Genomic DNA, 275,299 nt, shown 5'->3' with positions numbered 1-275,299 from the left:
GTGGGATAGGAACTATTTCTCCTTCTCATCTGAACACAAGTCTTTACTCACAATGCTCATTTAAACTGATTCAAACAGAGCAGCACTTGCCAGAGTTAATGACAGAAAGACTTAATCAAACGAAATATCCAAATCCGGCGCATATTTCATTTTCCCACCATTACATCATCTTTTAAACTTGAGTTGTACAAATGTTGGTATCTTCTGTCCTTCTCATATAATTGTTTGTTATTTCCATCTTCGTTTTCTTTTATTTTGTTGTTGTTTTCCATCTTCTTCTTTGACTTGAAAGCAACAGCCCAACAGCGAGTGTTGCCACCTAGTGGATCCACAAGCTAGTGCAGTCACTTCCAGGCACATGCTATTTTTTGAAAAACAGAAGCGTATTTTTTTTCTGCTTAACAAACCCAACTATGCAATTTTATAAGCCTAAAAGCAGCTCTGAGTGAATTATTCCTTGAATAAGGTGTTGAAATATTTTTTTAGGCTATCATAAATCAATAATTAAAAATTGCAGAATGTGGAGTAGGCTACTCTAAAGAAACAAATACAACGTATTAAGATATGGAGCTTTGAAAAATAATGGGAACAAATGTGGAAATTTCAAAAGGTAGTTAACAGTATAACAATGGCTACAAATGATTGCATCCAATGAACGGAAGAATATTGCCTTCATTACATTCCATCAGGTGACGTTTAATGCTAAGCAGCTGTGACAGGTTATTGCATTGTTGATGCTACATTGATGCAACACGCTGCAGTTAAAATCACAGGTTTAAATGCTAATTAGGAGGGTTTGGAGGCAGTGCAGCACTTGATTTTAACCCGACAAGATTGCAATCCAGGTTGGCTCGAATCATTATTATTTGCCATTTTGCTTAATGAAGAGGGCCTTCATTGACAGAGGAAACATTCACCCTCGCGCAGCTCTGCATAACAATCGCCACAAATGAAAAAGAATCCAGGCGCCAGGAAAAAAAGTTTCCCCATTGTCTGTATTAATTTAAGTCTCGTTTAACGACTGTCGGAATCACACGTTCCACCGAGGAAGTGGGTGATGAAATGCGCCGCTCCGCCGACAAACAAACAAGGAGAAAGGGGGAGAGAAGAAAGGGATGAAAGCGCAAGGAGGGGAGGAAGAAAGGGAGAAACATGCGGAGGAGACACAAAGACATCAGAATATATATCAGGACAAAAATAGAAAGTCTCTTTGTTTTGCGCGACGGAGAGCAGTGTAGCTAATTAGAGTCGAAATGATAGCTGGTGCGACTGACACAGGTAGGGAGTAGCGGCGTCTCCCGTGTGCCTGACAGTGCATACTGAGAGTGGTGTGTAAGCAGGGGTAATGGCTGTCAGCTCCTGACAGCTGTAAAATGGCCTTTTAGTTTGCCACGCAAAAGCTGTCACGGAGTCTCGCGTTACAAAGGCGGATGTAGTTAGCTGCGCTGGCAAGGCACATCATTATTAACAAACACTGTAGTGTTTGCCTTACTGGCCCCCGCTTGCAAATGGAACATGCTCTCGGTGTAGCGGGCCCCCCAACGAAACACCTGAAACTGAGTTGTCAGAGGTAACGAGCCCTGGAGAGCCAGGGCAATGGATTCGGGGTGCCAATCATTGCGGGGCACGGCGTTCGCCTGGCGGTGTTCGTCTGCTGCTCCCTCACACTGGCCCTGCATTTCTGCTGCTCTTCTTCTGATGTGTAATGTGCTGGTTTTTGTGCTTGTTTTATAGTGGATTGCTTTATGATAGCTGCGGGCAAAAGGGTTCACGCACACCCTACAAGAAGACACACTTAAAGAGATACTGTAGCTTCTAGAAAAATACATTGGATACAGAATATTTCAAACAGCACTTCGTATAGACATTTGGAAAAATCTCACTAAAAGAAGTGCCCTGTTCATATTTCATCTTAAAATCAAAAGAAAAAGAATGAGAAAACAAAAGCTACTCACAATTTTTCACAAGCTGTGTGATTAATTGTCTTTACTTTATTTTTAGCCTTTTTAATTTCACTATGCAAAATCTTACTGTAATGCTAATAAATAAAATCATAGATGTCTAAAGTATACATATAAAAAGTAAATAACTACAAGTATACATAACACTTTGTTTTGCTCATTTAAATTTTAGACGTGATACAATAGACATGATACAATATTTTTATGACTGCATAATTATAATAATAATTATTATTATTATTACAACAACTTAGGAGGAAGCTGAGTTTAAAATGAATTATTAATGGTATTAAAATAAAGTCTCAAAACAAAAAGTCTTAATAATTCATTAAGACAAAGCCTCTTTTTTTCTCTTAAATTATGGGTGATATTTGTGGTTAACCCATCTATTACAAGTGTAGACTGTTTAAATGTAACTGAAATATAATCTGTTCTCTCTTTATTTGTCATTGGGGGAGATGGAAATAAGAAATCCCACAGGTGTGGTGGGTTTGTTTTGTTCTTTATTGTATTATGTAGAGTTGACTCAGAGTGCTTCCCCAGAGGCCAGTGTGGAGAGCTCCATGTGCCTGGTGCAAAGTCAGAATCAGTGATGTTGTGAAGATGTCTCTTATTAGATGATTGTCAATAAGACAAGCCAAATGTCTGGAGCCGAATCTCTATAGCACTGACTAGAGATTTTAGTTTTTGTTTGGTTTCAAATAATTTCGTTTAGAGATGCATCTCAGGATTTAAACTGCATCATCAATGCAAGAACTTCTGAGCATATGCATTAAACATTGGGTCACTGCTTTAACAAATTATTTCCTCTTTAAAAACAGTTTGCTTTCATGTTTTTCTTTTTCTTTTTTTTTCTTTTTTTATCACATCAGTATTTATTAATAAATATTAATATTACTTCCTTTAATTAATAACTTGTAATATGTATATATTAATAAGTAATAACTTGTAATATGTATATATATATATATATATATATACAGTCATGGCCAAAAATATCAGCACCCTTGGTAAATATGATCAAAGAAGGCTGTGAAAATTAATCTGCATTGTTAATCCTTTTGATCTTTTATTTAAAAAATCACAAAAATCTAGCCTTTCACTGGATAATAATAATTTAAAATGGGAGGAAATATCATTATCAAATAAATGTTTTTTTCTCAAATACACGTTGGACACAATTATTGGCACCCCTAGAAATTCTTATGAGTAAAATATCTTAAAATATGAGCACTCCAGGGTGATTATGAACATGAAATTATCCAGCCATGGCTTCCTGTTTCACAGAAATATAAATAGGAGGGAAAACAAAACCCAAATTCCCTTAATCATCCATCGCAATGAGAAAAATCATAGAATATATTTCTGATGTGCAGCAAAAGATAATTGAGCTTCACAAATTAGTGAAGTGGCTTTAAGAAAAGAGCTAGAGCAGTGAAAATTCCCATTTCCACCATCAAGGCAATAATTAAGAATTTCCAATCAACATAAAATGTTACGAAACTGCCTGGAAGAGGACGTGTGTCTATTGGCCATTCCAGTCCTCTGACCTGAACCCTATAGAACATGAGAGGGGTGAACTGAAGAGAAGAAGCACCAACATGGAGCTGGGAATCTGAAGGGTCTGGAGGTGTTGCCAGGTGTTCTCTAACCTCATCAGGCATTATAGGAGAAAATTTAAAGCTGTTAAACTGGCAAAGGTTTCAAAAAGTATTGAATAAAAGGGTGTCGTTAATTGTGGCCAATGTGTATTAGAGAAAAACATTTGTCATAATGATATTTCCCACCATTTTAAATTCTTATTATCCAATGAAAGGTTAGATTTTTGTGATTATTTTAAATAAAAGATCAAAAGGATTAACAATGCAGATTAATTTTCACAGCCTTCTTTGATCATATTTACCAAGGGTGCTGATATTTTTGGTCATGACTATCAGCAATAATGGTACTTTATAGAGCTATTTCTGTCTTATTAAACCCACACAATTTTGTTTTGTTGGTATAAATTAATGTATTTAGGTTGATTCAGCAATATTGAATAATATGTTTGACTTACAATTACCACTTTATCATTTTCTGTGCAGTATTAAAGAGGAAAGTAACAGAATCAATGATGCAAACTTGGTTGGTTAGTTCAATTCACTTAAATAACTGTGTAAAGTTAATTCATAATGAAACAAGTTCAATTCAGCTTTAAGCAGCTATACTGAAGAAAATAGTGTTATTATTCAGCTCAAGTCGGTTGAGTGTTGATTCAATTTCTGTTCAGTAACAGTGTCGATGTTGCAAAATTCATCGGTTATAAACAAATTCAATTCAGGTATAAAGCAGAAGACAATAATGAGCTCAATTCAGTTCAAGTTTTGTTCTAGAGTCAGTGCCAGTGATATTATTGAATATTAAATTAAGTGTTTAATTAAGTGTTTTAGATACCACTTAAGCAAGCCAATGACAGCAGCAGCAAGGAACCCAAACTCAATCAGGTGACAGAAATGCAAAAAAAAAAAAAAAAGAATCCAGGTTCAGTCGGGAGACTAGTTCTCGGACTAGAAGCTGGATTTAATAATCGGATTCATAATATCTATATTATTTCAAATTCAAGCATGCCCTATTTCAAGAAGCTGCTTCAAAGGAAGAAAATAATGTTGTCACTCGAATGATCCACTAAGCACTGGTAACCCTCCATCTACCAGCAACTGTGAACTGGCACCATGGGCCCTGGTCAAGTTCAGGTCAAATCAACTAAGAGATCGTGGCACGGCGGTCCGCTCAGCCATGAAAGCCAATTGCTTGACTCTAATTGTCCCAAGTGCAGGACAATTAGACATACTTGACATTTGCATTACTTCCAAATTACATTGACTCCGATCAGTACCTCTGATCATTTGACTTAATGTTAAACTGGCAACCTTTTGAAACTCTCCAGCTATGGAAACTTGGCATTCCCAGTGGAACGGCACCGTTTAGATGCACAAATACAGACTGGACACCTGTCAACATATCTCTGAGCGCTGATGAGCTTGGCTCTGGGACATTTGAGCAATGATCAGAATTCAGAATGGAAATGATGGGTCTCTGGAACGTTCCACATGGAACTGAACATCTGACAGTGAACAGAACTGGAAGGCAGCAACGCATGGCAATTCCCACAGGTTTTTACAGGATCTGCATTGCAGAAAAAGGCAGTGTTATTGGTACTCAATACGGAACTCGATGAAAATCTGCAAGAATTAAGTAACTTTTGCCACACTTTATGGACATAATCTTACATGTGTAAAGATGCCTGCCGTTTTCTGCTGGTGTTTGCATTTTTATAAATAGCAGTGTTGGCTCATGGGTGATATTTCAGTTATTGAGTTTGATGATAATTAAATTTCACCATAAGATTGCACATTATTTCACTTTAGTTAAATGTCCCATCTGGGTTTGATTTATAAATAAATGACCATTAAAGAAGGCCTTGTTCTATTTACTGATTCTGCTTGGCTGTGTGTGTAGCCTATGTGTGTGTGTAATCATTTATTAAATAAATGGCAGCTGTTTTAAGGTAATTATTTTTAAGTGACTCTTTTGGGGCTTCTATATATTCTGCAGTAGGATTTCACCAACGCTATCTCACGACCAATTCGTACGTATTTTACGAGGTGTCTAATTCATACAAATTCGTACGACTTCACTCGTACGATTTTGCACGATTTGTCTAAACCCCAGTGACGGGTAGGTTTAGGGGCTGTGTTGTAGGTCATTCGTACAAATTCATACGAATTGGCAACTCGTAAAATACGTACGGTTTAGCAAAAATCTTATGAATTTGTACGAGTGAGGTCGTACGAATTAGCCACCTCATAAAATATGTACGAATTGCCGTGAGATCGGGCTGGATTTCACATGCTTATTATTTTTATATACATATCCAACAAGCTGTCATGAATTATTGCTTGTAAGTATCCAACAGAGCAAGCTTCCATCATGTAAAACTACATCTTGTGCATTAAAAGGAAGTCCATCTGAGTGTGTTGGCCTTTAGTCTATGTCATGCATTCAGCTCTATGAACAATCCAGGCGGGTTAATAGTCTTGTCAGTGGTGGTAGGTGTCTGTCAACACTCGCTCAAGTCTTGTCAGTAGCACCAGGGCACATGTGGCACAGATCCTCCCTGTGTCGTTGTGTTTTACTGGGATCTGGAGCTGGAACAGGGCGGGGAGTGTGACAGGTGCTAACAACGGGTGGACGCTGTTAAATACGAGGTTGACAGGTGAGCACAATGCGGCGATGGCGAGAAATTCAGTAAAGCATGGCATCTGCTCCAGCAACTGGGAGGACAGTATGAGGTTTCAATTATCCAGATAGAGTCATTCGTAACTAGCCAAGATTAAACTGCAGCCGACTGGAAGGCTAATTGGAGGACGGTCACTGAAAAATTGCAGCATGAAGTACTCTGCAATTTTTCGGCTCTTTATCAGTGTTGCTAGAAAAACTGAATCATGTAAACTCAGTGGTATGTTGTGTATATGATGTTTACAATGGCTTATCTAATCACAGTTTAGAGTAATGGACAGTTCTTGACAGTGTTTTTGTTTTGTTTTGTTTAACTCAAATGATACACAATATGAAATTGTTTTTGCACTATAATGCAATAACTTGTTATGAATATTCTCAAAAGAAAATAATCAAATGAGATAAATACTAGGGATGTGCCCGAAGCCGAATACCTTATACGGAAAGGCACGGATAATGGCTTCAAAACAAATAACAAATTTATCCAAATAACAGAAAAAATATTCGGCAGACACAATCACATCTTTGCTGGAACAGCACTACATCAGTGAGGTCTGCGGTTGTTAAGATTTGTGCAATAATAATGGCTAGTACTGCTTTGATAGCGTTAGACATAGTTTCGTACAGATAATTTCATGGTGATCATTTGCGTTTGTCTAACGAATGTGGTCTCCTCAGCAATAAACTATTCGCGCTATCCTTTTTTGATTGCTGCCTGTCAGTCCCGGTGAAGCAGTGTTGCCAGATATTGCTACAAAAAAACAAACACAACCAATCCTCTGAAAAATGCCAAAATAAGTTTAAATCTTGTATTTTGCAAATAGGATACATAATCTCTAACCTCAACCTTCATCTTCCCAGTTTATTAATGCCCTAATTACTTTATTAACTCTGTTACATTAAGTATTAAAACAAGTCCATCGATGCTTAAACTACGAATCGAACTGATATGCATTTAAAATGGTATTTTCATGTAATTTGACGAACTTCCGGTTTAAGCTACACCCACTTCCGGATCCATCTGAATACAGATACAGATACAAATAATTTTGAGATTGTCACAGATACAGACACAGATACAAATAATGGCTCCGCTGCACACCCCTAATAAATCCAATAATTAGAAAAGGTTAAAAAGTTAAAAAGGATAGGCATTCAAACATTATTAATATTATTATTATAAATAGAATTTATAATAAAATATAAATAAAAATTTTTCAATGAATTTCCATATATACCATGCTATAAAATTATATTGGCCATACTACATTTATATAGAACAGCACTTCTAAAAGGATTGAAATGTGTTAAATTGTGGCCGGGTTGCTGATTTTTCTTAAAACATATTTAAGAAAAAAAAACATATTACCATTTTCAACATAGGAAAATTAATACCTACTGAATATTAATGTTCAGTCTTGCCTTCCAGATACGACTTCACATAAAACACACATAAAATACAAGAATTTTGTAGATATCAAAAGTGTAAGCACAGCACTGCAGTGTTGCGAAAACCCATGGGCCCAATTTATGCAATTTCACCTGGAAATGAAATGTGTTTTTAACAGCTTTAGAGAAGTGCTTTGTCGTTCCAAGGTGAGGATGGTTTGTTAAGAGGATGTGATGTGTATTTTCACCTTTTTTCACTGCTTGTGTTTGAACGTGTGTGTGTCAAAGTCTTATTAAATGAAAAAGTTTTTAGGTAGGTGGGCTGATCGTAATGCCGAACCTCATTCATTCCATTGTTCTGTTTCATGATTACTCAACGGCTAGTCTTTGTATTTGATTCCCAGGAGACACACAATTATACATACTTTGGTCAGAAACAAAAAGAGAATGTTGTCATGACCCCCCGTGTGTAGAAAATACCAAATTGTCTGCAGTTTAAAGTATTCTGTAGTTGTTTAATGACTAGCGTTTTGGCTCCAATCAGTGGGAACGCTCCTAATAGATGTGATCTTTATCTGGGTTTCCTTGTCAGGTCCTCAGACTTTCACTTCTTATCTTAAGGTCACTTTATTGCTATTATAACGAGGCTTGTAATGAGAGCCCATTTCAATAAGCCCCTTTTCACTCCCCTTCTAAACAACCCAAATTACCCAATTGGAACATGCTGTAGGGTGTAGTGTGCACTATGTCTGCGCTTGTGCCTTTGTGCATGTTTACTTGTTGCTTCGAGGCGGACTTTGTTGAATCATAACCTGTTTTCATCACCCAACCCACCCAGCCCCAAAGCGTGTGTAGTCAGCTTATCTTGGCGAACCATTAAACAATTCCAATCTAAATATCTAATATCGCTGTCACACAGCATTTAGCAAGCACAAGGCATGCTTTGACAGTGTCTGGAGCAACAATATAAAAAAGAGTCTACCGGTACTTAAAGCATTATCAGCTGTCTTGGACCCATAACCGTGACCTTGTTCCTGCATGTCCTTCAGTATGTGCGAACATGTGGCAGTGACCTGCCGGCCAACCGCTGATAATTATTTCCACTGAATGTCTTGCTTTGGGCACAAAGTCTCGCTCTGTGAGCCCAATTGGGAGCAATTTGGTTACCCATACCCCTGAACATTAGTAATGAGAGCTGATCGAGTGGAGACCGGGCCTGCATTAACCTTCGGGACACCCTGGTCATGTTGAGGGGGAAGAGTTGGCTTGCCTCCAGTGCTGATTCCTGGGGGCTGGAAGTAGAGCAGCCCACCCAGGACTGGACTCTTGATTGAAGGGTTACTGAGAGAGAATGGGCGGCAGCTGCACAGGGGGCTATTTTTGAAAAGTGGACATCTTTGTTTCTAGCAAGAACTGTCATGAAACTGTGAATAACGCTGTTCATTTGGGTCATTCAATGAAACGGTTGCCTTTTCCTGTTGAAGTACCTTTTTGTGATTTTTAAACATACTGTCAGGGCTAAAATGTGCTTTAATTGTTAGATTATGCAATAGGCTAAATTAATCTATTGGAGTTGACAGTTACAAATCTTGTGCTCAACTATTATATGCTTCTTATGGTATGTCCACACCAAAAGCGAATTTAATTATTTGCACGAATAGATTATTTACAAAGTCAATGCAAAGACGAGAAAAGAGGCGAATGACGTGAATTGGGCAACGCGATTGCTGCGATCGAACACACGATATACGCCTCAATTGCGTATTTCAACTCGATTGAGCAGAAAATTCGCATGACGAGTTTAGCGAATAAGCAAAGAGCTTATTGACATGTCCAGTTTGACACGTGGTTGTATCAGAAAATGGAGGAGAGCATTATGATTTCATTCGCGCAAGTGACATGAAAAACATCCCGCGAGTAATCTAGATAACGCAATGAGAATATTCACTTTGCATTTGGTAAGCACACACCATTAGAAAGATAATTCAATGTAGACATTGTGGGGATGAAATTGTGCAATTTTAATCATTCTGTCAGGTCTGTTTGTTAAATTGTAAAATCTTTGGCGAGGTTTTAGATAATTTAATAGATAAATTAATCTATTGAGGCAACAGGGTTGACCATTTTAAAGATTACCTTGGCAAGTCTTGTGCTTTAAGTCATGAATTCTCTGAAATGCTTCTTAATATGGACATTTACTCAAAATCATGGTAACTTGGCAACATTTCAAAATGTTCTTCTATAGGGGCAAACATAGCCTTAATATATTAAGAAATGTTCATTTGTCCCTAAAAAAAGTGATGATTTGAAGAACTTTTGTATTAATGAATAGTGAAACTATGATGGTAACAGAGTTGATGCATAACACACAAAAGAGTATTTTCAATAATGCATTATCAACTTAAACGTGAAATCATACATTAACGTTAATTAGTGTGGGTATCATAAACTAACAAAAAACAACAACAATGGTATATATTATTCTTGGTTAAAATTCATTTATAAATATACTATTGTTCTTTATTAATTCATGTAATTTATCCAAATGGAAATGTTAAAAATGTATTAGTATATACAGTAATTATTATTGGTAAACCTTTATTTTAAGGACCAATTCTCACTATTAACTAGCAATGCATATTGGCTGTTTATTATTACTTATAAAGCACATATTAATGCCTTATTCTGCATGACCATATTCAAGATCCTTTAATCCTACCTCATAAACTTAACAACTACCTCATTAACTATTAATAAACTGCAAATTATGAGATTATTGAGGCAAACATTGTAGTTAATTAATAGTGAGAATTGGACCTCAAAATAAAGTGTGACCTAAAAGTATTGTTCATTGTTTTTTCATGATACCTAAGACATTAACTAAAGTTCACAAACTGAACCTCATTGTAAAGTGTTACCAAAAAACTGTAAAATATGCAGTAAAATAAGATTGCCATAGCACTCACTTCTGAATTAGCCAATATAGAGTAAAAGCAAAGCCTAATGATAAAACTTGCACTTCATTACATTGACTTCCAAAGTACTTGAACAGACGTTTTAGCAAGCTTCCACTTACGACAGCTTGCAATTAGTAGTTGCTCCTGATTGCATCAGGTTCTGAACATCTCAAACCTGACACCAGCTAATGATCATCCTAAATAAGGCAGCTATTTAAGAGACAGAATCTCATGAGTTCATCCTGCCGCGCTGTCAGTCAATCATTCAATGTTACATGACACCTCTCACTCTCATTAAGTCTGTGTAGGCCACTTCCACCCAGACTTCAGAGGAAATCAAACAGGAACAGAAAAATGAGGGGATCTGATTTATTTATCGAGCATATACTTGACTAGACGAGGTTGGCCCCAACTAACTAATAAGGTGTTTGTTGACTGCTGTTGTTCTCGCTGTTTAATTGCTTACCTTCATTAAACAACAACAAAGAGTTAGCAGGAGAAACATTCACCCCGGATCTCATTTCACGCATGTAAAGTTGAATATTAGTCACTGCAGTGCCGATTGAATGTCTACATCACGCTTATTACTTACCATTAGTCTATTAAGACAGAGGGGAAAGAAAAGTTTCAGATGCATCTGACAGACATATCAGAAAGATTTACGCACCCCACTGATTGGGTGACAGAATGGCAAACAAAGCAGCTTTTTGTTCCCGTTTGTATCCGCAGTAATTACCACCACGGCAACAACCTCGCCTTTCATCTCTTCAGTCACATCACACAGGGAGCTGCAGTCAGAAGCGGCAGACGCCACTGTGCCACATCTGCCGCGTGCCGAATCAGTGCGCTGTCCCGCTGGCAGCACGGAGTGAGAGTGAGAGCACGCCCAAAACAACAGTACATTGGTCAGACGTCTAGCTGGTAGTGATTCGCTTCCGTCAAAGTCGACTCTGTGTTTATTTGGACTCAAAATATTCAATATGTCGTAGGCCTTTTGTCATGTAGGTCAATGGAAATCTGTAGAAAGACCCATATTTTACGTCAAGTTCAGTTGCACAGGGCCATCGTTAACGTTATTAAAAGTCCAAAAAAGAAGAAATAATATACTAAAAACAGACACAGTTGTTCTCATACCATAAGACTATAGAGCTATAAAAACAGAAATCATTACTCTGGTTATTTTTCTTTTTTAAACCTGCGATATCTAAAGTGTTTTGTTAAATGGAAATCTGTAGAAAGACGCATATTTAATGTCAAGTTCAGTTCTCAATACAGGACCTGTGTTAATGTTATTAAAATTCTTGAAAAAATAATTTTCTAAAAATAGACACAATTGTTCTCATACAGTAAGACTATAGAGCTTTAAAAAGAGAAATCATAACTCTGGAAATGTTTGAGTTTATATTGAGATCTCTGACTTTTCAGACTTTGGTTATAGTTAATAATTATTCGCATCACCCAAATCTGAAACCATATTTAATTGGACGCAAAATGGGCCTGTGAGAGTCTGATCGTAGGCCTACTGTCACGTAGGTCAATAGGTCATGTTTACTTTTTTAAACCTGTGATATCTCAAGTGTTTTGTTCAATAGAAATCTGCAGAAAGAACAAAGAGCTGCATTAAGCTGGTTAAAATTGCTAAAAAGAAGAAATAATATACCAAAAGTACACAAATGAGACAATTGTTATCATACAGTAAGATTTTAGATCTATAAAAAGAGACACCGTTAATTTGTTTTGTATGAGTTTAATGAGAAATTTCAGTCTTTGGCCATATTTAATAGCTTCAAGGTTGGCTCCATATTTAATTTGACACAAAAAAGTCTGTTTAATATGTCATATTCCTGGTGTCGTGCAGATCATATTTTTTGCAACCTGTAATATCCGAAGTGTTTTGTCCAATAGGAATATGTAGAAAGACATACTTAATGTCAATCAGTTAACTAAAAGGAAGAAATAATAGACACAGACACAAATGAGACGATTGTTTGCACACAGTAAGAATTTAGAGCTATGAAAATAGATATCAGCTCTGGGAATTTGATTCTGAATCGATTAAATGATTGAAACGTATTAAGATCTCTAATTCTGATTTTGTATCTTGGCCATTCTAAGCACACTATATGAGACACTTTTGAGAATCTAGAGACATATGAGATTACAATCTTTTTCTCAGGAGAAAAGTCTGAGATGCATTTAATCTCATTGGTGTCAAAGAGAGCCAATTGAATTTTGCGTTTTGTTTTTCCTGGTAGGATACTGAAAGGGTTGTAGTGAACTGTGTGTAATTATAGCTTCTACTCTACCTCTACTGCTGCATAAGTAATGTATCAATAACTTTTTTTAAATGACAAGTTTTAAATATGTGACCCATAAAACCAGTCTTAAGTCGCTGGGGTATATTTGTAGCAATAGCCAAAAATACACTGTATGGGTCAAAATGCCAAAAATTATTAGGACATTAAGTAAAGATCATGTTCCATGAAGATATTTTGTAAATTTCCTACTGTAAATACATCAAAACTTAATTTTTGATTAGTAATATGCATTGACAACTTTAAAGGCGATTTTCTCAATATTTAGATTTTTTTTGCACCCTCAGATTCCAGATTTTCAAATAGTTGTATCTCGGCCAACTATTGTCCGATCCTAACAAACTATACATCAATGGAAAGCTTATTTATTCAGCTTTCAGATGATGCATAAATCTCAAGTTTGAAAAATTGACACTTAAGACTGGTTTTGTGGTCCAGGGTCACATATGACATATTGCACGAGAAATTGCGGGATATAAATCTATAGACCCTTGGTATATAGGCAATTAGGTTTTTAATTAACAGACTAATAAATTACAGTAGTCAGTTCAGCAGACTCACAAATTTAATACTGATGCAACGTGGATCATAAAATACACTTCCAAAGAAATAAAAGACAAACAAAGTAAACAGAATATAAATAGTCATATGATATTTGACTGCCTATTGGTTAATCAAATGTATCTGCAATTTCATAAATTATCAATACAAACTACAGTCGATAACAAGTACTAATTGATATCTACTCTGCAATTTCACAGTTGACAAATACACAACACATTTGAAATTAATAAAAATCTATTGTGGCTATTTTCTATCATCATATTTACAGTTGTCTCAGGAATGTTCCCATAAATGCTGTAAATAAATATATTATTTGATTAGATTAAACATGACTGCAACTATAAACACAAATATATGTTCTTTTGTAATAACATTAGCATCTATCCAGCTCCCATGGGAAAAAACAACAAAATAGACTTTTTAAATAAATAAATAAATAAGATAAGATAAAAGAGTCTGTTATCCATGAAATTCTTTTTAGACATTTTTTCTTGTTTTCCCAGTTTCACTGACTGTAGTGAAATTTATAATGAAATGAAAAACATTTCAGTCATTCTGACATTAATTGAATTTATTTTGTTATTATATTGTTAAATAAAACAAAACAAAAAGTTCTTCTCTTCAAAAATTTTCCAGTGATTGACAAACGGTTTTGGCTGGATCTTCTGAATATTGGTGACCAATCTTCCATTTGTATCAAACAGAACTATGCTGCCCTCTTTTGGTCCTAAAGGATCATACCTCTGGGTCAAAAGTCACTTTACAAGAAAACAAGGTAGTCTGAGCTACTCCAAGCCATTCCAAAAAAAAAAAAGATGCAGCTTAAAAGTGAACCTATTATGTAGTTTAAAAGTAACCGTGAAACGTCACAATACCATCTGCTCTACAAAAAAGCAGAGCGATTCATTCGCGGCATCCAAAGCGTGCGTCCAGACACCCTAATCTGACAGACCATCACCTCCCAATCGCTTTTGTTTGCATGATTTGCATTCACCGCAGACGAAAAGGGCCTCCTGTGTTACTAAACTAATCCTAAATCCTTTGTTGCTAGTGGAGATGATCTTTTGACCTGCGTAATGCAGTGATTCTGGAAGCCATCAGCCCTGCGGTCTGGAGCGAGCATCATCCTCACCTGTGTCCAGATGTCCCTAACAGCTGCTCGGCATTATGGATCTTTCTGATGCCACCAGGAGTGTGCTAGTCACCTAGGAGGATGGACACCGCGGATGCTCGCTAATCCTGCTCTGTACTTGTTTGCTAGTGATAGCGTTTAGTGAAACCCAAGTGTCTATTGATGAAAGAAAACAAAAGGGGTATTAGCTGGCTGTAGATACAAACTGAATTTGTATGCTTCATTGAAATGTTTTGGAGCACAAGAACAGCATTGCTTCATGTGAAGGATGGCAGAATTTATTATACAAACATAAATAAATTCATACAAATATTGACTTGAATACACCCCCTTTATAAAGAACATGCTTTTGATTTTAGTTGCTTTGATGTTTTCTCTTCTGACCATTGTAATCAGTCTCTTGATACCCCCCCCTTTTTTGGAAAGTTGTTCTTTTTTTTCCTTTTTCTTTGCTATGAGCAAATGTATAAAAATATATTTGTTGTTTGTTTCCATTTTCCATTCGCCAAAAAAAGTTTCAATGAAAGGCAGACGCCCGCCCCTCTTAGTAGTTTGGCACAATTTTGTATTATTATTTATTAAAAATGCATGCTTTATTTAGGCCAAATGGAGTGATCCTAAGAAAATGCAGTAGCACTTTATTTTACAGTTAGTATTGTACATACTATGCATTTGTTATAGTTATTACTATAACTGGGTAATAACGAGGCACTAAGCCTGAAACGACTTCTAAACTTAACCCAAAGCCATGTAGTTACCTTATATTATCAGTACAGTGTACAGTACACGGTAATTACAGTAATTATATGTAATTATACAGTAATTACACTGTAATTATGCAATAGAAATTGCTTAATAATAATAGACCCACTACATTAAGTATCTTTAACAACTATTGTGTACTAACATTAAAATTGATCATTTGATACATACTAATGAAAGAAAGAAAGAAAATACCAGTCTGTACATCTTTATTTCTGTTGTTACAGTAATGTAAATGTAAATACCATCAAAACTGTCCCTAACTAACCATACCCATTTATTCGACCACAACAGCAACAGATGCGTTTTGCAATTCAACATGAACACAACAATAACTCAAGTTGCAAAGAAAGTATTCTAGTATTTTTTTACCATTTTGTTTTGTGTTAGAAAATGGTGTGGAGTTTGAACAAAATGAACTCATCCCACTCATTTGTGCTTCTGGAGGAAAATCTCATAGTTCTGCATTGAAGGACCTGAGCCATATCTAGAGACCTGAATATCATAGAGACTGGGATCTTTTGATTTGGGCCAGTAAGCATCAACCTACACTTGCAATCACCTAAAATGCCCTACAAAACCAACTAGCTATTTGCTGGCAACCAGCCATACATCCCGAGGATCTTTTCAACATGGCAACAACTTTTAGTACAAAAAAAAAAAAAAAAAATCTACTTCTACTATTACTACTACTTGAAAGCTATATGAAGGAAGTGTGGCCAGATGGAATAGAGGAAGTGAAACAGGTAAGAAACAGTAAGGGTTATAACTGTGCCCCATCTCACTTTCTTCTACTGCTTATAACCTAATCTTGTGCCAACATCATCCTTTAATAGGCACAGAGGTTTTGGGGCTACATACATTGTTTTAACAAAGTTGCTTAACACCCGTACCATCAAGAGGCCACTTCCTTTAGTCCGAAATGGTCACAGTTCATATGGTTACCATCTGCCTAATTTTAGAGGAATACGTTTTAATGCTGTTGCTAAACAGTAAACCACTTTACAAACCACAATCCAAAACCATTGAAACAGGCGCAACCATGATTTCTACTACTTAAATGCGAGTGTATAGCAAAACATTAATGTCTCATAAGACTACTAAATGGCCTGCTGCTCATCACAGTCATGACTGGTTAGGACAAAAACACATTTACACTGGAAGAAAACTTTTTTCCAATGTATATTTTAGCACTTTCCATCAAAAGCATCATACCATTGCTCAATATAGTTACACATGCTGTATTCCAAGTCTTCTGAAGTAATATTGTATGATTACAGAATTTGCAACTGAATCATTATTGAAGTTATTCATTTATTTATTAACTCCAGGATTATCACTGGAGTTATTGTGTTGAACTGCAGTTTTTATCATGAAGTATAACTAAAACCATAAAACAAACAAACAATTGATCAATAAATAAATGAATAAATAAATAAATGTTAACTGTAATGTATAAAACCCTTATTTCAGCTAGTTGCCAAGGCAGAAATTCTCCTTTTTTATTTTTCTTAACTAAATAAGCACTAAAATAGCTGAATAGACCAAAACAAAATAAACTAATGAATAAATTATTTATATACTAATACAGCAAAATTACTTTAAAGTAAAACTTTAACTAAAATTCAAATGAAAATTCATTTCAAAATATTAATAAAAAACTATAATAGTATATTGGTGCTATACTAAATGTAACACTTTACAACAAGGTGTCATTTGTTAGCATTAATGAATGTATTAACTAACATGAACAAACAATGAACTGCATTTATTACAGTATTTATTCATCTTTGTTAACGTTAAAAATACAATCATTCATTGTTAGTTCATGTTAGTTCACAGTGCATTAACTAATGTTAACAAACACAACTTGTGATTTTAATAATGCATTAGTAAATGCTGAAATTAGCATTACTAAGATGAATAAATGCTGTAGTATAAGTCTTTCTCATTCTTAGTTCATGTTAACTAATGTTAACTTATGAACCTTACTGTAAAGTGTTACCAAAATAACACTGAATTTCAGTCAGTGAAGTTTTGATTGAATAATTTATTTTTTATTAGAGACAAAAGAAAAAAATTTGATTTCTGCCTACATGGTTACATACCTACATGATAGCTCATGCTCCTTATACTAGTACTGAAAGACTCCAAACCTTCCATTGATCTCGGAAAGAAAGAAAAAGAAAAGAAATTAACGAGAAGAGCTTCAGAAAATTCTCATCATTAAAGCTTAATTTTAGTGGTTAGTCATGCAGATATGCCAATCACCTGTTTTTCACATGCTAAGTGTGAATAAACTCCCTAAAGAGGGGCAACTTGATTGAGTTTCTGAAGGTGAGATGACAAAAGCCGGATGGGGGATGAAAACGGGAGGAATGAGGGGAAGGGGGGAGCTATTGCTTGATATGTAGGCCTGTTGAGACAGGATGAGGTGGGTGTAATTGTTGGTGACACCTGGCTCACAAATTATCACCATAGAATGATAATCTCCAAAGACTGCAGCAGATGTCAATGGTAATGCGGCACCACATTACGGAAGCTTTTCTCTTTTCCCCATTGCCTAATGAAACCTTGTTCCGCAGACTAATAAAGTGCTCTGATCGAACAATGACAAAGTATTTACTGCATAAGAATTCAGCGCTGGATTAATTTCACCACTGGAGAATTAGTGCTGATTAATTTCCCTGCTAAACTCATAACCCGGAGGCCCGGGTGTTAGCGGAGGTTCGGGTCCACGTGCATTCGATAGAACGTGTGCCACTTTTGAGCCATTGATATAAGCGTAAAACATGACAGGTCCCAAGGCACTTGCTGTTCAGAGAACGTCCTTCTAAACCCCAGTGGGCATCAACTATGCCAGTCACGAGTGGCACTAAACACAATGGCAGGTTAGGAAGCAAGTGCCCTCAGTGAAGTAAAGAGACGGAGAGGGAGGGAAATGGACCAATTAAGTTTCCAGATCGCCACGTTAAGAGCGATAAATGACTGTTTCCCACAGAGACCTGCCACGGGCCTGTCCTCTTGTTTTACCCATGCTGCATGAGTGTGAAATGCGAGCACTTATCAAAATGTAATTATTGGAACGATCCAGGCTGCTAAATTTTTATGATAATGTATAGCACATACAGTGGATGAAACATTTTAACTCGGGTGTTCTGCTTTTGAGAATCATTTGTTAGAAGATATGAATTTTTATGATAAATCAGTGCACAAAACCCTGAGAGATTAAATGAGGGTCTTGTTCCATATCTAGAGTAGAATATCAAAACTGGGCTCTTTTGACATGAGCCAGAAACCAGTCCCCAACCATCCAAAACATCCTATCAACCATGTATCATCCTATCATTTTTATTCAGAAAATCTCGTTTACACTGGAAAAATAAATAAATAAATAAATATTATTAACAGTATTTGTTCAATATCTAATAATAATAAAAATAAGATAAATTTACTTGGGAAGCAAAACTCCAAAAGATATTACAACCCGATCTCATGAAAGTGCGTATAAATAGTGCACTGTAAAAAAAAAAAAAAAGCTGAGCCAACTTAAAATTTTAAGCTTTAGCAGATTTTTGAGTTTGCTCAACTTATTTTTTGTGGGAGATTCTCAAATTTCTGTTGTATAAACTTAAAATGACAAGTTGAGAAAACAAAAATCTGCTGAAGATGGTTGCCTTAAAATTTTAAGTTGGCTCAATAAAAACAAAAACTTTTTGATGGACTTTGGCGTGTATATGCTACGAGATGGGTAGGATTGAGGTTGTGGGGTAGATGCGTATCATATGTATTTTTTATTTGGCATTTTTATTTGGCGTACTATTTATACGCATTTTCATGAGACCGGGCTTGATATTAGGAGATATTAGGACTTGTTCTCAGAGAAACAAGCAATATCTTTAATGAAATTGCATTTTAGCAGATTTCTTTAGTTTTAAGTATAAACCATTAGACATTAAGACAAAATTTCTTCATCAAAACAGATTTGGAGAAATTTAGCATTACATCACTTGCTCACCAGTGGATCCTCTGCAGTGAATGGGTGCCGTCAGAATGAGAGTCCAAACAGCTGATAAAAACATCACAATAATCCACACCACTCCAGTCCATCACTTAACATCTTGTGACATGAAAAGTTTCAGGTTTGTAAGAAACAGATCCAACATTAAGGCGTTTTAACTTTAAACTGTCTCCTATCCATAATAACACTTGCTCCAGTGACAGAGTCCATCTCCTGTTGTTGTCTCACATCAAAACCCTCCGACATGTTAGTTTGGAACTGTTTAGAACTGTTTTAGACTGTCATTTGTAAACAGTGCTTGATCTGTGCACAATTCAGTCCTGATTCAGACATGACAACTTTTTTTTTCACTGGAGAAAACAATATTATGGATAGAGGACTAACAATGAAGGTTTGAAGTTAAAAGTGCCTGGAGTGCTGGAGTCATGCGGATTACTTGTGGATTACTGTAATGTTTTTATCAGCTCATTCTGACGGCACCCATTCACCGCAGAGGAGGTGAGCAAGTGATGTAATGCTAAATTTCTCCAAATCTGTTCTGATGAAGAAACAAACTCATCTACATCTTGGATAGCCTGAGCTGGTTTTCATTTTTGAACTATTCCTTTAAGGATTTTTAGACATTTTAACAATGTCTAAAAATAGATTTTAATAAGTCATTTTTGCTGTAGTACTTAGTCTGCCAAAGCTTGAATTTAGAGATATTACCCATTGGTTTTCTCTGTTTTTTATGTTTGTTTTTTTTTTTTTATGTGAAGTTTTGCTATCAAAACCAAGGTTTGAAAAACTCACAGAGGCCTTACATCTGTCGTTCAGCTCTGAGTATTTTCAGGTCATTGGTCACAGTTCATCAAGTAGGGTTTGGGCTGATGAAGCTCCAGTGCTTTTACAGGAAAATCCCCTCCCTTCACTTCCCATAAAGCGCAAAGATATTTCACCACAACCAGTGACAATCGAACGTAATCCTAATAGTAATAACCTTTAGTCCACAGCCAGTTTCATTGTTCAAAATACGCGTGGTATGCGCAGACACCCGCTGCTAATGAGGCATTGACCTCGGCCCAGACGCACTACATTGTTTGAGCTGCTTATTTATTTATGACTGTTTGATGTATAGCGTACTACTCATGATTAATTCCTTAACACCGACCTTGATCAATATGCAAGATTAATGGCAGATTTACTTTAATGTTATTTTTATTGGAAACATGGATGCAGTGCATTTTCCCCCTCTCTCCGACACTCGCAACACTTGATTGATGTCTGTGCCGCATCAACTCCAGCTTTCCTTTAATTCCCTGCATAATAATTCTTTTTTCTTCCTTTCGTGGGCTCCGTCAGTTGCCGGGAATCTGCCTTTGTGGCACATTCAAAATGTCTTGTTAAAAATTAAAGTGATTGTATTCTGCTTTCTAATGCAAATGGCGTCCCACATGGCCTGCAAATGCATATGAGGTCCAGAAGACGAAGAGCATGTGACGATAAGAATGCAACTTGCAGCACAGACGCGCACCGAAATGTTGAATAGGAATGAAGGCGGTGGTATCAAAACGTCCCCATGGCCTTTAGTTTACCTGTCTGTCTTCCTGTCAATCAAAAAAAGCAGACAGAGCTTAGTTTCTGGACGACGTGCTTGTGTTTTCTCTGCTGCTTTTCTGAAGTTGGACCACATGCTGTTGTTAATCATAAAACTATATGGGCAAGGAATTCTTTATTCCTTTTTTTTTTTGGAATGAAAAGACGCTGTTTTTATTTGGACCTAAATTTGAAAAATATGTTCAACTGAATGTTAAATCCAATTGTACGTATAAAAGGTTTAATAGGCAAATTAATAATGAGGACAGTGTGAAAAAAATATATAATTTTTCAAAGTTGTAAATATTTCACATTTAATCTAGCATGTAACTAGCCATGAAAATTGTTTCAAAGTAAATACTACACTAATTATTATAATTTTTTTTTATTTGTTTATTTTCACGTGTGTGTGTGTGTGTGTGTGTGTGTGTGTGTGTGTGTTTGTGTGTACATAAGACAGTGTGAGTCTTATGGGTTTCTGAAGGTTTCTGAAGCTGTTCTTGTGCTTGACAATTGAAATCTTCAGAGGTGAAAAGAATCTTCAGAGATTCTCTCAGAGGTGAAGCACAAGCAAAAGCTTCTTCTGCTCTCTCATTGTCATTAAATAGTCCTTCTGGAACTGCCTAAGATTGTCAAGTACCGAGACATCTCAAGAACATATGAGAACCATATCAAGTTAAGAGGCTGGAGGGGACAAGAGCACGAGGTATGTGTTTCATTAAAACCGTTTCATCATGTATTATGTTGACACTTGGGCCATATGCAGGATTAAAGGAATAGTTTACTCAAAAATGAAAAAAAAAAAATTATCTATAATTTTACTCACCCTCAACTTGTTCAAAATTCTTATGACTTTTTTTTTCTTCTGCTAAACAAAAATGATGAATTTCTGAAGATTATCATGGCTGCTCTTTATCATAACATGAAACTAAATGTGACTTCATAATGCAAAAAGCACCATAAAAGCACCAGAAGTAGTCCATGCGACCACCCCAAAGTGAAAATTTTGTCATTAATCACTTACCTCCATGTCGTTCCAAATCGGTAAAAGCTTCGTTTGTCTTCGGAACACAATTGAAGATATTTTGGATGAAAACCAGGAGGTTTGTGACTGTCCCATTGACTGCCAAGTAAATAACGCTGTCAAGGTCCAGAAAAGTATGAAAGACATCGTCAAAATAGTCCATCTGCCATCAGTGGTTCAATCTGAACTTTATGAAGCGACTAGAATACTTTTTGTACGCAAAGAAAATAAAAATAACGACTTTATTCAACAATTTGTCTCATCTATAGTCCATAGTCCATAGTCTATAGTCATCACTGTAGCGCCATTTTTGGAGAATATCCGCTGAACACAAACTGCGTATGCTGTTCTGTGTCAGCGCGACACAAGGATACGTCTTCTACATGTATTTACACTTTGATTTGAATGAAAACAGCATATCCGTGTGGTGCGGCTGACACAGAACAGCATACGCAGTTTGCGTTCAGCAGATATTCTCCAAAATGGAGCTACGGTGACACAGATGAGACAAATTGTTGAATAAAGTCGGGGGGCTTTTTTCTTTGCGTACAAAAAGTATTCTCATCGCTTAATAAAGTTCAGATTGAACCACTGATGGCAGATGGACTATTTTGTCGATGTCTTTTATACTTTTCTGGCCCTCGACAGTATTATATACTTGGCAGTCAATGGGACAGTCACAAACCTCCTGGTTTTCATCCAAAATATCTTAAATTGTGTTCTGAAGACGAACTAAGCTTTTACTGATTTGGAACGACATGGGGGTAAGTGATTAATGAAAATTTCCTTTTTGGGGTGGAGTAACCCTTTCAGTCTTCTGAAGTCACTAGGTAACTAACAGACCAAAATGTGAGTCATCATTTACTCTACAGATTTGTGAAAAAATCGTTTCTATTGAGAATTTTGTGTCACTGATTCAATTGATCCATATTTTTTCCAATCCGATCTTGCAGAGACATATTTTACAAAGTTGCAATTTTGTATGATGTGATTCATAGTACAACATATGATTTGTAATAAGAAAGTAAGCATGAAAGTGCATCTAACCATAGCCCTAATAGTGGATATGAAAGAGATCATACAAAAATTTATGCAAATTGGTCACCAATTTGTCACCAACATACAATAGTTATAAACTGTTGTTTGGTCAAAAATCTGACTGATCGCCTCTTAAATTTGACTCACTGACTCAATTATGGTGAAGGGGAAGATTATCAATGAATAACAGCTTAAATTTCCCAATGGCACCACCTGGAACTTCAAAGGTTCATAACAGTTTGCTTCCTTCAGATATTAGAGACCCCCTCCTGTCAGGCTGGTCAGGATGCTTAAATGGATGGCACACAAAGGGGATTTTAAAAAAAGTTAAATAAGGGTATATTTACATGACAAAGATATACAAAAAATGGAGAAGTTTTTCTTTTGAGTTTGTGAAATGTTTCTTGTAGAGACGAAAACGTTGTCAATACGATCTCCATTCACACAGTTCCGCGAAAACTACCAAAAAAACGGCAATGCTGTATTAAGCATGCCAGGCCAGTAGATGGCGATGTCCTATGTAAAGGAACTTGTGTATGCCTACAAACTGAACATGTAATACCCATGTGCATGATGTTACCATTTTCACAAATTCAATAAAGACAATAAAGGTATTGTTTGCATTTTTTTTTTTTTTTTTAAGTGTAGTTTTATTATTTTACTTTGAAATAAAAATAAATACACTTTCGGAAGCAAACTTTTGGTCAGATTATGATTTTTTTTTTGCTGCCATTATGACATCAATTATATTTATCAATGATATGTAGACTCTGAACACGATAATTGAGTTATCCTGATCTCTTCAAATTAGAACTTAACAGTTTAATGACAAAACAGTTTTCTTTGTCTTAATTATCTTTATTTTCTGTCGGGTGGCTGGAGGAGAATAAGTTGGTCAATCTCACTCTTTGTCTCTCTCTAGGTGGTCTCTGAGTTCACGACTCATGAATTAGTCATCTCTAGAACTTTCCACAGGGGAGATCGACTCGCTTTGTCTTCTCTGGCTTTTGACGAAGCCACAATCTTTCACACATACACACAAGACATACATCACTGCCACATACACACTGCATGGGAAATATATGCAAACCTCCAGAAACACAAAGACAGAAACACGTCCACAATCTCGTTTCAAACCACCCCCCAACCCTCTCTCTCTCTCTCTCTCTCTCTACACACACACACACACACACACACACACTTCACCTGAATTCAGTGGCACTGCCAGGGCTTTTTCATGTTGGATTTGATAATCATATTCTCTTAGAAATGACACCTTTGATGCTCTTGAATTTGATTTGCATCTCCAGGCTTCATTCTCACTTCTCTCTTTTTTTTTAACTATTCCCATAGATGGCTAGAAATATTAGGACGTTTTTTTGCAAATAATTGTTTTGCATTGTAATGTAAAACAATAAGCATGATCATCTAAATGTTTATGTTTGCCACAGAAAATGAATTCAGAAAATGTCTTTATTAGGTTTCTCTGGAATACTGTACTATTTCAGATGACTTAGAATATAACACACAAACAATATGGACAATGTTTCTTTTATTAAAGTTATGAAATGCTTTCTTCTGTTATCTAGTTATATCTAGAGATAAATGAAGTTTTCAAAAGACATGTATGTAATTCAAGTGTAACTTGACTATATTTTGACGAACTGATTGTATTTCCCTTTCATTTATATGTGGCTTATACTACAGATTAGTTTTTAATAATGGAGCAACCCTGTGATTGTTCACTCCATAATATGAAAGTACACTGACATGTGCAGAATTCATGTTTAAATGAATGGAAAGCGTGGCAAGGTGCCAGGGATTTTCTCAAACTCCCAAATGTGCACTGATCACACGTCCACAAAAAGAAGCTCCAAGCCTCGAAATGGAAGAAAAAAAAAACATACTAGTCCCTGAGGACCGAGTCCCATACAGTGTGTGTGTGTGTGTGAAAGCGAGAGAGAGAGAGAGAGAGAAAGAGCTGGGGGTGGAAGAGGTCAAGTAAGTAACCTTACTCCATACTTTTGTTTTTGGTTGAAGAGCGCCATCTAGTCAGTGGCAATATTTTGAATAGGAGTCATACTACTAGGTAAATCATTCAAGCAAAAATAAAATGTTCTTAGAGATAATGGCTTAGAGATGATGGTGGTATTGTACGTGAAAGGGTGATTTTATTCTTTAATCAAAATTAAATGTTGCCATAATTAAAATGCCCATGAAAACAATAAGGCTTTGTATTGTGACTTTACACATTTGAAAATTGAAATCAAATTATCTTATTTTATAAATATTCACACTTTCACACATTCTATCAAATCTCATATAGAACCTTTTGTGGTTGTTTATCTGCTAAAATATATTGTAAAACATTAAATGTATACAAATTAACTTTTTTTTTTTGCCCTTTTTCGAGATGAAAGTATCTAGATAAGTTAATTTACATAAAAAGTTTTAAAATTGTGTTTCCCTGACATTTTATAGATTCTATAGATTCATTTAATACATTATATAAATTATATAAAATGCCAAGGAAACATGATTTTAAAAAACTGACAATTACCAGCAATATAATTTAAGAAACAAAATCTGAAAAAGGAATAAATGTCTAAATATAATTTTTCACATGGGAAAAAAAGCTGAAATATTACTTGGCATAATATTAAATAATATTAAATTAATTTAAAAAAAGAAGCTAAACAATATTGTAAATGACAAAGGTGATATAAATTCATAAAATATAATTGTTTATAAATTGAATTGCCTTTTATTTTGGTAAAATCAGGTAGCTGAAGTTGCAACATATTGTTTCAAAATCATCATTTATTCATCATCTTAAGGTATATATACGCTTATACTATCATAAATAATATGTGTAACATTTATAATAAATTAAAATGGCATTGTGAACAGCAGTCATTTCACCATCAGTATGTGATCGCGTAACACAATTTGTCTACTGTCATCAACTCAACTTCAGTGTTGTATTTCATACGAGTGCAAAGAGAACTCAACACTGCAATAAGCTACAAAGCGCACCCGTTTCCTGTCTGCGCTGGGATACTCTCATAACCATCTACACGCGAAGGCAACATCTGTACAGGCATTTCCTGCCTGACCTTGAGACTGGCTCACACACACACACACACACACACATTCATATGCATACGCACACACACATACAGAATGACTAACTAACACAAGAAAAAAAGATCTTCCATATTCCTGAAACACACTATGGATTTTGGAGTTATTTTAATGAACTCAGTTTTAATGTTAATCGTTAAGTTTTGAATGGGTTGACTTTTGTATAAATGTTTATACATTTATAATAGGCTTGCAATATATGTAACATTCATAGACATTTTAAAAAAAAACTGTTTATTCTTTGACTTACTTTGACTTATATATATATATATATATAATCAACAATTCATATTTCAAAGCGTTATTTGCAAATACTATTACATATCCAAAGTATCTAAAATGGTCATTTAAATAGGATGCAGAGTGATGTGAGTACAAATTGGTAGCATGTCCTGCTAAACATTAGGTGTTCACCTGCCAAAACTTTAGGGAACTATTCCACACACTGATCTCTCCAGCCACACCCGCTCATGAGTGCTGTTATTCCCACAGGCCGCGCTCATGTTTTCCAGCCTGTAAGAGTTGGCGTAATGGCATTATGAGGTCATGGTGCTGGAACAGGAAGTGAAGATCTTTTTCTCTGCGCTCCCATGAGAGAATACAGGGACAGGATGTGTTATGCTAAATGCTGGTGTTGATGATATGTAGAGATTTGTGGGTCTGGTCAATGTTCTCTTAGCCCTGTTGTGGTCACTGGACAAGCAGCGCTGTGATTTATAGTAAATCAAATATTCTGATCAAAACATTCTGATATCCAATAGCATAGCAGCTGTTCAAGGGTTCAGTGTTATAGAATGTAAAAAAAAAGAAGAAGCAGAGAACCCTAAAGTAATATATTTAAAATACATTTATTTCAGTATAGTATAGTATAGTTCAAATATATTAACATATTTACCGACACATCGCTCAAGACATACTGATATCAAAATTATAATTAAACTTTATTTGGAGTTCTACTTCTGCACAATGCACATTTCTTAATAAGGTTCAAATGTGTTTTAATGTCACCATTGATGAGGATTGTTTGATTTTTTGAATAATATCAGTCTTTAAAAGCAAGATATTTAAAGTGCACCTGAAGTATACTTGCAGTAGTTCCATTGTAGCACAATCAAACAATTAAAGTGCATTAAGCATAAAATTAGTTGTTTCAATTTAGCAGACTTTATAGTATAATTGCAATTTTTTTTAATTAAGTGCATATATACTGTATGTTAATGTATTTGTAGTAAATAAATGAAATAAATATATTTCAAAAACATTTTAGTTTCTTTATTTTTCACTTTTTATAAAAATGTTAATATAATTGTAGTTTGCTAGATGATATTAAAAGTCAGTGTTTGAGTTGCCACTAATAGAAATTTGTGCAATGTATATATGTATTAATTATTGTTATAATTATTTAATTATATGTATTATTTATTATTGTTTAATTATATATATACACTGTATATGTTTATATATTAGTGCTGGGCAACGATTAATCGCGATTAATCGCATCCAAAATAAAAGTTTTTGTTTATATAATATATCTGTGTGTACTGTGTATATTTATTATGTGTATATAAAGACACACATATACAGTATATATTTTGAAAAGATTTACATGTATTTACATGTATATATTTATTAATATAATTTATATGATATATAAATATATTTAATATCTAATCATAACACATTTTTCTTAAATATATACATACATGGGTGTGTATTCATATATACATAATAAATACACACAATACACACATATATATTATGTACACAAAAACTTTTATTTTGGATGCGATTAATCGCGATTAATCGTTGCCCAGCACTATTATATATATACATTTTTATTAATCAGTGTGTCCCTTTTAAAGCTTGAAAGCTTTGGTCCCAATTTATTAGAAGAAAGATGACAAATCATGAATTGCTTATACCTGTGGAGTGTGGCCAATTCAAATTCCAACTCATAAATTGAAAAGGAGAGACACATTCTGAATTGCATGTACCACTATAGTCACAAACTCCCATATTCATCCGAACATATGTCCTGCGTCAGTAAACGTGAAGCGGGCTCTTTGAGCTGACAGAAGATCAGACCCTGCATGTGACAGACAGCTCTTACAGTAATGCACAATCGCTGTATAGACAGGTGCACATCTTCACACTGTCCTGGCTCATCTGTCACAGAGCGAAGAAAGAGACCCAGAAAAAAGGCCTGGAGAGAGGGAGGAGGGAACCACTGTTTCAGGGCTCCCTGAGGGTGGCTACTCACTGACAGACCGGATCCAGCAGGCCCTGATGGCCTTGGCGGTGGTCCCCAGGTGCCCCGGAGGGTCCCTCTTGTGCTGAGGGTTGACAGCTGCTCTTTCCCCTGGGGTGAGACAGAGAGAAAGAGAGTCTATAGAAAGAGTGCCGCCTCGATTCATGTCTCAGCTACACACAAGAACTGACAGGGTTCTCACGGGGCCAGACTTTTGAGTGCAGACAAACAAATATATACAGTCACTTGAAAAAGAACATTCAGTTTTATGGTTTTATATATCAGGCCATAAATCACATCACCAGCTTCTAAAATTTGACAATCAATCCTCAGATAACAGACTACACAGATTTTGCTATGCTTTACTATTTATTTAACAAACTGAAAGCAGACATGTAACAGACTGGAAACGTACAAGATAACATATTAAACAATGTTCACTAAAAATACCAACTGTCCAACATGGTCTTTCATAAACAGATTTGTCCAAATGTGAAAATTAGTGTTTTCCCTCATTTGAAAATCTCTGATTTTCATGGATCAGAGGGTCTTACAAGGTTACATTGGCATTTTTTATCATTTTCAAAAATGTTAAGGACCCATATTTTCTCTCCTCACATTTCTATGTTTTGCAAACACTTTTATCCACACTTTCTTTACATTCAACACATACAGTACATTAGATCAGCTAATGCATTCCCTGGGAATCTAGTTGTTTGACCTACAGAAACACCAAGGCAAAAATGATTTGGGTTATAGTCACCATAAATTGTAGGGCATGATCAAGGAAACACATCATCTCGGAATTCAGATTAATATTTTGTAATTGCAAATCTGTACATTTGAAATTGCTGAAGCAGATTTTTAGATTACAGGTAGATTTTATGAGTAGATTTTTAAGATAAAGTTTTCCTTTATTATTCACCTTGTTATCTAATGCATTTTAATTGATATTTATTGTAAATCTAATGCTATATATTGTTTTTTAGCATTAAAGTCAAGGGAATTTTCTTGATCCAGGTAAAATGTCTCCTTGCATAATTTCTCAAAGGAATATCCATAAGCTGTGATGAGTCATTAATTAATTCGTTTTTTTTTTTTTTTTTCACCTTTATTTATATAGCGCTTTTAACAATACGGATTGTGTCAAAGCAGCTTTACAGTATCAAATATGAAAATAGTGTGTCGGTAATGCAAAAGGACAATAGTAAACACTAAATTTTCAGTTAAAGGCAGTTCATCATTGAATTCAGTGATGTCATCATCCAGCTCAGTTCAGTTCTAATAGTATTTGTGCAAGTCGACGATATCGCTGGAAATTGAGTGTCCCCAACTAAGCAAGCCAGAGGCAACAGCGGCAAGGAACCAAAACTCCATCGGTGACAGAATGGAGAAAAACCTTGGGAGAAACCAGGCTCAGTCGGGGGGCCAGTTCTCCTCTGGTCAGAGGAAACCAGCAGTTTGTGCTGAGGACTAATCTGGTTCCTGTGGTCTTGTCCCGATGGTCGTCTAGGAGACAAGGTCTTCACTGGGGATCTGTCTCTGGGGCTCATCTAGATGTCATTGGCTCCTCTGACATTCAGGGCTGTAGAGGTCGTCTCTAGGTGTTGATCCACCATCTGGGCTGGATACGGACTGGATCTGGTGGCTACAGTGACCTCAGAATAAGAAAGAAACAGACTAATATTAGCATAGATGCCATTCTTCTTAAGATGTAACAAGTACATCGGGTGTTATGGGAAGTGTTCCCGGTTCCGGTTGACCTAATTAATGCAGCCTAACAATCCTTTAACAGATTTGAATAATAGAAACGTGTTAGTATGTTATGTGTAAACCAGGTTGAAGAGATGGGATTTTAATCTAGATTTAAACTGACAGAGTGTGTCTGACTCCTGTACAGTGTTAGGTAGATTATTCCAGAGTTTAGGCACTAAATAGGAAAAGGATCTGCCGTCCGCAATTGATTTTGATATTCTAGGTATTATCAAATTGCCAGAGTTTTGAGAACGCAGCAGACGTGGAGGACTATAATGCGATAAGAGCTCCATCACGTACTGAGGAGCTAACCCATTCAGGGCTTTATAAGTAATTAGCAAGATTTTAAAATCTATACGAAGTTTAATAGGGAGCCAGTGCAGTGTTGACAGAACCGGGCTAATATGGTCATACTTCCTGGTTCTAGTAAGGACTCTAGCTGCTGCATTTTGAACCAGCTGTGCAGAAAAACCACCCAATAAAGCATTACAGTAATCTAGCCTTGAGGTCATGAACGCATGAATTAACATTCCTGCATTTGACATTTAAAGCATAGGTTGCAATTTAGATATATTTTTGAGATGGTAAAATGCAGTTTTACAAATGCTAGAAATGTGGCTATCGAAGGAGAGATTGCTATCAAATAGCACACCTAGGTTCCTAACTGATGACGAAGAATTGACAGAGCAGCCATCAAGTTTCAGACAGTGTTCTGGGTTATTACATGCGGAGGTTTTACGTCCGATAATTAACAGCTCTGTTTTTCCAGAATTTAGCAGTAAGAAATTACTCGTCATCCAGTTTTTTATATCGACTATGCACTCCGTTAGTTTTTCAAATTGGTATGTTTCGTCGGGCCACAAAGAAATATAGAGCTGAGTATCATCAGCATAACAGTGAAAGCTAACACTGTGATCCCTGATGATATCTCCCAAGAGTAACATGTATAGCTTTCCTGTAGCTCAAATAGTAGAGCATGGCGCTAGCAACGCCAGGATCATGGGTTCGATTCCCAGGGAAAGCAAGAGCTGATAAAATGTAAAAACTGTAACTTGAATGCAATGTAAGTCGCTTTGGATAAAAGTGTCTGCTAAATGCATAAATGTAAATGTAAAATGTAAATGTAAAGTGTGAAAAGTAACGGCCCTAGTACTGAGCCTTGAGGTACTCCATACTGCACTTGTGATCGATATGATACCTCTTCATTCAGTGCTACGAATTGATGGTGGTCAGATAAGTAAGATTTGAACCATGCTAATGCACTTCCTCTAATGCCAACAAAGTTTTCTAGTCTATTCAAAAGAATGTTGTGGTCGATAGTTTCGAATGCAGCGCTAAGATCCAGTAGCACTAATAGAGAGATACAACCATGATCAGATGATAGAAGCAGGTCATTTGTATCTCTAATGAGAGCAGTTTCAGTACTATGATATGGTCTAAATCCTGGCTGGAAATCCTCACAGACACCTTTTTTTCTCTAAGAATTTGTGTGTTTGGGTGTGAATATAGACAGATGTTTTATCTTCATAGCTATTATTTTCACCACGTCATAAGCTAATTTCAGCATACAGTGCCCCAAAACTATTTGTCACTATTAAAAACCTATTTTTATACAATGCAAATAAATCTCTAATGAAAAATAAATACACTAAAATGTATTTGAAATAAAAAAAAATTTCATGTATACTAAAAATACATTTATATATTTAAGTGCTTAATAAAAAATAATAATAAAAATCCTCATCAATACTTACATTAAACATTTTTATATCAGTAAGGCTTGAGTGATATGTCAGTAAATATGTTATTAGATTTGAACTATACTTAGTATGAAATAAATGTATTTTAAATATATTACTTTTTTCACTAGGGATGTCCATCTGTCACGAATCTGGTCTATGAACTTCCGTTCGTTCACCACAAGAGGTCATTATCCACCACATGGACTCTCACACTATACAGACTGTTACACTTACCCTGGACTTCAATTCCCACAATCCATTTCACTCTGATTACGCACACGGCTGCAGCCAATCACACACCCTGGCCTACATAAGCCATGGACTTCCTCTCTCTCACTGCCGAATATTGCTGAGCATCTATCACTGTATAGTGATACATCCAGTGTCTAATTTAGCCTTGTTCTTAGTCTGTTTACCCGTTTCTTGATCCTTGCCTGTTTTCTCGTATCGTCTGATCTCCACCTGCCCTGAAGTTTATAGCCTGTTTTGGAATTACCCTTTGCCTTGCTGTTTCGGACTCTAGCTCGTCTTGTGGATTCCCCGTATGCCTCTGGATATTGTTTGCCGATCACAGACCCACGCTAGCCTTTGGATTACTCTTCGTCTTGCCTCTTCTATTATTGTTTGCTGTGTGTGGACCCATGCCTGTTTCATGACCACGTCTTGAGATAAAAGCATGCAGATGGATCCGCACGTCTCACGTCTCTGTCGCTCCGTAACACCATCAAATGAAGTGGATTTTTTGTTTTTTTAAATATAACACAAGCACACTTTTCAATCAAAGTTTCACGCAATGAAATTTGTTAGGTTTCTATATTAGTACAATAAATAAGTACAAAAGGTCTTGGACACTTTCTGATTTCAAACTTTGTGGAAAATGTTCCTATGCTATAGATGATGAATATCTTCTAGAACACTTCATGAATTTTTATTTTTGGGGTGAACTACCCATTTAAATATATAGTATTATATAGAACAAGTGTAGTAGTCTATTGTGTATCATTCTGGAGTATATGATATATGACTCCACTGCAAAGCTTAACCAACACCTTGATATATGAGGCCTTCCCATCAGTCCTGAAGGAACAGGGGAGGAGCACAAGCTGTCTTGGTTTGTGGACCGACAGCATTAATCTACTGTAGAAAACTCTCTCAGGATTCATCACAGATAGGTGGAGAGAGCGCAAACACCCATCTGTGCAGATTTCTCAGGTTTCTCTGAGCATTAGTGATAATAGTTTTCCCTCAGCTGATTGCTGACAATTAATGTTGATGGGGCGGGATGCGGTTCCTCCTCCACTCTCCTCACCACCCTGACAGATAATGAAGGAGGCGTCTGATTGTTCAGGACAGCACATATCAAATCAAATATGATGTGAAACATTCATGCTCTGTGGTTTGGACAGTTAAAACTTGCACTGATAGGCCCTAAATTAATATTCACCGTAACCCAGTAGAAATGGTGTAAATATTCCTCACTGTTGTACAATGAAAAAGTGTTTTGTTAATGAAGACCATGTGTTTAAATTGAACTTAAGTCCCGTGTTATACCTTCATGCGGGATGAAACAAACTCACATAAATGCATAAAGCAAATCTGAGATTTCTGTTATGAATGTGCAATTACTGACAAGATTTTGTTCAGCAATTAAGTTAATTTACTGCGTAAGAGGAACTACAAAATATAGACAGATATGGCATCCGGCTCTTAATTAAAGGGTTCAGGCATGGAAACAGCCTGAATTAACTAGGTAAAGAAATAGTTTTGGAAGGAAGGAGTGAGGGGATCATGCAGTCATTTATAGATCCATAATGTGGTTTCTTATTTGAAGCGAAGTTACTAATATGCACCACCCACCCCCATGAGATTTTATGAATTAAAAGAGACTGAGAGTGAACCCAAAATGAACAGACTACATCATATTATGTTACACGGTTAAACAGCTCAAAACACACACATCGCAAGTCAGTCTAGTCACATACATAACCATAATTCAATCCAAAATCTGAAATGAGCTCCACTAATGTAATTTTCACCACCCTGCAGACACAGTATCCCAATGTTTATTCACAACGACAGGTGGACAAGCCAAAAAGGTAGGCCTTGGGGCATTTATCCAACTTCTCACTGTTTCTTATAGCCTTTGACAATCCCTTTACCACATTTCCCAGCTCTACAGCAGTCAGGACCAGTAAGATTGAGTTTGGTCTGCTGACACGGCTCAAGAAAAAGGGTGCGTATGAAGGGGATTTCAGCCAGCAATTATCCTCTCTCCTGGGTTTCTAGTGTTTCATTCTTTTAGGTAGTGGTGCTTTATGATTAAATATGTTGGCTTTTAGGGACAATCTCCATTAAGATGTTTAAGTGAATTAAAATGTGCCTTGTCCAGGTTTTTCTTTTTTTTTTTGCACTACTGTAGCCTACCCATATACTAACCTCAACAGCAGCAAATGTCATCCACATTTAGCAGAAAAACATGTATGTTAATTGTATTATATTTTTAAGTACTTAAAGCACATTATATAAAGTGGCACCATCAATATTATCTGAATAAGCTCAATGAAAATTCTGTCATCATTCCAAATCTACATGATTTTCTTTTGGAGAATTTTTGAAGAATGTTCATGTTGCTCTTTTCCATTTAAAGAAAGTATACTGTGACCAAAAGCTGTCAAGCTCCAAAAAAACCACAAACATAACATAAATGTAGTCAATATCAGCAATTCTAAAACCTTTTTAATACTTTCATTTGGCCACCTAACTGAAAACCACTGTTCTATGACTTGTATATAAGTAATCTTATTCATGCATCCATATATTTTTAACATGTTATGTTAAATTTGATCTGAGTTGACAATTATGTCAAGCACCATTGGCTCTTATTTTTGTGACTTGAAAGTCAGTTTGAAGTTTGAATAAGTTTAAATTAGTTCAAAGTTTGAATAAATTGAATACATTTTTTTCAGATGCTTTTGGCCTCTTAGGCTTTCGTTGTATGGAAAAGAGCAGCTGGACAATCTGCTTAATATCTCTCCTTTTGTGTTCCAGAGAAGAAAGAAAGTCATATGGGTTTGTAACAACACAAGAGCAAATAAATGATGACAGAAGTTTCTTTTTTGGGTGAACTATCCTTTTTAAATTGAATTATTAGTTCTTTGTGCTTTGCTTGACATATTTCAATAAACCTTTTTATCGACTCTCACTCAAACGAATAAAATGAACTGGTTTGTACATTCCTCCTGAAGTGTTCTCTCAGTGCTGATTTTCACACGGTCAATCTATATCTGTTGCTTACATTCCAGACGCACAGCGTACTCAATCTGGGTTGTTTCACCGAGCACATGCTCACCGCAATGTGATGACTTTTAATTGATCTTAACAGCTCTTAAAGATGACAGCCTGAAAACAATTAACACCTTTTCTCAGACGCAGCTGACTCTACCTCCGGCCGGCGAAGGCATAATATTTGTTTATGCCAGCAGTGCTACGGGTCACGTCAGCCCTCTAAGAGTTTACTGTTTTAAAACAAAGATTTCAGCACTCTTTAAGAACAGTGAGAGAGCAGCTTTGACAGTCTAGTGTTGTTTTAAGAACTTAAACTCTCCAACTGCCCGGTTTGGATGAGAGTTTTAGTCCAGTGTCGCCTACATTCTCCGTGCTCTCTGTATGTTTTGATGTTAATCTAGTCGGAGCAAGAAAAAAACCTGCAGACTTTTCGAACTGACTAGCGGATGACATATTTATGACATTGAGGAATACTTTTGCAATGACCTCACCCTCGCAAGTTTCGCAACAAGTTTAATGTTTCCCGTCACTGCCTTTGAATTAGCCTGTGTGAAACAAATGTCAAACTGTCAATATTTATGCAGCAAATGAACCGTTTTACAACTGGATCAGATAGGGATTGGGTTTTTAGGGTTCGCTGTCTGAAGAGCTTATATTGGCACCTCTGAGGTTTCGGATGATGAAATTCAGAGTGCAGGCCACTCTTAGACCGTTATAAACTGTCAGAAGTATTAGCGATGATATCATTATTTTGACTGTTTGATCTCTGGAGGCAACAGTGTAGAAAAATCTGACCAACATCCCTGACTAGAAGCCAAGCACTGATGGTGGGCTGACACCTATCCTATAGTTTTTCTCCATTTTCTTCCTGCACAATGGAAGTTTATGGCAGTTCACAGAACCAAAAGTTGTGAAATTTGGCAACCTGGTTGGGAAAGGTCACAATATTTCTTGTGGCAATTTTGCAGTCAGTTTCTTAAACCATCTGGAACCAATAAAAGTTAAATTTTTCATCTTTAAGCAAATTCCTTGTGAGCCATTTGGTCTAGCATTAAAATGAGACGTTTCCTCTTATTCCTTGGTTTATTGTAAAACTTTCTGTCTTAGAATTTTTGTCATTTCTAACTTGGTTGACAACAGACCTGAAAACTCATCCAACAGCTTTCATCAAATTGTTTCTAAATTTTGATCTTTATAAAAACTTTATAATTCACAATTTTCACCGCAATGTGGCACCATACAGAAAGTGAAGGTATCTTTGCATCCTTCTGGTGTATTTGCAAATCAGTGACACATCCCTTGTAAAAAAAGAAGTGTACTTAATTGTGTTGAATGTGCACTTGTAGAGTCCTTCAAACAAAATCACATATTTAAAAAAGAATATTTCAGTTCTTGCGGATAATATAATATTACTGAATTAAAAGCCCACTTAAGTGTACTTAAGAGAGTGACTATTTTTCTCAACACACTTAAGAGCACTTTTTAATCATGTCAAATTAAAAGTTCTAGTTTAGTTTAAGTACATTTTAAATCATGCTTTAATGAGATGTTGTCATGCTTTAAAGAAGTACTTTCAATTTGACGTAAAGCGCTTGATTATAATTGTAACTGCAATGTACAAATATATTATTTTGGTAATATATTTAAATATATTAAATTCCAACTTCATCATTACAAATAAGTAATTAACTTGTAACTCCTAAATTCAACCTAATCAATTCAGTTAATTCAGTTTAAACCAATAGATTCTTATGGCAACCAGTTTGTATCTTGTGTCTTTAGACAAAAAGGCCAAAAAAGAATAAAAAATACCAGTCCAATAGAGTACAGTGCTTTTTTTTTTTTTTTTTTAATGGAATATTTGAAAGATTTTTCTGCTGTCCGCTGAACAAATCTGTACACATACTTCTAGAGAAATGACAACAAAGGTCCTGATAGTGGAGCGGTTTTGCTAAACAAAAGGCTGAAGTAGGGTGTAAAAACAAAGAGCTAACAAGCTAACTCAAAAGTTGTGTTCTCTCTTAAGATTCCTCTCTATTCACAAACCTCTATGTGCAAAAAAAAGTTTGCACCTCCTTAAAAGACTGATAAAAGGAGCAATAAATTCAAGACTGATAAAAGGAGTTTTCTTGTCCCATAGGTACAGGTCCCAGTACATGCCAGATTAGCAATGTGACTTAAAAAGTGCTAGTTTTTGCATTACTAGCCAGTTTATTTTGGTAACAGCTGTGGAATGCATTCCCTCTTGTTGGTTGTGCCTGAAATAACCCTTTGAATCTAAATGCTGCCACACTTAATAAAGAAGGAGCCTCCCTCTTATGCTTAACTTAAAGGGATAGTTCACCCAAAAATGAAAATTCTGTCATCATTTACTCCACCTCATGTCGACACAAAAGAAGACATTTAAAAAAAAAAAAAATGTCTCAGTGTTTGTATTTTAACACTTTTGGACCCCATTGACGAAAACAGTTGAAACATTCTTGAAAATATCTTCTTTTGTGTTTCATAGAGCCATGAAGGTGATGGAATCATTTGGCTGTACTGTCCCTTTAAGATAAAGTTTGTTTTTAAAGGCAGTGCGGTAAAGTTGATAGTCATCTTTTTATTGTATCTTTGTCTGTTTATCAGTCAAACTTGGAAATGAGTAGCGACACGAGAAACTGAGAAGTCAAAGAGAACACTCCACCCTTAAAACACTGCCAGCTTTTTATGTGGCAGGCTAAACTGCGGGCAGCTGTTCAGACAAAGGATTTTAGTGGGCTGAGGAACATTACAGCAATTGTAATTCAGCGTAAACAGTCCATAACAGTGACAATTGTTTCCAGCTTGGAGGTACTGTAACAAAACGCTGGCATGATGCCACGCAGGGGCCGCTTGAGTGGTCCAGTGGGCAGATCGCCCTAGAGGGCCAAAATATGTACTAACAACCACAACAATGAACTAAAACCGTGTTGATTTCCTGGTGCTGAGTTTTCCAGATGGTTTTAAAGGTGACTGATTTAGAAACTCTACACTTTGCTCAGTTTTTTTTTTTTTCTTGTCATTCTAAGGAAACACCTCAATTTTTGTTCTATGCATGTACTCATGACTTACTGAATTAAAAAGAATATAAAATAACTTTATCAGTGTTTCATTGGTTGTACATGTATATTAAATAAACATATTGCCCTAGTCAAGCTCAATAATTCAAAATCTTAAAATTTCAGGGAATAAATACTGATTGTTGCACAGAGCACAAAAATAATGATTTGGTGTGAAAATGAAAAATATGATTTTGCGCGATTTTTTTAATTTATTTTAAAAATTTGCCATTTTTGCACTGATCTTCAACCCTAAAACATTTTGAATGGAAATGTTTTCCTATATGAAAAAAATGTATGTGTGTGTGTGTCTATATATATATATATATATATATACATATATTAGTGCTGACAAAGGATTAATCACGATTAATCGCATCCAAAATAAAAGTTTTTGTTTACATAATATATGTATGTGTGTGTGTCTATATATATATATATATATATATATACACACACACACAGTATATAGGCTATATATATATATACATAATAAATATACACAAAACTTTTATTTTGTATGCGATTAATCGCGATTAATCGCTTGACAGCACTAATATATATATATATATATATATATATATATATATATATATATATATATACACACACACACAGTATATAGGCTATATATATATATATATATACATAATAAATATACACAAAACTTTTATTTTGTATGCGATTAATCGCGATTAATCGTTTGACAGCACTAATATATATATATATACACACACACACACACACACACACACACAGTATATAGGCTATATATATATATATATATATATATATATATAAAAGAAATTATACACTTTCAAAAGTTATACTTGTAAGCATTGTAAACTTGTATGTCATGTTTTGAAATACAGTTTATATGTATTTTATTTACATACAATAATGCTGAAACTTTTTAGGATCTTTTTTCAGAGTAATTATAATATATAGATACAAAACGGCACTGTTTTCTCTTCTGTAATTGGGCAGGCCCAAGTGAATAGAGCTTACACACTGTAAATTGTGTTGCTATTCATACTAAATGTGCATATCTGTATTTTAAGAAACTGTGCTTGTTTGTTGGAAATGGCTTGGGCTGTGGGTTTTGAAAGGGTTACAGACCTGAAGCTGGGACAAGATTGGCGATCCAGAACTATTTGTCAGGTTTTATGAACGATAATGGACAGAGCTTGTTTACTCAGCTGAGTTTCCCATGGCAAATGCAGTGCAAATCACTGTGCGTGGTCACGGACATGGTGCAGTATTTTCTTTTGCTCTCTACTATAACAAAACAAAGCTGAAAAAAAGTATAAAACAATGCATAATTTCCCATTGTTCTTTGTATGTGTGTGCCATATGGAAACAATTGGTTTAAATATTGTGAACGAGTTTGTGTATGTGTGTCTGTGTTTCTGCTGGTCTGTGTTTATTAAAAATGCAATGCAAATGCAAAAATCTTGTAGAGTTCTAAATGATGCCATGTTTTTCACATGCGCTTTTATTCAAAGACCTTTTTCTTGACATCTTTTCTAACCACAAGTTTTTATGGAAAAATTTGCAGTTTGCACATCCATATGATTTAACCTTGAAATGTTTCATTGCTTGTATTTTTTCTCTCTCTCTGTTAAAGCTAAACAAATGCTGTTTTATTTTTACTTTTTCTATATGTATGAGTCAAATGAATTATCACACATTGTGTGGATTTTCTTTCTTTTTTTTTCTTTGTGTGTGTGTGTGTAAAACTAAGACTATCAAAATGTACCATGGTACCACCATGTTTTTTGACATGTAGAACAGTACATCTTTAAAAACAGGCACTTTGGAGTACAATGTAAATACCATTAAATAAGAATATGTTAATGATTCACAATCATTATCTGCAAGAGTACTTTTTCTTTTTTTTTTTTTTTGCAAGGGGAATAAATATAGATGACAATTAATTGTGTCTTTTTTATTATTATTTTTAATTATTATTATTATATATAACTAGATAACAAGGGTGGGATTCCTAACAGGAATGTGAGGTCTAATACTCAAATATTGTGTATTTGGAGGTGTAATAGTGCCCTCTGTTGGGGAATTTAACCTCTCATTCAGAATACACGTGCTGATAGAATACACATACCAACAATTCCATCTGGGGAAATTAATTAAACAAATAATCAGCCAAAAGCTAAATTTAAAGCTGATTTCAGTCACTCTGCAAGTTAGCATAAGCATTTAAAAAAATTTATTTAGAGTTGAATGAGAGTATGAAGTACCTCTTTATTTGGAAATCATCATTCATACTGTTTCATTCACATGCTGCATCTGATTCACAGTTACCGTGTATTTTTAGATTTAAAAAGTTAAAGTTTAAGACTAAAACCAAGTACCTTCAAATGTGTTAAAACCTTACATTGAAAGAAATGGCAACCTCACAACATTAAAAAATTAATTGGTTTCATTCAACTTGAAAATATTATTTAATTTTGCTGAATCAACCTAAATACATTAATTTATACAATTTTAATGGTTTAAATCAGGTAGAAACAACTGTTTAAGGTGACGACTGGGGGTTAAAACTTATATAATGTAACAATATATCAATCTTGATATTTGTGACTTTTTGCATGAAGGTCAGCTACATGTATAGGGATATTTCACCTAAGACAAAAGTCATTTATTTACTGTATTGTTGTTCAAAACTGTAACGACTTTCTTTCTTCAAACACAGATATTCGGAGCTCTTCAAAATATCTTCTTTTGTTTCCTACAGAAGAAAACCATACCCTATTTTTAAGAATATCCCTTAAAAATAGTGGAATTATTTTTTGTATCTGAAAGCTAGGCCTACATGGGATCTACGCACACAGAAATTTACAGAAAGCTATGTAAATTTCCATGAATCTGATGCCCATCGCACAGTTTAATACATTTCCAAGCTGCCATCTTAAATGTAATAATGTTTTCAGCTAAAACTATAGTAGTCATAGCTCTGTTTAAAGAACTCAAATCAGCACGGTAAATACGCAGTCCAAAGACCTGCTAAGATAGAAATGAACAATGCTGTGCTAGAGTTTAGCAAAGCGACGGTTGAGTAAACTGATAACGGGCCGTCTATCTTGCACCTCATCACGTTTCAACATGCCACAGCACTTTCTCAGTCAGTGGGTCCACGTCTAAGTGCCTCCCGTGGACATTGTTTACCACTTTACCCCCTCCCGATGGCCACACCATACTGAATACTTTATCTGCAGCCACAAAACAGCCTCAGCTGTCAATCTCTGCCACTTCTCTTAGTTAAGCTGATCAAATGATTCCTGAGTGTCCTGACGTCCTCATCTAGACTTCAAATCTGCCTGCCCACAATGGTCTCTCAGCTCCCTCGGGTGCTAGACTTCGAGGACATTAAGTGCCGTCTTGTGTCTGTTGTCACTCTAGACAATCGATGTTTCTTGCTTGTTTGATTGTCATCAGGTTAATGATTTATTTATACCATGTGTTTATGTGAAAGGCTGCCTTTTTTTATCTCCATCTGAGTTCATCCCTAAAATCTCAGCATTTCGCTGGAATTCACACATGGAGGCAATATGACGCAGACTCTTGAGAAATGGACCCTGAATTGGAGATGACATCAGGAAACCGTTGGCCTAACCTCCGCTGATGTCCGCTGTCCATCACAAAGATGAGCGTGATGGAATCAGGATGCCAAAGTGCTGCAGGATTAACAGACTTTCAAGGATGCCTCCTTTCTGCCATTTTGTATTTGGGCTATGAAGGATCACAGTGTTTTCTGAATGCGTTGCTATGTTGTTTTTGACTGCAGTTGTTAGGCTTTGCATCCTCTTGTTGAAGGGTGTACTGGAAATGTCCATTAAGTTTTGACAGAGACATTTGGTGAGCTTTGTCCCAGATTCCAGAGCCAGAAGTTGAAAGACAGAGCGACTTTGTATTATTACTAGCTGCAACTTAAATCCAGTTGTCAGACTCAGTTACTGATTTTTGCTTACAATTCACAAATTCTGTGATAAATATATGAATTTATAAAAGCAATATCACACATGTAAAAGTATGCTATGGACATACATCATTCGGCCGTAGGCATGAGGCTGAAATTTAGTAGTGCAATCCAAGAAGAAGTGTCTAATTCACTAATAAATGTGTTGATGATTTCATACTTGTACGCACAGGAGAACTTTTCACAAAAAGAGTTTAGTCATTTGCATAAAACACACCCAAATCATTTCCATATAAGGGCTTTCTGCACAACCTTTCCTTTACAGCATTTCGTCACTCTCAGAAAACATATGACACTCTCTTTTCATCTGAGAGAACACGCAGCAAGATCCTCGAGCAATTCAAAGTGTAACATCCTCAAAACAAGTCCCCAGTCCTATCCCCAATCACATGTACCGAACTTTTGCACAATGGTAAAAAAAAAAATTAAACGCAGATTTTGCATTATGTTTAAGGTTTTCCACACCAATTCATTTTGTTGACCAATAAATGCTGCTTAGTTGTGACACACGCTGTAAAAAAAAAAAAAGAAAAAAAAGTTGAGCCAACTTAAAATTTTTAAGGCAACCAGCTTCAGCAGATTTTTGAGTTTGCTCAACTTATTTTTGTGGGAGATTCTCAAATTTTTGTTGTATAAACTTGAAAACTCAAAAATCTGCTGGAGCTGGGTGCCTTAAAATTTTAAGTTGGCTCAACTTTTTTTTTTTTTTTTACAGTGCAATTGACAGTGGACAGTGAACAAATTGGTTGAGTGAATGACTCAGTGACTCATTTATAAAAAACAATGGCTGTATTGGTTAAATCAGCTCTTACCTTCATTCACTATTCCCTCATTACTCCACTAATATAGTCCAAAGAATGAGTAAATGGTAACCAGTGATCAAATTTGGACATTTGGAGTGTGCCAAATGCGGCAGACAACATCTTCTGGTGAGACACAGAAGTGAATTCACTGTGAAGCTCACAGTGCACAGTGGGATTTTCAAGAGGTTGCCTGTTTAGAGTACATCAGTTATATATTACTTAATGAGTGCACTCCATGATATCCACTATGGTTTCATCAGACATCGTTACAAATGGCTGTCCCCTCAAATAGTGAACTATGTAAGGGTATTGGGAGCGATTTCAGCACAGCCAATCACTTGTTGTGTTGCTGAATGAATGAGTTATTTTGAACTATAGTTGAATGAATAACTAAATGACTCATTAAGACAGTCGTGTGCTGCCATCTACTAGCGTAACAATGCAACATGCCAAAAAAGACCTCCACTAATACAGATTGAAAGTCTGTTTGGAACATGCAAGACAAGTGGAATGTTTAATAACGTTAATTTAAATACAAAGAATCATGAAATGACAAGGGTTCACAGATTAAGCTAGCCACTAAGCTACGCATTTCACTTCCATGGGTCTACAATGGTGCTTTGAACATGGTAGACCCATGATATTCCTTGAAGTACCAAGACGTACAATGTAAATACCATGAATATTGCAATCCAATTTCAATACCATGGTAGTTTAAATCTCTATAAGGCTGTATCTTACCACATTTGGTCAGCACTATGGTACTGTATAATCAAAGTATAATGGCAAAAGCCTTCTGAGGCAAATCATTTTAAGGTTATGCAATTGTGTGGAATAACAATGATCTTCATATTAATCTTCTTTTCTTTTCTGATGCAACCTTTTCACCGCTTCAGTTTGTCAGCAATATATTGGCAAACTGGGATGATGTAGGGTGAAGTCAGCTAAAATGGGCCACGGTTTGGTAAATTACTTATAATACCATCAAATAAGCTATGCGTGAGTAAATATATTTATATTTTTTAAATGTGAAAAAGTATAAAACTTTTAAAATTATGAGAGTTAGAGTATCAGCAGGTACCTTTTTGAGCCACGACACAACATTCAGGTAAAATGGGCCAGCTGTTCAGTTAAAATGGGCTAATATAAAAAGAGAACAACAAAGGTAATTTCAGCTTAAATCATTTTATTTTTAACAGTAAATTGACACTATGGTCTTTAGTGTGCCATAGCAACACCATAAATGTATTTCATTAAATAGAAAGTTGAATGAATATTTAATTAAACAATGCAATTAAAAATGAACTGGTCATGTTGTATAGGTGTGTGTTTCTGTGCATTGGTGTCTTTTGTGTGCATGTATGTGTGTATGCTTGTTTTTTTTTTTTTTTTTTTGCATGGATCCATATATAGGCCTATAAACCTATTTTCACCCTCAATTTCTGTGTAAATGTGTGTGTGTGTGTGTGTGTGTATGCAGCCCATTTTACTGACATCTTCCTTTCTTTTCTCTCTTCTTTTTTCTCTGTTTCCTTTCTTTGCTTATCCTCCTGCCATACTGTCTGCAATGCAATTTTTTTTTTTTATAAAAGACTGTGATTTTGTATGGATACATACACTATATTGCCAAAAGTATTGGGTCACCCCCTTCTAATGAACAGGTTTGACTACTTTAATAATTTCCATGAGTACAAATCTTAATGTTTAAGCATATAATTATATTCCAGGGAATTGTGTGCTTCTAATTTTAAAGCAACAGTTTGGACAGGACCCTTTTCTATTCTAACATGACAATGCCTCTGTGTATAAGGCAAGGTTCAAAAAGAAATGATTGATTGAGTCAGTGTGGAAGAACTTGACTGGTCTGCAGAAAGCCAAGTCCTAATCCCAGCTGAACACCTCTGGTGTGACTTTAAATGCAGATCTTGAGCCAAAAACTCTTTACCAAACACCAATGACTTGTACATAAGGGTACAGTCATTTTAGACATTTCCAAAACCGTGGCAACAAAGATGGAAGCATAATTCATGTAAGAATTATGTTTCCATCTTTGTTGCCACAGTTTTGGAAGTGCCTTTTTCTGTTCTAAAGAAGGGGGTGTCCCAATACGTTTGTCCATATAGTGTATGTACAAGTCATTGGTGTTTGGTAAAGAGTTTTTGGCTCAAGATCTGCATTTAAAGTCACACCAGAGGTGTTCAGCTTGGATTAGGACTTGGCTTTCTGCAGACCAGTCAAGTTCTTCCACACTGACTAGCTTCTTGTAACGTCTTAAAAAACTCAGACCAATAAAAATTATTGTTACATGTCAACAAGTGTTGAAGCAACAATGCAAGATCGGTTATTGTGATTTTCGGTAAAAATTTAAAGAGATATGATGCTACAACCTTATTTGGCCCATTTTACCTGACTTCACCCTACTATTGACTTAGACAGCTATTTATTCATTTTAATTGAGAGCAATTTATTTGTATTTATTTGACTTATTTGGCATATAGCTTAGTCTAAGGTTTCTAATTCAAAGGCTGATTGATACAAAATTTGACATTCTGTCGTCTAAACTGCTGTAATATATCTCTCCATTTTTTTTTTTTTTTTTTTTAAGGTAGGCTACAAAACTGGATTAGCACTATAAATTGTAGTCACTAATATTGGTTTGAAGAAATAAATAATTCGTCTGTTCCGCTTGAATAATTTTATGAATCGTGCGCATTGGGTTGCACTGGGCTGGTAACGGTTATGGAAAAACTACATTTCCCATGATGCCCGCGCCCGACGTCACCCCCGCGTCGGCTCCCTCTTGACGCACAGTACGCGTCACCGTAGTAACTGGCCGATCCGCTGTGCTGTGTGTCGATTAGCGCTGGAGAGGCGGAAGGGGCTGAGGGATTCTGTTATTATCGGTAACAGATATCCGAGTCCACCTGTGTTTTAGTGCGGACTGGACGATACGATATTGAGGCGGAGAGCCCCTGCTAAAGCGCCGAGATGTTGAATATGTGGAAAGTCAGGGAATTGGTGGATAAAGCGTGAGTATGCCCGGGCTTTTGCATTTCTAAAGAGCTTGTGTGTCGATGCAGAGGCCCGTTACTTATAAAGGTGCGGATCCCGTGACGTCACACACCCTCAGCTGATCACGAGCGCCACACGATTAATATAACATTATGATCTCTTTTATTTCACTATTTTCAACCCCTTCCAGATCATGTGCGTTCTTCTATTAAATTTACATAATTCCACGCTGTTCTGCACGCGTGTTTTTTTATTTTTTTATTTATTAATTAATTTTTTTCTGGGCTGTGTTTCAAAGCCCAGTGAGCTGCCTATCTAGGCAGCATCTTTGGGTAACGTTACGACAGGAGTGTGCAGCAGTTTGGGGCATAATAGGCGCATTTTCCTTGCCTATAATGCTCACAAAATGTTGAATAGGTAGACAGCTCCTTAGGTTACAGATATATTATTTTTACCTGTTCATTCTTGTTGTCAACAGTGTTATCCCGCTAAAACATCTCAGTAGTCAGCAGCACATGAGCTTGAACGGTCTCTGTCAGCATTTATTTTACGTACAGTCACATATGTTTTATTTGTGAGTATAATGTTGAAGAATGTATCGTTTAAAATGGTAAACAGTTAACCGGTTACAGGCCCGTTATACGTGCTAGCTAATTAGCCTATTAGCTTAGCTAAAGTCAGCATTATAGATTCGTATGGGGAATAGATAACGGTATAGCTCAACCTAAACGTCACAACACATACTATGATTATATGACATTTGACGGTATAGCTGTCATCCCTAAAATTACGACGCCCAGATGACCTTAGTAGTACCTGTGGGCCTTGTTTTTCTCCATCATGCTAGGTGCTCTTCACCTGAAAAATGAATGAGTTTCAGTTCAGTCCTTTAACTGATTTATATTGCAAGTGATGGCAGAACTTTGTGATGCAAATTGATGAGAAACATCAATATTAGTCTTGATTTTAAAACTAAGCGTGATCTATTATTATATTGAGAACTGTATTTTACTTATTGGATATCCTAATGAAACATTGCATGTCTTTTCACAGAAAGTTTACAAAATGTTTGTGCATGGCAATGTGCTTTATTCCTGGTCACAAATTTTTTAACAAAAACGAAACAATTTATTTATGTATAACATTTAAGTAGCAGATTATAGTGGGAAGAGGAAAATGGTAAGCAGTGATTCATTGCATTTTTTCATATTTCATTTGCTTTATTTCACAAAGTGTATACTTGAAATCTATGTAATTTAATTATGCAAATCAATCCTTTTTCACAATATTTACACAGAAGTAGTGCATTATCCACCAGCAAGGCTGTTGATTGACTAGCCAGCAAAAGAATGTTTCACTTACTCTGGAAAAAATAGGCACAATTATTGACCAAAGTGATAAGAAAATCAATGAATGAATGATTGTTGACCATTTTGAGATTATTTATTTTACACTGTCTCAAAATTAGTCATATCTGTTGATAGCATTAATATATTATTCAAAAACCAAAAACAGCTTAAAGATTCATTATTTGTCCATTAACATGGCTAATCTGAAAGACTATCTCAAAATTTTTGCTGTGACATTCCCATAAAACAGTGATTTGATTGTGTAAACTTGAATCTAAAGGTAAAAGTGGAGTAGTTGGTGAAAACTAACCACACAAATGAAATTTTCCCTGATCCTTTACCTGGAATGCAGCACTACTGTTTTTTTAATTGTTATTGTCAGTTTGCCATTCAGTGGAGCATTTCCATTTCATATTAACCTTTCACAAATACTGGAGGGATATTAACCTCTGTGGAGAAAGAGCATAAAAGGCCATATGTCTATAAATTTTCAAGACTAGAGTTTTGTGCTATAGGCATATCAATAAAATACAAAAATCGATATATTCAAACAATATATATCTCGACTTTTTTTCAATCAGAGGAACTGTCAACTGGACAGCTGTTTTTGCAGTGTACATTTAAATGGCTTAATGCAAATGCAGTTATTATAATATAAAAAATAATAAATTTTAGTTATGAATAATAATATTTTTGTCAAAACATTTTAAAGCATGTAAAAATACACTTTTGAGTTGGACAGTTTTCAGATAATATAAAATATTATGTGTATATTCATGCTCCCAGTAAGAACTGCTCATAAGTTTCTGACTCATTTTTTTCTGTGTCTGTTGCACAAACAAGTCCTGCAGTCAGGTTACTGTAATAGATGCCACAGCTGAAGGCATCTTTTAAGCATGCATGAATTCAGCTGAAAGGAGGTGGATATTGATATAGTTGGCCTTTTCTTTGGCATTCATTGTGCATTGTTGGGTTAGGCTTCTTCGTTTGTCCTTGCAGTGGTACCCACGATAATAAATAAAAGAATCATCATAAAGTTTTATTACGCTTGTCAGCTTGGTGCAGGCAGTGTTTGTTCTATTCAGTGTGATTGTTTGTGGTCTAACACATATTATAATGTGGTGCAGCATGGTGGTGTTTCTAATTCATTTAGGGCTGGATAAATGGAATGTACTGCTAGCTAATCGACGATTGACTTTTAACTCAAAAAGCTTGTGAATGTACTCCCCCGGTCAGGAAATTCATTGTGTTGTGTTACGAATTACGGATTGACACAGGAATGCACTGAATTTTCAGCATTGCCGCAAGGGGCGCTGATAGTGGCATTTGTGTAAACTGTCTTCTGCAGTCATTTTTCTCTTTTTAGTCATTGCTGTAAATGTTTATGTCACTCATTCTGCACTGCAAAGCCAAAATGCAGTAAGTATTTTCTCCAAATTGTTGATGCATCTCTTAGACTGTAGCTGTGCTAAAGAGGAAAAGGGAGTGTGAAAATTGAATCAATCAAAAGTAACGAAGTTAATGTATTTGATTTTGAATGGCAGGATGCATGCGTGTTAAAATTACTGTAAAAATCAGTTTGCTAATGCTGGCTGTTTATAGACCATTTAAAAAAAAAACAACAATTTTAAAGGGCTACTATTATGTCCTTTTGGAAAGTCTTGATTTGGTTTTTGGGCTGTACTAGAATAGTTTTTGCTTGATTGTTCATATTTTGTTTGTAGCACCTCTCTTTCGAGTCTGTCTTGAACACCCGGTTTAGTTCTTGTTTCGATAAAGCCCCTCCTTCCGAATCATGAAATGTGCTCTGATTGGTTAGCTGGCCCAGTTTGTTGTGATTGGCAAAACGCTTGGAGCATGTTTCAGAAATGACACGACCCTTACCTTAACTGCGAGTTTCATCTGCTCAGCTGTAAATATTAACAATGATGATGTCAATTTTGCCACACTAATTTGAGTCTGATTCAGAATGTTTACGAACAAGAGGACCGTGCAGAACCTTTGCAAGCACACATAAAAGGGTTTTGGAAACAGGGTGGAAAAAACAGTGTCTTTTTGCCGGGATGAAAACACGCAACTAAAGCAGCTCTTCGTCTTCAACATTACTAAAGTTTAAAAAAAAAAGTGAAATAATTTTATATGTTCAAAAATACATGGAAATTAAAGCTAGTTTCAAACAGTGAACTTTACAAGGGCAAGTCAATATCTCCTGAATTTATGACCTCATCTTATGTGTTTCTCTGAAAGAATAAATAAATAAAAAGCATCTACACTGAGCAACAGTTATGATTCGTACTGTGGCTGCTTTTCATGCCTTCAGTCAACAAAGCAAGTGTGAAAAATGAAATTTAGAACATTGTTGCTGTGTCCCAATTCGCCTACTTATACTATGCCCTAAAAATATGTACTCTTTTTGTGAAGAAAAACTACATACTTTTGAGTATGGAGCAGAATAGTACTACTTCGTCATAGCTGCGTCTTTAACGGACGCTCTATTGCTTAGTTACGTGCATCTTGTAACTGTTTAACCTGCCCTGTCAATCATCTTCTCACAGTTAACATCATCCACATTTTGTTTAATTTGAGTCCTTCATGCCGAGAACTCTGCTCATGTGTTTGAATAATGATGCATTTAAAAGTTAATGACCAAACGTTATAACCAAACGACCAATCATTATAAAAGTTCACAGTGTTGCTGCAGATGAAATTAAATGTGGATAACATTAAATTAATATTTTTTAATCAGGTTAGACATTGATTATTTATCACTCAAAACCATTTCTCTACCTGTCTGTTGGTCGCGCATATCCGCCATGTTTGTAGTTTTTTAACACTTTTTATGCGTGTTTGTAGTTATAATCGAATCCCCCGTCCACCGTGCAATGTGTTGTGGGCAATATTAGCCGTTAGAGTGTGCATCGATCTGCACTTCAAATTCTAACCGGAAGTAGTAGACCATCCGGGAATCGTTGGCATACTTTTTTAAACATACTATGATTTGGGACATACTAATTCTATTTTTGAATACTATTTAGGACGCAAATTGGTGTAGTATGCGAATTGGGACGCAGCATGTGTTTTTGTGTGTTAGTTTATGAGATAAAACAGGTTAACATGAGCGGCTGTTTTTTTTTTTTTTTTGCTGCTTGTAAAATAAAATTTTAGATTATTAGAAGATGGTTTAGAAATTAACAGGGGTTTGGCAAAAGTGTCACTAAAATTATAAAAATGGCCACATAATTCAAGATATAACAGTTTTTACAAAACAAGAAGATTAGTATATGATTTTTACGATTAGCCTAGATTTAGTATATAGATTTTCTTAATCTTTTAGATTGTCCCCTGAGATTGTTTTCTTGTATAGGCTGAATATACTACATGATTTCTGCACATGATTTTTTGCCCCAATTAAATCAACGCTAGTTGCCGAAAGTCAGAGCCAGTCTGCAGATTTTGGGCAGTCAGAGTTGACAGGTTGTTGTCTTCAGAACGACTTTAAAGTTTTATATTGTGTGATTATTGGTATATAAGCCATAGTGTATTCCAATTTCCATGACACTAAAATGTTGTTTAGGGAGTCCTCCTGTGCTTTTATGGACCTACAGAGTTTTTTATGGTTTTCGGAAGTGTTATTAATTACGTTGCCAAACCAGAGCCAGTTTTATGCATGTTTGGCAAAACTCAGTTGATCAGCTTTTTGGCTGCTGGGAGATGGTGGGGAGTGATGCGTAATCACAATGACTTATTTTGGTAATGCACCAACAGTTCAACAACCTACAGATGAGAATCATAAATTAGGCTTAAATCCACCCCACACTAAACTGTCCAGCACATTTCCAACAGGAAAAGTGTCATGCTGTGTTGATTTTCCATTTGAATGCCAAGTCATGACGTTACCACACACAGACTTGATTATGATAACTGCACTTTTAGATATTTTAATAGAAAATAGCTGATCATTCCAACTTTGTAATTCCTGTCTTTCCTAATGTTGTGTTCACCTGTGGTGTGTCAGGAAGGTAAGTTATATCCTTAGTACACCCTTAAACTGGCAGTACACTTGTGGTTTGTGCCTGGCACACGCAACAGTGTAAACCATTCTACTCATTGAAAAAGGACTTTGTCCAAACCCTATTTTAAAGTTATTTGCTCTGTTGAATTTCAACAAGATTGGTTACAGAAGTTATCTTACACTTATTTAACGTGTCAGCAACAGTGCTTCCAAGAAAGTTAAAGTTGCTCCTCTGTTTAAGCCAAAAGGTGGGATTTATTTCTTCTTATTTGCAGTTGCCCAATATATTTCATCCTCATGTATGGTTTTGTTTCTTCTTGTAACTTAAAAAAAAAAAGAGGAAAAAAAAGAATGGTCTATTGTACTAAATTTGATGTTGTAATAACTTTATGCGGAAGGTATAGATGTCAGGCCATAAGGCTAAAGCCTTTGATTTATTGCTTGAATTTGGAATCAGAATGCAAATGTCCCAGCTTGTCTGCTTTAAATGTGTTCTGAATACTAAAATACTTTTGTCATTGATGTGACTATCATTGGTGTTTATCACTGTGGATTGAGGAATGCACATAATCAATAGCAGCTGGACAATTCCACTGAATTATAAGTAAGAATAATCAACAAATAGTTTCCAGTACTTTGTTAACCACCATATAATTTAGTAAAATAAATTATTGTAATCATTTTTATCGGAGTTCTAATCACAATGCATCAGCTCAACTTGATGCTGATCTGCATGAGTTGCACACACAGCATTTGGTTAAATAACCAGTTGTGATTTGAGTTGGAATGTCTCAGAGGTCAAAGTCTGCTGGTTTGAAGGCATTTTAGATTGATTCCTATCTTCACGAAAGTGAAATATCACATCTGTATTGGAGAGGTGTCATATCTATCCCTTTAGCCCTGACATATCCAAAAAGAAAAGTAATCCCAACCTCAAACCCTATAAATACAACACAAAAATAATGAAAAATAAATTAAACAAACATATTTGCTAAAAAGGCTTACAAAAAAGCAATACTCAAACCTTTTATGATGCATAATTAAAATAAACTGTCAGTTACGCCTTAGTTCACACTACAGGATTTTAAGCCCGGTTTGCAAGTTAACGAGCTCGCCGACAGGTCGGTCTGTAATCGGGGGGGAAATCAGCGGGTGATCGGCGCTCCGCAATCTTTATGTGTGAACTACACAACGATGCATCAAAGATGCTCGCTGACTCGTCGCCGACACCTCGCCGACGCCAAATAAATATCTAGCATGCCAAATATCTGGACCGGTCGGCCGACTCGAAATCACGTGGTGTCAGGTGTCAGGTGTCGTGACGAGCTACAGCCAATGAAAGAGCAAGGCAGACCGTTCAATCTTACATAAAGATTGCGGAGCGCCGATCACCCGCTGATTTTCCCCCTGTCGACGAGCTCGTTAATTGCAAATCGGGCTTAAAATCCTGTAGTGTGAACTAGCCTACTATATTTATGTAATATTTTTATGACGCTTTGCTTGTATATTATAGCTATGTTTAGTTGTTTTCTACATGCAACTGTTTTCATTTATAATTCGATTATTTTAAGTTATTTTTTATTAATTAAAATTGCTAATTTTATTATTAAATTAAATTTCTTTGTAAATTAAATTTTCTAAGTAATAATAAAAATGTGAGGTTTTTTTTGTATTTGTATTTGTATTCAAACCTGTTGACCTTTGAACTGTAATCAAATTCAATCATAAAGGAAAGGTTGTCAGCAGGTCCTGCCAAAAGTATGCTTTCTTTAAAAATGCCTTTTTTGTCTAAAGTTGAAGGCAGCATCACATGTCAAATGTACATTTCTAGCGATCTCAGAATGCACTGCGTGGAATGAAAAAAAAATGAAAACAAACTTCATTCTGTATTGAATAAACTTCCATTACATCTTTAAAATGAAATATTTCATCCATATATACATTTGTTTGTTGTTGAGCGCAAAACCCAGTGGTAGCCCCAACTCAGAATCACCCATCTCCATAATTCACATCTCTTGGGACTTCTTTCCCTAGCAAACTTTCCCTTGTCCAGGTATCACTTCTTTCATCTCTTAGCTGCTGCTTTCGTTCTCTCTCCATCATACTTATTATAAACCGCCACCATCCTCATCTCCATCGTAAAGCTTTATCCAGACCTTTGCTTCCCTCTGAAGCTCTAGGTAGTCTTTCTAGTCTGAGGTGGCGGAGCAGAAAAGCTGAAACCACTCAGAGCTTTCATGTGAGGCGTCTTGAGTTTGTTGTGGGTTTTTCGCAGGCCATAGCTCCACAGTGAATGTGTAAGTACACCCATTCATTCTAGCGAAGAACAGCGAAGGAGAGAATAAAAGAAGTGGAGAGTAAATCTCGGCAGGCCCATAGAACAAAGAGGCTGCGGATGCAAAGGATGGCAAGACGCCCCTATACGCCTGTCTGTGCCCCCTTCTCTTTGTGCAAAAGAAAGCCTGCCTCTTCTGCTTTTGTCTTTCCTGCATATTGAATATTCCAGTGGAATATGTGCAGCACAGTACACAGCACCGTACTTGTGTCTGGAATGTATTTATTATGTGTGTGTGACTGCTCTACAGGCCGCTTGCTTGCATAAACCGACATCATTCATTATTCAGTTGCCTGAGATTTTCCTTGTAATCTTAGGCCAACTTTGCAGTACTCTTTCTACGTGCTTGAATCACATAGATTGCCAATCCCACTTTCGTGAACTCTTGCTTGTCACTGAGACAGCCAAAACAAAAGACTCCGCTCCGTGATGCTGTGCAAGTTTGTGGTCAAGCCAGTAAATGTACAACTTTTGTGCCTGATTGATGATTTGAATTAAAAGTTTGCCTTTATTAGGTTGTATAAGACTCTTCAATTAAAAATAATATTAGAATTTATTATGAATTTATGATTTCTGAAGGATCATGTGACACCAAAGACTGGAGTAATGGCTATTAAAAAATTCAGCATTGCATTACAGGAATAAATTACATTTTGTCAAGTATTTCACCATCATAGAGAGTATCACGAGGCATGCATGTACGTTACCAAGACTCAGCGAATGCGTGTTCTACATCAGCAGCACCATGCGCATACGCTGCTTACATGCAGAGCTACTCTCGATAATGGCGGAAGACAAGATTTGGAGGAGAAGAATTGTTGAATAAAGTCATTATTTTTGTTTTCTTTGCACACAAAAAAGTATTCTCATAGCTTCATAAAATTACGGTTGAACCACTGATGTCACATGGACTGTTTTACCAATGTCCTTACGTTTCTGGGTCTGGGAACATTTCATTTGCGTTGCTGTCTATGGAGGGCCAGAGAGCTGTCGGATTTCATCAAAAATATCTTAATTTGTGTTTCAAAGATGAACGAAGGTCTTACAGGTTTGGAACGCTATTAGGCTGAGTAATTAATGACTGAAAGTCGTATTTATTTTTTAACGTGCAAAAATTTAGGACGAGAAAGACTTGCAAAGACCTCATGTCTGTAAATTGTGCATAACATTTGTATGTAAATTGTATGATCTGAATGTGACAATTTACATGCTAATGGATTTATGATCAGTTTACACATTGATTCTGCTTGAGTTTTGTGAATAAGGCCCAAAGGTTGTATCTGTCCAGCCCTGCTCAACATACAGATGCATGATGTAATGAAGCTGTTAGATGAATGTCAGTGTGGCTTTTTATGGAATAGTGCTGGTTAAGCAACTTAACATCCTTCCTTGCCAGCTGCCACACAATTAGTTCCATCTTTCAGTCATCGAGACCATATGTGCAGCATTGGCCTCCATCTGAATTGCCTGAATTACTTGAGGAATTTTGAGGTTTTGTTTTTGAAAGTGTTTACAGATTGAATTTGCTCTGCCATTAAGTAAAACTGATCCATTGGAAAGACCACGCCACCCCCCCGAAGCCTGAAAGTGACGCAGATGAGCGGGATCAATGTCTTTATTGCCAGTTTTTGCTGAAGTCATTGATTTGGCTCAATGTGATTTTGGCTCTCTGACTCTTCAAATGATTGCATATCAGCTGCGTTGTCTTTCCAGACCACCTGCTTCCACGTTCCAGCGAGATGCATGTTGTCCACCTGCCAGCATTCCTGTTTTTACGGCACATCATCCAGCACCACTAGACTCTCTGTAATAACTTCCAGAAGTTCACTTTCACCCTCCCACCCTCTTTGCCCTTTGGGATTGTGAGAGTGAGGCGGAAAAAGCCACATTTTCACATTAGTAATGATTATGGAAAGTGTTTGCAGCTGTTTTGAGAGTTAGCATGATAAACATCCACCGAGCGCCACCTCTGCAGTGTTGTTGTGCATGTGGTTCTGGTCATTTTCAGATGATGTGGCATCGATCTATGATTTACAGGCTTTGCCCGTGTTGATTGTCTATTAGTAGGATGCACTGTTTAGTCTGCTCTAAAGGCCATGCCACAATAAGCCATTGTCAGGCCATCGTTGAGCATCTGTTAGCCTGGTTTTTGCATTGTGTTCCACTCCGTTGGCATTAGTCGGACCCTCATGTGCAGCTTTTTGACCAGTTGAGCTTGTTGAATGGGTGGCAGAGATCAATCTGATTGGCTGTTCAGCTTGAAAGTGACAAAAGCGAGCAAACAAATGGCAATGCTTTTGCCATTTGCAATTTTTTTTTGTATTATGAATCTGTCTGTGGTGAGCGAAATTGGTACGAAAATGGTAAGCAAGCACTACTTTGGTTATGTTTTGTACATCCGCAATCCTAGCTCTGCCGGTTTCCCTTTTTAAATGGTGAAGGCTACTTCCACCTGCTGGTATGGAGAGTTATTTCCTCTCATGCAGAGGCTAGAATGCTAGTTAGCTGATGACTGATGGTCTTTGCGTTGTGTCCAAATGCAACTTTTTGGCTCAGATGTAGGTAACATGGTAGTTCTTTGATATTGCTTTGGTGTGTCTGGGCCTTAGTAGTGGAGCTAATACTCGTATAGTGCTGACTATAGGCTGTACATTTATTATTAGGTTTGTCTAAAGATGCTCTGAAAACTGTTTTGATCTATGTCACCCAAAAAAGCCCTCATGAGAACCCCAACTCGTGGTTTCTTTTAATTGTGGAGCACAGAAGCAGATATTTAGACAGAATGTCTACACTGCTGTCAAACTCCAAGATGGACAAAACAAAAGATGTGTGTGCGACTGCATTCTTCTAAAGCCATTTTGTGAGTCATCATTCGAATGCAAGATTGACATTTGAGATCTATGGTGAAGAGAAGGATTTTTTTGCTTCAGAAGATTTGGAATATAGCATATTAGTTGCATGGACCACTTTTATGTCTTTTTGTTTTTTTGAGCTGTCGGGCTGGGCGATAAACAAGATTGCGATTTTTAAAATATGTTGTTAACGTTGATAAGCGCTGGACATATTTACTCGATATGGATTAATCTAACAGCAGAAATAAACGTGACAATAGGCAGTCTGTGCATGTTGCTAGTAAGTCTACATGTTATGCGTGTCTCTGAGTGAAAAGACCTTACTCCAGTTTGCGCAATATTTAATTTTTGAAGAAAAAAACAAAAACAAACCTTATATGTTCTCATTCCCATCAAACATGTAACATGTTTAATAACATTAATACACAAATATTGCTTAGCTGATGAAACGTCTTTCTGACAAAATCTGTCAGTAGACAAAAACTCCATAAAACAGTTTTGAAAGTTGTGAGTGGGGAAAATTACGTGATCTTGGATCTTTAAACAATGCGTGCCATTGTAAAGACGGTAACACCGTGTCATAACTACACGACAAGATTGCAGTGACGAACAATTTGGCTGTCCACATCAGACGCAACATGACAATGCAAATCAAATCAACGTGACAGAATCAATCAAATACCACAGCCAAACATAAGTGTGTGTGGGCAGGCTCTTTCTGGAAGCACACTGCACTCGCAATAAAATAGATGTTTAAAATTAATTCACAAATATTAAACCTTTTAACATTATTAAATGTACATGCTGAGTGACTGATACCATCTTTATGGAATACACTTGTTGGTTCGCACTGAGTTTGCCGTTTTAACGTACATGTTTGCTTTAATTAATTTTCAAGATCTGAGGTAAACTATCTGTTGTTGCTTTCAGTACAGCTGTAAATGTCATGCAGTATGATATTCAAACTCACATTAGTGAGTCACACTTAACATTGAATAAAGCACATAAGCAGTACCTGAGATTATCACTGTTATAGTTTGTATGTTATTGCTCTAGCCGTGCCGTAGCAGAAATAGAAACCGTTTAAAAAAAACGAAAACAAAAGGAAATATTGCGTGTCGCCGTTGTGGCTGGTTAGGACAAAAACTCCAATTAACATGGAAAAGATACCTTTTATCATGTGTCGCGGCGTCGTAGGACAGTGTTATCCCTCACAACCTTGTTTTCATAAGAATTAAATTCAATATGGCATCAAACCTGATTAAGGTCTATGAGTGGCGCAGTTTTGTCTACTACACAAAATGAAGCACACGTGCCGTCTCAAAGATATGAAGACAGTCCATATTTCCAGAGCTGTTCTGAGACTCACTTCGCAAGCTTTTCACAAAGCTACCATCAAATATACACCCAAACTCAGAGATCTTCGACAAACCGTCAAAATAAAAGCGTGGTTTAACCTAAAGAAATTGTGGTAGAAATGTTTTTATTTTTTATTTTTTACTAACTTGTACTTCTCAAAGCTACTCTGTAGAATTTAATTGTGATCAAACTAGTTGTTTACATTCATTAAAAGTTTAACAAACATGTGGAAAGCATTTCCTTTCCCATTAATGTTAAATGAATATTGTGATAAATATTGATATTGTATGATTTGGGGGAAATATATATTGTGATGATATTTTTGGCCAAACTGGACAGGCCTTTTGTTGAATGGAAATAGCAGCGAGGCCATTCTGTTAAATATCTCCATAGTTATGAAATGTTTTTGCATTAACCCTCTTCCAACCCTGTTAAACAGTAAGCATGTTTTTGTTATACTGACCTATAACTTATGCTCTGAAGTGAATTGTCAGTTCGGCCTTTGACCCATGGTTGACTTGAGTTAAAACTAGCTATACATGTGTGTGTTTCTTTTTTAATTACTTACTTTCTCCATTTGACTTAGACTATTAATTAAAATTTATGAGCACCAGGACTTATTTTCATTCCCAAATGAAGGCACATCATTTCGTTGTCGTGTCCTCCTACGCTTCCTGGCTTCTGTAGTTTTGTGGGAAACAATCAAGTTTGACATGAGCATTAACTCTTAATGATGTGGCCCACTCCCAATTTCCTCCTGTTATTTCTGTCATCTACCTTTCTTGTAGCAAGTTAAAAACTGTAAAGATTTGTCTACAAGTTGAATTGCATCTCTTGAATCTTTAGGGCTGAGAACAAAATTATTAACGGGACCCTCTCTATTGGGTCACACAAGCGTTGGCTAGCTTAGTATCTGTTGTTAAGACTCTGCCAGGCAGATTTGATAAAATAATATTTTATATAATATGTGAATCATACATTTCATTTGTTGAGAATATATTTTGGCTTCATAATTCCACCATTCAGAATTGTAATCCTACACATTTTGTTCCATAGAATGACAGGCTAAACTATGACAATCTCAACAAATTGGATTAGTCACATGAGAATGCCCGGTGGATTTAACACTAAACAGAGCTGTCTGTACAGTTTTTCATCTTCTCAACACATTTAAACCTTTGGCAGCATGTTTTCTTCTATCAGTCCAAAATACACACCAGTCGACCAAAGCTGACCGGCTCGAGAGTGTTTTTTTTATTTTAACACCTCCACGTGTAACAATAAACAGACTTGTGTGTCTTTGTGTGGTTGCCTGGTGTTTATTTGTGGTTCTTTGTTTTTTACTGTTTCCCAGCACCAATGTTGTGATGAACTACTCAGAGATAGAGTCCAAGGTTCGAGAAGCCACCAATGATGACCCCTGGGGCCCATCGGGTCAGCTCATGGGTGAGATTGCCAAGTAAGTGCTCAGCCTGCTGGGTGGTAAGAGGACTACGTGTTCCCTTTCAGTCTTCAGGCATTCACTGACTCTACTCTCAACTACCGCAGAACATTTGTGTAGGGCAATTACTGCAGAATTATCTCATCATTGATAGCTGATGATTTCAGTTGCTTTGCATCATGCCTTAGACTTGAGATCATCTGAAAGTTTAGTCATTACATTCTCATGTCATTTACTTGTTTTTTGTTTTTGTTTTTTTGACACATAATATCATAAGAAAATATACAAATATCTTTAAAGCTGTTTAGTTTGTCAGTGGTATTGGTTCCTGTTTTTGACAGGTTGAAAAATATGACATATTATACAACTTAAAAAAAAAAGCAATTGCATATCAACTGGGCCATTTCAGAATCACTGCATTTTATCCATTGGAAGAGAGATTTATTTATTTATTTATTTTTATTTGAATGAGAGGACTGTCCATATCAGATATTTGTGGCCTCATTTAACCCCTGGTTACAAAACCTTATATTCCTATTGGAAGCAGTTTATGTGTTCTGATTGTTAATACATTCCTAAAGCATTATACCTTATAAATTAACATAATACAAGGTTTAAAAGCTCTATCCATTTAGTATAAAGTCATTGTACATAATGTGACTAATCTGCCTTACTGCAGATCCACATTTATGTACGAGCAGTTCCCTGAAGTTATGAACATGCTTTGGACTAGAATGCTGAAAGACAACAAGAAGAATTGGAGAAGAGTTTACAAGGTACAGTGCACTGCTCATCTTGCATCATATTTTCACCTTTGAAATTGAGACCCAATTGCTGAAATGAAGTGTACGCTTCATTCACAATGTTTAGTCAAAGTCATTGGCCATGCCTATATATCAGTCTGTTGCTAATTTTCATTCATCTCTAATGTGTGGTTCGAAATGTGCTTCAAAATTTTAAATAGTCCAGTCTACTCTTGTAGCTGTGTTTGTTTTGGAAATATCCCTAATAATGCCGTCTTCCATGTGTGCAGGCCTTATTACTATTAGCGTACCTCATCAGAAACGGGTCAGAGCGGGTGGTCACCAGCGCCAGAGAACATATCTACGACCTGCGCTCGTTGGAAAATTATCATTTTGTAGGTAAGTTTACATAGATGAAAAGGTTAAAAAGAAATTACTTTAAAAAATCTTTGTTCAAGCAGTGTGCAAAAGGGCAAATATAAGCTAACAAGTATTTTGATACTGTTGCGGAGTGATGTGAAGAAATTAAATTTGAGCTTTTTGGCCTAAAAACATTGATTTGTTTATCAAAACTCAAATATACCCAAGTAAGACTTTCCCAGATATCAAGCGTACTGGACATAGCCTCATGCTCTTGGGTTACTCTCTGACAGTAAGACCTGGAAAGTTTATTTGTACAAAAGAATGTTAATATTTCATTATTTGAAGAAATTTTGTTTGTTAAAATTTGGAGATGTTTCAAAAAGTGTTTAAAATAAGTGGTAAAATCTTTCTGAAGGCACTATATCTTTAAGCTACTTTTGTGTGATAAGTGAAGGATAGAGCAGAAAAAAAATGACAGAACTTCATAGTCAATGCTAGAAGTGTTGCCTTTTTGTAGTTATTTAAAGCTCTGTGCCTTGTTCTAAATATGTTTCAAAGATTCTGTGGGGTTTCAAAAGCGATTCTGTTGAATTTTTCATCATTTTACACACATTTTCAGTCATCTACTGAGACAATTCATGAACATTAGCTGTAGCACAATAGTAGCTTTGGTTTCATTTCGGTATTCAACCCAAAAGATTTGCCTTCACACACCAGTGTGTTTCTGAATTTGTGTTCAATAAATATTTAATTAGGAAAAAATCATTTTGCAGCCTACCAAGGCTTTTGTAGGACATCCATGCAGTAAATCTCAATAGCAAAGTTCTGGCATTACTAACAGACAAAAGTTGACTACGGCACCATCTTATCTGATAAAATTTTAAGTACTGAACTTCTTGTGTGGGGTCACATTCCAACATTTGATGTTTTTTTTTTTTTTTGTTGTTTTTTCTGTATCCAATGGAGGTTCATGTAAACCAGATTAAATGGGCCAAACAGTTCCTTATGACTTGACCTGCTCTTTTCTATTTTGCTAGATGAAAATGGGAAGGACCAGGGCATTAACGTACGGCAGAAGGTGAAAGAAATGGTAGAGTTTGTTCAGGATGACGACCGGTTACGTGACGAGAGGAAGAAAGCCAAGAAGAATAAAGACAAGTACATTGGAGTATCTTCTGACAGCATGGGAGGCTTCAAACAAAGTAACTGTAAGTGATCAGATGTAGCAAATTTGAGTGTTTCTAAATTTGAAAGTGGATGATTTCTACAACCACTAGTGCCGCTAAATGGAACTGCGACTGTTTGTCAGACATTTTCCAAATAGGTTTCATAGACATTTTGCTGTCTGCTGTTGGACAAAGGCACATGGACAAACAGATTGTTGTGCCCCAAACTCGTGCAAACCTAAAAAAAAAAAAAAAAAACGTGAGAAATGCTATTTGCAGCATTCCTGGAATGTGGGCAAAAAGATATGTCTGATATGACTTAACAGTCTGACAACTTCTAACACCAGTATACACACTATACAAAGTAATCTGCTCTAAATTAATATCAGTATACTAATATTTCACAAGCAAACAATTCTGAGACAGTGAAGCATATTATACAGGTGCTGGTCATGTAATTAGAATATCATCAAAAAGTTGATTTATTTCACTAATTCCATTCAAAAAGTGAAACTTGTATATTATATTCATTCATTACACACAGACTGATATATTTTAAATGTTTATTTCTTTTAATTTTGATGATTAGAGCTTACAGCTCATCAAAGTCAAAAATCAGTATCTCAAAATATTAGAATATTACTTAAGACCAATACAAAGAAAGGATTTTTAGAAATCTTGGCCAACTGAAAAGTATGAAAATGAAAAGTATGAGCATGTACAGCACTCAATACTTAGTTGGGGCTCCTTTTGCCTGAATTACTGCAGCAATGCGGCGTGGCATGGAGTCGATCAGTCTATGGCACTGCTCAGGTGTTATGAGAGCCCAGGTTGCTCTGATAGTGGCCTTCAGCTCTTCTGCATTGTTGGGTCTGGTGTCTCTCATCTTCCTCTTGACAATACCCCACAGATTCTCTATGGGGTTCAGGTCAGGCGAGTTTGCTGGCCAATCAAACACATTAACACTATGGTCATTGAACCAGCTTTTGGTACCTTTGGCAGTGTGGGCAGGTGCCAAGTCCTGCTGGAAAATGAAATCAGCATCTCCATAAAGCTTGTCAACCGAAGGAAGCATGAAGTGCTCTAAAATTTCCTGGTAGATGGCTGCGTTGACTGTGGACATCAGAAAACACAGTGGACCAACACCAGCAGATGACATGGCAGCCCAAATCATCACTGACTGTGGAAACTTCACACTGGACTTCAAGCAACATGGATTCTGTGCCTCTCACTCTTCCTTCAGACTCTGGGACCTTGATTTCCAAATGAAATGTAAAATTTACTTTCATCTGAAAAGAGGACTTTGGACCACTGAGCAACAGTCCAGTTCTTTTCTCCACAGCCCAGGTAAGATGCTTCTGGCGTTGTCTCTGGTTCAGAAGTGGCTTGGTAGCCCTTTTCCTGAAGGCGTCTGAGCGTGGTGACTCTTGATGCACTGACTCCAGCTTCAGTTCTCTCCTTGTGAAGCTCTCCCAAGTGTTTGAATCGGCTTTGCTTGACTGTATTCTCAAGCTTGCGGTCATCCCTGTTGCTTGTGCACCTTTTCCTACCCAAATTCTTCCTTCCAGTCAACTTTGCATTTAATATGCTTTGATACAGCACTCTGTAAACAGCCACACCTTTCAGTAATGACCTTCTGTGACTTACCCTCTTTGTGGAGGGTGTCAATGTTCGTCTTCTGGATCATTGCCAAGTCAGCAGTCTTCCCCATTATTGTGGTTTCAAAGAACAAGAGATACCCAGAATTTATACTGTAGGGATGGTCATTTATTCAAACTCAAATGTAAATATTCTAATATTTTGAGATACTGATTTTTGACTTTCATGAGCTGTAAGCTCTAATCATCAAAATTAAAAGAAATAAACATTTGAAATATATCAGTCTGTGTGTAATGAATGAATATAATAAACAAGTTTCACTTTTTGAATGGAATTAGTGAAATAAATCAACTTTTTGATGATATTCTAATTATATGACCAGCACCTGTATATACATGTCGCCTCTGGCTTGCTCAGTTGGGGACAATAAATTTCTAGCGATTATTGTCGATTTGATTGCACAGATACTATTTAAACTAAACTGAGTTAGACAATGACATCTCTAATTTCAATAATGAAATGCCTTTAACTGAAAATTGAGTGTTTAATCTTGTAAATTACTGACACTCTATCCTCCAATTTGATACTGTTAAGTGCTTTGACACAATCTGTATTGTTAAAAGCGCTATATAAATAAAGGTGACTTGACTTGATATAGAAATTGGATCTTAACCAATAAAGAGAGAGAGAGAGATTGCTGATGCTCTCAAGAAGAGTTCATATAATAGTTCTTTCTGTCAGGTGCTTTTTTATTATTATTTCCTAATTGCATTGTGATGTTGTGGTGATTGTTCCAGTGTGTTAATTGGTAAATCAAATAAACCAAGAAATTCCCTGTGGTCACAGGTCATTTTGAGGCATTATTTTAATCTCTTGAAACTGTGATTGACCCCAAAAGTGAGCTGCTTTGTCTGTATACTGTAGACATCCCACAGGGATTTGTTTCAGGCCCTCTGAAGTTTTTTCGCGTAGTGAGGAAAATTCCCCCTGGATTCCCTTCTTCCCACGACTGATCTTTTGATTAGAGCTGTTTTGATTTCAGGGCTATCACTTTTTCAACTTTGCTCACTGCATCATTTGGTGATGTTTATGATCAGGTTAGAAGAAATAATCAGATCTCTGCTTTTTGTATTACATGTTTTCTCTTAGAGCTGTCTAATCAAGTCAAGATGCCACGTCCCTTGTCATGTCATTAGGGATGTTACTTGTGTGCAAAGTCAAAAGATTGTGCTTGGTTTCTGCTTTGATTTGCTGCTCAGATTTCTCTCTTTATTAGCTGTACTACACTTTCAAATTGCCAATTTATGATGGCATGCCATTGATGGATTTGTTTTGATGGAGAAAGATAAAAATACTGCAGGGTCAGAGGGGGTAGACGGCATGATTTTAAATTATACTTTAAGTTTGTTAAGTTATACTTTAAGTTAAGATTTTTTAGTCAGGTGTATTTTCCATGCTTTTCAAAGTTTGAAGTGCATTTGTGTGCAAGTTCATCAAGTGGGCAAAAAAATGTCTTAAATTCAGTTTTATCACATTTGAGGTAATTAAAAAAAAAATCTAAATATCTTCATGTGCTGCAGTTAATGCTTTATTAATGTCTTTAAGCAATGTCTTTAACAATAATGTCTTTAGGCAACTTACAACATTCGTCTAACTTACAATGACCCATTCACACCAAGAACGATAACTATAAAGATAACTACATAGCTCCCACACAATAACTGTATTATAAGCATGCTGCAGTTATGTCGTCTACTGCTTTAAATGCTCAAGCTTTTTGAAGCAGAATGGATTTTAATTGACTGTCAATATATTATAGTTGGACCTTGCTATTCTCATAGAATTAGAACAATTAATACAACTTTATAGTTATCGTTATAGTTATCTTCCCCGGTGTAAACAGGCCTTTTGTGAATTTCAGTCTGATGCTTTAAATATCTGAAACAAATTCAGCTCCTAACTAGTTCTGTATCCATATTCTCAGCGGGAGAAAGGTTTGACCCTGAATCTAAAAGCAAATGGGACGAGGACTGGGACAAAAACAAGAGCAGCTTCCCATTCAGTGAAAAACTCGGGGAGATAGGTGACAAAATTGGAAGCACCATTGATGACACCATCAATAAATTCCGCAAGAAGGAGAGGGATGACTCGCCGGATCGTATCAGGTACATGACTGAGTTTTCAGTTGCCATAGAATGAAAAGCTAGCGGCAGATCTTTTCTTCCGTACATCTGAGTGAAAAGGTTTATCGAAAAGGAAAAAATGTAGAACGCAGGCTTGGTTCAGTCCATTTGATTGATTGAATGGAGATAGATCAGCTAAATCTGAGCCAATTGTAAGAAAGAGGTGGAGTTTAAGCAAACGAAATGATAAGGAAAGTCTAGCATACGTCACCAGAAAGAAGTTTTTTGTTTTTCACCAGAAATCAAGTTATGACATTTTGATTCAGAATGACAAGGTGGACAATTAGATCAAAAAACATACATTTAAAAAAAATAGATAGGGTGAATTTTAATTTCATGCTGACTTTAGTGCTTTGAAATTTACTTTAATAAATTAAACGACCTGTAGGTATATGAACTAGCACAGTTCTACACTGTAGTGTTTTTTTAGCTATTATGCCGCCCTGCAGTTGGAACCAGCTTCCAGATGAGATCAGATGTGCTAAAACATTAGCCACATTTAAATCCAGACTCAAAATTCATCTGTTTAGCTGTGCATTTGTTGAATGAGCACTGTGCTACGTCCCAACCAACTGCACTATGTATAAACATTTTCTATTAACTGTTTTACATTTTTTTAAATCAATTTTCATATCTTGTTTTTATTATTATTTTTTAATTTCTTGTTTTTATTGTTGACTCTTTTTTTCTTTTTCACTTCCTTTTATGTAAAGCACTTTGAATTACCACTGTGTATGAAATGTGCTGTATAAATAAACTTGCCTTGCCTAGCTAGCTAGTAGCTACTATAATATTTGTTGACTTTTGTCACCTCTTCCCGCAGTGACAATGAGGAGGACAGAGTTTCACAGAACGGTCGTCCTGCAAAGTCGGAGTTTAAGGATGACGAGGAGACTGTAACAACCAAGAGCGTCCAGATCACACAGACCACAGATGCAATCACCTCCACCACCACTACCACCACCTCTACACGCAAACGCGGCGGAGTCCCGTCCAAAACAGTCGACCTGGGCGCAGCCGCTCATTACACTGGCAGCAAAAGCAGTCCAGATGCTGACAACAAGGTAAAATACTGCCTTCATCCAAATTCATCCTGCTGAAGTGCATTATCAAATGGATGGCTGTGGTGCTAAAATAACCGGGTTAATATTTGCCCATTTGGAGATTGTAATTGACCAATAACAGCAGTAATGTTAATTCCACTATCTAATTGTAGCTTCAACATATTTAACATAAATAAAATGTTTAAATATTGTGAAATAGGAATTAATTTAATTTTAATCATTTTAAGCATGTATCATTGGCCATCATTTTAATAATTTCATACGTTGTGTAACAAATAACAATAACGGTGATAATGATGATAGAAAAAGAAGAAGAAAAATTATTTTAAATATTGTGAAAAAGCATTCATTTAATTTCAGTAATTTTAAGCATGAATCATTTCCCATCATTCAAATCATTTATAATATATTGGTGTTGTATTTTAGTTATATACTTTATAAATATTCATTTGCATTCATCATTATAATAATAATAGTAATAGTAATAATAATAATACAAATCTATAAATCAAGCAATTTAAATCTATTTTTACATAGAAAGAAATGACGACATGTTTACATTAGAATTATATCTCATTATAGCTTCAACATTTGTCAAAAACAATAAGAACAACAACAATAATAATAATAATAACAAACAATAAACAACAACAACAATAATAATTGTTTAAATATTGTGAAATGTGACCCTGGACCACAAAAACAGTCATAAGTGGCACAGGTATGTTTGTAGCAATAGCCAAAAATACATTGTATGGGTCAAAATCATCAATTTTTTTTCTTTTATGCCAAAAGGATATACCGTTAGGATATTAAGTAAAGATCATGGTCCATGAAGCTATTTTGTAAATTTCCTACTGTAAATATATGAAAACTTTTTGATTAGTAATATGCTTTGCTAAGGACTTCATTTGGAAAACTTTAAAGGTGGTTTTCTCAATATTTAGATTTTTTTTTTTTTTTTTTTTCAGATTTCAGATATTCAGATAGTTTTATCTCGGCCAAATATTGTTCTATCATAACAAACCATACTTCAATGGAAAGCTTATTTATTCAACTTTCAGGTGATGTATAAATCTCAATTTTGAAAAATTGACCTTTATGACTGGTTTTGTGGTCCAGGGTCACAATTAAGAATTAATTGTAATTTTTTAAAGTCCTTTCTCATCATTTTAAATTAATTTATTGTATAATAATAATAAATAAGATATAAATGAAGCAATTCACATTCATTTTTTACATAGAACCTGCAAAATGTGTTAAGGCAAAGTCTGAGACCGCGGCAATTAAAAATAGAGCCTGCAAATTCTAAACAAAAACACCCGAGTGCACCTCTACAGTCCTCTCTATGAAGTGATTAGGGTTGCAAAAGGAAGCCTGTGCTGCCTTCATGTGGTAAAAGTGAAATGTGACATTCTTCATTCTCTTTTCAGACATCAGTGAGTCAGTCATCCAGCACAGGGCTTGCAGATCTGTTGATGGTGGACTCTGGCTCTGGTCAACCAGTGTCTTCAGGTAAGACCCAATCAGCTGCATTTTCCACATTTTAACGAGTTCTTTTTTGCTAAGCACCACTGTTACTATTGCTTATACTTAGGGTTAGGGTTTGAACACCACTCACAAACCAGTTCGAACCCCCACACCTCCTGTATGGACACCACAGCTCAATGTGGTTGGAGCGTATAACGTTTGCTGCTTGGTTATTGTTCATTTTTGAGCCCAATTTCCTCCTTGCAGGGACTCGGACAGAAACTTTTTCCTGGAAGTTGATGTAACTTTTAAAGCCATACTCATGGAAGTTCTTTAGAGACATCTAAGTGCCCCAGATGAGTGTTAGTTGTGTGAGAGAGAGAAAGAACGAATAGGAGATGGGTGCACAGATGCTGCTGTCCCTCCGTATTCTGTCAGCAGCCCAACAGCTGTGCTGTGTCTGCTAGCATCAGTCAGGAGGTCAAGAGCTGTTGCTGCCAGGTTCTGACAACCTAATTGTGTGTATGTGGATGGACACGTGCGTTTGTCTGTGCATCTGAATTTTAGTCACACATCCAGATCAGTTTGTCCTATGCTGTTGTCGTCACAGTAGAAAAACAGCGATTATAATTTTGGATATAAAACAGATTTTTGTTTTTCTGTTGTGAATTTTCTTTTCAGCAAGAAAAAAAATTACAAATTATATATATATTATGTATATATGTGTGTGTGTGTACGTACTACATACATACAGTCATGGCCAAAAATATCGGCACCCTTGGTAAATATGATCAAAGAAGGCTGTGAAAATTAATCTGCATTGTTAATCCTTTTGATATTTTATTTGAAAAATTCATAAAAATCTAACCTTTCATTGGCGAATAAGAATTTAAAATGGGGGGGGAATATCATTATGAAATAAATGTTTATCTCTAATACACATTGGCCACAATTAACGCCACCCTTTTATTCAATACTTTTTGAAACCATTTCCCAGTTTAACAGCTCTAAATATTCTCCTATAATGCCTGATGAGGTTAGAGAACACCTGACAAGAGATCAGAGACCATTCCTTCATCCAGAATCACTCCAGACCCTTTAGACTCACAGCTCCATGTTGGTGCTTCTTCTCTTCAGTTCACCACTCATTTAATACAGGGTTCAGGTCTGAGGACTGGAATGGCCAGCAGAAGCTTGGTTTTGTGCTCAGTGACCCATTTTTGTGTTGTTTTTGAGGTTTGTGTTTGCATTATTGTACGGTTGGAAGATCCAAACATGGCCCATTATAAGATTTCTAACAGAGTCAGTCACTTATTGATTTTTTTATCTGTTGGTATTTGATAGAATCCATGATGCCATGTGTCTAAACAAGATGTCCAGGACCTCCAGCAGAAATACAGGCCCACAACATCAAAAATACAGCAGTATATTTCATTGTACACATGGGGTACTTTTTATCCCTGTGTTCACCAAACCCATCTTGAGTGTCTGCTGCTAAAAAGCTCTTTTTTTAGTTACATCTGACCATAGAAGCCAGTCCCATTTGAAGTTCCAGTCATGTCTGATAACTGAATATGCTGGAGTTTGTTTTTGGATGAGTGAGGAGAATTTTTCTTGAAACCCTCCCAAACAACCTTTTTTTTTTTTTTTTTTTTTTTTTTTGAAGGTTTTCTGACCCCGAGACTCAACTATTTTCTGCAATTCTCCAGCTGTGGTCCTTGGAGAGTCTTTAGCCACTCAAACTCTCCTTCTCACCGTGCATTAGGACGATATAGACACACGTCCTCTTCCAGGCAGTTTTGTAACATTTTATGTTGATTGGAAATTCTTAATTATTGCCCTGATGGTGGAAATGGGAATTTTCACTGCTCTAGCTGTTTTCTTAAAGCCACTTCACTAATTTGTGAAGCTCAATTAACTTTTGTTGCACATCAGAAATATATTCTTTGGTTTTTCTCATTGCGATGGATGATTAAGGGAATTTGGGTTTTGTTTTCCCTCCTATTTATATTTCTGTGAAACAGAAAGCCATGGCTGGATAATTTCATGTTCATAATCACCCTGGAGTGCTCAGAATTGTGAATATGAATGGGAATATACTTCAGAGATATTTTACTCATAAGAATTTCTAGGGGTGCCAATAATTGTGTCCAACGTGTATTTGAGAAAAACATTTATTTCATAATGATATTTCCCCCCATTTTAAATTCTTATTATCCAATGAAAGGTTAGATTTTTGTGATTTTTTTTTTTTTTGATTTTTTTTAATTTTTTATTTGATTGGCTGACGAACGTTCTAAGGTGTGCAATTATTTTCAGGGAAACGCACAGCGAACGTAGTTCCAGGCATCTCTTGACCGCATTACATGACCATATCACTTCGCCAAATGATTTCTGTTATTTCAAAGGTCTTACAACAGCAAAATAACCAAAACCCACAACGACACTGGCCAAACAAATAAATATAGTAAACAAATGGATAAAAACGACAGATCATGTCCATGTTTTTGCCACAAAATTATGCTTTATTATGTACAGAAAGCACATACTCTATCTCTCCCGCTCTCTCTCCCTCACAGACCGCACATACATAACAGTTACAGTTTGCACACACACTAACATACATCGCGCTAATGTTGTTAACGCTACTCTGACGATTTTATCAGTAAACAACTTAAATACTACATGACTTCTCACAAGCGCTGTTCCTGAACAAAAGGAACTAAGTTTCACTATAACTAGAGACATTGCTGCCGAACACTATTGAGAGATGCACAGAGGTAATCTCTCTCTCTCTCATAACTTAGTTATTAACTGTATTAACTGCATTATTAGTCTGCTATCAACGGCTCAAGCCTCAGTTACTAGGTTTAAAATGACGTTTTGGAATTAGCAACAGAGGCATTGGATGAGATGCGGAAGAAATAATCCTACTCACAATAGCGAATCGAAGTAGAAATACCGGACGAATGCCATGAAATATATCATCTGATCGATGTCTTGAGGGTGTGGCAACCATAGTATAAGCGGAATAATTGACTTCGGTCCATTGAATTATTCTTTTGAACTTTATATTCCTCAAAGAATCCTGAAAAAGTAATTTCCACAAAAATATTTGGCAGCACAACTGTTTTCAACATTGCTAATGAGAACAATGTTGAGCGGGAAATCAGCATATTTGAACGATTTCTGAAGGATCATGTGACACTGAAGTATTGATGCTGAAAATTCAGCTTTGCATCACTGGAATAAATTACATTTTAAATATACTGAAATCAGAATCTTTTAGATTGTAATATTTCACAATATTGCTTTTAACTGGAAAACTTTTCAAAATAAATGTAGTTTTAGTGAGCATAAGATAATTCTTTGAGAAACATTAAAAACCTTACCTACCCCAGATTTTTGAACTTGTTTTGTAAGCTATGTATAGTTGCGTTCTAAAGTCTATACATGTCTCATCTTAATGTTTTGCAGGTGGAAACTCAGATCTGATTGGTGACTTTGCCGACTTCTCCTCACCTGCTGCCTCTGTCAGTCTCCCGCCAGCTGCTGGTATGTGTTACCCAACTGCACAGTACACACCTGCACAAGAGCCAAATCTATCTTTTTAGCTCATCAGACAATATCTTACAAACTGTAAATGTCTCACTGTGCCTTTTATTTTATGGTAAAGCATTACCATAAGTACTATTTCATCAGTGAAATCACCTGTCAGTGAAGCATTGGGCTAATTCATGGGTTTTAAACTTACGGGTGGCATATCTTCAGTTTTGTTGATATCAGGGAAAAAAATGTTTTGGAGAAACAAAGCTCTAGAGTAATAATAATAAAAACTTTTTATTTTTCATTTCAAGCAAAAGTTGTATTCATATTTAAATATAAAGTCTGCATGTTCTGTGTGTCTGTGTGAATTAATGGTGCAGTTTTGTCTACTACTCAAGCACATGTGACGCTCATGGTTTAGTGTCTACCTTCTCACTATATGAGGACAAACTTCATCTCCAGAGCTGCTCTGAGAGTCACCTCATGAGCTTATCACCATTTGATTTGATACAGCTATCATCAGAAACGAAAAAAAAAGTTTGGTTTAACTTGAAATTTTGACACAGGTACTTTATATTACTATAGTACAGTAGAATGTATTTCTCAAAGTAGTAGTAGTAGTAATAATAATAATAATAATAGTAATAATTAACTTTTTAATTTTGAACTTTTTTAAGAAATAAAAAATATTTTCTTCCGTGTTTTCATTTTAACAAGAAACCATAGTTTTGAATCACTTTGTTTGCCATAAAAACAAGAGTAACTGTTTAATTGTAATTGTCACCATTTTTGATTAATACATTTGTGTTCAATTCTAAATCCAGAAAAATTCAAACAGACAACAGATTTAAAAAAAAAAAAGTTTTATATAAAGATGAAACATTTAAGTCTATTATTGTTTTTTAAAAAATCATTGAATTGTTAAAGATGTATTAATTCAGTTGATTAGACTTGCTTAGATTTATTTAAGTTTATTAAAACAAGTAAAACAGAATCCAAAAATATTAAAATATCAAAAACTGAATTTGGGGAAATAAAATGAAATTTTGGAAAAATTAAAATAGATTTAATTAGGCTCTAAAAATGTTAACCGTGTAATAAATTGGTGTTAAATTGTACAAGTTAAATTTTTTGCAGTTGGTTAGACATGATTTTTGAATACTAAAATGTAATTTAACTAAAAATAAAACAAAATTTGGGGAATACAAAATAAATGAATAAAACTGATTTCATAGGGCCCTACAGAAGTGCTGCAGTTATTAAGATTTCTTTAGTTGATGTTTGTGTCCCATTGATATGATTATTTATTCGCCATTTTTTTCTCATTTTGTGGTGTGGAGAATAATTTTAGACGTAGCATCTGCAGAGTTTATCCTAACTGAACATTTAGAAAATTATTACAGCTATTCGACACGTATTCCACTTTACAGAGAGAAATTGGCGCGCTTGTGTTGACTTTTCCCATCATCCTCTTCCCTCCCTGGGCCTTGGTTCAATGTAGAGCGAGTTGCACTTTGCTGGTGGGCAGGAGGATGACAATTCTGTTGGCTTGTCTGAAATATGATTGGAGTAGCAACACACGACACAGTGAAATATTGATGAGTGACTGAGGGGTCCAGATGGAGCTGCTACCTGCTGAGTGTTATGAGCACAGACACACGTCAGCTCCCATCATCCATGCCCCATCTCCCCTGACAGAGACTCACTCCTTAAGAGCAGTGTGTGTACGTCTGAGGATCCAGTTAGAAGACCTCAAGAACAGCCACACAACAGTCAACCAATAACCTTGTCAGTAGGAGAATTAACACAAATCAATAATAAACGTCTATGTAAGCATAAATACAGAGTTCAAATAGGACTTCTAATGACGGGAACAGTCGGAAAAGATGATTCAGCTTAAGGTTTTCCCCAGTCAAACCTTGGGAATATATAAATGTCATGTGGTGCAACCAATATGCATAAACATATAAGAGACAATAAGAAAAAGAAAATGAATGTTTGCAGGAATCCTCACTACCTAACATTTTGTTAGTTCAGGTTGTAAAATGGTCATTTGTATGCTCAGCAAGGCTGTGTTTATTTGATCAAACATTCAGTAAAAAATATTGTAAAAATATTACAAATTAAAATAACTGTTTTCTGTATTAATGTACATTATTGTTACATTTTTCCTGTAATGGCAAATCTGAATTTTCAGAATCATTACTCCAGTCTTCAGTGTCACATGATCCTTCAGAAATAATTCTAATATGCTGATTTGCTGCTCAACAAACATTTTTATCATCAACACAGTTGAAAATTGCTGTGGTGCTTAATTACCGAGTTTTTTGTGTCTTCATAAATCAAAGAATTAAATTAAATTATTGAGACTTTGCATCTCGCAGTTCTTGACTTTTTTTCTCATAATTGTGTGATAAAATCGCAATTTTGAGAAATGTTAGATATAAACTCACAATTCTGAATTTTTTTTCTCGTAATTGTGAGTTTATATCTTGCAATTGACCATTTTAATCACAATTCTGATGATTTTTTTTAAATTGTGAGATATAAACTCAATTGCGAGTTAAAAAATTATTATTAAATTACTATTTTCTTAAAATTGCGAGTTTATATCGTACAATTTTCGCTTTATAACATGCAATTGCAACTTTATATCATGCAATTCTGAGAAAAGAAAGTTAGAATTGCAAAATACAAACTCTCAATTGCAAGAAAAATGTCAAAATTGTTAGATAAAAATTCGCAGTGATCTTTTTATATTTTTTTTTATTCAGTGGCACAACCGGGCTTCCATAGAGAACAGCATTCATTTGAAAAATTTTTTTTTTTTTTTTGGTAACAATGTTAAAGTCTTGTCACTTTTGATCAATTTAATGCATCCTTAATGAATAAAAGTATTAATTCCCTTGGGAAAAAATCTCACTGACCCAAATGTTTGAACGGTGGTACGTATATGTGTCTTTTTTCTTGTTTTATTTAATGGTTCTAATTGATTTAATCTCCTCAGGTTCGCTGTCTACTGGTAACGGTGAGTTTGGTGACTGGAACGCCTTCTCCTCCACCAGTCCTCCTGCTGTCACTGCTCCGTCTGCCATCCCAGATCTGTTCAGTGACGTGCCCACTCCAGCCGCCCCCGTGCCCACATCCACCCAACCGGCTTCCGCTGACCTCTTTGACCTGATGACCACCAACAACAGCAGCCTCAGCGCATCCCAAAGCATGACCTTCAACATGTGCCCGCAGAACGCAACCACTCCTCTGTCCAGATCACAGGTAAACGCTGGTTCGGTTTGTCAGAAAGGTTTCCCAGAACAGCAGATTCACCAACCTGTATGCATTTTGCACAGCAGGTATACATTTTGACCTCAAAGTAGGTGTGATTTGTGCATGTGCACCTGCACTTTTATTTGGGACCATGAAAAGTTCAATCATAATGATGTAGCTGGACCTTCCTGAGAAACAGCAGACTTCTGGCTGATGACGTATGCAGGACTCCAAGCATTTAGGTGACACACACACCTTAAAGTTTCAGGAGTGACATCTGCATTTAAATTTAGATCATGTTTTGAACGGCTGCTTCAAAGAGCGTGTTCATGAAGTGTTGCCATGCTCACTTATTTTAAGTGATGCTTTTAAAGCATCTTTGGACTTGGCTTATAAAACAATACACAGTTAATAAAATAGGCAGGTTGTGCTATTTTTGATTTTTTCCAAGACATAGCTTTTGAATTTAAGTTTATTATGGTCTTGTTCTTATTTGCTTTTTTCTAGCAAGATCTGGCAACACTACTAAGAGTCATAACGTACACCACTCATAAAAGAGGAGACAATTCTGAATTGTATTTATTTTTATTTTTTTGCAAATGCGGTTGTCACTACCTGAATTTTTCAGGTAATTCAGAGTTAATTTGGTTATAGAATGTGGTTGTTACTCCTGTAAACTATTGAACTGTGTGAGTACAGAACATGATTAAAGCATTAAAGGTGAATTTTGCTGCATTGTATATGTGGCCTTAGTCTACTTAAACCCGCCCCTCAATTCAAGTTTGTCTGCCTCCACTTTTGACTGCAGCATCCACATCTCAAACTTTTTCTACACTTAATATAATTATCCGTTACACTCCAAAGATCTGAAGATACAGAATTTTGTTCTGTAGATAAAATAATAATTATTGTTGTTATATAATCATATTGAATGGGTTTCATGAATGTGGCTTGAGACAAGTGAAATATTTTTTAAATGATTAAACAAAAAGGGAGGTTTTTCCCCCCATATCCTCATGCTAAAATATATTGTAAATCCACATTTTAAAGCTGACATTTCAGCATTTTTCTCTAAGGAGAAGAATGCTCCCGTGCACCCCTAGAGATCAACTTTGAGACCTTTTTCACCCCCGATGACTTTGCATCCCTGCCTCAAGAATATATGAATGCATTTTGTCCTCATAGCCGATGCATATGTTGAATAACTTGGTATGGTGATAAGTGGGAAAATGACTGAAGTAGTGCACTCAAAATATATTCCCATGGTTGGCAGGTCAGGAACAGAATATAACACGGTGAATCAGTTTGGAGTTCATATATGGGTTGAATTAAGTGGATACATGTTGTTAATCCAGCTTTGTCCTATTGTGAGTGCTATTACAAGTCAACCAACTTTGTTTTATGAAAAGTATGAGTCGCCTAAAATATTAAAATTAAAAAGTGCTGCAGTACAGTCAATGTATTGTTTAGTATTCCATTATTGCAAATCATCATATTAAATTATCATTTGAAAAATTGTGCTGTAATTTGAAATGATCATTAGTTTAATAGGGTATATTCTGTTGTAATTATAAGATATAATTTACCGTAATTTCCTCTTCCTTGTCAGACAATAGGCGGGCCGTTATTGCCTCAGCAGATGGGACTACAGAAGTCAGGCGGGAAGGTATCAATGCCTGCCACCTGGTCAGACCCAAGCGTGAACATCAGCCTGGATTTCCTGTCTGCAGGCCTGAACCCTCCCAAACCCACACAGCCCACACTCAACACCATGATGCAGCAAGGTTAGAAATCCCAAACAATCTATCACCATCCTATTTTTTTTTTCTACTCTGACGATTATTTTCATGATTCAGATCAGATCGTCTTTCCTTGAGTTGAAAAAAGTTTGTTCTTTGAGGTAATCAACAGTCACAAGCAATTGCATGTATTATCTATTCATAGTTTATTTATAATATATTTCTCATTTAGGTGTCCAGCCACCATTGAACATGGTCACCCAGAATTTCACCGGAATGACACTGAATGCCCAGCCCTCGGCGGCTGCTCCCAGACCAGGAGTGAACCCCATGATGGCCGGGGGGACCATGGGCATGGGAATGCCTCCTACTATGGCGACGGGCACCGTGGGAATGGGCTCTGTGGGTATCGGAGGAATGCCTGTCAATCAAGGACTCGTGGGCATGAATATGATGCCTGCTGGAATAGGCCTGCAAGGATCCCTGGGCATGCCCAGCATGGGGATTGGCCAGGGCATGAACCCTGCCATGGTGCAACCTAAACAAGATGCCTTTGCAAACTTTGGCAACTTTGGGAAATGAAGGATGAATCACTCCAAGAGGGTTTACGGTCCAAATACACCTTCTCAATAGAAGGAGCTGCATCCAGTAAAATGGACAAAACTGACAAAACTAGTCCGTGTCACGACTCTTCAATCATTTGTCCTCATTCGTTAAGAGATACAGAGAAGAAAAGAAAAAAACACACACACACAAGAATCTGCTTTTCTTTCATGTGGGGTTGATAATCGAAGGGTGGATTTTTTTGTATATGGTGCAAAGCATATTATATACTTTTAAAGGAAAAAAGATGACTGTGTGCAGTTTGGTACATTTTTCCACTGTCCGTTTCACAACAGAAACATCATAGACTCTTTTTTTTTTTTTTTTTCTTCTTCTTTTTTCCCCCCCCCATCACGGCCCTGTTCACTTTTCAAATACGACTGATTTCAGAAATTACCTCATAATTTGCATTATTCATGCTGTGATTTAAAGGCCGCAAAGGGTTGATTTGTAAATATATTGGTGTGCAAAAAATAAATTATTTTACTCACTTCTCAGATGGTATAAGATGGAACAGCTTACCACAGGTCCTTAATATTTACTCATGTTTTTGTTTTCGGTTTGAATTGTTACAGTTTGTCAGATATACAGTCACTCCTTACATTCCGTTATCACTCCAGCACCTGTTATTTAGATAAATATGGTCAAATTTTTTTTTTTTTTTTTTTTTAAACCGACTATATCTGTAGATATAGTTTGAGTGCTTTTGTGTAGCAAGCTGCCTGAAGTGTGTAATTTGAAGTGTGCCTGCCTGTGAAATGGCCACAAATGTGTGTGAAGGTTATTAACCGTACTTGATGAATCCAAAACTGTCTTAGAGAGAGGATGTGTTACGTGAAAAGCGAAAGCCATTACATTCTTAAATGATATGGATTGGGGATAGTGCTACACATGTTCATCTAATGTGAAGATTTCTGGGGGTCTCATCCCCTGAATTTGTCATCTGAAGCCGCACAAATAAGTGCTTTGGCGGTAGCAGGAGTAGTGTTACACATTTCTAGTTACTACTTGAATTGGTATTTATAATGCCTCATAATAACAGTCATATCCGTTATATCCTTTTCTTGCATGTGTGTCGATTTTAGTTTCAAGCATTGTTGCGGGTCAGTGTTAAAGTTATGAAATGTCTGTCACAGGATTATATGATGGCTATGGAATCGATGAAGGCATGGTGAACCCCAAATGAAGTTTACTTGTCACTTTTTCTTTTTTTTTCTTTCTTGATATTTGGTTTTGTCCATTTTCTCATATGCTGCTTTACAAGGGGCCCTCCATCAGGCACCGAGGCATTATGTTCAAAATGACCAAATCTTTATTTTATTACTATTTAGATTTATTCCATAGTGGTTTAGTTTCTTATTTTAATACTTAACATTATACAGAGAGATCCTGTGCATATATACATTCTTCTAGACATGAGTGAATCGAGTAAACACTTCTTAGTTTATGCAAATGTAAAGAGAAACATGAAATCGAGCGCCTCTTTCATTAGTTTCTTTTCAGATTTCAGTTTTTGATTTTATTGTACTGAGAAACTTTGTTTAACATTAAACGATTTCATCAAAAGCTGGCTTTGTGACTTTAATGGTGTCTAGACTTTCAGCATTCTCATTAGTGAATAGCTGATATTGTATCTAAAAGTATATCTTGAAACTTAAAATTAAGATGGATAGTACCTTTCAATTTCTTTTTTTTTTTCTTTTTTTTTTTTACAATTAAAAGAGATGATTCATCAAAATCTAATAAAAAATAGTGCTGTCAAACTATTAATCGTGATTAATCGCATCCAAAATAAGTTTTTGTTTACATAATGTATGTATATGTACTGTGTATATTTATCATGTATATATAAATACACATGCATGTATATATTTCAGAAAAATGTTTAAATATTTATAATGTGAAAGTGAAGTGACATACGGCCAAGTATGGTGACCCTTACTTGGAATTTGTGCTCTGCCTTTAACCCATCCATCGTGCACACACACAGCAGTGAACACACACACACTGTGAACACACACCCGGAGCAGTGGGCAGCCATTTATGCAAAAACTTTTATTTTGGATGCGATTAATCGTTTGACAGCACTAATAAAAATATAATGTAGATGATGATGAGCTTTGAATTGACAGTACAGAATCTGGTATTATGACAATTTATCTGAAATATCTTGGCATCTCAATAATCTACTTGATCCACTTTTGAGGATAAGTTGTGCTTTAATAGAAATGGGCTGCATTCAACAATGTCCTGTCCTGTGGCTCCCTCCAGTGTCCACACCAGGGACAGTCACTTAAGCCTATAAAGTCTATTGTATCATGTTTTATATGATTTCTAAATGATCAACATGTACAAAAATGGAAGAAAAAACTGTTTTATACAGTCATTACATACCTTCTGTCCTTTGGTTGATAATTCATACTTTTTAGTAGTTAAAGGCCTTTTAGTATACACATGTCAGACACACATGTCTTTGTGCTGTAAAATCTTTACAGATTTTTATAAAGTAAATTTATTTATTTAATGAAGCAACTTAATTTACTTTATCCATTTTTCTGAATAACCATGTTAAAATGTATCAAACATGATAAATATGATCAGGCTTTTGAGGAACATTTATTTGCACATCTGTCATCACTATTTTATTGCATTATATGTTTTGCCTCCCACAATTAAATTTCATCTTATTACAGTTAATGGGAGATAGAGTGACAACTGATATGTATATGCATTTGATGTATTAAAATCTAACTAATTTACAGTAATACAGATTTCTCAGATTAGTTTCTGATTATTATTTAAAATGTCAGGCTTTAGAAAGCCTGACTTGACCCTAAATGTAAAGCTGCTAAAATGTTATATTTAGATTTTTATTGATATTGTTTATTACTATAAATATTTTATTTCGATTTTTTCAAATTTTAAGGGCTTTGGTAACATATCTGTGAAAACTAATTTTGAAGCTATTTAAATTGTTGAAGTGAAGCTGTGTTTCAGACTGTTTACCAGTTAGAGCCAGAAAACTCAACAAAACTTTTTATTTTTTTAATTAAATACAAAATCTACACCTTGACAATAGCTAGTAGTTGATCGTCTAAATATATCCAAATACAAAACCTAATAAAAGGATGTAATTATGCCTGACAACTCTTTTCTTAGTCTTTTTGTATGTGAATAGGACTAAACAGGCATCTACTGGTGAAATCGTTGTATTACATTTGATTTGATTTATTCACATAGCACTAATCTGCCTCCATTCTTTCGATTTGAAATGCCTTTGCTGAGTTTGATCGTTTTTAAATTTATGCACTTTTTAACGTATATGCATTAATTTAAAAATATAACATTCTTAATATTTATTATTATTATTATTATTAAACAGAAATATTCGGGTTTATTAGGATATTTCAATGGCAAATAGTGTATAATTTGTACCCTATAATTTAGAGGTGAATATTTACAAAGAGTTACGAAAATGAACTGAAAATATATGCACTAGCTATTTAATTGCTATCAAAACTTTCGAATTATATATCAAGTGAAATAGGCAGCGCTTTAAAATAAATATGTAGGTTTTTTTTATGAATGTACGTTTTAATGAAAGTATTCTAGGGTCGTGTGTTCTGTATTTGCGCGGTCACGTGCTTTTTGTTAGCTGTTGTTTGTTTTTGTTTTCTTAAAGGACGCTGGAGCTTGCAGTGTAATTTTTTAACATTCCACAGCCATAACTGTTGATTAACGACATACTGACTAGCAGATGGATAAACACCCCAAAATGAGAGCTAAGATGAGGTTCAGAAACGATGAAAAAGGCATAACAACTGATGAACCGGTACCAAAATGTGCCAACACAGAAGAAAATTGTATTTTGAAGAAACCAACCGAAGTTAACAGCTTCACCACTCACAGACAAGATGAAGACTTTAACTCGATCAACAGGTCATTAACAGGAGATTTTGGGATTAAACAGGACAACGCAGACTGGATCACATATCCCTCAGGTCAAACTTCAATGGTGCTAACCACTGATAACGCGCTTTCCTCTTTTAACGCAATTTCTCAGGTTTTCTCAGTTGAAGACACGCCGCACACATTTAACTGGAATTTATCCAGTGAGGCGCCTTTCCCCAAAATAAACCATCAACCAATCAGCGAGGCTTATTTTCCGAACGTAACCCATCAGCCAATCAGCGCGGCGTCTGTAATAAACCGTGAGCCAATCAGCGAGGTTTCTGTGCAGATCAATACCCGAGGTCTGAACTTCACTCAGACGCCTTCTGGAGCAGGTATGTTGAAGGCTTTATGTTCTGGAGTAGAACTGTAAAAAAAAAAAAAAAAACACTTCTACTTTACATGTCAAAATATTAATTTTAAAATATAACTATTAAGATAAATGGTATATTTGCATATTATTAAAAAGTTCAAGGTTCATTAGACCAAAATAGTGAAGATAGCTTTAGAGCAAAAGCAAAATGATGGATTCAGTGACATAATTCCATTCCTTCCTAAAAACTTTTTTTTTTTTTTTTTAACTATATAAATATTTATATACATGAAGACATTTCCTTGTTTCCTGTTAGCAGAAAGTGAGATGGCAAGATCTCCGAACAAAAAAGTTTCTATCAAAAGGCCCATGAATGCCTTCTTCTTATGGTCAAAGATCCACCGAGCCGCCTTGTCTAAGGCCAACCCTAATGCTAGCAACTGTGACATCAGTGTGCAGCTGGGGTTAGAATGGCACAAACTGTCTGAAGAGCAGAAGAAGCCATACTACGAAGAAGCCCGCAGGATCATGGCACAACACATGGAGAAGTACCCAGGTAAGCTATGGAGAAAGATTCAAAGACATTAAAGAGCATATGCAGAATCTCAAAGTTGAAAGGTAGGCTTTTTATTACATGTCTTATTCTCATCAACACAGATTGGGTCTATCAGCCAAGCAGAGCGAAAAAGAAGCTTTCCGCATCCAGAAGGCCGTCGGTCGTCCCTGCGACCCAAATCTCCTCACCCTTCATTCTGACATGGGCACAGAGACCTAGCCCTTATCCAGAGCACCTAACATCAGCGAGAGGGCAGAACAGTCTAAATTCTCCAGGTTCTGCTACTTATTTATATAACTTATGCCTTGAAATTTCAAGTTCATTACCAATTAATCTCAGTCGAACCACAAACCACAAATTCGACTCATCCTGCATTTTCTTTAAAGAAAGCAAAGTATGAGGTTAGTTAGGCGAGACACTGAAGCCCTAAGTATGCTTTGGTTTTTATGTGTACAGTAGAGTACAGTAAATGTCATCATCAGCAGTGTATACGCATTGTAAAAGGTATTCTTTTTGTTTTGCAAGATTAAATTTGAGACTTTTTTCCACTGCATTTTGACATCACAAGTAATGACGTAATTCCTTTCACGGTAGAGCATTTTTATTATGATAAAAAAGTAATTTAGCAAGCTCACAGGTATACTACTGATCTTTAAAACCCTCCAAGAGTTGAATTCACTGGTTAATGTCAGTTAATATTAAACATGATACGAAGCCAAATTACTTCTCACGCTAAAAACATCACAATGCTTTTGTCAGCCAACATTGCCCTGGCCATGGAGATGCAACAAGGTTTTATCAACACAGATCCATGTCCTCGCTCTGCTCCTCACTGTATCTTCTCTGCAGACCTCCACAAGACTGGACAGCAGTTCTACCCAGCAGAGTAAGCTCTGAAAACCTGTTCCTAGTATTGCATTGGGTTTGCAATGTGAATACAAATACACAAATGAACAGTTTATTGTAGAAACGATTTGTAATTTCATAGGCTGAAAACAAAATTCTCTTTTTCTCCCACAGATCCATTCCATGTTCAAGCTCTTCTAGCCATCTCATTGACTTCATGAGCCACTATGAAGATCTGAGGCATGAGGCGCCTGTCCTGAATTGTGAATATTGCCTCCATGGTGACAGTTAGGCGGACGGTCTTTAGTTCTGGACTTCTGGCTTCCTGTTTGTTCCTTTGACAGGACTGTACTAGAGTGTGCTACCATTGTGATTTAACTTACTAATCGATTTTTCAGTTCTTATAACAACCACAATAGTTTTTGAGGTTGTATTACAAAATAAAATGTTTCAAATTTCTTGCCTTAAAGAGTGTCTGCATGTTCATAAACAATGGAAATTACTTGAAACAAATCAGGCTGAATTCCGATTGGAGGCATGTTGGCAGCCAGGGTTCCCAATTATTTTTTATCATCATGTCATTACTGAATAAGATTAAAAAAATTAAAATAATAAAAAGAACGGCCATAGCCAGTTATTTCAGGAGAAAAAAAAAGCATAAAAATTCATATTGATTTTGGAAATGGCTGTGATTTTTAGGGCTGTATTAATCCTTCATCACATTGTGACTTTTAATCTTATAATATTAAAACGTACATTATACAAATATGTATTGCTACCTGTGGAGAACTATTATGATAATCCAAAAAAAAAAGAAAAAAAAAAAGCCATTTTTACATTTATTGTGTACAAATGATTTAAAATGTTAAAAATGCCACCAGTTGTTGCATTATTTCCTCCATGGCCAACAATTTTAGACCTAATGAGGTTTAATATGAAGTTCACTTATTTATTTACCAAGGAGACAGTGGTGTCAGTGAGTGAACAGTGCTTGAGACGAAATGAAATGAAATGTGCGGAAAAAACAAGTTAAAAAAGCATGTTAGTACTACTTTTGAACAATATTTGTGTGTTATTTCCAGTCAAACGGAAATATTTAATTGTGTGCATTTATGATAGCCTACATAAAATCCCTCAGAGGACATACAAGTTGGCCATCTTATCAAAACTTTACATTACAGAATGTTATCATGTTATCTGTGATCACTGTTGGACATTGTTTAGCAGAAAAATAAACTAGTGATAGTGTAAAAAAAAAAAATTGCTCAAACCCTCAATTGCCAAAGTACAATATGTCACACGATAAATTGAGTGATTATTAATGATTATAATATATAATGATTTAAATAGCATGACTTTTTGATTAAAGATTTCAATGAGCAGTAAATCCATTCAATGACGTAGAAGGAAAGTGAGGAAGTGCTTCACCAACAGGAAGTTCATCTGTAGTGTGTTTAGTTTCTGGAGCGATGGCGGAGAACATAGAAGGAGAGAGTGCTGGTCTCGGGGAGAACAGGTCAGATAACGCTAAAAGGACTCAGTATAACAGCGCTGGTCTGCGCTTGTCTTTATCTGAGCTCTATAGCGAGCCTGTGTTATGGTGTGAGTGATGGAAAAGTCCGCTGGCGCAGTTTAGCGCAGTTAGCATGTTTGCTAGCTTCGTAAACGTTCACTCTCTGTTTATTTATCTGCTTCAATAGTTGACGCGTGACCAGAAACGCATGGGAAGCAAAGATATGTTACGCTTAACAATAGCATACTAATAAATACAATTTTAATATTTCCCCTTAGCAACTAATGGCTTGTTAGCTGACGGGTAAGCTGTGCTTGGGTTTGCTTGCTATCTTAAGCCCACCGGCTTGTTTACGACATTTAATATTTTTTATGGACAAGGGAAGTTTTTACATGCCATGTTTATTGTGTCTTTTTGTTTAGCTTGCGTTTAAAACAGTTTAAATAAGCACTGACAAAAACTGGGATACTGGGATGTCTAATGTAGGTTAAAAGTTAAGCAATTATTGAATACAAGTGTGAACTAAGCATGCATTTGATTTTTTTAATTTTTTTTTAATTTTTTTTAATTATTATTAAATCTACGAGAATTGTTTAGTCAAGCGCAGAAATTGAATTCAGTTCACTTAGGACACAACACACTGGTTGCGAGAGAACTCTGCAAGAGCTGTATTTTGACAGCTTATGTATTTTGACATAAACTGTTCAGGCACAGTAATTACGCCGCGAAAAGGAAATAAATTCTGTACTCCTGCAATTTGAAATCTATAATCTAAAAATTATTTCCCATTCAGCCTACAACCCTGCTGATGATGGACAAAAATCCACCCCAAAACCTAAACACGGTGCAAAAAAAGCCATAGAAAATATTTTCACAATAGTTTGAGCAGCTCAGAAGATTGGTTTGGAGAAAAGTAGGCCTAGTAGTCGGCGCCAACCCATACAAACTATGGGGGCATTTGCATTTTTAGAGTGGGTCTCGGTTGCGGTAGGAATTGCATTCCAGGGAGGAGGGTGGTGGTAGGGACGTCCCTCTCAGTAAAAATTGTTAAAGTGGTGGGCAGGGGGTACAGGGACTGAAGTGGCCGGACCAGAGTGCACGGAAAGAACCGCTTCAGCTTGGATGATGCCAAGGAGAGCAGCTCTCATGCACCGAGGTCATTGCTTGCAAGTAATTTACTGACACATGTGAGCGAACGAGTTGGAAAAAGTTTTCTTCTCATTCGGCCCCATCTCCACTGTCCATGTGTGCAGAGATAAATCAACAAGGTCTCCCACGGATTTGGTTTGATGGCAGCAGATGAACAAAAATCTATCCCAAACCTAAACACGGTGCAAAAAAATGGCAAGAAGATATTTTCTAAAAATAGTTTTGAGCAGCTCAGAAGATTGGTTTGGAGAAAAGTAGGCCTAATAGTCAAAAGTGGCCTGGCCTGACCCCTTCGGGCCCACCTGCTCATGGCGCCGACACTGTATTAATGATATAACCATAAACAAAAGAAATAGATCAAATATCAAATTGTGCTGCTAACACTGCATTCTAAAGATGGTCATACAGCAGAGAAAAGACCCCTTAACCCAAAGATATCAAGAAAAGAAAAATTACAAAAACGAACCCACCCACGATGCAAACAAAGGCCTAGAAAACAATCAGTATTGACGGCAACTAGCCTATACAGTCCTGTGCCACCTTGATATCCAAAAGATTAATTTAAAAAAGTAATGTAATACTGCAAAATCTCCTTTTGTGTGCAACTATTCATTCTGTGCATTAATTTGAATGTAGCCTAGATCTGAATTTGTCTACGACGTCATTATGAAAAGTAATAATGCTGAGAAAAACAAAAATCAATCACTGCGCTTGATATTATTGCTTGTAATGCGTTTCTTTCACAACATCCTTAAAGTGGTTTAAATGGTTCAAGGTCTGGAATAACTGAGAAGTTCTTAAAAGTGCTTATCTTGAAGGTGTGTGTGTGTGTGTGTGGTTTGCACACACAAGAAACAAATATGTGATTTGGAAAAGGTATTACAAATATGTAACGATTATTTACACAATCTATAGTGTCACATGTAATGCAACCAGTGTCTAAAATACAAAAAAACGGGGGAAAAAAAGGAAATCTAAAGGAACCATCTCAATATTCACTATATTTTTTAAAAAGTAGATGATACTGAATTGTTATCAGTAGAATGTTGTCAGTAGCTATCATTTCAAGAGCTCAGGGTTTAGTGTAGGTTTTATCTCTTAATTTTACGTTGTTCTATTTACAGTCTGTAAAGATGAAGATGTGGGATGAATGAGGAAATAAAGAATGTGGCAAATAAAAAGTAATTCAAGAAAATATGTTTAGTAATGAGCCTGTGGAAGAAAAAAAAAAACAGAAAAAAGGGCTTTAGTCCTGGATTTTCAAGAATTGGTTGCAGTATTAAGTGTATGGTGGCTTTTTATTTATTTTTTTTATAAATATTAATGACATATATTTGCTGGTATGTTTTGAATCTGTATTTAGTTATTGACTTCATGCAATTGATTTCATTTATTAATAGCTTATATGTTTATCATTTTAAAAAGTACTTTTAAAAAATAGTAACATTTTCTGGAAAATAAGTTGCATCTAGGGGTGTGCGATATATATCGTCTGCGATTAATATCGTAATTGTTGTTTTAACGATGTGCAATTTGACATTATCGAGTATTTTGCAAAAACCAAACAAAGCACCCCTACAGAGCACGCATTCATCACGTGAAGTCTAGACTAGAGTGCGTGCACATTGTTTTTTCACTGCATGATTCAGTCTTATTAAAATGCATTAAGAATGATCACAAAATTCAAGATATGTGGGCAGAAAATGTGTATATATCATTTCATATAGTTACAATCAAACGAAGAGTGCCGTTTTTTTTGTTCAAAAATAAGCATGATTGTGACATTGATTTTATACAACAGTTCAATAAACAATAAGTTAATATTAAGAGACTTACGTTTTAGACACCATATTGCCTGTTTTTGCTCCATTTCGCCAACAAAAAATAATTCCAAACAGCTACAGCACTGTTTTTTTGCGTCTCTGAGCAACATGAAGATGTTTAGTTTCTGAATGAATCAACCGTTTAAATGATTCGGTTCAGTCGCAATGATTCACTTGTTAACAGTGACTTGCTGCCACCTACTGGCAATTTTAATTTCACATTCAAAGTATCTGTTCATTTTAAAATAATTTCAAATATCAGTATTTAATGTTTTATGTTTAAAATATCAAAACATTATGCATTTGTAACTGCAGGTTAAAGCACCCCATGTCCTGAACAGTGTGTAAATACATCTAAATGCTACTTCAGATGCAACTTCTGCAAAGATTAATTTTGTTGATACTGGTTTCATTTGTTTGGTAACAGCCTAAATGTCTTATTCTAACTGACTGATTAAATGTAACAATTTGACTCAAAAGATGCATACTTTTAGAAAAAAAAAAGGCTTTGTTAAAGGTAAAATTGCCCATAAAAGGTAAAAATCAATTTAAACTTAAATATTTTTAATATTTACATTTACATTACATTTACATTTAGTCATTTATCAGACGCTTTTATCCAAAGCGACTTACAATTGGGGAATACATAGAGCGATTAATCTTGAAGAGGCAATCAGACATACGAAGTGCTTGCAACACCAAGTCTCAGGCATTGTTCAAATAAATACAAACTACCAAAGGAAGGAATAAGTAAAGATAATTATTATTTTATTTTTTTTTTTAATTTTTATTTTTTTATAAGTTTAGGATGAAGTCAAGTGCTGTCGAAAGAGATGAGTTTTCAGTTGTTGCTTGAAGATTGACAGGGATCCAGCATTCCGGATAGAGGTGGGAAGATCGTTCCACCAGCCAGGAATGGTGAATGAGAATGATCTAGAGAGTGATTTTGCGCCTCTGTGATGGTATCACGAGGCGTCGCTCACTAGCAGATCTCAGATTTCTGGAGGGATGTAGTTTGTTAATAGAGAGTGCAAGTAAACGGGTGCTGAGCCAGTGGTTGTTCTATATGCAAGCATCAGTGTCTTGAACTTGATGCGAGCCGTGATTGGTAGCCAGTGCAGGGAGATAAAGAGAGGTGTAACATGGGCTCTTTTGGGCTCGTTGAAGACCAGTTGTGCCGCTGCATTCTGAATCATTTGTAGAGGTTTGACTGTATTAGACGGAAGTCCAGCCAGAAGAGCATTGCAATAGTCCAGCCTAGAAATGACAAGGGCCTGGACAAGAAGTTGTGCAGCATGCTCTGTCAGAAAGGGCCTGATCTTTCTGATGTTATATAGTGCAAACCTGCAAGATCGAGCGTTTTTTGTAATGTGGTCTTTGAAGGTCAGCTGATCATCAAAGATTACACCAAGATTTCTGACCGAAGTTGATGGGGTTATTGTTGATGAACCTAACTGGATCGTGAAGTCATGCTGTAGAGTCGGAGTGGCAGGGAGGACAAGAAGCTCAGTCTTTGCCAGGTTGAGCTGCAGGTGATGTTCTTTCATCCATGCCGAGATGTCCGCCAGGCAACCTGAGATCCTTGCAGCTACCGTTGGATCATCTGGTTGAAAAGAGAGGTAGAGCTGTGTGTCATCAGCGTAGCAATGGTATGAGAATCCATGTGCCTGTATGATGGGACCCAGTGATGTAGTGTATGTGGAGAAGAGGAGGGTTCAAGAACTGATCCCTGAGGAACCCCAGTGACCAGTGTATGTGCTTTGGATACCTCACCTCCCAGGCCACCCTGAAAGACCTACCAGTGAGATAGGATTCAAACCAGCGAAGTGGAATGCCAGAGATGCCCAGTGATGAGAGGGTGGACAGGAGTATCTGATGATTGACAGTGTCAAAAGCGGCAGATAGGTCCAGCAGAATGAGGACTGATGATTTGGAATGGGCTTTTGCAATTCGCAGGGCTTCAGTGACCGAGAGAAGCGCAGTCTCAGTTGAATGGCCCCTCCTGAAACCTGACTGTTTAGCATCCAGTTTGTCGTTCTGTGAAAGAAACAGTGAGACTTGGTTGAAGACAACTCGTTCAAGTGTTTTCGCTATGAACGGAAGGAGAGAGACAGGTCTGTAGTTTTCTATAAGAGAAGTGTTTAATGTAGGTTTTTTGAGCAGTGGGGTTACCCGAGCCTGCTTGAAATTAATATTTAAATATTAATTTCTATCACTGATGTGAACTGACCACACATCAAAAACTGCAGCTGTCCACGGTAGTCAGATATCACACAATAACACACTCAGCAAAATATCGTCTAATTATCGTTATCGAAAAAATAAAAAAAAATATCAAGATATTATTTTTTTTCAATATCGCACACCCCTAGTTGCCTCTGAGTTAGAGCTGCACGATTAATCATTAAAAGATTGCAATCTCAATTCAAACACCCACATGCGATCCCATTTTTAAATGACAACGATTCGCCATGTCTATTAAATCTTTGAAAAAAATCATACCAGAACATTCAAACCTGACACAGAGAGCCGACATTTACCATGTTTGGGTAAGAAACAGCTTCACAAACAGTCTTTTCAACTACACAGTATTATTTCTGTCTTACAGTCGTTTATATTATCTTAGAAATACTGGGATGAAAGTTTATAGGCTAGTTCAGATATAAACATTGATGTCCATAGCAATAATAAGCAATATCCCCTTTTGAAAGTAATTGGCTCTTCAAATAATGTTGTCGATTGCACTGTCAAGTGACTGTTAAAAAAATTTGTCGTCATTGAAACATTCAAGAGATTTGTTTAAAAATGCTGATTCATCCAATAATGAAACAAGTGAAGTATTTGAGCGAGTCATTGAATAATTCATTCAAAATCTTTTTCATAATTTGTATATTAAAAATTGGCGTATTAAGGCCCCAATATACTTCAAACAAATGTCGTTTTCGTTCTTCGTTTGGGGGCAAAAAGAAGTTAGAAAAGACTGAGTGACGGTATACTGTTTTTGAACATTCCAACACCCCCGCGCTGCTGGAGGCGGGGTGTAGATTAATGTAAACGTGTCGCGACGCTTGCGCAAATGCCTAAACACAACAACAATGCAATGAAGGTGTATCTATAGGTCTTTTATTAAACAGGATAAATTATTACACGTTTTTATATTCATGATTTGATAAAAACAGGTTTATTATTGTATGTTCTTTTGGCATTTTATTTATTGTATACCTTTTAAATTCGCTTATTGAAAGAACAACAACAGCAGCAGCAGTATGGTGTAACATTTATTTGAAACACATGTATTTGATACTTCTACCTTACATCTTTACTCTTTCGTTTCATTCTTTTCATGGCTTTGGAATACTTGCATCTGATGTTTCTCTACGTCGCTTTTTGCATTACTCTGGGTCATCGACACCAAGCTTCATTGCAATTTCTTTCTAGGAATTAAATGCTTTCTCTGAATCTTTAAAGTCTCTCCACGAGCGATCGTACAGGTGCGGAGATATCTGTGGCAGCTCAGCTATTCGACACAGTGTATTTATGTTGCTAGTGACTTGGAGATGTTGTTCTCCTGCCTGACCTTTGTTGAATGAGAAAGAACCAGGGGAAAAAAATCGCACGTCAAAGGCGGTGGAGTTCCAGAGCACACCCACCGATTGCGTAATCGCCACGGACCAATGGTAGCTCAAAGGTGTTTTGAAAAATGAACTCCCCAGAAAGTTCACTTTGGTGAGCTGTTTCGAACTGCCGAAACAAACTCAAAACGAACTTCGTTTCGGCCTAATTTTGTTCGAAATAACATGTCAATTCGTTCTTCGATTTCGTTTGAGGTGTATTGGGGCCTTTAAATATATTTAAAATACATACAGTGGCATGCGAAAGTTTGGGAACCCCTTGCAGAATCTGTGAAAATGTGAATAATTTTAACAAAATAAGAGAGATCATACAAAATGCATATTATTTTTTTAGTTGTTTAGTTAGTTTTTTTTGTTTTGTGATGGTTGTTCACGAGTCCCTTGTTTGTTCTGAACAGTTAAACTGACTGTATGATTTTGAGATCCATCTTTTCACACTGAGGACAATTGAGGGACTCAAACACAACTATTAAAAAAGTTAATAGTTCTTTCAAGAGATTTATTCAAAAACACCGACTAGTCCAGTAATGAAGCAAGTGAAGTCTTTATGAGGGAGTCATTGAATCATTCATTCAAACTGATTTTAAAAAGTTAAGTTTTGTTTAGTTGTCTATTCAGAATAGTTATTTATTTATTTTTAAAGCAAGCACATCCCATTCTATATTTTACATGAGAAAATCATTAAAGGTCCCATATTGTCAAAACTGAAATTACCTGGCTTTTTTCATGGTAACAGAGGTCTAGGGGATATGTAACTACCATATAAGTTTCAAAACAGTCAATCCACAGTAAAGTGCGCACAGTCTGCATAAAGTAGCTGTACCTTTTCACGAGCCCTTGTGATTTCCGTAAAAATGTGACGTCCGAACTACTGTAGCCATCCCGAGCACCGCCCACCGGCCTTTTGCCAAACCCCCAGACAACATCGTGTCCATGCCATTGCTGAGCGTCCACAACACTGAAACATGCCGAAAAGGTTGACTTTAACGGGCGTAACCAGATCGGCCGACCGACCTGTAACGTTACACTCTCACTCAAAGGATGGACGATCTGACAGGACTGTTACTATGAGGTGGATCACGTCTAACATGTATAGTAAAGACAAACTCACCGTGTCTATCTAGTCATGATGAAGATGTAAATGCATTTCAATTTCAGCAGGCAATTATTTTTACAGCTACATTATTATTCCAGCCACAATTAATCACAACAATGTGTATATACAATTACAAATGATTATATATAAATCGTCAGTTTGTTGTTTTACACACACGCACAGACATTGTTTCATGCAAGACATAGTCGTGAGATGCAAGAAATCTTCAGACACGCCCATAACAACAAAAGACAATACTTTATTGAACCTTTTCTGATAAGCAAGCATTTTTGAAGATCGTTTCTGTCCAGTCCGCTCGTTTTATCGTGTTTAACCACAGCTGTCGTCGGCTTTTTGTCTGACAGTGGCAGCAGGTATGCGATCAAATTTCTAATTTGAGGCTGTATTACGACGATTCTGGCACCCAACATCACAACAAGATGATATTTTAAGCTCCTTATGTAGCCGAATCTGCGCTGGTTTGAATGGGCCGCCTCCTGTTTTCTCTTTGTTTTGCTTCCAGCTAGCACTGTGATGTAATTGTGACGTCAGCCCTACGTGACCCTAGTTACCTGTAGTTAGCCTGGCCCTGCGTCACTCAGAAAACAACAGGCCAATCAGAAGAGATACTCATGAATATTAATTAGACAGGCCAAAATCGACCTGTTCTTAGCAGAGCTTCAGAGAAAAATAAAACTCCAGAAAGGTGTACAATATGGGACCTTATACATAATAAATTACCATGCCAGGCCCATTAGCATCTGACACTTTTTCTGACTGGCTGTGCAAACACCGGTGTTTCTTCTGTGTTATCACATAAACCAAATCGTTTGCAGGTCTTGACCAGTTTTATCATTTTGTCATTTAGCTTTTAGTGTACAGTGAAACCCAAGTTGAGGTTTTGCATATCAAGAATATTGGTAGTTGCTGATTTTTATTTATTTTTTCCTGCAGGATGGTGTTACAGCAGGCTTTACGTTTTCGTAGCCCTGCTCCTCCACCTACCACAGTGTTACGAGGACCTCCTCCATTACTACGACCCCCACCTCCGCCCTTTAACATGATGAGAGGACCTCCACCACCCCCTAGACCCCCTTTTGGTAGACCACCGTTTGACACCAATATGCCCCCACCTGGAGCTTTGCCCCCACCTATTGGACCCCCACACCTGCAGGTAGGTGCTGTTACAAAAATATACGCAAGTAGGTGCATATGTGCACCAAAACTATAAGAGACTGTTCAACTGTTTAAATATGTGACCCTGGACCACAAAACCAGTCTATTTGTATAACCAGTCTATACAGGTATATTTGTAGCGATAGCTAAAAATACATTGTATGGGTCAAAATTATCTATTTTTTTTTTACGCCAAAAATCATTAGGATATTACGTAAAGATCATGTTCCATGAAGATATTTTGTACATTTCTTATAGCAGCTCAGAAACATTGCTAAGGGCTTCATTTGGACAACTTTAAAGGCGATTTTCTCAATATTTAGATTTTTTTTGCTTCCTCAGATTCCAGATTTTCAAATAGTTGTATCTCAGCCAAATATTGTCCGATCCTAACAAACCATACATCGATGGAAAGCTGTTTAAATCTCAATTTCGAAAAAATTTACACTTAAGACTGGTTTTGTCGTCCAGGGTGACATATCAAAAATCCTGTTGTGTTTTTCACAGAGGCCACCGTTCATGCCTCCACCAATGGGTAACATGCCTCCTCCTCCTGGTATGATCTTTCCACCTGGAATGCCTCCATCGCCAGGAATTGGAGCGGTTTCGGGCTTGACTAGTGATGAAATCTGGGTAGAGAACACCACACCAGAAGGAAAGGTAGCAAACTGTCTTTTAAAGTAAAATAAATATAACTGAATAATAGAGTTGTACAATTAATAGTTAAAACATTGCAATTTTATTCCTAAATGACAACAATCACTTAAACTTTTGTCAAGTATTTGCATTTGTGCTGTCGCTGACTCAGAGAGAGCCGTTGTCATGAATGGATATGAACAGCTTCACAAACTGTCTCGTTACAGTATTGTTATTTCTGCATTAAAACAAAAACAAAACATTGATGATCACAGATGTACTGGTATAAAAGTTTATACTTTAGATATTGATAGTGAATCACCTTTTAAAAGTAACTCCAGCTTCAGATAAAGATTGCTTCGTAATTATTGTTGTGCCAGTAGGTGGCGACAAGTACTTTTAATAATTCTATTTGTCATTCAATAATTCTTTAAAGAGATTTGTTTAAAAACACTGATTAATCTCATAACGAAACAAGTGAAGTCCTCATGATGTAGTCATTGAATCATTCAATCAAATGTTTTTTTTTAAATTAATTAACTTAAAATTAATTAGTTACTTTTTTAAAAGAAATCTACTGTAGCAGTTAACATTTTGTCAGAACCTCTATTCAATTTTGTTTAGTTGTCTGTTCAGAATTGTAGGAAAATTGTGATCTCTATTTTAAACAAAACAAAAAAAAAAATTGTGATTCTCAGTTTCTCTAAAATTGTGCCACTAAATAACCATTTGAATTACAATAAGTATTAAATTGTAAAATGATCACAGATGTACACATAGTAACATTACTCCACAAATCTAAAATCCTTAATTTCGATTCAGTTACTACCAGTGTGAGAGAAATGTGCTATACGAATAAACTTGGGGTCACCTACCTCTCTTCAGCATGAATCCAAATGTGTGTGCTTTATGTATGTTTTGCATGCTTGATTTTCATGACGTTTAAGCCACAGCATGGTTCAGATGACAAAACACAAGACGTATATTCTTCATGGTATTTTTACCACTTTTTATAGCTCTTCCTAGTTGAAATGTATAGTAGTTGATCAACCTTGTCAACCGTCCTGACCCAATCCTAGCATTAACATACTTGGACTTTTAAAACCTTCCCACCACATTCTTCCAGGTATATTACTACAGCGCCCGGACACGTGAGTCGGCCTGGACCAAACCAGAGGGAGTAAAGATCATCCAGCAGTCAGAGCTCAATCCTCTAATGGTAGCTCAGTCCGGTGGAGCTGCAGCGGCTCCTAACAGCGCTGCCTCCAATGCAGCTAGCAGCGCTACCACGGTTGTACCCGAGCCAGTCTCCACTCAGAGCCTGTCCCCCACCCACACCCTCAGCACCAGTCCTGACCCCAGCACCAGTCCAGCCCCCGTTGCCTCCCAACCCTCCACCAGTGAGTATTACATACACAGAAGGAATTATGGGGTCATGTAGTGGCCTATAAAATACAAACTGCCCTTTTAAAATTGAGTACTCATGGCCAATATGAAAAGTATACAGTGTTTTGTCTTGATATTATCTTTAATCACACTCTCATTCTTCCCTGTGCTATATTCTTCCTGTAGCTTCTGTTGTTTCTGAGATGCCTCCAGTGGCTTCTACACCTCCTGCTAGTGTAGGTGTGACCCCTGTTGCTGTGGTCAGTGTTCCTACAGTAACCGCTACAGTCACTGCAGTGCAGACAATGCCACTGTTGCCTCAAAGTCTCCCTCCGGGCCTGCCCGTGGCCCAGCCGGCCGCTGCAATCCCAGCATTCCCCCCGGTCATGGTACCTCCATTCAGAGTGCCCCTACCTGGCATGCACATCCCACTGCCTGGTACGTAGAAAAAAAATTTAATTCTAAAAGTAAGTTGAGTTGCCTAGTTAGTTTAGCTAAACAGACCAGCATGGTCCAGTATGTCCTCCATTGAATGTATACTTGAATAACTGTCAGTAGATGGCGCCCTCTTCTTACAAAGTGACGTGAACAAGGTGCATAGACTTACACTTAGGATTGCATGCTAAAAATATCAGGACATTTTAAAATTTTGATTTCTAAGCACGGAAATGTCATCAAGATTAATAATCTTAAGTCATAAACATTTTATAGTTTCTACAGCTTTAAAATAAGTAGTCTATATAGAATAGACTATAAGTAGGATATATATAATTTATGTGTGTTTTGTTTGCGTGTGTATATATGTATATGTGTAACAATTTATAATTATTTAACTTTATTTGTTGCTGAATGCAATTTATTTTTAAAGGTGTGCTGCCAGGGATGGCCCCTCCTCTTGTTCCCATGATGCATCACCAGCTAGCTATCACTGCAGCTCCTGCATCTCTTACGGGGGCTCTTCCACTTCCAGAATGGTCTGAGTACAAGACAGCTGATGGGAAGATGTATTATTATAACAATCGCACTCTGGAGTCCACCTGGGCAAAACCTGCTGAGCTAAAAGAGCGAGGTAAACGAGGCGTGAAGCCTCAGGTCTGTTGTTGTTGTTAACTGCACTGACCATTAACATTGACTCGCTGTGCTAAACCCGAAATGTTGAACTGCCTATGTTATATTCAGAAACTTATTTTATTTTTCTGAGCAGATAAGGACAGTGACAAGGTTAAAGATGGCCATAACAATGATGGTTCAGTTTTAAAGGATATAGACATGGACGTCAAAGCTGACAGCTTTGGTGGGTCTAAAGAGGTAAGTCTAAAGTTTGCAGGCCATTTAGGTTTGTTTAAAGCAAACTTTGAGAATTAAAAAAAAAAAAAAATATTGATAATGTTTTGATGTTGTAGTTGCCCAGGGAAGAAGAGATGACAGAGGAGGAAAAAGCAGCTCAGAAGGCAAAACCTGTGGCCACAAACCCAATTCCTGGTACTCCTTGGTGAGCCTTTCTCTTTCTCTGTTGCTTCAGTGATTAAAGTCTGCAAGTTTGTTCAAAAGGTTTCATAAAAAAAATTGTACATATTCACATTTTTAGGTGTGTAGTCTGGACTGGAGATGACCGTGTGTTTTACTACAACCCCACCACACGACTGTCCATGTGGGACCGACCTGAGGAGCTGGTGGGACGGGCTGATGTGGACAAATATATTCAAGAACCTCCCCACAAAAGGGTGCTAGATGACAACAAGAAAATAGGTGAAACCCTCTGTGACAGTTTTAGATTGCTTGTGAACTAAGATTCTTTGTTGAGAGTAACATAGCAAAACCAACACACCTTTATTGCTCTTTGCAGCTTTCAACAAAGAGGAGATTGACACAACCATAGAGGACACACTGGACGATGAGCCTTCTAAGGCTAAGAAGAGGAAGTAAGTACCAACAGCCTTCAGCAGGAACGAGAAGGGGCCGAACACTCACCCCTGCAGAACACCTAGCTTTTGTACTATAACAAAAGAAAATAGAAGCGACATGAAAATTGTATTTCTTGTCATATGAAGAGAAAAGGAAATGGGGCTGTTTCCGTTCAAGCCCTGAGCTAAGACATGTTGATTGGACCATTTTATGTCACAATTAAAGAAGTCTTCGGCGGCATTTTCTTTTCCTTTTTTTTTGTGCAACCAATGCTGACTTGTCTTAGCTGTGGTAATCTTTAGTTTGGGTCTGTGAAAAGTGGTGACTCCATAACGTTTACCAAATCAAATCAGTCACTGTTTCCCATCAGTGCCCTTCACGCCTGCCTCCCCCTGACCCCAAACAGTGGTCCTGTTGCACTGGGGACTATTTTTCAGGGAATGCTTCTAAGCTCTGGCGATGCCAACGTGGGCCTCCAAGGTAACCCACCTTGTTTGACCTCTCTTTAGCCTCCATTAGGCAAACCCCAGTGAACCAATCAAAACTTCAGCCCTTCAGTGATGTGTATTTGTTTTCAAAAAAACTGAAAGCAAAATTACAAACATATTTTTTACTTGAAATCTTTTCTAACTTGCAAATTTCAGAATAACCCGTTGATGCGCAGATTTCAAGGATAATGCAGTGCTTAGACACACTTTCTAAAATTCAAATAAATTTGTGTCAGAAATAAAATGTTGACACATTCTATAAATTAAATATGATTTAATTACTATATGCCGTTAGTTATTCAATTTGAAAACAACCACATTTTTTTTGTTTTCAGCAGTTTCTAGAAATAGGCCTATATTTTCTTAATGCGTTTGTTAACTACACAATATTATATGAAATTTAAATATCTCAATCATTTGATAGTTCTAGTAAATAGATTTCTGTTCGATAGAGACATCAATTCTCTCAACAAAATAAGGGGGAAATCTTCCATTTTCAGAGATCCTCTCCAAATTTGTATTTTTGTATTTTTTTTAACAAGCGTAGAAGCCAAAAAAAAGAGTGTTATAAAATTAAGTTCTTCCTTACACTCGTCCTCTTCTCCCTGACAGGAAGGACGATATGAAGGAGGCTGACGCAGAGAAAGAAGCGGCCGTGGAGGCCGAGCTGAAGGCCGCTCGCGATCGGGCCCTGGTGCCCCTGGAGGCCCGCATGAACCAGTTCAGGGACATGCTGCTGGAGAGAGGGGTAAAACACTTCAATCCAACGCAATACTCTAACCAGCTCTGTAATATTAGACTCATAAATCTGAATGGAAGCCCACCAAGGTACAATCTTTAGTTCATTCTTGTTATTATCATTCTTTAATATTATGTAATATAGAGTCTTAAATTTCTCTTTGCTCTTTCTGTCACTCCGTTTATTTACCTGTCCTTTCTGAATTGCTCTGAGTGAGGTCGTGTTAGATGATTTGTGCTTGACTATAGGGATGGGCGGTATGATCAAAATCTTATATCACAGTGTTTATATCGTGATAATTGTGTACATCACTATAATTACCGGTAGTTATCACTATCTCACAGATCATTTATGCTGGAAATTAATTGAGAAAAAAAGTTTGCATATTTAACAACCATTGGTCTGTCTGAAATATGGGCAATTTACACATTGGGTGTGCCAGAAAGGCTGCCGCTTTAGGAGAGGCTTCAGTATGTTTAATAAAGTGCTTTTGTGAGGAAATCACTTAACCAGCAGCCTGTGGGATCATTTTCAACAAGTTAGCAATTAAATATTCTTTTTGGATTCTTTTTTTTTTTTTTTTTTACTGGGAAAAATGCAGTTTTATGAGAGAAGTCACAAATCAATTTTACAACAGTTAGAATTCAGTGTATCAATCTTATTCATTTCTGTGGTATCCGCAAACAATTCAGTGACATAAAGGCTATGATGTATGATGCACTCATATACAAGATGAGTTATTTTACACATTTTTGAGCTATGCTACTGGCTAAAAAAAAAACATTTTGTAATCAAAACAAAATATGAAAAGCATGGTGCATCTAAAAAGATGATTATTCATAATGAAAAGTCTGGAATCGATGCATAACGTTGCATAATTTAAAAACGGATTCAGAACAACGCATTCTAAATATTATTGACTGAGGCATAATAGAAGCTGTGAAATAGATCATATAAATGACATCTGTGAGCGAATGTCAGATGAATATTATATTAATTTGGTAAACCGCTTGCGTCCTAAACGACCAACAGTTACAGTGTTAAAACTAACGTAGGTGTTTGTTATAGCAAAATTTCTGCTTGCACAGATACTTGCCTAATAGGTAAATAATTGGACATATAAAATGTTGTTTTGAGTTATGGAGGAATGTTTTATTAATTTATAATAAACCTTTATTAAACTCTAATCTTCCACAAAGAAAATAAGGTGAATATTTAAGTGATTAATGTAGAGTCATACCACTTACTATACAATAACTGTTGGCATGACATATTGATATGAATTGAAACTTTTTTTAAATCATATCTGTTTGTCCTGGCAACAAGATGAGCACCTCAGCAGTATTATATATACTGAAGTCCTCCTATTTCTTTTTCAGTACAGTCTATAATGGAGACAAAAGAATGCACCAGTTGAATAAATGAGAGAGAGCGAGTCCATAATGTGATATCAGAATATATGAAAGAAGCACAGAATTGCCCTTAAGAGAATAACAATTGTAAATAATGTGCAACAAGTAGTCATACCGCCCAGTCCTACTTGACAGTAGTGTTGGTTCCCTCTCTTGTTACTGTTCATACTAGATTATCTATCTGTCATACTAGAATGTCTATCTGGTCCTAAATTGTTGCATGAAATGACAAATAATTACTATTATTTACCACAGAAGAATGTACTATTGCATTGTATAATGGACAAGTATTTTGTATTGCTTGATTTTATTTAATCACATAAAAATATAATTGTAGGGGTTGACTGGTAAAGATTTCAGTTGTGTGTCATTGTAATTTATATGGTTTTAAAGGAATATTGTGGGTTAAGCTTTTTAAGTCACCCCCATATGATGTTTGTTAATTAATTCACTTGAAGTGTTGTTTTACCGTTTTTCTGGTATATTGGTAAGCCATCTTTTTGTCCACTTCATACCTGCAGGTTTCTGCTTTTTCCACTTGGGATAAAGAGCTGCACAAGATTGTGTTTGACCCTCGATATTTGCTGCTCAACCCTAAAGAGAGGAAACAGGTAAGAGGAGCGCTTGGCGTTGAGTGGTTTGCTGAATGAGCAGAAGTAGGCAGCTTTGTGATTTTAATCTCCTTTCACTGTGTAGGTGTTCGATCAGTACGTGAAGACTCGTGCTGAAGAGGAGAGGAAGGAGAAGAAGAACAAACTCATGCAGGCTAAAGATGACTTCAGGAAGATGATGGAAGATGCCAAACTTCACAATAGGTGTGGTGTTTGTTTCAGTGAGGCCTTCTCTGTTACATACAGGTATTGTGTGACCTCCTGAAATCTTGCCGCTTATGCCAATTTTCCTTTCACGTATTAGAACCACGTTCAGTGAGTTTGCAGCAAAACACTCTAAAGATCCTCGCTTCAAGGCCATTGAGAAGATGAAGGACAGAGAAGCCATGTTCACCGAGTTCATGACAGCCTTGAGAAAGAAGGACAAGGAAGACTCCAAAAACAAAGTAGAAAAGGTCTGTCACCGGCTTCCAACAACCATCCCGAAATGTCCACTTGAATCGACAGGATGTTGATAGAATTAAGGTTGAAGTTGAATTTGACTATGTTCTGGCAAGCCCTGACACATTAAGTCAAGTTGTGTTTCTGGCTGCAGGTAAAGCAGGACTTCTTCGATTTACTGTCGGACCACCATGTGGACGTCACTCAGCGCTGGAGCAAAGTGAAGGACAAGGTGGAGACGGACCAGCGCTACAAAGCCGTGGAGAGCTCCGCTGCTAGAGAAGAACTGTACAAACAGTATGTGGAGAAGCAGGCGAAGGTTAGAACAGTGTCCCTGGCCTTATTGATTCATCAGGACGAAACACCAAGACAACTTGGACTGAGACTAGAAAAGCGTATTGAGTATAAGTGTCTTTGTGTTGTGTAGAATGTGGACGCAGAGAAGGAGAAAGAGCTGGAACGGCAGGCTCGTATCGAGGCCAGTCTGAGGGAGAGAGAGCGGGAGGTGCAGAGAGCTCGATCTGAACAAACCAAAGAGATTGACAGAGAGAGAGAGCAGCACAAACGAGAAGAAGCTGTCCAGCACTTTAAAGCACTCATGTCAGATATGGTCAGTGACCATTGCTGTATTTGGCGTTGTATTTGATTTCGTATTTTCCTATTTCTTATCATATTATTTAATTTTTTACATATAGGTAAGGTCAACGGATGCTTCCTGGTCAGAAACGAGGCGCAATCTGCGCAAAGATCACCGGTGGGAGTCTTCTGCTCTGCTGGAGCGACATGAGAAGGAGAAGTTGTTTGAAGAACATGTAGAGGCTCTTACCAAGAGGAAGAAGGAACATTTCAGGCAGCTGTTGGATGAGACCTCCATGGTGAGACAGAGGTTCAAGATCACACAACAACAACAGCAACAACAATATATAATAATCATGATTTCTGTTGTTAAATTATTTGATAAAGACTTGATTTCTATATAAAGATATAATAAGAAGAATAGTAATTACTACTATTATTATATAATCATTATTTCTAATAACTATTTTTATTTTATATTTAATAGTAACGACTATTCTTATTATATTTAATAGAAATTAAGTTACTATAGTATATTAAGTGATAATTTTTTTTTTTTTATTGTTGCTTATATATATTATTGACAAGAATATTAGTATTAATTTGGTGAAAGCGTCTGTTAAATTACTTTGTGAGGTACATTAATTTACATTATGTTCTGAAAACTTTCCAGTGAGACAGATGTTCAGATCTTTTCTTTAATAGATGGCTATCTGTACATAGAAAGAAAAACAGGGATGAACAGTTATTTTTATATGGAGTTACTGGACTTTTGAGCTTGTATAAAGTACCAGTCGTAAAAAAAATTCATTGTCAAATTTAAGTTATTAAATATCAAATCTGAACATTATTTTTTGATTATTCATTATTTGAACCTTAGGATATGTATCTTTGGGTTGTCGATGCGTTCACGCTGCTTGTAACTGTTTAATCATAGATCACCCTAACCACAACATGGAAGGAAGTGAAGAAGATCATCAAAGATGACCCACGCTGCATCAAGTTCTCCAGCAGCGATAGAGTGAGTTGAATTGTTTAGACACATTGCCTCTTTTGCCTTGGCATCAACATCAATGACTTCTTTCCCTTATCCCTTCTAGAAGAAACAACGTGAATTTGAGGATTACATAAAGGACAAATATATCACAGCCAAAGCTGACTTCAGAACTCTCCTGAAAGAAACCAAATTCATCACGTATAGGTACGCACATTTCTTTCATTTTCAAAAATTCTCATGTCTTGGAGAGCAAATGATGACTCGTATACAGTGTGTATGTGTATATATATATATAATATGATTATCATATAGGTTTTCACTTCTATTTGTTAAAGCTGATGAAACCCTATCTCATATTTTCTGTAGATCACGGAAGTTGATCCAGGAGTCAGACCAGAACCTAAATGATATTGAGAAAATTCTTCAAAATGATAAACGTTACCTGGTCCTAGACTGTGTCCCAGAAGAACGCCGCAAACTAATCATGTTCTACATTGAGGACCTGGACCGCCGGGGACCCCCACCTCCCCCAACCGCCTCAGAACCCAGCCGCCGCTCCACCAAGTGAAGCCCTAGTGGACCTTAGAGGACTGAGCATGAGCCAGCCCTGCACTCATCATAGCACAGTGTTACAGACATGTATTTTTGAAACGTCAATGTTATCTACTCAAACTGTGCAAGATGGTGCCCACTAGTTGTAGGCTAGCACAAGGCAAATTGTTAATGGCAATCTATGAACTTCATTCGTCAGGCAGGGAATGCATTTGTACTTGGTACTGCAGCCTCTTGTGAGAGTCTTGTGGATTATCAATTGTAGCAGGCTGTTAATACAACAGGCCAATGCAGACAGTGTGTGAAATGAGTTGTGTACCTTGCAGAATGGGTCTTAAAGTGGTTTGATTTGGACTTGTTGCTATATTTCTGTATGTGTTGACTGGAAATAAATGCAACCTTTTTGTTTTGTTTTTTTAGCAATTGTATTGTAATCTTGTCATTTTCACTGGCCATGAAATCAAAGAATACAAAATGCGTTCCTCTTGATTTTTATTAGTTTTTTCCCCTTTTCTTTATAAAATTACAACAAAAAAGCAGAACATTAGTACATTTGCTACATTGTTTACTTCAATTTTACACCATTCCTGTTTGTTGCATCAATCAACCCATAAGTTGGGTTTTGAAATGATGCATGCACCTTCATAAAGTAAAACGGGAACTGAAAATTCAGAAGCTGAAAAGTTGGATACCTCACGGCCACAGCAACCACAACAACATATGCAGTTATCAAAGCCATCTGCGTCCTCTGTCCTGCCAAGAAGCAAGAATCGGATATAGGCTGAATACTGACTCAGTTGAAACATTTCCTCTCGTTATCTTAAGGCCCTTTCACGTGACTCTTCAATGCATTATAGCAAATATTGTAGCATTCAATGTCAAATTTGACTTGGCTTTTCGTTGAGCTTTCAAAACACATCCAATGATTACCAGGTTTGTATGACGTTACGTGAGAGACACCAGCACAAAAATCAAAGCAAGATGGAAGAGGCTGTGCCTCTGCTCAACTTCAGAGGCATATCATGACATTCAGAGAAACACATTCTATTTTTTTCTCTCTCCAAGCAATCAGCAGGACTCTTTTTCTGCTCTAAGCTCAAATACATTTTTCTTTGCTTTATTTTCACTAAGTACATTTCCCATTTTCTTCCAACCTAGCAACATCTTTCCATGACGCTGCTTCTCATGGAGGTCAAATGGTGCTGGAGAGTTGTGCTAAAGCCCTGATGTGAGTCGTGTGAAAGGGCCTTTAATGACATTAAAGGTCAAAGGATTCTCTTTGTATTGCTGTGCATTACCAATAAACCTATAGCGAGGGAGATTTGAAGTAATTAAAAACAAAAGCAGTCCAACAGCCAGTGTCATTGTCCGTGGTTGCAGTGCAAGTTTTGTTTTGTTAGATCCAGTGCAGTATCAAATCTGCTGTAGAAGGCAAAGCTGTTCCTCACAAGTTCACTGCTAGTGAGTCCAACCTTTCCACCCCCAGTTCATCTAGAGAAATAATGCCTCTTGTTGCTGTGACAACTGGAGACATCAGAGCTACATGCTAGTTGACCTTGTCCTGAAATATATAGAGGTTGTTGGTGGCGGCCACAGCGATGATGTTCTCATTGGGGTGCCATGCAGTGTGTAGGATCTTCTTACTGAAGTCCAGACTGTCCACACTGATTTCATCTTTACGACGCTTGCCACCAACACAAACTTTGCGTGGCTTGAGGATGGCTCTGGGTTTGCTGTTTTCCCGCGAGGCCTCCAGAGTCACGTCGCGCTTAGTGTTTCGATCGAACATACGGAAGAAATTGTTGTAGGAGCCAGTCATTAGGACACTAATGGGAAAGGAATAAGACAATTAGTTCTTATTACTTGATATCAGCACCATACAGTCCAAGATCAATTTGTAAACATGGTGTGAATGATTGCTTTTGACCAGGGGAGTCCGATTCTTATGCTTGAGGTCCATCTTCCTATAGTGCAGGAATAAACAACTTAGGTCCTGGAGGGCCACTGTCCTGCAGAGGTTAGCTTCAGCCCAAATTAAACATACCTTGCCTTTTTGTTAAGCAATTTTCAAGCAATCCCGAAGACTTAGGTTAGATCTTTCGGGTGTGTTTGATTAGAGAAGGAGCTCAACTCTGCAGGACAGTGGCTCTCCAGGACCAGAGTTGCCCAACCTTTATGTAAAATTTGGCTCCAAGCTAGTCAAGGGTTTCTGGATTACTCAAAGGTTCCAGAATAGAGCTAAACGCTGGAAGGTGGACATCCAGGAGTAGGACCAGACACCCCTGTTTAAGACAGACCTGTCAGTTCCATTCCAGACACATTCAAACTTGTCGAAAATGCAGTCATTCTCGTACAGTGAGCACAGCTTACTCCTAAGGTAGTCATGGACCTGTCAAAGGTAGAACCGAAAGCACAGATGATCAATACCTAGTATTTGACCAATAATGATGATAAAAAAATTTTTTGATGTCATTATAACCCAATGATGACTACTTATGGATCACTGTCCAATCTGCATTGCCAATACCTGGTACGTTTCCAAAGGCTTGCTCTCCATGTTGATGTCCCACACCTTCACTGTGAGGTAGTCACGGGTCATCAAATAGCGTCCACTGTGGCTGAATTTCACATCTGAGATGGAGGAGATGATCTCTGAGAAGAAGGAGCGATTACTGGGGTCTTCTGGTTCCTCAAATACTGATGAAGAGAAACAAGAAGACATTAATATATATAAGTAGTATTTCAGGAGCAGAGTTAGGGCTTGATCTTAAAACCTCTCATGGACTTTGTCCGGATCTCATTACTTGGTGTCTTGGTCTGGATCTTGGTGTCAGTTTAAGGTCTCAGATAAGACTGCAGTCATTTCCAGCATCTTAAGGGTGATAATTACCTCAACCACAGACGCCAAAGCAATTTCACATTTTTTTCAGATAATTTGCATGGAACCCATGGCTCCAAACAGCCATTGTATAAAGTGCTTCAGTGTTTGAACTTAATTCTGTTGCAGCAGAGGTGTCCAGTGTCTTTCGGGAGTTTGATCTCAACACAAACTCCAAAAGTTCCGGAGGACTACTTTCAATTTCAAAACCAGTTTAGTTTCAAGTATAAACTCATTGTTCATTAAAATTCACCCACTGGTTCTTGGACCAACAGGTCTTGGAGTAACTGTGTTTTGGAACTGGTTTTGGGCCTTGAGGGGTCTAGTCTTGGACTGATTCTCATATTGGTTCTAGAAGATCTGGTCGTGAACCCAGCTGAAATTTCAAAATGGCTTGTAATGTAACTTTTTTGGTTTGAACCAAGATCTTGAGAAAAAATATCTAATGGCTACAATGAGTTGGCTGGCGAAATGAATAGCATATCTCAATCAAAGTTCCAACAAAAGAAACAAAGACTAAAGTGAACTCACATTTAGAGTGGTTGTCACAAAGTGCGGAGGTTCTCATGTCGCACAATCTTATGGAGCCCTTGCTGCTACTGTAGACAAACGTGTTGCACTGGTTAGGGTGAAACTCGGCCGCTGTGATCACCTCTGTCAATTCTTCCATGTTGGCTGGCTTTATGTCCACAATATCTGAGAAGGCAGAGTGAAGGATCCACAATCTTACATTTCATACACTCGAAGCACATGAAATTCCCCATGAATCATTAAATCAATAAATGTCCTGCTTGATTAATGTGTCTGGCCCTACAGTATATATATATATATATATATATATAGTGGATTATGTCAGATCTTCATTTCCCAAATGATTGGATGAAACCCGCTTACAAAGAGGTAAATCTGCAACTGAGAAAATCTCTCATGCTAAATATCTCCCAGGAGAATATGATATCTACGCTTTCAGAACTGGTGTATATCCAAAATGTCAGATAAAAAAAGCTCTAGGAGCCATAAATATAGCATCACATCCATCTGTTGTTGTTGGGTTGTGACAGGTTATCCATCATGACATGTTGCGAGGATCATGCATTTACAGTGTGACCTTTGGGTAATAACAGGCTTTCTCGTCTCCCTGACTCCCTTGAGCAACTCCACAGAACTCGTAACCACCCATACAGACTGTCCACAGACTCTCCATCTCAGTCCTGCAGGGTCCTTGAGAACAGTAATCAATAGTGATCAATGGGGATGCGTGCCCGAGTAAGCTGGACACTATTTACCTTTGGGACAGCGAAGCAGGGGTCAGGATTAGTGGCGGACACTTGATAAAGGGTAATGGGCGTAATGTACATCACAGAGGTGTTATCTGTCAGAATTAAGTGACAGCAGAGACAGTCTGCAGGTGGTTTATTGGGTTTGTTTGATTGCTGGTTTAGCTGAATCCTTTTGTCCTTAGTTTAGTAACAAAAGCCTGTCAGTATCTGTGGTGTCTGGGTACAAAGCGACTACTGGGAAAATAAAGCAATAAGCCACAGAAGGTAGGGCATAACTGCAATTTTACAATAGTTAAAGGATGCTGTGACATATGATGCAAAAAGGTTTACAAAAAACACTTTTCCATCAAGTAACATGAATATAGTCAAATGGTAGGAGATATCAGATATGTATTTCTTTTTTACAATCTGACTCTTATAATAGGTCCTGTGATGGGCTGGTTATACGCATGTATGAACCCAGTTCTTTTTGTACATTAACAAAAAACAGAGACCCAATATTCTTCAGACATGCAACTATCTCAGATTGTCATCAATCATCTGACTGTAAAAGGATACTAAAGCTTCGGTTTGTGATCTCCAGGTTCCATAGGTTGATCCTCAGATCATCCGTGGATATGTACGTCTCATAGTCGCTGTTGACCGAGATGGAGTTAATGTGATAGGTGTGAGCATTAGAGAAAATGCGACGTGGTGTTGCCTCCACCATCAAGTCCATGGGCCTCAACACAGGCACCTGAGAGGAGAAGGAAGACATGGTTAGAAAAAAAAAAAAAAAAAGAGACAACAAAGGGAACGATATTTGCAGTAGGTACTGAGATATGGGATTCCTAAAAATGAAAATATTAGCTTAAAAATTTCACCTGTACCACAGTGGCTCAGTGTGCATCACTGTTGTCTCACAAACAGGAAGCTCCCAGGTTCAAGTCCTAACTGAACTCTGGTTTGTCCCACAACCCAAAGACATACAGGACAGGTGAATTAATGATTCAATTGTGTGAGAGTTAATGTGTGCTAGACCTGTATGCAAGATGCGAGAGGCCTTGCTATATGGTAATATACATTTATAAAACTGTCAAGGGTATTAGTCGGTATTTATGGCTTCTCCAGGTTCAGCAGAAACTGGTTTATGTCAGATCTGTTACTATATTTTGTATTCTAAGGGGCCGTTCACACAGAACACCTAAAAAGCACAGTGCAGAATGCTTCCTTCAGCATGTTGCCATCAAATAATATAAAGCAAAAGCTCACAATGCTTGCCCTGCCTCTGTGGTCTTGTGATTGGTCCATTGATTTGGAACTAGCATTGATGAGCAGCACCGCATGTAAAAGTTTAAATTCTTTTAACTTTACACAGCATCCCAAAAACATGGTCCAAGTGTGCAAGACGCTGCAAAAGACGCAACAGTCATACACATCCATCTAGCACATTTACATAGAAAAACAATGAAAAAGTAGTGCATTGGAATGGAAAAACGCACTCTGTGTAAACGACCCCTAACTCTGCTGGAACACACTGATTATCAGCATCCAAGACCAAAATTGGAATTATATGGATCTTTACTGGAATTGTTTGGATTATCACAAATTATCACGGTCTTCCAAATATCAGCATCAGAAAAAACATTATTTTTTTATTTCCTATGAAAACAAATACAATTCCTGGAGCCAAAATAAATGAGGTGGTCTTTGGTTCTCAAATTATTTGCCCACACCTAGACCCAACTCCTAAGCTTCACTGTCAAGATCTGAAGGCGTGTGGAGTCTAGCTCCCACAATGCAGCATGGTAATAGTGAGCACAGGACAACCATCTCTTTAATGATGACTAATCTAAAGGCCAACGTTCTTACATGTTCTTCACAGGAGGGGTATTGCGTCGCAGTCAGTGTCAGACTCCCCATGAGTTTTTTATGGGCGCTGCCCTCTACTAATGACAGAAGTGGCACGGCAGACATGTTCTACTCACTACAGAGATGAGGAACGCTCATCACAGAGCAGTGGGAGGTGGAGGAGGGGCACACGCTGCCAAGACAGGTCATTATCACCTAACACATGGGAACTCCATCTCCATCTTTTTATTTCGTTAGAAGATGGGGGTGGGGTGAGGGATGCCCTATTGTTGATGTATGTGTTTGAAGTACATTTTCTACTGCCTTCACCTCTCTAATAATTTATTTGACAAACATATGCAATAGCAGGTCTCAATTATTTCACAAAAACCTAACAAAGAAAAGCATTCTGCTCAAAAATATAGGTGTTCTGGTGAGGCTAATCTCACACATTTAATGTTCGGGTCATATTTCACTCTTTAACAGAAAAAAAAAAAATTACAGCTTTCATTAAGAAAATACAGGTGCTGGTCATATAATTAGAATATCATCAAAAAGTTGATTTATTTCACTAATTCCATTCAAAAAGTGAAACTTGTATATTATATTCATTCATTACACACAGACTGATATATTTCAAATGTTTATTTCTTTTAATTTTGATGATTAGAGCTTACAGCTCATGAAAGTAAAAAATCAGTATCTCAAAATATTAGAATATTACTTAAGACCAATACAAAGAAAGGATTTTTAGAAATCTTGGCCAACTGAAAAGTATGAAAATGAAAAGTATGAGCATGTACAGCACTCAATATTTAGTTGGGGCTCCTTTTGCCTGAATTACTGCAGCAATGCGGCGTGGCATGGAGTCGATCAGTCTGTGGCACTGCTCAGGTGTTATGAGAGCCCAGGTTGCTCTGATAGTGGCCTTCAGCTCTTCTGCATTGTTGGGTCTGGTGTCTCTCATCTTCCTCTTGACAATACCCCATAGATATGGCAGCCCAAATCATCACAGACTGTGGAAACTTCACACTGGACTTCAAGCAACATGGATTCTGTGCCTCTCCACTCTTCCTCCAGACTCTGGGACCTGATTTCCAAATGAAATGTAAAATTTACTTTCATCTGAAAAGAGGACTTTGGATCACTGAGCAACAGTCCAGTTCTTTTTCTCCACAGCCCAGTTAAGATGCTTCTGACGTTGTCTCTGGTTCAGAAGTGGCTTGGTAGCCCTTTTCCTGAAGACGTCTGAGCGTGGTGACTCTTGATGCACTGACTCCAGCTTCAGTTCTCTCCTTGTGAAGCTCTCCCAAGTGTTTGAATCAGCTTTGCTTGACTGTATTCTCAAGCTTGCGGTCATCCCTGTTGCCTGTGCACCTTTTCCTACCCAAATTCTTCCTTCCAGTCAACTTTGCATTTAATATGCTTTGATACAGCACTCTGTAAACAGCCACACCTTTCAGTAATGACCTTCTGTGACTTACCCTCTTTGTGGAGGGTGTCAATGTTCGTCTTCTGGATCATTGCCAAGTCAGCAGTCTTCCCCATTATTGTGGTTTCAAAGAACAAGAGATACCCAGAATTTATACTGTAGGGATGGGTCATTTATTCAAACTCAAATATAAATATTCTAATATTTTGAGATACTGATTTTTGACTTTCATGAGCTGTAAGCTCTAATCATCAAAATTAAAAGAAATAAACATTTGAAATATCAGTCTGTGTGTAATGAATGAATATAATATACAAGTTTCACTTTTTGAATGGAATTAGTGAAATAAATCAACTTTTTGATGATATTCTAATTATATGACCAGCACCTGTATAGCATATTTTAGGAGAATTCAGATTTGCTGCATTGTGACAGAAATTAAGACTCTAATTTGGTCTTTCAGATTGCTGGTCTGTTCTCTACTACCCTACATGTGCTTTCAATAATAAAATTAGCTCATGGAGCATAGCGTCATGAAATCAGTTGACAGGAGCAATCGAGACTGATTGAAGCTATTATCTCTCAATCAAGCGTTAATTAAGTTTGACTGCTGGAATATTCAGTCATTAATGATAAGAGGGGGTTTGTATATGTGGGTACACTTTATTAAAATATTATACATAATTCATATCTTTAGCATTGCAGATTTTATGTTTGTATGGAAATCATAAATCAGCATGGATTCTGAGGAGGCGTTCACACAAGACGCGATTTACATGTTAAGTCAATGCAAAGACGCGATAGACATCCTGCGGCGCAATTCACGCGAATGAGGCGGTGCGGATGACGGGGCGCGAATTGAGTATGTGGAGGATTTATTCATATTTTAGACATATAATCAAAGTCTCAGCAGGTAGTGAAAACTGAAGAGTGAATTTGTGTAAAAGAAAGAGAGTGTGCCTGTATATTCAAATGCTAATGACAAACAGGGCGGTGCATCACCAACAAAGTATTTTATAAAGGAAATGTGTAAATCTTATCGTTTTCTTCAAGTTGTAGCCTATCCTTCAAATAAAGCGATACTTTTCATAATGTTGTAGAGATGCCTGGACATATTCAATCCGGACAATGGACCGTTCAACCACCGAATCTTCCATAATATCAAAGTGCGCATCATTGATAACTGTTCTCACTAAAAAATATTTTCTCATAACATGAGATCTGCAGTTTAGTTTAAAGATGAATTATTGTGCACCTATAGCACTCCTTGCTGTAATTAAAAGAGGAAAAGTGATCAAGCGCATCCACTACAAATATGTCTAAATTCATATAATTTTGGTTTAACTTCTGCATTAAGGACTTTATGTAATTTCAGCCCTTATCTCCATTAATGAGAGTGGAATATTTAATGTAAATGTGTATATCGACATGAAAACAGAGCTTGAAATCGTTGTTTTTACTTCATTAATTTTCTCACTCCAGGAAAAAAAAAGTTTGTACGAATGGGTCAGAGTTTGCATGCATGTGCGCAAATTTTCCAATCAAGTTTGTTTTTATAAATCCCAACTTTTACGTAGGAAGTGGTGTACGCCTCTTTCAGGGCTGGTTTTGTGCGTACACAACGGTTATAAATGAGGCCTTTGTTTTATTCCTGAATAAAGCAGATTCTTTGAACAAATCAGTTGAGTTAATGATTAAAAGACCCACTTATAAAGCCAGTCACATGTCGCCATCTACTGGTGTAACAATGTAACCTGCAGAAAGAGTCACTGAAAATCCCCACCTGACCATCTGAAATGAGAAAATGGAAATAAGTGCAGCGATACAAAAAGGTTGAGGACTAGAATTAACTGTATGGTGTTCAATATGATAATAAATATCCAAATGTTTTTGTTTTACGAAGCGTAAAAACATATGTATGAGATTCCCATGAAACCCTCTCGCACTGGCAGTGGGCCATTGCGCCATCCTGTTGGTCCCTGGAAATTATCTTTTTTCCACAAGACTGCTTTTCATAGCCTAACAAAAACAAAACCAAACATCTTAGCTGACATGTTCTTTTGTCTTTGAGTCAAACACAAAGTATACATGCTTTCCTAAAGATATCTCAAATTCAGCGTTTTATTGACAGCGACAACCCCCTCCCCCCGGCAGAAACAATTTTGCAGGGTGAATCCCCTCGTGTTTGGAGTGCAGACGCAGATGAAGGCAGTAAACACTCGGTAGCCCCTCGTTGCGCTGGATAACACTCTGGCAGTAGGGGCAGATGTACCCTGTGGACTCCCTGCAAGGGATCCACCCTTACCTCCCCCTTTATCTCATTCTCCTCTCTGCTCAGTCTGTGCAAAGTGATAAATGCCCTGCTTTTGTGCATGCACGCACACATTCACACACATTTGGGAGAGGATTTCATCTCTTCCAGCTCTAGTCTCCAGTGGGCTGCAGTGTTAGTTAAGAAGGAGGTGATGGAACTGCTGCCCTGAACACATTACAGTCGCCTCAAGAACAATCTCCTAAATATATCCCCTATCCAGAGCCACCAGTCTACTGTATTCTCAATAGCAAGAGAGACATAAATCGAGGCTAAATTAATAGGATGCAGATCAAGACACCTGAATCTGTTCCAGATTCCGTAACCCATAATATTTACATGTACATTTCCACTTAAAGTCAACATGAAATCAGATTTGACCCTATTTACATTTACAGTAAATACATGTCTTTGCACCCAAAAAATTAAATGGATAAAAAAATGAAATATGTTTGAGTCTGTGATGATTGATTCAGAAGTGTATGTCATTCCAATGAAAGAAATTTATTTTTTCGTAATCTTTCATCAAAATGTATTAACCAAGACCTCTTATTTTTCCTTTGGTTTGGTCAAAATCAAATCTATGCTAAAAGATATAAAATACAGGTAGTCTTGCCCTGAAACTCATGCTATTGGTTAAACCAGCTGACCAATTGGTCCAATTGTCAGTGTTTACACTGTTTGTGAAACAAACTTACAAACAGCTTTGAATTCACATTGCTTCAAGTGTCTTATCCTCCAGCTTTCAATCTTCATTCCTAACATCTGTTCTTTTGGCAATAATGGGACCCACAGGGCATTAACAGTTTCTATACGCTTTGGGTAGTTTATTATGTTTCAGTGAAATCTAAGAATTGCGTCTCCTGCTCCCATAATGCGATTTTACATCGACCTCCCAAGTCACTATGTGAGGGTCATTATGTGAGGGTCAATCCAAGCCCAGTGAAGAAAATAAGTCATCATTCTGCGATGACTGGATTAGAGTACAACTGGGGTTGAATATTGACATCTTTCTGAGTGGATGACTGCTGGATAAATCAATATCATAATTACTGAATTCTCGAACAGGAAAAATCCTTTAGTGCAGGTATTTGGATAAAAGTAAAACTATATGGGTCTTTTGATCTGCAGTTAATAAATTGCAATTGTAATTCATGAATAATGACTCAAATGATTCAGACTTGCATTATTTAATTGAGAGTCACAGATCATTATTAAGGAGCACATGTGCTAAACGCCAGGTCATGGATCCGACAAGTCAAGGCAATGTGTAATTTACAGAGATCAATTACACTTTTCCTCAAATGCCCCACTACAGGGATAAACTTATTGGCATTTCCAACCATACTTTCCAATATTTTCTTAAAAGCTACTGTACGGGGGAGGTCTTGCAATTTGTGATCTTCTCCAAAAATATTTTAAAAAATCATAGAAAATGGAGAGAGATGATTAAATCAATTACTCAATGTCTCTTGGGCAGCTGCCAAAAATTGCTCTGTGTACTTTAAAAGAAGAAGAAATGACAAAAAAGATCCCGACTGGCATCAATCTAATGATTCCCAGGAGAGAAGACCACAGTATTAACACAACATTAACATTTGACATTTATCAGCTGCCCCCAGCTGTAGCAGCAGGTCACCTCTGGACATGTTCCACTTCCACAGTGTGAATTTATGTGTGTAGGAGGGTATATTCCTGTGGGTCCATACTGACAGATGCACAGGCTTCCTCCACTCTCACACCTTCAACAACAGCTATCAAACATTTGATGAGATCAAGCCTCCAAAGCACTACCCAAAGCCCCTACCTTGTCAACTGTATTTGGCGAGATATGAAACTCCATCTTCCAACACATAATCCTCCTCTGTTGCACCAGGAGTGCCCACTTCCAGTGGGGAAGCTATAGCTGCCAAATTACAACAGTGCTTGACCTTATTTATTTTTTTCCTTCACATACTAGAGCCAACAGATTAAGACTCCCTTTTCCTTATGTTTGGGGAGACAGCATGGGGAGAATGGGAGGAACCACATCACTCAATACCTTTTGGAGATTTTGGGCATTCTTCATTTAAGAAAATAGGTCAGGGGTTTCCATACCTTCCAGCAGAGTTTAGCTCCAACCTTAATTAAGCACACCTGAACCAGTTAATCAAGGTCTTGAGGATCACTAGCTGCATCCAAAATTGCATACTGTCTAATACAGGGGTGTCCAATTCTGCACCTGGAGGGCCACTGTCCTGCAGAGTTTAGCTCCAAGTCTAATTAATTACACACCTGAACCAGCTAATCAAGGTCTTCAGGACCTCTCCCGCAAACCTTCAGGCAGGTCTGAGCTAAACTCTGCAGGACGTTGGCCCTCCAGGAGCAGGATTAGACACCTCTGGTCTAGTACAAACTACATTTGATTTAAAACTTACTTTGTGACTGTTCAAAAAGCATGTTCTACATAGTACAAATATGGGTAGAATACATCCACCATGCTGTCCCGTGACCTACCAGCATCATTTGCTTCACTGCCATTCACAACTCCTCTCCTGTGGCTTCATGGGATAGTAAAATGTTCACCAGATGCACACTTCCGAATCTTTGCGGAAGTAGTAGGTCATCAGGGTAATCTTTTAGCATATTATATAATATGGAAGTAGGCATATTTGGATGCAAAACCTCTAAGCAGATGTGTTAGAGCTTAACTCTGCAGGAAATTGGCTTTCCACGAAAAGGGTTGGACAAAGGTGTCCAAGCTGAACAAGGGGCATCGCAAAAAGGTCTTTCTTTAAACAGACTCTGCTTACCCTCAGAGATGTGATGGTGGTTGGGTCCCTTATCCTGCCTTCTTCATCCTTCAGATTGTAGCCCTCTGGTCGTTTGTCTCGCTCGCTGATTTTCCATAGCTTCACAGTTTTATCTGGTAAAAGAGATATGCGAGACAATGTGTAACGTGGAAGCAGTGTTTGTGATGTTAGGAGCAGATCCACCGGAAAGGGGCCAGTAAAGAGAGTGAACATAGATGGCACAACAACATAGATGGCACAGACAGGAGTTAAATCAAATAAGATCAATATCTCCCAATTAACCTGATTGGACTGTGCTGTTGCCTGTATGCTGAACCACTCTGAAGTGTCCTAAAACAGGACTATAGCTTCATGAGAGCCATCTATCTCTGCAAAACTGATGAATGCGAGTTTGGGTCTGAAGAACTTGCTACTTTTAATTGGCTGCAGTTACTCTGACGAAAAACACATCAGAAATCTCTAGCAGCCTAACTGCTCAAGTAGGCACTGTAAACAACATAAATGTAAAATGCATCATTTTAGTTCTCAGATTTCTGCCAACTACTAATAAATAAATATTAAAAATAAATAAATGGACACTCACTACTTGAGAAATATTAAAAACTTGCTGGATGTATATTGCCCTTTAAATTATGAAGTAAGCCAAGCTGGTTTATGCTTATTATTGCTGGTTTACCAGCAATGCCATGCTATTAAGCAGAAAAACATAGCTTTCTTAGCTTAGAATAATGACTGTTCACTGTCTTCTCAGCAGAACTGAATTCTGTATGCATGGCAGAATCACTATTTTATTGTTTCTCACTGTGAAGCTGCTTGGAAACAATCAGTTTTGTATCAAGCACTATATAAATAAAGGTAACTTGACTTGGCTGTGTTTTTGTTTATGGTGAAACTGGTTGACCACACCAGTCAAAAGTTTATGCTTATGCTCAAGCAAGGCTGCATTTATTTGAGCAAAATACATTAAAAACAGTAATAGTAATTATATAATTATAATAATTATATAAAACAATAATATTGTGAATTATTATTTAAATAAAAAAAAAAAACTATTTTCTATTTTAATATATTTTCGCATGTAATTTATTCCTATGATGCAAATCTGAATTTTTTTTAGCAGCCATTCACTCTTTACATGATCTTTCAGAAATCATTCCAACATGCTGATTTGCTGCTCAAGAAACATTTTTTATTATGAATGTACAAAACTGCATATATATCTTAGCATATTATCGGTCTCTTTAAAGAATGGCCCTGACAATATGTATAATTTTTTTTTTCTGAATAGTGGGGAAGTTTACATTTATTCATTTGTCAGGAATTTTGCAGGCAACACCACAGATGATAAACATATTTTTCAAAGTGAGAAGCATTAGATCAGATGTGACGAGAACACATTGGGTTCGCTCACCATTGGTGGACAGGAGGAAATAAGCGGCATTCTGTTGCGGCAGCCAGCGGATTTTGTTGATCTTCTCCTCAATCTCCAGGCTTTTCAAGTAGTCAAACTCGGGCTCGTGGCTCTGAAAGGTGCTGTAAACATTGTACTCCCCCCGACGGTGAGGCTGGTTCTTACTCTGCAATGATGTAAGTGTTTATGGGTTAAACCGAGATGAAAAAAAATGAAAATTAGACCTTAATATATATTTGGTGCATTGCTTTGTTTCACTGCCTATTTTTATAGTTTATTTCACTGCCTATTTCATGTGTATCATGCATGACAAATGCATCCCACAATAGCAGAGGATCGCATTTACAATTCATTCAGTGCTCTACATTAAAATTCTTGAACCTAATTATACATATAGCACATATTTAGAGGCAGCAAACAAATGATAATTGGAAATTTCAGCATAAACATTGGCTTATATTTAATCCCTCTGTGTTACAATCACATATGGAATGTGTGTTGATTTTTTCTTTGTTGCTGAAAGCCGTGAAATATAAGTGAGGCAGGTCAGGATCTCAATGCACAAAGGTGGTCCGGGTTAGAGGAATATCTCAATACCGATCAGAGCGTGGAAACCTTCAGGGTCACTTCTCACCTTGGGAAGCGTCTAAATCAATAAGCAGGACTCAGACAGACCGGGAGAAGACGAGGGTATTAATGGAAACAGATTTCCCCTCGGCGGGAGGGAGGGGGTTAAAGGGGGTCTGAAACAGAGTGGGGCATGAATCATGGCGCGAGGATTAACAGACACCATGAAATCTCTTTAAAGATGATGCGAGCGTAGACAAGGAGGGGCGGACGGCGGGGTTTTCACACTTTTGTGCTGCTAGACAAAACATTGAGGGGTTATTAGATCTGAAACAGTTCATGCCCAACTCACAAAAACACAAATTTAGTCAATAGAGGATAAACTGTCAATTTAGGATGAGTATATGTACTGACATATTTACAACTGTATTCAAGTCCTGCTATGGCGATGATATACTGGGTGTGAATTTACCCTAAATGCCATTTTACAGTATTTTTAAAGTAAAATTTTAAATCATTTGATGTTTCCTGAGGTGCAATTATAATCTTAGTATTCATAATTTAGATATAAATGGCCATTTTCTACCCTGAATCTGATTTGAACGCTCCATTGAAAGGGGCGTGTCTGCTGTGACCTCAATGTAAACGCCCACTGCTATGATTGGTTAACATCTTTGCATATGAAATGAGTATTACATGTGAACTCTCTTGAAAACGTTTACTGTGTTTTTACTATAACAGCCACCAAGGATAACTAATAAATGGAAAAAAGTTGTAGCATTATATTTAGATCTAGCAGCGATGCACTGCCGAACAGTCACGTCTGCTGAGCACACATTGCAATGAAATAATTTTCATCATAACAAACACACTGAAAATATGATGTAAATAACAGACTCATTGAGCAGCGTAAACTGTTATTGATTATAATGGGAGTTTTGATGAAAATGCAGAAATCGAATCACTGACAGACTTGCACTGATCTTGAATTGATCCAGCGATTATAAAGAGAATGACCTTTGCTTTCTGTATATAAATAAATCACAATATAGTCAGATATGGGTGTTTCAGAATAAATCATATTTTAAACTTAGGAGTTCGTTTTTGAGTTTTGAAACATACATGTACAGTACGTTTAGTTGTAACAGTAACCTCTTATGTGTAAATATCAAGAAAATTTAGATTCTCCACTTCACGACCTCTTAAACATCCATATTTTAATCTGCATTATCAGGGGAAGCCTCATAGTAGTAATAGTCTTTAAATTATGGAGAATACAATTTCTATTCCAAATTACCTCCTGTTCCCTCTGGAAGACCACCACTCGTCCACCTTTGTCCCCAGTGGCCAGGAGTTCTCCCGTCGAGTTGAACTCAACTGTGGATATGATGTCAGCTGAAAGAGAGGCATAGGAGATGAAATATTAGAGCTTCAGGAATTTCCATTTAATAATCCACATTGAGACAATGAGATATATATATATATATATATATATATATATATATATATATATACACACACACATACACCCCTTTTAAGTATTACAATTAAACCACTCAATAGAATCCATCAAAATTTAAACAAAAAACGAAAAAATTGGGAAAAAATAAAACAGATTTCAACTGGACAGTTTACAGCTGTTCTGAGACCAGCCCAACCAGCTCATGTCAAATGCACTCTTGAAAGGTTCTCCCTGTCTGTCTATCACCATTCCATTGATATGTAAATGTCACCAGATATCACCCACTACCATTATCTCGCCAAATATCATCTTCAAAAGCCAGAACGATCTGGAGACCTTTGAAAGGACATGTGAAGCAAACACTGAGAAATTCTAGGTTGACAAAGAGATCATACTGGACAAGCAGCTGATATCACAGCCAAATGCAACGCTCTCCCTGCACTGAATGCATGACATCAGATACCAGGAGAGATTTCAGGCCATGACCATCAACATCAAATCAACTTGCATGAAAAAAATCCCCTGTGTATGTTTATGAAGGACATCATCAAAGATTAAGCACACAAAGGCATAAACTCTCAATCTGGCCTGCATACAAAAAAATAGATAAGATGACATGTAGTGGGCTGACCACTTTAACACAGACTATATTACATTTGGATCTGAATGCATAAGCACCACCCAACACAGTAAAGACACATAAATATGCTTTTAGACTGTTATTATACTAAAGACAATCATTACACCTGTCTCTCTATAGACTGTCAATACAATAAAATAGCCATGATGAATGCCATTATATTTGAAAGCAGAATGAAGCTATAATAACATAAACCTGGGTAAATGTGCTAATAAAACAACTGGGTAAAACATGTTTTTTATTAATATATCAACACATTAAAGGGATAGTTCACCCAAAAATGAAAATCCTAGAGTTTACTTGCCCTCAAGTCAAGTTGTTCTAAACCTGTATGAGATTCTTTGTTAAACACAAAAGAAGAATATGGACCAATCAGTTGATGGTAGCCATTGACTATCACAGTATGGAAAAAATACTTTGGAAGTCAATGGCTACCGTGAACTGTTTGTAATCTTCATTTTTGGGTAAAATATCCCTTTAACTTTGACGATTCAAAAAAAAAAAAAAATGTTTTTAATAATTTTAATACATTGATTGCTATGTGGTTTCTAGGGTGCCCTGGGTTGCTAGGACTTTATTCAACAATTCGTCTCCTCCACGTCTCAGAGGAGTCACTGTAGCGCCATTTTGGAGAGTATCCACTGAATGCAAACTGAGTATGCTGTTCTGTGTCAGCTGCGCCACACGGATACGTCTTCTACGTTTATTTACGCTTTGATTTGAATGAAAACAGCATATCCATGTGGTGTGGCTGACACAGAACAGCATACGCAGTTTGAGTCCAGCGGATATTCTCCAAAATGGCGCTACGATGACACAGATGAGACAAATTGTTGAATAAAGTCGTTATTTATATTTTCTTTGCATACAAAAAGTATTCTCAATGCTTCATAAAGCTCAGATTGAACCACTAATGGCAGATGGACTATTTTGTCGATGTCTTTCATACTTTTCTGGCCCTCGACAGTATTATTTACTTGGCAGTCAATGGGACAGTCACAAACCTCCCGGTTTTCATCAAAAAATATCTTAAATTGTGTTCTGAAGACGAACAAAGCTTTTACAGGTTTGGAACGACATGGGGGTAAGTGATTAATGGCAAAATTTTCATTTTGGGGTGGAGTAACCCTTTAAAGAACGCAACACACGTCTTCCAAAAATCTTGTATAATTCAACCAATCCGATGACGACTTCGAAACTCCTGAAGTGTTTCCAATTTTGTGTGCCGTATGCATCAGACATTCAGCCACCGGTCCATGGGCGTGACGTCTGAAGCTGAGACTAGGTTTAGGGTAGAGTGTAGTGAAGGTGGTACGTTATTTTCAGACGGGATAGAGCATTAACTTTTAGCGACACATACAACAACCAACGTAATAAAATGTAATAGGTTTTGGATAAAACTGAGTATACTTGACATTTCACTTTCAAAGTGTCACAAAACATGCAAGAAGCAATGTAATTTTTACAATGAGCCTTGGATGGTAATAGTACACTTCTCCCAAGTGTATTAGCACAAGTTCTGCAGGATGAGTTGACCGCCACTGTTTCTAATTAGGGGTTTGTCTGTAGCAAGCATCAATAGCACATTTAACGAGCATTTATCAAATGAAATCATCTACTAAATGATCTGAACCTAGATTTTTAAAGCAGCCCATAGCAGCCTTACTGGTGAGCATCTCTTTCTCAATACCCAACATGTTCTGAACTATAAGTGACCCAGATCCAAACCTACAAAGATTCTTGTCACTTCAAAGAGCTGCATCGCTGGATGGCTCCCATTGTGGGATGACACTGTGTCTAATCGCCAGCCCACCGCCAAAAGAAAGTGGGCCAGGGTGGGACACTTAATTAAGGCAGTGCTACTAATGACAGACAAGCCAAAGTAGCAGCAAATCCGCTTCCTTTCAGATCGTCTGCTTTATCTCAAACATAATTTGACATGTCTGTGCTGTCTTAAGAATGTTTTTCAGTGCTAGCAGAAGACTTCTATGTTAAACGTTACATTATTCAATTCAAAGCTTCAAAGCTAACAAAAGCTGTCTGGCATCGTGTACATGCTGTTCTTGTAGGAGTCGGGTGTTTACCTCCAGCTATCTAGGTTTTCTGGATATTTCTAGGTACTCTCATCTTACCCAGAGCCAAGATCCCAAAATAACCTGTACATTCGAGCTCTTTCTGACCTAGCTAGTGCACAACAACAGTTTTAAGACCGTAAGCACACTACATTGCTGCAACGCAATTGTAGCCTAGACATTCTTGAATGGTAAAAGACGTTACAGTTCAAAGTTCATTAGCAAACGCTGCTCTGACTCCCTCTGCTGTGCGCGTTCCGATCGATTCCTACCTTTGACACATCTTCCTTGGTCTTCCTCAAGGAGATGCATCTGTTTCTCTGTCTGTGAGATGTACTGTTGCTATGCAATCCTTACTGCGAAAAGAAAGGGTTGTTTCTGCTGCGATAACTGCAGTTTTCCTTCTCTCTTGCTCTCTGTCTCTCTTTATCACGCAGGTAACTCTATTTCATTGTGTGTATCATCTCACAATTCGCCAGCTCTCCCCACACAATCTCAAAATGAGTCCAGCACTCCCGAAATAGTCTGCTTGGATTCATTTGCATAAATCCCAAACAAATACAGAAGAAATGACTTCTAAATATTTGCTTTTATCCATTTCAAGGAGTAAACGACAGAGAGAAGCTCGACACGGAGAGGTGGAGAAAGAGAGAGAGAGACTAAGAAAAGAAACAGGGACTGAAAAGGCTTGTTGTTTTTTCACCCCGATACACCTCTCTGGGCTTTTATATTGTCTGCATGGTGAATTTAAGTGCAGCGTTTCCATGACAACCGTTCTTTGGACTAAAACAAGCGCTGTGTGCGATTCTTGCAAAGACTTTGTTCATGTGGTGTGAACTGCCATCACACTGACAGAATTTAGAGCAGTCAGGGAAATCTTACGGAGCGCATAGGTCATATTTCATCTCAAATTCAAATCAGAGAAATTCAAAATGAGATTTTTCTTAAAGAAAACAAAGTCTTTTAAGGATCGGTTAGATTTTTTGCATCATGGCATTATTTGGACGACAATGCATCCACACCCAATTTTCATTACTAGAATTTGAATGAAATAATATGAACGCATTGTTTACACTGTTTAATTTATGCCTGATGTAATAGAAATATGTATTATAGCCATATTTACTGTAATATAGTAAAATACTGAAATACACTAATAAGAATCTAATGAGATGAAACAATAAAAAGTAAACAAAAAAAGCATTAAAAATTGAATATAAATAAAATATAACTAAAGAAGCGGTGGACAGTGTTTTTGCTTTGTTACTAAAGAACATTTCTCCATAACCTTTTATTTTAGTAAACTTTCACTTTTCTTCACTCCATTCCAAAACATATCGTTCTTTGTTTTTTCAAAATGTTATTTCAAAATTTGCCACTCCTGAGAAATAAGAACAATGTCCAATTTCTGAATGAGCCGTTTCTTTTCAATGAACCTGTTGAATCTGTTTGCAAATCGCACTGAACGACTAATTTGCGAATCGAACTAATCTGATCGCAGCTTTTCTTTAGTCAGGAAAGATCCAGTCAGAGTGAATAATGAGTGGAAATTATGTCGTTGGTAAAAATTTACTAAGAAGTTACTAATATCAGCGCTGATAGCCTCGTGGGCCTAACAGTTACTAATGGCAAATTTTAGTATTGATTATTGTAAATAAAAATAACATATAGATAATGACTGTCAGTTACTGGTGAACTCAATCTGCTGTAAAAGGCCAAGCTGTTGAAGTCCACTCAATGAAATGCTTGAATGTGGATGTCAATACGGGGTAGGCTCTTTTAGGAAAAATAACACAAATTAATGTCTATTCATCTTCCTTCCTGCCATAGCAGTTTCAAAGAAATAAAACTATTATGTTTGCATAGTGTTTCTCTTAAAATGTTAGCACATTTTAATTTAATTTGAAACATGAAGCCTGTACATTATATTTCTATACTATTTGAGGGCACGTATTTACACAAATTTGATTTCCCCCTCTTTAAAAATAATATACAGTATATATTTTTTCAGTTACTGTGTTAATGTTTAATGATGTTGTGATAGTGTATAAAATGTGGTTAAACGTAAAAATAAATAAATGTTTTGCTTATTTGTAGAACAATACATATTAAATGTCTGAACAAATCTTCCTTTTTGACTAGCGCTGGCTAGAATAAATAATAAACATGCTTTTTCTATTAGTACCTTTGAAAATTGAAAATGAGTACTTTTACTGGAGTAATATTTTATTAGGGTATCTGTACTTTTACTTAAGTACAGATTTGTGTACTTCATTCACCATTGTTGAAAATATGAATTATCCTTTTCTACCTTGATGTGACAACTCGTGCATTTCCACCAATCAAAAGAACGATACAGCTGCTGGATAAAGATGTCTGGCAGTACTGTCAAACTCAAATGTTGTTCTATCGTGAATATGGCGCAATGAAGTAAGCCAATCACAGCAGTGGAAGTTTACTTCCAGTTCTGCAAGAGGTATCACCCTTTGAAATTGAGTGGTTTCGACAGAAAGTGATAAAGAGAATGGAAAATGATCATTTTCACAAATATTCATTCTTTTTTGGTTGCAAACTTTATAAACTAATCTTGCATTTAACTGCATTTAATGAGCAATTTCAAAATCGTATGCCTTTTGAATCTGAATTCAATTGGATTATTTAGACAAAAAGGAAAGGCCTGTTCTGGCCTTTCAAGTCAGCAACATCTGTATCTAAAGAGCACTCACTCTTTTAGGAGTTGTATTTAAAACATCACAAATTGCATAAAAAAGGATAGTTTATGCTGCTGCACTAACAGTGGTAAAGCTTGGCAAACACTGGTGTTCTGTGACAAAAGCGGAGCCATTGTGCTGTGAGTTAATGGGTGTTCTTTCAGACTGTCAGCGGACATTTATGCCAGCTCTCTTGAGTCTTGGCTGATCACAGTCTAGGCCTTATGGACAATACATTTTTGGAAGGCACATCTAAAGAAAGTGCAGCACAACAGTTTTTCTGTAGAAGCACACCAAACAATACATGATTAGTGACCCACTTGGACAGATGTGTCACAGAGCTCTCATTAGAACACTTCATATCACACACACACACACACTTACTTAGAGGACAAACACACTCACCCACACTGGTAAAACAACAGTCTATTTGAAACATATCAGAGCACAAAAAGCATCATGGGGTAAAACGCTAAGGGGGTGGTGGGGTTGGGGGATAGAATAATTACATCGAAATCATATGCCGATTCCTTGCGGAAGCAGAATTCTAAATGAGTTCTCGAAGATGCAAAACATGCTGACCTAATTAGGCCCCTGGAGTACCCAATTTTTTGACTACTTATCTCTGCATTCTTTTCGCTTATTATCAGCAGGGAATGTGGTATGGATGCAGAACACAACTGAACATTTAGGGTAAAATGAAGATGCTTGGAAGATGAATAAGAGACCATCTTGCTATCATATTTGTAAAACTTTAAGAATCTGTTCATTTAAGAATCTCAATATAAGACTACAGAGGTTTAATGTAACTATGCGCCAAAACGATTCAGCCATGCAATATTGTTCTAGTATCAACATGGCAACCATTGCACCATTTGTATCACTCTTCTTGCAGCATTTTTTCTCAGATATTGACATTGCTCATTTAAATGGTGGCTGTCATAAAAGCTTGTTCTCATGACAAATTTATTCAAACATACATTACGTAACATTAAATAATGAACACATCATTAACAGGTAAGTAAAAAATATAATGAATATGTAATATAGCACAGATGTATTTAGCAAAATGCACCTCTCTACAGTTATTTTCTAGCTGACTAACAAGTTTATGAACGCTAAATGGCTTTTATGAGTTAAATCTGACATTGTTTACAAGCTGTTATACTGTCTGTTAATAATTTCAACATTTCAATACGTTGTACTTTTTCTTTCAACACCTTCTGATGTTCATTCATGTTTATTTCTTACTACAACTAGCAAAGACAAAGCCACAATAAAAGCAACAAAACTACATTTATTGTTTGAATTTCATGATAAAATTTGAAAGCTGAGCACAAAGCTTATTGGGATTATTGGATGGTAGATGCGCTACAAATCATGTTTAGTGAAGTTCTGTTCGAGCAATCAACTGAAAACAACATAGACTAAAAGATCATTATGAGGATTTAAAAATCAATATCATATCATCAAAATGAAGAATGAAAATTGAAAAATCAATATTGCCAACCCAGCCCTTGCTTCCACATTCATGTTCACCTGTAGTAGCTTCTTCACATTATGTGCACAATATAGATACGAGTCATTAGCGCTAATGTGACACCACTGTTTCGGTCAATGTTTTTTGGGGTCAATAACTTCATGGAATCTTTAAATGTATGATATTGAAGGAATGATGTGAGAAAGACAGTAATGGTTAGTGTGTGTAATAATAGTGGAGGAGGTTTGGGAAGGGCTGAGCAGACACAATCACAGAGCACTGGTGCGTATTTGCTGGTAGCGGCTTGGCAGCCAAAGTGTTATTGGAAGCTGGATCCAACCATTATTAACACATTAGGAATGTGAGGAACTGAATAGGAAAGCTAATTAATGGAGCAACTCGGATGAGTGCATGAGCTGAAGGCTTTGTGCATGTGATTGTGCCTGTGTACTGTCAATGAGAGCTGTGAATTCATCAGGAAAGAATAAGTACAGTAAGGAATTCTGATGATTTAAGTAAATAAAACTGGAGGCTTACTTCTGGATTATAAATACATTTCCCATGTTTGAAGGGATAGTTCACCCAAAAATGCAAATTCTGTCATCAATTACTCACCCTCATGCCATTCTAAACCCATAAAACTTAAGTTTATATTTGAAACCTGAAATATTACAGAGTTTCTTCTAATGGAAGTGATACAAATCGGTCACTTTTCTTAAAGGGGTCATCGGATGCCCATTTTACACAAGTTGATATGATTCTTTTGGGTCTTAAATGAAAAGTCTATAACATACTTTGGTTAAAATTTCTCAATGGTAGTGTAAAAAACACCTTTTTTACCCTGTCGAAATCACCTCTGTTTTCAGCGATATGTTTTTTAGTCCATGTTGCTTTAAATACTAATGAGCTCTGCTGACTCTCTTACGTGGAGTGACGGGAAGACTGTAAACTTCAGCCGCGAAACTGGCTAACTAGCACATTATTAGGAAAGGCGATTTGCAAAGATTCATAAAAACCCTTATACTCCTTCTGTAGATTAAGCTGAATCACGAATGATTCGCACAAACATAGGCGCATTTATGTAGATCGGGATTGGCACATTACCTTCCAAACGAAAGTAACATTAATCCTCTGAGTCTTCAGCGGCTCAGATGTCGGGAGTAAATGACGACTGCAACATCCAACAACAAAACACCTCAAATCTCTTAATCAGAGACATTCTTGTCTTCCCCTGCACCGGAGTCGACACAAAGGCGGACAGCTCTTAGCTCACTCAGGGCGGGTCTAAGTTAAGACGGCCTTGACAATCAACTATCGTGGGAGTGGCCTGTACAGAACTACATCATTCTGACAGGGTTCTCAGAACAGCCTGATTTGAGAAAGGGGATTTTAAAACAGGGATTAAAAAAAAAAAAAAAACACTGGGTGGATTTTTATCATTATAGGATGGATGTGTACACAAACTTCCAACACACATTTATGTTCAAACAACTTGTAAAGTGAATTTTGCATCCAATGACCCCTTTAAGATGAAGTCTTAGAAGGAAACTTCGAAGGCTGCAGATAGCAAAGCAGTTGACTACGTTTTGGAACAGAGCCTCTGTATATCACCATTCTCTCAAGGCTTGGTATTATTTGAGATCGGTTTACAAGCACCCTACCTATATTCTTATGCCACATGTTGCTTCGAAATTTCATTTTGGTTTTGATATTGAAGTATGTATCTATCAATTTCACACCAACTCCATCTTGCCTGGTGGATCAGAGTGCGAAAATAAATCAAAAAGACAGAGAAGGCTGCAAATGCAGCTGGGTCAAAGGTCACCGTGATGTACAGAAGGAGACCGTCCTCAAATGAAACCCTTTTTTCTAATAACACACAGACGACTCCAGGGCTGCAATAAAACAAGCAAACCCATATAGCAGACACTGTCATCTCTCATATGATTAAACATGAACGCAGGAGATTGGCTATCTGGCCATCTTTGACTCCCTGATTGTGGCGAGATTGGATCCCTTGATGTGTACTATGCTCAGAAGATGAAAGGCTAAAATTAGCATAGAGAGGATGCAGACCATGATGCTAAAAATCAAATACAGAGGGTGACCAGAAAGGGACGTTTCATTATGAAAAAGGGGGTGAAGTGAATACCTTTCAACCTGCTTCAAAGTGTCAGAAAATCATTTTCAAAAAAAGACACATGGGTTCAGCTTGCATGCCCCCAATTCTCAAGCCTAAATTTGTCAGCAAGCATATAGTTTGTGGGGATATTTAAGAGAAAATGCTGAAGTAAAGAACAAACATTAACGGACATGCCTCAGATTTGATCATGTTTGTTAGTAATGAATGCACTGTGAATTAAATGTACTATTTGCTTATCAGATAAGAGCTAAAACATAAGAAATTAGGGCTGTACAATATGACTACAGTTACCATGTTGATTACAGCATTTTATTATTATCTAATCCAATTGGTTTCTGCTTACAAAATTAGTTTTTGGAGTGGTTGAACATTGTAACCAATCATCCATTGAGCATATGAATACAGTGGCCAATCAGACAAAACTGCCATTAGAACCAACAAAGCACAGATGAAATGAAAAATTATTCTTAAATAAAAATAAAATTTTTACAGTTAGACAATTTCATTGATTATTACAAATGTGTTTGTGAGAGACCATAACTTTAACTTAACAACAGGACTTCAACAGATCAAACTTACAAACATACTGTTACTGATTGAAATAAAAATAAATAATCAAAAGTGATGTTTATCACAATCATGCAGCCCTACAAAAAAAAAAAAGATTGTACACTTGTTGATGAAAATAAAACTCCCCCTGCATCTGAAAACGCCTACTTCCCTACTATATAGTAGTATGTAGGACACTTTTCTATGCCGTGAAGTCAAGAGAGAGGATATATGAATAGCAAGGAAGCAACATAATTGATACATAATTGATAACGGATACAGTACTGTACGTTTGAATTTCCTTCATAGTACCCATATTCATACTAAATCGAACAAACATTTTTAACAGTCATGAAGTAGGTTTCAAACCAAATGGTGTACTTAATGAAAGTAAATCATTTCGGATGCAGCTCATATTTTTTTTTCTGAAGAAAACAAAGAAAATTCACCAACAAAATGCTAGAGTATTACTTGGTAGGTTGGTGGTGTTTAGTGGTTACTAGGGCGTTGCTATATAATGTTGCTAGGGTGTGTCTGGGATTGTTTTCCTCTAGTTATATTGTGTACCAGGTGATCAATAAGAAAAATAACAGCACATACAATTTGAGTGTCCAGCAGCGCAGTACAAACGAGGACAAACCAATACATAATACATACTGCCTTTGCAAATGCCATATAATATCATATGTGAATGGATTTTTGCAAGTGCTGCATCATACCATAAATGAACGGCAACTTAGTAACATGAACCTACCCAAAGAACATGATATAATTCAGATACCAGCTTCCTGTAGCTCAACAGCTCAAACACCGTTGCATTAGCAGGTCGTTCAATTCCCAGGGAAAGCAACAACTGATTTAAAAAAAAAAAAAAGTGGTAACGCTTTAGTATAGGGGCCAATTCTCACTATTAACTAGTTGCTAAGTTGCTTTGGATAAAAGCATCTGCCAAATGCATACATATTTACATACTATAAGTTGATTTCTAGGTACAAGAGTAAAGCAGAGCGAGACATAGGGAACACAGCTTGTAGAATTTAATGCAGTCCTAAACAACTGCACAGGAAAGAGATTAGCGCTGTGAGGTATCTGAATTACGTGCGTCAGAGGGATTGACTCTGGGATAATCGTACCGGTGCGTCCTGACCCTGTTTCAAAGACAACAGTGGAATGCTATGAACTCTACCTAATACAAAACCTCTGCTAGTATGTGCTAATAGACTAATTAACTCATTTAAACCCACCAACTTCACAGACAGTTGATATTCTGGATGAATCACAACAAGGCCATCGCAGAAATTACCCTTGTTTCCTGTTGTGTTGATCTGCTGCACTAAGTGGCTTAAACAGAAGTTTCTAATCTTGCGTTCAGTGAGCAACAAACAGCCATCCATTCTCTCTGAAGTTATAAATAACTGACCCGCACTAGCCTGCGGCCATATCACAGATCACCGTAGGCACGTATCCATCTGGACAAGAGGATCGCAAGAGCAAGGATAGATCTCCCAGCTCCTGGGGCAGATCCGTCTCACTAGTCCACTTCGCACAACACAGAGACAGGTAACGTCTGGCCTCCAGGCCATATTTAAAAAGGGAGAATGCAAAACTTTAAGTAAAAGCAATTTAAAATAAAAAAATAATAAAAGGAATTACACATTTAATTAAATTATACATTGAATTATTTTAAAACTATATCAGTGCAGTATTAACTGGAAGTCTCTTTTTTGTGCCAGCTGTAATGAATATGGCCAATCTAGTGTGTCATCAAGGAAACATGGAAAGTTAAATGAATACATTGACAAATGCACTCGAACAAAAATCAGCGCCGTTCGATTAACTTTGAGTGCAAGATATTTAACATTTCTTTTGTTGTATTACTATAGAGATGGACACAATAGAAGAGTGTTGGTCGTTGGAAGCTGTGCATTGTACTAGCAGGGGTCAGGATGTGTTTGAGAAACTCATTTCAGCCATGAAAAAACCAGAGCTGCCATGAGATAAGTTAAATACTGCATGAAACGGAAATTGCAATCGACTTTTCGTTCCTATTGTGGCTTTCACAAGAGGAATGTAAGGGAAAATAAAATACTTCATGACATTGCTAAACCAAATTATTTCATGAATCAGAGATCTGGTGACATTAAGTAGCTTTCAAAGCTTCTGGGTCCCAATCAGCTTCTCAATTTGCTGGTTATCAAGCGTTAAATCATTCAAGGCCAAATTGAAATTGCAACTGTAACTTCCTCTGGCCGTTAACAGAAAAAGGTTCCCTGTGCTGCAAGTTTAATACTTAATATGGCGAAATGGTAAGAGTGCCTTAGGTGGCACAAATAATTATTATACTTAATGTAAGTGTCACAGAGTATTATATCTGCCATTGTGGTTGGGATCTGGTTTTGGCTCTGTCGCTTTTGGCCATCTGCAATTCGAGGCTTTTTAAAAGGTTGCTTTTAAAAGGTGATTCACCAAGAGGTCAACGAAGGCTACCATCCATGTTAAACGCTAGCTAGCAGACTAGTTTAAACAACACTATTTATTGTAGCCACATGCTGCACCCGCACAGTGATATGCTGTAGTAGCCAAACCTTCTTCTGTGTTTACAGATATGACATAATAGAAACTGAATAACGCAGGTATATGGAATGTTCTGCAAAATCTAATCCGATACCTCAAAATTTAACTTAATACTGCAGGCTTATTTTAGTGAAATGGAATAAAGGACACAAATTGGAACACTGCATATTCATGTTCTTCCATAATAATGGAAATTTGTCCATTTTTAACCCCAAAATCTTCTGCGGTGCATTCTAATGGTGACACTTTATTTTAAGGACCAATTCTCGCAATTAACTAGTTGCTTATTAACATGCATATTAGTACTTAAAACACATATTAATGCCTTATTCTGCATGACCATATTCTGTATCCTTTAATCTACCCCATACCTAAACTTAACAACAACCTTACTATTAATAAGCAACAAATTAGGAGTTTATTGAAGCAAAAGCCGTAATTAATAGTAGTGAGAATTGGTCCCTAAACTAAACATTTTAATTAAAATAAAACCTCACACTCCAAAAATAGGAATAGGGGATGTATTAACTACAGTATGCCTTAATACGTTGAAATTTTCAAAACCTTAAACACTTTTTGCTATTAATAATAGAGTAAAATGCTAAAACGGGGAATAAAAAGTAAATATCAAAATCAACCGAACTGCCTCCTGTCTCCCTACAATCTACCTCCTGCCTTTCCACTCTCTTTCTCATACTGTACTGTGAGCAGATTTACTTTGGGAATAATGAATATGCCTCCAGGGGCTGAAGCTAAAATATTTCGTTTCATGAATAAATTGAATGGAGTAGCCAGGGGGTGTTTGGCTTGGCAGCAACGCTTACCGGGAACCAGTCAATAACAAACGGGATCCGCTCTGCATCTAATGATCCAGAGAGATTACATGAGAACTGTGAACAGCAGCAGACTGCTGGAGTTTGCTTTCTCTTTACCCACAATGCACCTCTCTGCTAGAGAGTTCAAAGAGCTAAGAGAACAATCATTTAGCAATCAGGTCAAAGAAATAGAGATGCTAAATGTAGAAATTTAAGATCTGGGGTGTGGCTTTCAAGGGAGGAATACTAGAGAATTTTTTTTTTTTTTTTACGTTGCTTTGTCACATTGTTGCATTTCTCACATCATCAGTAAAAATAATTCTAGCTTTATGATGGCAATGCAACAATATGGAAGCTCATTTCCGCCATATAAGAAAAAAAGCATGCTTTGGTAAATTATGAGATACTAAATGCCAGTTTTACTAACAATTTGCACCAGCGCAAACCGTCTTTTGGCGTTAAAATAGTACTGTCAGGTTTTACCAAAGATGCGCAGTGAAGAGTTAGCGCTGAAAAGGTGTGGACAGTTATTTTTGCATCTGACCTTATTGAATATGCATTTGTAGGAGTTTCCCTTTCAGATGCAAAAGTTATGGGAGGAGAGTATTCAAATCAAGAATCACGCAACGCGTTTACTAACGTTTGCGCTCGTCAAATTACTGGTATTTGCGCCATTCTTTAACGCCCAAAAAAAGCATGTCTTAAACTATTTTGCGCTTGAAATGGCTGCAATTATTGTTGTTGGAGGAGGCACCACAGAGAACCGAGAGCACGTGGTAGAAGGACGAGGATTTTTTCCACACGTATTATTTTGAATGTCAGAAGAACACATTATCTGAACATATTGTTTGCCAAGCCACGTTATTTTTAATTTGCTTCAGAAAATGAAAGACAACTTGGAACCCTCAACTAGGAGTCACGCAATACCAGCTCTATCAAAACTTCTAGCAAACCTTCATTTTTTGGCCTCCGGTTCTTTTTAACATACTGTGGCTTCTTTATTTATTTTTTCTTTATTTGCAACAACACTAATTTGCGCTGTGCTTGGTATATTGAGTTGATCGATATGCAAATGAGATGTTGCGTGTGTGTTGTTTAATTTGCACATTGTTAGTAAATTACCAGCAGAAATGTCTGTTTTGGAATTGTGCTCTCGTGCTAATTTGCCCTGTTTAGTAAAACTGGCCCTTTGTCTTAATTAAGAGATAAAAGTCAAAAATATAATTAAGTCATAATTATGAGATTTAAAAAAATCAAAATTATGACATACAAATGCAAAAGTATGAGATAAATCACATTTATGATAGAATTATAATTATTTTAGTCATAATTATGACTTTGGTAACACTTTATTTTAAGGTCCAATTCTCTCTATTAACTAGCATGCATATTACTAGCATATTGGCTGTTTATGTTTAACTACTTACTAACATTAATAAGCAGCAAATTAGTAGTTAATTGAGGCAAAAGTTGTAGTTAATATTTAGTTAATTAGCTGATAGTGAGAATTGGACCTTAAAATAAAGTGTGACCATGACTTTTTATTTCATAATGTCAACTTTCTGTCATAATTTTGATTTTCTGTGCCATAACTACGACCTTTTGTCATAATTTTGAGTTATGTTCAAAAATTATTTTTGTTTCCTTTTATTTTTTTCATAATTTTACATTTTATATCGTAATTATGATCATTTCAATCATATAATTTTGACTTTTATCTCATAATTTCCACTTAGTATGACATAATTTCAACATTTCATAATTAAACTGATCTCTAAATTGTATTGTAAATATTTGCTTTTATAACAGGTGTCATCAAACCACTAACTGGATTTGTTGCTAATTTTAAAAAGAATGAATGATTTGGGGTATGCACTTATTTTACACCCTACCTGAAAATATTTGTGCGTGTGTGTGTGTCAGAGTTTTCCTCAGAAAACAGAGAATGACTGACATTTTGGCTGAACTATTACTCTGAAGACATACACAGATAAACTGCATCCCTACAACTCAATACAGGCTATTACCCATGGACTGTAATTCCCTGCAGTGTTGGCCCTCCATTGTTAGCTGTTAGGGGCCAAAAGTCTTTTGTCTGGCGGGTATTGGGTGGCTCGATGCTGACTGGGGGGGATTGCAGAACATATAAAGAGGCGTTTTGCTGAGTTCAGGTACTGAAGCAGCACTACTCTTCCACTGCAGTGGCGGAGAAAGGCCTATTCCATATGGATACATAAATTACCACACAGGAATCAACGGGCTGGGAGAAAATAAATCAGTCTTGATTTATGGCCATGCAGCAGCAGTAAACAAAGACACAAACGCAAAGAGCCAAGCACAGGACCTTATAGGTTAAAGGCAGTGTTGAGGAACAGCTAATCGAAAGAAGCGGTCCTACTAACTTCACTACATTTTTCAGTAGTGCGACAGTTCATGTCTAGTTCAAAATAGTTCTTCACTAACAAGCAACTTTTTACATTTACAGAAGGTAATGTCTGTGTTGACAGCTGATTGTGAAGAACAAGCTACAAGAAGACACCGTTGTTTTAATAACTGCATCTGTATAATGTCATTTCGAACTTTCAAGTCCCTAGCATGGGACAGTATTGTTTAAATTAATTTAGTACACAGCTCCCTGGAATACTTAATCCTGATTAGTCACTCATGACATTTCAAAGTATGTTACTCCCCGATAACAACGGTCATCACTAGCAATGCAGAATAACATGGGTATTTGAGGCCGGCGCTTTTTTTGCATCTCCCATATCATACTTTATTGTTCATAGTAGGCTTGCGTAGTATCATTACAAGTGTTTGTCTTGTTGCTAAAAGTGTTGCTAATTGTCAAAAAGTGTTGTTGCTAGAACAATCGTTTTGTACACTGTAATTAATTTAAGATAATAAACAGATACAAATTTAAAACGCTTCCTTGTCAAATAACATTGCATGTCTTTGTCTTTATTTATGTGGTAAAAAGTTGTGTAATTACTGATACATTATGCCATAAATGTCTGTCTTGTCTGAACTTCAACTAAGCTCATAGCCGTTTGTCAGGAAATTTTGAGTTATGCATTGCCTTTAAATACTCAAATCACTATTTTGTGTTAATTATTTACTTATGTGGCAAGTAGCCATGTAGTAAGCGAACAATGTACATCTAGATAATGTACATGTGAGATTTTATTGATTTGAAAACCATAGAATAATTCAATTTTAAATAATCAGATTGTTAAATATTTAAAAACATATTGCCCTCTGAAGAGGATTCAGTGTAGTAACTACTTCTTCTGGTGTAACAAACTGCTTAACCCCCAAAAAGCAGCTTGACTGTAGTATAACACTTGAATTTTTAAGTAGATTGCAAGCTACAGGTTCAAAGCAGCTTCCCCGACACTGCATTGTTCCGGACTGGGGCTCAGATTTACAATGACTGATCCACGTCAATTGTAAATATCTGCGGTTCTCAGTGTGACTAAGCAGCTGCGAGGGAGAGAGAAAGTGTGTCTGTGAATGTGACATCTGGTCCACATTAATGGCTCTGGTTGTTATCGCTCCTGCAGTAGCTTATGAACGTGTCAACATCAGCATTCAGTGGCACCCTGCAAACTGGCACTATTTGTTTCTATTACTGGCAACATCTGCGACCATCTGCATCTCTAATACAGGTTTATAGTGCCCATACGCTGTAAACGGAGGCAAAATGGACCGTTTTTGTATTGGGAGTACCACATGTGTCTCACATACATCAGTGTGACATATTTTCCTATTTACATTGCCAAATTTGTCTCAGAATGTGCAAGTTACTCTTTTTTTTTTTATACAACCAAAGATGATCACAAACTATGGTTGTCACAATATCACATTTTACATAATAATCATGGCCAAAACTTTAATTTTATTTAGTGTATTTCCCAGATTATTTACAATATTTTCAATCACAAATTTTATCCCTTAAAACTCATTTTGATCATCAAAATTACATATTTAAAAAATATTTTCCCATGAAAATAATTTCCGTTAAAATGACTTGAATATAACTATACCTAATAATCCCTTGCCTCATTTAGTATACACAGAGCCAAGACTCTGCAAATTAGTCCCTGCCTCCACTCAATCACACTTACTCCACTTTGACTCGGTTAACTGAAGTAAAATAATACGCCAAATGAAAACGAAAACTCGTGGTATTGATACGCAAAAATGTGTTTGGCGTGCATATAATACGCAGTTTTCGCGTGCATAAGATACGCATCTACCCCACAACCCTAATCCTACCCATCGCGTAGAATACACACGCCAAAGTCCATTTTTGCATATCAATACCACAAGCTTTCATTTTTATTTGGCGTACTACTTATACGCACTTTCATGAGATCGGGTTGATTCTACACAATAGCAAGTGGCAATACTGGATTCATTCTGCCATATATGTTTGAACCAGAAACTGATTTCAAAGAAGAAGAGTAAATTATACAAGGTCATCTGTAAGTCGATGTATCAGAACGGTAATGCAGTTTATGTATTATTTTCTATAATGTTGAACATGTAATGGTAATTGATAACATTAGCCTTTGGCTTTACCATGTTATCAAACACCTAATATGTGTTGCTGATGTTACACAACCCCCATTTGCCATCTCAGACAGCTGTCTTCTAAAGATCTTATGTAAAAACTCTATACTAATGATATAAAAAGCTCCCCCCTGCAAGTTGAGGGGATTGGTTACATGTTTGGGTGACTGTTTCAAACCGTCTTTGGTACACTGCAGTTTTAAGGGAAAAAAATGCTTAGCAATGGTGATGAGTGATGATTTTTCACATGGTTTGCATTCAAATAAATAAATAAAATAAACACCAGACAGAAATGTAAACACGATTAAAAACAGGGGGTCTTTAAAGGGATACTCCACCCCAAAATGAAAATTGTGTCATTGATCACTTACATCCATGTTGTTCCAAACCAGTAAAAGCTTCGTTCATCTTCGGAACACAAATTAAAACCTGGAGGTTTGTGACTGTCCCATTGACTGCCAAGTAATTAACACTGCCAAGGTGCAGAAAAATATAAAAAACATCGTCAAAATAGTCCATCTGCCATCAGTGGTTCAATCTGAACTTTATGAAGCGACGAGAATACTTTTTGTATGTAAAGGAAATAAAAATAACGACATTTATTCAACAATTCGTCTCCTCTCTGTCTCTCTGTGTCAGCGTAGCACCATTTCGGAAAGCATACGATGGACACAAAGTGCGTACGCTATTCTCTGTCATCATCCAAAATATCTCAAATTGTGTTCCGAGGACGAATGAAGCTTTTACTGATTTGGAACGACATGGGGGTAAGTGATTAATGACAAAACTTTCATCATGGGGTGGAGTATCCCTTTAACATGAGGGTGTGTAAATGATAGAATTTTCATTTTCGGGTGAAACAGGAAACTGATGTTTTGCTTTGTGAATTTCATGTGAAATTTACATGAAGTATATTCTGTTCAGGGTTCTCTCGGTTTTCGTTTAATGGTCTCTAGAGTCTGAACACACATGCTAATGCGCTATCCTTGACTGGGAACATTAGCATGTGAAACTGAATAATCAACCCTCCAGGTTGAGTAGATGATGGCTTTACTCCACTGACAGAGCAGAAGAGCTGAATCATCATGGAATTAAAAAGACTTCGTCACATTTATGATGTTTTTTAAATTACAGAAGTTGCCACATTAGCCACAGTTTAAACAGGCTTCTGAATAGCAAATTACTCTTATTATTTCTGCAGTATATAATACTACAATTGCTAAAATGCACAATACACAACACAGAACATTCAGAGGTCACATACAGCCATTATTTTTACCTTATCTTTCTTGGCCTATTATTTTATTGGACTGATGAAAATAAAGATATTTCCACATGGTCCACACTGAATCTGTTTGGTCTCTCAAAAAGGTTTGAGAGTATCTAGAATGTTTTTTTTTTAATCACCATAAAACTTCAGAATGAAATGCAAATGCAAACTTAAAATATAAAGACAACTGCATGTGCATGTTCTATAAAGACAACCCTTTGACAACCCATGGGTATTTTCACTTTCCATCTTCTCTGGCTCAAACAACTGTAAATTGAATCCAGAGAGGGCAAAATTCAATCTTATCAACCTCTAATAGCCATTACCATCACATCACCTCTCTAGAAAAGATGGCTGTGGACATTACATGAAGAAGCATCGGTAGTAATTTGACATGTTTTCATACAGGTTTCCAAGCTATTTTCTTTGAGAACGCTGTGGTCGGTAATAGGGTGGCTGTTCCACACAGATGACTACCAATCTACTTCAGCTCTGGAAAAATCGTTTATCTGACTGCTTCTGTTAAATGGTTGTCAATATGCACTGGGGCACCTCCATTTGTCCGTCACCCAGCATGAAAGGCGAGAACCATGATGCTGACGGTGCAGTAATGAGGAGAAGAAAAGGAGGTACAGGTTTTTGTGGTACAAATTGGGTAAACATAATGAGAAGACGCAGGAGGTGACACAGAGAGGCAACTGAGGTGCAAACAACGTCAAAAAATTTGGTAGCTTGTGCTACAATGCCGCAGGGCATTTTATAAAGAGCGAGAGAGAGAGGCGCCAAAACGGGAAGCATCAGCAATCTGATTTTAATGAGCCAACACAAGAGGGTCACAATGGAGCCAAAAGGATCCCTGGCTAGACCCCATCCCCCTTCCCGCACTCGCTGGCAGAGAGACACCGCCGTTACACTAACACAGGGTCAGGAGGTCTGAAGGGCACGTCGCTACCCTGTGCCTGTAAAGTAATGAACACTCTGTGTCCAGAGAAACTACCCCCAACAAACTGTTAATGTGTTCCTGGTCCACTCCATCAAACAACGGTGTAATATCAAGAGGGACTGCTGGGAGCAGAACAGGGACTTGGTTACAACTACCATTTAATGGACTACTGTATCATTCCTGTTTGAACAAATGACTATGCAAGCAACATACAAAACAATGTCTTAAGGTCTCAAATGGCGACCATGATTTTGGTTCTTATCATTAGTAATATATTCTTATACAGAACACAATATATCAGCCAATCAGATTTCAGGCTCGAACAACAAACTTATTAACTTTAAAGCTATTACCATTTATTAAAATGCATTTCTAAAGGTTTGAGAGTCTTCAGAAGACATTTTCAGCAAGTGTATGCTACCCTTCAAAAGTTTGGTAAGGTTGGTAAGATTTGTTTTAGCATTTTTTAAATAAGTATTTTATTGTTTAAACAAAAATGCAGTAAAAACAGTAATATTTAAAATATTATTACAATTGAAAATAACTGTTTCATATTTCATTTTAAAATGTAATGTATTCCTGTGATGCAAAGCTGAATTTTCAGCATCATTAAGCCAGTCTTCAGTTTCACATGATCCTTCAGAAATTCTAATATGCTGATTTGCTGTTCAAGAAACATTTATTATAAGTGTTTTTTCCCCCCCAGGGTTCTTAGATGAACAAAAATTTCAAAAGAACAGTATTTATTTTTATATTAAAATAGAAATCTTTTGTAACAATCTTTTGTTTTTATTGTCAGTTTTGATCAATTTAATGTGTCCTTGCTAAATAAAAAGTATTTATTGATAGAAAAGAAAAAAAAATCTTACTGACCCCACATTTTTGAATGGTTAGGGTAGTGTATACATTGGGCAGTTTTTTGTTAAGATGCATCCTGGGAATTAGTTTAAATGATTCCAAGTGAAATTAGCAGCGGGAACAGATGTGCGTCTTTATATAAAGAATATGAAGTAATATTTTAATACATCAAAGAATTGAAATGTCAACAGCTGCATTTGAGCCTGACTGAAGCTTCGCCTGAGGAATTAAGTGATTTCCTGGGGTGTGTAATGCCCTCAGACTAATTGCAAGAACCTTACCAAGATGCCAGAATGAACAGATGTACGAGCCAATGGGATTATGGGATGAAATCAGCTGAAAAGTAAATCTAAAGTCAGTGGTACCACTTGATAAACAGAAGGAACTTGCAAATCAACTGTTACTTGAATGATGATGGTGTCTTGTGAGATGAGTACACACACCTTGATACACACAATCACAATAGTGCCACTCATATGTACATACATGCCTATGGCTTCTTGTAAACAATGACCACTAAGACTGAGTAAATACACAAGAGAGAGAGAAAATCTGCCTGCTGGACAATATAAAGGTGTAAAACCGGAGACATACCTAGAGGCCAGAATATCACAGAGCACTTACCAACTACCCAGAACACCCTAGCAGCCACACAGCAACATCAGCAACCACATATGCAACATTCTGGCAACCATGTTGGTAACTTTCCAGAATTGCTCTAGTTTACAGTTATTCCTTCATGAGACAGGTTAGTGCAAAGCATGGTTTCTAGGCCAGCCATGTGTTAATAACACATCTCAGTCTACTTTATTTATCCTCTGTAGGAAACACCCCCTCTGTTTTTCAGTATCTCTCTTTTCCCTTTGAACTCACAAGCTATCCCAAAGGAAGCAGTCTTATTTTAGGCCTCTGCTAAAGCAGGAGAGGGGGCATGCTGGAGTCTTTATTTAATGTTTGATTGTCTGTTTCAGACTCTACAGCTGCATACAAGTAGTGTGCCCTGCAATGTCTTTAAGTTAAAAGAAAAATAATTATATACAGGTGATTATAGACAATTATAGACAGGTGGTGCTGGGGAGGAAGGGGGCTTAAAGAAAATTATCTGACTGCGCTTAGAAGAACCAAACAGCTGTCAGCAAAGTCAGGGAATTTTCTTTATCCCTCCTCATCAGCACTGGCTCAAACACGTAGACGCATAATTATATCTAAATTATATATAATAAATTATATCTAAAATAAAAAATGAACTGACCAAAAACAAAGAAAAAAGCACATTTAAACTTTAGAATAACTGTATGATTGTTTTATAAGACACACACCATGATTTTCTCAGTCTTCCTACTGCCCTAGACAAAACATTCCCTGCTTTCCAGAAAATTCACAGGAAGCATCTGGAGGGAAAGAGATGAGCCAGATAAGACTCTGAGATCAGATTAGAGAAGGATCGCTCAGCAAGTGACCCTGCCTTCCCAGTCAACCCCTGAGTGTAACAGACCAGGCCTAAATCTGCAGATCGCTGATCTTCCTGGAGTTTTACTTCACTGCTGATCACCTCATGGTACTATAGTATATTCTTTAATCTTTAGTCAACTTCTTTAACAAAATGTCTGACCTAAGGGAATGTCTTTGATTGGTGCTGGGGTATTTTACTGGTTGTTTTGTCTGCACAGCTATGATTTAGATAGCATTACCTTTGATCTCTCTATGCAACTGAGGTCAAAAGGTCTTGAATGGCACATGTTTGTCAACCTTTCAGCCCATGTATAAGTTTCACCTTTGCTTTTATTGTAAAGGCTTTCATTCTGTGGTGTGTATTTGCTCTGTTGTTGTCTACCCTGCACAAAGATGCTGACAGAACCTTGTGGACCAGAGCGTAGCAGGGATAAACACGGGTGCATTAAAGCTGCTTTAAAAATGCATAGGTCATCATTTATTTATTTGATTGTCAAAACCACAGAGGCATCAGTATGATGGTGGTTAACTGCTCAAGCTCTAAGCACAGCTGTGTCTGGTAACGACTGCTTGTCAGTTTTCTGCAGAAGATGTTGCTCTATACTCAAAAGAGGAAACATTCAGAGGCTTCTGAAAGTATTCCATAACATCCCATGTCAGGTTTAAATGATATTATACTTCTAGGTAAGAGTGCTTCAAAATCTCAGCTTGCTGAAGCTCTAACATTGCTCAAGATTTTTACATAACCTCAAGAAAACATGAGTGGTGCTTGCCTTTGATGTTGTTATACAGTTTGCTAAATTTATAGGGTGTTTATATGTACAATAGAAGCAAGGTTTTACGTTGTGAGCCATGTCAAAAGCCAACCATAAGTGTCTATGATTACTGTATTGACTTTCGATAAAGGTAAGAGCACACCTCTACAACAACCACATCATTCATGTCCATAGCACAGTAACAGAGTGGGACAAAAATTATGTAATCATTTAATCGTAATAACATCATGTAATTTAATTTTTTCTTCTTTGCATAAAAACAAAAGGAGAAATTTTTAAATACTTAATTGGATGCCTTTTTAATGCAATAAGTGTAGACTGCAGCATTTAAGCTTCAGAAATTGTGTAAAAATACCATCAAGGTATCAAAAAGTACATATTCTAGTCTTCTGAATCCATAACTTTGTGTGAAGATCAAAACAAAACTTCAGTTAATATAGTCCTGCATTACTTCAATCATAGTCATAATTGTTGATTATTCCACTCATGATAATTGATTTTGCATTAAAATATCAGTTTTTTGTAGATCATTTGCATGCTACATTCTTTGATATAACAGGATTAGATATAAATGGAATGCTGAAATCGACACCTTTCGCTAGTTAATCATGGTAGTTATGATCATCATCTATATTTTTGGATTAATTGCGCAGCCCTAATTGTTTACATCCATACTAGCTTTCCTTGATGCATTCACAAGAGTTTAGGATCAAAGTAGAAATGTCTAATTTGCAAATGAATCACATCTCTCCAATGAATCGGTTGATCGGATTCGAATTCACCAAAAAAGTCTGAATGATTGGTTCACAAATTGAACTCAATTCACTTCACTCCATGTCTTTTACAGTGGATAACAGGGAAAGGTCATCAGAGGCAGGGCCGTCCCTGACTGATGCGGGGCCCGGTGCGAGGTAAGGAGCGGGGCCCCCCTCGGTCCGTTCATGATCGCATTTTGGTCTGTTCATGATTGCATTTTTCAAGTTAAAAATTTATAGAATGGAAAATGAATGGAGAAGAGCAACCAGCAAAGTCATATGGGTTTGGAATAACAAATCCAGAATTTTCATCTCTGGAATCTACTACTGTATTTGTAGTACACTGTAGTGCTGAAGTTTTACACATAGGGTTCCAGGTTCTGAATGCTTTTAGAAGTTTGTATTGATGATAATATCTTTATTTGTGGACATGATGCTATAAATAGTCAATGATTTAACAATTTCTCTCTCTTTTAATGTTAGGGTAAGTTTGGCCATCAGACACACTGACAGCATATTCTGCAGGGGCCGTAAGTGATGGATGAGAGGGGAGCGCTTGCATAATTCACAGAGAATTAACAAGGGAAGAAGAGAAGTGGCATGTAGTAGATTCTATTCTCCAGACGACAGGAGCTCATCTCAGGTCAGTGGGTGAAGTACACAGATGCAATTAATGCTTTCAATGCAACAAAACCCGAAGAAAATAGCCAAACCATGTAGCTCTGATGACGTCAACACATGTAGCGCAATACCCCAAAAGTTTATGCACAAAAAATGGCTAGTATTTACCAATTCTGTGACAGCAGTCGGGATATTAAATAAGAGTCTTAAAACAAGCTTGCGCAAGTATTACTCATTTTGTTCCAAAACTCAAAATTGATCTCTCTTAAACTCCCACAACATGCCGGTCTCAGCTATAAACTAAACAAAAAGCCTAGTGAATTACACACAGTGAGATCAGGAATGTAAATCAAGACAGCAAATAGGGTCCATTTTGATTCCATGTTGGCTTTAAAGAATAAATACTCTTAAAGACTGGATTTGAGCATATAGGTTGGAGACTGGAAAAGGCCTGAAATGTGGATTTTCGCAGCTGGAATGACATCACATCTGTCTATGTGTTCTCTGGCTTTAATCTCTGATTTATTCCCTTCTCTCGCGATCCCTCCCTCCCTTTCTCTCTCCGTCTCTGCCTCCAACCAACCCCCCATTGCATCGCACCAGTCCTGTTGAAGGCTTCTTGTCTGTGCATGAGAGGAGGGTCTGGCTCAGTGAAACTCCTCAGCTGTCTATTGTCAGAGAAGAAGAATGCCTTTATACTGTCAATATAATCTAGAGTTTGCACTGGCTGCATTGCCTTGGAAGACAAGTGAAAGAACTGTAACAGTTCACAATGGAAAACGTTTATAACTGTGCAAAGCCTAGTTTAGACAGTAGGTTTCCACTGTACGCATTTCAGTCATGATGATTCTAGAGAAACAACTCATTATTTGTTAATGTAATGTATAGTTCTCCAAAAGAAATGTGTACAGGATCCTTTAGGATTCGAAGTGATCCTAAAGGGATACTGTATGAACTCACGAAGTATGCATTGTAAAAGATTTAGGTTTTTCTAAAATATCATAACATTAAAATAAAGTTCTAATTAAGATTGGTTCCAAGTTATGATTGAAGTTGGTTGATTTTCACCTTGTTTTGTTAGAAATACATCTTAATGTATCCTACTACATTATATTCAGACCAAATATTCAAATATTTCACAAATGTAAACTGTCAGCTCTTATACTGATGGAGCTTGGCGGACTAAACCACCAGCAGAAAATCTTCTTAAAGTGTTAATCTGACTGCTCATCTATTTTTAGCTCAAATAAAACACTACAATCAGTTTTTTGCATGACTATATTTGTGTTACACATGGAAGATGCCAGCATGACTGACACACTTATGAGAAATAAGCATCTGCACTTGCACAGGTTGCTAAAGGGATTTCCATCATAATTTGGCACCGATCCTAATGGGATCAAATAAAATCCTACTTCATAAACTAAAGGATTGTATAATGTATTTTTGATCCTTAGAGCCCAAATGTGTTCTAGAAGATTTAGTATATATTGGAATTAGAAAAAAAAGAGAGAGAAAAAAAACCTAATTCCCATTAGAATTGGTTCCACATTATAATAAAAATTCTGATAGAACTTCTGTACCCATTTTTTTTTTTAATCAATCCTAAAGGAAGAATACAGGATTGCTCATTTGGAAAGGATCTAAAACAAGCATCTGCTGGATAAACTGTAATTCCTACTTATTCAGTTTATCCAGGCTGACTTGCTAAAGCCAAACCAGGAACCTTTAGGACTGTTTCCAAATAATTCCTTTAGGATGTCTGACTCTATGTGCACCTGAGAGAATGCGATCATGTGATGAGATATACCTTCAGTTGCATAGTTGTGGTCTCGAAGGAAGCTGTTTTTGATCTTGCGGGTGTCTATTTCCTCATCCATTGAGAAAGGCGCTGATTACACTGAGAAACGCAGAGAGAGAAACGCGCTATCTATCCATGTTCCGCGCTCATGCATGCGTTCAACCCAGAGCCCGGCGCGCAAGACGCGGACGCACCATCATATTACACAGCAGTCGCCCTGAAATCCGTCAATAAATGAACACCAGTGCGATGAGCGAGAAAGCCGGTGTCGGTTCGCAAGGTGTCACAAGGCGGGGCTGTCTGCAGCAAACCGTGATTTAATGTAAAGTTGCACAAGCGTCATCCAAAATGACAACAATCCGCGTCCAAATCCATGCTTTGAAATCGGCTGTCATGCAAAGTCTGACAAGTTTGAGATGTGACCGGCGGTGCTGCCTCGCTTTCCTCTCTGTCGCTGAAGTGCTGACGCGAGGCTGCCGTGGACGCGGCGCATCGGTTGAAGTGTGAGACTGGCGCTGCAACAGAGACTCCTCCCCCTCTGTCCACCTGCGTCAGCATCACTCCAGCCTGTGCGCAGACGATGATGTTATGTGTGATGGTGTTCCAGCACTTGTTGAATTATGCCCATCTGCATCACTTGTATAATAATTATTATGATGATAATGAAGCTCCTGCTTATAAAAAAGCAGTGTGGCGGTACAGCGATTAGATAAAAATGGTACTCAAACTCCTTTTTGTCTTTTTTTTTTTTTTTTAACTACACATTCAGACATTTTGAACTGGGATTATAGTACATAGCTTCTTGGAATTTTAAAGGGATAGTTCACCCAAAACTGAAAATTCTGTCATTAATTATTCACCCTTATGTCGTTTCAAACCTGTAAGACCGTCTTTCATCTTCGGAACACAAATTATGATATTTTTGATGAATTCTGAGAGTTCTCTGACCCTCCCATAAACAGCAAGGATCCTTACACGATCAAGGTCCAGAAACGCAGCAAGGACATCGGTAAAAGAATCCATGTGACAGTGACATCAGTGGTTCAACCGTAATTTTTAGATGCTTCAAGAATACTTTTTGTGCGCAAAGAAAACAAAAATACGACTAATTTTTTCTTTGACGAATTGTTGAATAAAGTCACTATTTTTTATTTTTGTTCATTATTTTTGTTTTCACAAAAAGTATTCTCGTAGATTCGAAAAATTACGGTTGAACCACTGATTTCACATGGATTTTTTTACCGATGTCCTTGCTTCGTTTCTGGACCTTGATCATGGTAGGATCCTTGCTGTCTATGGGAGGGTCAGAGAGCTCTCAGAATTCATCAAAAATATCTTAATTTTTAATTTTTAATCTTAAAGTCTTACGGGTTTGGAACGACACGAGGGTGAGTAATTAATGACAGAATTTTCATTTTTGGGTGAACTATCCCTTTAAATGTGAAGTCAGAACTAGTAGTCAGGATTTGTATAGCACTTTTCACAATACTCAAAGCAGGTACTTACATATCCTTATATACTGTGTTATGTATTAATTTATTTGACATTTTTACATTTATTTTACATTTTGCGATGATATAAATGATCACACAGGCGAGATTTGCTATATAGTAGCTTGCACTGTATTTTGAATGTAATGTAAGTAAAGTTGGATGGATGTTAAAAAAAAAGGTATTTTATGGTTGTAACTGGTATTATGAGTTTGTGTTCTGTTTGGGTGACGTTTTGTATTATGGTTCGGATCTGTGTCTCAGTTTTCAAACAGTTTCTTGTGTCTTCACGTTACTCCTTTTTTTTCTTAATCTGTTGCTATGTTATTTCATTGTTTGATTAGTGTCTGCACCTGTAATTCATTTCATTGACTGGTTTGGTCTGTGTATTTAAGTTCTGTGTTTTCCTCAATCCATTGTCTGTCTTTGTTAGATATTGTTGGGTTGTTCTGTTTTGTGTTCTATCAGATCTAGTCACCGGAGTATCTTGTTATTTTTTTATTAAAAGCTTTGCTGCACTTGAATCCTGATTTTTATCACTTTGCATGCAACCAATGCTGACAATAGTAATTTTTGAAAAAAATTATTATTGTTGAATCCTTCAAAGCAAGCGAATAGCATTCATATGTCCATTTTCATGTGTATGCAATTTTCCTTCCAATGCACCTCTAAAAACAGCCCGTGATTTCTTTCTATTGCATTTGCCTCATTTTTGTCAGTGCTAAAACATTTACAGCCTGCACAGGTTATTTGACACATCACTGCCCTTGAACTGCACACAAAATGAGTCAAAAGCATTATCTCTATTCCTCCATAATACAGAGCAGTGGAGCATGCACCTCAGATCTTCTCTTACCGGTGACCACTTCAAAATCCTCATATCCCAATCCTATTGTGTGTCACTATGTGGCAAATGAAATCCTCTCTTCCTCAAATCCCTTTAATTAGAAGATAACGGGGCACGCCAACCCCTGGAGTAATCTTGATACTAGTTCTGGTGGAATTACAGAAGATTATTTCTGCTCAGTCAATAGACGTTTAAACTCAGTCACTGTCATATTCTTAGCATAGAAAGCTGACGATAAGAATTGTACTCCAAGACTCTAATTACGACTTATGTTGTTGATTACAACAATTCTGAAACTGTATCCAAAGTAATTTTTTTTCTTGCATTTAGAGAGTGTTCATTTAGAATTTTTTTATATTTCAAAGTGCGTCAATATTTTACCTGAAAATACTGTGCTAATGCTTACAGAAATATATTTTATAATGACTATTTTTGAGGAAAAAGAGATTCATAGTAAGTCTGCGAGAACAAAAATTCAAACTCAAAATGAGCAAAATCCAATGCAGAAACGTTGAAAAGTGTGTAATATGGTAATATATAATCATTTTGAATAAATACCAACTAACAGCATGTTCATTGTTCATCGTTGGGCATGTAGGGCGGGCAGGGATTGCTTCTACCCATCTGTTGTTGATTGAAAGGTGGAAGATCTGAATGTGAGATTGATGTTTATTGCAAGAAAAGAGCAGGGTTTAAACAGACTAAAAATTGGATTATGATATCAGTCTTTCAGGGGTAACAACAGGTTATTTTATCAACATGCATTATGCAATCCCTAAATCCCTATGCAATGCACCTGGGTATATTCTGGTAAAACTGAATGAATATTGTTTTTGTGAGTTTGAGCACCTGCTGGGTTTTAAGGCATGAACTGCAGTGACATCCGAGCTCAATCTCAGCGGATACCACTGATGTTCTGGTAATGGGTGCTATAGAGGTCAGCTCAATAGTGTCAGCAGCAGCCCTCCTTAGAGCATATGGTGAGATAGAAGTGGCAGACAGACACATACACCAGTGCACGGACACACACATATACACACACACACACACACACACACACACACACACACACACTGGTCTATATGGTCTAGATGTGATTGTTATCATGCTCTTTCATGTTAATGATAGCGAGTGCTTTATAGTAAAGAAAATTCAGAAATACTATAATTTATCCGTCCTTATGTTGTTCCAAACCCATGTTTTTGTTTTTCTCTGTGAAACATAAAAGAACATGAATGAGAGGGTAGGGTTGGGCGATTTGGTCAAAACTATTATCACAGTATTTTTTTTTGTACCATAAAATCTGGTATCAATATTTATAATGTTCACTTCATACCATTAACGGGGAAGGAAATGTATTCCATATGTTTGTTAGAAGTAAACTCTACAGTAAGCTACCTTTTAATTTAGAGCTCTATGAAATCTGTCTTATTTTTTCCCAAATTCTGTTTTATTTTTTCGAGATTCTGTTTTATTATTTAAATTTATCATCAAAAATGGTAAAGAAATGAATTCGTAAAACTTTAACAATTTAAGGCATGAAAATAAAAGTGAAAATGGTATTTTTAATGAATAGATATCATCATACATTCCCCTGTTAATTAATCACAGTACATTAAGACAATTGTTTTATATTATAACTTTTCTAAAATGCTATGGTGATATGCAAATAAGGCATTATCTAATTAAATAAATTTGCATATAGGCCTACCTTTCCGAAACAGAAATCTGAAAACTGGATATGCAAGTTCAAAATTCTTGTTTTATTTTGTTTACATATTAGAGTTTAAGGTTTTTGCAGAGGGAATTTTGGATATCTGTTTTTATCACCCTATAAATCAGGGGGGGGGGGAAACAGGAAATTAATATTAAGGAAATAATAAATCAGGCTAATAATACAAGCTCTGTAAAAACCTATAGAATATAAATAGGAATAAAGCTGTTTTTATGTCATTTTTATGTAATTTGAAAGATTTCTCAGTACTCAGTGCAAAACAATATATATTTTGAGAAAATGGCCTATAAAAATATGCATTTATTTATAATATGTATTCCTCATTTGAAGTGTCTGCTAAATGACTAAATTTAAATGTATTTGAAATTAAACCTACAGATAATAAAGCATAATATATTTAATATATACTGTAAGTAACATATAATTAAGTGTAAAATAAACACTTAAATGTGTATTGTAGGTGTTTTCTTTCCACTAGTAGAAAGAACACATTATGAAAGCAAATAAATTAAAAATATATCAATTAAATAAAAAATAATAACTATAATAACAATTGACTAATGCATCAAAAAGCAATTGTTTTGCTTGTATCTTTGCCATTTTTATGTTTTTCATGAAGACCTTTCGGTGTGTATCTGACAATAGCTTTTCTCAAATGAAACAGTGAAATGATCATGAAAGTGAACTCTCATAGAGGAGCAGCTACTCATACAGTGAGCTTTTTTTTTTTTGATAAATAAAAACTTTTTTTTTTTTTTAAATGGGAAAAGTATGAGAGAATGTACATTTTTGGGTGAACAATATCCCTTTAAATGTGAAATAGTTTCACTATTTATGCAATTATGAAGAAGAAAGATTAACCAGACAGGCACACACTCACATTTTATGAACTGATAAGTGCGGTACTGATGCCAGACATCCTCCCCCACCACATGCAGACACAGATTCATGATAGAGCTGGCAGACTGCTGCTGGTTTAGTGTGTGTCCTGAATGGAGGAGTGTTAATTAAAGCAGGAACACTATTGATCTGACCCTCCTCCAACCTCCCCCCACCCGCTTCCTGCACCCTCATAATGTGTGTGCGTGTGTAAGATGGAAAATGAGAAATGACTGGCAAACTAAATTTGACAGTGTTAAGTAGGGGTGGAAATCGGCTGGGACCCCGTGATACAATATTATCTCAATATCTGGGTCACTATATGATAATGATATGATGTTTTATGCAGTGCACAGTAATAAATACTCATAGCTTGTTTTTTTTTTTTGTTCTGTTAGACAATGGATAGTGTGGAAGCACACTGATAAATACAATTTTTTAGTAAACTGGATTGTGTCAGAAGATCTTCAGAAAGTCACAGCTGTAAAAATACAAGACACCTTGGATGCATAGACAGGACATGGGATAATGAATACTGCTAAAGCAATATGGGAGACTAAAATAGAGACTTGTGAAGATGAGAAAAGCAGCAAGAACCGAGGGCGAGAACTTTGAAGCAAGAGATTAGAAATGGATGTACACATGATTGGATGTATATGGTACATAAAGGTACGCAGAGCATAAATACAACTAAAAAGGATGAGCATGTTTTTAAAGATCACTCTTTTTATGCCAATTAAACAAAGTTATACTCAAATAAATATTCTTAAAATGATCACTCAAATGAAGTCTTGCAGAAAAAGATGTGTTAAAAGCTGTGCTGCCATGTTGAGATTTCATGACCAATCATGTAATGCAATCCACTTTGTTACTACCTATACTAACAATAATTTTTGTTTTTTTGGTCCATACATTGGAAGTCAATGAGGTCATACATACTACATCCACACCACTAGGTGTCAGTGAAAGTCCAATATAATCCATGCTATATATATATATATATATATATATATATATACAGGTGCTGGTCATATAATTAGAATATCATCAAAAAGTTGATTTATTTCACTAATTCCATTCAAAAAGTGAACCTTGTATATTATATTCATTCATTACACACAGACTGATATATTTCAAATGTTTATTTCTTTTAATTTTGATGATTAGAGCTTACAGCTCATGAAAGTCAAAAATCAGTATCTCAAAATATTAGAATATTACTTAAGACCAATACAAAGAAAGGATTTTTAGAAATCTTGGCCAACTGAAAAGTATGAAAATGAAAAGTATGAGCATGTACAGCACTCAATACTTAGTTGGGGCTCCTTTTGCCTGAATTACTGCAGCAATGCGGCGTGGCATGGAGTCGATCAGTCTGTGGCACTGCTCAGGTGTTATGAGAGCCCAGGTTGCTCTGATAGTGGCCTTCAGCTCTTCTGCATTGTTGGGTCTGGTGTCTCTCATCTTCCTCTTGACAATACCCCATAGATTCTCTATGGGGTTCAGTTCAGGCGAGTTTGCTGGCCAGTCAAGCACAGTAACACTATGGTCATTGAACCAGCTTTTGGTACCTTTGGCAGTGTGGGCAGGTGCCAAGTCCTGCTGGAAAATGAAATCAGCATCTCCATAAAGCTTGTCAACAGAAGAAAGCATGAAGTGCTCTAAATTTTCCTGGTAGATGGCTGCGTTGACTGTGGACATCAGAAAACACAGTGGACCAACACCAGCAGATGACATGGCAGCCCAAATCATCACTGACTGTGGAAACTTCACACTGGACTTCAAGCAACATGGATTCTGTGCCTCTCCACTCTTCCTTCAGACTCTGGGACCTTGATTTCCAAATGAAATGTAAAATTTACTTTCATCTGAAAAGAGGACTTTGGACCACTGAGCAACAGTCCAGTTCTTTTTCTCCACAGCCCAGGTAAGATGCTTCTGACGTTGTCTCTGGTTCAGAAGTGGCTTGGTAGCCCTTTTCCTGAAGACGTCTGAGCGTGGTGACTCTTGATGCACTGACTCCAGCTTCAGTTCTCTCCTTGTGAAGCTCTCCCAAGTGTTTGAATCGGCTTTGCTTGACTTTATTCTCAAGCTTGCGGTCATCCCTGTTGCTTGTGCACCTTTTCCTACCCAAATTCTTCCTTCCAGTCAACTTTGCATTTAATATGCTTTGATACAGCACTCTGTAAACAGCCACACCTTTCAGTAATGACCTTCTGTGACTTACCCTCTTTGTGGAGGGAGTCAATGTTCGTCTTCTGGATCAAGGCCAAGTCAGCAGTCTTCCCCATTATTGTGGTTTCAAAGAACAAGAGATACCCAGAATTTATACTGTAGGGATGGTCATTTATTCAAACTCAAATGTAAATATTCTAATATTTTGAGATACTGATTTTTGACTTTCATGAGCTGTAAGCTCTAATCATCAAAATTAAAAGAAATAAACATTTGAAATATATCAGTCTGTGTGTAATGAATGAATATAATATACAAGTTTCACTTTTTGAATGGAATTAGTGAAATAAATCAACTTTTTGATGATATTCTAATTATATGACCAGCACCTGTATATATATATATATATATATATATATATATATAACAGATATAAAATACTATGGAAGTCAATAACTACCGTAAACTGTTTTTCTTTTGTGTTCAGCAGAAGAAAGAGAATCATACAAGTTTGGAACAACTTGAGGTTGAGTAAAGTATGACAGGATTTTCATTTTTGGGTGAACTATCCCTTCAAGATTGTCACTGCTCTGAATTTGATATTCCTTTTACAACTGCGATGCCCGCAACAAATTTCTTTCTCGTGGCAAACTAATCAATGCAAATAGTAAGCATCGAAAATGTACAGTAAGCATTGCAACTGTGATTGTGCACAGCAAAAGTCAACTGCAGTTGAGTCAGCAGCATCAGAAAAAAAGTTTCATTAAGGTCACATTTGTACATATGGGGACTGACAATTTTGAGAATGAAGGAAAAACACAAAGGATGACCTGCCCCTATCCAACCTACATAGATAACCCCTCAACCATATGTCCCAGATATAACCGCTGTCAATATGTTCTGTTCCACCACAGACGTCACTGACACACAAATTGATTGGGCAGATTTTTAGTTATTCAGACTCATGTAGACAGTGAAAAATCAATAGTCACACTTGCTGACTTTGCAAGCAACTGTACGTCAATAGCACTAGCCTGATTCTTACACTTAAAACAACTAAAAACAGCATGAATAAGACAGAATTCTTATTTATTGGCAGACATGTTTCCCAGTTGTACACAAAGAACAGATAACATGTTCTGGTTTGCCAGAAGGTTGCTAATTCAGAACCATGGACAGCGCAATGTGGGGTCACAACCCTGTTCACACCAACACAAATGTTCGGAACGAAAATTTATGTATGTGATTTGTCTGTTCAAACCAACGGGAATGCTTTTTTGCGCACAAGGAAATTATTTCTTCTCTTGTTTGTTCGACACATGCATGTGGTGCTGCTAATGCAGGAGTCATTATTTTTGTTTTCTTTGCGCACAAAAAGCATTTTTGTAGCTTCATAAAATTACAGTTGAACCACTGATGTCATATCATGCACCTATTTTATTGATGTCCTTACCACCTTTCTGGGCCTTGAACATGTCAGTTGCATTGCTGTCTATGCGGGGTCAGAAAGCTCTCTTAATTTGTGTTCTGAAGATGAATGAAGGTCTTATGGTTTAGGAACAACATGACGGTGGGTAATTAATGACAGAATTTTCATTTTAGGGTGAACTATCCCTTTAAAGAGTTTTAACATTTAAATCAGCAGATGTTTAATGTTGTTCCCAACCTGTAAGAGTTTCTTTCTTATGTTGAACATAAAAGAATATATTTTGAATAATGCTGGAAATCAAACAGTTGGTGGTCCCCACTGACTTCCATATATCATAAGTCAATGGGGAGCAACAACTGTTTGGTTCTTCAAAATATCTTCTTTTGTGTTCAACAGAAGAAAAAGCTCATAGAGATTTAGTCAATTATGTAAATGATGACAATTTTCATTTTTAGGCGAACCTCTGCTACACCTGCTTCATCAGGTTAGGGGTAAATGCCTGGTCTAAAATTTCCATTCATTAATCACTTTTATCCAAAGCGGCTCACAGTGCATTCAAGGTATCAATCCCTGGGAACTGAACCTACACTGTAAATAAAATTCCATAAAATTTACAGTAAAAAAACCGGTGGCTGTGGTTGCCGGAATTCCACTGTAAAAAATACGGTGGCAACATTTTAGGTTTTACGGTTTTAACCTAAATTTACAGTTAAATACCGTAATTTCATTAACGATATAATGTTAATATACCAACCTACAGAAGTACTGAAATCTGTTTTGTACCTTTGAAATACACTGATAGCCACCAAATGTAGGTGATGATGAGAAAGTCATATGATGAACCAAAGCCCATCACAAGCAGCTTTTAAATAATAACACTTATATAGAAGGTGCACAGTGTCATTCACACAAACACTAAACACCATCATGGTGATACTCATTAAACTGAAATATGCAATAAACATTAATTTAACAACATTAGATGTAACATACAACCCTAATAAACATAACTAATAAGAAACTTAGTTATTTCAAAAAAAAAAAATCCAATTTGAAATGCAACGCAGGGAATTCTGAGAACATCAATTTACAGGTTTTCCCTGTAAATTTGACATTCTTTTTAACTTCCAAGAATGGTATTTCACCGTAAAATTGTCTGAAATGTCTATTAGTTTTTCACCATATATATTAGGGGAACTTACCGTAAACCATTTAACAGGTTTTTACTGTAGCATTTTCTCAGTTTTTTACCGTTAAAATAACAGTCATTTTTTTTACAGTGTACAGTATGACCCATGGCTAGTGCCGTGCTCTACCAGTTGAGCAACAGGAACAGGTCTTTTGAGTGAAATTGAATCAGACTGTCTTTCTGCCAACCAGAAATGCCATATGGCCTCCTCTCCGCTGAGCCATTGCTCCTAAATGCTGACCTGTTGTCCATAACATCAGTCACGCTTTACATAGGGAGGGCTTTTCTGTGAATCAGGCAGACGGCTCGTAGCGGGAAACTCCGCACCCCTGCCGGTTCCACTGTGTCTGTGCCAGTGTAACCATGACAATGAGGACAGACGTCTCTCCATCATTAAGCATTCATAGCAGTGTACAAAATCTTCTATATTCATTAGTTTGGTCAGAGTCCTTAACCCTGTAAAGCCTGACAAATTAAATAATAGGCAGAAACTAATCCAAACTGTATACTAAATAAATGCTATATACAATAAATGCATTTATACATCAGCCTTTTATGGTAACTTACAGTAACTTAATATTAATATAATATTAATACTTTTATTCAGCAATGATGCCAAAAGTGACAGCAAAGACATTTACAGCTACATTGTTAGAAAAATTCAAATTCTAAATGCTGTTCTTTTAAATCAAATAAACAGCAAAACAGTATTTGTGAGCATGAGACATATAGGAATATTATTTATGACGCATAAATAATATATATTATTTTCTTAAAATTAATTTAATTATATATATATTTTTTTTTAAATGAATTTAGTTTCATGATTTGATGTTGATCTGTAGGGTTTACAAGGTTAAGACAATTATTAATAATAATAATAATAGTAATCTCACTGGTATGACATTTGTTAACATTGCATACAGAAATGCAAAATTATATATAGGTATATGACAAGAGTCATCATAATGTATAGAAAGCATAGTACAAGCATCATAATGCACTAATGGAGCTCAAAAAGACCGTTTGCACACACACATACACACAAAGAATTGTCATCATTTACTCACCCTCATGTTGTTCCAAATCCATATGACTTTATTTCTTGATTGGAGAACATAAAATCCCATTCAACCCGTTCACAGCCACTTTTATTATGTGGGAAAGAGTCATTTAGACATTTCCCTAAACATCTTCCTTTCTATTCCACAAATAAAGAAAGAAAATGTTTCAAGTGAATTATTCCTTTAAAAAGAAAAAGTGACCTTTACAATCTTTAGGTCTGGATGTTTGAGGGAAATCCTCTCATGGGTCATGACCATACACCATGAACGTGTCAATGGTTGACTGGGAATAGTTCAGCTGATTGCTGCATTTTGGGCTGAGCTGATAGCATTGCTTCAGCGGGCTCTGTTCGGGTTTTGTCATTTAGTAGGAATAACAATGACCATATGTGCTGTGAGATACAGAGGAAAGGATGCCACATACACAATGAACATGAGCACACACACACACACACACATACGCACACCGTCTCATTCACATCTTCTGGAGTGGCAGTTCAAATGTTTATTCAGGCCTAAAATGACAGGAGTACAGGACAGAGGAAGTGATGCGGAAACAAGACCACCTGGCTTCACACACTGCTGTCCATCACGCTGGCAGCCTGCTCAACAATTACAACACTTTTCAGCCAGCGCCCCCCTCTGGTCAACTTTAAACATTACAGTTGTTTACTGATATGATGTACAGGCTGATTATATTATGGGCAAACTAATGCTTGTGATATTTACTGATTTCCATCTATCTAGCAAAGTCGTTTTAATGTGTTGCCATAAATGGCTCACTTCCAGACAATGTTTTAATGGCAGAGCTGAGCAGGAAATGAGCATCTGAAATGAGCCAGTGAGGCGGCCTACTGCTGTGAGGTTCAGTTACTGATGGACCTCGCCTGATCTCAGAATACAATAACAGACAAGTTAGAACCACAAAAAAAGCTGTATCTTTAGCATCAGATTCAAGATATATTCTGGTGTTCAGAGATACAAACATGGATGATGTTTGTAAGAAGTCGGAGTTAGTAAGTTTAAATTCCATGAATCAGTTCAGTCAGTGAATTGATTCAAAGTGTTATTTTTAATAAAAATGTAAATGTATTGTTATACTGATGCATATACTTGAGAATCATTAAATGTTGTTCTCACATGGTACGGTACCATTCAAAAGAAAAAATATATTTCCAATAAATGCTATTCTTTTAAACTTTCTAATCATCAAAGAATTATTGAAAACAACTAGAAATGTTTCTTGAGCACCGATGATTATTGATATATTGGTATATATAAATGAACATGGCAAAATATGATTAAAGGTAAATATGATTACATTCAAAAACAAAAACAATTAAAACAGCATGAAAAACATGATTTGATTATGATTAACTATAGGTTTTTAGCATGAAACCATATAAAGAAAATATAGCTTGCAATAAATAAATGCATTAGTTATGCTGTCAGCTGCATAAAAAAAATCCCAGGGAATGCGTGAACTGATAAAATGTAATCTAAGGTCCTTTGGATAAAAGCATAAATATGTAAAACGTAAATGTGAAAGATACGATTCCACAATCCACAGATCTGAAGTATTTACATAAGACAGAGACTGGGATCAATCACAAGAAATTTCATGAAGGCAACTTGTATGCCACATTTATACTTAGACACACTAAATGCCACCTCCCTACAGGAGAGACAATTATGCTCACAGCAAGAAACAATGACAGACTGAAGGAGCCCATATACAACGATTATGTGCATACTTATGTTCAGATGTGAGACAGAAGCCAAGTGCTGCCTTCTTTATGGAGTTTAGCAAATGCATTGCCAGTAACAATGTTCTGTACATTGCTCTTACATTCACTGAAGCACTTGGCATTGTGGCATAAAACAGCACTATATTGTAGTCCTATGAGGGAACACAAGAGCAGCCTTTAAGTGTCTACAGCTCAAGAAACTTTTGTAATGCTGTCTTCAAGTGCTGTATTTACAAGAAGAACACAACCATGCTGTCCTAACTGAATCTTAACAAACATTCTGTGTTGATGATTTTAAATGATTTTTCATATGACTAAGGTTTAAAGGGGTCATATGATGTGATTTCTAGTTTTCCTTGTCTTTAGTGTGTTATGTAGCTGTTTGTGCATGTATACGATCTGCAGAGTTACAAAGCTCAAAGTCTCCCACAAAAGGATTCATTCTGTCTATAAGAGAAGGCTGATCCAGACCGGGATAAAACGCCTCATTCAAACACACCCCCACATGTCTACATCACGATGTGGAAATATTTGCATAATGCTGGCCAAATGTGCACGCAAAGAAAGAAGGTGTGGTTTCAGTAACCGCAGTAGTGATGATGCAGCCATGTCAGGGAGATGCTGTGTGTTTCTGTGCGAAAGCAAAAGCACTTTATTTGGCCGTCCGAAAGTAGATGTAATTAGGAATCATTAAGATTACTTACAACAGAACAGCACAACCCAAATGTTCGAATTTGTGCAACGCATTTTATGGACGACAGTTTTGTGAACCTAGGAGAGTACAAGGCTGGCTGTGCAGAAAGGCTATTTCTAAAAGAAAGAAAAAAAAAGGGTCAATTCTGACTTTGCTATGACAATCTGGTGCTTCTGAATCAGCGACTGTAAGTATGTTTTGTTATTAGTTGAAGTATTTGCTATTGACTGTTCAAATGCGGAGTTATGCGCAGTGTAGAGTAACGCGTGTGTGTGTGTGTGTGTGTGTGTGTGTGAGAGAGAGAGAGAGAGAGAGACAGGGTCACATGACAGTGGAATCAACTGTCTTAACCGCGGCTTGTGTACTGCAAATACATACGAGCATCATCACTGTGTCCGTCACATGACTCTGTTCCCCTCGGGCTTGAACTGATGGTAAAACTAAGGACATTATTAACTATCTTTATATTTACTTTGAAAGCTGAAGCTCGCGATTATGGTAAGGGGCGTTACATTTCCGACGTGTGCTTGTGGTATTCAGCCAATCACAATGCACTGTGTCAGCTGGCCAATCAGAGCAGACTGCGCTTGTAGGAAGGAGGGGCTTTGTAGAAAACTATGTGTTTGAGAGAGGAAATACAATAATGTATAGTATTTGAAAAATAATGTGTTTTTTGAACATTAAAGCATGTCAACATATTCTGTTATACAAAAACACAAAATAATGATATTTTAAAAAGCTTCATATGACCCCTTTAATTGTGAATGTGTATGATTAGTTTGAATGAATTTTGTCAAAAGACTGTCACAGTTCTGGTTTAGTTTTCATGAACCATTAGTTTGCCCTTTTCTTCCTGTGTTTTCGTTCCTCTTTCCTTTGTTTTTGACACCAGTTTGTTTCCTTAGTTACCAATAAGTTAACTGATTATTCCCCACCTGTGCCTTGTTTTAGTCCCTCATTATAATTTTTATTTAATGCTCCCAGTTTCTTTTGTTCATTGTCCAGTTTCCAGTTGCATGTTTGATGTAAAGCTCCTTAACAAACTTTTCACACTCTCGAGAGTTTATATAATTTGTCGAGCAACATTGTTCAGCAGTGAGAAACATACATGCATTATAGGACCAACCTGTCATTTTTAATATTTCCTGAATTTCCACCACTGTGCAATTTCCACCACATCTCAAACTGTGAAATGACATTTTAAGCTTTATTGGAATAAAATGATACCATAGTATGTTATGTATCCTAAACAAAAAAAAAATACATATATTTTGTATACTTCTGTATAATTTGATTAAAAAAAAAAAAAAAAAAAAATCTGCATGTTTGGGAATATTCTGTTAACAAGTAATGCTTTTTCTTTGTTTTCTACACATATCACATTTCTCAAATTTCATCTCAGGCTCTTTACTGATACACCTGTCTCCTTGGTTTGCATTATTTTGTTTGTTTGTTTAACTTACCATAGTTTTAAAAGTAATATTTCTTATCATGATGGAGTTCGATAGAGAACAAAGGTAACACATTGAATTAAACACAAAATTCTGAAGTAGAGATACGAAATAGTATTTTCTTGTAGAATATACTCCATTGATCCAACTTAAAAACATTTTACAGTCTATATAATAATAATAATAATAATAATAATAATAATTTGGACTAAAACAGCATAACTAAAAATTCATCAAAATTATTCTAGACCTTCAAAAAATGTAAACATTCTCTATTGGCATATTTGGTTCCATAAAGAACCTTTAACATGGAATCTTTCCATTCCATTCTTTATAGTGGAAAAAGGTTCTTTAGACTTAAAAAAAAAAAGTTTTTCACACTAAGAAAAAAATGTTTCTTTTAAGAACTGTTCACAGAAAAGGTTCTTTGGGGAATCAAAAATGTTTCTTCTTTTTGAACTTTCATTTTTAAGAGTGTTGTTGTAACGTAATACAAACATTTGCTTGATGAACTATACAATCATTGGTCGCCACTTCCTCATGCATACATAACGCCACCCAGATGTACATCTACTTGCAGGCCAAATCTCTTGATTTACTCCTACCGATTTAACTTGACCCACATTTACACCACTGTCTCAGCTGCTTTCTCAACGGTGTCGTTTTTACATAAATCCTTTATATTAGGATGCACAAATACTGAGTGGAACTGTTGGAATGGCACAATGGTGTCAGACTACACAGCTGTGCAAGTAGCGTGCATTGTGTGACAGGTGCATTCCATAACTTCACAGCAAGCTTGCTCAATCAAAATGAGACTGTAGGTCTCTGTTTATATGATACCCCCTTGAAAAGTCTGCCTCAATAGCATCAATAGCATCCTTTGGGGACCAAAACAAGACTAGCACTGCTGACTGTCTTCTACCATCATTGATGACGGCAGTCAAACCTCTCAGAGCATGCAGAAACATTAGAGCCAATGGGACTGTCTAGACTGTTCTGCTTTTCACTGTGCCACTGAAAGTCCCATGAGGCCAAGATGGCTTTGCTAACAGATACTGATAACTTCACAAAAGCACCTTGACTGGTGGAATCAAGGCACTGGAGTAGGGGTCGACCGATTATCGGCCTAGCTGATTACTGGTGCCAATATTAAGCATTTTTATGGTTATTGGTATCGCTCATTTTCAAAACCGATTTGCAGATAAAATCATTTAAAAGCATTTAAAGAAAGCTTTTGTCAGAGCCCTTGTAATTCTTAATTTTGTCATTAATTTTGATTTTTACACCAGACATACATATCGGTTCAAAATAGCGCTGTCAAACGATTAATCGCATCCAAAATAAAAGTTTTTGTTTACATAATATATGTATGTGTACTGTGTATATGTATTATGTATATATATAAATACACACACATAGAGTATATATTTTTTTATATTTACATGTTACATACTATATATTATATATATATATATATATATATTATTTACATATTATATATTATACATAAATATATTTAATATATATACATTAACATATTTTTCTTAAATATATACATGCATGGGTTTATATATAGGGTAAACGTACCGATTAAGCTCACCAAAATCTACATCGAGACATTTTTAGTGCACAAGATATTGGTTTCAGTTCAAAAAGTTATGTTAAAAAAATATTAATCTCTCACACAAAAATATTTAATTTTATTTTAAATGACAAAAACATTTCAATTAAGATACATCATTAAATTCAAAAAGTCTGGCTGTGCTTAATGTGTACATTTTTGTACCCTTTAAGCACACCCCTGTTCCCATTAAGCCCACATCATGTTTTATTAAATATTCTTGTTAATTTTAAGCAAAATATTTAAAGAATAATTGTAAAAATATATATTTTTGAAGGTAAAAAGTCAATCGCAAAACAATAGAACACTAAAATCAAGCAACAAGGTAGATCAGTTATATATTCATAATGAAGTGTCATCTAAGCACATTGCAACATCTATACTAGTCCACGTTCAGCTAAGTAACACATTCAAAAATCAAATAAAACAAACCAATAAAACATTTAATTCATGGGGATGAACACAGAAACTAGCCTCGTTATGAAACCTCTTTTTAAATGGATGTCAACTTATCTATAGCCTCTTAAGGCTGGAATACACTACATGATTTTTCCCCCAATTTTCCACCGATTCACAGTCTGGAGAGTCTGCAGATTTGAGTTGACAGAATTCATAGAAAATGTATTAACTTAACAAAGTGACAACCATCAGTTAATATTTAAAGTCTGTTTATGAAGTATTTACACAGACGTTCAATGTGGAAGAGCTTAAAGAGAGCACACTGAGTTTAATTGGAGCAGCAAATTTTTTAAAATAAATTTCATGTAATATTTATTAAAATGACAGAATTTTGCTAAATAAATAGTATAGGTCATGTTATTAAGTTCATACATATTTTAATATGAACAACTATTATTAACATCATCTATGAAATTATACTTTTCTTATTGATGTTACACTGAAGCTGTGTGATTTTCATAGTAGTGCACCCTTTGAGCTCACCTTAAAATAATATGAAATCTTTAAAAATTACAGCACTGTAAAACAACAGACCAGCAATAAACTGTAAATTTATAATATTATGGATGTAAAAGTACAAGCCAGTAATGCCTGTGAAGTATTATATTAGTGTAGCACATAATCTTATACAGCTAGTCAGCTAACTGTGTTCTAGCATCTGCGCTGTGTTGCTAAAACTATCTTTTGGATTTAATGTAATTATTTCCCACATCCAAGTTCCAGGTTATAATATGCAAAAGTCTGAACATTAATCTCATAATTTTACAAAAAGTAGTGAAACTTACCCAAAATAAAGGCTTAAACATCTAAAAAAAAAACCTGCACATTTAAGGGGCTTCTCTTTTGGTGAAAGTTTTTAGACAACTTTCAAAATGGCCGCCAGACAGTGTGAACACATGGAGACTCATATCTCAGTGTGCAATGGTCTGATTGACTTGAAATTATAGGAGGTATATAGTAACAAATATATCAATTGGTTAAGACATCAAGTAGGATAATAAATATTTTTTTCTTTTTATAATCTGATCTCAAAAATGGAAGTGTGCTTAATGGGTACATGAGCTTAATAGGTACGTTTACCCAACATAATAAATATACACAGCATACACACATATTATATAAACAAAAACTTTTATTTTGGATTAATCGTTTGACAGCACTAGTTCAAAATAATAATCGTGTCAGCATTGGCCCTGAAAAACACATATCAGTCGACCCCTACACTGGAGCTCCAGAATCCTGTTCTGAAGCTTCAGACAGCGTGCCACATTCTTGAATGCATCTAATGTGTTATTTTAAAATAAAACTGCTATTGATCTCCAATTGGCTTGAAATGAGGCAAATAGCAGGAAACCAGATTCCTGGCCACAAGTCAGTGTGGTTCTTTGGTAAGTTGCAAAGATCACTGTCGAGTCCAGCTGCTTTTAATTTACGCAGATAATCATTTGGTTTACTCCCGTTTTTGCACTTTCCCCTACTAAAATCAGTCATGTTGCAGGTAGGGCTGGGCGATATATCGAACACGATATTCATGCGCATCTCATCAGTAAAGCCGGTTCCGTGATTAGAGCTAAATCTCCATCACATGTTTTCAAATAGAGCGCCATTTAATACACAGAGCCGTAGTTCACTGACAAGCTACGCAATATCGCGTTCATTATTGAAGGCGATAATCATTTTTAGACACCATATTGCCTGTTTTTGCTCCATTTCGCCAACAAAAAATAATTCTAAACAGCTACAGCACTGTTTTGCGTCTCTGAGTAACAGGATGATGTTGTTTAGTTTCTGAATGAATCAACCGTTTAAATGATTCGGTTCAGTCGCAATGACTCACTTGTTAACAGTGACTTGCTGCCACCTACTGGCGAGTTTAATTTCACATTCAAAGTATCTGTTCATTTTAAAATAATTTCAAATATCAGTGTTCAATGCTTTATGTTTAAAATATCAAAACATTATGCATTTGTAACTGCAGGTTAAAGCACCCCATGTCCTGAACAGTGTGTAAATACATCTAAATGCCACTTCAGATGCAACTTCTGCAAAGATTAATTTAGTTGATACTGGTTTCATTTGTTTGGTAACAGCCTAAATGTCTTATTATTCTAATTGACTGATTAAATGTAACAATTTGATTAAAAAGAAAAAATTGCTTTATGAAAAGATTAATTTCTATCACTGATGTGAACTGACCACACAGAATATGAAGAATATCAAAAACTGCAGCTGTCCATGGTAGTCAAATATCAGCACAATAACACACTCTGCAAAATATCGTCTAATTATCGTTATCGTTAGCCCATTCCAGCCTTGTGTAGGTCTACAATCTTGTCCCTGACATCCTTGGACAGCTCTTGGAATCTGATTGATTGATTGCTTCTGTGGACAGGTTGTCTTTTATACAGGTAACAAACTGAGATTGCTCCTAATCTCAGCTCCTTACCTGTATAAAAAACACCTGGGAGCCAGAAATCTTGCTGACTGATAGGGGATCAAATACTTATTTCACTCATTAAAATGCAAATCAATTTATAACTTTTTTAAACTTTTTTTCTGGATTTTTTGTTGTTGTTGTTCTGTCTCACTGTTCAAATAAACTTACCATTAAAATTATAGACTGATCATTTCTTTGTCAGTGGGAAAACGTACAAAATCAGCAGGGAATCAAATAATTTTTTTCCTCACTGTAGTTCATAACTAAGAATATGGTCCACTATTCTATTAAATGTTTTGCCTGAAAAGTGTGCTTGGTTTGATTTACTGGCACACTAAAGCTAAAGATATAAATCATGTTTTTGAAAAGCATGTACTGTATTTGATGATTTATTGACTGTGCACTAAAAACAAGTATGTTTGGAATAACATGCTTCTTGAATTTATCGTAATTGCATGGCATCAACTGTGGAACTAGCGAAACAATCATAAATAAAATGATATATAAAACCATTTTCAGTAATAGTTAAATTCACATTGTGTTATGAAATATGAATTATTTAATGATATTCTTTTCTTTTTACTTTTGTCTCATCTCGGCCTCTTTCCTGTCAAAGCCAGCATTGACACAAAGGGCTTATAAAGTAATAAAGGATCTACTTGTGAAAAGTTCAATGTTCCTCATACACCACCTGAGGGAAATGTGTTTCTGTATTAAATAACCCATCTGTTCTATTACAGCTCAGCTGAATCAAGAGTTCACATAATGACAGACGTTTTGCTAACCTGGTTACCGTGACATGTATTGCACATTGGGTCAAATTATTGAGTACCATTGTATATGGTCAAAACTAGTATTTAAACCACCCAGGATACCTTTTGTAACCCAGTAGCAATGAGATAAAAACTTTTCAGAACAGTAGCAGCCACACAACAGTTACTTACAAAACTGGCATGGGTCAAGCACCAATTTTCTTCATAATGATGTTTTAAAAAATCCTGTGCTATCTTACCATATTTCACAACCCCAAAAAACTTTAATACCTTTTCTGTGAGAAGAGCAAAAATAAAACTCTCTTGTGCTCATCGTAAAAGCTCCATGACATGATCAACATTGCATGTGTCTCAGAAATATGTTTCTGTTCCTGTACTGTAAACTTCCAAAATCAAGACTTGCACAGCATGGTCTCAGCCATTCAGCAGCTCAAACAGTAGCTGTCAAAGATGTCCCTTAATGAACACATACACACACACACACGCACACAATTGGCCCCAGATTTCTCTGACAGATCCAAGGAAGACAGCATCTGCATGTGATTGATTCTAATACTCCAGAATAGAAGGTGGGATGAGGCAGGAATTAAACGAGATGTCAAGATTTATAAAAGGAAAAAGAGCAGCTGAATTTGATAAAAGGCACTGAAAACAACATCAAGATGTAAACAAGTCTGATATGTACCATGAATCATTTGTGATTCAGGTTGTACCCACATAATGTTACTCCTGCTTTCGAAGTCAATGCCAGTTACCAGCTTCCAAGTACTATCAGATCACTTAATCTCGTTCCTTTGTTCTGACTGATGCTTTTCAGCCCCTATACTTCACTCTGTCACTATCTCACATACCGCCTAAAAACTTACACACTACTTCTGCTGGTTGTCCCCTTTGTTCATACTCTATGCAATTATGTTAACACAAGCTCAATTTCACACATTTTTGGGCTACAAAATGTCATAATGCAATTCATAAACACTAAAAACTTCAAACTATTTCATCATGCTGTCATAACAGCCCTTGCAATCTCAGAATGGTTTTTATTATTTGAGAATTACTGGAAATCGACTAGGCTATTATTGATGAAAAAAAAAACATGACTAGAACTCGGTGTTAACGACATAGTAGAGATCATGAACAATCACAACAAGAGCAAAACATCAGTAAAGGCAGCAAAAAATAAATAGAAATTTGCATAATTTATTGATGCCATGGTGTGTGCTGAACAGCATATATCAAAATTAAAATTTAGAGTGGGATAGTTCACCCAAAAATGAAAATGCTGTCATCATTTATTCATTCTCAAGCTTTTCTAAACCTGTATGAACATTTTATGAAGAATGTTGGTAACCAAACCAAACCAATGGCTTTAGCTTCACATTTAAGTTGTACCTGACCCTTTTAGGTATACCAATGGCTAAGTATGTGCATTTTTGACAAAAAAAATGATATCTCTATATTTTGAGGGATTTTTTTCAATAACAATAATTAAACAATATTTTGCTGAGTGTGTTTTTGTGCTGGGATCTTGGCTGACTTGCCTGTCATATATAAATAAATATGACACTAAAACTAACAGTAGGTGGCAGCAACTGTCTGTCTTGATGAGTGATTCATTGAATCATTCATTCAAAAAATTATTTCAAAACAGCTGATTCATTTAGATACCAAAGCAAGCAACTGTCTTTATGGCCCTGCCCCAAATAGCACACAATCTGCCCTAGATGCACACTTCTGCCGAGCCCACACTGAGATGAGCAAAGCAGCATTACATCACAAAAGTGTGGCCTCAGAGGAAGACCGCAAGGGTTAAGGGTGCGATTTGTGACAGGGCCAAAGAATGAATCTTTGGATCATTGACTTCAGGAATGAAACATTGCAGTCTCACTCCAAGACACACAAATGTTCTGCTCCAGGTTTAATTAGAACCATTTGTGTTGGCGATATTGATATTATTGATATTGATATTATCATAGACAATAAATATCACTCACACATACCATTGGCTTCCACTGACCACATTATAAGAGATTTCGTTTCAAAATATTTTCATACAAGTTTGGATCTACATGAGTGTCAGTACATTACAACAGAATTTTCATATTTGGGTGAACTATCCCTGTAAGTGCTGAGGTTTGTTAATTCCAAAGTAGCGAAGAACACATGTTGGGTATGTAAAATATGACTGCATACTTGCAATGCTTTCGCAAAGCATTCAAAACTGGCCTATCGTGCATGCTGCTCTCTTTCCTCATTTCTTTCCTGTGCTTTGGTTCAGTTTGTCCTATCTGATTTCTTTAACCCATTCTCACTTGCATCCCTGCACTCCAGTTACATTCACTCTTTAACACTTTTAAGGCCAAACAGGAAAGTGTTAAGATGCTCCAATTGAACAGCAAGTCCGTGATATGCTCAGTAAACACAAATATTATTCCAGACATCTGTGATCAGCAATTGCAGGTAAAATGTGTAAACTACACATTTACCCTAGGCTGAATCAATGCAATAATATCTCCTTTGCTTCTACACATGAAATGTAGGATGCTTTGTGACCACTGTGTGACGGTATCTTTTAAGCAGTAAGTGGCCATTTAGCAGATGCTTTCATACAAAGCAACTGACAGTGCACTTACTAAACACTTTCCCAAACCCTAACCATTAACTACCCCTGAAATCAGATGGAAATAATAAGCTGATAACGGTGTTCGAGCCTCAACACCATATCTACCATCTGATTGATAAGAATATTGTTTCAGGACCAAAGAGATCCAGGAACAAATCCTACTTGACTCACTCTCTTGCATTATTCTACAAACAAATCAGCTGAACCAGCAAGAAACAGCAGTGAAGAAGTGGTCGATCAACCTTTACATTTACATAAGCAGTTGTTTATTAGTCTCGCGTAGCCAGACCTTCAGACTGACGGCTGAAGGTCTGGAATCCATGGCAGCATTCATTGGCCAAGGCCCGCCCATGAGGCCGTTTGACCGACATGTCAAACAACCAATCACAGTTCGTTTCGTTCATCGTCACGTTTCGGGCCGTGGAAATGTCGCCACAATAACAGAACTCTCAGACGTATTTTAAAGATTTTATGCCGCTAACTTTACATATTTCACATACTTTTGAAAATCCAGCTTTTATTTGATCCTGATAAGTGTTTGTCGTCACAGTTGTAAACACGACGGCTTTCTTCTTTCGTGAGGGGGTTTGGCGACACGGTATCTTTGTTTCCAGGCGGAACGTTAAAGAACGCGACACACACACGTCTCCCGGAAATCCTGTATAATTCAACCAATCCGACGACGACTTTCGAAACTCCTGAAGTGTTTCCACTTTTGTGTGCCATATGCATCAGACGTTTAGCCAACAATAACAATAACATATTTTACTTAACTATATACTTGCATGTGTGTGTATTTATATATACATAATAAATATACACAGTACACACACATATATTATGTAAACAAAAACTTTTATTTCGGATGAGATTAATCTTGATTGATCATTTGACAGCACTACTCGATACTTAGAGCGAAACTAAAGACCGAACTGGTACGTACGACATCATATCAGCAAAATTAGGCCAATACGAAGTTCATTTGGAGTTTTTTCAGCCTGCCAAAGTCCGAAACAAAGCTTGGCATTTGAAACAGCTTGCAAATTTAACGAAAAGTTGCGGAGCTCATACAAACACCGTTGCTATGATCACACTGCTGTTTTCACACCACTATCATTTTTGTTGTGAGAATAGCGCACAGCATCTTCGTACACACAGGTCGCACATGTCATGCACACTGAATTTGTTTTGCACAAATCAGTTATTCCACAAAACTAAAGATGGAACAACACCCAAAAAACGGAGACTGCAACAACAAGTGCCTGCATTGAAAAGTAAAAATTCCACCTATTTCAACTTAAAGACTTAAGTTCAGTTGCTCAATTTTATCAAGTATAAACAACTTGGTTGATTTCAACTTCAATTATATTAAACCAACTTAAAAAATTATGCTGAATTTTATACATCTTATTTTTAAAAAGTTGAAATTGCTTAACTTATTTTGATGAGCTAAAGTAATGACTTACTGATCATATAATTGTTTAGCGTTTTCTCTAGTCATGTAGCACTGATTTCAGAAATTGTTTTGTCTTTGTACTGCACAGTGGTGTTGTCAAAAATACATATTTGAAATGGTTTCAGTATTCGGTTTCCATTGTATTGATATACTGATACCACCAGCTGTGCTTTCATGTTCCAGCTTCTTTCTGACAGAGAGCTGAGACACACCACAGTGTGTGTATTTTAATTTAGTAATTTAATCTGCTGTGCTGCATGTTTCAGAACAAAGAGCAGGACTGTGTTCTTACACACAAACAGCTCCCAGAGTTTTTACTGTCAGAGTGTTTCCGGTCCCCGAGAATGCAGAAAACTCCATGGGCAAATACGAATTGGAAGCGAGCATCCTATGCCCTACTCACTCAGAACGGCAGAGCCCTTGAAGTGGGGACTTTGGAGGAGAGAAGGGCACTTGTGTGTCATAATGAAGCCGTTTTGGTGAAGGGAGCAATGAAAGGCAACTTAATTTCCTCATTATCTTCACCTGGAATGTTACCATGACAACTCTACGCAGTGACAACAGGAATATCTTATTATTGCTGTTAATGTGTTGTAAATGAATATACATTTTATAATGAAGTTTTTAAAATATGATTTGTCTGTGTGTGCGCACCCTCTCTGCTCATAACTTTATAAAATTTGCCTTTAGTCTCTTTGAACCCTGCAGGTATATTCACATTTACTTCATGTATATACTATTAAATACATTTCTTCACTGTATTGTAATTAATGTATTTATTTATTTTCACGTATCTTCACAGCACACACACAAACTACCTTTACTCATAGTATTGTAAGTCAAGCATGTGATCAGCAAAAGCAAAAGTATTTTAATTCTGACATTTACATGGATTTATTTATTTCTAATTAAGCAAAGTACAATGTAGCCTTACTGTAAAAATTCCCAATGGAGCTCACAAGCTTGTCTCATAAAAGGAAACTCCCTGGCACCAGAATGGACTTCAAAACATAAACATAAACTGGTAATAGGACTGCATAATACAGTATTGTAATACATCATTGCCAGCAAGGGGCCTGTAACCTTTTAAGGTCCAATCGATCTGGCTTGAGCAGCAGACACAGATGGAGTCAGCAAGAGACGAGAGCACAGAATCATGCATGAAGACAGACAGTCAACGGAAATCTTTCAGAAGGCTCTGAGAACCACATGATAACCCAGTATTCGCATCCTCCGGATAAAAGAGGAATCAAAGGAAAATGAAAGACAGCGAGTGGATAGATGAGTATGGGAGAAGAAGATGTGTAGCTGCAGGTGTTGTATGGTATTACATGTCCAATATGATGGCTACAGGAGGAGGGTATTGGAGATGGGTTTGTAATGAAATATCTCTTTCCTGGCAGAAACTCGAGACTTACTGTTACAGGGCCCTATAGAGATATCTTTATCTATTAGTAGCTCCAGTGCTGCACCAGCAAGGTATTTCCCCCTTAGGTTCATTCAGTCCTATATATAGCTAAGACAAGAGGTATGAAGGTAATATGAGCCAAACTGCATTTTTGCAAATGCAAGTGTGTGCTTCTAAGGGAAAATGTTAGGTTACTGTTTAAACAGTTGGCTGAATTCAAATTGAAATTAATCTAATCATGCATTAGATAATGTTGGATTATAAATAAGTAGATTAAATGTAATTCGATGAAATTAAATATTTAATATTTAACAGGTTTTAAAAAATACACATATTATAATAAATATCATAATAAAATAAATGTAAAGTAAAATATAAAATTTATGTATAAAATACAAAAATACCTGTTTTACAGGTAATAATATCCCTCTGGATAAAAGTGTCTGTTAAATGATTTAAATGTAAATGTAATTAAGAACAAGATCTAGTTTAAAGCTGCTTTGGATGCCAACAAAAAAGGTATGTTTCAATTGGGTTCTCATAACGTCTGTACATAACTTTGTACCTCATATTTCTATTTATGAGTTCACTGACATAACTGAACGCAGGAGACTGGAAGAGCAAGCTCATGCAAGAAAGACATTCTGCTGCTTATAAAAGTTCACGTTTAGTGAATTCAGACGTGCAATGTGTTAATATATGTTATCTGCTGTATTTATTAAAAACAAAAGCCCTAGAGTGTGATTTCATATTGTGATGACTGTAAATCTCTGGAGTAAATGTGAAATGTCAAACTGCTAAATTTCTAGACTGATTCACCATATTAAATATAGTTCTGAAACCTATTCGGTTTAGATGTTAACCCTATTTATCATATTTGTCACATGAATTTCTTATGTAAGTTATGAACATGATCAAAACTTTGCTTTGCTGGTACACAATCTCCTACACACCTTCTGTCATCTGATTGATAGTTCATACTTTTAAAAGGCCTTTAAAGTCTAAAAATGTACATCTTCAGGTTGTGGTATGGCTTTTTTGCTGTGATTTTATTTTATAGATGTTTTATAAAGTAAAGGTAAGAATAAGTGTTATACTGTTAGTTATGTTCAAGATGAACATTTATTTGACTGAATAAACTTCCTTCATTACACATCATACAGTATATCAAAAGTGATAGGCTATAACAGACTTTTTAGGAAAGTGTTTTTTTTTTCTCAAACATCATTGAATGGCATTGTGTTATAGCCTGTTGTTATACAACTGATATTTATATATACATTTTATGTAAGTAGTCTGAAACATAATAAAATCAGTTTATTTGTTACCACAAATTTAGTATTTGCAGCATGTTTCAAAATCTGCACTAGACAACGCTATCAAACATTTTTAGACGCGAACGCTATGATGCCCCACAATGTTGTCTAGGTAGATGAAATGTCGAAATGTTGTCTAGGTAGACGACTGTTTTCACAGCCCGCGTTTCTAACGCAATACGATCCAACAACACCAACAAACATCTGGTTTGCACTTTAAGCAGTGTAGCATCATCTCCACTCACTCGCTTACCCTCAGTGTGACAGCTGGACGAGAGGAGGCTACTCGGCGGTCTGAAGATGTAAGGCAGGTACCGGGAGAAGCATTTCATCTTTTGACTGGATTTAGTATGCGCATTACTTTATACTGTGCTCGTGCAGCTCACGGACACATGAAGGAGGGGAAAATGCGATGGCACAATCCCACGGTCATTTTTTTCGGTTGTACGTCTCTGTCGGATAGGAGACATCTGTGTTGTTCCCGCTGACCATGCTTCTTGCTCCCGTCGCTTCTCGCTTGCTGGAGGATGGCTTGTTTTGCCCCAGTCTGGTGGGTGGGAGGGGTGTTTGTTGAAAGAAGCTCCTGCGTCTGTCCGCCTACTGGCCGACTTCGAATTTACCGCGTCATCCTGGAGAAAAGCTCCGAAGACCCGAGGTAGTTGGACTATTGAGGTCAATCCTACTGCTGCTGTGTGTTGTAGGCTATATTTTCATGTTTTTATGTCCTTATATTGGAAACCGACGTTAAATCCGTAAATTGTGAATTTTAAATAATTAATTTATTATTTATAAGAGCGAATTGTCATGTTCTTATTTAGCCTAGGAGTTGGAATTATATTGATTGATTGATTGACTGTAGGGAGAGCAGGGCACAACCTAACACTGTTTAACTTTCTCAGTTTGTGTAAATCCACATGGGGTTCAGAGTATTTTTTATTTTTATTTTTTTAACCACAGTAATTTCACACTTGTCTAGTACAAATTAGTGCTGTCAAACGATTAATCGCGATTAATCGCATCCAAAATGAAAGTTTTTGTTTACATAGTTTACATATGTGTGTGTACTGTGTATATTTATTATGTATATATAAATACACACACATGTATGTATATATTTTAGAAAAATATGTTATGTTTATATATTAAATATATTTATATATAACATAAATTATATGAATATAAATATATATGTGTAAATACTTGTAAATATTTTCAAAATATATACTGTATGTCTGTGTGTTTATATATATATATATATATATATATATATATATATATATACAGTCATGGCCAAAAACATCGGCACCCTTGGTAAATATGATCAAAGAAGGCTGTGAAAATTAATCTGCATTGTTAATTCTTTTGATCTTTTATTAAAAAAATTCACAAAAATATAACCTTTCATTGGATAATAAGAATTTAAAATGGGGGGAAATATCATTATGAAGTAAATGTTTTTCTCAAATACACGTTGGACACAATTATTGGCACCCCTAGAAATTCTTATGAGTAAAATATCTCTGAAGTATATTCCCATTCATATTCACAATTTTGAGCACTCCAGGGTGATTATGAACATAAAATTATCCAGCCATGGCTTCCTGTTTCACAGAAATATAAATAGGAGGGAAAACAAAGCCCAAATTCCCTTAATCATCCATCGCAACGAGAAAAACCAAAGAATATATTTCTGATGTGCAACAAAAGATAATTGAGATAAGTGATAGATAAGTGGCTTTAAGAAAAGAGCTAGAGCAGTGAAAATTCCCATTTCCACCATCAGGGCAATAATTAAGAATTTCCTATCAACATAAAATGTTACGAAACTGCCTGGAAGAGGACGTGTGTCTATATCGTCCTAATGCACGGTGAGAAGGAGAGTTTGAGTGGCTAAAGACTCTCCAAGGACCACAGCTGGAGAATTGCAGAAAATAGTTGAGTCTCGGGGTCAGAAAACCTTTTAAAAAAAATTGTCAAACAGCACCTACATCACCACATGTTGTTTGGGAGGGTTTCAAGAAAAATTCTCCTTATTCATCCAAAAACAAACTCCAGCATATTCAGTTGACAGACACGACTGGAACTTCAAATGGGACTGGCTTCTACGGATGAAACTAAAAAAAAAAAAGAGCTTTTTAGCAGCAAACACTCAAGATGGGTTTGGTGAACACAGGGATAAAAAGTACCCCATGTGTACAATGAAATATATTGCTGTATTTTTGATGTTGTGGGCCTATATTTCTGCTGGAGGTCCTGGACATCTTGTTTAGACACACGGCATCATGGATTCTATCAGATACCAACAGATAAAAAATCAATAAGTGACTGACTCTGTTATAAATCTTATAATGGGCCATGTTTGGATCTTACAACCGTACAATAATCCAAACACAAACCTCAAAAACAACACAAAAATGGGTCACTGAGCAAGCTTCTGCTATGGCCATTCCAGTCCTCTGACCTGAACCCTGTAGAAAATGAGTGAGGTGAACTGAAGAGAAGAAGCACCAACATGGAGCTGGGAATCTGAAGGGTCTGGAGTGATTCTGGATGAAGGAATGGTCTCTGATCTCTTGTCAGGTGTTCTCTAACCTCATCAGGCATTATAGGAGAAAATTTAGAGCTGTTAAACTGGGAAATGAAGGTTTTAAAAAGTATTGAATGAAAGGGTGCTGTTAATTGTGGCCAATGTGTATTAGAGAAAAACATTTATTTCATAATGATGTTTCTCCCCATTTTAAATTTCTTATTCTCCAATGAAAGGTTAGATTTTAGTGAATTTTTTAAATAAAAGATCAAAAGATCAATTAACAATGCAGATTAATTTTCACAGTCTTCTTTGATCATATTTACCAAGGGTGCAGATATTTTTGGCCATGACTGTAGTGTACATAATAAATATATACACAGTACACACACATACAGTATATTATGTAAACAATTTTTTTTTATTTTGGATGCGATTAATCGCAATTAATCATTTGACAGCACTAGTGCAAATATGTCGCTTTGTTTCATAATTACAGTGTAGGCCTATATGTTTTTCTTTATTTACCCTCAAAAAATTGAAGTGAAATGTGACAACATGCCCCATAGGTGGGGTACATTGTAACATCTGGGGGGCACGTTATAACATGACAGTTTCAAATGTCTGATCTAATGAAAAAAAATATACAAGACAAACTAAAATATTTTGTCAATAAAATAAAATTATTGACTTTTTAAAATAAAATAATGGCGGATTTTTAAGGATTAAAAACAATCTGATTTTGGAGTTTGACAACATTGCAACCATGCTTGGGACAACCAACATAAACGAGCCAAAATGCTTTACAATTCTTGAAATAATAATTTCTGAACATTAAACATTGACTGTCAGGGTCGACTCTCGAGGATCCTTATTTGAATTTCTAAAATTCAGTAAAGTAAATAGTGTAAATTACATCGCTAATGTCATACAACCCGAATTCCGGAAATGTTGGGACGTTTTTTAAATTTGAATAAAATGAAAACTAAAAGACTTTCAAGTCACATGAGCCAATATTTTATTCACAATAGAACATAGATAACATAACATAGATGTTTAAACTGAGAAATCTTACACTTTTATCCACTAAATGAGCTCATTTCAAATTTGATGCCTGCTACAGGTCTCAAAAAAGTTGGCACGGGGGCAACAAAGGGCTGAAAAAGCAAGAAATTTTGAAAAGATTCAGCTGGGAGAACATCTAGCAACTAATTAAGTTAATTGACATCAGGTCTGTAACATAAAAGGGATATCTGAGGCAGAGTCTCTCAGAAGTAAAGATGGGCAGAGGCTCTCCAATCTGTGAAAGAGTGCGTAAAAAGCTTGTGGAATACTTTAAAAACAAAGTTCCTCAACGTCAAATTGCAAATGCTTTGCAAATCTCATCATCTACAGTGCATAACATCATCAAAAGTTTCAGAGAAACTGGAGAAATCTCTGTGCGTAAGGGACAAGGCCGAAGACCTTTTTTGGATGCCTGTGGTCTTCGGGCCCTCAGATGACACTGCATCACTCATCGGCATGATTCTGTCATTAACATTACTAAATGGGCTCAGGAATACTTCCAGAAACCATTGTCGTAAACACAATCCACCATGCCATCTGCAGATGCAAACTAAAGCTCTATCATGCAAAAAGGAAGCCATATGTGAACGTGGTCCAGAAGCGCCATCGTGTCCTTTGGGCCAAGGCTCTTTTAAAATGGACTGTTTCAAAGTGGAAAAGTGTTCTATTGTCAGACGAGTCCAAATTTGACATTCTTGTTGGAAATCACGGACGCCATGTCCTCCAGGCTAAAGAGGAGGGAGACCTTCCAGCATGTCATCAGCGTTCAGTTCAAAAGCCAGCGTCTCTGATGGTATGGGGGTGCATAAGTGCATACGGTATGGGCAGCTTGCATGTTTTGGAAGGCACTATGAATGCTCAAAGGTATATAAAGGTTTTAGAGCAACATATGCTCCCCTCCAAACGACGTGTATTTCAGCAGGACAATGCAAAATCACATACTGCAGCTATTACAATAGCATGGCTTCATAGTAGAAGAGTTCGGGTGCTGAATTGGCCTGCCTGCAGTCCAGATCTTTCACCTATAGAGAACATTTGGTGCATCATTAAATGAAAAATACATCAAAGATGACAATGAACTCTTCAGCAGCTGGAAACCTATATCAGGCAAGAATGGGACCAAATCCCAACACCAAAACTCCAGAAACTCATAACATCGATGCCCAGACGTCTTCAAACTGTTTTGAAAAGAAGAGGAGATGCTACACCATGGTAAACATGCCCCCGTCCCAACTATTTTGAGACCTGTAGCAGGCATGAAATTTGAAATGAGCTCATTTTGTACATTAAAATTGTAAAATTTCTCAGTTTAAACATTTGTTATGTTATCTATGTTCTATTGTGAATAAAATATTGGCTCATGTGATTTGAAAGTCCTTTAGGTTTCATTCTATTCAAATTTAAAAAACATCCGAACATTTCCGGAATTCGGGTTGTAGAATAGCATAGATATTGTAATGCTAGAAATATTTAAACCATGTGTGTTACAACTAACCCTACATTAGTTTGTTCCCTGTGCTCCCCTAGTTGCCAAAAAAAAGAAGTTTAGAATGAAGTCAGGATTGTTAACTATTGTGCATCTTTGAGCAATAAAGTGTAGGTGTAGTTTACTTCCTGAATAAATCAGTTAGTGCACTTCAAATACCCAGATGATGCACTTAGCCCTTGTACCAAATGGTAGGCCTACGTCTCTGTCCCAAATGCCACCCTAAACCCTTGCAGTCTTCCTCTGAGTCCGCATTTTCGTGACATAATGCTGCTTTGACTGCCGGATAGAAGTCAGCTGCGTAGCTCGCAGGCTTGGGGGCTCAGCAGAAGTGTGCATCGAGGGCGCATAGCAGCTGCAAAGGGGCATTTGTGGGCACCCTTCTGAAAGCTAAAATGACGAATGGGACACCCTACGGTCTCGTGGACTTACCGGACACATACACAGTGGCCATTGTAAGTCCTCAAGACCAAAAGTGCACATGAAGTGTGCCATTTGGGACAGGGCCTACAATTCATGTGCACTTGTGGTCTTGTGGACTTACAATGGCTGTCGCGTATGTGTGTCCATTAAGTCTACGAGACAGTAGGGTATCAAAAGTACCCCCTTAGCGGTCAATATGCATCCTTGTTAGCGAGCAGACTTACTGTATACCTGACTTCCCTGACTTCTACCTGAGTCAAAGCATCAAAGTGTGGCCTCGGAGGAAGGCCGCAAATGTGCCATTTGGGACAGAGCCTTAAATATAGTGATGGGCGCTTTCAAAACTCTGCTTCATGAAGCTTTTGTGAATCTTTTGTTTTGAATCAGTCTTTCAGAGCTTGTGTCAAACTTGAGTTCAGAAAATGAGGCTTTGATACTGCTTACTTAGACCATGTTTTTTTTGATACTGCTTACTTAGACCATGTTCATTCATTCATAATGTTTTTTTTAAGGGGTCATGAATTGAGAAACCAAAATTCCTTAGATCTTTTGACAAACAAGAGGTAATTGTACTATAAAAACATCCTTTAAGTTTCAGAACTCAAAACTCAAAACGGGGGGTTAATAAAGGCCTTATGAAGCAAAGTGACCATATTTAAAACTTTATAAAATGTAATTTCTAGCATCCGGTAACTTTTGTACATGCGGTAACTGTGTTTTGAGCGTGAAAAAGTTATTTCATTATTTCTTGAAGCAAGCGGTTCAGTTGATTCAAAGTTTCGAAAAGCAGTGTTTCACACGGCTCCGGGGGATGAATAAAGGCCTCCTGTGGCGAATGCATGCATTTTTCTAAGAAAAATATCCATATTTCAAACGTAATAAACACATCTCTCTCTCACTTCATTTAACTGTCGTACGCGGAAGCCGTTCTGGCAGATGATGTAGGATGTCGGCATTGCGTGATTAGTGAGAGAGAACAAAACAAAAAGCCAGTCGTGAATTAGAAGTACAAACCGAGGATTTGTAAAGAAAAATGTCAGAGGATTTTGATATAAGCCAAGAGAAGACTGGTTTTCCTTTGCTCCTGTAAACAAACTCGCAAGACTACCATATCTCAGAGGCGCACGCGACGCATACGTCCCACGTCATCTGTCGGAATGACAGATACCAGAAGTGAGAGAAAAGTGTTTATTACGTTTGAAATATGAATATTTTTCTTAGAACAACACATGGATTCGCTACAGGAGGCCTTTATTCATGCCCCGGAGCCGTGTGAGGCACATTTTATTATGGATGCGGGCACTTTATTTGACGTCTTTTGGACTGTTGAACAGAAACACCCGCCCACTGCAATGATAACATTTGGAATAGCCAGGATTTAACCACAATTTTTAATATAACTCCAATATGATTCGTCTGAAAGGAGAAAGTCATATAGGATGCCCTTTAGGGTGAGTAAATCACAGGCTAATTTTCATTTTTGGGTGAACTAACCCTTTAAGTGAACACTTACTTTTTAAGTTGAAACAACTATTTATTTATTTATTTATTTAAACATTGTTGGAATTGGACATCAAAAGTAAAGGGCACAATCTGTTCTAAGTTCAAGCCTTGTGGGATTTAAACCTACAACCTTTCAGTTTTCCACCCACACCCGTACATACAGCACAGTGGACCCAAAATATGCAATATAAGTCCATTTATTCACATTAAAAAGACAGCAAGCCTTTAAGGTAAACATTTACCAAATAACAACAAATAACACATTTTAAATTATAGAACAATATAGATAAATAAATGTGAAAATGTATGTGTCAGTTTGTGGTCATTAAATGTTTTATAATTAATAAACATGGAAAAACAGAAATATACTGTAAGTTACTCATCTGAGACATCTGTGTGAACCTGAGGAGTAAAAAAGGCTTTAAGCTTAAACTAAAAAAATCACCTGAACACAAATTGTTTGTCATAGGTAAGCAGCACAAAGTACTTCTCTATTGTGTACGTGTTGTTCATTATTAGTAATACTCATTACTGTACACTGTAGAACACTGTAACATAGTGTGACCCAAATTAAAGTACCGTAATATATCATATGTAGGTTACCAGTACCATAAATTTTTAACTGCCCAAAATCTCTAAATAATTTAGATATTTATACAGTGGCATACTCAAAAGCCCAGTCTAACTGGAGCACAAAATTGCACTTACTGTAATAATGTTCTTGTTGATTATTATATAAAAAAAAAAGAGTTCACATTAAGTTCACATTAAGTTGAAGCTGGTTCACAGCATTCTCTTGGGTTAAAGGAAGCAAAAAGTGCTGTTTATCAGTATGTATTCTGAAAAAACCTCCCTGTCTGTGTATCTCACAATTGTTCTGTTGCACAAAAGAAATGTAAACATGACCTTTGATGAGGTCATTGCCAGGAAGTATTGATTCACGCTTGTCTTATTTCCTCTTTGTGACAGAATGTAATGTGTGTGCCTTATAAGCTTAGAAATGCAAGCCACAAATTCACATCTCAGCTGATTGATAGAGTCATTTACAGGATAGCATATAGCTGAGCCTCCGTGTCTGGTTTCCTTCAGCGTCTCATATGTAATTATGTCTTTTTTATAGCAGAAGCTTAATCAATAGCGGGTCCCTGGGTATGTAGAAAAGGGGCCATCTGTGCCTCTCATGGATAAGCATATGAAAAGGCTAACACTCACAGCGCCAGTTTCTCCCCTCTGCGCTGCCACAACATAATGAGCTGAACACACACATTGATTTTGCCAATGGACAGCCACAATGCATTTGTGTGTGTGTGTGTGTGTGTGTGTGTGTGTGAGAGAGAGAGAGAGAGAGAAAGAGGAAGAACATTTCTGAAAATCAGGCAATTTAACATAGCATCATATCATTGATTTGTTACTTTGTAAATACACTTGATACTTTGTAAATACACAAAGCATTCATTCATGGCACATGTGTGTTATTTTAGTTGAGATATTGAGAATTTTTTACTAATATGTTGAATTAGTTCTTAACTTTAATTAAGTTTAATTTTGTCATTTTTAATCTTTTTAATATGCCTTTTTATAATATATATATATATATATATATATATATATATAGTATATTTTGTCTTATAGAACAACTGAAATAGTCCCCCTGTAATACGTACTCGAATAATATTGGTTTTATTTTCAATTTAAAAAAAAAAAAAATGTAAGTTATAAATAAAATAAAGATTTTTGGAGGGTGTATTAAGAAAATACTATTTCAGACTTTCTACTTAAAAAAAATTCCTGTTTGATTAAATGTGTTTCTTGCCGTTTCTTTGTAATTATTTGTGAAAATTACTAGCAATTTCTGAGTTTCACTTCCATTTTTTATTTATTTATTTCAGTTTAGCTGAAGATTTTATTCAGTTAGCGTTTATCTTATTTCAAGTAATATCATGTTTTATGGTTTTAGTTTTAGTTAACTAGCCCTGGTATGAGACTGTACGAAGGCGATCTGTTTCAGGCAATTATTGATTCAAATTAAAACATAAGCTAGATTTCTTGAGGATGTTTAGAACTCGCTACCACAATGCTAATGTGTTTTGGGTGGCTGCCAGTACATTTCTAAGCTCTTTCTATTTGTAGCACGTTGCTATGTGGTTGCTAAAGTGTCCTGGGTGTTTTTATCATGTTGCTCTGCAGTTGCTAGAGTGTTCTGGCCAATTTTAATGTGCTGTTATGTGGTTGCTAAAGTGTTCTGTTTTATTCGTGTTGTGTTCTGAGTGGATGAATAAAGGCCCAAATCAAAAGAGCCTAATCACTTACTATACAAAAACAAGTAGTAGAACAAACTACATGAGTTTAAAGTCGTGATGTAACAGAAATACCGACAGACCTTTTTTTTTCTGTATTGTGATGTATCTGAGTTACATGGATTATTGAAAAAGAAAAAAAAAAGAAATAAAAGTAGGGCGGTGACTTTGTTCTATCCTGTTGTTTAGTTGACCCAAAATTCAAAAAAAAAAATTCTGTCATCATGTACTCAAATTGTTCCAAAGAGAAGAAGATAATCTGAAGAATGCTATGGAATGCCATTGGCTTCCATAGTATGGTAAAAAAAAAAAAAAAAAAAATCTATCCAACATTCTTCAAAATATCTTTTAAAAAAAAATTTCAATAGCAGAAAGAAACTCTATAGGTTTGGATCAACTTGAGTGAGTAAATGATGAAAAAATATATATTTTGGGGGGAACTATCCCTTTAACTTGATGGAGGCAGATTTATTTAACTTGAAGTGCCAGCTTGTAGTTGATTATAAGAACGGGGCAGATTAAAGCAGAGAAATCCAGTATGTCAGCAGAGAGATATCTATGATTTTGATTAAAAGTTACAAGGTCAAAAAAAAAAAAAAGAAAAAAGAAAAAAACTTGAATGAATCATTCACAACATGCATTTACAATAGAAAAGGGCTTACTACGAATATTGACATCATATACAAGAACGCTGTAAACAACAAGAGACACTGAAAGTTTTTTTTAGTAGTTTATTCATTTTTAAATTTACTATTTTGATGAAATATCTCTTTTTAAAAATTTTACTTTTTTTTTTTTTTTTTTTTACTATTTAATCATAAATACATTATTTTTAGTTCTGCCATGCAGGCCATCCTTGAAGATATAGGACATTTGGAGATTTTATTTTAAGGATGCCAAGAACTGAGTGTGATTTAGCAACTGGCCATCAGATAAGAGTTATTTTGGTTATCTTGGTTATCAGCTCTTAAATCAACTTGGTAATAAAATGTAGAAAAATGTGATGTAAATCTCAACTTTGCCGCTGACTGCAAAAAAATTCAACTCCAAAGTATTTTAGTGAACCAGTTTTAATAAGGCACTGAAAGTTAATAACGCTGTTTGAAAGAACAATGACCTTACTGAAATTTTCACTTATGCCGAATAACATAAACACAATAAATAGTTTTGTAAAATTACAATAATAATGCATTTCATATATCATACTGATATACTTTTTTTTATTATTTCCACAACATTTCACAACAAAAGTTAAAAGATGAAACAGTTCTATTGTATTGACATCATATTGATACTCATCGTATTGATATTGCATCATGTCAAAATGTATAGTAAAGGATATATATATATATATATATATATGAAATTATTTAGATTTTTATCACAAGAAAAACACAATTAATACTATTGTTCTGACTTGACATCAAAATATACAATGGTGTATTTTCACCAAACAAGTTTGGCAACTGAACACTATAGCAACAGTTTTCTATCAAATTCTATGCAACAGAGACATGATAATCCACAACCTGGTAGAATCCACTTAAGCAACATTTATACATGCTTAATACAAAGGTAGTTGATTAATAATTCAGACTATGTAACTACATTATGACTAAAACGCAGCATTCATCTCTAATCTGAAAGAAGAGGACTGGGTTAAGAAAGAAATATGCATAATAAACTGCATCAGTACCTTCCAGTCCAGTAGCAGGCGTTTTGCTTCAGGTCGTAGGTCAGAGCAGATGCCGTGAGCATCCAAACTTAAGAACTGAACTCCGTGGGCTGAATATACAACAGACACCCTTGGAATTCAGTTCTCAAAGCCAAGAGCTCCATTCAAGTACTGTGAATCCATCAAGCATTTGACCTAAGCAAAAAACTAAATGTAACTTAATGGTACAATGCCAATAAAAATCACCTAACAAAAGCAGATCATTTCTCATATGTGATAAGATTAGTGTTATTTAGATAATAAACTGTGTAGCAGGATTTTTGTCTAGGGTTTCCTCGATCCTCATCACGATTCCAGCAATTCTGTGTTTGTTCAAGAACATTTCCTTCAAAGTACTGCACGCTCAGATGCATCCTACTAATATTTGTCAAGTTCGGTTCAACTTCCTTGCAAGAATCAAATAAAAGGAAACAAAACTAAGATAAAGTATTGTTTAAATAATGAATTATGTTTGTTTCTAGATAATTGATGCTGACTTTTATTACTCGTGTGCGAATGTTATCATTACAGTTTCTCAAAATAAGTTCTACTACAAACAAATACTGTAATATGATTTACATTATCGTTGCTGACTGGTATTATTGTCTTTTCTTAAAGTGGCACACAATAATTCTCTGTTTAAAAGCTGTTAAATCCCCTGTTTAACAATGTAAAAAGTTTTGAATGGCTGTTTTGAATGTTTCTGAGGATAAAGAACAGCTTTTTAATAATCTTTAACTTTTCTGATTAATGAATGCATCCTTGCAAAATAACATCAGTATTATACACACTTCTTTCAAAGTTTTGAATGGTAGTATATATTAAACTATCCAAATTTTTAGGCACTATTGAAAAAACAGCTCACAAATTGCTTCCCGTATGCTACATGTTTTACTTGGACATAAAAGAACTGGCATCATAAATTATACATTTGTCAAATTCCTCCAAAACATTTCTACTTTTTTTTTTATCTTAAGTGCATGAAATGCAACGTTAATACCTTTGCCATGAAATTACTCGTGACACTTTTTTTTTTAATGTCTTCAACCCACATGCGCATCTGTCATTTATCTGCTTTTTATCTGCACTCACCTCTTTTAACCAACCTTCAGTTTTCCCCTCTTTTCTCGCCAGGTCCACATCAGCTGTTGTTGGTGAGTCATTTCGGTACCAGTACCAGATTGAGGATGCTGAATCATGTCTCTCATGCACCTGCAGTGAATGATAAGACACATGCAGAAAGCTCTTCTGCCGCCTACTCGCTCAGCGCATCCCTATATAAACCGATCGATTAGCGCTCTCATTTGCATGGGCGTTTGTTCCACACTACACACATAGTCATGGGAAAGTCCCACTGCTATCCATTTTGCTCAAAGTGCAAAGATAGCCATAATTGCACAACACGCAGCCCATGATAATAGACCCACGTCACACCACCGACAGGACATGGTGTTGCAATCAAGTTTAATGGATAGAGGTTGATCGAATAACATTGTTTTTCCATCAGTAGCCTGTTATTGCAGACTAGGCTACGTGTAAGCGACGTTGGTGTTGAGAAAACCCCAACCGCCAGAGCAGGAGGAAATGTTGGTTAAGTATTTAATGCACCATTTCCGCTCTGTAAAGTCCGTGGGTTGAGACGGGGAAATCCTAACCCTGTTCGGTTTGCCAATCAAGAGTGCGAGATCTCGTCTTTGCTAACCGTCACATGGCTGTTATTAGGCTTTTTTCACTTTCCTTACACATACGAGAGCCTTTTTCGGCCCAGTTTCCAAGGGGACCAAAACAATGCCGAATATCAGAACTCCTGCTTTGGAGATCATTCTGTTTTTTTTGTGCTTTAACGCATTTCCTTGCCTGTATACGAGAGTGTGCTGTGCATTGTGTTTTCTTCAGTTTATTTTTCAACAATAACCAATGAATTCTCCATTGAAAGTAGGCCGACCATTTAATGTGTTTCTTTACAGTTACAACAGCACAACATGACTGTAAACGTCAGAAATAATTTTGCACATCTTGGAATGTCCTGTAATGACTTTTCTTTAGTTGTTTTTATAGTACGTTATGACATCAGCCATCATGATTTTTCGGTGTGCTTGCAGATCATGTCAGTGGCCCCATCTTGCGCCACATATTTTTTTCTCTCCTCACATGACAGAGGAAGTGAGTCAGATTATCACAGGCTCCAGATGACCTGAAGTCACAGGCCACTCATGATGAGAAAACGCCATATAAATAAACAATGCCCTTTAAAAGTGCAAACATGTCAGATCCAACATAAACACTAATGAGGATTAATAGCACAGTTTAGGATGTACAAACTGCCTTGATAGTGTTCACAATACTCCTGAACAAAGGATATATATATATATGTGTGACACTGGACCACAAAACCAGTCTTAAGTCGCTGGGGTATATTTGTAGCAATAGCCAAAAATACATTGTATGGGTCAAAATTATAAATTTTTCTTTTATGCCAAAAATCATTAGGATATTAAGTAAAGATCATGTTCCATGAAGATATTTTGTAAATTTCTTACCATAAATATATCAAAACTTCATTTTTTATTAGTAATATGTATTGCTAAGAACTTCATTTGGACAACTTTAAATGCGATTTTCTCAATATTTAGATTTTTTTGCACCCTCAGATTCCAGATTTTCAAATAGTTGTATCTCGTCCAAATATTGTCCGATCCTAACAAACCATACATCAATGGAAAGCTTAAATGTATAAATCTCAATTTCGAAAAACTTAAGACTGGTTTTGTGGTCCAGGGTCACATATATATATATATATATATATATATATATATATATATAAATACACACACACACACACACACACACACACAAACACAATATTCGTGAATATATATATATATATATATATATATATATATTATATACAATATTCCTGAACAAAGGAGAAATAAAAAAACAGTAGGCCTTATGGCTTCATAGTTCATGCTTTTTTTTTCTCCTTTGTTCAGGAATATTGTACATACATATCTACATATATGAATTGATGAATTGTGGTTTGTTCCCTATACATGATACATAAAATTTAAGAAAAAATCTTTAATGGCTGGAATGTGTAGATTTAAAAAAACAAAAAAAAAACAAAAAAAAAACTTTAATTATTGTATAATTTTAAGGCAATCTTTGAAATGCTGCAAGTAAACATATATTTGTTTAAACTGTACCCACAGTTCCGTCATTTTTTTAAAACTGTTTTCTTTCTGCACTAAAAAAAATCTAACACAAAAATTTTGTAATCTATTCTTACTCTACAGGGTATGGCCCTGTCAATATTTCCTGGACATGTATCGAGTCTGTTCCAGGCACCGGTCATTGTGATTTTCTATGAAAATCCCTTTTAATCTCGAGCATAATCTTTGTTTGGGAAATCAGCAGGAAAAAAACATAACCTCTAAGAAACCAGGTGGCTAAAAGGGAATTTCTGTTTGACCCAGAATTAACAAACAACTAATACTACCATTTATGGCCATCTGACTGGAACACTTTCTTTAACCTTTTTAAAAAAAAAATGTCAAACAAATAAAAAAAATTCATGTAATAATTTATTTCAATAATACATTTCTTTGTTCATTTATTTAATTTCATTATTTGACATTTTTATATTTTTTAATGTGTCATTTTATTTATATTAATTGAACCCAATAAAACCTAACCTAATTTAATTGTTTTCATTTTCTGTTTAGTTCTCATTTTAAGACATTTTACATACAAGTTGCCGGTAATTTATTTATTGGTGACTATGCTCATTTTTAAAAAGCATAATTTAAATTAGATCAATTTTTTTATTTCACACACAAATGTCCTATCTGCAAACACAGAGTCAGGGGAGCGGCCAGCCCCATTTAGCCATACGGAAACGCTCTCTATCTGTCAGTCATACTGCTTATTTAAAATGTCTTGTGTTTTAAATATAGGTCGTGTGATTGAACGGATGGCAAATCGCCGAAATCGCTTTTAACTTACGCAATAAAAATTACACCTGACCAGTCGTTTTAAAGAAACCCGTTCTATCATCAGGCTTCAACGCATCCCGGAAGAAAGAAGGTTTCCCCTACTCCGATTGGTCGAGCATAAGATTCTACCGCTCTGATTGGTCAGAAGAGAGTCTCTTTTGCTCTGATTGGTGAAAAGCGTGCGCATGCAAGATCATGCGCTCTTGTCGTACTGTAGCCGAATAGCAAGCAAATATGAATGCAACTAGCTTTTACTCTTCTGTCGTAGCGAACTTGATCTAAATCATCAGATATTTTGCGTTTTGATTTGTTTTTATTTTCAGTATCACAATCGCCAAGAGTTGAGGAGAACTGCACAAAGGCTCCTGCATCCATTTAGCCTGAATGCACGGGTATCCTCTGTTCATTGAAGCAGTTTCGTTTCTTATAAACAAACATGAACCAGTATCTGTTTGTGCTTCTTTCTTTTGTGCATGTATTGGCGGATCCGGATTTTGCTAAACTTGATGGTGCCCCGCCTTCTAAAATAGGTAGGCCAAATGTACATAATATGAATTATTCTGCAAAGAAAAGATCCTATAATACAGTCTGATACTGTGTTTGCAGCTGTTGTTGGAGCTGGAATCGGAGGAACCGCTACAGCTCACTTCCTTAGGCAACATTTCGGACCGGAAGTGAGAATTGATGTATTTGAGAAAGGGTCAGTCGGGGGTCGTCTGGCCACTGTCACTGTGAACCACCAAGACTACGAGTCCGGTGGATCCATCATTCATTCCCTCAACCTGCACATGCAAGACTTTGTCCAGCAACTGGGTTAGCTGTATTCATTCATATTGCTAAAATGTATAATTTAGTAATTACTGGCTGAATTAATGCTAGGTATGAGCAATAGTCTTGGCAGAGACTTCTTCTATTGCTCATGTTTAGAGTAAGGGGGTTTGTTTTAAAGTCTTTCTGTTGTCTCTCATGTTACCCGTCCACAGGGCTGAAGTACCGAAAGAGTGTGGCTGGGAAAACGGCAGTGTTCAATGGAGAGGAGTTTATTTTGGAGGAGACGGATTGGTACCTGCTGGATTTGTTTCGCTTGTGGTGGCGCTATGGGATCAGCTTCATCCGCCTGCAGATGTGGGTGGAGGAGATCATGGAGAAGTTTATGAGGTGAGGGAAAGGCTGTGGAACCTCTTCATGCGTCCTCTTTTCTGACACTGTGGAACGAAGGCTTGTGCAAAACCTGATGGTCTGTGTTATCCAGCATGTTTTGAGAATGTTCCAAATGTTATGCATCAGGGAAAGCAAGAAAATCTCTGACCTTTTCTACAATGGAGTTGTGCGTGATCAATAGCTACGTTAGATGCTCCCAAATAATCCTTTTATAATCTGATCAACGTGAAAAAATTGTATGTAGATGCTTGAATTCAACTACTCCCAGTTGGAATATATATATATATATATATATATATTTTTTTAACGTAAATCTTTACATATAAGTTAAAATGATTGCATAGCATTAAGAACACAGTAGTTTCATAGTCTGAAATTCATTCATCATTAAAGCATGCCAATTAGTTTATTTGATTAGTGACAATGCTAAATATTTTTATTGATAATTTTGTAGATATAGATAGATAGATATCCCTATATGCTATGCATTATGTTCTAACCATGAAATAATTTTTCAAATATGAATATGGAAAGATTCGATATTACATTCAAATTTAAAATGTAATCATAAAAAAAACAAAACAAAAAAAACAGTGTCCCATAAAATCAACTGGTTTTGTGGCTTTTAATGCATTCAAAATAATTGACAAAATGAGCATAAAGTTTATAGTTGGATAGAACTTTCCTGTAGTTCAGACAGTACAGTACGGCACTAGCAACAGGTTTGATTCCCAGGGAACGGACAAACTGATAAAATGTAAATGTGTACAGTACCTTGAATGCAATATAAGTTGTTTTGGATGAAAGTATCTGGCAGTTGCATAAATCTAGTAAAACACATTCTCGAATGGGAATATCCCCTCCCCCTGTATTATAAATAACACCTGCCACTGACTAGCAATAGCAAGTGGTTTTGGTGGACTGCAATGTAAAACTGTTGATATGGTTTATGTCCTGCTGCAGCATCTAGTTTCAAAACATTTCTTAGGAAAATAACTAGTTTGTGCATTCTCTGTTATTTTACAAACATAAAGACATGAGATGATTTATTTTATCATTGGGGAACCTGGACGTGTCTCACCATCATCCTTTCTTCCTCTCTTTTGCTCGTTTGCTTTAACACATTTTGCTGTCTTTTTTTTCTGCCAGAATCTATAAATACCAGGCCCATGGCTATGCCTTCAGTTCAGTAGAAGAGCTGCTGCACTCTCTTGGGGGTTCAGGATTTATCAACATGACCCGCCGCTCGCTTTCCGAGTCTCTCTTAGAGTTAGGCGTCTCCCAGCGCTTCATTGATGAAGTCATAGCCCCGATCATGAGGGTCAACTACGGCCAGAACATCAGCATCCCTGCATTTGTTGGTATGCACAGATATTGGAATGATACGCTAAGCTTTGCACTATTATGCACTTTTAAATTCTAAAAATAAACCTTAATTCCTTTCATTTTAGTTTTCTTTTTCTCATTGATGAATTATTGGTGAAATTATTCACTGATGAATAATCACTTAAATGACATATATTTGAACCATGAAGTTATATATAGCGTGTATAGTAATCCTCAAACATAAAATGGCTACAAGAATTTCTCATAAAAAATATGTGAATGTTGTTTTGTATTTTGTATTTTTTTTATATGGTAATAATAGGTTTTTGCACCAGAAACATAAGCATCAATCAAAAATCTAACTAAGTTTGGGGTCAGTGAGATTTTTGTTGTAGAATAATTAATACTTTTTTACTTATTATTATTATTATTTATTCAGCATGAATGCGTTAAATTTATTAAATGTGACAGTAAAGATATAATGTTAAAAAAGATTTCAAATTAAATCTGTTCTTTTGAACTTTCTATTCATCAAAGAATCTTAAAGTATATAAATATATATACACCATAGTTTCCACAAAAATATTAAGCAGCACAACCATGTTTAACATTGATAATAAGAAATGTGCCTTGAGTACCAAATCAGCATATTAGAATCATTTAAAATATATTCAGATAGAGAAGGCAATGCAATTTTAATTTAAATTGTACTAAGATGTATGTTATTTTTAACAACAACTAAAACAAAAGTAGCCTAAATGAGCATAAAAGGCTTCTTTAAAAAAAAAAAATCTTTCTGACCCCAAACATTTGAATATTAGTGTATATTTTTACATAAGTTTAATTTAATGTATAATAGTTTAATGAATAATTTTGTTGATTGGTTTCAATTAATGTGTTTTGGACACTTTTAAAAAGAACATTTAAAAAGAAAACAGACATTTAAAGAAAAAGAAAAAGAATCAAGTTTTCATGATTTGACACCTTTATTTATCTTATGAGGCTAAAAAGAGAGGAGAAGGTTCCAAATTATCCTGAAACCAAGTACATAGGATATAATTATCCATGCATAGTACAACCAATTATCTATACATAGTACAACCATCTTAGTTGTCTTCTCACCACCCGGTTTCATGTCTGTTCTGAGTCGTCTGCTTCTCTTTGACAGGTGCTGTGTCTCTAGCTGGGGCGCAGGCCAATCTCTGGGCTGTGGAAGGAGGAAACAAGCTGGTTTGCTCGGGACTGCTTAAACTAGCAAAAGCTAATCTCATCCAAAGTCCAGTTACAACCATTACCTTCCGATCAACAGGTATTCCATCAGTTAAAAAAACCTAAAACTTAAAATGAAAAAAAAGTTAAACTGTGATCATCTGGACCTAAATGGCTGTACTTTTTGTGGCTAATAGGCTTTCCTGGTTTACTGCAGTATCTCTAACAAATCTTCTCTTCTTCCCCAGCGATAGTAGCCACAGAATGTCACTTTGTCCCAATGGTCTCTGTCTCTTATGGCCGGGTCAATGACAAATAAGAGTGTCCAGCAGTAAAGAAAAGGAACAATCTTTTAAAGCATCCGTTCACCCAGAAATCAAAGTTTTCTGAAAAGGCCATCCTAGATGTACATTAGTTTGTTTCTTCTTCAGAACAGATTTTGGAATTTAGCATCACATCACTTGTTTGCCAATGGATGCTCTGCAGTGAATGGGTGCCGTCAGAATGAGAGTCCAAACAGCTGATAAAACATCACAATAATCCACACTACTCCAGTCCACCAGTTAACATCTTGTGAAGAGAAAAGCTGCATGTTTGTAAGAAACAAATCCATCATTAAGATGCTTTTAACTTCAATCCGTTGCTTCCAGCTAAAATATGAGTCTTCTGTCCGTAATATTGCTTTCTCCGGTGAAAAAGACAACTTGTTTGAATCAGGAGAGAAATATGCACTGTTTACAAGTGAAAACAGTCTAAAACTGCTCTAAACAAATATGTTCGGGTAGATTTTGATGTGAGAAGACAGGGGATGGACTTTTTCACTGGAGGAAGCTTTATTATGGATTTGAGCCAGAAGTTAAAAGTTCAAATGATGGATTTGTTTCTTACAATCACAGTCACACAGATTGATTGGAGTGGTGTGGATTATTGTGATGTTTTTATCAGCTGTTTGGACTCTCATTCTGACGGCACCCATTCACTGCAGAGGATCCACTGGTGAGCAAGTGATGGAATACTAAAATTCTTTAAACCTGTTCCGATGAAGAAACAAACTCATCTACATCTCGGATGGCCTTTTTTGAGTGAACTATTCCTTTAAGAATCTAGTTCAAAATCCATATGCTAAATTCTCAGAAATGTACTCTTTGTATTCATGTTGGTTTCACATGGTTTTGAAAATCTTTTATGACATTTTAATGAAAACTGAATAACCACCAAGAAGAAACTGATATGTTATTTTCTTTAGACCTGGAATACATGTGAATGTAAACATATTTTCTAATATAATTATATAAATTATGAATTCATAAATATCATGAAGTTTGACATTTTACAACTGTATATTATTTTCTTTTTTGTAGTTGTATCACTCTGAAATTTTGACAATGTTACACAACACCAAATGACCCCAAAATTAAACTTAATTTAGAAAATAAACCATTTTTATCATAATGGGGATAGCATCATATCATTTTAATGTATTTTTGAATAGTTAAAATCACCAAATCTTATTGGCTGTTAATGACTTTGAGTTGCTTTGCTGCCAACAATGCTGCGAGCATGAACACACCTTAAAACGATTGATATAGTAGTACACTTCACATTTATGTTATAAAAAAAACTATTTATGTTAATTATTTTTCCCTCAGGAGATTACCACCAATATGAGCTCACCTACGACTCTCAAAATGAAAAGTCATCAGAGCTCTATGACATTGTGGTAGTAGCGACGCCTCTCCAGCAAAACATCAACTCTGGCATCTCATTCCACGGCTTTGAGCCGCAACTTCCAGAAATAGTGGGCTCCTATCATCAAACTGTGGCCTCCATCATCCACGGCTACCTAAACTGCTCTTTCTTCGGCTTCCCCGACCCAAAGCTCTTCCCATTTTCCAGCATTCTGACCACAGACACTCCTGGACTTTTCTTCAACAGCGCCGCCAGCGTCTGTCCGGTCAACATATCCTCCGGCTTCCGCCGAAAGCAGCCTCAAGAGGCCGGCGTCTACAAGGTCTTTTCCCCGCAGCCCCTGGAGAAGAGCGAACTGAAGACACTTTTTAAGTCCTACTACTCAGTGCAGGTCACAGATTGGTTGGCGTACCCTCACTACGGAAGCACCCAGGGCTTGCCACCGGTGGTGCTGCACGAAAACATGTACTTCCTGAATGGAATCGAATGGGCTGGGAGTGCGATGGAGATGAGCTCGGTGGCAGCTAAGAATATAGCACTGCTGGCCTACCACCGCTGGAACAGACAACTGGAAATGATTGACCAGAAGGACCTCATGCACAAAGTGAAGACAGAATTGTGATTGTGACGCACCCCGGCCTGTAAAGACACTGTGAAATGTGATAAGAGGGATTATACTTGTCAAACCTGTTAGAGACTAAGTAAGCAACCGCATGTTTTCGATTCTGCACAATGCTTTAGTTTTCCTTTTTTGACGCAAGATGCAAAAAAGGTTGCATGTCTGCCAGATGTTTGGGGAAGGCGAACAGCAGTGTGGTCTCAGGCTAAACGCGCGATCTGTATCAGGCGGCGGTAATGCGTGGGACATTTTCTCCATTACTGACCAGCTTGATGATTCTGTGAGCTCACTTGTCATGATGAAGTGAAAACGTTATGTGGAAAGACATGAGAGGAATTTTCCATTTGTTTTGGATTTTCTTTAATGTTTGCTGAAGAGGTCTTATAGTTTCACGATTCCAATTGATCTTGTGTTTTACATGCTATGTATGTGTAATGTCACTGGGCAAGGAAAAGTATTAGCAGGATTTTTAGCTTTGAAAACTAATTATTTATTATGATGTCTTGACTTTCACATTTCAATAAATAATGGCTTATGGTCATCTCAAAATAAGAATTCTGCATTCTGAATTCTGCCTCAAATCTGGTATTTGTACCCAATTTTAATTGAGTGGTCCTGAAAATTTTTAGACTTCTTTTTATATATATATATATATATATATATATATATACTTTATATATATTTCATTTTTTTTTTAAAGTTGTATGATTTTTTGTTTTTCAAAGAAGACTCACCAAGGCTACATTTATATAAAATATTAAAAAAGTTATATTTTGAAATATTATTATTCTATTTTCTAGATCATCTCACACACACTTGTTTTCTGTCATTTAAAATATGTGACCCTGGAACACAAAACCAGTCATAAGGGTCAATACAAAGAAATTTGTACATCATTTGTTAGGATCAGACAATATTTGGCCGAGATACAACTATTTGAAAATCTGGAATCGGTGCAAAAAAAAAAAAATCAAAATATTGGGAAAATCGCCTTTGAAGTTGTCCAGATGAAGTTCTTAGCAATGCATATTACTAATCAAAAATGTAAATTTACAAAATATCTTCATGGAACATGATCTTTACTTAATATCCTAATGATTTTTGGCACGAAAGAAAAATCAATCATTTTGACTAGTGGAGGGCCGTTATCGGCGTTAACGTGCTGCGTTAACGTGAGACTCTTATCGGGCGATAAAAAAAATATCGCCGTTAATCTATTCTCAAAGTTGGGTTGGGAGCTGGGTCTATACTACGCAAGCTATGACTTTCACCTCGATATTTTAGCGCGGATGTATACCTAGCCGAATTGCACTGTAGGGGGCGAGAACGAGTCTTCGAACCTGTGTGTATGCATGCTAACATGGATGCAGCTATGAAGCCGCCGGGTTTGCTTCAGGGAAAATTTATTTTTAAGAAGCTTCCCAATGGAAATCGGCAAGTCATTTCTATCTCTACATGGTCAAGCTCTCTGTATCGCGCGCACAGCGGAGTTCCGCCCCGGTGCGCACGCACACACACACACACACACACACACACAAACGTAAGCGCACACACAAGTGAGCACACTCCCACTCCTATTTGTAAATATTAAGCCGCAAAACGTCTATTTAAATATGACTTCTGCGTGTCTCTGTGTTAATGTATGGCGCAGACGCGCGGGTTTGTTCACTCATACAGAAGACCGCGTGACGCTTGCGGTGATATTAACGTCTGTCGTTTCACTGAATGAGGACATAAATACATGAACAACATCTCCAGAACTGCTCTGAGAGTCACTTCATGAGCATTCGAGCGTTTCATTCGAGAAAAACTATCCTCACGGCAACCCGTCAAAATAAAAGTTCGGTTTCACTTGAAGACATTGGGCAGAACGTAATAGGCTACTACTACTAAAACTATTAAAACCTTATCTTTAAGGAATAATCATACAATGTCTTCAATGTTATTATCAATATTAAATTCTTGATGACTGCTAGTTGTTTACTACTAGTAGTGAACTTATTCTGATCTACTTGGCAGAATTCAAATGAGCCATTTTAATCTAGATTAATTCCAAGATTACAGTGAGATTAATCTAGATTAAAAAAATTAATCTATGCCCACCACTAATTTTGACCCATACAATGTATTTTTGGCTATTGCTACAAATATACCCCAGCGACATAAGACTGGATTTGTGGTCCAGGGTCACATATCATTTATTCCTGTAATGGCAAAGCTGAGTTTTCAGCATCATCACTCCAGTCTTCAGTGTCACATGATCCTTCAGAAATATTTCTAATATGCTGATTTGCTGCTCAAGAAACATTTTTAATTATTACCAGTGTTGAAAACAGTTGTGCTGCTCAATATTCTTGTTGAAACAGTGATATAGTTTTTTCCAGATTCTTTGATGATAGAAAGTTCAGAGGCACAACATTAAAAAATAAATAAAAAAGGAAATGTGTAACAATGTAAAAAATTTTACTGTCACTTTTTTTTTGATAAATTTAATGCATCATTGCTGAATAAAAGCACTAATTTTCTTTAAAGCAAGCAAGCAAAGAAACAAAAACAAACTGTATAACCTTTTAAATGTTAGTTATTATATATTTTTTTAACTAAAGTGTATATTCTTTTCTGTGAGAATGGACCAGAAATACTGTTGATACATCTAAATGTTTGTTCATAACATATTTCATACTGTATTTATCTGGTACAGACCAGTAGTAATTCTAAAGAAAAAACTAATGGAAAAAAAACAAAACATGAGATGTACTGCTAATGTCATAAATAACAGAAGAGGGCGCTGTTACAAGAAGTGAAGAAATGAAGACCTCTTTCTGCTCTCTTTGCTTTCAGCTTGTGGAAAACAAAGGCCTTGTGTGTTAAAACACTGTGAGAAACTACAGTGATTCTCTGGAACATTAACAATTTAAGTGTTGTCTGCAGATACAGGACTTTTTGAGCAATGCTTCACTGAATTCGGATGCCACAGTGCTCCTCTTATTTAATCTAAAAGTTGGAGCTCACAAATGTTGCTAGATTAAGAAGAAGAAATGGGTTTATGGTGTTAATAACCTAAATTTGTGCTGCAAAATGCATGTAAATTGTGCCTGAATGAGTTTTAATATACATAACGTCACATACCAACCACCCACAGCACACGATGTCAGTTTTCTGTCTTTAAAACTAATCTTAAATACTCTTAATATTCTATTCACTGTTCTGTTGTGTTCAGTACTGGACCGCTCTGATATTCACTGAGAGCCATGCATCAAACTTGTAGTGCAAGCAGAAATCTTGCCAGCTCTGACAGCTGAACTGATTAGAGAACAGTCCATTAGCACACGCGGATCCAGGAAACAGCATAGACAAACAGAAAGTCCTTTTTTCCTCCTCAATTGTTTGCTGAATCTATTTACATAGTAACCCGCTCATAAATATTGAGCCCATTTCAGAAGCATATCTGCTTGTGACTGTGCTATTGTTTCCACAGGGCACTTGAGAAAGGCTGTAACCACAGGTCTTTGGTAAACTGAGGCCATGAAAAACTTATGGTTATGCTTGCAGGAGTAAGTCTGGAAAATCCATCCCTCCATCCATCTATCTATCTATCTATCTATCTATCTATCTATCTATCTATCTATCTATCTATCTATCTATCTATCCATCTATCCATCTATCCATCTATCCATCTATCTATCTATCTATCTATCCATCCATCTATCTATCTCCAAACCACGGATCCTCTTTAGGCTCGCAGGAGTTTGGAAAATGTATTCTATAAATAGACACGGTTTAAAAGTGCTCTCCAAATGATACACCACACTTGATATTTGACCAGTGTCACGAATCTCACAATTTTGAAAAAAATGTAAGCAGTTATATTTTGCAATGAAGCCTTTTTTTCCCTTTTGTTGTTGTACTTTTTTCGCAAGTTAACTAATTTCCCTCCCAAACTGTCATTACCGTAATACATTTGGATTTTTTCCCACTATTAATTAATTCAAAATTTTGATGACGATACTCATGAATACAGTACTATACTACAGTACATATAAAAGCTAATTTACTTGTAAAATAAAGTATGTATAATTATATATATATATATACACACACACACACACACACACACATATATTAGTGCTGTCAAACGATTAATCGCATCCAAAATAAAAGTTTTTGTTTACATAATATATGTGTGTGTACTGTGTATATTTATGTATATATAAATACACACACATGCACGTATATATTTCCGAAAAATATGTAATTTTTATATATTAAATATATTTATTTATAATATAAATAAATATATATATATATATATATATATATATATATATATGTAAATACATGTAAATATTTTCAAAATATATACTGTATGTGTGTGTATTTATATATACATAATATACACAGAACACATATTATGCAAACAAAAACGTTTATTTTATACAGGTGCATCTCAGTAAATTAGAATGTCATGGAAAAGTTCATTTATTTCAGTAATTCAACTTATATTCAACTTAAATAAATTCAATGCACACAGACTCAAGTAGTTTAAGTCTTTGGTTCTTTTAATTGTGATGATTTTGGCTCACATTTAACAAAAATCTCAGCAAATTACAATACTTCATAAGACCAATAAAAAAACATGTTTTGTGAATTGTTGGCCTTCTAGAAAGTATGTTCATTTACTGTATATGTACTCAATACTTGGTAGGGGCTCCTTTTGCTTTAATTACGGCCTCAATTCGGCGTGGCATGGAGTCGATCAGTTTGTGGCACTGCTGAGGTGGTATGGAAGCCCAGGTTTCTTTGATAGTGGCCTTCAGCTCATCTGCATTGTTGGGTCTGGTGTCTCTCATCTTCCTCTTGACAATACTCCATAGATTCTCTATGGGGTTCAGGTCAGGCGAGTTTGCTGGCCAGTCAAGCACACCAACACCATGGTCATTGAACCAGCTTTTGGTACCTTTGGCAGTGTGGGCAGGTGCCAAGTCCTGCTGGAAAATGAAATCAGCATCTCCATAAAGCTTGTCAGCAGAAGGAAGCATGAAGTGCTCTAAAATCTCCTGGTAGATGGCTGCGTTGACTGTGGACTTCAGAAAACACAGTGGACCAACACCAGCAGATGACATGGCAGCCCAAATCATCACAGACTGTGGAAACTTCACACTGGACTTCAAGCAACATGGATTCTGTGCCTCTCCACTCTTCCTCCAGACTCTGGGACCTTGATTTCCAAATGAAATGCAAAATTTACTTTTATCTGAAAAGAGGACTTTGGACCACTGAGCAACAGTCCAGTTCTTTTCTCCACAGCCCAGGTAAGATGCTTCTGATGTTGTCTCTGGTTCAGAAGTGGCTTGGTAGCCCTTTTCCTGAAGACGTCTGAGCGTGGTGACTCTTGATGCACTGACTCCAGCTTCAGTTCACTCCTTGTGAAGCTCTCCCAAGTGTTTGAATCAGCTTTGCTTGACTGTATTCTCAAGCTTGCGGTCATCCCTGTTGCTTGTGCACCTTTTCCTACCCAAATTCTTCCTTCCAGTCAACTTTGCATTTAATATGCTTTGATACAGCACTCTGTAAACAGCCACACCTTTCAGTAATGACCCTCTGTGACTTACCCTCTTTGTGGAGGGCGTCAATGTTCGTCTTCTGGATCATTGCCAAGTCAGCAGTCTTCCATTATTGTGGTTTCAAAGAACAAGAGATACCCGGAATTTATACTGTAGGGATGGTCAGTAATTGAAACTCAAATGTAAATATTCTAATATTTTGAGATACTGATTTTTGACTTTCATGAGCTGTAAGCTCTAATCCTCAAAATTAAAACCAAAAAACTTTTGAAATGTTTTACTTTACATGCAATGAATCTAAAATATATGAAAGTTTCACTTTTTGAAATAACTTGCAAGAAAAAATGAACTTTTTCACAACATTCTAATTTATTGAGATGCACCTGTATATACACATATATGCTGATTATGCAGTTTTTAAATATAGTATTTATTTATTTATGTATTCATTCATTCATTCATTTTGGACTTTAGGGTGAAATATGAATTGGATGTTTTTGCAAGATTCACCATAGAATATTTATCTTTCTTATTAAAAATGCTGAATTATCAAATATGCTGATTTGGTGCTCAGCTATTACCAATTAGTAATAAATTGTATTTTCAATGTTGGAAACAGTTTTTGCTGCTTAATAATTTAGTGGAAACTGTGAAACAGTACTGTGAGTGGGATAAGACATGGAACTTTCCGTATCATGTAAAGTCATTTCCGTTTGTTCGTAGTCTACACCTGCATGTTGATTGATTTATCATTTGGAAATATGTGTGAACGACTAAAATACCCTGAAGGATAGTTTTTTGTTTATGCACTGAAACTCAATACTAATCACAGTGTACATCTTGTCCTTTCATTTTTGTTTGTGTACAATGTGTTACCATGACGAAGTAGGCCATTCATTCTCTCAGAATCCCAAAGAATGCAGAGTTTGGCCCAAAAAAAAAGTCTGAGAGCGCATTTGGATTTATTCTGACATCACTGTTCCTGTTCTTTCACAGCTGGCCCAGTTGATCCCCTTATTTGGACCGGCACTAAGCAACAGCACCATTTCATACCTGCAGATCATTACACTACAAGTACAAAGCCACCTTGCAGAGACGTGGAATACTATCAGTATGCAGCAACAGCTTGCTTCGCTTAACAACAGTGACTTGTGCTTTTCACAACATTTAAAGGATACGTGACATTAAATTCATCTTGTAAGTATTATGTAACATGTAGTTTAAACTAGCAGCAAGCACTCAAACAACACAAAACCTCTTTCATCTTCTTGTAAGTTTAAGTCTTGTTTCCTTCTTAGGAGTAATAGATGCTATTATTTGGTAAAAGGCTTGGCGCGCAGCCCGGGGCCTTGGGAAGATTCCTGCTGACGGACCCAAGGCCATGCACACGGCCCTTCACAAGCAAACACAGGCCCTTCCCTCTGATGGAATCTTGTACTCATTCCACTTGGAATCACTGGGACATCTCAAACACATTATGTACTAAAGCTACTGAAATTTCGTCTGAATTTTAACTTGCCTTTAAATTAACATGTTATGGATTATGGAATGTACTGTATATGGATATGTAATGCGAGTAGTGAATATGAACAAATACGTTTCATTATTATTAATTCATTAAACCTGATACAATAATTTCTATTTAAGACATAAAATGAATCATCAGCCTAATTTTGTTTATGTTGCAACAACACATACTGTATACTACCAATCAAAAGTCTGGAATTATTAGGATTTTTTTAATGTTTTTGAAAGAAGTCTGTTATGCTCACTACGGCTGCATTTATTTGATCAAAAATATGGTAAAAACTCATATTGTGAAATATTATTATTATTATTATTATTTTAAATAATTTGTTTCTGTAATGCTGATTTGGTGCTCGGTTATTGTCAATTAATGATAATGGTTCTTATTTTTATGGTGAAAATGTTTATGCTGCTTAATCATTTTGTGGAAACTGTCATATATTTTTTTCTCAAAATTCTTTGATGAATAGAAAGTTAAAAAGAGGATTTATTTGAAATATAATCTTTTGTTGCATTCTAAATGTCTTCACTGTCAATTTAACGCATTCTTAACTTAATTAACCCAAACTTTTGAATAAACTATGACATGTGACCCTGGACCACAAAACCAGTCTTAAGTCGCTGGGGTATATTTGTAGAAATAGCCAAAAATACATTGTATGGGTCAAAATCATAAATTTTTCTTTTATGCCAAAAATCATTAGTATATTAAGTAAAGATCATGTTCCAAGAAGATATTTTGTAAATGTATTACCGTAAATGTATCAAAACTTCATTTTTGATTAGTAATATGCATTGCTAAAGGCTTCATTTAGACAACTTTAAAGGCGATTTTCTCAATATTTAGATTTTTTTGCACCCTCAGATTCCAGATTTTCAAATAGTTGTACCTCAGCCAAATATTGTCCGATCCTAACAAACCATAAATCAATGGAAAGCTTATTTATTCCGCTTTCAGATGATGTATAAATCTCAATTTTGAAAAATTGACACTTAAGACTGGTTTTGTCGTCCAGGGTCACATATCATAGTTTCCACAAAAATATTAGGCAGCACAACTGTTTTCTACATTAATTATATTAATTATTAATAATAAAAAGAAATATTTGTTGAGCAGCAAATCAGCATATCTGAATGATTTCTGAAGGATTATGTGACACTGAAGTCTGGAGTATTGATGCTGAAAAATCAGCTTGCTTTAGAAATATTACATTTAAAATATATTCAAATGGAAAACTCTTTTAAATTCTTTTAAATGATAATACTATATTTTACAATATTACTGTATCAAATAAATGCAGCCTCTTTGAGCATATAAATATATTAAAATATTAATTATTACAAACTTGGGATCAGTAGTGTGAACAAAAGGCTAAATTATCAGAACATTTATTTGTGAAATATGAGATTACTTATTTGTATTGTGCCATACCATGTAAAACCAATGGAGGTTGCTGTAACTATTTGTTTTGCATTTGAACTTTAAAATACAGTATATAACTTGAATTAAAGTCATTCAATCAGCTTATTTATTATATTTGTTGGATCTGCATTTCTAAGAGAAAAATGGATGGATATTCAGCTTTATTTATTCAAATTAATTAGTGCTGTCAAGCGATTAATCGCATACAAAATAAAAGTTTGTATGTGTGCTGTGTATATTTATTATGTATACATAAATACACACACATACAGTATATATTTTGAAAATATTTACATGTTTATATTTATATTAATATAATTTATATTATGAATAAATATATTTAATATATAAACATTAAACACCAACCTATTTTTTCTGAAATATATACATGCATGTGTGTGTATTTATATATGCATAATAAATATACACAGCACACATACATACATTATGTAAACAAAAACTTTTATTTTGGATGCGATTAAACAGCACTAAAATTAATGCATGCATGGGAAAATAATATTAAACAAAATCAAAATGATGTTTGAGCTTTAAAATAGTCACTCTTCATCTTAAACTTTCATCAATAAAAGAGGGGTTTACCACAGAGGCTTGGGATAAAGCTTGGTGCACTTTTGAAACCATCCATTTTTTCCCCCATTAATTTAGCAATCGCCTAGCACGTGATTTTTTTTTTTTTTTTTTTTGAATATTGTTAGTTTTTTGGTTGTTATTGAGAGAGATCAATAAATCAGACAATAACTCAGCATGTTTCGGCATGCTGACAGATATCAAGGTCAGAAAAAAGTATTTTTACTCTCCGAATCAGTCACAGAATGCAATTATGTATGCTTGCACCAAAATAAATAACAATATTAATTGAAAATAATAAAATAAAAAATATTGAGAAAAAGAGACGATATTTGCACATGCAAACACTACAAACTGGCAGGAAAGAAAAATAAATCAGGGGTGAGGGAAGTGCAAATACCAAATGCTAAAAAATGGTTATAGAAGATATTTACATTATTATTTATATTTTATTTATTTCATTTCATTTGTTCTCTAAGGACTATGCATGCATATTACATGCATATTACTGTTACATATGTTGCATAAAAAATTCACTCCGGGCATTCAATCAAACTACTTGAGCTACACCCTGGATGCTTCTCCAACATTCCTGAAGAGAATAATTGTTGGCTGCTTTTCCATCATAACCAGGTCAAAAAGGTCAGTTTTGTAACATTCATACAGTAGCACAACAAAGCTACCACTAATTTATTAAAAAGCCTTTAAGATCACGAGAAAGGCATTATATTAATTACAACATGTTATAACATAATATCAATACATTTATAATATAATTAAATATCGTTGTATATTGCAGGAAAATATTTACACACAGGTCAGCTCAAGGTATTTAAATAGCTTGTTTTGGGTGAAGAACGAACGCTCGTCTTGATTGGCCAAAGGGAAAGCACGTGACAAGGCAGTCACGCGCTTTCCAGGAACCCGTCAGGAAGAAGATAAACAAAACAAACCAGAGAGGAAGACGGCGTGGATTGAGAAGAAATGACATTAAGTTTTCCTAAAGACGGATAAAATTGGAATTGCAACCTTTTTTGTACTAGCATATGGGTAGCTTAAAGGTGAGTCATCTTTCTGACTAAGCCAACACTGTGAAGTGTGTGAGGATAGTTGTTTAAGGATGATAAAAACATTGTCTCTTGGAGTTAGCTCTCTGGCTAAGTTTCGCTAGCAGAGGGGAGGGACACGGAGGCCATAGTGTGAAAGCAGCGCTCTAGTTCCTCTTTAAAGCCTAACCTGTTCTCGGCTGTTCCCCTCGCTGATACAGCGATATGCTGTGTGTTTTTGCAGCTTGAGCTGTCCGTTTGTCCTTTCAGATCAATATTTTAGTTTTTCCCGTGGTTGCTTAGCTGGCCAGTCATTGGTGCTGAGTAAGGGCAGGAGATGTTGCTTGTTAGCTTTCAATTACTCGAGAACTTCTAGAACATTGCACCTTTTGGAGATCTCCTCTAATTGACACACCCATGTCCTTTATTAATAAGCTGATGATATAAATCAAGTGTATTAAGTATAGGTTGTCACTACTGTTCTAAGAGAAACTCTCCTTTATTTGCTGAACATAAATTATTAGGCTGGTTTTATGAAATCCTTGGATGAACTTGGAAAGCCTAGTCATGAATTTACAGCATTCAGCGACATTTCAGACCATTGATTGAAAGTTGCGCATACCTGTTTATCAAAAATATGTTACGCTAAGGTGATCTGATACATATATGAGGTGATCGGTGGTTTGTAAACTTTTTTTTCTTTGTATTCACAGATGATTTTACGATGTCTTACTAGAATTAACCCCACTAAGTCTGTAAGGGTACACGCCCCCATCAGCACGATGCAAAGTAAAATGGAAACACGATAGTCTCTGCGGTATCTAGACTGCCTTTGGCACATAGATAACTATCCGAAATGATTTTAAACTGTTTTGATTGTGCATCAAAAGAAACTCGAAAGCTTTAAAACGCAATTTGTTTTCCGTTTGAACGAGTCGTTTTATCGCAAAATGATTTTCATTTGCCAGGTGCGTTGTGAAAACTTCAAAAATGAGTGTTTGTGTGTAAACTAAAAGTTTATGAGGGGATAATGTTTTGCATTCCATCTGTTTACGTAACATGAGGGAGGCCTGCAATATTGTTTGTTGCTCGTCGACTCAACCAAGCGCTATGAGGCGGGTCGTTTATGCGTAATTGTGCTTGATTGACATCGAGTAGGTGCAATCCTTTGGTTGCGGAGGCGGGCTATGACTTTGCATGCAGCCAATCAGAAAACGCCATTACGTGGGCGTTGGCGCAGAATCGCGACGGGTTAGGTTGACGCTATTTGTTTTCGAAGGGGGCCATGTTGAGTTCAGGGTGTTGTGAAGTGTTAGTAGGTCAGAATATAATATGATCTTGGCCATAATGTGCAAATTACGCCAAGCGTTTAAGTGCCATTCATATGATTTGTTTCATGCAGATGTGTCTAATCTGCGAGGTCTAAGAAGTGTAGAAATGTGAGCAGACAAGTGCTGTTTATTAGTAGGTCATTCTGTTTTCATGTAAACATTGCAGGGGTGGTCTTCTATAGGACAGATGGCATTACATCTGAAAGGTTATATTTGCAGTTTATTATTAAAAACGTATCTGAAGCCTGATGAATAGACAAAAAAGTGAGCAATTTTGATTGGGACTTCATTCAGAGGCCTGTGCTGATAGTAGATGCACATGTGTTATGGCTGGAATTTACTTTCCTTGTCATGAAATATTAAAGTGCTAAAAGTCGAACAGTCAACTCTGAACTAGAGCTTGCATTTTATTTCTTTTGTAAAGGTTCATCCTAATTTGAATAAGTGAGCAATTAGTGTTTTACCCAGCCTTGAACTTCTCAGATGCCTTTTGTGAAATTAGTTTCACGTAAAATGTACTTTTATTTATTCTAAATTATCACCCATATATATATATATATATATATATATATATATATATATATATATATATATATATTTTTTTAAACCCGTATGCTGTTTTTGCATTGGAAAATAAAATAAGAAATTTCTAAAAATCTTTCCATACAACAAGAGTTTATTATGTCTGTATTAGTGATAAGGCAGTAGTGTATATTGCTGATACCAATTACACAGATTTTTTAAAATCAATAATAAGAATAAAAAAATTGATGAAACGTTTTCAGTTGATGAAAATAGTTCTGAATTTTATTAGAAAATTAGTAAAATATAGTAATTACACGTTAATGTTTTGTAATTATTACAATAATTAAAATAAATGAAAATAGTTAAGCTTCATTACTACTGACTGCTTTAATATTTTGAAATATATAAATAATGTAGGAGTGAGGGGAAAAGGATCGAAATAAAATCAACTTAGTTTCTCAATTTTTAAATGGCACTGTGTACGTTACATATCCATATCCCCCACATGTTTAAAATGTATATATTTTACTTTACTCTCACGTTTTTTTTTTTTTTTTGCTCACAGCTATTTCATCAAATTTATTTTGTAAGAACAGAGAAATGTTTGGGAAAATATCAAACCAAAAACGGGCTATTCCTTCACATTCTTTGCAATTTTTATGCAGTATTTGCACAGTGTGTTTTCTGAAACAAGTGCTCAGATGATCAAAAGCAATTTCAGCATTTTTCACATTAACGTGGGTGATATTAACATGATAATAACGTGTTGCAATAAACTCTATGTTGAGTCTGTTACCTGTTAAATTTACTTTGAGGAAGCCATTCAATGCACAAATCTTGTTCATTAGTCAACCAGAAAATAATAATGCTAGAAAGGAGCATTTTGCTTAATATATGCACCATTTCAGTTGTTTTTCAAAGTGCTTCAGTTGTCCTTGAGGGCAAGACTGAGAGTCAGGCGTTTGCTTCTGTGTAAGGAGTGCTGTTGCCTTCTCAGCAAGCAGAGACCTCTGACATTTCCAGAGTAAAAGTCTGTGCATTTGAAGGCTGGACTGCAAAATGTAAGCTTGTTTGTAATTAACTCAGACTGTCCTTTTAAGGTGCAGACAGACCTTGGTGCTAATAAGACATGTCTAAACTTTAGTCAAAGTTAAATATGAATTGTAATAAGCTCTAGACTGTCTCTTGTCATACTTCCTGTGTGTTAGGCGAAGTGTTTCTGTAGCTTTAGCGCAAAGGCCACCAATTTGATCACAGCACGCCTACGCTTAAGATTCTTTAGCTTGTGCATAACAAAGCGGCGGCCTGTAAGTGCTCACTGCAAAAAACTAGTATGGCAAAGTTGAGTTTTAGTTTTATGACCATGCAAAACTTTTATACGGACAAAATCTGAATATTGCAGATAGTTGTCATGATAAAATATACTTTATTTTTAATATTGATTACTTTCATTTAAAACCTCTTTGGTAGTTTCAAACATTACGGTTTAGTACAACTAAACCATTTGCATAGTGCATTTCTGGTAAAAGCATTCAGTGCACCTTACATATGAAGAGTTTATTTGCAAAGACAGGTAACTCCGTTTTTTACACTTTTCAAAATGTTTTTATATGTTATCATGTTTTTATTGTGTTAGCTGTTATTTTTTAATCTAGTCAAAAAAACAAAACAAAAAAACAACTGCAGTTTGATTGAGATTAGTTGGAATGCACACTGAAAAAACATGATTTTTGAGAATTGTTCAAAATGAAGTTGCAAACGAACTCTTCATATATTATTTAACTTTTTATGATTTTCAGTTAATGTTGTCAAAAATTGCTTTAGCTGAATTTTGCCTAATAATGAAAGTAAATAAATAATAAATAATTTATTATTTATTATCAAATGTGTGTGCATGACGCAGAAGTTCTGTTTGATGTGCTTTATGCGCATTTATCAAAGTTTATATGAGAAGAAAAGAAATGAGACCCGTTCGTCATGTAAAGCGATCATGGATTAAATTAAACGGCTCGATAAATTGCTTTCAATGTATGAAAGATTTGTGTTCCAAAGATGAAAAAGGTCTTATGGCTACATTTTTGGATAAAAATGTAAAGGTGATTTTGTTAATATTTTATTCAATGTGTTAGATCAGTGGTTCCCAGCTGGTTAGAAAAGCAAAATACATTAACTTTAAACAGGAGGAGAAAGTGTTGCCTGTGTCTTTCAATAAAAGTCAGTCAAATTATTCATCTCTTGCATGGTAGAAACCAGACAAATTAGGCAAATACAGGTTGCGTGACGTGCCCTTGTCTTCCTAAAAGATGGGAACATGGCAAATGAAAGAACAAACTGGACTACATTAAATACAGGTTCGCTTGCAGTGAGGGAAAAATTGTTTTTTGAATTTTTTTTTTTATAATAAATGAACAATTAAACAGAATTTTATTGTAAAGATATTGTTTTGTTTATAAACAATGATTTAGTGGGTCAGGTTGCCACTTGATGTCCAGACTATGGAGCGTTGCTGTATTTGAAGTGTAGTTGTTTCACTCAAAGAGCACTGGTAATAAACTCTTTACTAGTCTCCTTTGACCCGCAGTGATGTGTCCTATGCTTTGTTTGAACTGTATGTTTACAAGCCACTGTGTTTGGCTTTTCAGCAACTAGGCGACTACAGTAGATTGTAAACATACTTGGCCGGAAACAAGTGACCCATATTATTTTAAATTGGAAGTATGTCACGACACAATGTGAGTGCAATTAGTCCCTCAAAAGGGTTGATTTTGAAACAAGAGACACTACAAGTACATGGACAGGCTCATATGTCATCCATTACGTATTATGTGATCCAGTATGGTTTACTCTACAGGTGTGTTTTATAATATCTGAGGTCAATGTTGCTTTGAGTTATGTCATACAGATTAAAGTGCATAATAGTTAGTGCTAACGAGTAGCCATCAGTGAATGTGGTCTGAATACGTGTAAGGAGTTTTAATAAAAGTAACTTCCTTTTCACCTTGTCAGCCAAATCTTTGCTTGGATAAGTTGTTAGTTCTTGGCTAACAAGCTAAGTTCCTGAGAGATGGTCAGTGAGCCCTTAACCTGGGTCCTTACCTGTTGGACGTGTTCGTATTCAGTCCGATTCACGAACGAATCATTCAGACCAGTTTTATGAAGCTGTTCAACTGATTTGTTCATGAATCTAACATTGCTAATTCTACATACACTACCAGTCAAAAAAATTAGGCAGCACAACTGTTTTCAGCATTGATGATAATAAAAATGGTTCTTGTTCAGCAAATCAGCATATTACAATGATTTCTTAATGATCGTGTGACACTGACGATTGGCATGATGGCTGCTGAAAATGTGGCTTTGCCATTACAAGGATATATTAGATTTTAAAATATATTAAAATAGAAAACAGTCATTGTAAATTGTAATAATATTTCACAACAGTAAATAAATGCTGCCTTGTAAGAGACTTCTTAAAAAAAAAAAAAAAAAAACATTCAAAAAAGTTAAACGAATACTAGTTGACCCAAAAATGACATGATTTACTCACCCTCAAGCCATCCTAGGTGTATATGACTTTGTTGGTGCTGATAGCCGACATCAAGCCCAACTGTGTCTCCGGTGACCCGAGTTTGATTCCCAACTCATGGTCCTTTGCCGATCCTGCTCCCTGCTCTCTCTGCCCTATGCTTTCCTGTCGTATCTCCACTGTCCTATCAACAATAAAGGCATAAAAGCCCCAAAAATAGTTAAATAATTTTTAAAACATTTTTTTAACTGAGGGTGAGTAAGTCGTGAGGTAATCTTTATTTTTGGGTGAACTATCCCAAAACTAAGGAACGATAGTGTGCATTATATAATTAACGAAAGTGAAAGTGAAAGTGAAGTGTGGCCAAGGATGGTGACCCATACTCAGAATTTGTGCTCTACATTTAACCCATCCAAAGTGCACACACACAGCAGTGAACACACACCCAGAGCAGTGGGCAGCCATATTGCTGTGGCACCTGGGGGTTCGGTGCCTTGCTCAAGAGTCTCACCTCAATCATGGTATTGAAGGTGGAGAGAGCGCTGGTATTCACTCCCTCCACCGACAATTCCTGCCGGACCTGAGACTCGAACCCTCTGAGGTGAAACTTTGCAAAACCAAACTGGGATTCGATTGGCTAACCTCATACTCCATCAAGTGCCATTTTGAAATGACGTTTTCCAGCAAGGGTATTCAGTGCAAAACCATCATTTCAAAAGCACCGGTATCATGTTTCCTCTGATCTATAGTCTGTTACTCCCAGATCCTATTGAGAGACCTTTCATTTCAGCCGCTCAGGGACTTGTATTCATGAGAACAATGCTTGTTTACTACACAAGATAATCAGTATCAGCTGCTCTGTTTCTCTTTCTCTCGGATCCATCTGTCCTTCTGTATTTTCACATCATCAAACGTGTTGCTATTTGTCCTTTGTAGGCTAGCATATCAAAATTAATATTGGTAAGTAACATGTCAATCCTAATCTCTTCAGTGAGACTGTGAATGTAGGTCTGCTGGGTAGACGTTCCTCCACATTGCCCTCCTTATAGCGATCGTGCTGAGATGAGTTCTCACAACAGGTGGATATATATTTTGGCAGGATTGCTCATACAGGGAGCCTGTGCCTCTTCCTCATTTCGGTTTCCAAATGCAGATGTCTGATCACTCTTCCAGACAGAATTGCCCCATAATGTCCATTAAAACCCCAGCCCCAGTTTTGTCCGAAGTAGCCTACATGTTGGAGTGCTTGATGCAAATCAGTAGTATTATTGCTCATACTTATGTCCTGTTCACACTGACCGCAGGTTTGTCGCTGGAACCTGTCAGTTCACTGTACCTTTCACTGCGTTTATGTTCCTACATTCCTATTCCTGGAATACACCAATCCAAAGATTCTATTCCCCCACAGAATTCTATTCTTCTTCCATCCCAAAGCTATGAGGAGCTGCTGGTATGATGTATTTTTGTTGGCCAAAACCCAGAAACAAGTTAGAAATTTGGCAGCTGTGGTTGTATTGTCCTAAACTGAATGAATTTTTAAAATTGGTTTTGGGGTAAATGCCTGAAATAAGGTCTCTGGTTAACACAAACTCAAGATATTTTGGTTTTATTCTGCAGCATAAACCAAACAGTGTTTTAAAAAGTTTAAGCTTTTTTCAATTGTCTTGAAAACAGAGACTAAAAATTAAGTTTTGATGTATTTACGGTAATAAATTTGCAAAATATCTTCTTGGAACATGATCTTTACTTAATATCCTAATGATTTTTGGCATAACAGAAAAACGGATAATTTTGACCCATACAATGTATTTTTGGCTATTGCTACAAATATACCCCAGCGACTTAAAGTCGGCATGAAATCAAAATTGACTATTCTTATTTTTTGATGCAATACTGTAGTGTTTATTATAAAGAATTTATCCGTGCACTTCATTATTTTTTTAAAATTCATGTGCACTCGTAATCTTTAATTAAAAATGTTAACCTCCCCTCCCCCTCAAAATGACTCATCTACTCTTCTGGTCACGAGTGATGGCGCAAGGGCGGAGCTAGTGATGTGAGGGAGGGGTAAACGCTGGGATAAACGACAGGGGAAAAGCTAAGCTGATGCTTCACTTTATAGCACTGACACCAGTCATGAGGGAGTACGTTACCCTTAAACACTCAAAGGGTATTAGGATATTATGACAACATTACTCTTAGGACATTGCAAACTAATTTGTTTCATGAATATGACTTAACCTGATGGTGGACGCGCTCATATTCAGGCAGTCTCTCTCTCTCTCGTTTAGGCATGTTTTGTGCTGTTGATCGTGGTCGTCATCCCTAATAAATAAAACATTTATTCATGCTTGGGTGTCGGCGGTGAATCCAGTGGCGAAAAATCCCCCACCACTATCTGCAAACTGGCATTTCAGATCTGCCTCCATTTTGTTAGTAACGCCCCAACTTCCATCGATCCAATCAATTTCCGAAGGACGAAATCAAGTCCCGCCCTCTCATTTCAGATGCCGTTTCACTCGGATATACGTCACAGTAGAGAAGAAAAGACAGTCGCAACTTCCGTTTCATGCCGACTTTAAGACTGGTTTTGTGGTCTGTTGTTTGTGCTTTCTGTTTGCCTACTAGCTTAGCATAAAACAAGGTATCTTATGGCGACAAACTCCATATCCATTAAAAAAAGTAGCCTATGTTCTTAATAGTATGAATGTGAAAATACAAGTTTCCTACTTGGAATTATGACATTGTGATGGCATTTATATGCGTTTAGCTCATAAATGCAATCCTTTTTACATGACTTGAACTCTGGGTGTACTAATTAATTCACATGCTGTTTATATTTGGAAAGTACGTATTTTCAGATGCAAGGACTGTTTTCTTTTTGCTCAAAATTTGCATTATGCAGAGAAAGCTTTTGTGTTTAAATGACAGCGGTGTGTAATCTCATATGAATGCTTGAATCAAACTCTCGGTATCTCGCAGGAGATGTCAGCCCGTGAGCTCTACTGACTTTACTCCTTTTGGTACTATTTGTTCCAAAGAGTCGGTGTTCATTTGCATGAAGTTAAATTTAAAAGTTAAACTCCCACATCCTGTTGTCAGTGGTTAATGTCGCTCATGTTGTCGGAAACTGGGAGCTCTCATTGAAAATGAATGACTACAGGCCACTTTGTCGCTGTACATTGCTTTAATTGTGAACTCTTCTTTTGGGTTAGCGAAAATAATAAGACTTCAAATTGTGTGGCTTGTTGAAGAGGCTTGGCCAGTAAGCAACTACCCTAGCAACTCCTTAGAAACCACCCAGAACATCCTAGAAACCTCTTAGCAATGTGCTGAAACCCAAGCAGAACGCCCTAACAACCAGTCAAAGTTTTACACCATTCACATTTTCTTTGCAGAGTTAAAAAATCGAGATCTTTTTTGTAGGCTGAGTAAGCAGTAGAATAGTGCAGCGCTGAAGGGAAATGTTTTTTCTTTTCTTTTCTCACTCTAGTTCTGTGGGCTGTATGCAAACCCTGCCGTGCACAAAGCCAAAGGGTGATAAGACGCTTATTTGACTCGCTCGGTGCACCAGGAGGAAATGATGTCATCAAGCACAAGAGAGACAGGATTGTTTTGCTCAGCGCTGAAGCTGGCCAGCACAAGCCTCACATGCTCCGACGTATTTCTGTTGATTTGTTATGCAAAGAGTGTCCAGCGTTTCAGGTCTCGCCGCCTATGGCTGTCTGTCTGTCGAGGGGAAGGGGTTCCGCCGATGTTGTTTTAAAAATAGCCCTAGTGTTCGATGCTCTTGCACTATTGCCTCCCAACAATCTGACACGATTTAGGGCTCCCTTCGGTTCCTCCATGGATCTCAGGCAACCTCCCTAACTTTTTCGACCATAGCTGGACCTTTTTAGGAAAACCCCAGTCTTTCTGCGGATGTTTGCAGATGCAAAAAAGCATTGATTTCTATGAGACGAACCTGTGTGTGGCTGTTCTAATGTCAGCACACAGTTGTTTTTGACAGCTGTTTCCTCTCAGTGTTTCATAGTCTGTGCCAGTTCACAGCTTGTAAGTGACATTTTGTTTATAGACTTGCTTTACCGGACTGCGCAGGTCGAGTGTCCTGTTTTGTGCACCGATGTTTGTGCAGATAGTGTGTGTTACTGTAACGTTTGTGCTAGCTAACTGCTCTCCTGCTCTGTTTTCTTTCCACAGACAACAGTCAAGTGAGGAGGACAACTCAGCCACACTTAAATGTGCTGCTAAAGCCTCCATATTGAAAACAAAAACTCTTTTTTTCCTTTTTTTTTTTTATGTTTAAAATCAAATTTCCTCCAGAGATTGACGAAAAGATAGGGCGACTGAGACAGGGGAGGTGGCAGAAAAGTTTCCGTCAAGGAACTGAAGATCTGTGCTCTGCAATGCCTCAGGTATGGGCCCGGTCATTCAAATTTGGGTGCTCGTTGAGGTATTTTGAAATAGGTGTCATGGGATGCTTCTCTTGCTTACAGCCCTGCATTAGCGGAATGGACCCTCCCTTTGGGGATGCCTTTCAAAACTGCTCTTTTACTGACCAGGCACTGACCAGCACAGACCTTTTGGCTAACAGTTCTGACCCAGATTTCATGTATGAACTGGTGAGTTCATACACACAGTATTACTCTTTCAGGTTTTATTCATACCTAGAGACTTTTCACACTACAGATCCTATGCACATAGAACAACAAGATCTGTTCAACTAATTTGTTCCTTTTTGGCCATGAATCAATCATGTAAATTTTACACAATTTCTGCCTGATAACATATTTTAGAGCTGATCATAACTAGAAAAATGTATATTCTTTGTGAAAGTGCCCATGGTGTTTTAAATTGTTATTAATTTGCATGACTTTTCCAGGTCTAGAAATCACACAAGTCCTCTTGGGGACGTTTGCCCACTTGGACGTTTGCTGAGGCCCCCTATAGTGGGCCCCAAACTCTGAGCATTTTATTACATTTAATTCAATGATTACATGTTGTGTCATGTATAAACTGACAAACTGACAGTATTATTTTTGCATAGTGTTTCAGAAGGTAGACGGAAGTGGTTGTGGCAACATTTCCACAAATGGACAAGCAGTCATTAAAGGGATAGTTCACCCAAAAATGAAAATTAGCCAAAGATTTACTCGCCCTAGGCATGTCTGACATTCCTCTTTCAGACGAACACATCCGGAGTTATATTCGGCATTGTCCTGTCTGTTCCAATCTGTATAATTGCAGTGAATGGTGCCCCTGTTTCTGAATCCGAAAAAAAAGTATCCAACCATCACAAAACTACTCCACACGGCCCCGGGGTGTTAATAAAGGACTTCTGAAGCGAAACGATGCGTTAGTTTAAGAAAAATGCAGATTCTTAAAACTTTGTAAACTGAAATGTGCAGCGTCCTGTCTTTCAAGCAGGCGTGTTCACGACAAGGTGGTCGAGTGTATGGTGTAGGTGTAACAAAAGGCGTAACGCAAGATCCGGGGAGAGAGTGCATGACGAACGCGGATGCACAGAGGAGAAAGCAAAACAAAACACCTGTCACAAACTTATTTTAACCTCCTGGGTCTCGACACGAACGCACCATTTTAATCTAAACAGATACAATTTACTTGTTCTCATGGTTTTCCTGTGCTGTATACAAACCTTGGTTCTCGCGAGATTACACGCTTCTCCCCGGAGCTTACTCTCGCGAGACTACAGTCTTCTTTCCGGATCTTACGTTACGCCTACGCCATACGTTCGACTGCCTTGTCGTGAACGCACCTGCTTTAGAGACAGGAAGCTGCACATTTCAGTTTATAAAGTTTTAAGAATTGACATTTTCTTAAACTAACGCATTGTTTCACTTCAGAATTCCTTGATTAATACCCCGGAGCCGTGTGGAGTAGTTTTGTGATGTTTGGATACTTTTTTTTCAGATTCAGAAACAGGGGCACCATTCACTGCAATTATACAGATTGGAACAGACAGAGCAATGTTGAATATAACTCCGGATGTGTTCGTCTGAAAGAGGAATGTCAGATACGCTTAGGGTGAGTAAATCTTTGGCTAATTTTCATTTTTGGGTGAACTATCCCTTTAAACCAGGCTGCATGCTGTACTTGTCCAATAAAAGTTACTAACCTCGTAAATATGCAAATAAGAATGTTAACACAGGCCTTACAAATGGGCAATGTGAAATCTTGAAACCTGACAACCCAGAATTAATTACAAACTCAAGGTAAAAGCTAGACAGTGTAAAAGATGGAACAGGAATACGCAGGGTTATGTTAATGACAATGGGTACAAAGTTGAGTTACATTTTTGAATGTTTGCAGGATCGGGACATGACTTGTCGCCAGAGCCCTAGAGGAGATATTTTCACAGTCGGAGACGGCAAAGACTTGGACAGCATGGATCATCTGCCTGAGCTGGCAGACAATGACCCTGCTTACAGCTCAAACTTTGAGCAGTGGGACACATACTGGGAGGACTTGACTAAATACACTCGCCTCACCAGTTGTGATATCTGGGGCACCAAGGAAGTTGATTTCTTGGGCCTTGATGACTTTTCCAGCCCTTACCAGGATGAGGAGGTGATAGGTCGTACACCTACCCTGGCCCAGCTCAACAGTGAGGACTCACAGCCAGTTTGTGACACTCTTTACCATCCGGACTTGCTGGTGGGTCAAAAGCAGCTTTTGTTTCCACCTCCCACCATGGCCAAGAAGACCAACAAACTCAGCAGCTCTGCAACCAGCGCCTCGAGTCGCAACCCTCTGCCGGACTTCGCCGAGGGATCCCAGAAAGCTACCTGGCCTGTTGCCTCCAGCACTGACACAATGGCCAAGGCCCAGCTTCAGGGCCCTAGCAAACCCTCGCCCGCATTTCTGGACAACAAGGATTACGTTCGCAAAGCCAAGGTGCGCATTAGCGTACCACGCAAGCCTATAGTAGAGAGCTCCACCCAGATTAGCGTTTCTGCCTCTCCTGTTATCCAGGAGCACGAGTCGTCAGCTTCGCAGGTCAGCGAGGACCCAGTCATCGTCGCTGCTCACATGGCATCCTCCATTAGCTGCGAAAAGAGACTGGAGACTCCTAAACGAGAGGTACCGACTTGTCCTGGTCCAGAAATAGGGACCCTGAGGACGGTGCCACACAAACTCAACTTCCCTGCAGCTGCTGGCAGTGAAACCTTGCTCACCGTGAGTGCCCTTGGATCCGACGCGTCTGCCGCTGACAAAAAGAAGGAGGAAGAGCACAACTACTCTTTATTCTTAACCAGGGCCAGGCTGGCAGGGAAGGCGACTGCTGACATGGAGGAAGAGGAAGAAGAGGAGGAAGAAGGTGAAGAAGAGGAAGAAGAGGAAGAGGCAGAAGGATTGGATCTAGATGATGAAGACCATGATGAAGGGTTTGGCAGTGAACATGAGATCTCGGAGAATGAGGAGGAGGAAGAGGAGGAAGAGGAGGAGGAGGAAGAGGAGGAGGAGGATGAGGACTATGAGGGAGACAAAGACGACTACGTTAGTGATGCATTCTCAGAGCCAGGTGCGAAATTACATGTTTTTGTTGATGCTGTTCATCATGAAAAACTAGGGATGCATTGATAATGATACTTATAGAGCACAGCATGTATTGATATATTCAGACTTTCGGAGGTACAAAATTCAATGCCACCAAGCGAGTGAACAGTAGCACAAGTAGGCCTACAACTGAGTGAGCAGGAAGAGAGAATATATAGCGTTAATTCTCCTAGAATGTCATTGCTCTCGAGTAGCATTGGGAAATCCAGTTCATTTTAGGACTTAGCTACTTGGAAAGTGCATTGTAAGGTTGTGTGCAGATAACCAAGGGGAAGTGAAAGTAACATATGATCTTTTCCAATACTTTGTTGTACATAAAAATGACAAATTACTATCAGTTATTTTGATGCCACCCAAAAGCAAATGCATGTATAGGTTCTTAAGGTGATTGAATTTATTTTTGGAGCATTATGGAGCTAATAATTTTAGACATTTTAGATAATGGAGGCCAGGAAGTGTTTGGTTACCTGCATTCTTCCCCTTTTCAAGGGTTAGTTCATCCAGAAATTAAAATTCATGTTGTTCCAAAACCTTAAGTCTTTAATTCATGTGTTTCATTAAGATGTTTTTAAGATGTTTGGTTTCAGATCTTTTGAAGAGACTGGATTGCTTTATAAGATGAACAGATTTAGTTTAACCATACTTGCGTGATGTTCAAGAGAAAAGTCTCATTGGTTCTCGTGCATCATACAAGCATGTTTGAGTTTCCGTTTACAATATTTAATGTCTGTGGAATGCCCCCATTTAGATAGCTAAGTAAACGTGCAATTTTTTAGTTTATTTTAAATTGCAATGTGCATATTTTACTTTTGTAAAACACTTTTGTCCAGTGCATATGATTATTAGGTTTGGATTTGTCAAATAGTATAGACCTAGTGACTCCAGCTAAGATGACAGAAAACATTTAGATAGGGATCTTTGAAGTATGATGATTTGTGTCAAACTCTAAGTGTGTCTTCCTCCACCCATCCTGTTGGAAACTGAAGAGACCCAAATTTCCACCTGTCAAAAACAAGAATTGGAAATGCCACTCACTGGACATTTTCTTTTTTTTTGTTGTCTTGCAGTGTTTTGTTAGCTAGTCAGCTTAAGTGAAGCCTTTTGTCAGGTTGGTCTAAAGGACAAGGAAGTGTTGCAAAAGTTTGGTTTGTGAACATTGTAATTTGATCTATTACGCTATGCTTCTTTAGTGTCCAATTAAGTTAATATTTGATGAAAATAGTCATCGGTCTCACTGGACTTAAATTATAGCATTACTGAAATACTGGTATACATAACAGAAGTATCAGTGCTCGTATTTAGTATTGTGTGAAAACACCTAGTGAAAACTGCCCTAATTTGAAACGATGACTGTGTTGAACTAGCCCTTGTGACTTGTTATGGCTGAATTGAGAATTCTGATTGTGCATTTTTGAGTTTATAAAGGTTTAGCGATTCTGTAAATGCAAGATAGGGAAAGATCATTGCTCATTTCTTTCTTCGCCTCATTACCATCCTATCTTTTAAACAGGATGTGACACTGATATGGTTGATGATGTCAAAGGCCTGTCAGCTGGAATTTCCAGGAAGAGGGGTAAGCGTCGATACTTTTGGGAGTACAGCGAGCAGCTCATCCCATCCAAACAGGAGCGCATGCTGAAACCCTCCGAATGGGACAGAGACACACTTCCCAGCAACATGTACCAAAAGAATGGCCTGCACCATGGTGAGACATTCACTGTCCATTATATATAAAATTATGCACAAAGAAGGGACTGTCCAGCTTATGTTAAAGTTTATAATTACAGCAGATCACAACATTTAACGTTTTTATGAAATTTAGAAAATTCATATGGACAGAAGTTGCTTTTACTAACTAAAGATCTTTTAAAATCTTCCTTTAAGCCTGAAACATTTAACGTTAATGCTTGTCTGACTTGTTTAGGAAAATACACACTGAAGAAGTCACGGCGGACTGATGTGGAAGATCTTACTCCAAACCCTCGAAAGCTACTTCAGATTGGTAATGAACTCCGGAAACTCAATAAAGTCATTAGTGACCTGACGCCGGTTAGTGAGTTACCTTTAACCGCTCGGCCTCGGTCTCGAAAGGAGAAGAACAAGCTTGCATCCAGGTAAAGCCATATTGCTTATTACTTGAACTACTACTGCTTTAATTCCTTAAAGCTCACATCCCAACATTTTCCCTTAAACTTAAAATCCTATAAAGTAGTACCTTTATGGATAGACTAGTTAAACTACATTGTGTGCTGTCAGTGATTTAAAATGCTGAAGTACAGTGCACCAAAATGACTTTTTTAGCAAAATACTCTTCTTGATTCTTCTTTGTGTGTTTTTTCTTCCTTAGGGCCTGCAGGCTGAAAAAGAAAGCTCAGTACGAAGCCAACAAAGTCAAGTTATGGGGCCTTGGAACTGAATATGGTACATTGTTTAGACATGGAAATTAATTTTTGAATGAAGTGCTTGAGATTGTGTATTGTAGAATGTCTCTGTCTTGACCAGACTGAGTGTAACCACTTTTCTTATCTTTGAAAGACTAGTTTTTAGATCAGTTAAGTTTTTGTGCATACTCATAACCGAGCAAATTTGCCAAATATGCCAAGAATGAGACCAAGATATGAATATCTTCTTTTTCAGATCGTTTGCTGTTTGTGATCAATGCAATCAAAGAAGAGATAGTCAGCAGAGTACAGGATATCTCACATGACAAAGGAACAAGTATGACAGAGAAGCTGGATAAACTCATTGAGGATACCTTAGGTAAGAAAATGTTCTACATTGCATTATTATTAACACTTGTAAAAGTGCTTTTAGAGTTAACATTGCAAATGCAAATTATGTGTGATCTTGTAAAAGCAAGTTTCTCCTCAAACACACTATTAACAACAAGCTGAGTTGCAAGAAATTGACTTGCTTTACAAGCATGATCAAGCTGCATCTTCTCCAGCAGCTGCTATCCTTGTGTCTTCGAGAATTTTAAGAGCCTTTGCATTGTTTCGCTCCGTGCTGTGACCTCTGTTGTATTGAAACTGTTTTCTGAAGAAATTTTTGTTAGCACATCACCACATGACATGACCTCATCCTACTGTTATATAAGCTATGAAAACAACTTTAAAAGAACATAAGATGAATATTTTTGACATGTTGGAAGCTCATGATAGCAGCAAGGTTTTCCCACAAGACTGGAAAGTAAACAGCCCAGTAATCTTGCCTCTCCTATTACTTGATTTTTTTTTTTGTATAGACAATTTAATTCAGTAACCCTCAAATGAGTTCAAAGTCATTTAAAGGGCTAGTTCACCCCAAAATGAAAATTCTGTCATTTACCCACATTTTTCTTTCTTTTTTTGAAACCCACAACACTTTTTCATAGAACACATGTGATTTTTAAAGTAATTTCCCGTCAGCCATTCTTCTAATAAATGACAAAAAGAACCTTTTGAAAGTTTTTCATACGACTTGTGGCATTTTAGAACAGCCTTTGGAGTAAGATGTTGCTTTAATGGTGCTTTTTTTGTCATTTTGGATCATGACAGCCTAGATGTCCAATCACATTCACTATATTGAAAAGAGTGGCCAGTACATTCTTCAGCATTTCTCCATTCTTCAATAGAATAAAGTCATGCAGGTTTGCCACGGTATTTATGAAGGAATTTTCATTTTTTGGATGAACTATTCCTTTAAGATCAAGGCAGGCTACTTTCTTACTCTATTTTGTGTTCGTTCCTGATCTGAAAACGGACATGACCAATGTGGCAACATTTTGTCTTGTGTTTCCCACCCTCACGTGCCCCTATTTGGTTATGTTCCCGTTCCTGATCCTGTCTTTATTGGTTCATTAGTTAATTCAGTCCCACCTGTGTTTGGTTTAATACCCTCGTTTAGTTCAGTATTTATAGTGTGTTCTGCCCCTTGTTTCCTGTCCGGTATTAACCTTGATGTCCTGTTTCTTGTGCGTCTGCCTGCCTTGCGTTCCCTGCCGTGTGTTACCCTTTTTGGATTTGATTAAAGACTAGTATTTTGAGTTACTCCTCGTCTCCTCGCTTCCTTTGTGTGTGACAGAATACCGGACCTAAACAGAAAGTGAGCAGCGCCTTTTTTCCCTGTTTTGTTTTCCGTTTTTTGGAAGGTTTTTTTAGTTTGTTCCTGTTTGTTTTTCCCGCGGCATGGAAGTCACTGCTCGTCATCCCTCTTTCCAGCCCGCCGGCCACGGCTCACTCAAGCCCACCGGCCGATCTGAAGTCAAGCCCGTCGGCCACTCCGACATCAAGCTCGCCGGCTGCGGCTCACTTCACCTCCAAAGTTCGCTACAGTGTCCTGACCAAGAGTCCAGTGCAGGCTCCAGCCCCTGACCAGAGTCAAGTCATGTCCCCTGAAGTGTTATCCACAGGAACAATTTTAATCAGTCTTGTCGGTCTTGTCTTGTCCATGGAGGCTCGTCTGGGGCAGGCGGCTTCTCTAGTCATGGCCACGGAGGCCATTCCCAAGCCTCTCCTATTGCTTCTATGAAGCGGTTCCTGAGTTAACCCTGAGAGGGCCCCTGTCGCCACGTTCAGCCCAAGGAGGGCTGTGGATCTCATGTCATGCCCAGAGAGGGCCTCAGCTTCCGAGCCTAGCCCGCGGAGGGCTCCTGTTCCTGTGGATAACCCCGAGAGGGCTCCTGTTCCTGAGTTTAGCCCGCGGAGGGCTCCTGTTCCTGCTTTTAGCCCACAGAGGGTCTCCTGTTCCTGAGTCTAGCTTACGGAGGGCCCCGGAGCCCGTAAGTTCCCCCAAGGAATTTTTTTAGGGGGGGTTATAGGGCTCCGGTCGTAGAGGCCGGGGTGAGGACCGAGGCCACGAAGACCGCTCCGCCGTGGCCTCTTGAGCTCCCTGCTCCACCATGGCGCCCTGTACTGTCTGTACTGTACTGTACTGTCTCCCCGTTGGAGGTTAGGAGGCGCGTGGACGTGCCTTCCGGGAGGGGGGAGTAAAGTCAGTCCTGTGTCTTGTGTTTCCCGCCCTCATGTGCCCATATTTGATTTTGTTCCTGTTCCTGTCATTATTGGTTCATTATTAGTTAATTCAGTCCCACCTGTGTTTGGTTTAATACCATCATTTAGTTCAGTATTTATAGTGTGTTCTGCCCCTTGTTTCCTGTCCGGTATTAACGTCGATGTCCTGTTTCTTGTGCATTTACATAAATATACACAGTACACAAACATATATTACGTAAGCAAAAACTTTTACTTTGGATGCGATTAATCACGATTGATTGTTTGACAGCACTAATTACTCGTATGGTTTTCTTAATTACGTTCTCTTTTGTTTATACAGTGCAGCCACCAGTGGCCGGCCAGACTTCAGACTTTGTGAATCAGATCCTGGAGAACACTGGGAAAGGAGATCCCACCGGAGGGCTGGTGGGGTTGCGTGTGCCCACGTCGAAGGTGTAGAGTCACGCCGACCAGAACCTCGGAGCATACGCGAAGCCATCCGCGCCATTCTTGTCCCACACTGTAAAGGCCCGACACTCTGCATGCCCATTTCACTTGGAGACGCATCCTCACATTTAAAGTGAATACATGCATACGATACCCGCTTGTCCGTGCATACGTATGTGTATATTCACCTCGTGTGCACCAATGGAAATGAAACTAGTAGTTAACCTTTGCACTCAGTAGTCTGTTTCCTACCTTGTGTGCATGTGGCTGGTATCGATCAACAGGCCGCCATGTTGCAAATATTAAAAGCCAATATACGAGATACCTCCAACAAATGAGAAAAAGAGAGAGAAAAAAGCTAAACAATGAGAACCAGTTCTTGCTGTAGCCATTTTCCTCTTGCGTCCAGCTAAATCTGTCAAATGCCCACTGAGAGTTTTGAGAAGCAGAGGCGCACTCTGCAGATAAACTACGAAGGCATTAGATCCGTTGATTTAGCGGTCAAAAAGGTGTAAATGCAGACTTTCCGAGTTTTTGAACACGGCGTGTACGATTTCACCCTCGTTAGGCCTACTTTATACACTTATTAATCTCTCAACTGAGGGCATAAGTGTCCGGGGAAATTCCCGTTCGAAGCAATTGTTCGACGATCAATTGAGATGCACCAACTATAACAAGGCAAACGCGAAGGAACCCAAATTCTGATGTTTAACGCAAAGTTACTGATGTTCGGTGTATATATGTAGAACAGGGATGTTTCAAGAGAGTAGCATGTGAGGAAGCAGGCCTCAAATACCCTTTCCCACAGATTTGCGATCGTCTCAGGTTGGAAAGAGAGCGAGTGTGTGAGGGTTTTATTTTCTTCTTCTTTCTTTGAATTGAGAAGATGGTCAGTTAAGTCCCTTTTTGTAAATAGGCAGATTGATTATTATCCACTGGTGAAATCTTTTCCTTTCTACACTTTGGTTGAAGTGCCCTCGTGTCAAATCACCTTTGATGTTGTTTTGCAAATTCTCAGCGAAAGAGGCTTAAAAAGCTGAATCCCAGACTGGGTTTTGTTTATATTTGTACTTTATACAAGTAAGATTCATTGTGCCTTGTAATCGTGGAGTTGAGGAAAAATAAAACTCAATAGAGAGCGCAAATGGACCATTTTGCAGAAAGCAAGAAGTCGAAGGGGGGTCGGGGGGTGGGGGGTTGTAATGTATTTCAGCTCTTTAAAGATACTCTGAATGTACATAGGAACATGGAAAATATAGATATATGCCACAGAGTCTGTGCTTTGTATCATAAGATGGCTCTGGCAAATGTACTTTTTTCGGTACTTCGTTTAAGAGGGGGTGGGCGGTGTCGTAATAAGAAATATTCACATATAAAAAAAACAAAAAATGATATTTGCACACTATATTTTGATTGTTTTGTTTTTTGTACCAAAGACACATGCAACTTAAAATGGCAACTAGCCAGTCTAAGTAAGGTTTTGCACAGCTTACCTGACACCGTATTGAATGTAGGAAAAATGGTGGGGTCAGGGATTTCTAATGAACTGTGAAATTTGCTTGGGTCCAATTCTCTGCAGAAAGAAGCGTTCATTTGCATCCTCGTCGAATTTTGTACTGTTCCTTTTGTTCTCATATGTATTTGTACCGCCATTCGGTTTCCCTCCTCCGAAGTTTTGTTGCGTATTTAAAAGACGAGCTATAAAGTTAATGGAGATGCTTCTATTTTGCCCATAGAAGATATTATCACAAAACCAAAAGGTTTACTATTCTTCCTATAGTTGTAGAGGAGAGTGCATTTACAAAAATGATACATGTCATTGTCTTGTTTAGAGTTTGAATACGCATTAATCCGTGCACACATTAAGATGCCACCTTCTGAAATGCTATGTTACTCGGCATGAAACATTTCTATGCTTTGTTGAAAGAAAAATTGAATTGCATATATTTTTGTAGAGATTGCCTTTATATTTCCTTTCTGTGCTACCCACAGATCTCTCTCGGAAAAGTGTTTTCAAAAGCACTCATCTTGCTAAGGGAAATCAGATGATCCTTTGCAAATTGTTTAACGATAGATTGTCAGTTAAAATCCTCATTTAAAATTGTATTTAACACAATCTTATGTATGACTTATATATATACTTCATCGGCTGTAACAATCTCACAATAAAAAGTCCAGGTTATTTTTACAAATGCACTTTACACTCAAATTCTCAATACCGTAGTTCAAACAATTCAAAACCGCATAAAAATAGAACGCATTACAGTGATGTATACTTCCAATTGTACTTTATGATTACGTAAAGTGAATGAGAATTACTTCAATGAGAATTGAAGAGGAAATGTGCTTAACTGTGATGGAAAATAATGTCGTCATAACTTAAATAGTCCTAAAATTAGGCTTCATTTTCATTATGGAAAATAAAAGTTCTTATTTGAGTTGTGACCTAGACCCTTTTTGTGAGATTTCCCTGCCACCACAATCTCAAGCTGCTGCGAATTTGTTCATTCTGAAAAATCTCTTCCAGGTGGAATTGTTAATAGTTTGCTAATGGCCTTTTAAAAGTAACTTTATTCTTGATGCTGCAGCTTGTGGAGAAGGTTGCTTTTCAAATATCATTTTGATCAAAGAAGGGAGAATATTTTTTCCTTTAAAATCTAAACTAAGAGTTTTGTAAAGCTATTTTTCTTTGCTTTTAGTAGCATAGTAAAGATTCTATATACCGTCCATTATGTGTTGTAACTTTTTTTTTTTTTTTTTTTCCTTTTTTTGTACATAGACATGAATTTAAATGTGGAAAATATATACAGTATATTATATATCTATAAATGTATAGTAAGTTCTATATTACATGTAAGGAAGCAAAAGCACTTTGTCTAGACAAAAAGAAAAAAACAAAACAAAAAAAATAAGCTTTCCCCCTCCCATTTGCTGCTAAACCGACCTCGTTTGAATGCTGCGGTGTGTACTTGACTTTTGCCATCTTGACCAGGGCAGTGTGACAGAGAGGTCTTGAGCGGAGACAGACGTTCGTATGTGTCTCATTGAGTAGTGAGGACTCTGACGTCACAATCTTCATTTGCCTTCAGTAGACATTTCCTATGGAAAAATACAAATTCTGCTTTGGATTTTTCTTCAGGTCGATGTACAGTGTTGACACATTCTCTCTGGCCAGAGATAGGTATTGTTGTCGTGGATTTTTTAAAGTAATGTTTTTTACTTACTGGGGGAAATCCGAGTTATTTGAAAAAGTAGCTCTGAAAAAAATAAAAATAAATAATATATAAATATCGCTGTACTGTAAGGCAGTTCCATTTGCCATGGGGAATCAATTGGACTATGTTTTTATTTTAAGTTTTTTTTCGTCTTTAAGAACCCATCCATTCTTAAAAGACAGCAAAGCCATTTGTTATGGCGACAAAGACCGGCCTTTCTTGTGCCATCTACAGCTCAAAGCTTCTCAGAGTGGCATTAGCTCAAAATGATCATGATTGTCCTGTAAAATAAGCTTGATGGCAAGTGACAATGAGCATACGGAGATGGAAATACATGTTGTCCTTCTGTCGACGGCCTGCTGTTTTGAGAGCGTAACTTGGTAGTTATCGTAGCGTGCTGTCGCAAGCTCTCGCATTCAACATGATGTGAGCTGTGCAGTTTAGTGTTTTAACCAGGGGACTCTGTGGCATTCAAACAGTTAAGGAAAAGAAAAAGCCAGTATTTTATCTTTCTTTTTTTCTTTCTTTCTTTTTTTTTTTTTTTTTGCTGATCATGTTTTTATATAAAGAAAGATATTTAAAGAACACGTACACATGTATACACACACACACACACACACACACACACACACACACATGTATATGTGTATTTGTTTTGCTTCATAGTGTGATTCGATATTAACATTCATATTGGGCTGTCACGTAAGAATTAATTATGATTATTTTATAATCTTAGGGAAATGATTTCTGCCTTCAAAAACACAGATATATGCATCGAAAACACAAAAAATACCAGTTCACAAAAAAGTAAATATAATTCATTATTTATACCGCATTTAATATATTTTGCAGTTATTTAGCATCGTATTACTTTTTCAAAGGGAAATAATGTAGCTTTCTGTTTCCGAACAATTTGCGTGGTCTTTTAGTTTGCTTGTTTTTGTTTTTGTTTTTGAAATCACCCATACCGTGAGATACTAAAATGTATCCTGAAAAAAAAGAGTAAGCTATTACATCCATTCTTTGATTGATTGATTGATTGATTGATTGATTGTTTTTATTGTCTGCATATTGTTGATGATTCAATAATTTTGGACGCAAAGCTGCTAAATCATGTTGTAAAATTGTATAGAGAATCAAAGATCATTCCCTGTTACATTCAAGCTACGAGCAATGACTTTTATATTGTAAACAATTATTTATCGAGAGATGGATCTTATGCCACTATCTTTATACCGCGGATTCATCAAACACAGTTCGATCTCAATGGATAACTCACTTTGAATCCTTCTAAAATGGCTACAGTATATACTCAAGAGCACTCAAACAAGCATTTACACCTTTCCTTTTCAGTGGTTTGTGTAGATATGTGTTTGCTATATACAAGAAAGATTACTCTTATTGGTGCACTATGCAGGTTTCACTCTGTAGAAAGACAGGATGTTGCTTTAGTTTACAGCACTTGTATTTTTTTTTAACAATTGTATCTGGTATTGTAAAAGTGGTTATCGATGGTAAACAACATGGTGACTAAGCTGAGAAATCTTTTGATAAGCATTTCACGGAAGGCGGCCTGTCTTATTGTTGCTAAATAAACATGCTCTTTCCAATGTATTTAACCTATTGAATGTTGTAGTTTTGTTTTTGGTTGTTTTTTTGTTTGTTTGTTTGCTTTCCTTTTATGCTGTTGTTTAATGGACCTTGATGATGAATCATTTTACCATTCTGTGCATTTTGTTACTCTGTATCTTGTGTAATTGTTTCAACTTGAGTGTTCTTCAAAAGTAGAAAAGACCTTCGAGCTTTTTAGATGATAGCGCTTCAAGGTTTAGCAGCAGAACATGCATTCCTACATATCATGACTCCAGCTGCTTGTAAATGTTCCATTAACAAACCTGTATGCTACACTTGATCCCTTTAGATATGATATTTGAAACCATGGATATGTTTGCATATACACGGCATGACTATCGTGCATGCTAACCTTGCTAAATTGATATTCATGGAGCTTCTGCAACAGACATCGGGGCAGAAGAATGCTCTTGCCGTCTTTATTCGAACCAATGAGCACAAGTGGGGAAAAGAAACTTTGATACTTTGGTGTAAATCATCTCCATCGCACTCCAGCTTTCAGCTGAAAAGACCCACATTGCACTTGGTTTTACAGAATTTGCGATGTTATTTTTGAAATGATGCCTGCAAAATCAGGTGCCTTATTCAGACATGAAAACCCAAACTTGATCTATTGACATTTTCTACAGAAATGAGATTTTGCCCATTATGCCAAGAATTAAATCATAAGTTTCCTATGAAATTCTCTCTAATTCTTTTTTTTTTTTTTTTTGGTTGGTTGGTTTAGTTTTGTTTGTTTTTCTGCTGTGTCGAGCAGTAAGCTTGCTTCAGATGAGAACTGTTGCTGCTTTGCCCTCATACAGTTTTCATTGAAAGATGAATGTAGTCTTCCTTCAGTGGAGTTCAATATGATTAAACATAAAGACTGTGTCCCATACGTTTTGGTTGAGAGACTATCCAAAGAGTGCTGCAATCATAGACTAATTTTTTTTTTAATGTTTATATCATATATATATATATATATATATATATATGATATAAACATGTATGTATGTATAAACCATGTGAGATTTCTTCTGTTTAGGTTCTTGGTTGGAATTGTCTCTGCCTTTGTTTTGACCTTGGTAGAAGCAGGTAAATCCATTCGTACATGATACATTGTAACTTATATATATATATACGTTGGACGTACGCAGTGGTGGATTCCTCCGAAGCCCTCCGAGTGGAAGAAGCTTTGCAAAGACAATGTCAAACCTTGTCAACATTGTGTCCCCTCACCAACGCTCAAGATTATTGTGCCTCCCGATTCTTCTGGTTCTACTGTTCCTCAGATCGCCGGCTATGACCTGGAGCAGAGTCACTCACCAATGAACAGAAATGGCCTTCAGCAGTTGTTCTCCAACGAACAGAATCAAGGTTTTCCACGTACACAAAAATGACACAAATTGAGGTGCGCATTGCTCGGCCTAGATCGTCCTGTGATGGAATTCGGTCGGGAAGTCTCGGTGGACCGGCGAACCGCTGACGGACGTCCCCGTTCGCCCGGTCGGGACACTTTCCTTGCACTCAGTCACTCCCTCAGAGAAAAGTTGAGTCTTCTTTTGGTGGTTTCCGCTGCATGGCTCCCTTCACGGCGATGTGGGGGGGGAAAGAAGCTCTTCGTTTTATTGGGTTCAAAAAAACTTGGACATTGGGTAGGAGTCCTGTCTCACCACCCATGGTGCTGAATTTCAAAATACGTACTTGAACACCCTCAGAGCTGTGACTTGGCACGCGCTGTCAGGTCCGTGAACGATCTTACGCTAGAAACCGTTCCGAAATAAAGTTGCTCTTACGACATCTGCTCAAGCCACTGCAACACCTGTGCCAAGACCTGACCCCACACCGGGCGCACATGTTGGACTTGGACCGAACCAGTGGTCGGGCGGGAAAAGGGCCGTGCTAATGTAGCGGTGATAGCTTACTTTGATTGTCTGTTTGCTTGTTTGTTTATTTCTTTTTCTGTTGAGGAAGACATGGAGAGCTAGTAGGGTCACTTGGACTGTTGGGCCCAGATCTCTTGCAGTGAAGTGCACCGGACTCACTCAAATCACTACTCTGAAACCAACGTTACCAAAAAGGTCATCGAGGAACGCTCGCACCTGTCCAATCGCATACTTTTCTACACTGCAGTGATTTACATTCCCTTCCGACCTTTTGCCAAATTTGCATCGAGCGACTAAATTGACCTTCAACATTGGAAGCAGGTTTGCGAAAACGTAACCAGGGCCACCAAAACCTTTTCGTTTTCGATTCCTCTTGTTTCTTTAGTTTCGAAAATCCATACAACATTCAATTTACAACAATTGACGTTAAGTGTCAATTATTTGAAAAAAAGAACAAAAAAAAAAAAAGAAAAAAATACACACTATGTGAACTTGTGCTTCTAATGTTGTATGGTATTCTACTTGATAATTTAGCATGGGATCCTTAAGTAGCTAGTACTGTGTGTGTACTCCCCAAGTGTAAAATCTTTCTCGTTTTTTTTTTTTTTTTTTTTTTTGTATTTTTATTTTGTTGGTTCTAGTCACAGTAGGAAGGCTGTATTTCATTGCTAAGTGCTCTGTCATAGATCTCTTGGTGATATTCTTAAGCAAAACTCTGCAGAAGTGTATCCTACTGAAACTAACAGTTACTTGATCCTATTAGCAATGTCTATATTTGTAGTTCACATATATGCCTGTTCAAATACAATATCTTGACAGTTGTTCTATTTATGTTTCAGTGTTGTGCTGGGTTTTGACATACATTGGACATTTTCTTTCACTTTTATTTCTTTCTGTTTTTTTTTTGGTTTTTTTTCTTTCGGCACAACTAGTTGGAGAACAGCTTGGTTTATCGAGCCTTGTTAGTGTACAGATGTGATGTAGGCTTAAAAGCAGTTGTGATTGATCTTCAAAATGTGTCTGTTTGTGTTATTGTGCCTCTTCTTATTTGATTTCAGTTTTTTGTATTATCCTTAATTATGTCACTGCATTGTATCAGCCCGGAGTTGGTACCACAATTCTGCTTGTAACCATGATAGTCTAATTCTATTATTGATTTTACTATCAAAATAAACATTAGAAACTGCAGCACTTCATCTGTTGTGCATTTTTATTAGATTACCTTAATAACTGGAAGAAACATTTTTACTAGACTATTGAACCCCAATATACTTCTCAACTCAGTCACATACATTTAAATTGTGCAGGCAGTAAATTTGCTCACATGCTTCACAAATGACATGATTGGCTCAGTGACCCAGCTACCTCATTCTGTTCTTCCTTTCTTCTCTTCCTCCAATTCTTTCTCTCTTCCTCACTCAGTTCTTGGATGCCTAGCATTTCTGGCAACAGTCATGCATTTCTAAGTCAAAACGAAACCACAAACTTCACACTATTATTCTGTCAACAGTTGTGAGGTTATGTTCTCCTTCACAGTACTGTTAAAATGTTGAGAAGTTATTTGACTTACTTTTCAATAGTGCAAATCCATCCAATATATACATACACACATATATATATATATATATATACAGTGCCCTCCAAAAGTATTGGAACAGTGAAGACAAAATTGTTCTGTTGGCTGTGGAGTCAAGACATTTGCAAATATGATGAAACGATGAATATGAGACAAAACTACAGAATGTCACATTTTATTATTAGCCGTTTCAACACATGTTTTACCAAATAAAAGAACAGCACTTTTAGAGTTCATCCCACTCATTGATGTGAGCATAAGGCAGATATAAAAGATTAAAAGCTATTATTTAGTTGCAGATCCCTTGTGCGCAGTCACAGCATTGAGTCTGTGACCCATAGACATCACCAGACTCTTGCTCTCATCCTTTGAAATACTTTTCCCAGCTTTTAATGCAGCCAATTCCAATTGTTGCTTGTTTTGGGGAGTTTCTGCCTTTACTCTCCTCTTCTTCTGGTGAAATTCATGTTCAGTCGGATTTAAATCTGGAGATTGACTTGGGCAATCTAAGACTTTCCATTTCTTTGCCCTGATAAACTCCTTGACTGAACTGGCAGGTGTTTTGGGTCATTGTCCTGATGCAATATGAAGCACTTCCCAATGAATCTGGTGGCATTTTCTTGAATATCGGTAGGCAAGATGGTTTTGTACCCTTCCAAATTCATTCTGCTACTGTCATCATACATTAAGTCATCAGTAAAGTTGAGAGGGTCTGTTCCAGAGACAGCCATGCATGCCCATGCCATGACACCACCTCCACCATGCTTTACAGATGAGGCTGTATGCTTGGGATCATTGCAGTTCCCTTTTTTCTCCACATTTTTGCTTTCCCATCACTTCGATAAAGGTTCATCTTTGTCTCATCGGTCCAAAAACACAGTTCCAAAACTCTTCTGGCTCACCTTTGTGCTTTTTTGCAAACTCTAATCTTGCCTTTCTATTTTTGGAGCTGGTCAGAGGTTTGTATCTTGCTGTGTAGCATCTGTAATTCTGTGTCAAAGTCTCCTGAGGACAGTAGATTGTCAGAGCATCACCCCAGCTTTCTGGAAGTTGTTGGTGATTTTACAGACACGTCTTTTAGGGTTCATTTTCACAGCTTTTATGATTTGTCTGTCATCAACTACTGTTGTTTTCTCAGCCGATCAGGTAGTTGTTGGTTTCTGGTGTCGCTGGTGGTTTCCAAACTCTTGATTTCTTCATGCCCTTTGTTTTTGCTAGAGCTCTAACTGACTTCCTCTTTTCTTTTGGCATCCAAATTACTTGTTTTTCTCTCAAAGTCAGCTCCCTCGTCTTCATCCTGGTTTGTGTGTATCATCATCGAATGCAAGATTCAGAATGCAGAAGTAATGGATATAACTGATACGACACATTCCCTGCTTTTAATATCTGAAGAATTAATGCAACAGGACACAGCTGATCACTTAGAAAGACCTGTGAGGCAACTGTTCCAATACTTATGCTCACATCAGATAGAGGGATGAAACTCTAAAAGTGCTGAACTTCTTAGCTGGTAAAACATCTATGTGTTGAATCACCCAATAATAAAATGTGACATTCTGTAGTTTTGTCTCATATTCATCTTTTAATCATATTTGTAAATGTCTTGACTCCACAGCCAACAGAACAATTTTGTCTTTACTGTTCCAATACTTTAGGAGGGCACTGTGTATATGTGTGTGTGTGTGTGTGTGTGTGTGTGTGTGTATATATATATATATATATAACTGAAATACTATAAATAATCCATTTTTATCTATCTATCTATCTATCTATCTATCTACCAGTAGAGAGGTGTAAAAATCTCATTCATGGTTACAGGAAGCAATTGATTTCGGTTATTTTTTCCAAAGGGGGTGCTACCAAATATTAAGTTAAGGGTGCCAATAATTTTGTCCAGTGCATTTTTTGGGTTCTATGTGGAATTGTATCAAATTTGACTTTTCTTCTCTGTTTTTTTTGTGTTGTTCCAATGCAAAACAAATAAATAAAAATAAATGTGAGTACCAAAACATTTGCAACTGCAACAATTTTCTGAGAGAATTGCAAGGGTGCCGATATTTTTGGCCATGACTCTATCTATCTATCTATCTATCTATCTATCTATCTATCTATCTATCTATCTATCTATCTATCTATCTATCTATAATCTGACTCTGTCTGTCTGTCTCTATCTATCTATCTATCCCTCCCTCCCTCCCTCTGTCCCTCCCCCAGGATAACGTTTATTTAGGCCATTTTAATTTTAATTTTAATTTGGATAATATCCATCAAAATAACGGTATAATGATAACTGGATTATTGACATTTTGGGGGTATTTATTTGTAAATCTAGCCTATAGGCCTAATATTTAACGATTTTTAAAATGTAAGAATTACTTTTATGTTGTTATCAATATTTCATTTACATTTACTGGACTGAAGCGACTTGTTTTGTGGAAACTATGACACATTTTGTTTAGGATTTATTTGATAAGTTAAAAAGAACAGTATGGGAGGTTTTGAAGAATTAAAAATGTCTTTTCTGTCACTTTTGAATAATTTAATCAATCATCTATGTATTCTTAGGAAAAGTTGTAAAGCAGTAGGCTATTATGCGCTGTTTTGCTCTCGGAACGCTTCTGCAGGGCGCGTCGAAAAGGCGTTCTGAAAATGCGATGAAGTTTGGACGTTCTTACGCATCGTATAACAACAAACATGGCGTTCTCCTCTGATGTACATGTACGAATTTGTGGCCAAGAGATTATCAAATATGATCTGGAAATCAAAGCTCTTATTCAGGTAGACTTCATTCTTTATATTAATGTATCTGCTATGGTCTTACTATCAGGTTTGTCCGACAAGCTAACTATAGTAATACAAAGATGTGGCCGTAATTGTCGTGTCTGTGTCAGTTAGCATGAAGTGGAAACAATAAATTATTGTTTAATAAGTCTTTTCTTTTGTGTCAGGACATAAGAGAGTGCTGCGGGCCACAGGCAGTGCTTTTGGATCTGAACTCTACAGTGAAGGAAAAGTTCAATCAGTTAAGACAGAGGATTCAGGTACATTCGTCTTTTCATATGACCATATAAAACAAAACAAAAAAATGTAAATGTTTCAATCAAACAACAGCCACTGGTGTAAAAATATAATAATAATAATAATATGGGATCAAATTCAACATCTAAGAAGCTTCCAGAATGCATGTCATTTTGCTTTTAACTGCATTTTATTTTGTTAGTTTTCTTATGTGATGAAAGTAGTTAATTCAAAGTTACTATTATGGCTAAAGCTAATCTATGTTAAAGTTTTGTGATGGACAGTTGGATAATATCCATCATATCGCTATGAATTTATAATATCATTATTGACGTTTTGTAGGTATTTATCGAAATTTAACAATTTTTATAATGTAGAAATAACTTTTATGTTGTTATCAATATTTCATGGGGAATATTTACTGGACTGAAGCAGCTTAGGTTTACTTATTATCCATACATAACTTACCATACAAATAATGTATCAGATATGATAATAATAATAATAAAAAATGTATCAGATATGATACAAAAGGCTTCTAAGGAATATTTATTTGTACATTAGTCACAATTGCATTTCATTGCGTTATATGTTTACCCTACAATTAAAACTACAGAGCTTTGATCATAAAGCTAATAAAACCTTATTCTGAGATATAGAGTGACAACTGATATTTATATGCATTTTATGTAAGTAGTCTGATTTACTGTTATAAAAATCTAATTGATTTACATTACAAGCTGTCAGAATTTCTTCTTACTCTTTGGCCATATAAATAATAACAAACTGATTTTGATCAATAAAAATTGAGGTGTTTTTTCCTCCTCAGGTGTGAGTTTCATATTCTCTTATATCACACTTTACGAACCATAAAAAAAAACTGATGTATCAATTGAGATATAAACACATACGGTATTTTTTATCTTTCATTTTCCCTTATATTTTGTTTCAAGGCTCAATAAATCATTCCATTAAAAAGGAACAGTTACAGTGTTAACATTGCAGATAATAGCGAAACCAAACTTTTTGATAGGACATGGAACAGATGGCAAAAGAACAAGACCGAGAGACTGATAAACAAGCTATCTTGAGTGAAACAGAAGGCCATCGGAAGCAGATGTTAAGGTTAGAAAAACATTTTTATTGTCTAATCTTCTTTCTGATTATGTGTTGAATTACAATATTATCACTACTCCTGTGTTTCAGTAACCAGATGGCGTGGAGGAAGGCAAATCTGGCCTGCAAGCTGGCCATTGACAACCTGGAGAAGGACGAACTGCTTCAAGGTGGTGATTCAGTTAGACAAAGGTAAAACATGCTGCTTTACGGCTGATGTCAAGGCTGCTATTTCCAGCCAGCCACAATCAAATACATGTCAGCGTTTCTATGATTTTTGAAAACAAAAAAGGCCCCACTTTATATTAAGTGGCCTTAAAATTAAACATTTGGTACAATGCACTTATTGTGTACATGTTTTTAAATCGTACTTGTATATTTAAAAATCTGGATGTAATTACATCTGTAATTAATTTCTTTAATTACATTTATAATTACACTGTTGACCCATCTCTTACACCTTAACCCACCCTTAAACCTACCCATACCACCAAACCTGTCCCTAACCTTACCCGTATCCCACCTCAAAGCAGCAAAAGTGTTTTGCAATACAATATGACCACAATAAGTACATTGATGTAAGTACATAGTAGTTAAGGCCACCTAATATAAAGTGGGATCACAAAGAAAGCAAAATAATTGCACATTTATGTGGTATTTAAATGGATAGTGGTTACTTCCTAACACTGTCCTAAGCCATATTTACTAAACTCATCTTGTTGTTGTGGTTTTAGGAAGGCCACTAAAGAGGGTTTGGTGCAGACATCCAGTGACATCACAGAGAGTCTGATGAGCATCAGCCGGATGATGTCGCAGCAGGTGCATCAGAGCGAGGAGACCATCGGAACTCTGGGTAAAAAAGCCTAGGCGCTCTGGGTCATTGGGCCTGAGGTCATAACCTTCATGATATAAGAACATAAATCTATTAAAGGCATAGTTAGCTGACATATAAGTAGAAATTCAACAGAATTGTCATATGTAGGTGATAACAAGGTTTTACACCTGAAGAAATCTCATTAGTAAGAAAAAGGTTGGTTTATTCAGCATGTTGACATCTTATGCACCGAGTTACTAATAGCAAATAAAAATAAACAGTAATTAGAACTAAAATAATTAAAACTAACAATAATTAGTGCTCAAAATGGTTCGAAAGCATAAATAAATCTAAAAAAAGCAAGCAAACTAAACACCTGAACAAGCTAATCATTATCTTCAGAATTTCTAGGGCTACAGACAGGTGAGGGTTTTTTCAGGGTTGGAGCTAAACTCTGCAGGACATTGCTACCCCTGCATTATACCATAACATTTATGAGTATATGTGACCCTGGACCACAAAACCAGTCATAAGGGTCAATTTTTTGAAGCTGAGATTTATTATTTATTTAAGCTTTCCATTGATGCATGGTTTGTTAGGATCGGACAATATTTGGCCGAGATACAACTATTTGAAAATCTGGAATCTGAGGGTGCAAAAAAATCTAAATATTGAGAAAATTGCATTTAAAGTTGTCCAAATGAAATCCTTAGCAATGCATATTACTAATCAAAAATTAAGTTTTGATATATTTACGGTAGGAAATTTACCAAATATCTTCATGGAACATGATCTTTATTTAAAGCTGCAGTCCTTAACTTTTTTTGGTTAAAAATGATCCGAAATCAATATTTGAGCAAGTACATAACCAGCCAGTGTTCAAAACTATCACCTCACTTTAGCCCGATTCACAACGGTTAGCTTATAATAATGTTTTGTAATTTGAGTGGTACGGGTAGGTTTTCGCGGTAAATTCGAGCACGGCACTGCGTCATTACGTCACGTCTGTAAACATAAAGAAGTTGTCCCGGCTGCTAGACTAATGGCACGTGCGGATGCTGTAGGTGTCGGATCGTTTATAGCCTTTTCTCACAGCAGCTAATTAATTATTATTTTGATGGCGGATTGTAATCCAGAAAGTATTATGTATTTATGAAACACATGTGAATGAAATTAAATGATATTCCAGTTTTAAATATGCTTCTGATTACAGATAGCCTGGGATTACACAAGATTTGCATTTTAAAGAAAACCAGTTCGAAGGGAGCATAGTTTGCTTTTTGGGTTAAAAAAAATTTCTTAATATGAAATTCGAATGGTATGACAATTAGATATTAGACTGTATAGAAATTGAAATCTACACGCTAAAACACACTATACTCATAGTCACGTAATGCTGATGTTGTTAACATTAATAATTTGATAATAAAGTATAACAATAATAATAATTTGCATGGTTTGATGTGATATGAGCTAACCGATCATTAGATTAAATCACCATTGGTAGCTGATTTATGGTCAGTGTTGGGCATGTTACTTTAAAAATAATTAGTTATAGTTACTAGTTACTTCTCACAAATAGTAACTGAGTTAGTAATTGAGTTACATCATTATAAAAGTAACTAATTACCAGGGAAAGTAACTATTGCGTTACTTTTTAAAAAATGTTCAAATGTCAAATAACTTTGGATGCCCCCAATATTAAATATGTTAAAAAGAATAAATTATTATTATAAAACATTGTACACTAATCTACACTATTTATCTACTGACACTTAGTATCAGCCAGTCAAGCATTATAATATAATATTATGATAATTTTATATTATATGATGATAGAACTTTAGTGATTAGAATAACCAAGTATGAATGCATATTTGTCATCAATATAAAACGCACTAAGGATTAATGAGCTGCTGGGTTCATGAATATTAATCACGTCGTCTGCGTTCGCTCGAATTGATTTGCTGAAATCAAAACAGGGACGATAATAGGTGAGCGCCGGCCAATGAGATTGTCGTTTGCGCATTAGTTCCGCCCACTACCAGAGAAACCGGCAGTTCTTAAAAGCTGAAGAATTCCAAAGGAACTCCGTTATTTTGACAGGAAAATACAACAAAGAATATCGTTTACATGTAGCGCGTCAATTCTTCATGTTATGAAAGACTCTCTCGCTCTGTATCTTTCTTTGCGTGCGTGTATGTGAGAGAAAGCGACGGCGAGTCGTGCGCTTCACACCAGAGTTTATGATACGTCAAATACAGCTACACTGCGCATCCATTCAGATGAACTGAAAAATTAAATTCTAATATAATATAGTAACGCCACATTTTATTGTCAGTAACGGTAACGGCGTTGTAACGGGGGAAACAGTCATTCGTTTGATTACTCGTTACTGAAAAAATAACGCCGTTAGTAACGCCGTTTATTTATAACGCCGTTATTCCCATCACTGCTTATGGTAATGCTTTTTTTCTCAGTTGGTCAGAACAAACGTGACTGACTTGTAACTTACTTGTTCAAATAGCAATATACGGTGAAAATTCTTATTTGGGTCATATATTCCAAGACGTAGACTAATCTGTGATTACGAAGTACAGTAAACATCCACACATTCACCTCAAACCTTTAGATTCATCCGCGCTGGACCAGAGCGGGAGCACAGCCCACGCAAGGAAGATAATTCCAGGTTTTCAAACATAGATGGCGACAAAGAGGCAAAATTTACGGACTGCAGTTTTAATATACTAATGATTTTTGGCATAAGAGAAAAATTTATAATTTTGACCCGTACAATGTATTGTTGGCTATTGCTACAAATATACCCGTGCTACTTAAGACTGCTTTTGTGCTTCAGGGTCACACATCATTTTTTTCATGAACTAATTTGGGGGAAAATTGCTTGTGAAAAACAGCTTGTGAAAGTATTTAAATGTTTGTTTAAAACCTGCAGATTAAGGTAAAATAATCTGTGATGTTTTGAGATGCAAATCTGGTCTATATATATATATATTAATTTTATATATTCAGGTTGAAGATTATTACATTTGATTATAAAAAAACAACCTTGTAAACATGAACATGGAACACGGCTTCTGATCAACCATCTAACCCAGGGGTGTCAAACTCAATTCCTGGAGGCCCGGAGCCCTGCAGAGTTTATATTCAACCCTAATTAAACACACACCTGATCCAACTAATCAAGTCCTTGAGGCTTATTTGAAAACTACATGGTATGTGTGTTGGAGCAGGGTTGGAACTAAACTCTGCAGAGCTCCGGCCCTCCAGGAATTGAGTTTGACACCCCTGATCTAACCTCATGGCTATGAAATTTCTACTATCTCGTTATGAATATTGCAAGTTTTCTCTATTTTCTCCACTTACTCTGTTTCCAGCTGCATCTTCAAGGACTGTGCAAGAGACGAATGAAGAGTTTAAGGCCATGACGGGAACCATTCACTTGGGGCGAAAACTTATCCTGAAATATAATCGGCGTGAACTGACCGACAAACTGCTGATCTTTTTAGCTCTTGCTCTGTTTCTGGCTACGGTGCTCTACATCCTGAAAAAGAGACTCTTCCCCTTCATTTAGTGGAAAAGGGAACTGTGTCAACTTAACACTGCTTTCCATAAATCATTCTGTGAATGTTACAACCCAAATGAGACCCACAGTTCTTTCAAAACAAGGGGTTTGTCATCATTTAACCACCATAAAGATGATGACAAGCTTCAGAATTCTCTGGGGACACAATAAGGGAGGATATTGAAGTGCTATTATAAAATCTCAATTATCAGGATCACTAAACAGAAATTCTGGAAGGAATAAATGCACTTTTTACTACATTAGTCTTAACGATTTCATTTGCATATTCAGTAGTATGTAGTTGTTTGTACAATAATAAAATGTTTCGATCTCAGGTTAGTTCTGTAATATTCCAATAACCTGATGGACAATGTCTGCATAAAGTCAAAACAAACTTAAAGATGTTTGTGCCTTATGAACTACTGTAATGATTAATAGCATTTCTGCATATAACTGAAGGTTATGCTTCATTGACACTATTATGATTTGGCTTTTTTTTAAATAAAGAAGTCTCTTATGCTCGCCAAGGCTGCATTTATTTGCTCAAAAATACAGTAAAACAGTAATATTGTGGAATATCATTACAATTTGAAAGGACCACTATGATTATAAACGTTTTTGTTTTTTTGTGGAAACCATTATACACTCCTATTCAGAAGTTAGATATATATATATATATATATATATATATATATATTTTTTTTAACAGCAATACTTTTATTCAGCAAAGATGCAGCATTAAATTAATCAAAAGTGACAATAGGTTATATACATCCTTTCTGAATTACAATAAATAAACAAATAAATACTGAATGGTAGAGTATCACAGAGTATCAAAAATATTAAGCAGCAAAAACGGTTTTCAACATTCATAATAATCAGAAATGTTTCTTGAGCAGCAAATCATCATATTAGATGTGATCCTTCAGAAATCAGTGACACTGAAGAATGATGCTGAAAATTCAGCTTTGCATCACAGGAATAAATTACATTTTAAAATGTATTATAATAAAACTGTTTTAAATTATAATGACTTGTCACATATTACAGTTTACTGTATTTGTGATCAAATAAGTTCAACCTTAATTGGTGAGCATAAGAGGTGGAGGGCTGGTGTCCTGCAGAGTTTAGCTCCAACTTGCCTCAACAACCTGCCTTGAAGTTTCAAGTATACCAAGCAAGACCTTGATTAGCTGGCTCTGGTGTGTTTGATTAGGGTTGGAGCTAAACTCTGCAGGACACCGGCCCTCCAGGACCGAGTATGGTGACCCCTGGTTTACAGCATCGGCAGTCTCTCTAATTGATTGCTATTCTAGTCATTCCAGTGAAGCCGGGATTTCCTGAGTTGAAAACACTTGATTTAACTTGACTACATGAATTGTTTTTCTATATAAAAAAATATGAGCATGATTTTAATCTCTTCACAACATGGAAGACGTTTGGAGCTGTTATGGTCTCGCATGTTCTTCGGTGGAATGAACCACTAGGGGGTGTAGTATCTCTGTTTTACTGTAGTATGTGTCTGGTTGTGTCTTAAAATGTAGGTGACTTTATGAAGAACTGGTCAGTTTTGTCCTTTATTCATATACAATACCGTTTAAAAGTTTAGAATTATTATTATTATTATTTTTAATGTTTTTGAAAGAAGTCTCACCAAGGCTGCATTTATTTGATCAAAAATACATAGTAGAATGATTTTTGAAGGATTACGTGACACTGGAGACTGAAATGATGCTGAAAATTCAGCTTTGCATCACAGGAATAAATTACATTTTAAAATATATTAAAATAGAAAACAATAATTTTAAATTGCAATAATTATTATTTTTTTTAACATAAGCAGCCATTGTGAGCATAAGAGACTTGTTTAAGAAACATTAAAACATTTTATTTGTACAGTTCTAGTTCAAAAAATGATGTAAATGCAAATTGGATTTAGAAATGCAGTCACATGTATCTGTTTAGGCCTTGTATCTTGTGGTATATTAATTACACCAAGCTTTTCTTCTGTTGCAGTAGAGCTCTTTGCTCTTAAGTTTTGCTATGATACAGCAGTATGTGAATTGATCCTGTGTGTGTGTGTGTTTGTGTTGCATAAAACAAACATTGTGGTCTTGCCGCACTTGGTTTCTGAGGGTAAAAAGTTACCCAAGTGCCAGGTGTGCCATTTTGTTTTATTGCATTATAGTTTCTTTATAACCTTTCAGAAGCTGTGATGATTTGTGCATATTTTGAATCCACAAAAGGCCAAAAATTGGATACAAGGTTAATTTATTGTGGAAAAAACTTTTTTTTTTTTTCTCGATGAATACATTTGATAACTTTGATACAGATCCAAAATAAAAAATGTAAATGGTTGATAAAATAACTAAAATAAAAAAATAAAATAAATAGTACAAACATGTATATAAAATGACTTACCAGCACTCTATAGTGGCTGAAATGAACCTGACCTGAAAAGCCACAAGATACACTTCATGCATAAATTTGAAGAAATTAATTTAAATAAAAAAAAAAGTAATAAAGTAAAATATCTACAAGAAACACACTGAAACAGAGGGGAGTGAGTCTAGGCATTGACCAGTTTGCCTTGTGAAAATATGGGACACATTTTAACATGTTTTATGCAATATATTATACAGTATTTCAGTACAGGTGTGTGTTACAGAGATGAGGTAGGTCCAAAATCAATGATCTGCATATTCTGTCCTATTTTAAAATGTTTGTGTATGTAACTGCAATCTATCAAGGAAGGCATAGGTTTTTATCACGTATGAAAATGTCTATTCTAAATTCTAAGCAAGAAAAATATGAAATCTGATATTACATATTAGATATGTCACATTGCAACACTGCAGTGGACACACCTGAGTGTACTGCATGAAGCACGTGACATATAAGAGCTTATATCTGCTGCTGAGGCTTTACCTGTGCTCAAAAACAGTCCAAAGAGGTGGATCTCACCAAACCTGGCAGTAACACGTTCAGATCCATATTTCACCCCAAATCAAAACAAACAGATTAAAGCATGGTATTTGATGTACTGACTTAATGTTAAAGGTGAATTCAGTATGTATTTACTGAAATGCAGCAAACAGATTTACCATTAAAAATCATTTTTAAAAAGTCAAGTACATTAAGGCTAAATTCACTTGAAATAATGCCACAATTCAAAACATTTAAAGGTCCTGAATATTCAAAAATAGAGTAAAAATAATAATAATATGGTGAAATATTATTCCAATTTAAATGAGTTATTTACCATTTTAATATATTTTAGAATATATTTTATTTCTGTGATGGCAAAGCTGAATTACTCAAGTCTTCAGTGTCACAAGATCCTTCAGAAATGTTCTAATATGCTGATTTGCTGCTCAAGAAATATTTCTTCTTATCAATGCTGACACACTACCATTCAAATGTTTACAATTCAAAAGAAATCAATCCATGCACTCAGCAAGAACAAACTAAAGAGATCAACAGTGACAGTAAATACATTTAAAATGTTGCAAAAATTCTAATTCTATTTCAACTAAATGCTGTTATTTTGAACTTTCTATTCATCAAAGAGTCCTGGAAAATTAAATATTAAGCAGTGCACTGTTTTCAACACTGACAATGATGATAATCATTCTTATTGTGCTTTGTTGTTGTTGTTGTTGTGGAAACCATGATACATTTTTTAGTATTCTTTGATTATTAGAAAGTTCAAAAGAGCAGCATTCATTTGAAATAATAGACTTTTTGTAACAAAATTTTTTTTTTTTTTTTTTTTTTTTACTATCAGTACCTGACAGAATAAAAATATTAATTTCTTAAAAAAAAAAAAAAAAAAAAGACTGACCTCATACTTTTGAACAGTAGTGTAATCCAATGTTTAAATATTTTTTTGTTGTTTTATTTTAATTTTTTTATTAATATACATTTCCTTTCTTTTTTGGGGGGTGAAATGTGACCCGGACATGTTGCCGTGATGTTCACCCAAATGGCCTTGCTTCAAAGCAGACGAATACTGAGCAGATGGAATGAATGTCATCACAAAACACAAGGCCCAGTTTTTGTAGTAATGCTATTCAGAATTGCAGCCTGACAGACTCCTTCTAAGCATTCTGAAGAGTCTGCAGTCTGAGGAATGCACTTAGTCCACAATCTACAAATACATCTACAAAGGGTGAAACGCCACTGAAATATTGTGAAACTGTTGAGACTCCTATCAAATATTGTACCAGTCCGTGTTCTCACAGAATGACCTACAAAACAAACACAATGACCGATGGCAGCTCTAAATGTAACGTCACATTGAAATACCCTGTCATCACTGGTGCTCTTATAGAAGCTCTGGAGACTGCAGCTTATTTGTTCTTGAGCGAGGCAGGGAAGGAGAGCAGTGAACATGCCTTTTTGGACGTGTGGGCTAAAGGCACTGAGAACCCACTTCCCTTCACCTCCTTTTGGTGGCATTCAGAGACCTCTTTAGCTCTTTTTCGGCATCAGAGGTGTTGTCTTGAGGACCTGAGGACTGATTTTCATCTTCTGTGAGTGTCCAGACCGTTTCACCTTCAGCCTCTGGGAGACGCAGGCTCGCGGGAGGGAGGGAGTTGCCGCTGGCTCCCGGTGGGGTGGTGATGTCTGGGACAGGGGCGAGGGTGGAACTGGCCTGGTTCTCCACCTTTCCGAGGGCACAGAGACTCAGACTCCTGCACAGAGCTCCCCAGTTCTGCTCGCACTGAGTTCGTATTCGGCGGGCGATGGCGACACGCACCTCCTCGCCGCATCCCAGCAGGATGTTTACTAACTCCACATGTGGCCTTTCAGTGAAGGAGAGGAGACAGTTAGAAAACTAAAACCACAGTTAAGGCCCATTCACATCAAGAACAATACACGATACTACTATACTCATAATGGCCCAGAGGACCGAAATCATTGGAATTCCTTTTAAAATTATAAGTAACTATAAACTCTGACATCCAATTAGAATCCATCCTGTTTTAAAGGGTTAATTCACCCAAAACTGAAAATTAGCCCTTGATTTACTCACCCTCAAGGCATCCTAGGTGTACAGGCGGGTGTTTTTTTTTTTTTCTTCAATAGTCAGGGCTCCAGACTAGCTATTTTTACTTGGAGCACAAGCAGAAAATTTAGGGACACACCTTATATCAGCCTGCAACGCAATCGATCACAAATTTTCCACATTTTAACTGTATTACTGACAAATGCTTTGATAATAAATAGACTTAACTCTAAATAGAAATTACAATGTGCAGTATTCTTTTAATTTCAGAAGGATATATGACAAATATATACAACCCGAATTCCAGAAATGTTGGGACGTTTTTCAAATTGGAATAAAATGAAAACTAAAAGACTTTCATATCACATGAGCCAATATTTTATTCAAAATAGAACATAGATAACATAACAAATGTTTAAACTGAGAAATTGTACAATTTTATGCACAAAATAAGCTCATTTCAAATTTGATGCCTGCTACAGGTCTCAAAATAGTTGGGACGGCGGCATGTTTACCATGATGTAGCATCTCCTCTTCTTTTCAAAACAGTTTGGAGATGTCTGGGCATCGAGGTTATGAGTTTCTGGAGTTTTCGTGTTGGAATTTGGTCCCATTCTTGCCTGATATAGGTTTCCAGCTGCTGAAGAGTTCGTGGTCGTCTTTGACGTATTTTTTATTTAATGATGCGCCAAATGTTCTCTATAGGTGAAAGATCTGGACTGCAGGCAGGCCAATTCAGCACCCGAACTCTTCTACTACGAAGCCATGCTGTTGTAATAGCTGCAGTATGTGGTTTTGCATTGTCCTGCTGAAATACATGTCATCTGGAGGGAAGCATATGTTGCTCTAAAACCTTTATACACTGTTCAGCATTCATGGTGCCTTCCAAAACATGCAAGCTGCCCATACCGTATGCACTTGTGCACCCCCATACCATCAGAGATGCTGGCTTTTGAGCTGAACGCTGGAAGGTCTCCATCCTCTTTATCCCGGAGGACGCGGTGTCCGTGATTTCCAACAAGAATGTCAAATTTGGACTTGTCTGACCATAGAACACTTTTCCACTTTGAAACAGTCCATTTTAAATGAGCCTTGGCCCACAGGACATGACAACGCTTCTGGACCATGTTCACAAATGGCTTCCGTTTTACATGATAGAGCTTTAGTTGGCATCTGCAGATGGCACGGCGGATTGTGTTTACTGACAGTGGTTTCTGGAAGTATTCCTGAGCCCATTTAATAATGTCAATGACAGAATCATGCCGATGAGTGATGCAGAGGGCCCGAAGACCACGGGCATCCAACAAAGGTCTGCGGCCATGTCCCTTACGCACAGAGATTTCTCCAGTTTCTCTGAATCTTTTGATGATGTTATGCACTGTAGATGATGAGATTTGCAAAGCCTTTGCAATTTGACGTTGAGGAAGGTTGTTTCCACAATCTTTTTACTCACTCTTTCACAGATTGGAGAGCCTCTGCCCATCTTTACTTCTGAGAGACTCTGCCTCTCTAAGACATCCCTTTTATAGCTAATCATGTTACAGACCTGATGTTAATTAACTTAATTAGTTGCTAGATGTTCTCCCAGCTGAATCTTTTCAAAATTTCTTGCTTTTTCAGCCCTTTGTTGCCCCCGTGCCAACTTTTTTTGAGACCTGTAGCAGACATCAAATTTGAAATGAGCTCATTTAGTGGATGAAAGTGTAAATTTTTTCCGTTTAAACATTTGTTATGTTCTCTATGTTCTATTGTGAATACAATATTGGCTCATGTGATTTGAAAGTCGTTTAGTTTTCATTTTATTCAAATTTAAAAAACGTCCCAACATTTCCGGAATTCAGGTTGTACACGATATGATAAAATTACTATGGTTTTGCATTAATAAGTGCAGTTATTAATAATATTACAGGTTCATTTCTTGATTATTTCATGTTTATACACATTTGACAGTAAAGCACTAAGCTTGAGTTGGGAAGCTTACAAATTTTATTTTATTAACAAGAGTAACATGTACAATAATCTATTTTTTTTTATAGAAAAGGTATATATTGTACTCTTATTAAATGTACCATTATGCTTTTATAGTATTATGTGGAACTGACCAACAACTTCAGTTATTATGAGTGATTTAGTTGCAAATTTAAGAAAAGTTTGTTTTTCAAGGCACTTTGTGACTTTTCTTACTTCATACACAGAAAAGTGTAAAACTCTCACAAAATCTGATTTCTTGATGATTTGATATTTTATAATAGTTTATAATTGTGATTTTATCATTTCAAAATATAAATGAATGACTAAGAAAATAAGTGCTCATCTGCTGCCATCTACAGATTATAATGGTGATTTGATGTATTTTTAAATTTTACACAAGTGTTTGTTCACCACAGTATATTTTGGTCATCCCATTAAAAATAACATTCAAATCGGAATCATTTTGGAGCTATAAAGTGCTGGAAACAGTTGTATGAAATGCTGGAAAGTCATTGAAAATTGCTTGAATTTCTCTCTCAAAAGGTTGTACAAACCCTGAAATGAATAATGTAATAACATTTGACTATTTCTGCCACAACACCATGGTTACAATTAGCATTACTGCTTCTGCTTTTCTATGTCACTGCTGTTTGATCTGTTTATAACAGAGATTTCTGTGCAGAATTTGAATTTATCTCACTAGATCTTGCAGCAATCGTTATTCATTCTGCGGTGAATTCAAACGCTTCTCACTGGATCTCGCGGCGCTGTGCTGTAACAGTGTCGCGAAATCAACTTTGGTTTCAAGGTAAAGCTGTTTTGAGCTCGGACAGCTTTGTTTGTGTCGCGGTCCGAGCTGATAAACGGTCCGCGCTGAGCAGCTCAAACGAGTAGCAGGATTTTGTTACACTTATGTTTCGTTTGCCGTTTGATGTTTCTCATATGCAACAGAAATGGCAGCGCACACGGTGGTCGTGCCAGTGTGACAGCTCACAAAAAATTTGTTTATTTGCACCGGCAAAATAAATGGTCGCAAAATGCGAGTATTTGGTCACAGTCAGAAGCCCTGATAGTCCAAAAAAGTCAAATAAAGCGCATCCATCCATAATAAAACATGCCTCACACGGGGAGTGAATAAAGGCCTCCTGTAGCGAATCGATGCATTTTTGTAAGAAAAATATCCATATTTAATACGTTATAAACACTTCTCTCACTTCTGCTAAAAGCTTATAACGTTTTAAATATGGATATTTTTCTTACAAAAATGCATCGATTCGCTACAGGAGGCCTTTATTCACCCCCAACCCCTCCCGGAGCCATGTGAGGAACACTTTATTATGGATGGATGGATGTGCTTTATTTGGCTTCTTTTGGACTGTTGAAAAAAGAAAACACACCCGCCCACTACCATTATAAAGCTTGGAAGAGCAAGGACAATTTTTAATATAACTCTGATTGGATTCGTCTGAAAGAATAAAGTCATATACATCTAGGATGCCTTGAGGGTGAGTAAATCACGGGCAAATTTTTATTTTTTTGTGAACTAACCCTTTAAAGAGCTTGAACGTTTAAAGGTGCAGTATGTGATATTGAAATGGGTAGTGCAGTCCAAATGCAAAATATTAGCATAGTTTCTCCCACCCTCTCCTCCTCAGACTCGATGCTCACATAGGTTGCCAGATTGCAACAGTAAGCATAGCAATTGACAATGGAAGGCTGCAAGCCTTACACTGTAAGTTGATGAGATGATTTATCCATGTTTTAATATTCCTCTGGTCATACATGGATGCCGAGGCTTTGGGTAGAATTTGCGATCTCTGTCCCAGTTCATTTGCTGGCTTACATGGCTGCAAGACGCTGTGTTTTCCACCAGCTGGCAACCCGGTGTGTCGAAATACTATTGGGTAAATTGGGCAGTGGGAGGAGTCACACAGGCCAAAACAAAAACAGACATTCCAACACGGAACACACATTTCAAAGCAGAATAACTGGCCGTAGCTTTGATTTTCAGAGAAACAATTATGTAAACTTAGCATGTTTCCTAAATATCTAAAAAACATATTATGGTATTTTTAAGCTTTAGTAAAGTCAGAAAATTACATACAACACCTTGTTGATGAAATCTGAGAGCTTTCTGACCCTGCATAGACTGAAATGTTCCCAGACCCAAAAACGTAGTAATGACATTTAAAATTGTCCATGTGACATCAGTGGTTCAACCGTAATTTTACAAAGCAGCGATAATACTTTTTGTGCGCAAAGAAAACAAAAATGATGACTTTATTTAACAATTCTTCACCTCCAAAACACATCTTCCGCCATTATCGAGAGTATCTCTGCACGTAAACAACGCATTCGCGCGATGCTGGTGACGTAGAATACTTCGTGATACTCTCAATAATGGCGGAATACATGATTTGGAGGAAAAGAATTGTTGAATAAAGTCGTTATTTTTGTTTTCTTTGTGCACAAAAAGTATTCTCGTAGCTTTGTAAAATTACGGTTGAACCACTGATGTCACATAGACTATTTTATCGATGTCCTTATTACGTTTCTGGGCCTGGGAACATTTCAGTTGCATTGCTGTCTATGCAGGGTCAGAGAGCTCTCAGATTTCACTAAAAATATCTTAATTTGTGTTCCGAAGATGAAGGTCTTACGGGTTTGGAACGACATGAGGGTGAGTAATTAATAACAGTATTAAAATTTTTGGGTGAACTATCCCTTTAAACCAGTCAAGGTGCCAGCACAAAAAGACACTCGGCAAAATCTAATTATCGCAATCTTTTTTTTTTGGTCAATATCACACACCCCTATTCTGAAGCACTCACCCTTTAGGAAACAGGTCCTTGAAGTGGATCATCTCCACCATGACATTGACGTTCTCCCTCACGGCAGAGCAGAGGTTATGTTTGACATAGCACTCACGCTGCAGCTGGAACACCATCTCTTTCACGGCCAGACACTTGCGGCTGACGCAGCTGAACTTGTGACGAAGTCCATGGGCCATGCATTTCAGCGCATCTTTGATGAACGATTTTCCCTGGGGTGATGCATAAGTCGTTCATCAAGCCAGAGTCGTTAGCACATGCAGTTAATGACAAAATGCCGTCTAAGCTAATTTCAGCTCAAGTATGTCTAATGATAAGGACATAGCGAGCAAACTGCCAGGTCTCAATGATGAGGTGCTGTAGATCTCAGTGGAAATGCAAGATGCCAATCCAATTTAAGTACATAAGTGAAGCGGGCAGGATCATACCTGGGAGTCAAATTTGCCAGCATTGTGGAGGAACGTCATGCAGATGTCGTGTAGTCCACGGATTTCGCAGGAGTTGTTGTTGAAGCACTCGAACATCCCACAGCCCACATCACCTGCGTTCACCAGACATTGCTGAATCTCCGCTGGAGAATGATCAAGGGAGAGAGAACTTTGAGTCATCAAATTACAGCTTTTACAGTAAATACACATTGCTCTTGATATATTAACACTGTTAAATATATCCTGTTAAATTTGCATTAAAAAAACTAGTGGGCTTTAGAGATGCCTGTATATTTTACAACTTAAAATGTCAATATACATAATTTAACTATCAAAATCTGCTTTTTTTACCTTACCAATAAACACTATAATAATATAGGTGGCACAATAGAAAGCCATGATGAGTAAATTGTAAGTGGCCTGTCCATAAAACATGGCTAATATTCAGGGTCATTCACACAAAGACAAAACACCATCAGGGTAACACACACAACACTAAAATAATGCCATAAACAATCCTTTAGTAACAGAAAATGTAACATAAAACACCCTAATGTACATTACTGATTACAAAAATAAAAATAAACAAAATTATTTATACAAACCATATGTGATGTTTCAGAAAATGTATAGTTTTTACTTGCAAAAACATTTGACAGTATTTTACAGTAAAATTACATGTGATGTTTACCCATTAACAGTTTTTAATTGAGTTTTTTACTGTATAATTTTTTACAGTATTTTTCTGTAATCAATTTTAAGTAATTTGTATAAATATGGTTTAAAATTCAAATTTTTATTTAAATTCTAAAAAACTTAAAATGTAAACATTTTTTAATACAGTGATTATAAAATAATTCAACAACTAAGTCACAGTGGGTAATATGGATATTGTTTGAAAGATTGCGAGAACTTTCAAAATAATCTAAATGTTCCATGTCTGTCATGTTTGACATATAGCTTTGTTTGTGACACTGCATCTCTTTGTGGACTTTGGTAAGTTTTGAAATGCAGTGTTCTAAATTTATATTCACTATGTGTAATTTGCAGCTTTATGACAGTAAATATTCTTTTGACAGTTGCAGTTAGATCACTTTGCAGAACATTCAAAAAATTGGTAGGCCACATTAAAACATTTGGAACGTTATTTGTCTACTTTTTAAACTAAAAAAACATACCTCAGTGGTAATGATGGAGGCTACATGAAAGTTTTAAAAGTTGACAAATAACGTTCCAAATGTATTATTTCAACTTTGCCAACAGAACAGACAGTTTGAATGAGCTCACTTGACAAAATTTGTGGCGCGAAAAGCCTTAACTTACAGAGCAGCTCGCCCACGTGGATTCTGATAGGAGGACATTTTCTGAGGTAGGTAGCTACATTTACAAAAAACAAAACAAAAAACAAAGCCATTATAACATTTATGTGTTAACTGCAGTTAAGGGAAGAATTAATAAAAATAGGAGTACAGCGATAGTAATATGACGGTTATTCAGAGTACGCATCCTTTAAGGCAGAACAGCTAATATTATTATTTAAAAAAAAATGTATTTAAAGTCAACACTAAAGTCTCACCATTTACTATGTCTACGTTTATTTATTGCTTTAAAGATATTCGTGGCAAAAATATTTTAATGACGTACATGTACCAATTTGGACGTGGTAATGTGGTTCCCAAAACGTCGGGACGTGACAACGCCATAATAACGTTTTTGCAACGGTGTGAAAATGCATTTATTATATTTATCGCAACGAAACCCCCCTGACATTTGATGTATTAAGTAGGTTACGTAGAATAGAAACAAACGTATTTTAATGTTGCGCTAACCGGGATGACACAATAATCTGGAGATAAGTTGTTTGTTTGAACACATAAATTAAAAGTTTGATGCAGCTTTAATACAAACAGTTTAATCAGCTCCACGCATTTACGGTCTGTCGTTGATTTTCTTTGCATGCACTGCGCAAAAACCCTATTACTACCTACCTGTGTTCTGCAGAGAGAGTCTTCTCTTCTGGATGTTCAGTGATTTCTCTTGTGATGTGTCATGAGCGCTGCTGGAATCAGTCGCGTGTGTTTGCCGCACCGTCAAAAACAATATAAACACTCCTATAGTCAGTTGCACACGCATGTCTCGCGACGATGATGATAACGCTGTCTAAAACTGCGAATATTTTCGGATCACTGGAGCGTTACCATAGAGAATGAAGCACACGCGGCGGGGAGAGTAGCGCAGACGCGTAGTGAGGATCGGGGGGATGGATGCTGCCTATATTTCCTCCAACTCATGTCAGTTCGGATGAAGGAGGTGAGCAGGTGCTGACCAATCACAGTCACCGGCGAGACGACAGCTCCGTGCGTCCATTCGAAGTTCACACAGCACGTTTAGCGCAGACCGGGGCAAGTTGTCACAAGGGTTGTGGTTGTATCTCACTAACTATGAGGTTTGAGTCAAAAGTCCCAAATGCATTTTTTGGTTTTTAATGATTGCAACCTCCAAAAAACTCCAAATATTGAAACATTTCATTTTTGATACAGTTTTTCATACATTTCATGTCGGGGCAACTTGTCACATGATATATAGGCTGCATTTTGTATTTTTATAGGCTACAATTCATTCATTTAAATTTCTGTTTTGTACGCATCCTGTTTTGATTATTTTTGCTGCTGTAATTGTTTTGTGTTTGCTTTTTAAATATTCAATTTTTTTATGCATGGGATAAAAAGTGAGACAACTAGCCCTGATCTCCGCTATTGTTGCAGTTATAGCTTTAGACATGAAATTATAAAAATAATAGTTTCTGTCTTGGCTTCTGATTCTCAAAAACAATGTTCCAGCCGTGCTAAAAATCCATGATATAGTAACAGCTATGACATGAAACACCTGTTCATCTTACTGCCAAGCTCGTCTTCTCGTAAACTAATGTGAGATTTAACGACATGCAAAGTAGACTTCATTCAGCTTATATTACATTTAGTTATGAGAATGTTTTAAAAAGTTTTTTTTTTTTTTTATGCACACATTTTATTCTGTGTTGTGTGTTATGTCCATGCACCTTATAAATGAATGCACTTAGTTTGGCACATTCAGGCAATATGACCCATTTTTAATGATGCATGAAATTATATATTACTGATATGTTTCATTCAGACAGAGCTGTGGAAATGTTTATGTACTCCCAGCCCCAACCTTTTGTCTTAACTTACTCTGGAGGGGGTCATAACCCCCCCCCCCCCATCCTGTAATTCGCACCATAGTCATATGATCATACAGTAATGCAGCCTCCAGCTATCAGGTGGCGAGTACACATGTTAAGTCTATTAGATGGACCTAATGGGATTTTCACGTTCAGCCTCAATTAGTCGGATATATAACCCAACAGTGCTCCAAGATAACCTCCTGAGACCCAACACAAGGAATCACCATTTAATTTTCTAGTTATTTTTTATTTATTTTAAGGTTTAAAAGAAACCCATTACTAATAGTTTTAAAATGTTTACGTGTATGTGACACTATAACTTAATAATATATTTATATGTAGCATTATCTTATCACATTAAATCAAATAGGCATTCTTAATATTATTACAGACTACACAATCAGTCATTTGGCAAGTTTTTAGACCAGCAGACCAGAGGTATAATATATATAAATATAAATAATTATATATATATATATATATATATATATATATATATATATATATATGAACATGGACAAAACAAAAACCCCATGCCTTTCAGTCGGGAAGGATGTTGTTATAGGTCAGAGATGTGTACATCAAAGTAATATGGATATAATATACAGCTTTAAGCTAATATAAGTTATGTGGTTAGTATACATGCAGTTAAGTAGGCACAATTAACATGTTAGGCCATGATTATAGCTTGATCGTAATTATTACAATATAAGTATAACATGTGACCGTTTTGTATGTCAATCCACATTTGCCGTCAAACGTATTTAATTGTCATTTCTCTCTGGAATTAATGCTCATTGCAACAACCCATAACTTACAAATTTACCCAAATATAGTCTCTCTGAAATACTTTGACAATTAAAATAGTCATGGGGTCCAAGAAAACTTGCTACAGTGAATCAAAGTTATTTACCCCATCAAAGGCAACGCAAAGGGAGTCACCGCACTGTTTTGCTTGAGGTGTATAACGGATGATCTGTTTACCATGATCTATTTATTCATTCTGCTGGAGCAGTGGAGGAACACGAGGTGAGAGGCAGTTGAATGCTTTCGCTGGGGCCTCTTGCCAAACCAAACATATCCCCTTGGCATCCTTACATTAGTGTCAATGGCCTACATCCATAATATGTTAGTGCAGCAGCTTTGGAAATGAGACCCCAGCTGAGGAGGAATAGCAAGCTTATTATGGGCTAAATTTGGCATAGAAATGCACTCCTTGCAGGCTGAAATTATTCTAATTGTAACCACATATGATTTACTGAATGTCAGTTATTTTAGAGACATTATTTAGCACTGTGGTTGAATATTGCATCATTGCTGGAGGTCATGAACACAATGAATAGCCTATAATTATAAGATAATAAATATAAATTTACAAGAACTGTAAAACAAGATTGCATGTTTCCAGAAAAATGACACAGGAGTGGCATAGGAAAAATACTGTTGTAATTGTGCATGAGGATATTAGAAAAATAACGGAGGACTCCATTGGGAATTGATTGGATTGTGAAAAATGGGCATTCAATACTATAAGGCAGACAGGTGGTTGAAAAATAATAGTGATTTGTGACATCAGTCGATAAGAAACATGATGCCAGATGCGGAACAAGTTATTACCTTTTGATGATAGACTGATGAAATATGCACAGTAACACCTGTTGACCTAAAGGTGATAACCTTGCTTGACAAATGGTGATGAACATTGTCTTGGCAAACAGTATGTTGCATCTGTTTAATAGACTTGTATAACCCATATCATGTCCCTTCATGACCACATCTATGACAACAGTTTTGCAACATGCATTGTAAAATTTACGTACAGTTGAGGCTAAAGTTCTATGAAACGTTGCATCACATTGTTGATTCCATGCTTTAAAATTCAGCTCTTCTTTGTTCTCGACAGGTGTAGTGACTTTAAGGTGTTTTAATTGTGGCGATTTCAGTACAGGAGTATAACAGAGGACCCAGGTTCGAACTGAAATATTGGCTTTTTGTTTACCCAGTTACTTTTTTGTGATGCATAGTCATTATTTCACCTATATTGTAGAATAAGAGTTAGTTATAATACTTCAATTTTTTACACTGAGGTGGAAATGGAATCCACAAAAGGGATGCATTAGCATAAATCTGTATTCTTTTTACCCAAATGTGTAGTGGTATGCAACTATGCTTTCTTCCTTTTAAAACCAGTATAAAACATCAGTCATTTATTACAGTCCATACAAGTGGCTGGGCAATGAAAAACAGCTTTTGCCAATAGCAAAGAGGCTCTGCTCAGTCCCTGTGTGTTTAGTTAAGATAATATTACTGCGTTTACAAATTTCCCTTAATATGTGACAGGTTAGTTATTGCAGAGGGTCATGGAAAACATCTTTGAAGTTGTTCCTTCAATCAATTTGTGTGACGGACTTTCTCTCTATTTTGTAAAAACAAAAACAAAGCACACTTCATTGGTTGCACCATTATCGTAACATAAGGTGATGGGTCAGTTCTACATTTTACGAGGTAATTTAGCACAGATGATGAATACAGTGTTTTTCACAGTCCGATCCTTCCTTTGAGCTCGCTGACACATGTTTAAGTTATTAGAAATATGTAAATGTTTACTATATTCGCTATGGGATGTTCTCTTGTGTTTATCATTTGGGTACATGCTATCCTTCTGACACAGAGAAAGCATTGTGTGTCTCAACAAGTACACAATCAGGACAAGGATCCTTGTGTTCCGAACACTCAATGACAGCTTAAAAGAGCAGCAATTCTTTAAATGGAGAGGTTTCTTTGGATTCTTATCCTCTTGATAAACGTATAAATTTGCACTTGCAGACACGCATTAGTTACATTCATGCATTGTTTACATGCATTATTGGGTCCCTAATACAACATTTTCTCAGAGGTAGAGTACCTGAGAAATATCCTTGAGTAAAAACACGATTAACAGTACTTAAGTATTTTACTTGTGCTGAATGTAGGCTCATAGATCCACTAGTCCTCAACACCTCAACATAAGAGACATGCCATTGAAAAACAAGAAACTGGTGATTTGTGAAGAGAACAATCACGTTACTAAAATCAAAATAAAACGGAACACCGCAAAACTGCAATAAATCAAGGCTGACACAGCAACCTCTTAAACATCAACAAACAATGAAGTCTCAGTTCAGCTCAAGTACTCAAAAAGGGCATAAGTAAACCAATAGCTTTCAGAAAGGTCATAGCCATGTCCTCATCTCATATGAGTCAAAATCTGCTAAGGGGAACAACATTTTCTGTTATATTTCTGTTATATTTTCACAAATGGCAAATACAGACTCTGGATGGAAACTTCTTAAACTGTCAGGAGACAGAATATGTGACCTCATGGTGATTACCACAAAATCATTTTAAATTGTTCCTCCTTTTCTTTGCAAATGCAAAAAAAAAAAAAAAAGCATTATGGTGAATGGTGAATGCTATGGTAAAAAGCGAATGGGGTCCTCCGTTCACTTCCATTGAACTTCCAGTCCATAAGCTTTACGATGCTCACTGTTTCAATAGTACAGTCACAAAATGTAAATGTGTGTATTAACATGATTTAACATGATTTTAGCATGAAAAAAACAAAAACAGAACACCACATATCCCGAAACTAAAACATCTCTAAAAATGATTAAAATAGCTTCACAGCTCAATTAATACAAGTTTTAACAGACGATTTAATGTATAGAATAGTATTATATTGCACAGTAAGTGTACTGTAGTTATGAACAGACACTCTGGGACTCGTTGAATCCTGTGCCAATCAGACACCTCTGTAATTGGATCTCGAGTTATTTTAGTGGAACCCAGGAAATAATCGTTAAGTCTGATTGCTTTGACTATTCAGCACAACTTTCCTCAACAAGCACATGTGTATTAACAAGCATATTAAGCATATGTTGTATACAATCATGTATTAATGAATTAATGAATAATTCTGCAAGTTGTCAAGCAATGCCATAGATGGACACTTTCTGTAGATGTTTTGTTCCTTGATGAATAGTTGACTATTGAAGACATTTATTCAAAGACTTATTGTGGTCTAATAATCCAGTATATTCACAAGTTAAAACTGGGAAGTAAATACAAAATGAATTTACAGGACATATTAAAACAAACATGCATATGCTGGATCCAGAGGTTTAGACATGAAGTTTAAGTAGACATTTCATAAATAGGACTTTCTTTATAGTAATTGTTACATCAGGTCAAAGGAGCAGTCTGTATGATAACAGATGATAACTGGCGTAGGAAATATTTCAAAGACTTCAAAGAATTTACGGTTATTTCTCAACGCGCTTCCGCTCATAAATCAGAATGAGGGAAATGAATGCTGACTTATTTCCAGCATCACAGATATTGTACGTCATTCTATTACAGCCATTCGACACAAGTGCTTGTTCCCACACTTTACAGTACTGTCGTCACAACAGAACTTACCTTTCAAGGATAATGACCATGATGTGTGTGAAGAGTGTTTTTGTTAAAGAGATTCTTCACCTAAAAGTCATCATTTACGCACCCTCATGTTGTTCCTAAGCCATATGACTTTCTTTTTTCTCTGGAACACCTGCTAGTTACCTGCTGCAACTAGATCACTGAATCAGAATTGAAATTTGTGAATGAAATATTCAGATTAGTTTTACATACCGGATTAAATGATTCATTGAAAAGATCAGACTCAAAAGAATGCTTCTTTCATGAATTGTACATTGTAATATTCCTCATGAACATGCCAAGGAGAGCTAGGCTTGGATGTCAAGATTTAAGGATGATGATAACTATAACAATAACATATCCTTTAAAGTTTTAATAATCAATCTAATACTATGAGAATAGTGACTTTTAAAATATAAACTTTTATGTTTCTTTTATTTTCCAGTTGTCCTGTTGTTGGGAGTAGCTAAAGTGTGTGGAGTACCTCCAGAATTTAAAGGGATAGTTCACCTAAAAATCGAAATTCTGTCATCATCACTTCTGCTGAAAACAGAAGATAGTTTAAAGAATGTGGGTAATCAAATAGTTGCTGTCCCCAATCAGTGGCTACTAGCAGCTGTTGGTTAACGACATTCTTCAAAACATCTTCTTTTGTGTTCAACAGAAGAAAGAAACTCAGATTTGGAACAACTTAAGGGTGAGTAAATGATGACAGAATTTTCATTTTTGGGTGAACTACCCATTTAAACTTGCCGGATCCAGTCTCATCCATTGCAATTGCATGGAAAAGAGTTTATGTTGATTCAGTAAAACGTTTTCATGTTCCATGGAGAAAAAAGTCATATGTGACCCTGGACAACAAAACCAGTCTTAAGTCGCTGGGGTATATTTGTAGCAATAGCCAAAAATACATTGTATGGGTCAAAATTTTCGATTTTTCCTTTATGCCAAAAATCATTAGGATATTAAGTAAAGATATTTTGTGAATTTCTTCCATAAATATATCAAAACTTCATTTTTGATTAGTAATATGCATTCTAAGAACTTCATTTGGACAACTTTAAAGGCGATTTTCTCAATATTTAGATTTTATGCACCCTCAGATTCCAGATTTTCAAATAGTTGTATCTCGGCCAAATTTTGTCCGATCCTAACAAACATACATCAATGGAAAGCTTATTTATTCAGCTTTGAGATGATGTATAGATCTCAGTTTTTAAAAATTGACACTTAAGACTGGTTTTGTGGTCCAGGATCACATATGGGTTTGGAATGACATGAGGGTCAATAAATAATGATAAAACTTGCATTTTTGGGGCATTCTAGGCTCATTACCGAAACATAGAGCACGGTCAGCAGCAATAGTGCACCACGGGACTGAGTACACCACATCAGCATCCGGCCAAATGTAGAAGTTATACATCTCCATCTATGCCAGGGGTGGCCACTGTCCTGCAGAGTTTAGCCCCAACCCTAATTAAACACACCTCAATCCAAGTAATCAGGGTCAAGGCAAGTGTGTTGGAGCTGGCTATAGCTAAACTCTGCAGGATATTGACCCTCCAGGAGCAGGACTGTACGTTCCTGGCCTATGCTCCCCTGCCAGGTGACATTTTTGGGGGAAATCATGTTTATGCTCTTTGTTTGTGCTTCTGAGTGTCTGATCTCTTGCCTACACACCGTTTTGAGAAGATTTACACAACTTGTTGGCGTTAACCTCGGTTAACCCCACTGTTGATCACAAGATGACCCCTGTCCCACAAACACATTCTTACAAATACATGTACCCATGAACTCTTGTACTCTACTATGTTATGACCAGAGCAGCTGTGGCAAACATGCAGCACGTAGATCATGTACAGGGGGCTTGAAGACCATTGCGCACAAGTAAACTACTGTATTTCAGCATGAATATGTTGAAAGGGAGGAATTTTGGTTTGATAAGACCTTTAAGGGTTTTTGCTGATTGAGATATGGTTCGGCTGGATATAATTATTACCATTTTTTAAAATTCTTCTGTATGGAAAAGCCTTTCTTAATTCCAGGTGTTAGGTAGGAATGCACAAAATACCATGTGTATGTACACTTAGGGATGACACTAAGTATTCTGTTGGTCACGCTATTCAAATGTCACTTCGTTGCCATGGCTACAGCTTGTATATTGTACAAACATTACGGTAAGGTACGATGATTGTTATGATCAAGAACATAAACATAATGGAGTATGTTCCAGGAAGGAGAGGGTCAAGGCTGTGAGTGGGCATTTGTGTATTTAGCATATGTTGTTTTTTTACAGCGTACATACCGTACACACATATTTGGGTTTGTACAGAATGTCCATTAGCATAAGACTTTCTCAACTTTTCTTGTTTCACACATTAAAGAGGTCTAAAAATAAAAAAATAATTGGGTTAAACATGAATTATTACTGTTGTAGTGTATTTGGGCTGTAATGGTTTTAACAGTGTAGCAGATAAAACGATCTGGGTGAAGTAAAGCATTGGAACTGAGTATGCCATTTTTTTCGATTTTATTTCTAATAAAAAATAATTAGATATTGTATATTTATTATAAAATAAAAAATAATAAAAAGCTATGATTGACAATGGGTGCCTGGGAAAAGACTGTTATGTCTGGATAGCCATGGTTAATAACAAGAATTTTGGCCAGGATCTGGCATACATGGGGTTTTATAAATGTGAAAAAGTTTGTTGTGTTTCATGCATGAGGCTCTTGAGCTTGTAAACCAAAGGTTAAAACCCTAAAAGAGGTCGATACTCAACTGCATAATGTGTCAACCATGTGTTCACATCTGTATAACCAAATCAGTCATTGAAGTAGTTCATCTGACTTACTGTTTGTATCAATCTGCTTGTCTGTATTTAAATGTTTTTTTCAGTGTGTGTATGAGTTTTCAGAGTCTTATTCTGTAGGCTACATTGTTGCGTGACAGCTGAGAAAGTGAGTCATTTGAATCATTCACTCAACTGTTTTGTTCAAAAACAAATTAATCCAGTCAAGTCACCTTTATTTTTATAGTGCTTTATACAATAGAACAATTCAGGAACAAAACAAACAACTATCTTTATGAGTGAGTCACTGAATCATTCACTCAACCAATTTGTTCATAACACTGATTCATTTGGGAATGAAGTGTTGCCTCTGTGTGTTGCTAGGAGACTCAATGATTTATTGCGCTTTTGACTCTTTAGAACTACAGTGGAGGGGGGGGGGATTATTTGATCCCCTGCTGATTTTGTATGTTTGCCCTCTGACAAAGAAATGATCAGTCTATAATTTTAATGGTAGGTTTATTTGAACAGTGAGAGAAGGAATAACCACAAAAAAAATCCAGAAAAATGCATTTCAAAAAAGTTATAAATTGATTTGCATTTTAATGAGTGAAATAATTATTTGACCCCTTCGCAAAACATAACTTAGTATTTGGTGGCAAAACCCTTGTTGGCACTCACAGAGGTCAGACGTTTCTTGTAGTTGGCCACCAGGTTTGCACACATCTCAGGAGGGATTTTGTCCCACTCCTCTTTGCAGATCCTCTCCAAGTCATTAAGGTTTCGAGGCTGACGTTTGGCAACTCAAACCTTCAGCTCCCTCCACAGATTTTCTATGGGATTAAGGTCTGGAGACTGGCTCGGCCACTCCAGGACCTTAATGTGCTTCTTCTTGAGCCACTCTTTTGTTGTCTTGGCTGTGTGTTTTGGGTCATTGTCATGCTGGAATACCCATCCACGACCCATTTTCAATGCCCTGGCCCTGACGGTACATTACATTGCATTCTACTTATCAGTTCATGCATTCTGTGGGAATCAAACCCATGACCTTGGCATTGCTAGTGTCATGCTACAATTTCGAGCTTCAGAAATGCGCACATCCACAGTCACGTAGTTGGTCTGAATATCGAAACAGCGTTCTTGATCGTGTTTTGTGGTTGACCCGTCAGAATCGGGATTTCCAGAGAGCTGTGTAATAAGAGTACAGTAACACTAACATGTTACACAATGAAGCATCCTGGGAAACTATTTAGGCCACGGTGACAACCTTCAGCAATGTTTGACTCCTGTGCTGCTCTGTTCCTACAAATAGCTGCATTGAAAATTACCTTTCCTGTTCAGTGGGACAATTCACTTGGGCTTCCTCAACATCTGGGCAGAAAAAGTTAGAACTAGTTTGGCCGATCTAGTTTGCCACTGTAATGAATCTCCTCCACCATGGGGTGAGAAAATTTGAAGTGCAATTAAACTCAACAGATGCAGCAGGACTTTTTGAGGAATGGGGATTTCATTGTTGTGGCTTGAGCTTTGGATGGCCAACTCGAGAGCGACCAGCAGCTGTGTTTCGGGAGAGGCTGGGGGTGGATGGGCGGTTGGATTTGCTCCCTCCCGTCCCCACTCGGTAATTACTCTGGTGATTTATAATGTCCAGAAGACAAATGCAATGTCAGCTGAGACGTCCCCCCAACCGATGCCCTAAACATACAATTTCACACTACATTACCGACCCTCTCCAAGGGCAGCGGGATTTAATTGCCGCATATCCGAGGCCAAAAGTGCTGTGTCACTTGTTTCCTCACACAGTGCAAGTTTTCAACATTGGACAACTTCTTTCGACACTTTAAGAGCTGATGGGGGATGAAATCGGAGACTGTAATTCATCTGCACAGTAATCTACACATAATTCTTGGAATAACACAAGAGCTGCTAACATAGCTGGATCTTCAAAATTCGTCCTTATGACCCCTTGTACAATTGGGTGTACAATAGGAAGGGTCAAATGATAAACCAATACAACAATTATACATTTTCAGGTGGGTTATATTAATCAAATAATATCTGATGTCACTTTAAAACCAGTTTAGTCTTAGAAAAAAAAAAAAAAAAATCAAAGAAATACTTAACAAAAAAGAGAGTTTTGTCCTCATTTACCCTCATGTTGTTTCAGACCCATCTGACTTTCTTTCTTATAGGTGCAATTTTTGATTAATTATCTGGACACTCTTTCTATACAATGAACATGAAAGGGAAATGGGTTTGTAAAGCTCCAAAATGACCAAAACAGCACCATTAAAGTATATACCATATGATTTGTGTGCTATACGATAGCTTTTTGAGACTATCAAATTTAGGTAGCCTATGCCACAGCTCACAAACCAAATACGACAATGAAGCAAGCAAGAACAAATGGTGTTTTTCATCCGAGATGTTTAGATGGGATGATTTTCATAAAGTAAATTTTATTTTGTTTATCACATAAAACTGTGACTTTATAATGCATGAAATGAAGTACATGGGCCACCTTTATGGTGCTTTCTTTTATTTTGGAACTTGACAGCCCCAGACTCCATTCACTTTCAGTGGACAGAATATGCTTCAAAAATTCACCTTTCATTTTATACAGAAACATGAAGGTGAATAAATAATGATTTTTATTTGTCATTTTTCAATAAAATATCTGCTTAATGAACATCACCAAACACAGTAAAACCACACCCCCTACTGGCCTTAATCCTATGCTTCTCAAAGTTGTAAAGGTGAACACATGGGTTTGGATGTTTGGCAGGCTCCGCTAGGAGCTTGCTGACAGCTCGGCACAGTCTCTCAATTCCCATTGTGGCTTTCAAATGAGAGCAGGATCAGGTTTCATCAGATGGGGAGGAACTACAGCAAAGCATCTTAATAGGCATGAGTGGACGCTGGGTTCAGGACAGAGTCGGCAGTAACACTGCCAAGACCGGCGCTGGAAATATGAGCTTGCACCTGGGCTATTACGGAGAACATTTTGCTATCAAGCACAGCAAATGAGAATCTAGAGTCTGTGAATGGGACATTACCAATAACGTTTTGTGCATCCCATTACCGACCATATTTACAACAGAATCATAACTTGATTTGAATATCTGCAGCTGCACAATTGTAAAACAGTGCCTGAAGAATTTGGATCCAGCGCCTACTGCAAAGAGCTTTACTGCAACAAGCAGCGAATGTCAAAAGACACGTGACCAAAGCTCTTTAGCAATCCGACCGAGCGTCTGACTGTACAGCACATTCTCAAAGCAGAGGTGCTGAAAGACAGAAACAAGCTGGAGCAGTCGACCTTTGTCCCAAGCCGGGACATGACACCTCTCCAGAGGCTCTTCCATTACCAAAAAGCTCTTCTCTGGAAGTTCATGCCACGAGGACGCTGGAGATTTTAAATGCGGCCTCGGGGTCGACAAGCTTTTAGCCCCAAATGGTTTCAATCATGTAACACTGTGTCTGCATGGTACTGAACATGGTGAACTCGAGGGTACTCGCTCTAGTTAATGTCCAGATGGAATCATAAAAATGCTGGTGAAGACCTCCTGTAAAAAAATGCCATTGCTAAAAGGAGACCAGGAGTATGTCGTTATGTAGCATGTTTCCCACAACAAACCGTAACCTCTTGCAGTAATTCAGAGGTTTTACAATACCAGAAATGACGCAACACACTTGGCTTTCTTAAAAAGTTACATTTATTGTAGAAACGCTGCTATAAGTCCCATTAGAATATTGCAAGAAATAAATGAGAAGCATTTCACAAATCCAGCTGTATAAAAAGGATCATTTCAGTCCAAATAAAACATTTTCAATGTTATTTCGAGATGGATTTATTTTAATTTGGACAAATCAGCTTCAGCTTTTCTTTAGTTCTGAAAGAACTAAACCAGACTTCAAAAGCATGGGCTAGACAACCTGCTTTCACGTAACATGCTAAACACACACATACTGTGTTAAACAAAAAAACAAAAAATCCAACCACCTTAGATTAGTGCAAACTTCCAATATTCCAGTGCTCAGCAACTGTTCATCCACTGTAGCCAGGCACAGAAGGACAACTTTTGGTGATCTTCATGTGACAGCAAAAAGTGTATCCTTGTACCTGGAAAATGAAGTAGTATTACATGCTGGAAAACACATTGATTGTGTCATGTTTTTACATGTTGACCTCAACCACAACAATTCCAATATTAGGGGTGCACCTAGTTTTATTTTTTGTTTGATTCCAGTACTATATGAGATGATATAAGCATCTTATTTCAACATTTCTTAGCATGAATTTATTGTACCTCATTGCGTTTTGGCTGCAGTGTTGCTAGTTGTTTCCTGTTGTTCAGCATCAGGGGCTGAATTTGATGCACACTCTTCTTTCTTCTCTGCGGCTAGGAAATCATGAATGGCGTCCTCGATGTGTGGCCTGAAGATATGGTTTAATTTAGGGTCCACCACCTGAGTAATAATACGGTCCACCCCTGATTCCAACATCCCTGACCTGAGAGAATAAGCAAATATTTTCAATAAAAATGGAAACTAAACCAAAATTTTATTAATTACACTAGTTACCTTTCCTTTAACACAAGCTCTCTAAAACATCACAAATTTCACACTGTGCCAAAAAGGCCAAGTGTATATAATTCAAAACAGTTAAAACAAAGCTTACAGTTCAGACTTACAGTAAAGTACTGCACAACACAATCAAGTATAGAAAAATGTGTCCACTGAGATGATACATACTGAACTACGCTTTGTCTCAAGCCATTCCTCACTTGGTTCTTGTTGATGGACGGACTCCATTCTTGAGTACTGAGATGATTGGACACAAAGTTGTCCACCTTCTGTCGCAGATTTTGAAATGCAGGCTAGAGAGAGAGATGAATTCGTGTCAGTTTAAACATAGACAGACAGACAGACAGACAGACAGACAAAAGAACAGATAAATGACAAAAATGACAGACACAGATAGATAGATAGATAGATAGATAGATGATAGATAGATAGATAGATAGATAGATAGATAGACAAACGAACAGATAAATGACAAAAATAACGGGCGGACGGATGGACAGATTGATAGACAGACAGACGAACGACAGACAGACAAACAAACAAACAGAAATGACAAATGATAGACAGACAGACACGTATAGATAGATAGATGATAGATAAACGACAGACAAGATAGACAGACAGACAGATAGATAGATGATAGATAGATAGATAAACGACAGACAGACAAACGGACAGATAAATGATGGGCAGACGGATGGACAGATCGATAGACAGATAGATAAACGACAGACAGACAAACAAACAGATAAATGACCAAAATGATAGACAGACAAACATATAGATAGATAGATAGATAGATAGATAGACAGATAAATGACAGACAGACAAACAAACAAACAAACAAACAAACAAACAGATAAATGACAAAAATGACAGACAGACAGACAGACAGACAGACAGATAGATAGATAGATAGATAGATAGATAGATAGATAGATAGATAGATAGATAGATAGATAGATAGATAGATAGATAGATAGATAGATAGATAGATAGATAGATAAACAGATAGATAAACGACAGAGACAAAAGAACAGATAAATGACAAAAATAACAGACACAGACAGATAGATAGATAGATAGATAGACAGATAAACAGATAGATAAACGACAGAGACAAACGAACAGATAAATGACAAAAATGACAGACAGATAGATAGACAGATAGATAGATCGTAGGGCTGTGCAATTAATCAAATTCGATCATCATGTGCATCTCGTCAGTAAAGCCGGTTTCGTGATTAGCAGTAAATATCCATCACCTGCTTTCAGATGGAGCGGCAGTTAATACACAGACCCGCAGTTCACTGACAAGCTACACAATATCACGCTTATGAACGCGCATGATAATCGAATTCGATTAATTGCACAGCCCTAATAGATAAACGACAGACAGGCAGATAGATAAATAGACAGATAGATGAGTCAAAAACGAAAAGAGTGTTTCGTCAAAAAAATCTGCAGCACGTGCTTAGAATGAACAGTGCTATTGTTCATCGATCTGGAGGCTAACATAGTTACTGTTATTGTTCTTGGTGTGAACAGGCTTTAAGAGTGCCACCCAAGCTACTGGGTCCAAACTTAGTTTATTAGCTTTTTGGCTTTCTACAGTGCCTAGTGACTCCCTCTGTTCACGGGTGTCTATAATTAATCAATAATCAAATTAAACAATAACAAAATGCATTTAAATATTAATATTTATTAAGTTTAACACATATTTGTCAATGCTAAAATTCCTCATTAATCTGTAATATAAATAAGATGCTAAAATTGTTATTTATACAGTGATACTGTCATTCAGAGTAATGGATGACACTGTGGTGTAACAGAGAATGTGCATTACCCTGAATGACGAAACTTCTACATCAGCTAATATTTCAGGCAATCAAATGACCACCTGTTTCAAACAGTGAACTTGACCAGTAAAGTTAAATCAAAATTATTCACAACATCTACTTGTTTTTCAAAAAATATAACATTAAATGTGTGTTTTTTTTTTGGTATTTCACTGAATGACGTGTGTTTTTGTAACCTATGTTACCACATCATGAAAAGGTGAAATTATCAACTATTTAAGAGCAATAAACTGACTGTTACACTGAATGATCTCAGATAAACTGCATTGTCAGGACAAAAGTCCCCTGTCCATTTAAATACTTAAAAAAAAATAAATACCCAATAAGACATAGTCCTTTTAATATAAGACAGCTGATACTTCCTTGAAAATGCAGAGACAACAAATATATTTTTTAACTTGGTATTTTATGTTTATTTAAAGATGTATTGGTAAAATCAAAGTCCGGACCATTACGCTGAATGACAATTTTACACTTTGGAACATTATTTCCCCCATATTTTGACATTTTATTGTCACAAAAGTTATTTGAAATATGAAAGTAGATAATTGACTTGCATTTAAGATGTTTTTTATGCATTTAAAATGACTTTTGTAAATGTAATTTAATGTGGACACCAAAATGGTGACGTCTCATCTTTGACCCAGATACAGACAGACAGACAGATAGATAGATAGATAGATAGATAAACGACAGACAGACAAACAGACAGACATATAGATAGATAGATAGATAGACAGACAGACAGACAGATAAACGACAGACAGACAAAAGAACAGATAAATGACAACAATGACAGACAGACAGACATATAGATAGATAGATAGACAGATAAGCGACAGACAAACAGACAGACATATAGATAGATAGATAGATAGATAGATAGATAGAAAGACAGACAGACAGATAAACGACAGACAGACAAAAGAACAGATAAATGACAACAATGACAGACAGACAGACAGACATATAGATAGATAAACGACAGACAGACAAAAGAACAGATAAATGACAAAAATGACAGACAGACATATAGATACATAGATAAACGACAGACAGACAGACAGACAGACAGACAGACAGATAGACAGATAGATAGATAGATAGATAAATGACAGACAGACAAAAGAACAGATGACAACAATGACAGACAGACAAACAGACAGACATATAGATAGATAGATAAACGACAGACAGACAAACAGACAGACATATAGATAGATAGACAGACAGACAAACGACAGACAGACAAAAGAACAGATAAATGACAACAATGACAGACAGACAGACAGACAGACAGACATATAGATAGATAGATAGATGACAGACAGACATATAGACATATAGACAGATAAGCGGCAGACAGACAGACAGACATATAGATAGATAGATGACAGACAGACAGACAGACAGACATATAGATAGATAACGACAGAGACAAAAGAACAGATAAATGACAAAATAACAGACACAGACAGATAGATAGATAGATAGACAGATAAACAGATAGATAAGCGACAGAGACAAACGAACAGATAAATGACAAAAATGACAGACAGATAGATAGACAGATAGATAGATCGTGGGGCTGTGCAATTAATCAAATTCGATCATCATGTGCATCTCGTCAGTAAAGCGGTTTCGTGATTAGCAGTAAATATCCATCACCTGCTTTCAGATGGAGCGGCAGTTAATACACAGACCCGCAGTTCACTGACAAGCTACACAATATCACGCTTATGAACGCGCATGATAATCGAATTCGATTAATTGCACAGCCCTAATAGATAAACGACAGACAGGCAGATAGATAAATAGACAGATAGATGAGTCAAAAACGAAAAGAGTGTTTCGTCAAAAAAATCTGCAGCACGTGCTTAGAATGAACAGTGCTATTGTTCATCGATCTGGAGGCTAACATAGTTACTGTTATTGTTCTTGGTGTGAACAGGCTTTAAGAGTGCCACCCAAGCTACTGGGTCCAAACTTAGTTTATTAGCTTTTTGGCTTTCTACAGTGCCTAGTGACTCCCTCTGTTCACGGGTGTCTATAATTAATCAATAATCAAATTAAACAATAACAAAATGCATTTAAATATTAATATTTATTAAGTTTAACACATATTTGTCAATGCTAAAAATTCCTCATTAATCTGTAATATAAATAAGATGCTAAAATTGTTATTTATACAGTGATACTGTCATTCAGAGTAATGGATGACACTGTGGTGTAACAGAGAATGTGCATTACCCTGAATGACGAAACTTCTACATCAGCTAATATTTCAGGCAATCAAATGACCACCTGTTTCAAACAGTGAACTTGACCAGTAAAGTTAAATCAAAATTATTCACAACATCTACTTGTTTTTCAAAAAAATATAACATTAAATGTGTGTTTTTTTTTTTTTGGTATTTCACTGAATGACGTGTGTTTTTGTAACCTATGTTACCACATCATGAAAAGGTGAAATTATCAACTATTTAAGAGCAATAAACTGACTGTTACACTGAATGATCTCAGATAAACTGCATTGTCGGGACAAAAGTCCCCTGTCCATTTAAATACTTAAAAAAAAAAAATAAATACCCAATAAGACATAGTCCTTGTAATATAAGACAGCTGATACTTCCTTGAAAATGCAGAGACAACAAATATATTTTTTAACTTGGTATTTTATGTTTATTTAAAGATGTATTGGTAAAATCAAAGTCCGGACCATTACGCTGAATGACAATTTTACACTTTGGAACATTATTTCCCCCATATTTTGACATTTTATTGTCACAAAAGTTATTTGAAATATGAAAGTAGATAATTGACTTGCATTTAAGATGTTTTTTATGCATTTAAAATGACTTTTGTAAATGTAATTTAATGTGGACACCAAAATGGTGACGTCTCATCTTTGACCCAGATACAGACAGACAGACAGATAGATAGATAGATAGATAGATAGATAGATAGATAGATAGATAGATAGATAGATAGATAGATAGATAAACGACAGACAGACAAACAGACAGACATATAGATAGATAGATAGATAGATAGACAGACAGACAGACAGATAAACGACAGACAGACAAAAGAACAGATAAATGACAACAATGACAGACAGACAGACATATAGATAGATAGATAGACAGATAAACGACAGACAAACAGACAGACATATAGATAGATAGATAGATAGATAGATAGAAAGACAGACAGACAGATAAACGACAGACAGACAAAAGAACAGATAAATGACAACAATGACAGACAGACAGACAGACATATAGATAGATAAACGACAGACAGACAAAAGAACAGATAAATGACAAAAATGACAGACAGACATATAGATACATAGATAAACGACAGACAGACAAACAGACAGACAGACAGACAGACAGACAGACAGACAGACAGACAGATAGATAAACGACAGACAGACAAAAGAACAGATGACAACAATGACAGACAGACAAACAGACAGACATATAGATAGATAGATAAACGACAGACAGACAAACAGACAGACATATAGATAGATAGACAGACAGACAAACGACAGACAGACAAAAACAGATAAATGACAACAATGACAGACAGACAGACAGACAGACAGACAGACATATAGATAGATAGATAGATGACAGACAGACATATAGACATATAGACAGATAAACGGCAGACAGACAGACAGACATATAGATAGATAGATGACAGACAGACAGACAGACATATAGATAGATAAACGACAGACAGACAAAAGAACAGATAAATTACAAAAATGACAGACAGTGTTTTAAAACCGAGAGAGTTGCCAAAATAGTCATACTAGACCCTTTTTTGGGCGCCTAAGATGCCCAGAAGTGCTGTGGGCAGCTCACCAGGTTTTGAGACGCAGGCTCGGTTGTTTATATGCACCACTAGATCTCACCTTCGTGTCCACGTCTGCCAGACAGTCTCGCCTGAACTCATCAAACAGGCCTCTATTCTTCAGATGCTGCACTATGAGCGCGATGAGCTGCGGGTCTCCTGGAGGAGCACTGCTCAGATTGCTGCTGCCCTCTGCCATGAATTATGATCCGCTATCCACTGCCCTCGGTAACGGAGGAACACAAACCTCTCGCTCAGCCTTACAACAGATTCTGTCGCGATTGAAGTCTAATATTTAATTCTTGAGATAAAATAAACCCCCGAAGTTCTTACATGACAACAGAAGTAAATAAAAGCGCTTCCTCGTCTTCTTCTGTGTTGCTGTATGATGATGCGTTCCAGCAGACACACCGCCACCTACCGGACACAGCATTTCTTCTTCGTCTTGTTCCATGGCGAATAACTCCTTAGGAGAATTATCGCCACCTACTGTACTGGGTGTCAAATTAAATTTACACTGGTGATGAGCCTGAAATTAAAAAAAGAAAAGAAAAAAAAAGATCTTCATGCTCCACATTAGAGTTTTCCCATCCACACATGTTATAATCTAGACCCTAAACCTGACATGTATTAATTTAATTAGTTCTCTTTCCATTCAATCTTTTTCTAAAATATCTCCACGCTTCATTCTCCTCTCCCCATACTTAAAGTGACTGAATAATACATCACAAAAAGCACATAACATACATTTTCAGATACACCACACACATCGCATAACCCATTTCATGCAAACCCATCAGTGCCAGTGTTGATTTCAACCCTGTGTGTCCCAGTCTTAATCCAGACAGCCTTCTTCTTTCCTATTGCTTCCTTGATAATTAATCTTGCATGTATTATACTTCAGTATAACGATCACCATAATATAAATAAATCAATAATATAACATTTTTTATAAACTAGTGCTGTCAAACGATTAATTGTGATTAATCGCATCCAAAATAAAGGTTTTTGTTAACATTATATATGCATGTGTACTGTGTATAGATTTTATGAATATATACATTCACACACATACAGTATATATTTTGAAAATATTTACATTTATACATTTATAAATGTATAAATGTAAATTTATAAAATTTATAAATTTATAAAACATGGGCTTTCAACTTTCAGCTATCAGAAAGTGTGTGTGTGTGTGTGTGTGTGTGTGTGTGTGTGTGCGTGTGTGCGTGTGCGTGTGTGTCTGTGTGTTAAACTCTCACAACTGTGTTAATTACAGGCCTGGACAATTAGTTCAATTTGTCCAGAAGTACATTAAAAGGTTTCAGAAGCTATCTGATCAGTGATAATATTTTCATTTTATTTTATTTATTTTATTATTATAATTTTTTTTTAATGTGTAGATGAAAAGCTTGTGTTATATTACCAGTGCTGGGTGATTACTTACAAATTGGCATCTGTTACTGGTTTCAAAAGACATGTTTAAAAATTGTAGTTAGTAATGTAATCAAGATTACTAATTTTTGGCAATATATTCTGAATACTTTTGGATTACTTTTAGAGTACTTTTGACATAACTGGTCAAAAGAGAATAAAGTGTATGACCATTATCTCCGACATTAGAGAACACACAAATGTGTTGTAAAATTATTGAAATATTAACCTTAAATCTCAGTAAATATTTTAGGTCAAAGGTATCTGATTGACAAAAGGTTTGGGAACAAACTTGAACATGAACAAAAAATGTAAAAAGAATTTACCGTTGCGTGAATAATTTGTAATCATGAAAAGTAACTAGTAAAAGTAACTAAACAAGTAAAAGTAACTGTAATCTGATTATGATTACATGCAATAAGTTACTACCCAGCATTATATTATTTAAAATTAAACAAGATAGCCTGCTGATTCTGATTTATATAATGTAATATTCATTAACTTGATCACAAATCAAATTAATAAGCCATACATGATTGTTTACCGCCATACCTCAAAATGATTTTTTTTTTTCTCCTGTAAATCTTTTATGCTTCTAAACAGAGACGTATAACCTCTGCTGCCATCTCAAGAGGGTGGTAGTCCTGTCTGATTTTTATTCTACCCCGTAGGTCATTTCTGTGTAGTTAAAGTGACATTGTTACAGCTCATCTTAGACTCCTCTGTATTGAAGGCAACTGTGGTTACCGTGGAACATTTCTGAAAGGGCGAATTGTCCTGGCTAAGGATTGTCTGAGTGTGATTATTTTTTGATTACGATGGATTAATTGTGATAATGAAATGGAATAATGAAAGGCTATCACATAATATTTAATCTCAAATTATCCCATTGTGTAATTGGATGATTTGAAATCATGCGTCCTTGATGTTTGCTTCAATTGCAGGATGAAACGGTTGCCAAGCAACAACAGAGAGGAACCATAGTGACACTGATGAGGGGAAATGTAACAAATATGTCCCCTGTGGCCCCTCATTAGTGGATGACCATGTGTCTATATCACTCACAATATTAACAGTGTTAATAATAATGATAGCAACAGATATGTAACACTTGAAGCACATCCACATATTCATGTTTCATTTCAAAATATATAAAGTATTGCATTCTGAGTCCAAGGGGAGTAACCAATACATTTATAGCTACATATCTCAAATTATCTAGTTTAAATCTAGATGCCTTTTTGTCAATATTTGTACTTTTATTAAGCTTGTCATCTGACCTGAGAGGTACCAAAATATATTATGCCACAAGATGGCGACATAATATAAATGAGTGCCATCACAAGATCAGTTTCTGCAGTGTCTTTCAAGAGTGTTGCATTATTGAAGTCTTTTTTTTTTTTTTTTTTTACTTTGCTATTGTGTGACAAGGTTATCTTATCTTATCTTATCTTATCTTATCTTATCTTATCTTATCTTATCTTATCTTATCTTATCTTATTTATTTGTTTGTTTGTTTGTTTGTTTGTTTGACTATGCTATAGCAAAGTGAAACTGCTGTCTACACTTGACAATTGTCTGTCTCTTTATAAGAAATATTCTTTCTCAAATGTTTTTTGCACCCCCACATTTATGCTGGTGCAAAACAAAACAAAACAACAAAAAGCACAAACAAAACAAACAAACAAACAAACAAACAAAAAACTAGAACTGCAGGGACATGCATACAAACAAAAATTATCATTGGGCAAGAAAAAAAAAAAGCAAACTTTCATTCATTCATACATGCATAATCTAAAACAATAATATCATACAAAAGTGTTAATAATGATGATAATATTAAAAAAATGAAATGATCATAAAAAATTAAAAAAAATTAAACAATAATAATATTAATAAAAATACAAATAACTAATTGGTTCTGAGATAGAAGAAAAACATGTTAAGGTGCTTTTTGGACCTTTACAGCCCCTGGTCACTATTCTCACATCTCCTATTATGTTCCACTGTCAAAATAAATTTATACATGTTGAGTAAAAAAAAAAAAAAAAAGATCACAGAATTTATATTATATAATTTAATTCCCCTTTCCCCCATATTCTGTTGAATCAGAGTATATGTATATCTGAAAGGATATGAAATTAAAGAAAGGCAATGAGGCATTCATAAAAAGCATAATTGCATGGCAAATGTGGTCTTGAGGACATATCCAAATGAAATGTGTCAGATTCAATTTTTAGAAACAAGTCTCACAAGCTCCATCCTTATATTAAAGTGTCAATCAAATTCTGAAGGTGATTAATCAGATTATGACCTTTGAAAACATTCAATGGCTTTAAGCTTCCATGCCATGAAATCAGACATAAGAACACATGATGTCAAGTGGCTCCCTTTTGCACAAATCGAGCATAATTAAGCAATTTAGCATGAGTTCAAAGCAAATAGACAAATGGCACCTTATATAACCTAAAACTGAGCAGGCTTCATTTGTCTAGCAAGGCATTAACAGGATTCCCTATGATCATGTGAATTATTGCACACTCCTTTGTGTGGACACCATTCGTGGCTTCTGCTCTTATTGTTCAATCCATCGGAGCCTGTGAACAGATGAAAGTGGATACAAGATTATCAAGCTTGACAAATATAGAACATTCCCTGTCTTTCTCTATTCAGTCCACACAAAGTCACAGGGCTTCTGTATTGGATTTCCTTTTGACATCTCAAAAGATATTGAACAAGCAGTAATAGAAGCTCATCAGCTGGTGAAGTCTGTGCAAACGAACCCAGTTGGCCACAAAAATCTAATTTGCCGCTTTGAATGAGCATACAAGTCTTTTCGGTTGCCAAGGCAACTTGCTCCTTGTTCACTCTCTCCCCAAGCAGTAAGACGGCAACAGATTTTTATATCACGTTCATACTTGTTCTCACAGACTGAGATAATTACTATTCAAAATGTTTGCAGCACAGTATTTGCACAGAAAAATATCCACTCTGCCACCTCGCATGAAGACAAACTAGTGGAAAGAGCAACTGCCTGTAGACAGACAAATGAAATAAGTTGATGCAGGTGATATTGCTTACACTTCCTATTATAAACCCACATGACAAGTGTAATGAATCCTAATTGGATGATGTGTATTTTTGTCACATCTTGATGTGTGTGTTTGTGTGTAGATAGATAGAGATGAGATCTGAATGAGAAAACCTCCACCTCCACCAGCTCCACCTGTCTAGATCTACAACGAGATTTATGTACTGTATTCCTATTCAAACAGCAGCATCATATCTTCCATGTTTACAGCAGTGTGTCTGTGTATCTATTGGCAGTAGTGAGTCCATATTTGCTCTGTAGCAGCAGTGTGCATAGCAGATCTAGTGTGCCAATACCATATCTATTAACGTATATATATATATATATATATATATATATATATATATATAATTTCTTGGAGCAAAAAAGGTCCCAGAATTTCTTGCTATGGCCCTGGAATGAAAATGTATTCCCCTGTCATTCTTGGGAAACAGTGTAATTTTGTCACATAAAAAATAAAATAAAAAAATGAAGAACATTTGTATTTTTATAGCCACTTGAAAAGGTGACCTGAATAAATTATATTTTCCCACTTCAAACCAAAAGTACCAGGGCCATAATCACCATAGACTGAGGGACCACCACAAAAGTCCACAATTCATGATGTGGTCATCCAATATGGGTTTTTCAAAGGCTGATTTTTAAATATTACCCCAAGTTTTAATCATGTGGTCACAGTCTGCTCAGTGCCAGTATTTAAACCAATAGATAGTTACTAACTTTAACCCTAAATCACTTTGATTTGAAACTGAATGCTGTCATGTCAAATGGCAGTTAAACCGATGATAAAGTTGTGATTTAACTGAAGTAGTGACAGATCGTTACTTCCCTATTGTGAATATTAAAAAAGGAAGCAGATCTGAGTCCATATATGCAGTTGGTTTTAAGAAAAGGGCAAAAAATTGAGGTCAAATATATTAAAACATGCATGGATGACTTGTTCATAATAAGACCAATTACGTGCGTTTGAAATTATAGAATTTCTTTTGCATTAAAATGTATTAACTAATCTGACTATTAATACATTTCTGGTTAAAATAACGTTGACTATAAGTACTAGATAATTGATCAGAAATCCATTTATATACCCATCCATTCATCCATTGCCTATGTTCATAGGAAGCAGAAAAAAACAGAAACACTCCAGAAATAAAATGTAGATTAAATATGAAGCCAGCGGCTACACTGAAATTCTCATTATCACAGCAGATTGCTGTGTGACATGAACTGGCACGCAGATTTCCTAGAGGTCATCATTCAGACATACACAAAACTATCACAAGGATGAGAGAGGTTGTTCGCAAGATCTAGGGGACTTTTCAGGCATGACCTCTAGATGCTGTGAGGTCGAATTTTACTGTGGAGAGTTGCCTGGTCGTCCAATGAGAGCCTCGAGGACGGGAGCTTCATCAAGCAGGATGATTATGAGAGCTCAGCTGATGATGGCTTTGCTGAGAGATTGATGTGGCTCTGGGGTTGTCAGCTATTAATAATTCCTTGCCAGAGTGGCGGAGGCCACTGCTCTGATTGGAATAGATTGGATTGGCCATCTGTGTGGTCGGCATGGTTACCAGAGTGGCACAGCAGCAGGAAATGCATCCTAGGTGTGACGATGCTTCTGTGTTTGAGGGGTTTGTGTCTGAC

The 275,299-nt window shown here is 36.5% G+C and overlaps 8 protein-coding genes and 1 long non-coding RNA gene across 16 annotated transcripts; 7 read left to right on the top strand and 2 right to left on the bottom strand.

Moving 5' to 3' along the window:
* The first annotated feature begins 45,877 nt into the window (after positions 1-45,877).
* On the top strand, positions 45,878-78,738 carry clint1b (clathrin interactor 1b). Of its 2 annotated transcripts, none has more exons than XM_058758621.1 (12): positions 45,878-46,099; positions 59,344-59,448; positions 60,110-60,206; positions 60,464-60,572; positions 61,574-61,744; positions 65,286-65,466; positions 66,308-66,548; positions 67,982-68,063; positions 71,496-71,573; positions 74,572-74,837; positions 76,438-76,612; positions 76,685-76,719. In XM_058758621.1, the coding sequence occupies exons 1-12, from the start codon at positions 46,059-46,061 to the stop codon at positions 76,702-76,704; spliced, it is 1,566 nt and encodes a 521-aa protein (XP_058614604.1). In that variant the 5' UTR covers positions 45,878-46,058; the 3' UTR covers positions 76,705-76,719. The 2 variants fall into 2 exon arrangements, with proteins under 2 accessions (XP_058614604.1, XP_058614603.1); XM_058758620.1 differs by lacking the exon at positions 76,685-76,719 and adding an exon at positions 76,800-78,738 and having other exon boundaries at positions 45,881-46,099.
* Positions 78,739-80,748: 2,010 nt separating this feature from the next.
* Positions 80,749-83,293, top strand: LOC131529212 (transcription factor SOX-30-like). 2 transcript variants are annotated; one of them, XM_058758820.1, is made up of 5 exons: positions 80,749-81,456; positions 81,754-81,990; positions 82,092-82,265; positions 82,750-82,876; positions 83,011-83,293. In XM_058758820.1, the coding sequence occupies exons 1-5, from the start codon at positions 80,928-80,930 to the stop codon at positions 83,126-83,128; spliced, it is 1,185 nt and encodes a 394-aa protein (XP_058614803.1). In that variant the 5' UTR covers positions 80,749-80,927; the 3' UTR covers positions 83,129-83,293. The 2 variants fall into 2 exon arrangements, with proteins under 2 accessions (XP_058614803.1, XP_058614802.1); XM_058758819.1 differs by having other exon boundaries at positions 81,751-81,990.
* A 924-nt stretch (positions 83,294-84,217) lies between these two features.
* Positions 84,218-103,387, top strand: tcerg1b (transcription elongation regulator 1b (CA150)). Its single transcript, XM_058757839.1, has 20 exons — positions 84,218-84,352; positions 93,004-93,223; positions 93,733-93,885; positions 94,988-95,261; positions 95,434-95,685; positions 96,116-96,316; positions 96,452-96,555; positions 96,651-96,739; positions 96,836-96,996; positions 97,094-97,169; positions 98,253-98,388; positions 100,313-100,402; positions 100,488-100,606; positions 100,707-100,857; positions 100,998-101,162; positions 101,271-101,453; positions 101,539-101,718; positions 102,357-102,440; positions 102,520-102,620; positions 102,783-103,387. Exons 1-20 carry the CDS (start codon positions 84,306-84,308, stop codon positions 102,982-102,984), a joined length of 2,988 nt encoding a protein of 995 aa, XP_058613822.1. The 5' UTR covers positions 84,218-84,305; the 3' UTR covers positions 102,985-103,387.
* A 56-nt stretch (positions 103,388-103,443) lies between these two features.
* Positions 103,444-172,392, bottom strand: ppp2r2bb (protein phosphatase 2, regulatory subunit B, beta b). 4 transcript variants are annotated; one of them, XM_058757840.1, is made up of 9 exons: positions 172,014-172,392; positions 118,767-118,864; positions 116,903-117,068; positions 115,492-115,604; positions 107,685-107,862; positions 106,378-106,542; positions 105,496-105,665; positions 105,266-105,357; positions 103,444-104,794 (listed from the first exon to the last, which is right to left on the bottom strand). In XM_058757840.1, exons 1-9 carry the CDS (start codon positions 172,090-172,092, stop codon positions 104,515-104,517), a joined length of 1,341 nt encoding a protein of 446 aa, XP_058613823.1. In that variant the 5' UTR covers positions 172,093-172,392; the 3' UTR covers positions 103,444-104,514. The 4 variants fall into 4 exon arrangements, with proteins under 4 accessions (XP_058613823.1, XP_058613824.1, XP_058613825.1 ...); XM_058757841.1 differs by lacking the exon at positions 172,014-172,392 and adding an exon at positions 144,973-145,687; XM_058757842.1 differs by lacking the exon at positions 172,014-172,392 and adding an exon at positions 121,916-122,075.
* Positions 172,393-186,911: 14,519 nt separating this feature from the next.
* Positions 186,912-193,339, top strand: LOC131528186 (prenylcysteine oxidase-like). Of its 2 annotated transcripts, none has more exons than XM_058757167.1 (6): positions 186,912-187,300; positions 187,377-187,583; positions 187,754-187,928; positions 189,081-189,292; positions 190,426-190,566; positions 192,116-193,339. In XM_058757167.1, the coding sequence occupies exons 1-6, from the start codon at positions 187,207-187,209 to the stop codon at positions 192,775-192,777; spliced, it is 1,491 nt and encodes a 496-aa protein (XP_058613150.1). In that variant the 5' UTR covers positions 186,912-187,206; the 3' UTR covers positions 192,778-193,339. The 2 variants fall into 2 exon arrangements, with proteins under 2 accessions (XP_058613150.1, XP_058613151.1); XM_058757168.1 differs by having other exon boundaries at positions 186,913-187,162.
* Positions 193,340-195,767: 2,428 nt separating this feature from the next.
* LOC131529215 (uncharacterized) lies at positions 195,768-201,287 on the top strand. Its single transcript, XR_009268024.1, has 3 exons — positions 195,768-196,328; positions 199,335-199,535; positions 199,637-201,287. It is a non-coding gene; the product is annotated as an uncharacterized LOC131529215 (long non-coding RNA).
* A 1,507-nt stretch (positions 201,288-202,794) lies between these two features.
* On the top strand, positions 202,795-229,202 carry crebrf (creb3 regulatory factor). Of its 2 annotated transcripts, none has more exons than XM_058757220.1 (9): positions 202,795-202,937; positions 212,505-212,719; positions 212,801-212,926; positions 214,635-215,847; positions 217,393-217,587; positions 217,807-217,996; positions 218,230-218,303; positions 218,520-218,642; positions 221,196-229,202. In XM_058757220.1, exons 2-9 carry the CDS (start codon positions 212,603-212,605, stop codon positions 221,312-221,314), a joined length of 2,157 nt encoding a protein of 718 aa, XP_058613203.1. In that variant the 5' UTR covers positions 202,795-202,937; positions 212,505-212,602; the 3' UTR covers positions 221,315-229,202. The 2 variants fall into 2 exon arrangements, with proteins under 2 accessions (XP_058613203.1, XP_058613204.1); XM_058757221.1 differs by lacking the exon at positions 221,196-229,202 and adding an exon at positions 219,945-221,169.
* Positions 229,203-232,054: 2,852 nt separating this feature from the next.
* Positions 232,055-238,643, top strand: bnip1b (BCL2 interacting protein 1b). The gene is made up of 6 exons (XM_058757222.1): positions 232,055-232,368; positions 232,539-232,631; positions 233,642-233,733; positions 233,815-233,916; positions 234,459-234,577; positions 237,934-238,643. The coding sequence occupies exons 1-6, from the start codon at positions 232,285-232,287 to the stop codon at positions 238,128-238,130; spliced, it is 687 nt and encodes a 228-aa protein (XP_058613205.1). The 5' UTR covers positions 232,055-232,284; the 3' UTR covers positions 238,131-238,643.
* A 177-nt stretch (positions 238,644-238,820) lies between these two features.
* LOC131529094 (uncharacterized) lies at positions 238,821-269,536 on the bottom strand. Its single transcript, XM_058758610.1, has 7 exons — positions 269,189-269,536; positions 263,567-263,691; positions 263,126-263,324; positions 250,351-250,522; positions 248,363-248,505; positions 247,935-248,146; positions 238,821-242,929 (listed from the first exon to the last, which is right to left on the bottom strand). Exons 1-7 carry the CDS (start codon positions 269,324-269,326, stop codon positions 242,563-242,565), a joined length of 1,356 nt encoding a protein of 451 aa, XP_058614593.1. The 5' UTR covers positions 269,327-269,536; the 3' UTR covers positions 238,821-242,562.
* Positions 269,537-275,299: the final 5,763 nt, after the last annotated feature.

This window comes from Onychostoma macrolepis, chromosome 21 (genome assembly GCF_012432095.1).
Source record: "Onychostoma macrolepis isolate SWU-2019 chromosome 21, ASM1243209v1, whole genome shotgun sequence".
Taxonomy (NCBI): domain Eukaryota; kingdom Metazoa; phylum Chordata; class Actinopteri; order Cypriniformes; family Cyprinidae; genus Onychostoma; species Onychostoma macrolepis.
This window is presented reverse-complemented; position numbering and strand designations above follow the sequence as displayed.

What these genes read in the sequence shown, in the direction of transcription:
- clint1b (XM_058758620.1), top strand. Translation starts at nt 46,059, where the DNA reads ATGTTGAATATGTGGAAAGTCAGGGAATTGGTGGATAAAGC. An exon ending in AGGCTTCAAACAAAGTAACT is followed by an intron (nt 61,745 to 65,285) that starts GTAAGTGATCAG and finishes CCATATTCTCAG; the next exon opens with CGGGAGAAAGGTTTGACCCT. An exon ending in GTCCAGATGCTGACAACAAG is followed by an intron (nt 66,549 to 67,981) that starts GTAAAATACTGC and finishes TTCTCTTTTCAG; the next exon opens with ACATCAGTGAGTCAGTCATC.
- LOC131529212 (XM_058758819.1), top strand. Translation starts at nt 80,928, where the DNA reads ATGGATAAACACCCCAAAATGAGAGCTAAGATGAGGTTCAGAAACGAT. An exon ending in TCAGACGCCTTCTGGAGCAG is followed by an intron (nt 81,457 to 81,750) that starts GTATGTTGAAGG and finishes GTTTCCTGTTAG; the next exon opens with CAGAAAGTGAGATGGCAAGA. An exon ending in CAGCAGTTCTACCCAGCAGA is followed by an intron (nt 82,877 to 83,010) that starts GTAAGCTCTGAA and finishes TTTCTCCCACAG; the next exon opens with ATCCATTCCATGTTCAAGCT.
- tcerg1b (XM_058757839.1), top strand. Translation starts at nt 84,306, where the DNA reads ATGGCGGAGAACATAGAAGGAGAGAGTGCTGGTCTCGGGGAGAACAG. An exon ending in CCAATTCCTGGTACTCCTTG is followed by an intron (nt 96,740 to 96,835) that starts GTGAGCCTTTCT and finishes TCACATTTTTAG; the next exon opens with GTGTGTAGTCTGGACTGGAG. An exon ending in TGTTGGATGAGACCTCCATG is followed by an intron (nt 101,719 to 102,356) that starts GTGAGACAGAGG and finishes GTTTAATCATAG; the next exon opens with ATCACCCTAACCACAACATG.
- ppp2r2bb (XM_058757840.1), bottom strand. Translation starts at nt 172,092, where the DNA reads ATGAAATGCTTCTCCCGGTACCTGCCTTACATCTTCAGACCGCCGAGT. An exon ending in GTCCAGCTGTCACACTGAGG is followed by an intron (nt 118,865 to 172,013) that starts GTAAGCGAGTGA and finishes CCTCTCTTTCAG; the next exon opens with CTGACATCATATCCACAGTT. An exon ending in CCACCATCACATCTCTGAGG is followed by an intron (nt 107,863 to 115,491) that starts GTAAGCAGAGTC and finishes TTCTCCTCTCAG; the next exon opens with GTGCCTGTGTTGAGGCCCAT.
- LOC131528186 (XM_058757167.1), top strand. Translation starts at nt 187,207, where the DNA reads ATGAACCAGTATCTGTTTGTGCTTCTTTCTTTTGTGCATGTATTGGCG. An exon ending in TGCCCCGCCTTCTAAAATAG is followed by an intron (nt 187,301 to 187,376) that starts GTAGGCCAAATG and finishes CTGTGTTTGCAG; the next exon opens with CTGTTGTTGGAGCTGGAATC. An exon ending in CAGCATCCCTGCATTTGTTG is followed by an intron (nt 189,293 to 190,425) that starts GTATGCACAGAT and finishes TCTCTTTGACAG; the next exon opens with GTGCTGTGTCTCTAGCTGGG.
- crebrf (XM_058757220.1), top strand. Translation starts at nt 212,603, where the DNA reads ATGTTTAAAATCAAATTTCCTCCAGAGATTGACGAAAAGATAGGGCGA. An exon ending in TGTGCTCTGCAATGCCTCAG is followed by an intron (nt 212,720 to 212,800) that starts GTATGGGCCCGG and finishes TCTTGCTTACAG; the next exon opens with CCCTGCATTAGCGGAATGGA. An exon ending in AAAGAATGGCCTGCACCATG is followed by an intron (nt 217,588 to 217,806) that starts GTGAGACATTCA and finishes TGACTTGTTTAG; the next exon opens with GAAAATACACACTGAAGAAG.
- bnip1b (XM_058757222.1), top strand. Translation starts at nt 232,285, where the DNA reads ATGGCGTTCTCCTCTGATGTACATGTACGAATTTGTGGCCAAGAGATT. An exon ending in AAATCAAAGCTCTTATTCAG is followed by an intron (nt 232,369 to 232,538) that starts GTAGACTTCATT and finishes CTTTTGTGTCAG; the next exon opens with GACATAAGAGAGTGCTGCGG. An exon ending in CATCGGAAGCAGATGTTAAG is followed by an intron (nt 233,734 to 233,814) that starts GTTAGAAAAACA and finishes CCTGTGTTTCAG; the next exon opens with TAACCAGATGGCGTGGAGGA.
- LOC131529094 (XM_058758610.1), bottom strand. Translation starts at nt 269,326, where the DNA reads ATGGCAGAGGGCAGCAGCAATCTGAGCAGTGCTCCTCCAGGAGACCCG. An exon ending in TGGCAGACGTGGACACGAAG is followed by an intron (nt 263,692 to 269,188) that starts GTGAGATCTAGT and finishes CTCTCTCTCTAG; the next exon opens with CCTGCATTTCAAAATCTGCG. An exon ending in ACTCTCTCTGCAGAACACAG is followed by an intron (nt 248,506 to 250,350) that starts GTAGGTAGTAAT and finishes ATCATTCTCCAG; the next exon opens with CGGAGATTCAGCAATGTCTG.